Below are 273,481 nucleotides of genomic sequence, written 5' to 3'. Positions count from 1 at the left end.
CATAAATACACACACATATACCTGCCAGCTGTGGATAATTCTTTATGCATCTCATCAAGTAGACTTGTTCAGGGACGCTTATGCTCTAATACAGCCTTCCCCACCTTACAGCCCTTCAGATGTTTTGGACAACAATTCCCCAAAGCCCCAGCTAATGGTCAAGGATTATTTGGGGAGTACGTTTCAGCACCTTGGATAGCTCCTGTAGAGGTCTGGCTGGTTCTGACTGAAACTGGAGCCACCAGCCTCCACTGATAATCAGAGTTGTAGTCCAAACCATCTGGAGGATAGCAAGTTGGGGATGGCTGCTCTAATAGCAACAACTCTTGGTTGTTTTTAAGTTACACCAACATTTAATTACAGAAGCAGGCTTTGTGTTGAAGATACTGTGTAAGGGTTGCTTGCTTTGAACTACCAAAGTGTCTCTACCCCTTGAGGGTGGCCTTTGGGATGGCAAAAAATTAGGGGTCCTTCTTTGGGGTAGTAGAATAACATGGACAGAGGCTGGCTAGAGGACAATGAATAGGTCTTTGGGAACTGAAAACATATGGGAAATAATGGCTAAGGGACAAGAAAGGGTTTGTGTTGAACACATACACATGTGATGATAGAAAAAACCAAACATTATCTGTGCTGGGAGAGATAAGAAAGGGGCCATTTAAAGCTTCCAGCCCACAAGGGGAAGATTTAGAAAAATCCCTTGAATGCCAGCAAAGTTCTCCCAGAAGCCTCTCTGCTTCTTTATTTTTCTTTACTGCCCAGTGGTACTGACCTCTGATGCCAGACCTGGCTACCAGTGATGGTGCCTGCAGGTTGCAATAATATTATGATGGAATGCAGGCAGTGTTTTGCAGACTTACATCCCAATTCTATGCATGTTTATTTAGAAATAACCCACTGAGTTAAACGGGACTGTCTCCCAAGCAAGTTCACATAGGATTGTAGTAGTACACACACACATACCAGTTGCTGACAAGAAGACCAGTACAGAGAAGAAGGGCTTCATAACCCTTTCTTCTCACATTGTTTTCCTTCTGAAAGTCACCCTCCCTCAAGGTTTTATCTCCACTGGGGGAGAGGATGCAGATATTCAATATATATGCCCTAATGCCCATACAAGTTCAACCAAGTCCTCTTCAGTCTCTGAACCAATACGTTCAAATCAGAGTTTAATTTGAGCCAAAGCTCACCAGCCATTTGCACTTGAACTTGCTTTGAATGTTAATGCTCAGACTTGGAACTTGAAAAGGCAGTGCTTTTGAACATGTGCAGAGTGCATTTCCCTCATCACTGAGTAAATACAAACAGCCAGCACACAACTGGGATTAGGAGAAACAGCTTCCAGGTCAACAGTTGTGCCTCCAGGCAAATATGCTCTAGTGCCTCTTTCATTCAAAAATTATACACCAGTACAGACTTAGAATGGATTTCTATATATAGATTTGGGAAGATATTTTCCCTTATGCCACTTTAGTAGTGATCATGATGTGTGTGTGTGTGTGTGTGTTACTTGGTTGGTTTTGCCTCCTCCTAGCTAGCTAATTGAATCCAATTTGCCCTGGCAGGTGTCAGCATGTATCTAAGATGCACCCGTTCTCTTGTGGCACTATTTGGTACTATCTTAATCCTGTAGGTTGAACTGTAGAGATATTGATGAATGCAAAACTGGCATCAAGGGCCAGCGTGATTAGGTCCCTTTAGGGAGCCCGCTGCCAATTGGTTATCCTGCTCCTTCTTTGGTGTTGCTGCTTGGGAACTGATGAAATGCTGAATGGTAGTTGATTAAAACAAAATTGTCCAAAAGGCATGATAAAGGTGGTTGGCAGTACAGATTCGACTGCCAGTGGAATCTGTCAAAATCCCAACTGGGCATCTAGTTTGGAGCCTGGGCATGTACTTTGGATGGTGCACACATATTGCAGGCTGCAAACCTGACCTGTACCCAGAAATGGAACACTTCTGCAGTGGGACTCACTTCTCAGTAAATGGACATAGAATTGTATGGTAAAGCATTGGTTTAGCCTCTGGCCTGAAGCCTCTAGATCCCTGTCCTTCATTATACATCTATAAAAAAGATTAATTTAAGTCAAGTCAATTCTTAAAAGCAAAAATAAAAATGACCACATGATGGTGCCATTCCCTTGAAGTATATGTTGACAGCAGCTGCAAGGAGAAGTCTGAACATGTAAGCTAACCCTGTTTTAATGTCATTGAGCCTAAAAGTCCAGTCATTATTGAATTCACTATGCTTTTTGGAAGTTTGTGTTAATTACACTGTGTGTGTGTGTGTGTGTGTGTGTGTTGTTTGAAAGGTCTGTGACAAGAAGGGTTTGGGAAAGGTATGAAAGAAAGAAATGGGGCAGGGGGTCAAGGCAAAAATGTCATCAGGATAAAAAGCAGTGGACAAAATTCATCTGTGAAAACTTAAGTCCCACAAGGAAATGAGAGGGGCTTAAGACAGGAAATGCCACTGAAGTTTTTTTGAGCCAGGCAATACCAGTGAACGTCAAACAAGAAGCAAGCTTTTAAAAACCCCAAAGTCTTCCCTACTTTGTGTTAAAATCTGAGCTGGAGAAGAATCTTTAGCTTTCTCACCCCCTCCATTACCCCAAAGTATGCCCCCCAGCCCCCCACCTTCCAATTTACCTACTTGTTGACAGGAGCAATGTGCAGAGACAGGAATGGAGGAAGGATTTGGCCACTCTTGGCATCCTTGAGCTGTTATACTGTCTTGCTGTTACACAATCCATCCAGCCAGTGACCTATGGGAAATTGAGCTCTCCTAAGGACTACTGGAACTGCAGCAGTCCCCCTTAAATCTGATGCCAGCCCTGTGCACAGCAGCACTTCTCAAAAACATGCAGGTACAGCTCACACAAGTGCTGTCAGAAATAGACAAACACACACACATAGCAGCAGTTCTCACCAACACAGGAACAAACGCACATGGAGGCAGCAGTTTGAGATGGAGACACTGCTCCTGCCTGATGAGTGGGGGACAGCTGTTACAGTAGTGCTCAGTTTCCCCATTTTCATGGGGAGACACTGTGTGGCCATTGGTATTTAAGTGCACTGTACAACCTGGGGTGCTTGGGGACAGAGATGGAGGGCGTTCAGGAATTGTGCTGTGATGCATGGTCTCCCTCTGGTGCACACCCTTGCTTACTTATATGGGGTGCTTTGTCCTTGTATCCTCAGTTGCAGGGGTGAAATGGAGGCTCCTGTGTGTGCCTGTGTTTGGAATCCAGCAGGATAACTTCAGGAATACAACTGTTAATAATCCGTCTTCTTGCTCCATTGTTCTCTCTGGTGGCTTGGGTTAGTAGAGTCCCTTTATGGCAGGGGTGGGGAACCTCTTTCAGCCTGAGGGCTGAATTCAATTTCAGAGGCGCTCTTGGGGCCCACATTCCAGAGGTGGGTGGGGCCAAAGGCAAAGGGGGTTGGGCAAACGGGGTGGGGCAAAAATACCAACACACTGTAGATTAAAGCTCTTAATACCAGTAACGAAGTCTTAGGAGATGCATTTCTATGCTTTAGAATAGGTTAAAAAAACACACAAAAGCCAGGGAAGCTGGGATCAAGAAGGTGGGGCCAGGGGAAAAGGCGGGACCATCTGGGGAACCCTGGAAGGCTCATTGGGACCCTTGAAGGGCTGGATTTGACCCCCAGGCCTGAGGTTTCCCAGGCATGCCAAAGCTCTTTATCACCAAGTTCCCATGGGTTGTGTGACTCTGCATCCTGATGTATGTACATCCTGATATATGTGAACTGTGTTCCCTTAGTAGGGTTATGTTACATGTTAGGTGCTGTGCTATGAGATTCCCCCTCCCAGTAGATACCAGCTTCAGGGGAGGGATTTTTCTCAGGACTGCAGCAGAGGAGGAAAGGACCAAATTCCCCCTCGACACCTGCTGAGATCCTGATAATTATCCTTCTGGCGCCTCCCAGCAGATGCTATTTGTATTTTTTAAAACCTACACATTAAATGCAAAATGCACTTAATGTCATGTCTACTTCTTCTTTGTGGTTTCTGTGCATCACACATATGGGCTCTGTGCCTGCACTGAGTCTCATTCGGAAAACTTCCATAGCTGAGGAACGTTTTGATGGGAACCCTTCCCCCATCATCCACAAGCAGCTGCATGGCCAGGTGTGGCCTGTTTCCTGGGTACCCTATGACCAGTCAAGCAGATAAAAGGCCTGGAGGTGGTTCTGAGCGTTACATTTGCATTTGGCAGCTGTTCACTGGAACTCCCAACATGATGTCCAAAGAGGTGTCCAGGCAAGTGAAGGAGGCCATCATTAAGCTGAGGAAACAAAATAAACCCATCAGAGAGATAGCAGAAACAGTGGGAGTGGCCAACACAACAGTTTGGAACATCCTGTAAAAGAAGGAATTAACTGGCAAGCTCAGCAACAGCAAAAGGCCTGGAAGACCACGGAAGACAACTAAAGTGGATGACCGCAGAATTCTGCTCATGGTGAAGAGGAACCCTTTCACAACATCTTGCCAGGTCAAGAACACTCTTGCAGAGGTAGGCATGTCATTGTCAACATCTACAGTCAAGAGACGGCTTTATGAAGGTAAATACAGAGGTTTCACAACAAGGTGCAAACCACTGGTAACTCTCAAGAACAGACAGGCCAGATTAGCCTTGGCCAACAAACACCTTAAAAAGCCTGCCCAGTTCTGGTATAAGATTCTTTGGACTGATGAAGCCAAGATTAACTTGTACCAGAATGATGGGAAGAGAAAAGTATGGAGAAGGAAAGGAACAGCTCATGATCCAAAGCATACCACATCATCTGTCAAACATAGTGGAGGCAGTGTTATGGCACGGGCATGTATGGCTCCCAATGGAACCGGGTCACTGGTGTTTATTGATGACCTGACTGCTGATAAAAGCAGCAGGATGAATTCTGAAGTGTATAGGGCTATACTTTCTGCTCAGATTCAGCCAAATGCTGTCAAACTGACAGGACGCTGCTTCATATTGCAGATGGATAATGACCCAAAACATACAGCAAAAGCTACCCAAGAGTTTCTGAAGGCAAAGAAGTGGGATGTTCTTCAATGGCCAAGTCAGTCACCTGATCTCCACCCAATAGAGCATGCTTTTCACTTACTGAAGACAAGACTGAAGGCAGAAAGACCCACAAACAAGCAGCAGCTGAAGCAGCTGCAGTACAAACCGGGCAAAGATTATCGAGGGAGGAAACTCAGCATTTGGTCATGTCCATGGGTTCCAGACTTCAGGCAGTCATTGACTGCATAGGATTCATCCAGGTATTAAAGGCAATCCTTAAGTTTGAAAAGATGTTGGTTTGTTCTATTACTTATGAGCCACCAATGATGGAGGTGTGTGCATGCCACTGGCTGTACATCCTGAATGGTTAGTAGGGATGGCGGAGAATTTCTCCCCGAAACTTCGGGGGGCCGAGCGCCAACGTGTTCGGCCCCCCGAACAAGTTTCGGGGAGAAATCCTCCGCACCCCCCCCCCGGGACGGGACTTACCTTCCCTGAATGTCCCTCCCGGTGGCGGGTCCGGCTGGCGGTTCGTCTGGTGTTCGAGCGGGGCGGGAGCGGCAGCCAGTCTTTCGACCGGCTGCCGCCCCCGCCATTGCAATCAAAGAAAAAAAAACAACCGTCCCCTGATAGGCTACGTGACGATTCACGTAGCCTATCATGGCTAGATTTGCAAAGTCAGCCGTGATAGGCTACGTGAATCGTCACGTAGCCTATCACGGGTGACTTAAAAAAAAAAAAGCGCATACGCGAATGGCGGCCCCCATAGGGAGCCGCCATTCCCATTCCTTATTTGGTCGCTGTAGTCTATGTCAATCTTTACGTAGACTACGGCGAAAATAAGGGCAACGCTATTTGCGTTGCCCTTATTTTTGCCGTAGTCTACGTAAAGATTGACGTAGACTACAGCAACTAAATAAGGAACGTGAATGGCGGCTCCCTATGGGGGCCGCCATTCGCGTACGCGCTTTTTTTTTTTTTTTTAAAGTCACCCGTGATAGGCTACGTGACGATTCATGTAGCCTATCACGGCTGACTTTCCAGATCTAGCCATGATAGGCTACGTGAATCGTCACGTAGCCTATCGGACTTTTTTTTTTTTTTTTTTTACTTTCGTGTTCGCGGCCGGGCGAGGCGGGAAGCCTCCTCCCCGGCCTGAATTTCGGCCGGGCGAGGCGGGAAGCCTCCCCCCCCGGCCTGAATTTCGGCCGGGCGAGGCGGGAAGCCTCCCCCCCCGGCCTGAACTTCGCGGGGGGAGCAGCGAAGCGCTCCCCCCCACCGCGAAAAAGCTGCGAGAAAAGGTAAGTGACTTTCGTTCACCCCTAATGGTTAGTGCCCCACTTTTGTCAAACCCCTTGAATTACAGCTGAAAGTCTTGACTTTGCTCCCATCTGGGTGTGTTTCCTTTCAACTTCAATGTGGTGATGTACAGAGGCCAACTGCCAAAACAGTTATCCTTGTTCCAATATTTCTGGCCCTGACTGTTTTTGTTGTTGTTCATCTTCCTGGTCTTCCTTGTTGTCTCCCTCATCGTCGTCGTCCACCCCCCGCATTCCTTCATCATCTTTGTTGTTCATCCGTCTCTCAACCACAGCTGCGGTGCCGTCTTATGGCTGTAAAGGCACCTTTTTGGAAGTGTGTCAAGTGTGGGAGTAAGTTGCCCCCCACCGACCCTCACTCCCTCTGCCTTTTTTGCCTGGGTGAAGGACACCTCCCTGATTTCTGCTCCCTGTGCCAATCATTTACTAAACAGACACAGAAGAACAGAGCAGACAGACGTAAGGCAGAGCTATGGAGGAGGACATTGTTGGCTACAGATCCCAAAAATACTGCAGGGTCCTTTACAAGTGACAAACCTGAGGAGACTATGTCTTCTTCCAAGCTGAAGTCTCCTCGTCTGACTACCTCAGTCAAACAGACTGATCCTCCGACCCCAGGGCACTCCTTAGCACTCTCGGTCACGAGGAAAATCACGATAAAGGCAAAATTCCAAAGTCAGGCTCGAACGGCCTGAAAAAGCATAAGAAAAAGAAGGTTGCAGAAAACTCTTCAAAACCAATGATCCCAGCACCTCCTCCATTGCTGGACTCACCAATTCGTGTACTATCACTGGCACTTGCTGCTCCAGTCACTGAACCGATGTCAACTGTGTCTGAGGGTGAAATCCTGGAATTTTCCCCTCCACTACTAGTCCCTCAGGATCGAGAGATTTCTCCATCAGGAGACCATCACTCGCCAATGAGGCATGAAGCCCCATACCACCATCTCCCGTCCCCTCCTTGGGATCAAGAGCATCAGTTCCATTCGGAGTTGGATCGTTCTCCTTATCAGGATTGCTATTTCAACCTTCACTACAGGGACAGATCAAGATATCCACAAGGCGATTGGGACAGATGCTTGGAATGGTCTTGCCCTCCATAAGGGTCTTACCATTTTGACTAACGGCGTGCTTCTTGGGGTTGAGAGTATTTTTCAGAGTGCTCCAGGTATGCTGCCCTGCACTCCCCTCAGTATCAGCCTCTTCCACTGAGGACTGTGTCCCATCCTCCTGAGAAGGATGAGTTTCTGGTGCCTCCACCCATTTCATCTCGTTCCTCTTCACTGCTGAGGAACCAAGTAGAGCCATCTAAATCAGTGCACTCGATCCTGGCTTTGGTTCCACAACCATTCTGTCAGCAGACCATGCATCACGAACAACTTTGCACTGATGACTACCAGTCAGATTCCTCTTCTTACTTGTCTGTCCCACCATCTATTCCATCTCCAGATGATGTAGTGGGCTCCCATGATGGGGTGTCCCCCTCTGAGGATATGTTTAACTTCGCTGAGCAGGTCAACAGAATGGTGCATTCCTTGGGCATCGAAGTACAACAACCGGAGGAGCATATACAGGACCCCGTTTTTGATGCAGTACACACTGAGTCGTCAAAACCGATAGCAGTGCCTTTCCTCCTGAACCTTCTATAGACTGTCCAACGGTCTTGGAAGGCCCCCTCATTCATGGCTCCAATGTCTACGCACCTTGAATCGCTTTATAGGGAGCAGGAGAAGGATGTGGTGTTCCTGTATTTACATCCGCGCCCCAATTCCATCATCGTGGAATCAGCATAAGGTCAATTGCAGAAATCTCATGCATCACCTGTTGATAAGGAAGGGAGAAGCTTAGACCTCTTGTGTAGGAGAATGTACTCCATGACTGCTTTAGGGCTCCAAGTAGCCAATTATCAAGTCGTGATGGCCAGGTATCAGTTATTCTTGTGGGAGAAGATGGACTCCCTTTGTGCCTACCTCCAGAAGATCAAAAGGAACTTGCCACGTTCTTCCATGCCGAAGCTGTCAAACTATCCAGGCAGCAGATGAATACCTCTAGGCATGGTGCAGATTGCAGTGCCAAATTGATGGTTGGTTCCATTGCCTTCAGGAGGCATGCCTGGCTGAGGTTTGCAGGATTGACTCCTGAAGCTAGGTCCCAAAAAGAAGACCTGCCTTTTGATGGAGAGGGGCTCTTCAGTTCAAAGACGGATGAGCAGATGGACTCTGTTCAGAACACCAAGACAACCTCCTGTAAGATGGTCTTGTGTCCTCAACCCATACAGAAGAAGTACAAGAGTCGCAGCTGGTTTCGGTCCCAGCCTTACATGACCAAACAACAGTTCGACTTGTACCAACTAGGGATGTCAGAGAATTCCGCAACGGATCTCGGTGAGGCCGAATGCCAGTGCATTCAGCCCCGCGAAAACCATCGCGGAACGAAGCCCCCGCCCCCCCACCCCACGAAAGGCGCACAAAACGGAGCACTTACCTGCTCCCATCTGCGCTGCTTTGCGAATGGCGGCCATCCTGCGGCCGCCATTCACTTCCTCCTCTTCATAGCCATGATAGGCTATGTAAATACTTATGTAGCCTATCACGGCTAACGCAGGGATGCCATTTGCATCCCTGTGGAAGCCGTGATAGGCTACATAAGTATTTACGTAGCCTATCACGGCAGGGAGGGGGGAAAACCCAGCATACGCAAATGGCGGTGGCTACCGCCATTTGCGTATGCTGGGTTTTTTCCCCCTGCCATGATAGGCTATGTAAATATTTATGTAGCCTATCACGGCTCAATACAGGGACGCAAATGGCGGCGGCTACGACAGCCGCCATTTGCGTCCCTGCAGGGCTGCCCAGCGGCCGGATGTCCGGCTGCGGGAGGCTGGAGCCAGCCGTGCAGGATTCCGGGGGGAGGGACGGAGCGCCTCCCCCCCCATCAAGGATTCCGGGGGGAGGGACGGAGCGCCTCCCCCCCACCGCGGATGCCCCTGTGCGGAGCCAGGTAAGGGATTCGTACATCCCTAGTACCAACATTACCAACCTACTCAACACCAGAAGAAACAGCCTACTTCAACTGCAAAGTTTTGTCAGGACTGCAGCAGGATTGACTTATCCTCAAAGCGTCGACTTTGACTCTCCGACGTTCATTACTCCCATTCTCCCCCCCCCCTTTTTTGGATCCTGACTGACACACTTCCTACCGACCTGGAAGATAATAACATCAGACACCTGGGTGTTGGACATAATTGCTCGGGGTTATATGATAGAGTTTCACACTCTCCCCCCCCCCAGGGACTGTTTGCATCACATCCCTGTGCCAGCCCTCCTTCTGGAGATGTCCACCCAGCTCCAAAAGGGAGCTATTCAGAGAGTCCTTCCATTCCAGCTGGACAACGGTTTCTTCTCCTGGTACTTCACCGTACCAAAACAGGATGGAGGCCATCGCCCTATCATGGATTTAAGGAAGTTGAACAAGTTCATAAATCCCAGAAGGTTCAGAATGATCACTTTGGCCACAATCCTCCCTCTCCTTCAAAAGAATGTCTGGCTGCCATGGACCTGAAGGATGCGTATTTCCACATAGCGATTGCGAGCGACCACCATTGGTATCTGCACTTCATCATTGGTACTGACATGTTCCAGTTTTGGGTCCTGCCATTCAGCCGGGTGACCGCCTGAGAGTTTTTATCAAGTTTATGGCAGTCGTGCACCCATACCTGAGGCTGCAAGACATTGAGGTTTATCCTTATCTCGATGATTGCCTCTTGGTCTCAGATTCGAAGAGGGATCTTTGTCGTGCTATTGGGATTGTTCTGCACCTTCTGGGTACATTGGCCTTTATGTCAACAGAGAGAAGTCAGCTCTGGAACCGACTCAACATCTCCAGTTTATAGGAGCACTACTGGATTCGACAGTTGCACATGCATTCATCTCTCAAAATCAACAAAAGCAATTAATTGCCCTGCAGAGGCTGTCTTCGCCCACTGTTCGGTCACTGCCCGCACCATCCAAGTTCTATTGGGCCACATGGCTGCTACAGTCTCGGTTGTCAGGTGAGCAAGACTTCGGATGCGACCACTACAAAATTGGCTGCTCCGAAACTTCTACTCCAACTTGGATGCTCAGCACTGTAGCGTGTCGATCCCGAATGGGGTGCTAACATCCCTCCTTTGGTGGATGCAGCCATACAACTTGGATCAGAGCATACCTTTTGTCCACCCACCTCCTACACGAATCCTGACAATGGATGCCTCACTTTCCAGATGGGGAGCCCACTGTGGTCTGTTGCAAACTCAGGGCTTACGGTCTGCAAAAGAAACAAAATACCACATAAATCTTTTAGAGTTTCTTGCGACTTGGGAAGCAATGCATGCTTTCGAGCCTTACCTTCAAGGCAGACAGGTGCAAAACCTGACAGATAATATGTCGGTCTTCTGGCACATCCGGAAGCAGAGTGGGACGCACTCTTCATGACTTGTCAACCTCACGTTGGACATCTTTCAATGGGCAATTCAGCGAGGCATTCTCTTGAGTGCTCCTTATATTGCTGGAAAGGACAATGTCTTAGCAGACACTTTAAGCTGAATGTAGTAGTCTCCTCACGAGTGGCAGATGTCAGCTTGTATTCTAGATTTCCTCTTCCAGGATTGGGGCAATCCAACAACAGACTTGTTCGCCACTCCAGCGAAAGCCATATGCATCCACCTCTGTACAAGAGTGGGGGTCGGTCAATCATCTCTGGGCAATGCGTTCCAAATTCAGTGGCAGGGAGAACTTTTCTATCAGTTTCCACCATTTCCCTTCCTCTCCAAGGTGCTGCAGAAGATAGTGCATGATGGGATGGACTGCATTCTCATTGCTCCTTGGTGGCCAAGACAGCCATCGTTCCCAAGTTTACTTCATCTATTGGGGAGACGATTCCTCCAATTTCCACAGGATCCGGACCTGATATCTCAGGACTGAGGCAGAATTTGTTACCCAGATCTCGAAACATTGAAGCTCACAGCTTGGAGGATCCAATATTACTCCTCCTCAGGTTCAACCCAGAGTTCAGGCAATTCTGGATGTGGCCAGGAAGCCAGCTACCTGTCGTTCCTATGCTGCGAAGTGATCGTCCTTTCAGTCCTTTGCCAATCTTCATGCTTTTGATCCTCTTCAGGCTTCTTTGGTGAATGTTCTCTTTTTTCTACATAGTTTGTTTCAAAAAGGTTTAAAACTTCCATCTTTAAGAGTTTATCTAGCAGCTCTTTCTTGTTACAGAGGGCCAGTTCAAGGTTTCTCCCTCTTTACTCACCCTACAACTTGCCAGTTCCTGTGGGGTCTAAAGAACTTGACCCCTCCAGTTTGAACTTTGGTTCTTCAACTGAGTCTTTTGGTGGTCTTACATGCTCCCCTCTCAAAGCCCTTTGAAACTTTGGCCATGACAGACTTTCGCCTACTCTCATGGAAAGTTGTCTTTTTGGTTGCCATCACATCCTCTAGACATGTCAGTGAACTCTGTGCCTTGAAGGTGGACCACCCCTACATGATCTTTAAAAAGGTTGACCTCAGGCCAGATATTGATTTTCTACCAAAAGTGGTCTCTGACTTTCACATCAACCAGACCATATTGCTACTGACCTTTTTTCCAGACCCTTCTGGCCTGGAAAAGAAATTGCATGCTCTCGATGTCAGGAGGGCCTTGGCTTTCTACAAATCCAGGACAGCATGTACCATGCAACGCTTTTTTGTTTGCTGCGGCGGTCCCAAGAGGGGCTCTCCTGTCTCCTTCCAAAGACCGCCTTCCTGGATTGTGCAAACCATTGGCTTGGCCTATGATTTGCTGGGATTGGAACACCCTCATCACCTCGGAGCGCATCCCACTCGAGCAGTAGCCACATCTACAGCTTTCACCAGAGGCTTACCATTGTCAGACTTGTGCAGAGCAGCGACATGGTCAAAACCATCGATGTTTGTGAAGCACTACAAACTCAACATTCAAGCACGTTCGGACTGTGCTTTTGGGTGAGCCGTGCTATCATCAGTCTTGGTTTAAAACACCTGCCCGCCTCCAGTAAGTGAGCTTGTTAATCGCCCATATGTGTGATGCACAGAGACCATGAAGAAGAAATGCAGGTTGCTTACCTGCAACTGTAGTTCTTCAAGTGGTCATCTGTGCATTCACACAACCCTCCCACCATCCCTGATTTGGTGTCAATGTCGCATCCGATGTTGGTACCGAGGTGTGATTGTTTCCCTTGGGTCCAAGGACACATTAGGCAGTCTCAAGGAACTGAGGGAACGGGTGGGAACCCACTGGGACATGCACAGTAGACTGTGGGGGAAAGGTTCCTGCCAAAAATTTTCCTCAGCTATGGAAGTTTCCCAAATGAGACTCAGCGCAGGCGCAGAGCCCATATGTGTGAATGCACAGATGACCACTCGAAGCACTACAGTTAGAGGTAAGCAACCTGCATTTTGGCCCTCTATCATTGACTAGGGTCTGGATTAGAAGAACTTCATTTTCACTTCATGTGTATATGTGCATGCACACATTAAACCAGCAAAACATACTTTTTGCTTGTCTCTTGTAGAAAGAACATTTAAAAAATGTGACATGGGAGTGGGGGTTAGGTAGGTAGATATGTTCAAATATATTTGTGAAGCTGATTGAACAGGCAACCCTTAATTTTTCAGATCAGGTTTTCAAATATCCATATAAACAATCAGAGGTTTTGCAATGTATGATTGGCAATGCAGTGGCCACAGACATAGGGCCATAGTTGAAACAAAGGATGGAGTTAATTGACACATGCAATGAACACATGCAAATTAGGGACTTGTTCTTACTTTTGTTTAGAAGGGAAGGGTTATATGGGGTTAATAACTACTATGAGCAGAAAACAATAAAAAAGGAGCTTTCTCTTTCTCCCATAGGAGATTCGGAGTAATTAAACCTTGGTATTGACAGGTCCTCCAGCAAAGGAGATCATTACCTTGTCGTGGTGCTGGAGCTTGAGCACCTCAGTGACATCATGAGCTAAACTGTGAAGGGACACCCAAGACGGGAAGGTCATGGCAGAGAGGTCAGACTAAATATGATACCTGGGGAAGGAAATGGCAACCCACCCCAGTATTCTTGCCATGAAAACTAAATGGATCAGTACAACCAGAGATATGTCGGTATACCATTGGAAGATGGGACTCCCAGGTCAGAAGATGGTCAAAATGCTACTGGGGAGGAACAGAGGATAAGTTCAACTAGCCCCAGATGTGATGACGCAGCTAGCTCAAAGCCGAAAGGACAGCTAGCAGCCAATGATGCTGGTGGTGAACGACGAATCCTATGTTCTAAAGATCAACACACCATAGGAACCTGGAATGTAAGATCTATGAGCCAGGGCAAATTGGATGTGGTTATTGGGGAGATGTCAAGTTTAAATATAGACATTTTGGGTGTCAGTGAACTGAAATGACTGGAATGGGCCACTTCACATCAAATGACCACCAGATCGACTACTGTGGACAAGAGGACCACAGAAGAAATGGAGTAGCCTTCATAATTAATAATAAAGTGGCTAAAGCAATGCTTGGATACAATCCAAAAAAATGACAGAATGATCTCAATTCGAATTCAGGGTAAGCCATTTAACATCACAGTGATCCAAATATACGCCCCAACCACAAATGCTGAAGAAGCAGAAGTAGATCAGTTCTATGAGGATCTGCAGCACCTACTGGATAGTATGCCAGAAAAAGATGTTATTTTCATTACAGGAGACTGGAATGCTAAGGTGGGTAGTCAAACGACACCTGGAATTACAGCAAGCATGGTCTGGGAGAACAAAATGAAGCAGGACATAGGCTGATAGAATTTTGCCAAGACAACTCACTGTGCATAACAAACACTCTCTTCCAACAACCTAAGAGATGACTTTATACATGGACTTCACCAGACAGTCGACACCAAAATCAGATTGACTACATCCTTTGTAGCCAAAGGTGGCGGACATCTATGCAGTTGGTAAAAACAAGACCTGGAGCTGATTGTAGTTCAGATCATGAACTTCTTATTGCACAATTTAGAATCAGACTAAAGAGAATAGGGAAGACCCACAGATCAGTTAGATATGAGCTCACTAATATTCCTCATGAATATGCAGTGGAGGTGAAGAATAGATTTAAGGGACTAGATTTAGTAGATAGGGTCCTGGAAGAACTATGGACAGAAGTACGCAACATTGTTCAGGAGGCGGCAACAAAAAACGTCCCAAAGAAAAAGAAAACCAAGAAGGCAAGATGGCTGTCTGCTGAGGCACTGGAAGCAGCCCAAGAAAGAAGGAAAGCAAAAGGCAACAGTGATAGGGGGAGATATGCCCAATTAAATGCAAAATTCCAGAGGTTAGCCAGAAGAGATAAGGAATTATTTTTAAACAAGCAATGCGCGGAAGCAGAAGAAGATAATACAATAGGAAGGACAAGAGACCTCTTCCAGAAAATTAGAAACATCGGAGGTAAATTCCAGGCAAAAATGGGTATGATCAAAAACAAAAATGGCAAGGACCTAACAGAAGCAGAAGAGATCAAGAAAAGGTGGCAAGAATATACGGAAGATCTGTATAGGAAGGATAATAATATCGAGGATAGATTTGATGGTGTGGTCAGTGAGCTAGAGCCAGGCATCCTGAAGAGTGAGGTCGAATGGGCATTAAGAAGCATTGCTAATAACAAGGCAGCAGGAGACAATGGTATCCCAGCTGAACTGTTTAAAATCTTGCAAGATGATGCTGTCAAGGTGATGCATGCCATATGCCAGCAAATTTGGAAAACACAAGAATGGCCAACTAATTGGAAAAAATCAACTTATATCCCCATACCAAAAAAGGGAAGCACCAAAGTATGTTCAAACTATCGAACAGTGGCACTTATTTCACATGCCAGTCAGGTAATGCTCAAGATCTTGCAAGGTAGACTCCAGCAATTCATGGAACGAGAATTGCCAGATGTACAAGCTGAGTTTAGAAAAGGCAGAGGAACTAGAGGCCAAATTGCCAATATCCGCTGGATAATGGAGAAAGCCAGGGAGTTTCAGAAAAACATCTATTTCTGTTTTATTGACTATTCTAAAGCCTTTGACTGTGTGGATCATAACAAATTTTGGCAAGTTCTTGGTGGTATGGAGATACCAAGTCATCTTGTCTGCCTCCTGAGGAATCTGTATAACGACCAAGTAGCAACGGTAAGAACAGACCATGGAACAACGGACTGGTTTAAGATTGGGAAAGGAGTACAGCAGGGTTGTATACTCTCACCCTACCTATTCAACCTGTACACAGAACACATCATGCGACGTGCTGGGCTTGATGAAGCCAAGGCTGGAGTTAAAATCGCTGGAAGAAACATTAACAATCTCAGATATGCAGATGATACCACTTTGATGGCTGAAAGTGAGGAGGAGCTGAGGAACCTTCTGACGAAGGTGAAAGACGAAAGTGCAAAAGCTGGGTTGCAGTTAAACCTAAAAAAACCCAAGATTATGGCAACCAGCTTGATTGATAACTGGCAAATAGAGGGAGAAAACGTGGAGGCACTGACAGACTTTGTCTTTCTAGGTGCAAAGATTACTGCAGACGCTGACTGCAGCCAGGAAATCAGAAGACGTTTACTTCTTGGGAGGACAGCAATGACAAATCTTGATAAAATAGTTAAGAGCAGAGACATCACACTGACAACAAAGGTCCGCATAGTTCAAGCAATGGTATTCCCCGTAGTAACCTATGGCTGCGAAAGCTGGACCATAAGGAAGGCTGAGCGAAGGAAGATAGATGCTTTTGAACTGTGGTGCTGGAGGAAAATTCTGAGAGTGCCTTGGACTGCAAGAAGATCAAACCAGTCCATACTCCAGGAAATAAAGCCAGACTGCTCACTTGAGGGAAGGATATGAAAGGCAAAACTGAAGTACTTTGGCCAAATAATGAGAAGACAGGATACCCTGGAGTAGGGATGGCGGAGAATTTCTCCTCGAATCTTCGGGGGGGCGAGTGCCAACGCATTCGGCCCCCCGAAATCGGCGGTGAAATTCTCTGCCCCCCCCCGCTCTCCCCGGGATGGGACTTACCTTTGGTGAACGTCCCTCCCAGCGGCGGGTCCCAGCGGCGGTTCGTCGGCCTTTCGTCAGGGGCGGGGGCGGCAGCCGGTCTTCCGACCGGTTGCCGCTGCCGCCATTGTTGTTGTTCAGTCGTTCAGTCGTGTCCGACTCTTCGTGACCCCATGGACCATAGCACGCCAGGCCTTCCTGTCCTGCGCTCTCTCCCGGAGCGTGCTCAAGTTCATATTCATTGCATCCGTGATGCTATCTAGCCATCTCATCCTCTGCCGTCCCCTTCTCCTTTTGCCTTCAGTCTTTCCCAGCATCAGGGTCTTTTCCAGGGAGTTTTCTCTTCGCATTAGGTGGCCAAAATATTGGAGCTTCAGCTTCATTATCCGTCCTTCCAATGAGCACTCAGGGTTGATTTCCTTTAGGATGGACTGATTTGACCTCCTTGCAGTCCAGGGGACTTGTAAGAGTCTTCTCCAGCACCACAGTTCGAAAGCATCAATTCTTCGGCGCTCAGCCTTCCTTATAGTCCAGCTCTCACAGCCATACATTACTACTGGGAAAACCATAGCTTTGATTAGACGGACCTTTGTCGGCAAGGTGGTGTCTCTGCTTCTTACTATGCTGTCTAGGTTGGCCATAGCTTTCCTCCCAAGGAGCAAGCGTCTTTTAATTTCATGGCTACAGTCACCGTCTGCAGTGATCTTGGAGCCCAAGAAAGTAAAATGTGTCACTGCTTCCATTTCTTCCCCTTCTATATGCCAGGAAGTGATGGGGCCAGATGCCATGATCTTCGTTTTTTTAATGTTGAGTTTCAAACCAGCTTTTGCACTCTCCTCTTTCACCCTCAACAAGAGGCTCTTTAGATCCTCTTCGCTTTCTGCCATTAGGGTGGTATCGTCTGCATATCGGAGGTTGTTGATAATTCTCCCAGCAATCTTAATTCCGACCTCTGATTCATCCAACCCGGCATTTCTCATGATGTACTCTGCATATAAGTTAAATAAGCAGGGTGACAATATGCAGCCTTGTCGTACGCCTTTCCCAATTTTGAACCAATCGGTTGTTCCATGTCTGGTTCTTACTGTTGCTTCTTGACCCTCGTACAGGTTTCTCAGGAGACAGGTAAGGTGGTCTGGTACTCCCATCACTTTAAGAATTTGCCACAGTTTGTTGTGATCCACACAATCAAAGGCTTTAGCGTAGTCAATGAAGCAGAAATAGACGTTTTTCTGGAATCCTCTTGCTTTCTCCATGATGCAGCGAATGTTGGCGATTTGATCTCTAGTTCCTCTGCCTCTTCTAAACCCAGCTTGCACTTCCGGTAGTTCTCGGTTCGCATACTGCTGAAGCCTAGCTTGTAGGATTTTGAGCATCACCTTGCTGGCATGTGAAATGAGCGCAATTGTGCGGTAGTTTGAACACTCTTTGGCGTTGCCCTTCTTTGGAATTGGAATGTAAACTGACCTTTTCCAGTCTTGTGGCCACTGTTGAGTGATCCAGATTTGTTGGCATATTGAATGCAGCACTTTAACAGCATCATCTTTTAGGATTTTAAATAACTCGGCTGGAATACTGTCATCTCCGCTAGCTTTGTTGTTACTAATGCTTCCTAAGGCCCACTTGACTTCACTCTCTAGGATGTCCGGCTCAAGTTCAGTGACCGCACTATCATGGCTATCAGGGACATTCAGATCTTTCCTGTATAGTTCTTCTGTGTATTCTTGCCACCTCTTCTTAATCTCATCTGCTTCTGTTAGGTCCCTGCCTTCTTTGTCCTTTATCATGCCCGTCTTTGCACAAAACGTTCCCTTGAGATCTCCAATTTTCTTGAAGAGATCTCTCGTCTTTCCCATTCTGTTGTTTTCCTCGATTTCTTTGCATTGTTCATTTAAGAAGGCCTTCTTGTCTCTCCTTGCTATTCTCTGGAATTCTGCATTCAGTTGGGTATATCTTCCCCTTTCTCCCTTGCTTTTCGCTTGCCTTCTTTCTTCAGCTACTTGTAAAGCCTCATCAGACAGCCACTTGGCTTTCTTGCATTTCTTTTTCTTTGGGATGGATTTCGTTGCTGCCTCCTGAACAATGTTACGGACCTCCATCCATAGTTCCTCAGGCACTCTGTCTATCAGGTCTAATCCCCGAAATCTATTCCTCACCTCCACTGTATATTCATCAGGGATATGATTTAGGTCATACCTGAACGGTTTAGTGGTTTTCCCGACGTTCTTCAATTTCAGCTGAAATTTTGCAAGAAGCAGCTCATGATCTGAGCCACAGTCAGCTCCAGGTCTTGTTTTGACTGACTGTATGGAGCTTCTCCATCTTTGGCTGCAAAGGACATAATCAATCTGATTTCAATATTGACCATCTGGTGATGTCCATGTGTAGAGTCGCCTCTTGTGCTGTTGGAAAAGAGTGTTTGCTATGATCAGCATGTTCTCTTGGCAAAACTCTATTAGCTTTTGTCCTGCTTCATTTTGTACACCAAGGCCATGCTTGCCTGTTATCCCGGTGATTTCTTGACTTCCTACTTTAGCATTCCAATCCCCTATGATGAAGAGGACATCTTTTTTTGGTGTTAGTTCTAGGTGTTGTAGGTCTTCATAGAACCGATCAACCTCAGCTTCTTCGGCCTCAGTGGTTGGGGCATAGACTTGAATTACTGTGATGTTGAATGGTTTGCCTTGGATTCGTACTGAGATCATTCTATCATTTTTAAGATTGTACCCCAGTACTGCTTTTCCCACCCTTTTGTTGACTATGAGTGCTACTCCATTTCTTCTAAGGGATTCTTGCCCACAATAGTAGATATGATGGTCACCTGAATTAAATTCGCCCATGCCTGTCCATTTGAGTTCGCTGATTCCCAAGATGTCGATGTTCAATCTTGCCATCTCATGTTTGACCACCTCCAGCTTACCTTGATTCATTGATCTGACATTCCAGGTTCCTAAACAATATTGTTCTTTACAGCATCGGATTTTCTTTTCACCACCAGACACATCCACAGCTGAGTGTCCTTTCGGGTTTGGCCCAGCCGCTTCACTCTTTCTGGCGCTACTTGGAAATACCCTCTGCTCTTCCCCAGTAGCATATTGGACACCTTCCGACCTGAGGGGCTCATCTTCCGGCGTCATCTCTTTTAGCCTTGTGATACGTTCCATGGGGTTTTCTTGGCAAGAATACTGGAGTGGGTTGCCATTTCCTTCTCCAGTGGACCACATTTTGTCAGAACTCTCTGCCATGACCTGTCCGTCTTGGGTGGCCCTGCACGGCATAGCTTATGGCTTCACTGAGTTACGCAAGCCCCTTCGCCACAACAAGGCAGTGATCCATGAAGGGGCGCCGCCATGACAAAGTGTAAAAAAAACAAAACAAACCCGTGATAGGCTACATAACGTAGCCTATCACGGCTAGATTTCCAAAATCAGCCGTAATAGGCTACGTAAATCATTACGTAGCCTATCAAGGGTGAATTTGAAAAGAAAAAAAAAATGCGTACGCAAATGGCGGCGCCCTATGGGTGCCGCCATTTGCGTTCCTTATTTGGTAAATCTTTACGTAGACTACTGGGACCAAATAAGGAATGCAAATGGCGGTGCCCATAGGGCGCCGCCATTTGCATACGCGCTTTTTTTTTTTTTCCAAAGTCACCCGTGATAGGCTACGTAACGATTTAAGTAGCCTATCACGGCTGACTTTGGAAATCTAGCCGTGATAGGCTACGTTAATCATTACGTAGCCTATCACGGGGTTTTGTGGGGTTTTTTTTACACTTTGTTTCGTGGCCGGGGAGACGGGGCACTTCTCCCCAGCCTGAATTTCGGCCGGGCGAGGTGGGAAGCCTCCCCCCTGGCCTGAATTTCGGCTGGGCAAGGCGGGATGCCTCCCCCCCCTTGCCTGAACTTTGGGAGGAGAAGCGAAGCGCCTCCCCCCCACCGCGAAGCACCCCTGCGAAAAGGTAAGTGACTTTCGTACATCCCTACCCTGGAGAAGATGCTGATGCTAGGGAAAGTGGAAGGCAAAAGGAAGAGGGGCCGACCAAGGGCAAGATGGATGGATGATATTCCGAAGGTGACGGACTCAACCTTGGGGGAGCTGGGGGTGGCGATGGCCGACAGGAAGCTTTGGCGTGGGGCCGTGGGCTGGTCCATGAAGTCACAAAGAATCAGAAGCGACTGACTGAATAAACAACAACAATTGACAGGTCAGGTTCCAATTTTTTTTAATCAGAGCTCTGTGGCTATAGGGAATGGCTCAGGTGGAAGACAAAGGGAATGAATGCTGGGGGAAGGTGCTGGGGAGAAAAGACACAGCAAAAGCAATAGCCATTATCTATTTCCAGTATCTAAACTGCCCAGTGCTGTAAACTGGATTCACTACTGGTAAATGCTTTCATTGAGTCAAATGCACTTGTCTAGAAACTATTCATCATGGGTTTTGCCACTTGTGAGCCATAAGATTCTATCAGCCTTTTTATGGACTGGTATCATGGAGCACTCACAAATGGTCAGTAATTGAATGATTAAAAGTTGTGCAGTTACTGTAAGAGAAGTTGTAGGTTAGTTTGGCTAAGGAATAACTTCAGACAGAGTTTAGAATCAGAAGAAATAATATATTCAAGGTATGATGAACCCCTATATTCTGATGCAGCTTAACAGTGCCACCTAGACAGTCTCAGACTTGGAACCCCTGCAGTCAGTCTTGAAAAGCATATATCCTGACTTTTATTTCTGGATATACATCCAGAAGCTAACCTCTTTTTGACAATACTACAGCTATCTGGAACAGTTAAGTCTTTTGATATGTCATTTCAAAGTCGTTAGGAAGGTAGCCAGACTACTGACATCAGAAATAGAGCTTATATCACGCTGGCTGTTACTGGTTTCAGATTCCCATAGATATGTGAGACATTGCCCTCAGTCTTGTCTTCCTGGTAACACCAGCTCAGGCTTCCAAAGATGCTCTGTCTCACTCTTCTCTTCAAGGAATTCTGCACATGCACAAAACCCTAGATTCTACTCAACTAGATAAAATGTACTAGTTAAATTGGATTTAATTTATTGATTTTTATTTGGAATTCTGTGTATGTGATTGTTGCTTTCCCTTGTTCTTCTGTTTCACACACACACACACACACACACACACAACTTTTTATATCTGGTCATCTGGCAGCATTGCTTTAAAAGGGAATTTCTCATGAAAAACTTCCCCATGTGCAAGACATCATGGTTGTTAAGCTACCCCTTGTGTTCTTAGCTTCTGTGTTTTCTGGGCTTTGGGGAAGTAAATCCAAAGTGCCTTCCTTTTTATTTTTTCCTAGAGCTTGGTTGAAGGGAGGGCCCTTGGCAGAAGGGTTTAGAAACTGCAAGCAGCTGGACAAACTAGGGTGTGACACTGACAGGAGGATAATCTGACTGGTGGCAGCCTATTGTAATTTTTTAAAAAGAGAACCTTTCTAAAGAAGAGGATCTGCCAGTAGGGAAAGTAAAGGAGCTGGAAAGAGAAAGGCATGGAAGGCAGTGTGGCCAAGGTCCAGGGAGTCTAGAAAGCAGAGGGCCTAAAGAGCCAAGAGGGATATGGGAAGGGAAGCAGGGGGGAATCTCATATGATATAATCCAAGGACAGGAGTGGCTCTATATGATGGAAAGGGGTGCAAATCATATTTTGGTTCAAAATTACAAGCTAAAACTTGCTTGCTGCCCTCGAGTGGAAAATAGTGGATTATTACAGTAGAAGTACGCTATCTTGTTTGCTCCAGCAATCAGCAGTGAAATTGTTCATAATAACTGCATCAATCCATCAAGTTAAACAAGGTAGTGTCTTCCTTCTGTGTTTTCAGCTATTCATGCAAGATGCTATCCACTTGCTTTGTGGTTTGCACTTTGTTTTTACACTTGTTGCGAGCTCCCCAGCTTCACTGGCATCTGTCCTTGTCATATCTTCAGTGGGGAGCTACTGACCTCTGGTCTCTTTTCTCCAGCAAGATCATCTCCCAAGGAATTTTCATTCAGAAACATTTCTAGTACCTTCCTTCCTTGGATATAGAAGGGACTGGCACAGCACCATGACAGGCAGGCACCCCAGATTGATAAATTCTCCCAACCAGGAACCAATTCTAACCACAATCATCATAAGAACATAAGGAGAGAGCTGCTGGATCAGACCAAAGTCCCATCTAATTCAGCATCCTCTTTCCCACAATGGCCAACTTGATGCCTACAGGAAGCCCCAAAGCAAAGCATGAAGGCAATAGCCCTCTGAGATTCCATGTAATCATTCTCTCTATTTCCAATGTTCAGGATGTGAGCATTGTTGCTTATGCAGACAAACAGCACAAGAGGAACTATCACCAGACTTGGAGGAACCCCCAAGGTTTGCAGCAGTACAAAAAATCTTCAGGAAAAAACTGTAAGGGGAGGGGGTGGGGTGGGGTGGGGTGGGGTGGAGACCCCACTCAGCCCAAATCAGACCAATGAGGACTGAGCATACTCAGTGACCACAGAATGTTGACTGATTCTTGCATGTGGGGGAGAAAAGAAAACCCGGTGGGAGAGGGAATGAAATATAGTACTGTGGAAGAGGGCATGGCTGACTGGAATGATGAACAGGAGCACTCCACACTGCAACACTTCTTTGCTTGTCTAATTTTGCCGAACTAATTTTCACAGCTACTAACTATCATGATTTGTCTAATCTGCTCCTAAAGCCATCTAAACTAATTGCCATAAATACAATTGTGACAGTGAATCCCATAAATGATGCATTGTGCAAAGAGGGGTTTTCTTTAGTCTGTTCTGAATCTACTGTCAATCAGTTTCACTGGATGACCTTGAGTTTTAGGACAGGGAGTGAGTTCTAGTAGGGGGGAACTTCTTTCCACTTTCCCCACGCTATGCATCATTTGATATACCTCTGTTATGTCCCCCTTTTTTTCTAATCTAAAGAGCTCTAAACATCGTAACCTTTCCTCATCCTGATCGCTTTGGTTCCCCTTTTCTGTACTGTACACAGTGTTCAGAATGTGGCTCTACTATGGATTTATAGAAAGCCATCATGATATTGGCAAGTTTTATTTTCAGTCCCTTTCCTAATCATCACTAGCATGGAGTTTGCCTTTTTCACAGCTGCTGTACATTGATGTTTTCACTGAGCTATTCATCACTAGCCATCACTCTGCTGACTCACTGAACGTTAGGGAGGCACAGTGGCAGACTGGCTGGGCATCCTCACATAGCATAGGCAGCTGTTTCCTTGACTTTCTAAAGCAGAAAGAAAGAAAAAAGTATAACAAATGACTGGGTCAGCTGCCACTCTTTTTGAGTCAGGACTTATTTCTAGATCTGCTTTTGTTGCCTGTGTGCTGAGATGGATGGTAAACATGGCAATTTCATCCAGCTGTATGTTGGCTTGCTTTGAACTAGTCTCCAAGCAACCACTTCCTAACTCCTTATATAACCTCAGACCAGGTTACCTGAAAAACTGCCTTCTCCCATAGGTACCCAGCTGAATATTAAGTTCTTCTTCAGGTGGGCCTACTCCATGCCCCTACTGAATGGTGACCACCAAGTAACCACCAAGCAGTAACCACCAAGGAGAGGGCATTTTCTGTAGTGGCATCCCAGTTATGGAATAGCCTTTCTGGAGAAGTTCTCCTGGTGCCATCCCTCTGCTCGCTTTGGTGCTAGGTAAAGACATTTCTGTTCACCCCGACTATTTAAATAATGCATGTTGTCTGAGCCTCTTAGTTTTAAAATCTTAGTTTTTAATTTTGGGGTTGCTATGAGTTTTGTATCTTGTGTTTTATGTTGCTTTAAATTTTATGGTTTTATTTTCTCCCTTTATTCTATACTGTTTTTATGTTCGTGTATTGTTTCTGTTACAGGGCAGCATACACATTTCCAAAAATGAAACAAACTAGGATGCTGAGAAGCTGATCAGTAGTGGTTTCCTTTCCCACTGTGCTTACCTTGGCCTGCTTTACCTAGATTTTTAGTACATGTTTGGTCATGGTTTTAGAGTATTGAATACTTTTTTTCTTTTTCCAGACCACCAGCCTCTTCTGCTGAACTTGATTTATGTTCTAAGAGAGGGATGGGGAATGTGTGACCCCCTAGATGTCATTGGACTACAGTTCCCATCATCCCTCACCATTGACTGTGTTGGGCAGGGTTGATGGAAGTTGCAGCCCAGCAGCATCTGGACAGCAACCTCTTCCCTTCACATTGTCTAAGACCTGTGTAGCTGGATTCAGTCCTCTGGCTGATCTTTGCTCAGTAGGGGCTCTTAGTTTCTGCTTAATGGGAATAACAATTGTATCTCAGAGGGTTCTGGTGGGCATGAACGAGCAAAAACAAAGCCCTTTCCATACTTAACAGAGCTATGTAAGTCATTATTAATATAATTGTAAAGAAAACACTGTTCATTCCCACAGATTGTCTGGCACTTCGGACAGGAAAAAGTTTTCCCTGTCTGTCTCTGTTTATAAATATGATGTGTTTGTTTTTCATTTCCTTTTCATTCATGAATGGCCAAATTTACTGTCCAATTTCCCACGGTGGGGGAAAGGAGAGAGACATATTAGGGGACAAGCATCCTGGACAAGTTACGGAGCTGAGGAAGGATGGAGGTTGGGATGGAGAAACTGCCCTAAAGCTGAATAGCATCATTGGGAAGGGCACCCAAGTATATTGGACCACACGATAATAAACCCAACACATCCTGGCCCCATAAAATCATGACCTCAGGCTGCCCCATATTCTTGTGGATTCTTAGGATTTTTACACGGATTCTCCACAAACCCATCTTATAAGCAAAGCTCCCGCTCACTCACTGTCTATATTTAAAACAAAGAACAAACAGAAAGCCAACACATCTGGGTATGACAAGGGCACAAAGCAAAGTTTTCCCAGATTCTCATGATCTTTAAATGCAGATCACCAAACTCCACTTCTGGAACATACACCATACTCTCTCCTGCTGATACCATTCAACACACACACACAAATACACAAGTCCAGTGCTTCATTTCAGTAGTACAAAACCCCATGTCAGGGACCTGGACATTCACGGATGGCCCTAATAATTCTTACATGCAGACCATCTCATCTACCCTTTAAGCACATGGTGTATCAATCTCTATTAACAGTGGTGTCTTGGAGCCAGGTCTCACCGGGACACAGTGCCGGCACTTTTTGATTAGCAGGGATGCTGACATCATTGCTACCCCACTCAGAATTCCCTGTTCCCTCTGAACTAAGCTGCAATTCTCACAGTAAACTGGAGGGAAATGAACTTTCCCAGCAACAATACTTTGTTCCTTGTTGCAATGTAGAGTATTGTGGGGTGGCTTGGTCTTGAATCAGGAATTTAGACCCATTAGCTTTACAAAAGACCTGCTTCTGGTGGAGGAAATCTCCTGGTACTGGTTTGTTTATAGGGAACAACATAGCTGTCTGCAGTTTTGGACTCTCCGTGGGTGGGTGGGGGCATGGCTATGGACGCTGTCATGATGAGCACCTGCACTTCAAAATGTAGCACATCATTACATTCAGAGGTACCTAGTATTGCAGTACTAGTCCTTCATGGCACGCATGCTGGGGTGCGAACAAACAAACGAACAAACCCATGGATTCTGCAGCACAGGTGATCAGCCTTCCCCACCCTGGTGCCCTCCAGATGTGTTGGACTACAATTCCCACTTGGTTGTGCTGGCTGGGGATTATGGTACTGTAGTCAATATTTCTGGAGGTCACAAATTGGGGAAGGCTGGTAATGGCTGTTTCTGTGTACATCAGAAGGATTTATCAGGTGGTGTGCGTGTGTGTGTGGATCAGACTTTGACCCAAATCCAGAGATGGGGCAAGCGAGAGTAAGAACAGGACATTTTGCTCGGGGAGAATTAAAATGAGGGCAGGCGGATTGCAGCCGCTCTTGACAGTGAACGGGGGCGTGGGTGGGAAGTGGAAAGATGTCCTTGAACTGCTCTTCCGCAGGCACCGACTTCTTGCATTTAAGCTGATCGGCCTTACCAGAGCACACAGCGAGAAAAGGAGACGGGGTGGGGAATGGCTAGCATCCCTTTCAAAGGCAAGCGCTCCCCCTGCCCGCCCCCGCGGAAGCCTTGCAGAGACAGCGTGCTTCCTAAAAGCAAGTAAGGGTACAATCCGATGCATGTTTAGACATAAAAAGTCCTACAACTCCCCGGCCAGCATTTTTTCTTTAGGCATTTTTCTGTCTGAATATGCGCAGGATTCCACCCTTACTTGGAAACAAGTCCCAACGAATGCAGTGGCGCTTACTTTTGAGTAGACACGTATAGGATTGCACTTATAAGGCTGCAATCCTCTACACACTTTCCTTGCATCTGATGAAAGTGGGCCCTAGTCCAGCAAAGCTTATGTCAGAATCAATGTGTTCGTCTTGCAGGTGCCACAAGACCCTTCGTTGTTTCTGCTGCCACGCCAGACTAACATGGCGGCCCCCTCTGGACATCGAACCGTTTTTCCTGAGGTGTCCTGAACTCAGTGGGGACGATTTCCGAGTGAGACCTGCCAGACGATTTGCACCATACGCCGGGCTGGCTGGATTCCAGCCGAGCGGGTCTCATTCAGTTCTCCTCAAGGCTGGAGTACAACTTGGGAATGGGAAGGTGAAACCCAACCACGGATCGCCGTTCAATGAGCCGCTGAAGCGGGCCAGGCCCATAGCCAGCCGAAAGGTTCGGGGGGGGGAGGAGCTGCCAGAAAGGTAAGGGGGCGCACTTCACCTCGTTTGCAGGCTTTATAAAGACAAAATTCTAAACTGTTTTTTAATAATTTGTTTCTAAAAGGGGGGGGGTCAGAGAAAATTTAGGGAGGGCCACCCCCCCCCCCCGGCCACAGGCCCGTTCCTAGCCCAGGGGAAACCAGACAGGGGTCGAGATCTCCCCGCGATCGCTCCGAGTCCGCTCCGGGGGGAAGCCCGTCGACTGAGAGGCGCCACCACTAGGGGGAGATCAGGATGGGGCGGGCTGAGGGAGGAGCGGGGCGAGCCTGTCTCCCTTCCCCGCCTCCTCTCGCCCGGCTGGCGGCTGCCGCCGCCGCGCTCGCCTTATTTGTCTAGGAAGGGCCTTCTCATCTCGTCCAAGATGGCCTCAGAGTGGTTGTCAAGGCAACAGTGTGAAAGTCATCAGTGCCATGGAAACCCTCTCGGTGGCATCATAATATAAATATTTTCCTTGAAGAAGGAGACTGGGGATGAGTGGGCGACGTGCTATTTTCTAACGCTGCTGCTGCCGCTTGGCTGCGGCGGACGGGGGGGGGGGAAGGGGGCTGGTAAAATTAGCTCGGCGTGTCTGCGCTAGAGGGGAGGGAGGCCCCGGGAGGAGCGGCGGGCCTTGGGACGGCAGACGGGCCGCGGGGGCTGCTGGGCGTCTCTGGGCCCCACAGTCCCGTAGCGAGGGGCCCCAGAGGCGGGGAGGAGGCGACGGCGCCCAGGTAAGAGGAATTCGGCCGCTTCCCTTCCCCGCCAGGGCAAACGCCTCCGGCCCAGAGAGTGGCGGGCACGTGCGCCCGGGAAGTGCTGCGACTCCGCACCACACGCCAGCTTGGCGAGGGAAACGGGCCGGGGGAAAGTTGCCGCCATCCCCGCTGAGTTCCTCGAGAGTCATCCTGTGGCAGTGGCAAGAGCCCCGGAGGGTCACGATGTCCTGACGGGGCGGGCACAGGCGCTCGCCGGATGTATTGGACTGCCACTCCCATCACCTCCAGCCTAGGAAAGATGGGACGTGTAGTCCAACGCTTCGGGAGGATGCCAGTTTGGGGAAGGCAGCACTGATGCATAGGCACAGGGGTGGGCAACTTCTTGTGGCCCTCCAGATGCTGTTGGACTGCAACTCCCATCAGCCATAGCCAGCATAGCCAATGGTGAAGGATGATGGGAGTTCAGTCCAACTAAATCTGGAGGGCCAGAACAAGTTGCCCACCCCCAGCATAGTAGGAAGTAACGTGCCAGCCACAGGTAGATTATCATTCATTCATTCAACGCCATGTAGGTTACTCAGCACTCTATAAGGAACAGGTTAATGACAGGACCCTACTCCAAGGGGCTTACAGTCTAAAACAGACATGGGGAAATGGCAGAGGAAGGGGGAAATGGGAGCACCGGGAAGCAGGGGAACAATATGTGATCGTTTCAAAGTCGAGTAGTATAGTTGGCTGAGTTACAATAAGGTGTAGGAACAGAAGAGGGGAGGGAGGATCCAAAGGCTTCTCTGAAAAGGTGAATTTTGGGGAGGGACTTAAAGGAAGAACGGGAGGTGGTCATGCAGAGGTGTTTTGGGAGGATGTTCCAGGCATAAGGGGCAGCAAGGAAAAATTGCCTTGTATGAAGATCATCACTTGTAAAAAAAAAACCCGGCCGCATGGCTGTTTGTGTGTTTGCTTGTTTTTGGCAGTAAAAACAAGTCTATGTATAAGTGCTGGGAAGCCACAGCCCAGTCACTGTTGCTTGGAGTGTGTGCATGCAGCAATAATGCGCACAAGTAACATATGCAGTGATGTGTGTGATTGTGCACACATAAAGTGATGTATTCCCATGCCAAAGTGCCATCTGTTTTAAGAATTTTTAAACGTGTGAACGGTTCTACAGTTTAGATGCAGAATATCTGGGTAAGAATTACATGGACTCTGAGCATTTTTGCCATATGAATGTCAGAATGCATTTTTCATTCAGCTAGCAAAAAAAAACTGGCCCTAATTTGTCACTTGTGGAAATGGCATGGCAGATTGCTCATGGGCAAATAATTGTCTCTGCGCCTCAGTTCCCATCTGCAAAATGGGTATAATAACAACACCTTGTGTAGGCAGTTGCAAGGAGGAAGGAGATAAGGTTTGGAAATGTATTTAAGATTTTTCACCCAAGTAGTTCTTGAGGCAGCTCACAACATAAAAGACAACTTTTGCATGCTGGGTGCTATATATTTCTTGAACATTTCAGGTGGTAACATGTAATTTAAATAAATAAGAATACATTGAAATAATTAAATGTAAATGATTAAATATAAATTATTGAATAAATATGTAAATGTGTAGCCATGAATAACAACGTGTAGGAGTGCAGTGGCATTTTTTTCCTGTGAGAGAAGTTGCATGGCTATGGAGTCAGCAATAGTGACATTCACAGTGCAATCATATGCATTTCTATTCAGAAGTAAGTACCACTGAGTTCAATAAGACATACTTACAGCTAAGTGTCCATAGGATCATAGAATCAGAACAGTACGGTTGGAAGGGGCCTACAAGACCATCAAGTCCAACCCCCTGCATGAATCCAAGTCAGAGCATCCCTGATAGATGGCTGTCCAGCCTCATCTTAAATGCCTCCAGTGTGGGAGAGCCCACTACCTCCCTAGGTCATTGGTTCCATTGTCATATTGCTCTAACAGTCAGGAAATTTCTCCTGATGTTCAGCCGGAATCTGGCTTCCTGTAATTTGAGGCCATTATTCCGTGTCCTGCACTCTGGGATGATCAAGAAGAGATCCTGGCCTTCCTCTCTGTGACAACCTTTCAAGTACTTGAAGAACGCTATCATATCTCCCCCCAGTCTTCTCAAAGCTAAACATGCCCAGTCTCTCTTCACAGGGCTTTGTTTCCAGTCCCCTGATCATCTTTGTTGCCCTCCTCTGAACCCTCTTCAGTTTGTCTGTGTCCTTCTTACAGTGCGGTGCCCAGAACTGGACACAGTACTCCAGATTAGGCCTAACCAGTGCCGACTAGAGGGGAACTAGTACTTCCCAGGATTTGGAAGCTATGCTTCTATTAATGCCGCCCCAAAGAGCATTTGCCTTTTTTGCAGCCACATCACATTGTTGGCTCATATTCAGCTTGTGATCGACAACAATTCCAAGATCCTTCTCGCTTGTCGTGTTGTTGAGCCACATATCCCCCCATCTTGTAACTGTGCATTTGATTTCTTTTTCCTAGATGCAGAACTTGGCATTTATCCCTGTTAAATGTCATTCTGTTGTTTTCTGCCCAGCGCTCCGGTCTATCCAGATCACTTTGAATTTTGTTTCTGTCTTCCAGGGTATTAGCTGTCCCACCCAAATTTGTGTCATCTGCAGATTTCATCAGCATTCCCTGCACTTCCTCCTCCAAGTCATTAATAAAATGTTGAAGAGCACTGGGCCCAGGACTGAACCCTGCGGTACCCCGCTCGTTACCTCTCCCCAGTTTGAGAAGATCCCATTGATAAGCACTCTTTGAGTCTGATTCTGTAGCCAACTGTGGATCCACCGGAGCGTTGTTTCATCTAGACCACTTTGAGCTAGTTTGCTCATCAGGATATCATGGGGCACCTTGTCGAAAGCTTTGCTGAAGTCGAGGTATATGATGTCTACAGCATTCCCACAGTCCACAAGGGAGGTTACTTGATCAAAAAATGAGATCAGATTAGTCTGGCAGGATTTGTTCTTGACAAATCTATGTTGGCTTCAAGTTATCATTGCATTGTTTTCAAGGTGCTTACATTGATAAAATGTTATCATTTTGCCATCCTTATTTAATAGCTGAACCACCATTTCTTTCCTCTGTCTTTTACTATGCACGTAGCTGAAGAAAGCTTTTTTGTTGCTTTTATCATCCCTTGCAAACCTCAGCTCGTTCTCAGCTTTCACCTTCCTGACACCATCCCTGCAATTCTCTGCTACCTGTCTGTACTCTTCCTTTGTTGCTTGACCTTCTCTCCACTTCCTATATGTGTGCTTTTTTGTTTTCAGGTCATCTCTAAGCTTTTTGTGAAGACACACTGGCTTCTTCTGTCGTCTTCCACTGTTTTTTCTATTTGGAATTGTTTGTAATTGTGCCTTGAGAATTTCCTTTTTTAAAAACTCCCACCCACCTTGGACTCCTTTTCTCGTTAGAGTCGCTTGCCATGGGACCTTACTTATCATTGTTCTGAGTTTATTAAAATCAGCTTTCCTAAAATCCAGGGTACACGTTTGGCTACACTCGGCTTTTGCTTCCTTTAGAACCAAGAACTCAAGTATAACATGGTCGCTTTCCCCCAGAGTTCCTGTAACTGCTACTTTATCCACTAAGTCATCTCTGTTGGTTAGGATCAAGTCAAGGATAGCCAATCCTCTAGTTCCTTCCTCTACTTTCTGTAGGAGGAAGTTATCCACCACACAAGTCAGGAATTTCCTGGAGGGGCCATGTTTTGCAGAATTTGTCTCCCAACAAATATCGTTGAAATTGAAGTCCCCCATTACTATTACATCATGCTTCCTTGAAACATTGGCTATTTGCTTTTCAAAAGTTTCATCCTCGTCTTTTCCTAGATTGGGTAGCCAGTAGTAGACTCTGACCACCAGGTTCCTTTTATTCTTTGCTCTATTTATTTTAACCCAGATTCTTTCAATGGGGCTACCAAGCTCATCCTCCTGTATTTCTGTGCAGAGATATGTGTTTTTCACATATAGTGCAACCCCACCTCCCTTTCTGTTCCTCCTGTTCTTTTTGAACAAGTTATATCCTTCTAAGGATTGCAGCCTTAGAATGCAATCCTATACATGTTTGCTCAAAAGTAAGTGTCATTGAGTTCAATGGTGCTTACTCTCAGGTAAGTGGGTACAGGATTGCAGCCTTAGTGTGCCATTGCTAAGCAGCGGGGGCGGGGGGATGTTTTAAGTGACTTCATAATCACAACATTTTTGGAGGGACCACCTGTTTTTACTGTCAGCTGAATTTTCCCAGCAGGTATATATTGTTGTGAGCTAGCCCTGTTGTAATGCAAAATATTTGGGGCAATTAAGAATGATTAGTTTTACAAAAGATTTTCTTGGTGGAGATAAAAACCTGCCAGAACTGGTTTGTTAACTTTGAGATAAAATGTTTCTCCCAAGAGATAGTAAAAGAAACTCCTGAAAAATCTTGAGCTGGTGGTCTTATGCTGCTTGGGGATATGTTGTGTCCCTCTCTCATGCAATATCTGGTCTCTCCAGCCAGTACAACATGCTAACCAATATGGTGCCCTTTGCCAGCTCACTATTCTATGACTCAACTGATCGTAATAAACTGGGTATTAAGCTATGTACTGCTGCTCTTTAGTGGGGCATACACACACACAATACATGCATGCACAGATACATATATAAATATGGATAAACACAGGTGCCTGTGTTTTTTGGACTCTTGTTGGGAGCATGGCTATGGAGACTGTCATGATGAGCACCTGCACTTAAAATTTACCACTGCACCACTGGCCTTCAGCCTAATTTCATGTAGAACTTGGCCTAATTTCAAAAGCCCTCTGCAAACAATCAGTTCAGACCTCTGGCAAGAGCAATCTTTTCCTCTCCTGGTAGCCTGTTGGTCATGGAGAGAGAAGGAAGGAGGGAGAGAGAGAGAGAGAAGGGGGGCATTTTTTTTTACTTACTGCCCCCCAATGTGTGGCATTCTAATGGTAAAATTGGGCAGTATGGACTGACCCTTAGAAGTCTACATGTCCACAGTTGGTAGGATAATCTTTTCCCCTCAACTAAAATCTAAATAGAAAGCCATAAAAAGGGGAGATGTGAAGAGCTGCACAATTTCTGTTTTAAAGGGCTTCTCAGTTCAGTACTACATGGTTTGTTTGTTTTTTGCAACTCTTACTGCAGTTCCCAGTATTCTATAGTTGGTAAGCAGATAATTTATTAAAAGTATTGATCATGTTCAACACAGCTGGTATGATGTAATGGGGGGATTTTGTTGCTGCTGTTACAGAAAGTGTAGGTATAAAGATGATTCCTTGTTAAATCTTAAGTATTTGGGGGGAGGAGTTATCTGTAAATACTGCTGTACAATTAAAAACACAGCACCTTGTATTAATGGCTCTTGAACAGCAAAGGTTGACATATTTGTATTACACAGGAATCCTAAGTATATTCAATTTAAAAGTAAATGCCATCAAAATCTGTGGGACAGTCTTGAGTAAACGTGGTTCAGCTTGGGCTACATTACATTATTCCATGTCCTTTAGAACATATTTTGCTAGTACTTAAACTGTATAAGTGTCCCTTCCACAATGTCAAAAGCTTTTTCTGAAACCATTTCAGCTTCCCATGGATTTGCATGATGAATATCAAGTGATATCTTAGACTATTTGATGTTCTAGTATAAGAAATACATTATACCTGTTCTCAATTTGTCAGAGACTCAGGACAGAACCACATGTTATCTTGACAAACATATATTCACAATCCTATGTTTCCTGTCACAAATGGGGCAGAGAGCTTTTGTAGAGGAGAATCAGTGGATGTGAGAGGTGTTCTTAATTTTTCCACACCCCCAAAAATATTCCCTGCAAATGCCTCTCCATCATCTCCCCCCTCAGTTTAGGCTTATTTTTTTATCTGGAGAAAAATGGGTTAAAACAGCCTGGATAGGTGACTTGCAGGGGAGAATCAATGGGAAGAGGAATGTTTACACATCCTTTGCCACCCATTTCTCCCCTGCAGTACACAAACACTCCTTATCTCTACAATTAACCCAATTTGCACATGACATGTGAGCTATTTCCGATTTCACTTAACAACCCAAGAATGCCCCATTCCTGGGTTGCTTCATGACATCTCAGCCTGGAAACTCTGGGTTGTTTAAGGGTAAACAACCCAGAGTTAACCCAACACTTGCTCATCAGATGTTAATTGAACTTGGAAATGGCTCACACGATCTGCTTGTTCCTGGCAATTCCTGGGTTAAACAACCCAGGAATTGATGCCTTGACATGTGAACTGAGCCACTGGTGTTACAAGGGATAACACACAGTTCCACCTTTATATTTGTTTTAAATGAGTTGTCCTTATCACACCACTTTTTCTAGTCACTTTGAGCTTGAAATAAATGTGTTTCCTTATCTTGCAAATGCTGCAACTTGTATTCAGATTGTGAACTATCATATGTGTACCATGTTTGCTTGAAAGAGCTTTGGAAAATGTACTAGAGTTTCTTCCTCTAAACTTTGTGTCTGAGGTGCTGTATCATTTTGCAATACATCTAATACAAGAATAAATTAGATTTTTAATGACATTTGCTGTTGTTTCAGATGAAACAAAAAATATTATCTTTTGCCATAAATGTCATGTTAGCAGCAAATTCGTTTAGCATTTCAATTTCTCTAAAGAGCTAGAAAAACATCGTTTAGCATTTCAATTTCTCTAAAGAGCTAGAAAAACAAAGTGTCTTTTCTTTAACAATATGTTGTGACTTTGTTCAGAGTTTTCAATCATGGAATGACATAGGATGAATTGCTAAAGCGAAAGTGGGTGCTAATTTTTCTGTTATTAGGCAATAAACAGTTATTATCTTCCTATTATGCAGTACACAAAACAAATTTGCTTCAACCTGTTAATCTGAATGGACTCCAGCATGCTCAGCTTTTTCTGGCTAGTGCACACACAGCAGGGATCAGTGATAGAATAGGGTGGGTGCTGCAGTGGTTGCTTACTCTCCTACTACCTGGGAACATTTATAGGTATAAGCAGGACTTCCAGGTGGAGATCTTAGCCAGAGCAACAGTGACTATTGCTGCAGCTTTCATGCAGAGGATAGTATCAGCTTCCAGTAATAGGAAGGGAACATGGGCTGCTTGTGCTAATGCCAGGACTGTAGCATCAAACTGTATGCTCTGCAGCCTGTACTCTTGACTCATGGTGTCCTAGCACCATAATTTGGTCAGCTTTAGTATTGGTATTGTATATGTTTTATTTAAACAACAACAGTGTTCATCTGAAGAGCTTCTAGAATCGTTTTCATTAATTTAATGGGGCACTTCTATTTTCTTTCTTCTTTTAAACCCGTAATCTCCACAATCTGCCTGTCTCTATTCTCAATGCCCTCTGTTTTCTCTATTAAAGCCATGGCCTGTGTCAATAGCTTCAGTTCCAAATCAAATGCGTGTGTTTTGAGTAATCTTCCAGATCAGATTTTTCCAGCTTCCCAAATCGGATTTCAGAAAACAGTCATTTTTTCTTCTTCTTGTGCTCTTTGGTGTCTATGCAGTTGTTTCAAACACCACAGTAAGCCCAGCTGCTCTCTAGGGTTTATTTTGCCTTTGTTGATCTCTTTCTCCCCTGTAGTTTTAACACTGGTAATATATGTCACAAATCTGTAACAGACAGTTCTCACAACCAGCATCCTGGGGACATACGAAGATGCAATGGGTTGCAGAGATTATATTATTTGCTGCAAATTACCTTTTGAAAAGTACTTCTGGAGCATTTCCATTACCCCCATTTTCCTTCTGACAGTTTCTGTTTCATGGCTTTTAATGTAGCTTCATTGTTATTTTTGATAGTGTAATTCTGGCAACAGAGATATTTTGCTAGTAAGATCTGTATAAATAAGTGAACAGACAGAAAAATGAATGTGGCTAAAAGTATTACACGATACACCTTTGCAAAGTTGAATTCATCTTAGGTAGAACAGGCAGTAAGGCAGGGGTGAGGAACCTGTGGCCCTCCAGGTATGGTTGGACTACAACTCCCATCACCACAGACCTGTTCATTGGGGCTGATGGGACTTGGAGTCCAACAACACTGAAGCATCGAAGTTCCCCACCACTGCAGTAAGGGGTCAGTAATACCTAAACTGTCTTCACTAGGTAGGATGGTCACACAGAGATAAGTTGAGAATTGACGAGGAAGGCAGACCATGGAGATACGGAGAGGACAGCTCCAGGTAGGCAGCCTGAATGCACAAGCTGAGGATAAATACAGGAAAAAGGAAGAGCTGAAGTGGGACAAACTAAAGAGGAGCCAAGCAAGGTCTGGGAGAAACGCTCAGAGGTTTGTATGCCATCCTGAGCTCCTTGGAGGAAGAATGGAATTGAATGTCATAAATAAACAACTGTACAGACAGGAAGGGAGACATGGGAACTGCAATAAATCAAGTAGAGGCAGTGGACGAAGGCAAGAATGTAGAGAAGCTACTGGAGCCCAGTTATGAGGATGGGTGAAGTTGGGCACTAAGAGACTAAGGGTGCAAACCTATTCATGTTTAGACAGAAAAAGTCCTACAACTCCCAGAATGCCCCATGCTGGCTGGGGCATGCTGGGAGGTGTAGGACTTTTGTCTGCCTTAATATGCATAGGATTGCACTGTAAGGGTGCTTCCAGACGGAGAGCTCCTCATACTAGTAGTCGGAAAGCATTGTGCAGCTCTTTGGTCTTCCTTTCCTGAATAGATTTTTTAAAGAAAAAAACATGGGAGAAGCAGTGATAAAAAAAAATAAATGGGAGGGTTACAGATGGGAAATGATGTTGTCTGGACGCCTTGTAAAATTCTGTGTTTGAGCCAAAGCAATTGCACAATAAAAGCCTCATCTGGAAGCACCCTAAGACATCACAAGGATGCAAGTTCAAGACTCCTGGAAGCCAGGTAGCCTCACACCATCCACCCATATATTTCCCCACCACCACCACCACCACCACCTATCCTGAGCTATAGCTTCCTCCTTGGAGTGAGTTCCTTGGGAAATTTCTCATCAACTTTGAAAACAAACTTTCCAACTTGTGGACTACGACAGCAGCTGGACCAACATGGTAGCTTCTAACTTGGTTTATTGTAGTCAAGACCTTTCCGCTGTGACACTTGAGAAAGGGCTTCTCTGTTGTCTTATAGCAACGCAGCACCCATGGGTGCCCATGGGTGCATGACCCCCAAGTGCAACTGCTAGACCCCACTGGACCCCCATGTCCTTCACCCTTCACCGCTGGCATGCGCATGCTGCCTTTCCTCTTGGTGCCACTGTGTGCTCCACTGCAGCCTTACTTTCCTTCCTCCTCCCTGCCATGGTGGCCATTCCTTCCCTCCCACTGCGCTACCCTAGCTCAGGAGATAAGGTGAGCACAGCAGGAGTTGTGGGGGAGTAGAAGGGGGTCATGAGTGGGAGGGGGAAGAGAGGAAGAAAATAGGGAAGAGGAGAAGGAAACAGTGACAGGATGAAATAGCAAGTGGGGGAGGGGAGAAGAAGCAGAAGCCACCAGCCCTGACAGCAATTTTTGGTGGTAGCCATATTTCACAATGTGAAATGTGCCCATGGACCCAAAAAGGTTGCCTCCCCCTGTTTTATAGGGTGTGTGCACAGACAATAGCTTGCAGTTGGTATTGTAGAGCTGCCACAGCACATCAAACACATTTTTGTCATTGTTCCACCATCATTTCTACATGCATTCATAGTGTTTCAAGATGAACCATGGGAAGAGTCAAATCTCACTCCCCCAAAGGAGATGCAACACTGCTGCAGTAGATACGGGCACCCATAATTTTAGAAATGTATGAAAATGTTTTTGTTTTTTAAATTAACATGATTAGATATATAAAGGGATGTGCTCATATCCACTGGTGTGCATATGTAGGCCTTTAAAAGGAAAAGGAAAGGGAAAGTGCAAGGCATACTTTTGCTCTCAACAACTGCCCTGCCATTCATATCATTTGTTTCAGTTTCCCTTCCTAATGAAAGCTATCCACACCACAGGGAGCTTGGGATCTGATCTCATCAATTTCAAGACGCCATTGATTTGTATGGGACTTAGAAAAGCTGCAACAATTCGGAATTAGGAAAATGGAACAAACAGGCTACCCCTCCCCTGCCCCCAGTGAGGCTCTACCTGCACTCTAATATTTGTGCACTTAAGTTACCAATGGTGGATCAGGTCCAATGGTACTAGTGCCAGGGAAGTCACTTCAGTTGCTCCTCGAAACAGCATCAGAAACTCCAGGCTTTTCTCAATATGGTGGCACACTGAGATTATGTAGTACACTGCAAAATTAATAGGGGTTCCTGGGAAGTGTCAGGGAGAAGTGCCATTCCTTGCCCTAGATTGATTGCAGTTCCTAGAGAGGGAGTTCTGGGAACAGAAGGAGAATGTGTTCTTTGTTTTAGACTTTAAATAGAATCAGTCCCTGAAGCAATGCAGTGTCAGTCAGCTATATGTCCCATGCCATCTCTGTTCTATATCTGTTTAACCATGCAAATAAGACCAGTCTGGCAAGAGGCCACTGTAGGAAGACTAAACAAGATTTTCTCTAAAGTGCCCAGAGTAAAGAAAACTCACCCAAGTACTGGAAACAGTGAAGGCCATTTTTGTTCTTCAGTACTGTCTCATGCTAATTCTGTGTACTGAATTTTGCTATCATTTAGTGAATGACCCCTCTTTAGCTCAGGAAAGTTTCATTCTCAGGGGAAGTACACATAGATTATGGAATCGGGTTAGCTTTAACTTCAGGGACCCTGGACTTCACACTACAGACATGATTGAACTCAAACAAAAGCAGAGACATTATCATTGTCCTGTTTTTATTGTTATTTCTTACATAAAGACACAGCTCAGATTCTTGCTGCTTTCACCATGTGTAAATGCATAAGCCACTGGCACCCTCCATTTATTTGGTAACAAGTCCCAAGGATTTCAATATCTGCAATAGCAATGACATGCCTCCAAACATGTGTGCTTAGGATCACAACCTGGTAGCTGCTCAATCCTGTCTAAACTTTAGCTGCCAGGGTGCAGTTCTTAAAGTGAGACCCTGTACTTGCCCTTCATGGCCACTTACCATAAAGGAACAATAGTGCAAGTTTAGGCTTTTGTTCTGGGATGATAAGTAGCTGAGAAGATAAGGGGACCATCACTGATCCATCTCCTGGCAGAATTCTGTCTCGGTGTGGTGGATCAGAAGATCAAGCTGTTACTCTGATCTCCCATGCCTGGGCAATATGTACTTCTGGGATCCAGCCCCTACGGCTCTTCCCACCAGCCTTTATTTCTAGTCTTTCTCCCTCAATTGTTCCCACTCATCCACCAAAAAAATCCTCCTGGCAAAGCTTCTGTTTACCACCAGACAGGTAGCCCAGATAGGCATCTCTTGCCATCACTAGCATTCTGCTGTTTATTGGCAGCCTCAGAGAAATAGCGCATCACTCACTGCTGAAGTTGGGCTATGAGCAGCACAATTGCCATGGTAGGGAAGGTCACAAAAAAAAATCTGGTGGGGCTGTGTATAGCCTACTACAGAAGGGGTGGACAACATGAGGCCCTCCAGATGTTTTGGCCCACAACTCCCAGAAACCCTACCCAGCATAGCCAATGGTGAGGGATTATGGGAGTTGTAGGCCAGAACATCTGGAGGGCCACAAGCTGCCCACCCCTGTACTACAGTAAATAAACAATTAGAAGCAGATCAAGAAATTGTCAGGAGGAAAAATGAGCACTCTTCAAGATGGACAGAACTACTGGCTAGTTCTGGACCTGGACCTGGATTTCAACTAAGCTCCCAGACAGAGTCCAGAAGGGTGTATTCCTCACTGCACATGAACAAATGCCTTCTGCAGGTGGATGAATTCATGGGGTTTCAGTGGCTACAGCCCAAAACAAGACCTATCTGATCATGGTGTGGAGATTCAGAGCCCTAAAATTGTGATCCTGGTCCTCTGTTTTCTGGAGGCTCTGTACACTGAAAAGACAAGGTATTATACAATATACACCTTCTGTCCACAAAGTATACAGAAGATCTCTGAACAATTTGCCATTATGAAGTATGGCACTTCCTACACCAGAGGTGTTTCCATAGTACCTCTGTCCATTCCAGTTGCCCAAGGATTTTGGGACCCCAGGTTTGCTGAATGAGACATGTCACTGATCTGCTCTAGGAGCTGTGCTGCTGCTAGAATTGAAGGGGCCCTGGGCAAGGTGCCTCTGGGGACCCCACACAGACCTCTGGGCACTTGAACTCCCAACAATGTTAACCCCCCCTCCCGGGTATTTGTTCTCCCTCACTCCTTCACACAAACCCTGATGCTTGCTCTCCTCATGTTCTTCCACACCCACCCACTGGTGCTCACTCCTACCTGCTCTCCTCCCACACCTATTGCCAGGCAGTGGCAGAGCTGGCAGCATCTTCTCCTCTGCCACCTCCTGCTCCTCCTCCTCCGTTACAGAAAAGTTTAGGCACTCTGAGGAGAGAAGCTGCAGTTGCACCTCTGGGCAAATCAAGATGCCAGGTATGACTGCAGTTTCACTCTGCAGCATGGACAACCTCTTCTCTAAGTCAAAAAAAGAGAAGACTTGGAGACTGCAGTCAGGAGTTTGTTCCTAGTGGTGATACTGTCTAGGAGATACACAGGGTCCCTTCTCTTCTATGTTCCCCTTGCACATCAGGACAGGAATGAAGTGGTATCTTTGCACCACACACAGTATAGAACTGGGCTCCTCTTCCTTTCTAGGATGAACACCCCAGGAATCTCCATGCTCTCTTTAGGATAGAGATCTATGTTTATGCAGAATTGCAGATTAATCAGCTAGATAGCAGTTGCACCAGTCTGAATTGTCTCAGCCAAGCTATTGTATAACTATGCCAGAGTGTTTACATGACCAATGAGTGGTATTCAGTTTGATGGCACCAAGAGAAATTGGGCATGTATAAGGGGCCTGGGATGAGTCTCTAGGCAACAGTAAAGAAATGGTATCTGCTCAGCATCCAATTACAAATGACACTTCAGCTGACACTACAAAAGCACCAAGTGGTAGGGAAGAAAAGGCCAGCCCTCTGCTGTGATCTCCCACTGAGTAAATCTCCACAATGTATTAATTATTAGAGATGTTGTCCTTCTGGCCTGCAGCATGCTGCTGCCGCTCTCTGATGGAGGTGTATTATCACCTTTAGTTGTCATGGCCTTCTGGCAGCTCAAGTCCCAGTGGGGCATCTGCAGACACATAGCAACAACCACAGTGGGTACTCTGACTCAACCTCCCATTTTGAGTCCCCAATTTCTTTTTTTACTCACAGAATATAAAAGCAATATTTCCGATTTCCTCTAAGCTTGTGATCACAAGAACACCAGTTCCAGAGAACTGGCCACTTTACAAGAAAAAGAGATTTCTACATTCTGATGGTTATTCTTAATTAATGAAAGCCTCATTTGCCCATCCAGTGTCTTCCCCAAACCATTCTAATAATCTCCTCCTGCCCCTGTTTTCCCCACAAGGAAGGCCAGATAATGTTATCTCAAGATGGTTATGCCAAGATCAGTTCTATGGTTCAGAAAAATAAGGAATTCTATGATGTTCTTCTGCTAAGCAGCCAAGTCATCAAGAGCCAAACTACATCTTACACTGATCATGTAGCATGTAGCTGAGCTGTGTCTTACTTTTTATTCTAATGTAAGCATGCATGGCCCCAGTTCTGATTGGGACCACCACACCATTTCCCCCTGAAATTCAGGGTTAAACCACCACCACACCATTTCTCCCTGAAATCCCCCCCCCCCAGTCAGGTGGTGGTGGTTAAAAAAAAGGGAGAGACTCCATTGACCTAATGGTTGAACCCTCCTGTCCTGGAGTGCAGTGGTCCCAACCTGAATTGGGCTGTGCGTGCTTATATGAGAGTAAAAAATAAGACAAGGTTCAGCCACATGCTGTGCAGTTAGTGTAATGTGCAGTTTGGCCCTCAGAGATCACTATGGTTTTCATCCAACTAAGCTTTTGCAAACAGAAGGGCTCTTCCCATTCACAGATGGGACTGAGACCTAGTGGAGGATCCCACCAGTGGAGAGGGGAATAGGCATTTTTTCCTGATTCCCTCCCTCCCCTGAAGCCTCTACACTCTTCCAGAGGGACCCTCAAATGTCAAGAGCAGATTTGGGGGGGGGGGCACAAGGGGCTGCAGGGGGAAGGGGGATCAGAGAAAGTCATCTCCCACCTTCCACTGGGTGGTGGGAGTGTCCCATGAGTGGAACTCTGACCAAGGAATGGAACAAACTCAGAATCCTAGCCATTGTTTCTCTGTGCAACATTGAACTTGCCATTAATAAAAAGCCTTATTTATCTGATGCATTTCCTTTTCCATTGCTTACATGACTATTTCCAGATGAAATAAATACTTCAAGAACCTTTGATCTTGCTAGAAGTTATTTACTTGCATCTTCGGTTGCTTCTATGCTGCTGAGGTATCATCCTTGCATGATCTGCTAGAAGTGAAATTGTAGTTGCAGTTCTGCATGGTACTTAATATAGTGCTATATTCCTCATTCCCCTTCATGGATCACTGCCTTGTTGTGACGAAGGGGCTTGCGTAACTCAGTGAAGCCATAAGCTATGCCGTGCAGGGCCACCCAAGACGGACAGGTCATGGCAGAGAGTTCTGACAAAATGTGGTCCACTGGAGAAGGAAATGGCAACCCACTCCAGTATTCTTGCCAAGAAAACCCCATGGAACGTATCACAAGGCTAAAAGAGATGACGCCGGAAGATGAGCCCCTCAGTTCGGAAGGTGTCCAATATGCTACTGGGGAAGAGCAGAGGGTATTTCCAAGTAGCGCCAGAAAGAGTGAAGCGGCTGGGCCAAACCCGAAAGGACACTCAGCTGTGGATGTGTCTGGCGGTGAAAAGAAAATCCGATGCTGTAAAGAACAATATTGTTTAGGAACCTGGAATGTCAGATCAATGAATCAAGGTAAGCTGGAGGTGGTCAAACATGAGATGGCAAGATTGAACATCGACATCTTGGGAATCAGCGAACTAAAATGGACAGGCATGGGCGAATTTAATTCAGGTGACCATCATATCTACTATTGTGGGCAAGAATCCCTTAGAAGAAATGGAGTAGCACTCATAGTCAACAAAAGGGTGGGAAAAGCAGTATTGGGGTACAATCTTAAAAATGATAGAATGATCTCAGTACGAATCCAAGGCAAACCATTCAACATCACAGTAATTCAAGTCTATGCCCCAACCACTGAGGCCGAAGAAGCTGAGGTTGATCGGTTCTATGAAGACCTACAACACCTTCTAGAACTAACACCAAAAAAAGATGTCCTCTTCATCATAGGGGATTGGAATGCTAAAGTAGGAAGTCAAGAAATCACCGGGATAACAGGCAGGCATGGCCTTGGTGTACAAAATGAAGCAGGACAAAAGCTAATAGAGTTTTGCCAAGAGAACATGCTGATCATAGCAAACACTCTTTTCCAACAGCACAAGAGGCGACTCTACACATGGACATCACCAGATGGTCAATATCAAAATCAGATTGATTATGTCCTTTGCAGCCAAAGATGGAGAAGCTCCATACAGTCAGTCAAAACAAGACCTGGAGCTGACTGTGGCTCAGATCATGAGCTGCTTCTTGCAAAATTTCGGCTGAAATTGAAGAACGTCGGGAAAACCACTAAACCGTTCAGGTATGACCGAAATCATATCCCTGATGAATATACAGTGGAGGTGAGGAATAGATTTCGGGGATTAGACCTGATAGACAGAGTGCCTGAGGAACTATGGACGGAGGTCCGTAACATTGTTCAGGAGGCAGCAACGAAATCCATCCCAAAGAAAAAGAAATGCAAGAAAGCCAAGTGGCTGTCTGATGAGGCTTTACAAGTAGCTGAGGAAAGAAGGGAAGTGAAAAGCAAGGGAGAAAGGGGAAGATATACCCAACTGAATGCAGAGTTCCAGAGAATAGCAAGGAGAGACAAGAAGGCCTTCTTAAATGAACAATGCAAAGAAATCGAGGAAAACAACAGAATGGGAAAGACTAGAGATCTCTTCAAGAAAATTGGAGATCTCAAGGGAACGTTTTGTGCAAAGACGGGCATGATAAAGGACAAAGAAGGCAGGGACCTAACAGAAGCAGATGAGATTAAGAAGAGGTGGCAAGAATACACAGAAGAACTATACAGGAAAGATCTGAATGCCCCTGATAGCCATGATAGTGCGGTCACTGAACTTGAGCCGGACATCCTAGAGAGTGAAGTCAAGTGGGCCTTAGGAAGCATTAGTAACAACAAAGCTAGCGGAGATGACAGTATTCCAGCCGAGCTATTTAAAATCCTAAAAGATGATGCTGTTAAAGTGCTGCATTCAATATGCCAACAAATCTGGAACACTCAACAGTGGCCACAAGACTGGAAAAGGTCAGTTTACATTCCAATTCCAAAGAAGGGCAACGCCAAAGAGTGTTCAAACTACCGCACAATTGCGCTCATTTCACATGCCAGCAAGGTGATGCTCAAAATCCTACAAGCTAGGCTTCAGCAGTATGCGAACCGAGAACTACCGGAAGTACAAGCTGGGTTTCGAAGAGGCAGAGGAACTAGAGATCAAATCGCCAACATTCGCTGCATCATGGAGAAAGCAAGAGAATTCCAGAAAAACGTCTATTTCTGCTTCATTGACTACGCTAAAGCCTTTGATTGTGTGGATCACAACAAACTGTGGCAAATTCTTAAAGAGATGGGAGTACCAGACCACCTTACCTGTCTCCTGAGAAACCTGTACGAGGGTCAAGAAGCAACAGTAAGAACCAGACATGGAACAACCGATTGGTTCAAAATTGGGAAAGGAGTACGACAAGGCTGCATATTGTCACCCTGCTTATTTAACTTATATGCAGAGTACATCATGAGAAATGCCGGGTTGGATGAATCAGAGGTCGGAATTAAGATTGCTGGGAGAATTATCAACAACCTCCGATATGCAGACGATACCACCCTAATGGCAGAAAGCGAAGAGGATCTAAAGAGCCTCTTGTTGAGGGTGAAAGAGGAGAGTGCAAAAGCTGGTTTGAAACTCAACATTAAAAAAACTAAGATCATGGCATCTGGCCCCATCACTTCCTGGCATATAGAAGGGGAAGAAATGGCAGCAGTGACAGATTTTACTTTCTTGGGCTCCAAGATCACCGCAGACGGTGACTGTAGCCATGAAATTAAAAGACGCTTGCTCCTTGGGAGGAAAGCTATGGCCAACCTAGACAGCATAGTAAGAAGCAGAGACATCACCTTGCCAACAAAGGTCCGTCTAATCAAAGCTATGGTTTTCCCAGTAGTAATGTATGGCTGTGAGAGCTGGACTATAAGGAAGGCTGAGCGCCGAAGAATTGATGCTTTCGAACTGTGGTGCTGGAGAAGACTCTTACGAGTGCCCTGGACTGCAAGGAGGTCAAATCAGTCCATCCTAAAGGAAATCAACCCTGAGTGCTCATTGGAAGGACAGATAATGAAGCTGAAGCTCCAATATTTTGGCCACCTAATGCGAAGAGAAAACTCCCTGGAAAAGACCCTGATGCTGGGAAAGACTGAAGGCAAAAGGAGAAGGGGACGGCAGAGGATGAGATGGCTAGATAGCATCACGGATGCAATGAATATGAACTTGAGCACGCTCCGGGAGAGAGCGCAGGACAGGAAGGCCTGGCGTGTTATGGTCCATGGGGTCACGAAGAGTCGGACACGACTGAACGACTGAACAACAACAATATTCCTCATTGAGATCCTGCAACTTGTCCTTATGGCAAAGGCCGAAGTGGGTGGGCATTACTGACCTGGGATTGCAGCTTTAAAGTGAGATCCTAAGTATGTTTACTCAGTAGTAAGTGCCATTTGGTGCACTGAGACTTACTCCCATGGAAAGCATGCTTAGGCCTACTCTCAGCCACTAGCACTACTGAAAACCAAGTCCAGCTGAATTTCAAAGTGCTATTTTGGCTGGATTGTGTCCTTAATGTTTTGAAACATTGTAAGCTAGCTGAGCCTAATAGGAGGAGAGGGCCAGGGGCAGGAGGAGCAAGAAATTAAAATAAAAACAAATTCAATGAAAACATTGAGGCTTACTTCCAAGTAAACATACATAAGATCAAGCAGCAAAGACAGCAAAGCCCCCTTCTTTATTATTTATATAATTTATATACAACCCCTTAATAAGAGGTTCTCTGGGCAGCTTACAACATATAAAAGTGAACATATTTACATATTACAACCATCACTACACACACACACACACACACACACACAGTGGGTGCTGGGGGCTCTGATTTTGGTGGGGCTCTAAATCCATTCTGGATTTCAGTCAGAACCAGCCAGATCTCTAAAGGAGCTATCCAAGGTGCTGAACCCTATCCCCAAACTACTCTCAGCACCACAGATAGCTCCCTTAGGGTTCTGGCTGGTTCTGACTGAAACCCAAAATGTATTTACAACCCTACCAAAATCGGGGCCACCAGCCTCCACTGCACAAGTGACTTGCAACTGAATCCTATGCCTGTACGCTCAGACATAAGACCCACAGGATTCAGTGGTGCTTACTCCCAAATAAGGGTGCAAAGGCTGAAAATATACATTTTCATATGCTGAGGACTTCATCACAAAATACTGAGAAGTGCAAAATCCAACATGATTAAGTTCCAATCTGTGCAAATCAGGTCAGTTCACTTTGAAATGCAGATTGAACAAAATCCTCAATCTCCCTGACCATATCAAATAATCACTTTTCCAAGTCGTGCTGCAACCATTTTCTTTGATCAAAATGATTAATGAATTGCAGAGAGAGCTTCTGAAAAATAGTTGCTCAAAAAAAAAATACCCGCCTTTCTAGGCTGGGAGCTTCCACATCAGATTAGAGCCTCCCATTCCACTGTAAATGCCAAACCAGGGGTGGATCAAGGCTTAGACAATATTGTGATAGCAGCCTAGTCAAGGGGTAGAATTTGATAAGTCAGAGGGAACAGCCCACAGTAAACAGTTTATTCATTGTAAGGAGTAAACCAACCATCTCCATCCTGGTGACCTCCAGATATTTTGGACTACAACTCCCATAATCACTGATAATTGTCCATGTTGGTAGAGGCTGATGGGAGATGTAGTCCAAAACAGCTAGAGAGCACCAGGCTGGGGAAAGCTGGAGTAAACTAAAGCCATTGCATGTGCATGGAATCCCTGCCCACCAAACAATACCATCCACATGTGATATCAGATCAACCTAAAACAATCTAGACTACAGCTGTGGTACAAGCACAAAGCCATATGGACAAATGCATGAAGAGCAGATAACTCGGGCAACTGAGCCCAGCCGCAGGCAACACATCAAGTCATACATATATACAACATTTTAGGGCTCAATCCTATGCATGTTTAGACAGAAAAAAGTCCTACAGCTCCCAGCATTCCTCAGCCAGCCATGGCTGGGGAATGCTGAGAATTGTAGGACTTTTTTCTGTCTAAACATGCATAGGATTGCACCCTTAAGAAATTAGGCATTTAGATGATGTTGTAGAAAACATTTACCAGTTGTACTTATGGGCAACACTGATTTTAATCCCAGGGACAATCAGTAAATTCATGGCAGGGAACTCAAAACACATGCAAAGCAGATAAGAGAGTGAGGCAAACCATAGACTACAGAGCACATCACACAGATGAAGTATATGGTCAAGGGACAAAGCATATAGAAGACATTCTAGAAAACATTTATTAGTCCCAATGACAAATAAGTGAATCCATGTCAGAGAACTCAAATACAAACACAAGCGTTTCTACTTTATCACTATTAAGTCCCTCGGGACACAGAGGCTCATAAATATGCACTCACATGCACATACATCACAAACCCCAGGAAGTTCCTCCCATATCCTGTATACTTCACATGAAAGTCCACACGATACACGTAAACACATTTGCACACTCCACATTACTAACAAACCAGAAAGCCTGCATCACACTTACATATATTATAAGCAAGCATTAACCATGAATACACAAGTTTAAATTGCAATGTAATAGAAGTACACTTCTAAAGCATACTGTATATTGTGGTTACTTTTCTCCATAATAACCAGAATATAGGTGCTGCTGAGGAATATTGTGGTCCAAAATAAAATAGAACCCCTAATGGTGGCCTTGATTATTACTATAATGGCACTAATATGGCATTTCAGTTTGGACATAGATGTGTAATTTTTGTACATAAATAAAGATGCTTTAGGTGAAATAATTAGATGTTCTTCCCCTCCCTCCCTCCCTCTCTTTGACCATTTTAATAAGTCAGTGCATGGACCACCCAATTTGCTTTAGAAGCTGATTTGGATCTTCTGAATCTGCTCCAATTTGCTTCGGACCAATTCGGACCCAATCTAATTCACTTCAGATTCAGATCCGAATCAAGATTCAGGTATCTGAATTATTCAGATTTTATATTTTCCCACTGACTTGCTTTGGAAAACAGAAATGACCATAACTTTTTCCGTTTCTGTGATAAATACATGACATTTGTTTTGTTACAACTGGTGCCCTTTGCATTAGTCACCTGCCAAACATCAGACATTTTGGCCAGGTAGTTTCTGTGCTAGGTGCAAGTAAAATTTGTTTTTTTCAAGGAAATCTCTCAAAACAAAGAGCAGAAATGTATGAAATTTGGGCACCCGGCAGCCCCTATGGAGGTGACTGAACTTGATAAATTTCAGACAGCTTGGTCCAGTGGTTTTTGTGCTAGCCATGCATAACATTTCCTTTTCTCCAAAACTAAAACAAAAGATTAAAAAAAACCTGTTAGCCACACAGGGGATTAGAGATCCTAATCAGAAGGTGTTAAAGGTGAAATTAGAAGGTCACTATCCCTAATCTCTGGTGTAGGTTTTTTTTTTTTAAGTGCAAAAGTACTTTCCTTTTGTCTGACCTGAATCTGCCACTACCTGAATAAGCTACCTACAAGCTAAGTGGTGAGGGGAAGTGAAATAACACTAAAGCCTAAAAGAAGAGAAAAGGGGTTTCTTTCTTTCTTTGTATTTTTTTAAATAAGAATATAGAGAGTTGAAAAATGGGAAGGGAAGGAATAGTAATTGAGAAGGGGGAGGGGGAGACAAAGAACAAGCAGTACAAAGCAAGAAAACAGCTGCTGGGTTAAAAATTCAGCCCTATTAGCACCTAGACTTGCCCCTTTCCAAAACTCAGTTCCCCCCTACCAACTCCTCCTCTCCCCCTCCCTTCTCTAGCAAGTTGTTATATTTGCTCAGACAGGCTGTCTGGGCTTCAGAATTGTCCAAAGTGATCCGAAGCACTTCAGACCACTAGAGGCTGCTCCAGAACTGCTTTGGATTTGGACCAAAGCAGTCCGAATCACCCTGATCCACTTCAGAATTTGGGATTCGGACCAAAGCAGTGCAAAGCCCTACATTTTAACTCTATATTTACTTACAAGTAAGTACCATTTTCTTTAATGGTACTCATAATAAATGCAATATTTTGCACACACAAGAGTGTCCTCTTGAAACTTCTGAGTCAACATACCTAAGACTGGGCTTTAAGACTGCAAGTGCTCCTAGTTAATAGCATTTACAGCAGCACACCTGGATTTAAGGGTTCATCAATGGTTTGGCTGCTGGATATATATAACAATATGTAGAGCTCTTCAAACCATGTCAAGTGACAATAGCAGCATTAAAAATACTGTTGCAGCTCTGCATTCCCCCAAAACATTTACTAGGGAGTATATGGGACTTCCTTCTAAGGAAATAGATGGTTAGGATTGCCACACACAAAAATCTCCACCCATGTGCTGTCATGGCCCCGGCCTCAAGCTCAGAGTTGGAGGAGGAGAAGGAGCTGGCCAAGACTAAGGCTACTTTGCTGCTGGCTGAAGTGCTGGACTGGGCCAGGATACTGAACCAGAGCCCACCAAAATGGAGTCAAGTCCCGCAGAAGCCCCCTGAGACCAAGGAACCAAGTGCCTCCCATGCTACATTACCAGTGTAACAGTGCAGGAAGCACACCAGGAAGGAGGCCACAAACTGGAGGAGTGCCCATCTGCAGGCCAGAGAATTGGCCCTCAGAAAGTCTGCAGTTTTCCACAAAGGGGGTGGAGTCTAGGAAAGGTGGACTGGAGGCAGATGTTCAAATGGCCTCAGATCACCTCTACCTCCCATAGTAGCACATTGCTAACTTGGAGCTATCCATGGTGCTGCAACCACTGGTCTGCCCAGCTCTGTTGCGGCCTTGCTGCTTTGCTGCCTTGTTCCATCGTGCCTTGCAGGCGCCTTGTCAGGACCAGGACTGGACATCTTGCTGCAACCCCCTGACACAGGTTGGAGACCCTCCAGGAACAGCTAGCCCACTTGATGGCTGAGAATGCCAAACAGCGAGGACGTTTGGATGGAGCCATGCCTTCGCCCCCATGAGGAAGGTGTTCAGTAGGTCTGCCAGATCAATTTGATGAAGATCCAGAACTACATCCTAACTTTTATGTCCCAGCATCAAAGCTACATGGAGCTTTGGTCTGAGGACTTCTCTTATGAATGCATGAAAGTATGTTTTGGGCTCAGCCTGTTGAAGGGAAGGGCTGCACGATGGGCAACTCCATATTTCACACAGCCCAGCCTCCCTTGGGAGAATGACTCACACTGCATGAGTGATCTCATGAGGGCCTTGGATAATCCTCCAAGAATGAGGCTGACAACCAACACATCCACCACTGCTGTAGGTCTCAGAGTCACTTCTGGACTATGCCAGCACCTTCTGCATGCTTGTACTGGAATGAGCCTGCTCTCATAGACCCATTCTTAGAGGGCTTACTGGATGATATTCTGGGTGAACTGGCCTGGAACACGAAGCCCTGTACCTTTGCTAAACTGATCCATTTGTGCCTCCAAATTGCAGGGCATCTGGAATCACGTCCATTCCCTGTTCCCCCACAATCCCAACAATACCAGTTGCAACCCTTCCAGTGATGTCTGAGACAGAACCCATGCAACTGGGAGGGGCTCTGCCTCATTTGAACAATAAGGATACCAGTTGCTGGGGAACATGAGCAAGAGGGTGCTCTTTTGCTCATGTCCTGCTTGTTGGCTTCCCGTGGGTATCTCGTTGGCTACTGTGGGGACAGAATGTGGACTAGATAGATCTTTGGTCTGATTCAGCACAGCTCTTCTTATGTTCTTATGTGGGGCTTCGGGACACTTTGCCAGCACTTGCCCCCAGGAAAAAGCTGCCTTGGTAGCATTGGGGAAACTCCCTGCCCTCACTGTCATGGGACCTGCAGTTGAGGAACCAGGTGAAGCAGAACTCTGAGAGCCCACACTGGGCAATACCCACACTGGACTCGGGGACCTCTGGTAACTTCATGAAAAAGAAGTCCTTACCCAAAGAGCCCTGAGTGCATCCAATTACTGCAGAGGTCATGGATGATCAGCCCCCTTGTTTCAGGACCACCCACTCACATGACTAGTCTGCTGGAAACAGGGATCAACAAATACTGAGAACAGCTGAAATCTGATGTGGTAAAATCTCCCAATTTTCCCTTGTTTGGGGGGGTCCTCAAGCTGATGACCTATATGAGCCCACAATCTCCTGAGACAGCTGCACTCTCGACTGAACATTGCCACTAGCTTTATCTATGAAAGACCCTTGCCATGCATGTGACACCCCATGAGCCCCTGGGTGATGCCCTCCCTGAAAAATAATGGGATTTCCAGGATGTTTATAGTCCTGTGGAAGCTGATACCTTGCCCCTGCACTGGCCATACCAATCAACCAAAAGTGTTTATTTACTCCATTGACCTTTCCACATATTGGTACATAAGACAGTTGTTAAAAGAAAGAGTACAATGGGGATACATTAAGACATCTAAAATAAACAGAACAGAGTATATTTATACACAACTAACAAAAGGATTAATTAAAAGCTAAACATACATACTCACAACATAAAATCAGCAACCAGTGTTACTTTATAAACAGTACCCATACCATTTACCTCTCAATAACAATGGGCAGAGGAATCCAATGCTGCCCATCCACTTGCAGAGCTGGCCACTGATCAGGGATGTCGCAGGAGTCCAAGAAGGGGGTGGAGCCCAACAGACTTCTCACCGCCATTTGGCCTCCAGGACCCCATTCGCTGAGCCACTGCCACGTACCGCACCTTCTTGCCAAGCACCTGGTGGCTGCCCATCCCCTTAGTAAGCTGCCATTTTGCATAAAAATGGTGGCTCAGGGTTTTTCAGATATGTAATGTTACATAAATGGCAGCCATAAAGGGGCCATTTACACAACATCACAGGCATGAACGGTCCATTTATACCTGTAATGTTGAGCAAATAACCCCTTTATGGCCACCGTTTACATAACATTACATTTTTATTCAAAATGGTAGCTCACTAAGAGGATGGGCAACCCTTCAGCACTCACTGGGTGTTCCAGCAGCTCACACAGTGCACCCAGTGGGGGATACGTGGCTCAACCACACTACAAGCGAGAAGGATCTTGGAATTGTTGTCAATCACAAGCTGAATATGAGCCAACAATGTGATGTGGCTGCAAAAAAGGCAAATGCTCTTTGGGGCTGCATTAATAGAAGCATAGCTTCCACATCCCGGGAAGTACTAGTTCCCCTCTACTCAGCACTGGCAAGGCCTCATCTGGAGTACTGTGTCCAGTTCTGGGCACCACACTTTAAGAAGGATGCAGACAAACTGGAGAGGGTTCAGAGGAGGGCAACAAAGATGATCAGGCGACTGGAAACAAAGCCCTATGAAGAGAGACTGAAAGAACTGGGCATGTTTAGCCTTGAGAAGAGAAGACTGAGGGGAGAGATGATAGCACTCTTCAAGTACTTGAAAGGTTGTCACAGAGAAGAAGGCCAAGATCTCTTCTTGATCATCCCAGAGTGCAGGACACGGAATAATGGGCTCACGTTACAGGAAGCCAGATTCCGGCTGAACATCAGGAAAAACTTCCTGACTGTAAGAGCAATACGACAATGGAACCAATTACCTGGGGAGGTGGTGGGCTCTCCCACACTGGAGGCCTTCAAGACGAGGCTGGACATCCACTTGTCAGGGATGCTCTGACTTGGATTCCTGCATTGAACAGGGGGTTGGACTCGATGGCCTTGTAGGCCCCTTCCAACCCTACTATTCTATGATTCTATGATTCTATAAGCAGGGGCTGGCAGTGGCAGTGGCTTGGCAAGTGCCTCGTGAAACCAGACAGAGGTGAGTCCGTCCATCCCTACAGCTGATTCTGGTCCGCACATGGCCAGCTCTGCCAATTCTGGTTCGCAAGCAGCCCCCACCACTTGCAGAATGACAGTTTAGCGCTTCCGGAGGCAAGCCCTGAAACAAGCAGAAATGTTTATTTCTGGAAGGGGGCAGGTCAGCAGAGCACCCTTATGCAAGCTCCATTGACCTGCCCCTTTCCAGAAACGAGCATTTCCACTCATTTCAGCTTGCCTCTGGAAGCACTAAATTGCCATTCTGCAAGTGGCAGGGGCTGCTTGCAGACCAGAATTGATGGGGCTGGCCACACACGCAAGGCGACCATTGGATTCTGCCCAATGAATGTCAGCCATTAATTAATTGTGATCTCATCTTAATAGCCACAGCAAAATATTTAGCTGAATGAAATTTAATAGGGATAAATGCCAAGTTCTGCACCTAGGAAAAAGAAACCAGATGCACAGTTACAAGCTGGGGGATACTTGGCTCAACAATACTACAAACGAGAAGGATCTTGGAATTGTTGTAGATCACAAGCTGAATATGAGACAACAATGTAATGTGGCTGCAAAAAAGGCAAATGCTATTTTGGGCTGCATTAATAGAAGCATAACTTCCAAATCATGTGAAGTACTAGTTCCCCTCTACTCAGCACTGGTTAGGCCTCAGCTTGAGTACTGTGTTCAGTTCTGGGCACCACATTTTAAGAAGGATGTGGACAAACTGGAGAGGGGTCAGAGGAGGGCAATGAAGATGATCAGGGGGCTGGAAACAAAGCCCTGTGAGGAGAGACTGAAGGAACTGGGCAAGTTTAGCCTTGAGAAGAGATGACTGAGGGGAGAGATGATAGCACTCTTCAAGTAACTTGCAAGGTTGTCACAGGAAGGAAGGCCATGATCTCTTCTCGATCATCCTGGAGTGCAGGACATGGAATAGTGGGCTCAAGTTACAGGAAGCCAGATTCTGGCTGAACATCAGGAGAAACTTCCTGACTGTTAGAGCAATATGACAATGGAACCAATGAACTAGGGAGGTGGTGGGCTCTCCTACACTGCAGGCATTCAAGATGAAGCTGGACAGCCACCTGTCAGGGATGCTTTGACTTGGATTCTTGCATTGGGCAGGGGGTTGGACTCGATAGTCTTATAGGCCCCTTCCAACCCTACTATTCTATGATTCAGTCAAACATGTTCTGCTGTTTCAACATATCCTGACTGACAAGAACACAGTCTCAATGCAAGTGGAATTTTTAAAAAATGTCCATCCATGGCTGCTGATGGAAGACAATTGACTTGCTGGGTAAGCTTTCCTATATTTAACTATAGGTAGAACCTCGAAGTAGTTACCCGGTAGATAGCCTGACCTTAGCTCTGTGCCCCACTTCAGTGGTGAATAAACATGATTTGCCTTTGTCTGTGTCTCCTGAAAATTGATATCCAATTACGTGTTTTTAATTTGCCACCTAGCCTCTATTAAATTATATTGTTTTAACTGAATTAATGACAATTCAATCTGATTGGCTTTACCATTTAACAACTCAGGATACTCCTCAAGAATTTAGATAGCCGTCATCTCCTGGTTCACACTGTAAGCCACCGCTGGATACCGCATGATAGTTTTTGTTATTATCTTGGCTTTATACACTCGCAACACTGAGGGTACATGACTTCCCCATTTTGTAAAGAAAAATTGAACCACAGCAGCGGATTGCTGCACTTTGTACTGAGAGATCTCTTCGTCTTGCCCAGTTAAGAGATGCTTGAAAAGTGATGCCTAGATAACTGTTATGACCCACTTACACACTACACTGACTATCCATATACCAATTATACTTTATCCCTCAGAGAGCACCAAGGCCTTTGTCTAATGATAATTTATCATCAGACTCTCACCCAAACAATATTTGGAAAACTGCATTATCAGTATACACAACCCAATCTTTGTCTGGGATAACAATACTGCATCATCTGCCTATAAAGATATCAGAATTACTTTTCCAGCCAATTTGGGAGATGATGATCAAGGGAATATAATCTGGGAGCCAGATCATTTATATATAGATATGTTGAGTATAACACTTTTTTAATGCCTTCTTTTTAAGGGCACATTCCTCTTCATACCAATAATTCTGTATAACACCAGTATTCTTTCTTCACTGCGCTGCTTCCATTGATACAAGAACCTGCAATATCAGAACTTATTCATCATATGAAACAAGTGAGTCATTGAATGGACTAGTTTCTATGCTAGCTTTTAATTCACTAAACTCGGAGGCATTCAACATCTCACGTATGTTTTTATTCTGCTCCATGGTCCATTTTAGGTGTTTCCTATTTAAGCATTCAACTTGCCTCAGTGGAAGTGCCTGCAGTGATGTTTGGGCTGGACAAAAAAAAGGAGTCCAACTCAATAGTCAAGGGCTGATGATCACAAAGGAAATTTGACCCAACTGCAAAGATCTTGACATTACACTTCATAGCACCTGAGATAATTACATAATCTATCACATTGCTTTCCATACGTGCATTATGGGTGTATTCTCTAGATTTATCCCCCTCAATAGAACCGTTTAAGATCACGAAACCTGCCTTTTGCTTAAAGTCGATTAACTTAATTCCTGCAGCATTAAAATTTGTTATCCTTTGAGTTCTTATCTGTAATGCCATACTCATCCATCCCTTTCCCCAGACACCAATGTTTGGAGGTGCAGACTGAATAATCATTTTTACCTACCTGAGTGTTAAGATCTCCTGCTATTAAAACATAAGCAGAGGAATATAGATTTTCCAGTTCCAAAACATACTCTTCCACCCCATATTTCTCTCTTGATTTTCTGCAGTTTATTATCAGCAATGTTAAGTAACCTATTTCAAGCAGCATCACTATTACTATTGGCTCCTTGGGTGGAAGAAATAAAATTTTGGCAGAGTGAATGCTATAATGCTTATTAAACCAGCCTTTGGTCTACATTTCTTATTGCCTAATATGGCCTCAGAGTGGCTCTGAAACCCATTGAGTTCTACTTTCTCCTTATGCCATGTTTCTTGAAAAGTCAAAACATCAAACTGCTTAATATAACCCCTAAATTCTCCAATAGAGCCTTCATTCTCTCAACCCATACTATTCCAGGTCAATAATTTTAGGGATTGCTTTTTCTGGGTTATGGTATGTCAATCTGTTTCTTCAGTCTTATTCATTTCCCCTTCCTCATCCGCATAAATTACTCCATTTCTCCTTGAAGATACCCATACCCAGTGGAGGCTGGTGGCTCTGATTTTGGTGGGGCTCTGATTCCATTCTGGAATCACATTTCAGTCAGAACCAGCCAGAACTCTAAAGGATCTATCCAAAGTACTTGAACCCATTTTGTGGATGGGATCCAGAACCTTGGACAGCTCCTTTAGAGTTCTGGTTGGTTCCTACTAAAACCCAGAATGGAATCACAGTTCCACCAAAATCGAAGATACCAGCCTCCACTGTTCATACCCTAACTTTTCACTTCTCCTGGTGACCTTTGGCATTGGACACAGATTCATCCAATTCTGCTGATTCTAAAATAGTCTTTGCTTCCACTCCTTGCTCAGCACTGGATTTATAGTAGAGAAAGTAAAATTATACTCTGTCATTGAGGGGTATTCACTTTCCAAATGATTACATACTCTCACCTGATTCCAGGGGCCTGGTTGCAAGTATGATGCCTATATTCATTGTTGGAACCTGAACTGGCTGCCCTTCAGGGGTTTATTGATAATAATCTATGTCAGAGTTTTGTCCACCCTTCCACCTCACCCGTGTCTGATCCTGTGCTCTTTGTGAAGAAGTCTGGAGAACCCAGACTCTGCAATGACTACTGTGCCTTGAAAGCCATCACCCATAAGAATGTCTGTCCACTGCCCCTGATCCCAGAACTCCTTGAATGCCTGAGAACTCCGACCATCTACACTAAACTGGACATGTATGCAGCTTATTATCTTGTATGCATTAGAGACAGGAATGAATGGGAAACCACCTTTGGGACACGATATGGCCCTTCTGAGTATATGATCATGCCCTTCAGTCTATGCAATTGCTGTATTTTAACATCTGTGCAACTGCTGTATTTCAACATGTGGTGAATGATATGTTCTAGGACATGCTGGATGTGTTTATGGTGGTTTATAGTGGCCCTATGTAGTCCTCGTACACCGGTGGCATAAACACATCAAATGTGATGGGGAGAGACTTGCATCTCCAAACTTGCAGTGATCACGCACCAGATAGCTACAGCCAACTGCTCATACATCCCAAAATCGGGCATACAGAATATTATTGGCACTGGTCCATAGAAAATGCTAGTGATAAAGAACTTCTTTAACCAAAGGCATATTTACACTATAAACATTTATCAGTTTAACTGTCATGGCCCCATTCCCAATAACCTAGATACTACAGTTTGGTGACGGTGTTAAGAATTCTCTGTTAGAAATCTCTAGCCTTCCTCAATGAACTCTAGATCCCAGGTTTCTCTGGGGAAAGGAAGGGGCTATTAAGAGTGCAGTTCTATGAATGTTTAGACAGGAAAAAGTTCTACAGCTCCCAGCATTCTAATCCATGCTGGCTGGGGAATTATAGGGAATTATTTATTTATTTATTTATTCATTCATTTCATTTCTATACCGCCCAATAGCCGAAGCTCTCTGGGACTATATTATAGGACTATATAATTATAGGACTATAGGTCTAAACATGCATAGGATTGAGCCCTAAACCAGTTTAAAGTATGCCTCAAGAATCACTACATGGAGCACCTTTTCCCCAAATGGAGCCATGAGGTTCATAACCTGTGCACCAACTGAAGATGTAGGTATGCCATTTTGGAGCTCAGAGGTTGGACCACCCTCTGCAGTAAACAACTGCCCCTGCCATTTGCTATTATTGCAGTTCTAAGGAGCTGTCTGGCAAATTTGTATCCCAACAATGTGCCTTTTTTCAAGTGATCTTGCTAGGCAGGGCTGCTGAGTTCTTCTTGCAAAGATGAAAGGGTCACAGATGTAGCTGAATCTAAATTTATTTTCAACTACAAATGTTTGCAGGAAACATTGCCCATTATTCTCTCAGCTGTGCTAATTAGGGAACTGTTCTGACTATGAGCTGATGGCAAGTGTTAATTAGAGCCTCACCGTTATAGTCTGTTGTAAATACATTCTAGGGAACAAAGGATATTAGTGAGAAAACCATGTAAGGGTGCAATCCTATGCATGTTTAGACAGAACCAAGTCCTACAACTCCCAGCATTTTTCTGTCTAAACATACATAGGATTGCCAGAATTAGACACAACTGCTTCCCTACCCTCACTCTCAGATCAGTGCTTTTATAGAGCATATTATTTCAACCAGACATGAGAAAGGCAGATAAGGCAGATTAATTTTATCTAAGCAGTATCTATTGGCAGAATAGAAAGTCAACATTTGAGCTTCTTAGGGCTGTCTTCCAGGCAGAAATGAATAGCAAGTATGCAGTGTATTGTTGAGATACGTTCACATCACCATTTCCCCCACTGCATAAGAACATAAGAAGAGCCATGCTGGATCAGACCAAGGGTCCATCTAGTCCAGCATTCTGTTCACACAGTGGCCATGCAGCTGCCTATGGGAAACCTACAAGCAGGACATGAGTGCAACAGCACCCTCCCACCCATGTTCCCCAACAACTGGTGAATAGAAGCATCCTGCTTCTGATACTGGTGGTGGCATATAGCCATCAGGACTAGTAGCCATTGATAGCCTTATCCTCCATGAATTTGTCTAACCCCCTTTTACAGCCACCCAAACTGGTGGCCATCACTACGTCTTGTGGTAACAAATTTCATAGTTCAACCATGCGCAGTGTGAAGTACTTCCTTTAATCTGTCCTGAATCTCCCACCAATCAGCTTCATGGGATGACCCCAGGTTCTAGTATTATGAAAGAGAGAGAAAAATAACTCCCTATCCTCTTTATCCACACCATGCATAATTTTGTACACCTCTATCATGTCTCCCCTCACTCGCCTATTTTCCAAGCTAGTTGGTATAGAAATTCTAACCTGCCATTGTTGGCACCATCAACCCAGAACCCAGATGTTCCACCTGATGGCTCTAAAAGTATAAGTTTGTGTGTAGGTGTGTGTGTGTGTGCGCGTGTGTGTGTGAATGATTATGTGAGGACACGAGGGTAACCAGAATGAGGACATTTTATTATGGCTGTGCATCGCTTTGGTGCTGAATCTGAATACAGAAGCTAATTGGGCTGCTTTAGGGGTGGCTCAGTGAGATCTGAAGTGGATCAGACCAGCACTGAGGTGGTCCAAAGCAAAGTGGGTCACTGCCAAAGCGCCTCGGTCTGCCCTGGCGATTCGGAGCTATTCTGATGCCTTCTGAAGCCCAGACAGTCTGTCTCTAAAAGTATCAGCTTGTGAAAGATCAGGGAGGGGACGAGGAGGAGGACAGAGGGGTGAAGGGGAGAGGAGGAGGAAGGAGTGAGCTTTGGTGAATGGCAACTCTAGTTGCCATATTAGGGCTGAACTTAACCCAGCAGTCTTCAATCAGTGACAGTGGTGAGGGGGGCAGGGTAGATACTGCATATGCTGGAGATCAGTCTGCATTTGTTTCATTGTGTGTGAGACAGCTGGTTAGAGTCAGTTAGAGAGAGCTGGTTAGAGTTGGTTAGTTGGCTAGATCTGTGTGGTGTGTGTGTTGTACTGCAGCTTTGTCATTCTTCTTTCCCACAAAGCCCTTCTCAATTCAGGTATTCCCTTCCTTTCTTTTTTAGATTCTTTATTTAGGGCACCATCCTATGGGGATAGGCGGCCGTCTCTGAACTCGGAGGCAACTGCCTATACAATTCAGGGCAGGAGAAGCATGCAGGGGGTCGTTCCCTCTGCACTTCTCCTGCCCTGCATTTGCAGCCAGACAGCCGATTTTGGCTGCCTATCCACAGGAAGGCAGAGCGGGGAGGAGGCTGCCGGACAATACATTTGTTGTTGTTGTTGTTCAGTCGTTAAGTCGTGTCTGACTCTTCATGACCCCATGGACCATAGCACGTCAGGCCTTCCTGTCCTCCGCTCTCTCCCGGAGTGTGCTCAAATTCATATTCATTGCATCGGTGATGCTATCTAACCATCTCATTCTCTGCCGTCCCCTTCTCCTTTTGCCTTCAATCTTTCCCAGCATCAGGGTCTTTTCCAGGGAGTTTTCTCTTCGCATTAGGTGGCCAAAATATTTGAGCTTCAGCTTCAGTATCTGTCCTTCCAATGAGCAGTCAGGGTTGAGTTCCTTCAGGATTGACTGATTTGACCTCCTTGCAGTCCAGGGGACTCGTAAGAGTCTTCTCCAGCACCACAGTTCGAAAGCATCAAATCTTTGGCGCTCAGCCTTCCTTATAGCCCAGCGCTCGCAGCCATATGTTGCTACTGGGAAAACCATAGCTCTGATTATACGAATCTTTGTCAGCAAGGTGATGTCTCTGCTTCTCACTATGCTGTCTAGGTTTGCCTTAGCTTTCCTCCCAAGGAACAAGCGTCTTTTAATTTCATGGCTACAGTCACCGTCTGTGGTGATCTTGGAGCCCAAGAAAATAAAATCTGCCACTGCTTCCATTTCTTCCCCTTCTATATGCCAGGAAGTGATGGGGCCAGATGCCATGATCTTAGTTTTTTTAATGTTGAGTTTCAAACCAGCTTTTGCACTCTCCACTTTCACCCTCAACAAGAGGCTCTTTAGATCCTCTTTGCTTTCTGCCATTAGGGTGGTATCGTCTGCGTATCTAAGGTTGTTGATAATTCTCCCGGCAATCTTAATTCTGACCTGTGATTCATCCAACACAGCATTTCCCATGATGTACTCTGCATATAAATTAAATAAGCAGGGCGACAATATGTAGCCTTGTCATACTCCTTTCCCAATTTTGAACCACTCGGTTGTTCCATGTCCGGTTCTTACTGTTGCTTCTTGTCCCTCGTACAAGTTTCTCAGGAGACAGGTAAGGTGGTCTGGTACTCCCATCTCTTTAAGAATTTGCCACAGTTTGTTGTGATCGACACAATCAAAGGCTTTAGCATAGTCAATGAAGCAGAAATAGACATTTTTCTGGAATTCTCTTGCTTTCTCCATGATCCAGCGAATGTTGGCAATTTGATCTCTAGTTCCTCTGCCTCTTCAAAACCCAGCTTGTACTTCCGGTAGTTCTCAGTTCACATGCTGCTGAAGCCTAGCTTGTAGGATTTTGAGCATCACCTTGCTGGCATGTGAAATAAGCGCAATTGTACAGTAGTTTGAACACTCTTTGGCATTGCCCTTCTCTGGAATTGGAATATAAACTGACCTTTTCCAGTCTTGTGGCCACTGTTGAGTGTTCCAAATTTGTTGGCATATTGAGTGCAGCACTTTAACAGCATTGTCTTTTAGGATTTTAAATAGCTCAGCTGGAATACTGTCATCTCCGCTAGCTTTGTTGTTAGTAATGCTTCCTAAGGCCCACTTGACTTCACTCTCGAGGATGTCCGGCTCAAGTTCAGTGACCGCACTATCATGGCTATCAGGGACATTCAGATCTTTCCTGTATAGTTCATCTGTGTATTCTTTCCACCTCTTCTTAATCTCATCTGCTTCTGTTAGGTCCCTGCCTTCTTTGTCCTTTAGCATGCTCGTCTTTGCACAAAACGTTCCCTTGATATCTCCGATTTTCTTTAAAAGATCTCTAGTCTTTCCCATTCTATTATTTTCCTTGATTTCTTTGCATTGTTCATTTAAGAAGGCCTTCTTGTCTCTCCTTGCTATTCTCTGGAACTCAGCATTTAGTTGGATATATCTTCCCCTTTCTCCCTTGCTTTTCACTTCCCTTCTTTCCTCAACTACGTGTAAAGCCTCATCAGACAGGCTCTTTGCTTTCTTGCATTTCTTTTTCTTTGGGATGGATTGAGTTGCTGCCTCCTGAACTATGTTACGGACCTCCGTCCATAGTTCCTCAGGCACTCTGTCTATCAGGTCTAATCCCTTAAATCTATTAGTCACCTCCACTGTATATTCATAAGGGATATGATTTAGGTCTTACCTGAATGGTTTAGTGGTTTTCCCTATGTTCTTCAATTTAAGCCAAAATTTTGCAAGAAGCAGCTCATGATCTGAGCCACAGTCAGCTCCAGGTCTTGTTTTTACTGACTGTATGGAACTTCTCCATCTTTGGCTGCAAAGTACATAATCAATCTGATTTCGATATTGACCATCTGGTGATGTCATATGTAGAGTCGCCTCTTGTGCTGTTGGATGTGTCACATCGGCATTTTGCCTTCCCCACCCTGGAACGCCTTGTTTTGGCCACTCCGCACTCCTCTTCCGAGCGCGGAGCGGACGGCTGTTCCATGCTGCCTGTGAGGCAGCGTGGTCAGTTCTCCGGGAACCAACCTCAGAGTGTGGGCTCCGAGGTTGGTTCCCAGAAAACCACATATCCTATGGCCGCCTAGCCACAGACTAGTGGCCATAGGATTGCTCCCTTACAAAACCAAAAGCATTTTTAAGTATTTTAGTTTCTTCCTTCCCTTGCCTTGTTCTTTGGCTCCCCCCTTTCAATTCAACCATTCTTATTAGTTTTACTTTTCTTTCTCTAGATTTGTCATAAAAACAAAACAAAACAAATTAGAAAGTACTTTAGTTTCCTGCCTGGCCTTGTTCTTTGCCCCCTTCTCAATTCAACTATTTCTTAGCAGATTTCCCTCCCTCCTTTCTTTCTTTCTTTCTTTCTTTATCATATATATATATATTTATATATATATATATTTACACCCCCCCAATATATATAAATATATTTAAAAAGTACTTTCCACATTCTTGGCTCCCCCCGCCCCACTCTTCTCAGTTCCTCTATTCCTTCCCTTCCCATTTTTGAACTCTATATCTTTTCCCTAAAAAAAGTTTTTTTAAAAAAATTAAAAACCCTTTTCGTTGCTTGTAGGTAGTTCTGTATTTGCTTTTCTTTTATTCATGTGTGTTCGTGTGTGTGTGTGTGTGTGTGCGCGTGTGATTGTATTGTGGTCAAGCAAACTGTGTGGCAAACCACTACACACATTACCATATATTATTTAAATTTAATACTACACTTGGCAAAGTAAGCCCAGTATGAGGCATCTTCAGGGTCTTGGCATGGGGGCTGCCCACTGCCCAGATTTCATGCACTTCTATGCAACCAGTGAAAAGTTACAGCTTTTGCTTTGGGCGTTTGTGTTGAAAAAAGCACATAGCACAAAACTCTTCTGCCAGCCTGGCAGCCAGCCTGCCCATGTAATGTGTATTGTTGTTGTTCAGTTGTTAAGTCGTGTCCAACTCTTCGTGACCCCATGGACCATAGCACGCCAGGCCTTCCTGTCCTCCGCTCTTTCCCGGAGTGTGCTCAAATTCATATTCATTGCATCAGTGATGCTACCTAGCCATCTCATCCTCTGCCGTCCCCTTCTCCTTTTGCCTTCAATCTTTCCCAGCATCAGGGTCTTTTCCAGGGAGTTTTCTCTTCGCATTCGGTGGCCAAAATATTTCAGCTTCAGCTTCAGTATCTGTCCTTCCAATGAGCAGTCAGGGTTGATTTCCTTTAGGATGGACTGATTTGACCTCCTTGCAGTCCAGGGGACTCGTAAGAGTCTTCTCCAGCACCAAGGTTCGAAGGCATCGATTCTTCGGCACTCAGCCTTCCATATAGTCCAGCTCTCACAGCCATACGTTACTACTGGGAAAACCATAGCTTTGATTATACGAATCTTTGCCGGCAAGGTGTTGTCTCTGCTTCTTTCTATGCTGTCTAGGTTTGCCATAGCTTTCCTCCCAAGGAGCAAGCGTCTTTTAATTTCATGGCTACAATCACCGTCTGCGGTGATCTTGGAGCCCAAGAAAATAAAATCTTCCACTGCTTCCATTTCTTCCCTTTCTATATGCCAGGAAGTGATGGGGCCAGATGCCATGATCTTAGTTTTTTTAATGCTGAGTTTCAAACCAGCTTTTGCACTCTCCACTTTCACCCTCAACAAGAGGCTCTTTAGATCCTCTTCGCTTTCTGCCATTAGGGTGGTATCGTCTGCGTATCTGAGGTTGTTGATAATTCTCCCAGCAATCTTAATTCCGACCTGTGATTCATCCAACCCGGCGTTTCTCATGATGTACTCTGAATATAAGTTAAATAAGCAGGGCGACAATATGCAGCCTTGTCATACTCCTTTCCCAATTTTGAACCAATCGGTTGTTCCATGTCCGGTTCTTACTGTTGCTTCTTGTCCCTCATACAGGTTTCTCAGGAGACAGGTAAGGTGGTCTGGTACTCCCATCTCTTTCAGAATTTGCCACAGTTTGTTGTGATCCACACAATGCGTATTCCATTCAGCCAAAGAAAGCCTGAGGTCATCCACTCTGAAGCTGAATAGGAAAGTAGTACTAGGGGAAAGGGGTTATTTTGCATTTCAAAGAAACCTACACCAGAGATTAGGGATAGTGCCCTCCTCCTCATCACTGCTCAAACCCCTAACTTTTCTGATTGTCCTTTATGACCTTTGGTTTGAGTTTCTGAGAACAGCATATTTTATCTGTGCCTAGCATGAAACCTCTTGGGACAAACTGTCTGAAACTTGGCAGGTGGAATCACCTCCATGGAGGCTGACAGATCCCCAAATTTCATGCACTTCTGTGGAAACAGTGAAAATTTATAGCTCTTTGCTTTGAGAGTTTATGTTGAAAAAATCATATTTTACCTGCACCCAGCACAAAAACTACTGTGACAAACTGTTTGTAATTTGGCAGATGGAATCACCTCCATAGGGGCTGCCAGATTGCCAACTGTCATGTATTTGTCATAAAAATTGAAAAAGTTATGGCCATTTCTGTTTTCCAATGCAAGTCAATGGGAAAACATGAAATCCAAATAATTCGGATATTTGAATCTTGCTTCAGATCTGAATCCAAAGCAAAGCAAATTGGGTCTGAATCAGTCCAAAGCAAAGCGGGGCTGCTTCAGAAGGTCTGAAACAACATGCAAAGCGAAGTGGGATCTGCGGACAGCCCTATATTTTATTATTGATAAAAACAGTGGTTGATTCCACAAAGTGGAACAATTTACAGAAAGGCAAGAGAAATAGGGGACAGTGAAAGAAGTGAGGAAGAGTGGGACAGGGAACTCCTCAGCAGAACATCAGAAGAAGCAGGAATGTGCTGCATGATGAGCACAGCTGAGAGCAGGCCAAAGGTTTCGGAGATGGCACATCCTCAGTTGTACTGCCCCACTGGGGTTCACGTCCAGCTGTAGCACACAACATAGCACACATAACAAGGCAGTGAGTTCGCATGATGAGGGAGGGGAAATAAGCCGGGGGGGGGGGTTCCCACCCATGCATGCTGGTCATAAGCTGCCTAATTGCCATAATTACACTGCCAGGCATTGGTTGTTGTGATGTCTGAACCCAGTGAGGGTGCGCGGTGGGGTGGTTTACACATCACCCTGTAACCCTAGAACAAGCCGTGGGTTCCAGGGTGGCTTGTAAATCCACCCTTGCCGGGTTCAGACATCATGACAAGCTGCACCTAGTGAGGGTTATTATGGAAATTATGCGGCTCGGAACCAGCATGCGTGGGGTGGAGAAATAAACCATGGTGGCTTATTTTCCCTCTCTGACTGTCCAAACCCAGTCATACTGTCACTTTCCCAGCAACAGAGCAAAGCTGCATAGTTTAGGGACCCTTGGAGTTGCTGATCAAGAAAAAACACGGCATAAACCTAGGTGTACATGCAGATCTGCAACACAAATCATGGCTTGGCTTCTAAACAATGGTTCGTGCAAACCATGGTTTGGTACGATGTCTGAACTGAGACTGTTGACGTCAGTTCAGCACTGCCCTGCAATAAACAGCCGAGTTTGGTCTGATCTCTCTTTAGCTATATTGTTTCTTCCAGGGAGGGGGATACAAAAGCAAGAAAAACAAACAGGCACTTGCTTTAGCCAAAACGGTTTTAACTGTCTGCTGGAAGAGGCAGCAGCCCCGCCTAAAATCCACTGGCTAAATATGACCTGCCCCCAATAAATTAAACAAAAGTGTTCCCTGTGTTTATACAGGGTTTGTCCAGCAGTATTTTTATCCACGATAGATAGAAGTCCCAAGTGAGGTTTATTTATTACTGGATGTACTTATATCACTCTATTGCCATTGGTTGGGAACATTCACTTATAATAGCTTATGCTTCATCTTCCTGCAAGCGAGCCTCAAGTCCTAGTAAAGACTTTAGTTTGGAAACTCTTCCTTCTCCCGTCTGTCTTTCTTTCTTCTCCTTCAAAGGAATATCCCCTCCCCTCCTGCATGTTGGCTGCTGTTGGAAACTCCATGTACAGTCAGGGCGAGAAATATTGGAGCAAGGATAACTGTTTTGGCAGTTGGCCTCTGTACACCACCACATTGAAGTTGAAAGGAAACACACCCAGATGGGAGCGAAGTCAGGACTTTCAGCTGTAATTCAAGGGGTTTGACAAAAGTGGGGCACTAACCATTCAGGAAGGACAGCCAGTGGCATGCACACACCCCCATCGTTGGTGGCTCATAAGTAATGGAACAAACCAACATCATTTCAAACTTAAGGATCGCCTTTAATACCTGGATGAAAATCTTTTGCAGTCAATGGCTGCCTGAAGTCTGGAACCCATGGACATGACCCAATGCTGAGTTTCCTCCCTCGAGAATCTTTGCCCGGTTTGTACTGCAGCTGCTTCAGCTGCTGCTTGTTTGTGGGTCTTTCTGCCTTCAGTCTTGTCTTCAGTAAGTGAAAAACATGCTCTATTGGGTTGAGATCAGGTGGCTGACTTGGCCATTGAAGAACATCCCACTTCTTTGCCTTGAGGAACTCTTGGGTAGCTTTTGCTGTATGTTTTGGGTCATTATCCACCTGCAATATGAAGCAGCGTCCTATCAGTTTGGCAGCATTTGGCTGAATCTGAGCAGAAAGTATAGCCCTATACACTTCAGAATTCATCCTGCTGCTTTTATCAGCAATCAGGGCATCAATAAACACCAGTGACCCAGCTCCATTGGCAGCCATACATGCCCATGCCATAACACTGCCTCCCCCATGTTTGACAGTGGAGACACCACAGAACCTCATTATTCCTCCTGAGTCACATTTGAAGAACATTTTTAGCTTAACAGAGAGTACAGCCTAGTGATCAGAGAAAGAAAGAGCATCTGATTTACATAATCACTTATCCCAAGGTAGCAGCCACTTATCTTGTTTCTGCCTTCAGTTGGTTTGCACAATCAAGGGGTTATGCAGAGACTGAAGAGAGCTGAAAGTGAGGATAGAGCCTTTGAATGATCAGGGGCTCTTTCTTTGCTTCGGTCTTATCTCTGGATAATTGACCATGAAAGGAATACCATGGCCAGTACCTGAGGTAGAGAGTGACCTGGTTTGCACGTAACAACAACCCATAGTTTAAACAACCCATGGGTTGTTGTGCATGAGTGGGAGAGAGTGAGTGCGCTGCCTCCCCCATGCCCATCACTTCCTGCATCTGCAGGAACACAAATGGCAGCTGCCATAGCCACCGCCATTTGTGTCCGCAGGCTCCACACGCCTGCGAATGCACCCGGCCAGCGGCTCCACGGAGTTGCCACGGAGCGGAGCCTGCCGGGTTAGGATTTCGGGGGGAGGTGCAGAGCACCTTCCCCCACTGCAAATCACCCCTTCAAAAAGGGAAGTGACTTTCACACATCCCTATCAGCAACACATTGCCCAGGCTGAGGGAGAACAACAGGCCTACAAATACAATGTATTTATTTGTTCCAAGATTACACAGATATTCATTCATTCCAAGTTATTTATTATTTACTTACTTGCTAACTTACTAAACTTACTAAACTTGCTTACATACTTATCATACACACACACACACTCTCTCTCTTCAAACTTGGGGGCTAGTTGGTCATCCCTTTTTTATTGCCTTCCCGTTGACCAATTCTCATTAAACATACTTCATTGGAAAGCTCTTGCCATACAGATTCCATGAATAACAACAGCTTTCACTTTAATTCAAAGTCAGGAATTTATTTATGTCCATAAAGCTTTTTTTTTTTTTTTAAGAATTAGGCTATCTTCTATAACCATGTACTATAAAGTTTTTATTTTTAATATCAAAAAATGACAAGTATAATTAAACAAACATAATTACTTGCACATTGGAGCAAAATGAAATATGAACACACAAAAAGTTTCTGTACACCTTTATAAACACAGGTGCAGGCCAAAGTACAGTGATATGCCAGTAACATTCAGCCTTTAAATAAATCATGAAGGGATTGAAAGACACCTACAGTTAAAAGTAACCCAGTCAAAGTTTAGTTATTGCTCAGAAAGGAAGTCTCCAGCTGTTAAATTTAACAAAATAACATTTAAAAGTCTCTGTACACTTTTGTTAGATTTGACTTTTCCCCACAAACTGTGTTCACGGGGAACCAAATTGTTTTTAAAAATTACATTCTGCCTTTCTGCCTCAATATGAAACACTCAAAGTGGTTCACAAATACCATCAAGACGCATTTCAATAAAATATATAAACCAATGACCTAAAAAACTCAGAAAGAGCAGAAGGTGGCAGATAATATAAGCAAAATAATAGTGAGGCGCAAGCAGCAAGTCAAAAAACAAAACAAAACTCTAACATCTGATAAGCCAAACATGTTCTTTCTATGCCCCGTGATATGCTAGCCACACGCCAGTTTGGCTACTGGGTCCAGTTCTAGGGACCACATTTTAAGAAGGACAGTGAGAAATTGGAGCATGTCCAGAGAAAGGCAACCAGGATGGTGAGGATGCTGGAAACTGAAATCCTATGAGGAATGGTTGAAAGAGCTAAGTATGTTTAGCCTGGAGAAGAGAAGATTAAGGGGAGACATGATAGTGGTCTTCAAGTATCTGAAGGTCTGTTACACAGTAGATGGTTCTGACTGGTTCTTTGGTGCTCCAAAGAGCAGGACTAGAACCAGTGGGTGGAAAATGTAGGGAAGCAGAGTGTGGCTAAACGAGGAGAAACATCCTATTGGTGCGAGTTGGAAAAGACCGTTTCTGGAGGTGGTGGGCTCTTCTCTAAAGGAGATATTTAAGCAGTGGCTGGATGGCCATCTGGCAGGGATACTGTTGCTGCATCATGGATTGCAGATCCTACATTAAGCAGGGCATTGAACTAGATCACCTCTAAGATCCCTGTCAACTCTGTGATTCCATGGATGATGCACTCAGATCAGTTCAGTGTGCAATGAGATGGACTGAAAAGTCTTGTCTTTCATACCAAACTTCTTCAGGATTCAATAAATAAACAGGGAGTGAAGCTGCATCTCCAAACACAGGGGCAAGCAACCTCTGTGGGCCTGTGGGCACATGTAACTTTTTCCCCCCAGGGCCATGGGCAAATTTTACAACTTTTTCAGGCCCGTGAGCACATTTTCTTGCCCCGTTCTTGGATTCTCACCTTTCTTGCCCCAGCCTTCTGGGATTCCCACTTTTCTGGACACCCCCCTTCCAATATTCCCACTTTTCCTGCCCCCTCCTTCCTTCTCCTCCCACCCCCAACTGCTTCTGCCATCAACCAGCTACTGCTTCGCCTGTTGCCTGCTTGCCAACACTTTGCCTTCCACTGCTTCTCCTCCCCACCTGCAGCCAACCACTTAGCCTGCTGTCCCTGCTGAGTCACCTCAGCAGTGAGGAAGAAGAAAGTTGGGAGACTTCCTGCTTCCTGGCTGCAGAGGTGAGGAGAAATGGCAGTGACTGTATGAGCAGGTGGATGAAGCGGCAGCAGGTGGGTCTGAAGGAGGAAGGGGCCTGGTGGTGGGATGCAGCAGGCACACTCAGGTGTCCTGGCAGGCACCAGTGCATCTGCGGGCGCCCCGTTGCTGACACTGTCCTAATGATATGGCCTAAAAGTCCTTAATGAGTGACATATCTTCCCTGTGTTTGCCTAATCTTTTCTTTTCTAAGCCACTTATAGGAATGACCTTCACAACATCCCCAGGGTAATGTGGTTTGTGAGTAAATCATCTGTGGCACGATGTTGCTTATTTTAAACTTGTAACCTTTGAATTCCAGTGGAGGCACATTTGTTTATGATCTCCATCCCTCATGAGACAATTCTTATATGCTATATAGTCTAACAGTCTCCTATGCCAGTGATTGCTAGAAGACATCCACTCCCCTCCATTGCATCTCAATTGACCTGAAGTCCTGTAACAAAAGGAATTCCCTCCCTCCATTCTGCTAATCTCCAGTTCTTTGATTTGAGTTTATGGAAATGCCCCTTAAGTCTCCCTGCTCCCCCAGCATACACACTTTTGTTTGTAACGGAGGAATCCACTTCTGCCAGGCTATTTTAAGTATACTTGATGAAAAAAGTCAACTCTGAACTCTGTCATGGCTATATTTAGCTGGAACCTCTCTCTCTGGGATTCAGACTCTATTTGGAAACCTTGTAGCTTGGTGTACAGCCAAACCATTTCTTTTTACACAGACAGCATATGGCAAAGGGTTTTATCCCTCTCTGTGTTTTATGAGTAACTGCATTAACCTGGCCAGCTGAACAACAATGCCTTTTAGGATTCATCTGAAAGGGTGGGCAAATCTGGGCAAGCAGCATGTGGCTATGGAGTCACTCTTGTTAGAAGCCCAGCCTTAATTTTTTAAGCCTATCTAGTTGCAAGGATAATGGCAGAAAGCGAAGAGGATCTAAAGAGCCTCTTGTTGAGGGTGAAAGTGGAGAGTGCAAAAGCTGGTTTGAAACTCAACATTAAAAAAACGAAGATCATGGCATCTGGCCCCATCACTTCCTGGCATATGGAAGGGGAAGAAATGGAAGCAGTGACAGATTTTTTTTCTTGGGCTCCAAGATCACCGCAGACGGTGACTGTAGCCATGATATTAAAAGACACTTGCTCCTTGGGAGGAAAGCTATGGCAAACCTAGACAGCATAGTAAGAAGCAGAGACATCACCTTGCTGACAAAGGTCTGTCTAATCAAAGCTATGGTTTTCCCAGTAGCAACGTATGGCTGTGAGAGCTGGACTATAAGGAAGGCTGAGCGCCGAAGAATTGATGCCTTTGAACTATGGTGCTGGAGAAGACTCTTACGAGTCCCCTGGACTGCAAGGAGGTCAAATCAGTCAGTCCTAAAGGAACTCAACCCTGAGTGTTCATTGGAAGGACAGATACTGAAGCTGAAGCTCAAATATTTTGGCCACCTAATGCGAAGAGAAAACTCCCCGGAAAAGACCCTGGTGCTGGGAAAGACTGAAGGCAAAAGGAGAAGGGGACGGCAGAGGATGAGATGGCTAGATAGCATCACCGATGCAATGAATATGGACTTGAGCACACTCCGGGAAAGAGCGGAGGACAGGAAGGCCTGGCGTGCTATGGTCCATGGGGTCACGAAGAGTCGGACACGACTGAACGACTGAACAACAAAAGTTGCAAGGATAAGTGCAGCCCTCCTACACTTGGAAGAAAACACCATGCTAATTTGGTACTAGGATTCCTGAGACCAAATTCAAGGAGAAGATGTATAAATCAGTAACTCTAATTCCGTGTTTTAAAATGTCGACATTTTATGAAGGACTACCATTCAGTACAGCTACACAGAGGCGATGGCCCTCATCCATCTGTGCTTGCAAGCAGCTAATTGCACACAAGCAGCAAGTCGCTCTGGATGGGGACATACACGCTCATCTGCATCAAAAGTTCAAACGGCACAGATTATAATCACAGTGCAAATGAAGATGTGCATGTAAATGAATAGGTGCATTTGAAGCATATATGGAAGGCTACTTCCACATATGGACAGGGGAAGATGTTATATTAATTTCTTTGTGGGGACATAAAAAATATTCATGCATTTTCCCCAACTCAAACTCTTGAAGGTTGTGAACACAGAGACCTGGTTTGCACATAACACTAACCCATGGTTTATTTAAATGATGGTTTGTTGTCCTATCCAGACTTTGTTGTCCTACCCAGGGTTTGTTTTCTCAATCAGGTTGTTTGCCTGATTTCCCTCCTCCTTCACCCTCTCCCTTCACTGGGGAGGGGTATGTGTGTTAAATATATCCTTCACATATAAGTGTGTAGGATCTGAGCTGGTAGTGACTTACCAGGAAAGGGATTGGGACAATGGCACAGGGGTGAGAAGGAATTTAACCCTTTGCTCCACCATGCTCCTAATCCAGAATGAGTGAATAGGTAACAACATGGCAAATGAGGTTTAATGTGAGTAAGTGTAAAGTGATGCACATTGGGGAGGGAAACAAACACCCTCTGAACCCAGTCCTCCCCTCCCACTCAAATCAGTGCGTTTGCTAGAGTACTGCACGGGTGGGCAGGCTTCAGGTTTGTATGATCTTTTTGTTTTTTACTTGAACCATGAGATACAGCAACTGAAGACAAAAGACATGCACTTAGAATTAAAGGACTCATAGGGACTTAAGAAGCTGCCTTATACCAAGTCAGACCATTGGTCCATCTAGTCCAGTATTGTTGCCACTGACCCAGTTCACATGTAATGAGAAACTGCCATGGGTAAATTTCTCCATGGGGCTTTTCATTGTGGTAGTGGCCACCATTTTGAATATGTAGGGTGCAGTAGCTTCTCATTATATGCACATCCAGTGAGGGGGGTTGTTGGGGTGGGTTCTGGGTGGCTTGTCAACTACCCAAACAACCCACCCTCACCGGGTTCAGTGCCCTCACTTCAGCAAACCAACCTTCCTATATGCCTTTGAAGGATCAGGCATTACACTAGCCAACCTGACTGTGGATGTGCATGCACAATGTGGCTGTTTAAGCCAGGATGGGATGATTCATCTAGTTCTGGATCCTGCAAGCAGTGGCAAAGATAAACAGAACTACTCAAGTCTCTTTGGAATCTAGATACACACAGAAAGGGGCTGTTCACACAACACGCGAACCCACACGCAGTGGTTGAGTGTGGGTTGTTGTTGAACTGTGGACTGTTTGTCTGAACCCAGGACATTTTCTGCAGGGTGGCTAGTTAACCACCCTGAACAACCCAACAACAAACCATGGGTTCTCAAGGGGGCTTGTTCGAGAAAAATGAGCCACACCGCATGGATAACAAACCACCCTGAGGAAAACGTCCTGGGTTTAGACGACATGCTAAACTACAGTTCAACAAACTCACAGTTCAACAACAACCCACACTCAGTCACTGAGCATGGGTTAGCGTGTTGTGCAAACCCAATCGATGTGTTCGCTGATTGAGCCCATCATTAAAAGTGAATAAAAGTGGGCAGGTGGGGAGAGGGGATGCAGTTTCCTTTCATGTGATCTTTGCGGAAATCCTGAAGTGAGACAGAGCAGCTATTTAGACATCTCCCAAATATTTTTTTAAAGTCACTATGCTAATGATATATAACAAATATATACTCCATACCTTCAAGCGTAAGTCCTGTTTAGACCATATTGCATTCACTAGTTTCAAACGTTTAATAAATATTTTGAACTGTTCGTAATATTCATGCTTAGTAGAAAAATCTAATTCTAGTTCTGAATATAAAAGGCAAGGCCTGATCCAAGGATGCTCTTAAAACATCCACTACCAAGACCAGTTAAAGGGTGTGTTAATAAAATAAAATGAATATGTGCACACGGGAGATTTGAGGAGATGCATAGTTGTGTTTATTCAGCACATCCAAGGCACTCAGTTCACACATTGCCTATCCACAGCCTCCACAGGAGAGACCTCTGAAATCACAGGCTGTGGCACCTAAGGTGTAGGATAGGACACCGATCAGTTGTAGGAATTTTGTGTATAATATGTATTTGTTTGTTTTATTTATTACATTTCTATACTGCCCAATTGCTGAAGCTCTCTGGGTGGTTCACAAAAAGTAAAACCACAAGTACCACATAAAAACAACAGAAAATAGAAAGGCATTAAAAGTACAGTATAAAAGTATAATCAGCATAAAACCTAGCAGCAATGCAAAGATTTAAAACACAGTAACAAATATAAAACAGCAGAGCTAAAAGACTAGAATGCTAAAATGCTAAAATTCCTGGGAAAATAAAAAGGTCTTCACCTGGCGCCGGAAAGAGTACAACATAGGTGCCTGGCAAACCTCTCAAGGGAACTCATTCCACAATCAGGGTGCCACAGTATAAGGACCGTATATCATATGGAGCGGCCTTTAAATTCTATAGGTGATTTAAGGTGGCCACCTACACATCTCCAGAAAAGAAGATATGCATCACCAAAAAGAGAGGACAAAAGAGGACATCAATCTGCATAACATTTGCATATGCTAATTGATGTGTACAGATGCACATTTAAAAAAAATATTGTAACTTAAATAGAAATACAATATAGCTCACCAAAATGGGAAAGACCTGTGTGCCTGCCTGCTCAGTCTCCTGTTCAGATGCTAACTGTGGATAGCCAACTTCAAGGTCCTCTCCTGGCTTCTTCTGGTTTTTTATCTTTAAACCAGACTTGGACCAGAGAGCCCTTTAAATACAAGATGTCTTGAAATAGAGCACTATCCTCTGATAGCTCTTGAAATAGAGGACTATCCTCTGTAAAGTAGGACACCTGGGCACCCTGTAAAACATTATTCTGCTGTATAGAAGACACTGCTCATGTAACAGGCAATCTGGAACTTCATAGCATTTCAATAAGCAAAATCTCCAGCTTACTTCCACTCAGAGAGACCAGGCAAACTCGTGTTACCGAAGTCATAATAAGCAGAAACAGCAAGCCCAGAAAAAAAAAATGATTACAGGGATGAGCACATTGATGCATGAGGGTGTTTTGCACCTGTGACTCAGCCATGGGGTTGTACCTTTCACTTGAGCCAAGGAAGTCTCCGGTGCCTTGTGCCAATTACAGCCCAATTATGATGATACATTTTAAAAGCCTGGCAAAGGAGTTGGCCATCAGGCCTGGAAGAATCCTGCCAAATCCTGTTCATCCCAAGCAGATGGATCTTATTAAAAGACGTTGAACTGCTAAACCCGCCTGACACCTCCTTGCCTGCATTTCTTTCTCCCATCAGTGCAATATGGCCTCAGCAACCAGAAGATGTAAAGGCGGCTTTGGGAGAAAGTGAATCAAACACCTTATTCTTTTCAATCCTTATAAACCCAGAGCAGGATGAGCAAGGCCCTGTTTCCTTGCTCAGACTGAATTCTCATCTAGTGAGTCAGGCAAATTAAAGAACAATCAGATGGACATGACCTGCTACATACCTCAGGACTGTTCGGTCTGCACTATCAATGGTTCACTTAGCTTAACAAATCATCTAGCTTTGTGCAGGCAATTTGGCTGCATTAAAAGCAGACCGGCTTTCTGCCGGAATGAGATGGCTTTTATGAACTACGATCCAGGCCTGTCTCTGAATCACAGTTGGTTGCCTTTTCCGTCTCACCAAATCTGAAAAGATTCCAAGTAGGGTGACTTGGAGCAAGAACAACCTTCATAAGAGTATCTTTCCTTTCATTCTGTGCTTTTGCTACACTTAAATGATCAGAAGCTTTCAGATGACCTGACTGGGAAAGCAACAAACAAGTTTTCCACTTTGAAAATACATGATTAACTGCTTCCCAAGTTCCTCTGGTTATTTAAGTATAAATCTTAAAACATCTAGACCACCAAAGCACAAGAAAAACAGACCTATACGTCTCCTTTTTGAAAGAGAACCCTGGGGGTAGGTGAGAAATAAGACAACAACAAAACTAGCACACTTACTGCCACTGCCAGCTCCAGGTTTTTTAGGCCCCTTGGGCAAGACACCCTCAGTAGGCCCCCTCCTTCCATGAGTCTGCCTTCTCACTGCCATTGTCATAGCTGCTATTGCTCCTCATCCTCTTTCTCATCCTTGCGACTGCTTCCTTGCTTGACAGGTAGTGGCATGGCATCTACTACTCTTCCTTCTCACCACCACCATTGTCTGGGCCAGTGCAAGAGGCCCCATGAATAAGCAGGTTACAATGGTGAAGAGGAGGAGCAAGTCCAGGGGGCTCTTTTCAGTGGGCCTCCACTGAAAAGAGGGGTGCCTGAGCATGTCTACCTCTGATGCCGGCCCTGCTTACTGCATTTCAGTTCAGTATTCATTCATCACTGACCCAGTACTAATCTTTGTGTCCTGAATAAGTGAATCCTTTTCCCAGAATTGTGGGCTTGAGTTTTTATTTTTATTTTTTCCCTCCTAAATAATGCTGTATATGTGCAATTGCATCTGTGAAGTGGCACCTGTACACATTCCAGTCAAGTTGATTCATAAAACCTCGGCACAGGATGATGAAGTAGCCTGATATAGCTTCTGCTAAAATGAATTAGCAAGATGTAAAAAAGGAGAAAGAACATGACAATGGCCAGGAAGTGGAGAATTGTGGGAAAGAGTGCAGCTTTTTAATAAAAACAATCAGGAGAAAAACCAGTTTACAGGATGAAGTGTGGACTGTACCACCTCCTCATGCACAAATAGTTATCAGTAGCAGATCATGCAAAAAATGCTCATCTGGATTCATCCTAAAAGATACAAGATATCTAGATCATTTGGAAGGTCTAAATCCTATATCCAACACCCCTCTCAGTTTAGTTGTATCATCCAAATAAAAAGAAAAAAGAAAAAAACCTAGAGTTAAAAGATGGCTGAAAGGTCTGGGTGCAGTTCATTTGACCTAGTTCGCTCATTGTCTAATTGTTAATATGCCTGAAAAAGTGCATTATAAAGAACAAATAAGAATCAAATCTGGTTATCTTTGCTAAGGATTCCATTTTGCTCTATCCCACAGGAAGCAGACCTTGAAAATCCCTAATATAACCAAATTAGCAATTTTATGAGCCAACCAGCTGTTCAGCAGGGACTTTTTGTAAGGCATCACAGCCGGGAAAGAAATGTGTGGCCTCATTAATCCCTATTTTTCTTAGAACCTAATTCATGTGCTAGATGGAGTATAACACATCTACTCTGCAGTTTGCCCATTTTTCAAAACTTGATTTAAGAATATAATTAGATTGGGAATTCTAGCGGAAAGAGTTAACCAGAAAGGCAGGACCTTTCTCACCTCAGTTAATAATTACAGGACAAAGGAATTTCCAGAGAGTTAGTCATGTTAGTTTGTCACGGCAAAAAGAATCAGCAGTCTTGTGGCACCCGAAAAACTAATACATGTTATTATGGCATACATTTTCATGGACTACATGAAGTGCTATCCTGAAGTTACAAGTGTATACATACATACATACATACGGTGGTAGGGCATTGTAAACCGTGAGATCAGAGGGAAATTAAATGCAGAAAGTACAGACAGTGACAATCACATTATTAACAGTGACCATCCGCAAAGTCATTGGCATTGGGTAAGCAAATTAACACATATATTGTGCTTAAAAAACTTTTTATCCTGATTCAAGCCACAGGAGATAGAATTTAACCCCTTGGTAGCTCTGCAGTCTCTCATTCTAATTTCCCTTTGACATTTCTTGGCTTAAGAATGACCAAGTTAAAAGTGTCCTGAGAAGTGGAAATGTTCCCCACCAGTTTTTGAACATTGCTATTTTTGATGTCAGATTTGTGTCCATTTAATCTTTTGCAAAGAAATTGGCCTCTTTGTCCTATGTAGAATGCAGAAGGTCATTGATGGCAAATGATGGCGAGCTGCGGATGACATTATTAGGTCCTGTAATAGCATTGCCAGTGTAGATATGGAGATAGTGTTGACATCTGGGTTTGTTACTGCATGTTGGGAGCCCTGGGTTTGCATCCTTGTTATGTGGTCTCTTGCTGCTAGTATCTTTCAGGGGTGCAGAGGGGGACTTCTCCTCCCCCCTCATATTTTACATTGCATATGATTATTCCTCAGGAACACCCATATCTCTGGTTTTGATCTATACAAATGTAACCACAACAAATGCTCTTAAAATACACTGCTTTTTGGCAATTTCATCTCAAATATTTATAGAAGCAGGCCTTTGAATCTTACTATGAATCTTGCCACTTTCACTGAAATTTTAACTTCAAAAGGAACCTGAAATATCTATCTGCAATGGGCACTCGCACAAAAATAAAAAATTGCCTTGTGGAAGGCTCCTGTTCAGGATACTCTATTCTGTTCCTCCACCCAGTTTTCTGTTCCTTCCCCTTCCCCAACAACAGTCAGCATTCTGTGGGCACTGAGCATGCTCCGTCCCCATTGTACTGCTTTGGGGGACAGGGTTCTCATTCTGGGAGGGAGGAGGGTATTTCTAGAAAAAAAAAATCTGCAAACCTTGGGTTTTCCTGAGCCTGTTGATAACTGCCTCTTGCACATGAGTGATGCCATTTTGGCTACATAAGCAATCGCACTCACTTCCTGGACACTGGAAATAGAGAGAATTATCCATCACATTTATATCCTGCCTTTCTTCTATACTGTTATCTAATGTGATAGGATAATCTAAAAAAAAGTGATCTGGATCTAGTCCATGAAACAATGTAGACAATTAATAAAAATATTAAGCTGCATGGAAAAGAATGAGTTATTTGAAAACAGCTTAGTTTGCAGATTTCCTTTTTCTATCATTTTGTCTCTCTTAAAAATTGACCTAAGGTTCGTCTACCAAAAAACAACAACCATGCTGCACTCAGATATATTTCATCTCTGCTATCCTGGACTGACCCCTTCATGGATCACTGCCTTGTTGTGGTAATTCAGTGAAGCCATAAGCTATGCCGTGCAGGGCCACCCAAGACGGACAGGTCATGGCAGAGAGTTCTGACAAAATGTGGTCCACTGGAGAAGGAAATGGCAACCCACTCAGTATTCTTGCCAAGAAAACCCCATTGAACGTATCACAAGGCTAAAAGATATGACGCCGGAAGATGAGCCCCTCAGGTCAGAAGGTGTCCAATATACTACTGGGGAAGAGCAGAGGGAATTTCCAAGTAGCGCCAGAAAGAGTGAAGCAGCTGGGCCAAAGCCGAAAGGACACTCAGCTGTGGATGTGTCTGGTGGTGAAAAGAAAATCCGATGCTGTAAAGAACAATATTGTTTAGGAACCTGGAATGTCAGATCAATGAATCAAGGTAAGCTGGAGGTGGTCAAACATGAGATGGCAAGATTGAACATCGACATCTTGGGAATCAGTGAACTAAAATGGACAAGCACGGGAGAATTTAATTCAGGCGACCATTATATCTACTACTGTGGGCAAGAATTCCTTAAAAGAAATGGAGTAGCACTCATAGTCAATAAAAGGGTGGGAAAAGCAGTACTGGGGTACAACCTCAAAAACGATAGAATGATCTCAGTACGAAACCAAGGCAAACCATTCAACATTACAGTAATTCAAGTCTATGCCCCAACCAATGAGGCTGAAGAAGCTGAGGTTGATTGGTTCTATGAAGACCTAGCACCTTCTAGAACTAACACCAAAAAAAGATGTCCTTTTCATCATAGGGGATTGGAATGCTAAAGTAGGAAGTCACGAAATCACCGGGATAACAGGCAAGCATGGCCTTGGTGTACAAAATGAAGCAGGACAAAGGCTAATAGAGTTTTGCCAAGAGAACACGCTGATCATAGCAAACACTCTTTTCCAACAGCACAAGAGGCGACTCTACACATGGACATCACCAGATGGTCAATATCGAAATAAGATTGATTATGTACTTTGCAGCCAAACTTTTCAAACTACCATACAATTGAGCTCATTTCACATGCCAGCAAGGTGATGCTCAAAATCCTACAAGCTAGGCTTCAGCAGTATGTGAACCGAGAACTACCAGAAGTACAAGCTGGGTTTCGAAGATGCAGGGGAGCTAGAGATCAAATCGCCAACATTTGCTGGATCATGGAGAAAGCAAGAGAATTCCAGAAAAACATCTATTTCTGCTTCATTGACTATGCTAAAGCCTTTGATTGTGTGGATCACAACAAACTGTCACAAATTCTTAAAGAGATAGGAGTACCAGACCACCTTACCTGTCTCCTGAGAAACCTGTACGGGGGACAAGAAGCAACAGTAAGAACCAGACATGGAACAACCGATTGGTTCAAAATTGGGAAAGGAGTACGACAAGGCTGCATATTATCGCCCTGTTTATTTAACTTATATGCAGAGTACATTATGAGAACTCAATAAAAATGAGTTCTGCCTAACACACTGGTTCTACATTCTGACACCTGGACATGATGATTGGGGCAGCCAGGTGTATTTCTACCCAGTTCACATATAAAACAAAGATGGAGTGGGTCTACTTTTTACATGAAAAGGAGCATGTGGATCAAAACCAACCCCACTCCTTTGTCTTGTCTCGCTGCATTCTTATCGCTTAAAGCCATCTTTTTCCAGCTTGCCTTAAAGCAGTACCATGCAGTGAGTGAGGTAAGGTGCTGAGGGCGTGTGACTTTTGCTCTGTTCATACACTCCTTTTCATGCAGATCAGCCATCCCCAATCTGGTGCCCTGCAGATGTTTTGGACCAATGCCCATCAGCCCCAGCCAGCATGGCAAAGGGTCAGGGATTATGGGAGTTTTTGTCCAAAACATCTGGAGGGCACCAGGTTGGGGAAGGCTGATGTAAAGTGTAGACCAGCAGGTGGAGGCTGATGGTTCCGATGTCAGTGAGGTGGTGAATCCGCTCCGGATTTCAGTCAGAACTCTAAAGGAGCTATGCTTCACACCTTGGATAGCTCTTTTAGGGTTCTGACTGGTTCTGACTAAAACTCGGGGTGGATTCACTACCCCACTGACATTGGAGCCACCAGCCTCAGCTGGGGTAGATACACACTCACCTCAATCCCATTTTCTATGTAAATGGGAGAGGCATATGGACAACTGCCCCATCATGTCTAGCTTGGCCCTGATTGACTATTGGTCATAAGCAAGTGGGACCTGCAACAAAATCTTCCAGTATATCTCAACACACTAGGAGAGCTCTTGTTCAGGGCTCTAGCCAGCCTGACACAGAAGCCTTGTAGTGTCTGTTCAGGAGGCTGGACAAGGGGGAGTTTGAGGGGGGCAGGCGAAGGGAAAAATAACCCTTTTTTTTCTTTCAGTCTTCCCCAGCCTGGTGCCCTCCAGATGTTTTGGACTATAACTCCCATCATCCCTGACCACTGGTCATGCTGACTGGGGTGAATGGGAGTTGTTGGGAAAAGCTAGACCACACAGTGAACTTTGTGGCTAAGCAGAGACTTGAAGCTGGGCCACTCTGGTTGTAGTCCAGCACTCTGTAACCACTGGGCTACTCCAGATCTTACCCTACAGCAAAGCCTGAATTAGATTTAGCAACATCAGCTGTGATTTTTGCTGCAGATACTGTGAGCTGGCAACTTTAAAGCCCAGCTTGCATTTATCATTTTAAAGAAATGCAGTGTTTTGGTTTACAGAAACATTAATAAATCTTGTTCAACCAAATAACAAGTAGACATTCCCTAGGACTTACATGAAGAAAAGAGGACAGAAAAAGAAATAAAGTGGAAGATTCTCCACAACAGATATATCACAAATGCAAAAACCATTTTCATATTCAGCAATTCATGCAATACAACCCTATGCATGCTTATTTGAAAGTAAGTCTCATTGTGTTCATTCTGATGGAAGTGTGTCTAAACACACTGTGGCAGCCTAAGCACTTACTAGGGCAAGGTTGGCACCCTGGCACCCTCCAGATGTGTTGGACTGCAACTCCCATCAGCCCCAGCTAGCATCACCAACGATCGGGGATTATGGGAGCTGTAGTCCAAAATATCTGGAGGGCATTGTGTTGCCTACCCCCGTACTGGGGAGTAAGCCCCTTTCAACACAGGGGGCTTACTACTAAATAAATATGTATAGAATTGTGCTACTAGTTGTGACTAACTTTAGGTGGATTGTAGCATACTTCTTTTGTTTCTTCAGTAATATATTTTAACTATCTCTGTTGTGTAGACCCACCAGAACTCCTCCTTTGCATGATCAGTTAGGTGGTGAGCATGATCTTATTGAATAAGAGAACTTTCCAGACAACAGAATTTTGGTATTGTCAATACAGCGGTTTATGAATTTCAGCAAATTCAAACTTCCACACTAAGCCAACTTTTCCTTTGATTTGCACAAATCTTTCATGATAGAAGGACATTTTGAGATGGGATTTAAAAAGTCAACGGATACTCCACACAAATCAAGACTAACTTTCCCCTACCATGTTTACTATGGGTAGTATCCAATGTTAGTCCTATGTAGAGTATAGCCATTGAAATGAATTGGACTTATTAGTCACAACTAACTGAAGTCCCATTCCTTTCAATGTGTCTACTCTACAGAGGACTAACATTGGATACTACTTTATGTGTGCATGTTTTTAAAATGTCAATGATAGAGACTCTACAGCAGGGGTGGGCAATGTGTGGCCCTCCAAATGTTGTTGGACTGCAACTCCCATCATCCCTCCCTATTGGCTATGCTGGCTTTTGTTGATGGGAGTTGCAGTCCAGAACATCTGGAGGGTCATAAGATGCCCTCCCTATTCTACAAGCTCTCTTGTTACCTTGTCTTATTGCACACATTCATAATGTTTAGAAAGTTCTACTGTGTTGAACTACACCTTTCTACAAATTACTACTTCTCCTGTTATCTCTGCCTGCTCAGAGGAATTGTCACTCATAACAGCACTGAAATACTTGAAGATGGTTGTGTCCTTTCTTCTCAAGATTGAACATGGCCAGTTCTTTAACCTCTCCTTGTAGATCTTATTTTATGAATCCATCATCTTTATTGTTCTCTTTGAGCCTTCTCCAGTTTTGAATGTGTTCCAGACTGAATATAACACTGAGATGTGAACCCATCGTGAAGTCAGCACAGCTGTTAAATTCCTCGTATGCTTTAGTCAATAGCTTCTAGAACAGCATTTATTCCTTTTCTCTCTCTCTCTCTTTTTGCTGAAAGAATCACATTGATTGTGATTCGTTTGGAATCTAGGATCATACTCTGATCTTCTTCTCCAATACTGATTTATATGATCCAACTGATTATCTTTAGCTTTCCTTTGTTTAGTTGCCATTTCTTGTCTGAAATGTTGTTGTTGTTCAGTCATTCAGTCATGTCTGACTCTTCGTGACCCCATGGACCATTGCACTCCAGGCCTTCCTGTCCTGTGCTCTCTCCCGGAGTGTGCTCAAGTCCATATGCATTGCATCGGTGATGCTATCTAGCCATCTCATCCTCTGCTGTCCCCTTCCCCTTTTGCCTTCAATCTTTCCCAGTATCAGGGTCTTTTCCAGTGACTTTTCTCTTCACATTTTGTTGTTGTTCAGTCATTCAGTTGTGTCTGACTCTTCGTGACCCCATGGACCATAGCACGCCAGGCCTTCCTGTCCTGCTCTCTCTCCCGGAGCGTGCTCAAGTCCCTACTCATTTCATCAGTGATGCTATCTAGCCATCTCATCCTCTGCCGCCCCCTTCTCCTTTTGCCTTCAGTCTTTCCCAGCATCAGGGTCTTTTCCAGAGAGTTTTCTCTTCGCATTAGGTGGCCAAAATATTTCAGCTTCAGCTTCAGTATCTGTCCTTCCAATGAGCAGTCAGGGTTGATTTCCTTTAGGATTGACTGATTTGACCTCCTTGCAGTCCAGGGGACATGTAAGAGTCTTCTCCAGCACCACAGTTCGAAAGCATCAATTCTTCGGCGCTCAGCCTTCCTTATAGTCCAGCTCTCACAGCCATACGTTACTACTGGGAAAACCATAGCTTTGATTATACGAATCTTTGTCGGCAAGGTGATGTCTCTGCTTCTTACTATGCTGTCTAGGTGTGCCATAGCTTTCCTCCCAAGGAGCAAGCGTCTTTTAATTTCATGGCTACAGTCATCGTCTGCGGTGATCTTGGAGCCCAAGAAAATAAAATCTGTCACTGCTTCCATTTCTTCCCCTTCCATCTGCCAGGAAGTGATTGGGCCAGATGCCATGATCTTCGTTTTGTTAATGTTGAGTTTCAAACCAGCGTTTGCACTCTCCTCTTTCACCCTCAACAAGAGGCTCTTTAGATCCTCTTCTCTTTCTGCCATTAGGGTGGTATCATCTGCATATCTGAGGTTGTTGATAATTCTCCCGGCAATCTTAATTCCGACCTCTGATTCATCCAACCTGGCGTTTCTCATGATGTACTCTGCATATAAGTTAAATAAGCAGGGCGACAATATGCAACCTAGGGATGTACGAAATTGCCCTTACCTGTCTCTGCCGGGTTCTGCTGGGGGGGGGGGAGGCGCTCCATCCCTCCCCCCAGAATCCTGGCTGGCTGGCTCCACTCCGTGGGGATTCCATAGAGCCTCCGGCTGGCTCCGCCAGCAGCCAGACATCCGGCTGCTGGCTAGCAGGGACGCAAATGGCGGCGGCCATAGCCGCCGCCGTTTGCGTCCCTGTAGTCAGCCGTGATAGGCTACGTAAATCTTTACGTAGCCTATCACGTCTGACTTAAAAAAAAAAAAAGAAACGTGCATACGCAAATGGCGGCAGCTAAGGCCGCTGCCATTTGTGTTCCTTATTTTGGCCCGTCTTAGTCTACATAAATGTTTACGTAGACTAAGACGGCGAAAATAAGGGGAACGCAAATAGCGTAGCGGATGCTATTTGCGTTTCCCCTTATTTTCACCATCTTAGTCTACGTAAATATTTATGTAGACTAAGACGGGGTAAAATAAGGAATGGAAATGGCGGCGGCCTTAGCTGCCGCCATTTGTGTACGCGCGTTTTTTTGTGTTTTTTTAAGTCAGACGTGATAGGCTACATAAAGATTTACGTAGCCTATCACGTTGTTGTTGTTGTTGTTGTTTTACAATCTTTTGTTTATAAATCGTTGTTTATAAATCTTTACGTAGTCTATCATGTCTTTTTTTTTTTTAACACTGGAAATGGCGGTGGTGGCAACCGGTCGGAAGGCCGGCTGCCACCGCCGCCGAAGCCGCCACTGGAGCCGGAGCCGCCGCCCCCCGGAAGATCCACCCCAGGTAAGTCTCGTCCCGGGGGGGATCCGCGGGGGGGAGCAGGCCATTCCGACACGGAGTTCGGGGGGCCAAATGCACTGGCATTCGGCCTCACCAAGATCCGTGGCAGAATTCTCTGCCATCCCTAATGCAGCCTTGTCGTACTCCTTTCCCAGTTTTGAACCAATTGGATGTTCCATGTCTGGTTCTTACTGCTGCTTCTTGACCCTCGTACAGGTTTCTCAGGAGACAGGTAAGGTGGTCTGGTACTCCCATCTCTTTCAGAATTTGCCAGTTTGTTGTGATCCACACAATCAAAGGCTTTAGCATAGTCAATGAAACAGAAATAGATGTTTTTCTGGAATTCTCTTGCTTTCTCCATGATCCAGTGAAATTTGGCGATTTGATCTCTAATTCCTCTGCCTCTTCGAAACCCAGCTTGTACTTCTGGTAGTTCTCGGTTCACATACTGCTGAAGCCTAGCTTGTAGGATTTTGAGGATCACCTTGCTGGCATGTGAAATGAGCACAATTGTACAGTAGTTTGAACACTCTTTGGCGTTGGCCTTCTTTGGAATTGGAATGTAAACTGACCTTGTCCAGTCTTGTGGCCACTGCTGAGTGTTCCAAATTTGTTGGCATATTGAGTGCAGCACTTTAACAGCATCATCTTTGAGGATTTTAAATAGCTCAGCTGGAATACTGTCATCTCCACTAGCTTTGTTGTTAGTAATGCTTCCTAAGGCCCACTTGACTTCACTCTCAAGGATGTCCGGCTCAAGTTCAGTGACCGCACTGTCATGGCTATCAGGGACATTCAGATCTTTCCTGTATAGTTCATCTGTGTATTCTTTCCACCTCTTCTTAATCTCATCTGCTTCTGTTGGGTTCCTGCCTTCTTTGTCCTTTATCATGCTCGTCTTTGCACAAAACGTTCACTTGATATCTCTGATTTTCTTGAAGAGATCTCTAGTCTTTCCCATTCTATTGTTTTCCTTGATTTCTTTGCATTGTTCATTTAAGAAGGCCTTCTTGTCTCTCCTTGCTATTCTCTGGAACTCAGCATTCAGTTGGATATATCTTCCCCTTTCTCCCTTGCTTTTCACTTCCCTTCTTTCTTCAGCGACTTGTAAAGCCTCATCAGACAGCCACTTTGCTTTCTTGCATTTCTTTTTCTTTGGGATGGATTGAGTTGCTGCCTCCTGAACTGTGTTACGGATCTCTGTCCATAGTTCCTCAGGCACTCTGTCTATCAGGTCTAATCCCTTAAATCTATTCCTCACCTCCACTGTATATTCATAAGGGATATGATTTAGGTCATACCTGAATGGTTTTGTGGTTTTCCCGACGTTCTTCAATTTAAGCCAAAATTTTGCAAGAAGCAGCTCATGATCTGAGCCACAGTCAGCTCCAGGTCTTGTTTTTACTGACTGTATAGAGCTTCTCCATCTTTGGCTGCAAAGTACATAATCAATCTGTTTTCGATATTGACCATCTGGTGATGTCCATTTGTAGAGTCGCCTCTTGTGCTGTTGGATGTGTGACATCGGCATTTTGCCTTCCCCGCCCTGGAACGCCCCATGGAACGCCTTGTTTTGGCCACTCCGCACTCCTCTTCCGAGCGCGGAGCGGACGGCTGTTCCGTGCTGCCTGTGAGGCAGCGCGGTCGGTTCTCCGGGAACCAACCTCAGAGTGTGGGCTCCGAGGTTGGTTCCCAGAAAACCACATATCCTATGGCTGCCTAGCTGCAGACTAGTGGCCATAGGATTGCTCCCTTAAAAAACCAAAAGCATTTTTAAAGTACTTTAGTTTCCTCCTTCCCTTGCCTTGTTCTTTGGCTCCCCCCTTTCAATTCAACCATTCTTATTAGTTTTACTTTTCTTTCTCTAGATTTGTCATAAAAACAAAACAAATTAGAAAGTACTTTAGTTTCCTGCCTGGCCTTGTTCTTTGCCCCCTTCTCAATTCAACTATTTCTTAGCAGATTTCCCTCCCTCCCTCCCTCCCTCCCTCCCTCCTTCCTTTCTTTCTTTCTTTCTTTCTTTCTTTCTTTCTTTCTTTCTTCCTTTCTTTCTAGATCATATATACACACACACACACACACACACACATATATATATATATACACACACACGCACACACACACATACATACACACACCAATATATATAAATATATTTAAAAAGTACTTTCCACATTCTTGGCTCCCCCCGCCCCACTCTTCTCAGTTCCTCTATTCCTTCCCTTCCCATTTTTGAACTCTATATCTTTTCCCTAAAAAAAAGTTTTTTTAAAAAAATTAAAAACCCTTTTCGTTGCTTGTAGGTAGTTCTGTATTTGCTTTTCTTTTACTCATGTGTGTTCGTGTGTGTGCGTGTGTGATTGTATTGTGGTCAAGCAAACTGTGTGGCAAACCACTACACACATTACCATATATTATTTAAATTTAATACTACACTGTGTGGCAAAGTAAGCCCAGTATGAGGCATCTTCAGGGTCTTGGCATGGGGGCTGCCCATTGCCCAGATTTCATGCACTTCTATGCAACCAGAGAAAAGTTACAGCTCTTTGCTTTGGGCATTTGTGTTGAAAAAAGCACATAGCACAAAACTCTTCTGCCAGCCTGCCCATGTAATGTGTATTGTTGTTGTTCTGTTGTTAAGTCATGTCCGACTCTTCGTGACCCCATGGACCATAGCACGCCAGGCCTTCCTGTCCTCCGCTCTCTCCCGGAGTGTGCTCAAATTCATATTCATTGCATCGGTGATGCTATCTAGCCATCTCATCCTCTGCCGTCCCCTTCTCCTTTTGCCTTCAATCTTTCCTAGCCTCAGGGTCTTTTCCAGGGAGTTTTCTCTTCGCATTAGGTGGCCAAAATATTTGAGCTTCAGCTTCAGTATCTGTCCTTCCAATGAGCAGTCAGGGTTGATTTCCTTTAGGACTGACTGGTTTGACCTCCTTGCAGTCCAGGGGACTCGTAAGAGTCTTCTCCAGCACCAAGGTTCGAAGGCATCAATTCTTCGGCGCTCAGCCTTCCATATAGTCCAGCTCTCACAGCCATATGTTGCTACTGGGAAAAGCATAGCTTTGATTATACAAATCTTTGCCGGCAAGGTGTTGTCTCTGCTTCTTACTATGCTGTCTAGGTTTGCCATAGCTTTCCTCCCAAGGAGCAAGCGTCTTTTAATTTCATGGCTACAATCACCGTCTGCGGTGATCTTGGAGCCCAAGAAAGTAAAATCTGTTACTGCTTCCATTTCTTCCCTTTCTATATGCCAGGAAGTGATGGGGCCAGATGCCATGATCTTCGTTTTGTTAATGTTGAGTTTCAAACCAGCTTTTGCACTCTCCACTTTCACCCTCAACAAGAGGCTCTTTAGATCCTCTTCACTTTCTGCCATTAGGGTGGTATTGTCTGCGTATCTGAGGTTGTTGATAATTCTCCTGGCAATCTTAATTCTGACCTGTGATTCAGCTGGCGTTTCTCATGATGTACTCTGCATATAAGTTAAATAAGCAGGGTGACAATATGCAGCCTTGTCGTACTCCTTTCCCAATTTTGAACCAATTGGTTGTTCCATGTCCGGTTCTTACTGTTGCTTCTTGTCCCTCGTACAGGTTTCTCAGGAGACAGGTAAGGTGGTCTGGTACTCCCATCTCTTTCAGAATTTGCCACAGTTTGTTGTGATCCACACAATGCGTATTCCATTCAGCCAAAGAAAGCCTGAGGTCATCCACTCTGAAGCTGAATAGGAAAGTAGTACTAGGGGAAAGGGGTTATTTTGCATTTCAAAGAAACCTACACCAGAGATTAGGGATAGTGCCCTCCTCCTCATCAGTGCTCAAACCCCTAACTTTTCTGATTGTCCTTTATGACCTTTGGTTTGAGTTTCTGAGAACAGCATATTTTATCTGTGCCTAGCATGAAACCTCTTGGGACAAACTGTCTGAAATTTGGCAGGTGGAATCACCTCCATGGAGGCTGACAGATCCCCAAATTTCATGCACTTCTGTGGAAACAGTGAAAATTTATAGCTCTTTGCTTTGAGAGTTTATGTTGAAAAAATCATATTTTACATACCAGGTTCCTAAACAATTTTGTTCTTTACAGCATCGGATTTTCTTTTCACCACCAGACACATCCACAGCTGAGTGTCCTTTTGGCTTTGGCCCAGCTGCTTCACTCTTTCTGGTGCTACTTGGAAATCCCCTCTGCCCTTCCCCAGTAATATATTGGACACCTTCCGACCTGAGGGGCTCATCTTCTGGCGTCATCTCTTTTCACCTTGTGATATGTTCCATGGGGTTTTCTTGGCAAGAATACTGAGTGGGTTGCCATTTCCTTCTCCAGTGGACCACATTTTGTCAGAACTCTCTGCCATGACCTATCCGTCTTGGGTGGCCCTACATGGCATAGCTTATGGCTTCACTGAGTTATGCAAGCCCCTTCGCCACAACAAGGCAGTGATCCATGAAGGGGTCTCTTCACATTAGGTGGCCAAAATATTTGAGCTTCAGCTTCAGTATCTGTCCTTCCAATGAGCAGTCAGGGTTGATTTCCTTTCTGAAATGTAGTAACACTTTATTTACACTTTTCCTTCCATACTGCATTTCACTTCATTGCTTTTAGATCAGTTCTTCATTTTACCAAGATCACTTGGAATAGTATCTCATATTCCAGCCTGCCCATCTGTCAACTATTTTGCCTCCTCCAACCAACTGGTAAAGGAATAATAAACAGCACTTAGTCAGAACCGATATCTCCTGGCATCTGATCTCTGGATGGCTCTCATCTTCAGCTCATGCACTGCTTGTGAGCTTCCAGAGGCATCTTGTTGTTCACCACTGAAAGCAGAATGCCAGGTGAGAGGGAGGAGTTCTTTGGTTCTCGTCTTTGAGTCACTCAGCACAAATCATTGTTCTATCCAGCTCTCTTTTATCACATTTCTTTGTTAAGATGTTATTTATTTCCATTTCTGTGCCATCCTGAATACTCGGGGAGGGATTTTAAAAACTAATACAAAAGCACATATAAAATACTTATTAAAATAAAACAAAAGAAAAACAAAAGAAAACATGACAAGCATAAAATCTCCACTTCTGCTCCCACGCTGCCCCAGGGCCAAACTACACATTACATTAAATGTAAATAAGTTGCATTTCACAGCTGTGGGAGCTGTGATCAGAATCAGGGCCATGGTGTATGCGGGAGGGAGATAACCCTTCCCCCTGTGCACTGAACCCAATGAAAATCTGCCCCTACACATGCTATTTGCCATAGAAGGAAAGCTGCCATTGTTGCCACATTAAACAGACACATTAGTCCTTGTCACACATTACTCACATGAAGGGATCTCCATATGATCAAGGGGCAGCAGAACCATGCTTAGGAACATAAGAAGACTTAGAAGAGCCATGCTGGATCAGACCAAGGGTCCATCAAGTCCAGCATTCTGTTCACACAGTGGCCAAACAGCTGTTGACCAGAAAACCATAATCAGGACACAAGTGCAACAGCACCCTCCCACCCTTGTTCCCCAGTAACTGGTGTATATAGTCCTACTGCCTCCAATACTGGAGGTAGCATATAGCCATAGCCTTATCCTACATGAATTTGTCCAACCCCCTTTTAATACCATCCAAATGGGTGGCCATACCTATATCTTGTGGAAGTGAATTCCATGGATTAACTATGTGCTGTGTGTTCTTCCATTTATCTGTCCTGAATCTCCCACCAATCAGCTTCATGGGATGACCCCAGGTTTCAGTATTATGAGAAATGGAGAAAAATGTATCCCTATCCACTTTCTCCACACCATGCATAATTCTGTAAACTTCTATCATGTCTCCCCTTACCTGCCTGTTATCTAAGCTAAACAATCCCAGATGTGGTAACCTTTCCTCATAGGGGAGTTGCTCCAGCCCCTTGATCAGTTTAGGAAGCAATCCTATGGCCACTAGTCAGTGGCTAGACGGCAATAGGATATCTGGTTTTCTGGGAACCAACCTCAGAGAACTGGCCTTCCCCCGCTTCTGCACTGCCTCGCAGGCAGCACAGAACAGCACCATGCTCCACACTCCGAAGAGGAGTGCAGAGTGGCCAAAACGGGGAGTTCCAGGGGGGCATTCTGGGGTGGGGAAGGCGGAAATGCTGGTATGACGCAGCCTCCTCCCCCGCTCCGCCTTCCCACAGCTAGACAGCCAAAATCAGCTGTCAAGCCACAAATGCAGGGCAGGAGAAGCGCGGACAGAATGATCCCCTCCATGCTTCTCCTGCTCTGCATTGGATAGGCAGTCGCCTCTGAGTTCAGAAGCAGCTGCCTATCCTCATAGGATTGCACCCTTAGTTGCCCTTTTCTGCACTTTTTCCAACATTGCTTCTGACCCTGTTCCAACATCCACACATTAGACATGGACATCTGCATTCACACAGACCTCTCTAAACCTCCATAAACAAGTTAGATGTTGTAGAGAATAGATGCCTAAGGGACATGACACTGAAGCAGAATCGAACAGCTGATTCACACGATCATTCATGTGTGGCTGCATTTTCGTTCTTCAGATGAGACTTCATTCATGATTTGTTTGTGAAACAAGATTTTGCAAAATTCCAAAATTTTCCAGGATCCTGAATTTTGACATTTTTATTTTGATGTTGAAATCTGACTTTAAATTTGAAGTTCAAAATCTATACAAATTTGAAATTTTCCTCTTTTGACTAAATGAAGAAATAAAATTAGTAGAAAATCTACTAAATTCTGTCAAATGCTGATTGCTACTGCATGGAAACTGTTGGGAGTAAAACGTAAATTGCTGCATGCCAGATGTCCACATCTACTGGATGATAACTTCCATATGTGAACACTCATGCATCTTAGCTATTAGGTATTGTCATATGTTGGACTGCTATTGCCTATCAGCTGCCAAATCTTGTCACATATTCACTGCTACATGTCAGATACTGCCATATATTGACTGTCAAGCCTTCCTTCATCTCCATATCACTCCACAAAGCCCTTGGCTCTTTGTGAGGACAGGTAAGCTATAAATCAAATAAATAAATAAATAAATAAATAAATTCTTGCTGCACCTCTTTTCCTACACAAACACCACTTAATTAAATACTGTTTTCCCTCAGATCCTACAAACCTGCTAGTCTGTCCCCTCTCCCCAATCTGTCCAAACACCAATTTCTAGCCCTCATCTTCTCCTGTTCTGTTCCCTCTTTCTCAAAATCCATTTATCTGTTGCTCTATCTATCTATCTATCTATCTATCTATCTATCTAATACATTTATGTTCTGCCTTTCTTCCATCATGGAACTCAGGGCTCCTTCACACTGAGCTTTTATCCTGCAATTGAGATTGCTCCTTCACAGAAATTTGTAGGCTCTTTACATGATGCCATGATCATTCAAGGTGTCTCCTGCACTAAATGCCCTTTGTTCTGTTTTTAAATAGATCGCAGGTAATGAGCTATCAAATTACCCTGTTGTGTTCCACTTGAGTTCCCTCCGTGAAAAGAGGAAAAGCAGCAAGAAGAGGAGCGAGATCAATGAAAGATAATGGAAGACTCAGATATGGGGAGAAGGAGGGGGAAGGGGGTGGGGGGAAAGGAAGCACATGAAAAGGGAGTCATGATCCTGCATTTAAAACGGAAGCAGAAAGCCTTTATTTAAATGCAGGATTTTAGGTTGGTGTAGAGATGCCCTCAGTGTGCATGGGGTTCCCAGAGTGGTCGCTCCTCCAGGCACTGGTCAGACAGGGACCTGCTTAGCTTCAGCAATGTGGCAGCATCATGGGCCCTCAGCCCAGGCCCTTGATCTGTCCCTATTGCTATCCTCCTCTCCACCTCCCTATTGAGCCCTCAGCACTCAGTCTCTAAAACAAGAGGTTGGAAACTGGATGTCCAAATCTCAGAAAAACAGATGCTGATGGTGATTTCTTTTGGATGACAGAAGTACATTCAGCACACCCAAAGATATTCACCTTTCCAGGTGAATACACCTTTGTTGCATCACCTTTCAGCAATATGATGAATAAATATGCTCCCACCAAAATGTTCCTCAAGCACAACTATTTGTGCTGTAAGAGTCCCTTTGGACTTTGTAGGGATAGCCACAGGCTGGCCTTCATCATATCCTTTTCTCTCAGCTTTAGTTCCTAATCTGTATAAGGGAATCAGCAGCAAGTAATGAGCTGACAAGTCCTCAGACAAGTCACTTTCCTACAAGGGAGGAGGTGGTTGTGGGACAGGTGTGAAAACAAGTTCCATATGTGAGGGACCATTAGGAAAGGGATTGAAATCAATATCATAATGCCTTTACAATGTGTGGTGCAGCCATACTTGGAGTACTGTGTATAGTTCTGGTTGTCGCACCTCAAAATGGATACTGGAGAGCTGGAAAAGTTGCAGGAAAGGGCAACTCAAATGATCAATGGGCTGGACCAACTCGTCTATGAGGGAAGGTTACAACAGCTGGGATTGTTTAACTTGGAAAAAAGGCAAGTAAGGGGAGACATGATAGAGGTGTACAAAATTATGCTTGGCGTGGAGAAAGCGGATAGGGAGACATTTTTACTAGACATAATACTAGAATCTGGGGTCATCTCATAAAGCTGATTGGTGGAAGATTCAGGTCAGATAAAGGGAAGTACTTCTTCACACAGCATATAGTTAAACGACAGAATTTGCTGCCCCAAGATTGGTGGCTACCAACTTTGTTGGCTTTAAAAAGGGGTTAGACAAATTCATGGAGAAGACTATCAATGACTACTACCTACATGATTAGAGGCAACAGGCCTTTGAATATCAGTTGCTGGGAATAAAAAAATAAGCTTGTGGGCATCCCATGGGCATCTGATAGCAGTAACAGCCCCATGTTTTGGAGGGCCCCTGGGCAAGACACCCTCAATGATCCCCTTCCCTCAATAAGTCTATCTTCTCACTGCTATTTCTCCTCATCCTCTTTCTCATCATTGGTGCCACTTGCTTGCTTGTCAGGCAGGTAGCCAGGGAGCAAGCAGGCAGTGGCATCTACTGCCCCTCCTTGTCATCCCCACCGTTCTCCAGGGCAGAGCGAGAGGCAGGTGAACAAGCAGGTTGCAATGGTGAAGAGGAGGAGGACCTCTAGGGATTTGTTGTCAGTGGGCCCCTGCTGGGGTGTGGGTCCTCAGCACTTGCCCAACCATGCCTTCGCTTGACACCAGCCCTGTCTGATAGGCCAATGTGGGAAACCAGATGCTGGACTAGGTAGGCCTTTAGTCTGATTCAGCCCAGCTGTTATGTTCAGGTGGGATTGAAAAGGGTTGGGTTTAGGACATTGCTGAGGTGGAGCTCTGAACACTGCCGTATTTGGGGGTTTGGCAGCCACCACTGTGGTGCCCCTAAAGTTGCCTGTCCAGTTGCTCATTGCTTGTCTAGTTGTAGTGGCCTACTAAGAAAGGACCCAGAACTAATGCATTCTTTTGCTACTAGTTAATTGTCTTCATATGTGTGTTATATTTCTCACGAATATGCCAGATGTGGATAACCAAAACCTTAGAACTACAAATGCTGTATTCACAAGTCCAGCAAAGGTGACAAGCTTTCCCAAGTTTTTCTGCAATGTGCCATTGGTATGCAAAATTCTTCATCACAGCTTTTGGTAGGACCTCACATGTCTGCCTTTCAGCTTGAAAGGACCCATTTGATTTTCCTTGGCTTGGTGGTTAGCAGCAACTTTTTAAAAATGCACTTTATTTAATTCATATTAAATATTAAATTCATATTAAATTTAATTCATATTAAACGGAGCACTTTTTATCAGCTTAGGCTGGTATACCAACTACGCCCTTATCTGGACAGAGATAGCCTAGCTACAGTTATCCATGTTCTGATAACTTCTCCTCTGGATTACTGCAATGCGTTATACGTGGGGCTGCCTTTGGAAACGGTCCGGAAACTTCAGCTGGTCCAAAATAGGGCAGCAAGATTGTTAACAGGGACTGGCCTGTGAGCTCATATTACGCCAGTACTTTTCCAGCTGCACTGGCTGCCAGTCCATTTCCGGGCCCGATTCAAAGTGCTGGTGTTAACATTCAAAGCCCTTAACGGCTTGGGGCCAGGTTACCTGAAGGATCGCCTCCTCCCATATGTGCCTGCCCGGACCTTTAGATCATCATCAGCGGCCCTTCTCCGTGAGCCCCTGCCAAAGGAAGTGAGGCGGGTGGCTACTAGGAGGAGGGCTTTTTCTGTTGTGGCACCCCGGCTCTGGAATGAGCTCCCTAGTGAGGTTCGCCTGGCGCCTACATTGTACTCCTTTCGGCGCCAGGTGAAGACCTTTTTATTTTCCCAGGCATTTTAGCTTTCTAAATTTTTATCTTTGCTGTTTTAAATCTGTATTTTAAACTTCTGTACTGCTGCTAGGTTTTATTGTGGTTGTATTGTTATATTGTGGTTTTAATGTTCTATATATTTTAAATTGTTTTATTGTGTGTTGTTTGGTTTTAATTTTTGTGAACTGCCCAGAGAGCTTCGGCTATTGGGCGGTAGAGAAATGAAATAAAATAAATAAATAAATAAATAAATTCATATATCCCATTCTGGAAACTCAAGGTGGTATGCACATAGCTCAGGCAGTCTCCTATCTAAACACTAACCAGCCCCAAACATGCTTAGCTTTAGCAAGGATATTATTTCATGGCTATTTGGACCATATTCAAGAACTGTAGAGGAGTCACAGTTGAGTCTCTTTGGAAGCCATATTTTCTGACCTAGAAGTCTTGTTCTAATTTCAGATGTTTATAGGTTGCTTATGGTGGGAAAGCAATCTTCACTTGCTCAGAAGCACCCTCTTTACGATTATCTGTTCAAATGTAATGTTTGAAAGCTAAATCTTGACCCCTGAATACAGGTTCTAGAGCTAAACCATGCCCTGGCTCAAATGTAGCCAGGTTTCAGGATGACTTTCCTGAGCGAGGAGCTGCGTCTGTCCACATTTGCCCAGCAGCTGCACTGTAGGAGTCCAATTTCACACCTTTCCTCCTTACACCTAATGGCCCAGTTCCTATCTCAGTTTCATTACTGAGCATCTGACAATAATAGCATCCTCAGGTATGCAATGGCTGGAGAGAGCACAGGCAAACCCAACAGATCAAACTCCACTCTGACATTCAAAGGAGTTGCAGCAGGGAGGAAATGAGGAGAAAGGGTTGTGTGCCAGTTGCTACCTGCCAATCAGAGCTGTTAGTTATTTTTTGCACATACGTAAGTAGCTTTTAGGCACTGAGCTCTAAGCCCAGCTGTACAGTAGGTGTAGCTGAAGTGGCCATTAAATCCACAGCAGGTGTCCTACTAGGCAATTATTTCAAGAACATTAGTGCTTTCAGATCCTTGCCACCCTGCCTAAAAATCGTGACCAAAAAAGTCACTGAGTACCTAGTGGGCACCAGAAACCATGAATAATAAGTAGCCTGGGTTTATGAAGAATAATACATTTCTTCAGATAAACATGCTTTTCTTTTCTCTTTCTTTTCTTTTTGACAGGACTACAAAATGAATTGCTTGAGGGGATGCAATCGTGCTGTAAATGTGTGCCTTCACAAGCACTCTCTCTTCCAGATTCCTGCCTCTCACCCCTGACATCACATGCACAAAATCAATTTTGTGTGCTAGGATGGGAGCTTTTGAAAGGCCTATCAGCTGAATGCAGATGGAGTGGGGGAGTCCCCAGTCCCCCCCAAAGGGGGATTAGTGCATATAGACATTTATTTATTGTATAGGCTATTATTATTATTATTATTATTATTATTATTATTATTATTATTATTATTATTGTTTCTGTACTGCCCCATATCCGAAACTCACTGGGCGATTTGCAGAAGTTAAAACATTAAAATACAATATACAAAGTTGAAAAGCACAGACAATATGCACAAACAACATATAACTAAAAACTACTTTGAACAGTCAGTCATAACTGAAGACACATCCAGGACCGATTAAAACTCATCATGTGCTGCCAGATGCCTGGGAAAAGAGATAGGTCTTAACCTCACACCAAAAAGATAACAATGTTGGCACTAGGTGGACCTCATCGGGGAGCTCATTCCAGAGATGGGGAGCCACCACTGAGAAGGCCCCGTCTTTTGTTGCCACCTTCTGAACTTGTTTTACGTGTGCATTCCATAATTTTCTAAGCATACAAATTCCTAAACCTGTTGATTTGTCAACATATATTGTGCCATATACATTGAACACCTGTATTACATACTTAAAACCATTTTTGAAAGTGAAGGAATGTCCACAAAAGTTCCAAATTTTATTATGCCTTTTTATATGCAGTTTGATGAGTTATTTATATCAGATATGGGCAATACATGGTTCACAGATGGCATGCACCCCCACTGCTCCCGAAAATTGTAAAAATAATTTTTAAAAAATGGCAGCCAGAGCAGCCATTTTGATCCTTTAAAAAAAAAACCCTTTTAGCACTCTGTACCTACTACAGAGCACCAATGTGGTACTCCATAGCTGCTCCAGATGCCACTGTTTTCTGGTACCACGGGAGGGAAGTGTGGCCCAGATGGAACGACATCTGTGGGAGGGGGGCAAAAATGGCTCCTGAACCTCCCAAAGTTGCCCACCCCTGATTTAAATGATAAGATGTTGTACAGGTAGAATAGAAAACTCTTGTTAAGTATCTATGCAGCAGCGTGATAATAGGCTACATCAAGGGTGCAGAAACTCTTTCGGCCCAAGGGCCAAACTCCATTTCAGAGAAGTGCTTGGGGGCTGCATTCCAGGGGTGGGCGGAGCCAAAGGCAAAAGGGGCAGGGCCAAAAAACCAAAAATATACCCACATATTTTAGCTTCAAGCTCTTACTGCCAGCAATTAAGCTGTTTTTGAACCTTTTTAATGAGAAAAAAACTGCACAAAAGCCAGGAAACAACCAAATGATTGGTGGTTGTGGGAAAGGGGGTTGGGCCAAGGGAAGGGGTGTGGCCTTCTGGGAAACCCCAGAGAGCCATTTTGGGACTCCCTGAGGGTTGGATTTGACCCCAGGCCTGAGGTCCTGCTCCCTTGGGCTGCATAATGGTGTTGAATAATTAGGAACCTAACTTGAGCTTCAAACAGTGGAAGCTGGTGGCTCCAATTTCGGTGGGGCTGTGTATCCAATCTGGATTTTAGTCAGAACCAGCCAGAACTTTAAAGGAGCTATCCAAGGTGCTGAACCTATTTTGTACATAGGGTCCAGCACCTTGGATAGCTTCTTTAGAGTTCTGGCTGGTTCTGACTAAAACCCAGAATAGATTTACAGCCCCACCGAAATCGGAGTCACCAGCCTCCACTGGCTTCAAATTAGCTTCAGGATTTTTCTGTAACTGTTCCTTTGTGTGATTTTCCAACCACAAATCAAAGCATTCATAATTCACTTTCCAAGCAAGGTCAACCATTCAGCTGAATGCAGTAACAACATAGGTTGCTTGTGCAGTGGTGTGAACAGAGTCTAAGTATTAAAGCCCATTCCACTTGGCTGAGGAATTTATTAACTTCATAGATGTCTGGGGGAATCTCATCCAGCGCACCAGTGATATTCTCAAAGACATCTTACAAAATCTCTCAGTAGCTGCTGGCAGCGTTGTCAACCTGTCTGCATTCTGGTAGGCTCTGGTCATAGCGGTACTTCATAGTGAACTGCCGGCCCTCAGTCTTTGAGTTCAGCCTTCCTGATGTAGTGTTCCTTCAGACCACAGAGCACGCTGAAGAGTAATGCAGTAAAGTAAAATGATCACGTATCATAGATGTAGGAGGACAAACGGCTTTGGTGCAACAGCTCACCACAAAGGAATGTCTTGGTGTAGCAAAGCTCCTTATCAGTTTATAGGTGCCACTGGGGCTTATGCCACTGGCCATGGTGGCAAGGCTGTGCCACCACTGCAAAACATCCTGCTGTGAAACCAGGGCTAGATCTACACTAGTGCTTTTTATCGGTATTGAAGTGCGCTGATAACTGTTGGGGTGCATGACGTATTCCACGTGCCGCTTTTCCAGCGTTATTCCCCGCTTTTTATTCTTCATTATTCGAAATACTGCAACAGATGTCACTGTGTGCACTACGAGATATAAATGCGCAAAAGGGATATAGCATTGCCCATGATGGGATCGCATCGAAATGACCCAAGGTGTAGATCTGGCCCATGTTTTGAGCACATATTATCCTGGTAAAATATGGTCAGAACTGTCATAGGCAGTGGCATTGATTGCATTCCATTTGGGTGGCCATCCAAAACTGGTGTGTTTTTGAGACAATGCATTGTGGGATACCCCAGCATCAAAATTGTTTCAATGCATGGAAAAAATTTCCTGAGGCCAGATACAACTGTCAAATGACTGATAGATATTTCTGGGGGTGTATTCAGTGTAGCATGAACTGAAGACCAAATGAAAAATGCTGTTGTCATGGAACCAGAGTTCTGTCTCCCATTAGATTCAGATCATGAGGTGATTGGTTACCATATACAATACTGAGAGGTCATACAGAGGACAATTTCACCCCATATTCAACCATGCATTTTAGTACTTGGCAGATCTGCTCACATATGCAACAGAAAGAAGTATAGAATACTAAGGTAGCAGAACGGATTATGCCACATAAGGTTACAGGTTGAGGCATACCAATTTTGACTGCTCCTCTGAATTAAAACAACATCAACCACACCCTGCAAAAAGAAAATTAGCACATCGAGGAGAAAGGCTTTAGCACAGACATTTCCCTGTGGTGCTGGTTTTTGGTTTGCACAGGGAGTTACTAACAACGGTAGAATTCCAATATGTTATCATATACTTCCAACATGAAATGGTTCAGTCTATTTGACCACCTCATTCTGCTCCATGTGTAGACTGAGCCCATCATGCTGGTAGTTGAAGTGTGGTAGAATTCACTTGCCAAGCTGATAAAGAGAAAGCTGACCCCGAGTATAGTCTGGTCATCTGTATGGGTTCTGAGCCTCAATCAGCCTCCTGAGGTCTAACTATTACTACTTAGCACTTCTTTATTACTCATCTGGGAGCTTGACTCCTGAGATACAAAGGAATAATTACTCTATAGATATCTATGTTGAACTGCTCCTTGAGCTTTGAGGAGGCCATCAATGCCTCTCATGCCATCTTGCCAATTACTACATTTTACTTCATAGCATATGACTAGGCATTAAGACAATCTGGGTTGCCCCAGTATAGTAAGTCTTCTTGCTGCAGCTGTAAATTTCAGCAAAGACAGGACTACATTTTCTCTTTTGGCCAGCAAAAGAATGGGAACCATTATTCCTTAATAGTATGTAAAATTAAATGGGAACTATTAATTAAACCCAGGAAGGAACTTAACCACCTAATAGTCTCCATAGCTCTTGCTACATGGCTTTTAGGAAGCTAAGTAAAAAGCACACAGGAAGGGTGATTTCTGAATCCAGCCAAGATGGCTTTTTTGTAGCTAACAAAAACAAATTAATAACATCAGCAACAAATTAATAACATCATCCCTGTGATTTTACTGGCATACACAGAATGTTCAACAAGCAGCAAATCCACAATGTGGTCCAGTAGGGCTGGCCCTACCATTAGGCAGAGTGCTGGGGTGGGGGACAGTAGCCCTCCAGTCATTCCCCATGAGTCCCCTGGCCTTTGCCATCCTCTTGATGGTGTCCTGGCAGTGGCAATACTTGCTTGTTGCTGGCCTGGGCTGGCTGGTGTTCTTGCATGGCTACCTTCTCCCAGACAGTGCCATGGGGCCTGTCCAAGAGGGTGGCCAGAGAGACAGCCACCCTTGGCCAGGCACTCCAGCAGGCATTATGCATGCACAGGCTCATGTGACACATGCTGGAATTGTCGGAAGCTGTGTTGCATTTGTCTGAGCAGGCAGCGAGCAGAAACCAAGTGGAGGGGTGAGCTGACATGGCAGCAAGGTGTTGGGGGACAGAACTGTGCATGCCACACCTGCCCTATTCCCCTTCAGCTAGCCTCCTTCCCTCAGATGCACTGGAGGAAGCTGTCCTGTCACCAGTGTTGAAGTAAGATTCAACTGCCAGTCCAATTGGCTGCTGTATGTGGAATGGGTGGGGGTGAGGGAGAGTGCCATCTTGTCCTTCACCTCAGGAAGCAAAATGTTTCAGGCCAGCTCTATCGCTTGGAACTGAGAGTGATGAGACAGGTGGGGAGACAGCTTGAGCATAGATGGAGGAGAATGCCTCATGGATGCGATACCATGTTTGAGTTGATTGGGGGGCAGAAAGTAGAGAAGAAACGTTACCTCTCTGCCTCTATTACACCTCTGTATGTCACCCAGCAGAGCTTTTTAGGGTTGTTCAGGGCTTATGTAAGCTGGCCTTAAGGAAGTTATGGAACCATCAGATGACCACTGTGACAGGTTTGTGAGGCAGTTCCAGGATAAAATTGTTTGCATCTTCTGGGACCTAGACTCCACTCTTATAGAAGGTGAATTAGGTGAGGTATCTAGAGTGCAGTCTTGTCCAGTTTTATTGGATGAATTTGAGTTGGTATAGCTCAAGGACATTGACATGAATTGGTCATACGAACCTTCCAGGTGCTTGGACAGGTTTGTGTGACCCCTTCCATGTTGGATCCTTGCCTCTTATGGCTTATTAAATCTGACAGGGTGGAAACAGCTGTCTGCTTCTTTGTGAGAGGGAGTGGTCCCAAGCCATCTGAAAGAGGCAGCAGGTAGACCACTCTTGAGGAAATCCTCCCTGGACCCAGAAGATCTCAGCAACTTTAGGCCAGTGGCTGTCAGGTTCCCAGTTGTCATGCCTGAACCATGCCAGGATGACTCATTGGATGAAGATTCAGAGACTGTGGAGTCCAACAATGCTGTGCAACATCCGTACACTGACACTCCTAGCACCTCCAGGGAAGCTACACCAGGTCCTTCAGCACTAGAGGACACTGAGGAACTCCAGGGCAGGTCCCCGGAGGACCATACATCCCCCATAGGATCTGAGGAGGCAGCCAAACATTCACCCAGCCCTAGAGCATGGAGGCACGGACTGCCACCTGGACGCAAAGCATGTGCCTCAAGAACAGCAGCCAGGCTCCTCATGAGTAAAGGACTCCTCATGAGTAGGGTCCTCCACATGAGGAGGGCTTTTTTTTACATAAACTTGTGATGATTTTCAGCTGAGCCCTGGGTGGGCTCTAGAAGGTCTAACTAAATCAACTCTCAGCTGAGAGCTGCTGGAAAAAAACAACATTTTGTTTCAGTTTCTAGTGCCTTGAACCTTTGTTTCTCTTACCTTGCTCCATGATCGAACCTTTGTGCTCCTGACCTTTAAGATCCTGCTTGACTCTGCTTCTTGAACCATGGTTGTATTTGACTGCTTACTTGTGTTTGGACCTTGGCTGCTCCTTGGACCTCTGTTTTGGAACTCTCCCTTGTGCCTGGTAACCCTGTGCTTTTGAGCATTGTCTGTTTATTGATTTGTCCTTGAATTAGTCCCTCAATTGCCCTCATGCTGCGAGTGACCCAGCCAAAGCAAGACAGTGGCCAATGTTCCTTTCATGGGCAAGATTTTTGAGTGGGTTGGCAAAATTGCCAACCAGCTCCCAATGCTCTTGGATGAGACTGATTATCTGGATCCATTTCAGCTGTACATATACATACGCCTACACACACACACACACACACCTAAATCCTCCAACTTGTATAATTTGTTCCCAAATGTAAAACACCTAGAGACATTCTGACGATACAAGTCCATGCCATGATCATCTTTCCCCAGGTATATTTACACTACCATTGTGGTACATGTTCATTTCATTCTTCATTTTGCAGAAGCTGGCGCTTCTGAACTGTTTTCAAAGACAGCCCCATGCAGAGCGCATTGCAGCAATCTAACTTGGAGGTTACCAGAGTGTAGACAACCGAAGCTAGGTTATCCCTGTCCAGATAGCAGCATAGCTGGGTCACTAACTGAAGTTGGTAGAAGGCACTCCTTGCCACTAAGGCTCAGAAATAATACATTAATAGCACAATCCTATACATGTCTATTCAGAAGTAAATCCCACTGATTTCAATTAGGCTTACTCCCAAGTACATGGGTATATGATGGTACCTTTGAAGACCCGTATTTCATTGTTGTGCAAATGAAGAAAACGAATGCACATGGGAAAACAACCAGGAAATTAAAATATTCATGTATATTTATGGAAATGTTTTCCTGTTTCAGATTTTCCCCAAACTTGCAATTTTACTCTTACAAGAGCAGAGAAAAGTTGATTTTTCTTCCCAGTCTTCTGGGGATTTTTCTGTGTCTTTACATCAGAAATGGTTCATCTCCTCACAGTGAAGAGGGAATCAAGAGCAAGGTGATGGGGGGGGGGGAGCGAGCTGAAAAACACTTGAAATATAAATGTATAGATATGTACAGATGGTAAGCAGTGAGTAAACATGCATGTTTTTGTGTTACACAGTGGAGATTCTTACCCATAAACTTTTCATCACCATAAGCTGTATTTGCTCTTTGCCAACTTTTTGAAGTCAGCAAACTCTGTCTCTCTCTCTCTCTACACACATGCGTGCGCACACACATACACATATAGTCCTAAAATGAATACAGTGCAATATGATTAGATATATAAATAATGCAACATGCCTGAAATACTGTCGCCTCTCGGCATTAAAGCATGCACGTCATGGAAAGATGGGGGGGGGATTGTAACGTTTCATCTATTTTAGCATATTTTGTTTGCTGTGGTTTGTTTTGTTCCTTTGGAAAATTCAACCTTTGCCATGGAGGAAAATGGTCAGAGCCCTCCTTTGTTTTTGTTTTTAAGGAACTTGACAGAGATGAGAGCAAAGGAAGAAGGCTTTGACTGAAGGGCTGTCATCACACGCTTGTGGGCTGTCCCAGTACTTCAGATCCTCCTGACTCTGGATCAGGATACAGTCCCAGTTGTGGTGCCAGGAGTGATGTGCACACCAGGAACCTGCCCTGGATTAGGAAAGGGGGAAACATTGCACCAGCCCATCCATTTCCCCATGTTCTCTATATTATTGGGGCTTATACAAATAATGTGTTTCCAAAGACAGAGAAGTGCTCTTGTTTTTGCATGAAATATGTGTTGACTAGGCCTGAACCACCCAGCCTTACCACCCTATTCATAGGCTGTGAAGAGGCTGGGCCTCGCTCTCAGGGGGGGGGGGGGGGCTCATTCAAATTATGTCTTGTAACAACTGCATTCCACACTGCTGCTCAGCACCATGTTTTCCTCCCCCACCCCCACACCATGTGTTACCAATCCGATTTAACTCCATGATGATCTCTGAAGCCAAATCGAAGTGAGAGCAATGTTTACGTCATGTCAGGCCAACAGTGGTGGTGGGCAGCACTGGGCAGCACAGTTTCCACCACTGCCAGTACCACAAATAAGTGTCAAAAAGGTAGGTGGGAGGCTTTTTAAAGAAAGCCTTTATCCCCCATCAAAAGCCAAAAAGGTTTTCCTTAGAAGATTTAATTCAGCCCTAATGTTTGCTTTCTCTGTTGCTGTGGCAAACCAATGTTTCTGGGTTTTTATAGTAGACCAGGAGGTAGCTTCTAAAATCAGAAACTTGGTTTAGCTAGTGCTAGAGATGTCAGAGCAACCTGCAATGGATTCAAATGAGTTCAGATTTCTATGAATCCAACCAACAGATTCCACAGCAGACCAGCTTGTTCTGAGTCTTGCAGACCAGTTTTTCATGGGGGGGGGGGATTTGCACTAATTTGCATTAGCACAACTGCACATTGGCACTAATGCACACTTGCACAAATGTACTAATGCACATTAGTTAACCAATGCACATTTGGGTAAGTGTGCATTAGCACAAGTAGAACAAAATTCTGGTAATAAATAAATAAATAAATAAATCCTGATACCGTCAACGAGTGGATGACAGAACAAGAGATGCCTGACAATCCATGAAACACAGACAGAACGGATGAAACAAAATCTGCACATCCCTAACCAGAGCTCCTGTGGCAGAGATACGTACATTTTTGTGTAGTGGTAGGGTGGCCAGGTCTCCATCTCTGCAGAGGACAGTCCTGTGTGATGGGCTGTAAGAGGATAGTCTCCCACTTGAAGGACTGTCTATCGAAGACCAATTTAAAGTCAAAAACCCACAGGAGGGGAGAGCAGGGGCCTTGAGGTTGCCTGTCAACTGTTAGTACCTGGACAGCAGACGGAGCAGGTACCTGGGTCACCAGGTCACAGTCTTTCCCACTGTGGTGAGATGTATTGTATTTCTATTCAAGTTAGTTTTCTAGTGCTTTTCAAATTATAGTAACTGTTTATAAATTGGCATCCATACGTATGTTAGCAATGAAAATTTTATGCAAATCTGTATTGGGGGGTTTGATGCATTTCCTCCTTTTTGGCACTGTGTAAGTGGCTGTTCTATAAGGAGGAACATCTCCCTCCTCTTGGATGCACACACATCTTCTTAAAGAGAAAAACAATGATGAAAGTATCTACTACCACTGTACATCTAGCATAGCCTACTGTAATCCAAGATGAGAACCTTCAAGAATTTTTAGCTCGTGGTGCAATTCTCTGCTCATTTCAGGTAGCATCTGCATTGTAAGTATGTATCTGTTATATTGTGTGCAGTACTAATCATCTGCATTGCTTCTAGGCATTTGCTTTCGGTCATCTAATGCACTTCCCCCACCCCACCTCCTTTGTCCTCCCCTGCTGCAGTCCTGAGGAAAATTCTTCCTCCAAAGTTGGTATTTGCTTAGAGGAAATCCCCTATTGGCACCAATGCCTATAGCATGCTTACCCATAAACTGTGGGGTGAGGTCTAGCTCTTATATAAAAATGAGCATGCAGGGGAGAGGTGAAACCCACCCCTGTCCCTGCCTTATCTCATCATACTCAATGGCTTTACACCATCCCCCCCACCCCCGTCCCAGCTCCAATACCAGAAGTGGGATCTACATCCCACTCTGGGTCTAAACATGCAATATTTCATGTGTTTTTGAGGAAGGATCTACCAATTCTTCACACCAGTACAATTCGCAGCACCATAAAGCAAAATACAGATTGCCAGATTTTATCAGTGGATAATCATTTGGGCTGCAACATTCATCAAATAAGTGGTGGAATTAATTGATTGATTAAAGCATGTGATCATCTAAAAATTGTACCTCTGATTAATAGGTTGGCAGATTTGAAATAAAACAAAAATTCAAACACTCATAAAAACTGTATGTGTCAAGTTTCTCTCTCTGATATGACAGAGGGGTATGGCCTGCCTGCTATGATACATGTGCATATCATCTACAAACAGCAAAAGCATGCTTCCCCCCTTCAAACTATTCCTTCTTATATGCAAATGCATGCAGATTTGATCAACTAAGATTTCTTTACTTGGGTGACCCAAAAGAGTGTAGGTCTTATGTGTTTCAAATGCCATAAGTAGGCAGGGATGTGCAGTAGACCATTTATGCAGACAAGGCATTACTGTTCCTTTGCTGGTATCTGTATGAATCTCATTAGAGCAGGAAAATAGGACTCTTGTACTGCTCTTTGTGTGACTCTTGTACTACTTGTCAGTGGCCTATTCCCCCTAAAAAGTGCCCATCAGCCAACTATCACTGCTTCCTTGTAATGTGAATGTCTGTAACCAGCTTGGCTCTATCCCCTAGCCAATGGTGTAGTGGTAAATTTTGAGGTGCGGGCACTCATCATGACAGTCTCCATAGCCACACCCCCAAGGAGAGTCCAAAAATGCAGGCAGCTGTGTCGATCCATATCAACAGACCAGTTCTTGGAGTTTTCATCTCCACCAGGAACAGGTCTTTTGTAAGCTAACAGGTCTTCATTGGCCATCAAGACTGAGCCACTTCAAAATACTTCACATTACAATAGGGAGCAATATATTCTTGGTGGGATCTCCCCAACACCATCCTCAGTTACTGCGAGAATTGCAGCTAAGGCTGGACGGAACAGGGACATCTGAGCGGGGTGGCAGATGATGTTGGCATCCCTCCTAACCAAAAAGTGCTGCTGTGTCCCTGCCAGCCCTGGCTCCACTACACCATTGGTCGTAGTACCAGTGAGGCATTACATCTTCTTGGCAACCAAAGTAGGTAAAGCCTCTGACCAGGTGAATCAGACAGCCATGTGACGTAGTTAATAATGTGTGGATACACACAACACAAATATGCACCAAAAACCAAGTCATACTTGTGGATCTTCAAAGGTGACCACCAATTTGGATGGCTTTAAAAGGAGATTAGACAGAGTCATGGAGGAGGTTATCAATGGCTTCTAGTCCTGATGGCTGTAGGCTACCTCTAGTATCAGAGGCAGTATGCCTATGAGCACCAGTTGTTGGGGAACATGGGCAGGAGGCTGCCATTGCAGTCATGTCCAGCTTATGGGTTTCCCGTGGGCGGCTGGTCGGCCACTGTGTGAACAGGATGCTGGACTAGATGGACCTTTGGCCTGATCCAGCATGGCTCTTCTTATGCTCTTAAATATTTTGTACAAAAACTAGGGATGGACGAAAGTCCCTTACCTGATCCCGCAGCTTGCTTCGCGGTGGGGGGGAGGCGCTCCGTCCCTCCCCTCGAAATTCTGGGCAGGGGGGAGGCGCCCCATCCCTCCCTGCCGAAATTCTGGCCGGGGGGGAGGCGCCCCGTCCCTCCAGCCGCGAAACCTCTTCTCCTGCCGGGACGCAAATGGGGGCAGCTGTAGCTGCCGCCGTTTGTGTCCCTGCAGTCAGCCATGATAGGCTACGTAAATCTTTACGTAGCCTATCACGGCTGACTTTGGAAAAAAAAAAAGTGTGTACGCAAATGGCGGTGCCCATGGGCGCCGCCATTTGCATTCCTTATTTGGGCACGTATAGTCTACGTAAACATTTACGTAGACTACAGCGAAAATAAGGGCAACGCAAATAGCGTTATTTTCCCCAAGTCAGCCATATAAAAAAATAAAACCTTATTTTTCCAAAGTCAGCCGTGATAGGCTACGTAAAGATTTACATAGCCTATCATGGTGTTTTTCAAAAATCTAGCCGTGATAGGCTACGTAAATTTTTACATAGCCTATCACGTTTGTTGTTGTTGTTGTTTTACTTGGAAATGGTGGCGGCGGCAGCCAGTTGGAAGACCGGCCACCGCTGCCGAACCGCCACCAGGAGCCGCTGCTGCGAGGGACATTCTCTCAAGGTAAGTCCCATCCCGGGGGGATGGCGGGGTGGCGGGGGGGGGTGGACCGTTTCTCCACCAATTTCGGGGGGCCGAATGTGTTGGCATTCGGCCTCCCAGAGATTCGTGGAGAAATTCTCCGACATCCCTAAGAAACACAAGAATTTCACAAGGGAATGGATATCTCAGTCATGGGCAGCATCTCTGTGTCTCAAGGTTCATCTATGAGTTCTTCATCAAGGATCATCCACAAGGAGGCTCTTCCTGGTCCAGCACTATAGCACACAATTGGCAGTGTTCTGGGGAGAGGGGGAGGCCTGTGTCACCCCCTGCCCCACCACACCTCAACTCAGGCTGCAGAAAGCCAGACATGGCAATACCATAATCCACACTGTTCCTGTGCAATTCCTTGTCAGTCATGGAGACCAGCTTAGGCTAATAAACCCCTCACATCTAGCCTAGGTCTACTTTACACATTACAAGGAAACAGTGACAGAGGATATACAAATCCCTCACTCTTTCCAAGCCGCCAAACATTAAAGAGGACTTGCACATTTGTTCAGGGAAGAGAAACCAGGATGGTGAGGCACCTGGATACCAAGTCCTACAAGGAATGGTTGGAAGAGCTGGGTACGTTTAGCCTGGAAAAGAGAAGATTAAGGGGAGACACAATAGCAACCTTCAAATATCAGAAAGGCTGCCATGCAGAAGATGGAGCAGGGCCGTTCTCTGTTGCTCAAGGGCTAGAATCAGTGGGTGGAAATTGCAGGGAAGCAGATTTTGGCTAAACATTAGAAGAAACTTCCTAATGAGGACACATATTAAATAGTAGAACAGACAGCTCTGAGAGGTGATGGGCTCTCCTTAATTGTAGATATTTAAGCAGAGGCTGGACAGCCATCTGTTGGATGCTGTAGCTGCACCCTGCATTGTAAAGCCTGCATTGAGTAGGGGGTTGGACTAGATCAGGAGTGAGCAACATGTGCCCCCCCATGTGGCCTTTGCTACCCCTGAAATTTGCAGGGACCAAAAAAAGTTTTAAAGAAAATCCAAACAAAATGGCATCTGGAGCTGCTACCAGGCCCTTTGCCAAATGGGTCAAAATTAGGTGGTTTGCAAGCTAATTTTGACCTGTTTGGGATTCTATGGCAGCTACAGAGCCCCCAAAGGTCAAAATTAGCTTGCAAACAAACTAATGTTGACCCTTTTGGTACTCTGTGCCATTTTTAAATAATTTTATCTCCTCAGCACCACCACCATTTTGGCACTCACAGGTGGGAGTGGCCTTCTGGACCTCCCAAAGTTGCCTACCCTGTGGCTAAATGATCTTCAAAGTCTCTCCCAAGTCTATTTCTTGGAGGGACATGTGCAAATTTTACTGGCATGGGAAGACTAGTGAAGGGTGGTGGCTCTGATGTCAATGGGGCGGTGAATCCACTCTAGGTTTCAGTCAGAATTCTAAAGGACATTCTAAAGAACTTCTTTAGAGTTCAGACTGAAACATGGAGCTGGTTCACCACACCACTGACAACTGCCTCCACTTGTGAAGAGGAGAAGTGCTGAAATAGAGCAAAGGCATCTAAACAAATACACCTGCACAGTACCAACATAAGCTTGTTTTGGAACCAGTTTCGACCCAGTCTAATAGGCATAGCTTCCCCCCAAAAAGTCTTGGAAATTGTAGTTTTGTAAGTGTATGGGAATTATTTGACCAGGGATCCCTTTCATAGAAATAGTTCCCAGAGTTCCTTGAAAGAAAATCAGGACAGTTAACTGGGTTTGAAACTGGTTTACATTTTCTCAAAGCGTTTTTTCAATGTGTGGATGCTACAGGAAGCCAGATTTCAGGATTATATCTTTTAAACAGCTGAGGGTTGCTGTCCAACCCAACCTGAATGAGTTTAGCTTGAGGCTTCAGCTGCTTAGGGTTTGTAGGTCCAGATTGGAATCTAATACAAAATGGGAGCGAATCAATCAGCTGGAAGTGGGGAGGCAATGCCATTTGTGTCATGAATTTAAGGGAGTGCTAGGAGGTGGGGACAATACTACACTAAGACGATTCGAGGGCGCCTTCCAGAGCTCGTGTCCAACGTGAACTAGAGTCGCTCCTGCTCAGCCTCCACAAGCAAAACACTTCCGCGCACAATGAAGTCACGAAGATACGACGAGAGGGAACAACCAAAGGCTTGGTGGTGGTTTCCTCAGTTCATCCTCTGCAGCCGGGTGGCTCTTTCTCGTTTACGCTGAGAAGGCAGAGCCGGTGTGTGTTGCCCTGAGGTGTCTCCAGGCACAACGGGTTGTGAACCTATTTGGGGGCAGGAAGACAATCCTGCAGCTCGGATTTGAGAGCCACCTTAAAAGTGGTAACTGGAGCTGTCAGGCTGAGCGGGGAAGCGCTCAGACCCACGGGAGACAGCAGCTGCCAGCCAAGACGAGCTCTGTCCACAACAGCAGAGCAAAACAGCCTCGAGAGGGAGAAAGGAAGGAGACTCCCCCGAAGCGCTCCTTGCCCCCTTCCCTGCCTGCGTCTCCTGACACCCAGCGAGCCAGCCAGCTACGCCTCGTGGATTATACGGGCCAAGGCTGCAGATGGCAGGCTTGGGTACTCAAAGCCATCGGCTTTGTTTATTCGGTTGCCCTTCCAAGTAAAAGGGAAGACAAGGGAAGGGGGGGAAAGCGAGCCTCTGGCAACTTGAACGGTAAGGCTGAAAGAAAGAAAACCCCCAGCTCCCCCCAAGGCGGAGAACTGCACTCAGTGCAGCTGCTGCACGTGTGTTTGTGTGTCTGTGCATGTTGAGCTGGAAGCTGCTGCATGTTTTTTTTCCAGTGGAGCTCGTGTTGCAGACAAACAGGGAAGCTCTGGCTGGTGGCTTAACGCGGGGAGTTGGTCTGCAGTAGAACCGAAAGGAGGATGTACAGCTCGAAGACTGCAGCAGGATGGCTGGGAGACTCTTCTTTCATTCAACTGCAGTTTAATAGTCTGTTAGGGTCTAGCAACGTTAAAAAGACACCGGGCACCTGATGCTATTAAGATAAATACATGCTGCCTGAGCTCGGAATCTTGCTAGGAAGGAAACAGAAGTGCCGTTGAACTGGGTTGGAAAGATGTTGTGAGAGAAAGTGTGGGGGTGGGGGGGTCAGAATAAACAAGGAGAGCGACCCCAAGGAGCCTCGCTTTCCAGAGACTGTATGCATCCTCTGGTTTAGAGAGAGAGTAGCTGAGGGCTTCCTTCCATGCAGTTTTTCTCACTGGTTTGCGAAGACGTGTTTAAAAACCAGGTCCTTCTTCTTTAACCTGCTAAGTCCCAGAGCTTCACCTGCTCACTTCAGAGACTAAAGTTTTTCCACCGCTCGTTTGCAAAGTAGAACTGACATAGTTTCATGCTGGTGAAAATTCCTATCCTGCCCTATTTTGTTTACTAAAGTAATGTCTGCAATGGTAGGCTTTTGCAAGTCATATTCTGGGGAATCAGTTATGGGATAGAAGGAATCTGTTTAACCAGGAACAAGGTGACATTTCCTACCAACCAACATCCCTCCAAGCTGCTCTGATAGTGCTAACAGATGTCTGCAGCAGACAGATGTAGGGCAGGTGAAGAGGGTCGGATGGATCACACAGATTTGATATTCATCAAAATGTTTCAGGTGCATATTTTGTGAACCACCCAGAGAGCTTTGACTATTGGGCAATATAGAATTGTAATAAATAAATGTAACCCGTGCAGATTTGCTGCTGAAATTTCATCGAAGGGGCAATTTACATGATGCATTGGTGAGACATCAGGTTGAATAGAACCAAGCTAAATTCAGTATGTGGTTATGTTGCTTCAACTTGCACCCAGTTCATGACTCTCATCTCAGTGTCAGCTGCTTTGTGGTAAATGTGTGTTGAATTGCAAGTTGAGCACATAACTTAGGCAATCACCACCATTGCTGGACTCCACTGGATCCACTCAAAACCTATACACTGTGATCAGTTTTTCTGAATCAGTCCTAAACCTCAAGTTAGCATGGCTAGGAATCTATACTTCGACATGGAGCTTGAACCAGGGATTTCATGGCAAGTATCTGCAGATACTTAGATTTCACTGAAGGCCTAACACAGATAGAGAGAGCCTGGCTGATATGACCCCATACCAGGGGTCTCCATCATTTTTGGAGCCATGGGCAAATTTGGGAATTTGAGAAACTGCTGTGGGCACCATCACAAAATGGCTCCCATGGAGGATGTGGGATACATAATTCCCATGAAGGATAATTGCTGACATGGGGACCTGGCTAGTCAAGGGCGGGGGGAGACAGAGAGAGAGAGAGAGAGCGCGCACAAGGCTAGGGTCTGGGAGGGAGGGAGGGAGAAATGGATAGAGTTCCTTCCTGGCCCCACCCAAACTTCTGTCCACACAGACCTTTCCCCTTTGCTCTCTCTCCCCACTCCCAGCCTCTAGCCTCCCTATTTCTCTCCCCCAAGCCTTTTCCTCATTATTTCTCCCCTTTCCCCTTCCTCATCCCTCACCTTCTCCTTTCTTTCCCTTCCTAGCCCCTAGCCTTGCTCTTTCTCTCCCACTCACCCCCTTTCTTGCTGTTTCTCTTCACTCCCAGCCTCTAGCTTTGCTCTTTCTCCCCCCATCTCTTTCCCTCGCTATTTCTCCCCCTTCTACCTCTTTGCCTTTCTCTCTCTTCCTGCCTGCTGAACAGCTGATTAGCAGCAGGTTCAGAAACAGGAAGGAGAGTCTGGTGACATAATGTTTTTCAATTTTTTATTTTAATTTTTTTGTGAAGGGGGCAGGGAGTGAAGAGTCATGCAGGCACCATTGGAGGTGCCCGCAGGTGCCATGTTGGGGGGCCCTGACCTATGCTAGTCAGCCAGTTAGCCCACCTAGCCAAGAGTTGTCTGCTCTGACCAGCAATAGTTCTTCCAAGCCCTGCTAATGTGCTACCTGAAAACCTCAATATGTGGAGATTCTAGAGCCTGAATAGGCGAACCTTCTGTATCCAAAGCATGTGTGGTATGACTGAGCTGTGGCCACTCAGGCTAACCGAGAAGCAAACACATGTCTATGTTTTAAACTAAGTCAGGAATTTGCAGCGCAATGCCACATGATGAGTTTTCAGGGATTGTCTTTCCACACCATGTTGTACTGATGCATTTCTACCAGGCTCAATCCAGCCTGGGTTTGGAGGTGACATGTTTCCATCTAGTTAGGAAACCCACAAACTGCACCTTCAGAAAGCAAAATGAATGGTGGTCTAACTTGACACTCCCATCTCCAAGCTGGCTGATATATTTGCTGACTATTTTTAGGCATGCATTGAGGTAAGGCAATATACACTTTAAAATTTACGTATCTAACAGCATTAACAAGCACCCTTTTCTGTCAGAAGGAGATGGCAGTTTATGCTTTTCTTCCAGGAACTGTGATATGTGATCCACCCCAGTACGATCCTCACCCCAAGTGCAGGGAACTCAGCATTTAGCACAACTAAGCAAAATGGCACTCATGGATTTCAGTGGAAAATATTGAAGCACATGCTTGACTCTCTCATGGGAACCAACAGGATTTTAAAGTGCTTAAATTTGACTGGATTATGTCTCTCATTTATAAAATGCTGATTTTTGAGCCCATGGCCTGAATAGGACCTACCTATTCTCCACTGTGGAGGAATGCATCACCTCAGATACTTAAAGTCCAATCCTCTACATACCTACTCAAATATAAGTCCTATTGAGTTCATGTAAGTGGATAGGATTGCAGCCTTAAAATGTGTTGCTTCCTTTCCATTAGTATTTCATGAGAAACTAATAGGGCAGCATTATTCTCACAAGGGCAGCACATGACCTAAGCATTCACTATTATTATAATTTACATTTCATTTTAAATTGTACAAAAGTGCTTTAAAGTCATTATCACATTCACCCCCATAACAACCTTGCAGTGTGTGAGTCATTCCAGCTTTACAGATGGGGAAGTGAGGCTCTCTCAATGACTTATCGAGACACTCAGCATTCATGGCTAAGTGACTCTTTGAACCTGCTTTCCTCTGGCTTTTCAATCACTGAGGGCCAAAACAGACATTACCTTAAATGCGTGTCTAGTAGTTATGTCTTTTCCCCCTGTAGTTTTTATACTAGAGTAGGCACCGAGGTCCCAATCCAGAGTGGTTCCATAGTGGCAGGGGGAAGGGGGCTTTTAATATCTGGATCAGAGACCCTGTGCCTACTCTAGAGTAAGTGTATATACATGGCTCCCCAATTTCAGGCAAAACCTTTGGATTCTCTCCTGTTGAAAGAATGATGAAATTACACTTCTAAGTGCAATCCTAAGAATATAGGGCAGCATCCAATGGGGCCATTGTGTGAGCAGCCCCTCCTGCCGATTGCATTGTGCAAGTGAGACCCACTGCTTGTGTACGGGAGATTTAATGCTTCCTATAGGAAGCCCTGAAATGAGCAGAAATGCTCGTTTCTGTATCGGGACAGGTTGGCAGTGCTCCCTTATATGAGCTCTGCTGATCTGCCCCATTCCAGAAATAAATGTTTCTGCTCATTGCTGGTTGCTAAATCCCTAGAAGCGCTAAATCGCCATTGTGCAAGCGGTGGGCCTCACTTGCAGAACAACATTGTCAGGGGAGCAATGCCCCATAGGATACTGCCCATAAGAAAATAAGAAGAGCCCTGTTGGATGAGACTGGAGGGCCATCTACTTCAACATCCTCTTTCCTACAGCGGTGCGGCAGTTCTAGATGGCCATGAGTATGACTTCAGTTGTGAAGTATCACACAAGTAACATTACTCTTCTCCCTCCTGCCCTGCTTTACAACTGCTTCTACGTTCCTGATAAATTAGATCAATAATATAAAGTTTGCCAGCCCTGATATATGAAATACTCTGAGCACATGCAATTTGCATTTTAAACTCTCTTAAATCCTGTGCCTAAGATTGCAGCATTAGAGAAAAGGCAAACAAGAAGAGACATCTATAACATGATTTTTAAACTTAAATAATAACTACTGGGATGCTCAATGAGGATCAGGACTGTGTCACACAGGGAAGTGTGTTTAACCATTCCCCCTGTGCCATGCTCCTTCCAAAAATCACCCTACCCCCCAGCCCCACCAGAAGCTACTGTTTACCTAGGAAGGAAGCTGCAGTTTGTGCCAATGGCTTCTCTCTTGCAGCTAATTGCTTCATTGGAACAGTTTTCAGTAGGGAGAAAGGGTTAAACCCCTACCTACATGGCACAGTCCTGATTGAGTCCTCCGACCCCCATTGTTGCTGCTTACTTAAAAAAAATACATTAAATGCATTCATGTATTTTATGTATTATCTTGTTTGATCCAAAGATACCAAAATGAATGACTAGATTAATCTGACCTCGACTCCTCGTCCTTTTTTCATAAAGGGCAGGGTAACAGTCAACCAAACTAATCAGGTAGTTAAAGGAACCTTTCTGGACTATAGCAGCCTCTGAATCTCTTTCCCACAAGGTATCACAGAGGCTTCCCATAATTACAAAAACACCCACCAACACTTGGAACTTCTCAGATTAGAGATACAACTTGTAGGTGTCATTGAGCTTTTTCTGCACAAGGCATTTATTGTGTACTTGTCTTTCTTTATTCATGGTCATTTAAGGGTTCTTTAGACAATGTCCTTATCCTCCAGTTTTGCTTCTGTGTCTAACTAGCACTTTCAGTGGGTTTTATTAGAGAATGGGAAATGCAGCATTTAAATGTGAAAGCAAAAGAAAGTGCAATTCCTTCTTGTGTGTTTGTGCTATTCCTCTATACCACAGTGCCACCTAGAGGTTATGTTCTGGAAAAGCAGGGAAGGAAATGCTCTTCATGTAGAGCTCGGATCTCAATTCTGTGATGAAACCAAAAGTAGATTCAGCGGATTAACTGCTTCATGTAGAAAAGCTCTGTAAGACACAGGTAGGGATTTTAAACAAGGGCTTCCAGAAACTGGATTCTAATCGAGAGTCTAGTGCAGCCTTCCCCAACCTGGTGCCCTCCAAATGTTTTTGACTGCAACTCCCAGCATTCCTGATCACTGGCCATGCTGACTGAGGCTGCTGGGAGTTGGGAGTCTAGAACATCTGGAGGGAGGCTGGTCAAGTACCTCTCTGCACCACCAGCACTGTGGTCTCACTTCAGGTCTGACAGACTGAACTCTGTGGTTCAGAGCCACCGTCTAGGCTGCAGGCCCAGGCTGCTTGAACATTGTTAGCTGACCTCAAGGGCTAGTCTTAGGCTGCTGCACCCTAAAAGCTCTGGCCTCAGAGCTAGCTCCTTTGTCTGGGCAACTGGCTGCTTTGGGCCTTGCTTTCGTCATGACCTTAACTAGGCCTCTGCCGGCCATTCTGATCCTTGTTTGCCTGCTCTGGAGCCTGCCTGTAGTCTGATTGGGACCACATCCATGCCTCTGGCCTGCTTAGATCAGTCTTCCCCAACACAGCGCCCTCCAGAGGGGCTGGACTACAAATCCCATCACTTCCCCCAGACAGTGGGGCCCTGCTGGCTGTGGATGGTGGGAGTTGTAGTCCAGCCCCTCTGGAGGGTGCTGTGTTAGGGAAGGCTGCTTAGACTGAATGTCTGCCAGCCAGCCAGCCAGCCCCCTCCCATAGTCCTAGAACCTGATGGCCAACAGCTTGACCCCTGCTGTGGTCTGGCTATATTTATTTTAAAATATTTCTTGGCCACCTTTCAGGGCAGAAGCCCTCCCAAGGCAGCGTACAATGTTAAAATTCATATAATAAAAGACTGATTCAATAAAAAGGCAGTGAACATTCATAAAACAACAAACACCAGTATAAAATGTTACTAAAAACCTACAGCATAGTTGCACTTACAGAGCAGAACAGTCCAATAAAATATAATCAGGGGAAGGCCAGAGTAAACAAGCAGGTTTTCAGGGCCTTCCTGAAAGCCTGCACTGATGGGGCCTAATGGACCCCTGATGGCAACCCATTCCAGAGGTGTGGGGCCACCCCAGAAAAGGCCCTCTGTCATGTATTTTCCCACCTAACTGTCCTCAGAGGTGACAAGTAAGAAGGGCCTCTGTTGCTGATCTTAAAGTGTGAGCAGACTGATATGGGTGAAGGCAGTCTGTTAAGTAATTTGGCCCCAAACCATTTAAGGCTTTAAAAGTCAAAAACAGCACTTTAAACTGGGCTCAGTAATGTACTGATAACAATGACTTAAGTCTAGTAATATACTGTATTAATTACTAGGAGTTAGGGTTGCTATGCTGTTAAGTTTGTGCTTTGATGAATCTAGTTGAGCATTGCTCTCTCCAGCTCCTGATATAATTGGAATGTCAGAGTAAGCCAATTAATTTCCCTTTCTGTTAATCATGAGACAACCACAAATTGATTCCTTTTTTTGATACAAATCGTGATATACCTCTGAAGTACTAAATGACTTTGTTGGAGTGGGTTGACATTTCCTTCTCCCGTGGACCACATTTTGTCAGAACTCTCTGCCATGACCTGTCCATCTTGGGTGGCCCTGCACAGCATAGCTTATGGCTTCACTGAGTTACACAAGCCCCTTCGCCACAACAAGGCAATGATCCATGAAAGGGACTAAATGAGTTTAGCAATATACATATCGGGATCACTCACAAGTAGTGTACTCTAAGCCTTGTGAAGATGTGCAGTTCCTTCCTGTATTTTAAACTATAGAGGCAACTCCTAGCAAAGAAATGTTTGGTACCTGAGCGCACCTTGCAAGTTTAAGTGTTTGGACTAAACTTTCACCAGTTTTGTGTAATTGGGGGTCATGAACCATGGGGGTCAGGTTGACTGGAAGGGATCTATGATGTATTGAAATAATTAATAGAAGCATTATACAAAACTGGAGATAATATGCATTTTAAAAATCTTTGTTTTTCAGATTTTACATATGGATAAAATGTTTATGGAGTCAAGAGTTTTGGCCCCTCTACCATGTATTATACATCAAACTTTTTCCTAATTTACAGTCAGTCCTATATGTGTTTACTCAGAAGTATGCCTCACTGAGATCAGTTGGACTTACTCCCAGTTAAGCGTGCACGGAACTGCAGCTAGCAGATTCTATGCATTAATCAGTTCTTTGGCCATGTGTGTATGAGTGTGTGTGTGTGTGTGTGCATGCCATTTTAATTCCAATGTAAAGCAGATGGGGAGCAAATTCATATGAATTTACATAATGTATTTTAAAATAATGATGACTACGTATTCATGGGGAAAAGCCCATTTTTAATTAGTGGCATTATTGAAAAGAGGTACAGAAAGGTAGCACAACCAAATCACTATAGGCTTGAAGGTTACTCTCCATAAAGCATGTTTTACAGTGCAATCCTTTGCGTGTCTACTGAGAAGTAAATCCCGCTGGATGTTGACTCAGACGCAAGCCCAATTTTCATATAGTGTCTGGACTTGGTAGCTCCTATTTCAGTGGGGCAATGAATCTGCCCTATCCCCAGAATGGGTTCAGCACTTTGGGTAGCTCCTTTAGAGTTCTTACTGATTCTGACTGAAACACAGAGAGAATTTACTGCCCCACTGAAATAGGAGCCACCAGCTTCCACTGCCTCTTCTGGCTCACTTCTTGTAGTTCACACATTAGCAAGGGTAGGCAGCCTGCTGCCCTCCAATGTGTTGGACTGCAAATCCCATCATTCCCAGCCCGTGGGGATGGCTGGCATAGTGCCGCATCAGTTGCCTGAGAAGGGCATGTCACTAATCGAGACGATGCTTGGCAGAACAGCCTGCATCAGGTACTCTCTACATCAGCCTTCCCCAACCTGGTGCCCTGCAGATGTTTTGGACTACAGCTCCTAGCATTCCTTATCATTGGGCATGCTGGCTGGGACTGATGGGAACTGTAGTCCAAAATATCTAGAGGGCACCAAGTTACCTACCCCAGATTGGGGAAGGCTGCATTATGCCAACACCACAAAGGACAAATTAGTACCAGGCTGTTGTAATGAAGCTGTGACTGGGTTCGCACAACACACTAACCCAAACGCAGTGGTTGAGTGCGGGTTGTTGTTGAACTATGGGTTGTGAGCCACCTAGGGTTGCTGGGTGGTTTGTAAACCACCCCAGCCACCCACTCTCACAGGGTTTGGATGTCATGACAACCCATGCCTGGAGGGGGTTATTATGCCAACCAGCATCTGGAGGGGAGGGGCAGAATAAGCTTATTTTCCCTCTGTCATCCTGACAGAGGGGATCCCAGTGACAGAAGAGCCTCTCCTGCTGATCTTAGGCAGCGGGCAGGATGATATGGAAGGAGGTGAGATATAAGACAAGGGAAGATGAGAGAGAAAGTTGCAGTAGTCAAGGCAAGAGATGAGCAGGGTACGATCCAAAGTTTTTCTTGATGGGGTGGAGTGACAGAGAATCTTATCTTTGCAATGTTATAAAGAGAGAAGCTGTCTGACTGTAATTTTCCCTGTTTGCTATCAAAACACATTCAGTTTGACTTTTTAGGCAGTGGCTGGGGGCGGGGCATGTTGGAGGTTTTGCAGTCCCACACCGTGGGATCTGACCACCAAGCTCACCCTTTCTGATTCTGCCATTGGCAAAAAGATTTTGCACCTGGGTGTGTAGATTTTTGTTTGGCTTTTACTGACTGTTACTGTGAGAGTTCCCCCTTTCTAAGTTAGGTATCTCTAAGGTCAACATGTACACCCAAGCACCTTCTGTTTACATTGAGAAAAGCAAGACAGGGCTCTGAGAAATTTTATTTATTTATTACATTTATATCCTGCTTTTCTTCAGTGAGCTCAAGGCAGCATGCATTGCCCTCCCCACTTTTATCTTCACAACAAGCCTGTGAGGTAGGTTAGGCTGAGAGATACTGATTGGCCTAAAGTCACCTAGGGAACTTCATGGTGGTTTGAACCTGGCTCGCCACAGTTCTAGTCCAGCACTCTAACCGTTACGCTACACTGGTTTTCATTCATGCAAAGGTACTGTTTTTAAATAGGATCACCGGTTCTGGCTGCACCATAGCATTGGCTGATACAAATCCCAGTCAAGGGCAGCATGGGATATGTAATATGGAGGGGAAAACTGAAAAAAAAATCTTACCATGCCAGCCTATGGAGTCCCTTTCTAGCGTGTCCATACTAGTTTTCAATTTCATTGCATGTTATGAATCTCAGTGCTAAGCTAAATATTGTTGTGCTAGGAGCATGTTAGGATAAGTGAAGTTGCTGTTACAGCATTTATTGCCAGCAGCAAACTACGATGGAAAATCAAGGGAAATGCTCACTCATTGCATTACTAATTAGAAATTATAATGTCTCAGTGCCTCGTTGTAGAGATAAAGCTCCAAGAAAACGGAGCTACCTTGCTACCATCCTCCTTTATTGGTAAAAAAAGAAGAAGAAAAGCTTCTTTCAGGAGTAGCTAGTGATCTCACAAGTCTGGTTGGTTTTATTTATTTGTTCCTTTTATTTGTACCCAAAAAAGGCAAACAAAAGGATTTTTTTTTACATTTCACATTCAAAAGAAAGTCTTAACAAATGTCATAGAGGAAAGATAAGAAAACCTGAATCACGAACACACATAATGGAAGGAAAGATTTATGCCAACCTTCCCCAACAGGGCACCCTCCAATGGCCATGCTGGCCAAGGGTGATGGGAGTTGTAGTCCAACACATCTGGAGATCATCTGATTGGAGAAAACCGGCTTAAGCAGTCCCTCCCAACATTCCAGAGAGGCTGCTTTTGGTTTATTCTTATTCTTAATAATAATAATAATAATAATAGATAAAAGTTACCCACAGCTGGGTCTAATACGTAGTTTGGCACCTAGAAGTAGTTGCGTGAGCACTTAAGCAAGTGCAGGGTGCTTGTAGCTCAGCATGTGTCAGTCAGTGCAGTCACATGGAACTGGGCAGATAACTAAATCAGCTATTTAATCCATTTACATTAATCTGGAGCAGTCTCTGTGCAGATGGCCCTGGAGCAGGTGTGCTGAGTGAAAAGAACCAAGGACTAATATTCTTGTGGAAAAAGAAATCTACAAGCAAAACAGGAATCTCCATGACAGGAGACTGAAGTGAGTTTATTTATTCTGGAATTTGTATCCTTCTTGATTTGTCCAGCCACAGGCTCTCAAAGTAGGTTGAACGGCTATTGCACATAATGGTGAGATTGCTGCTGGGAAAGCAGGACTCTTACCGTGCTGGTGACCCATATGTGAAAAGTACACAGTAGGATAATTTACTGTCGAACAGGTATTGTAGTGGTATGTTTTCCCACATGAGCAGGATTCTATTGCCAGCTGTCTGTTGCAACCTAGGCAGAGCTAGGAAGAACAGCATCTGTTGCCAAATATGGATCATGCCTTCACTCAGAAATGCAGAGCCTGTTCCAGTATCAAACTCCTTGCATTTACCTCTCTGGAATACATAGTGTATGCTGGTATTTGATTCTCATCAGGGTGGATGGTTCCAAAAGGGTACATCTGTGTTAAATAGTCCTCCCTTTGATCTAATGATAGACTAACAGTTCTGTAGGAGGGGGTTGTGGGGGGGGGGAGTTGTGTCATACCATGTGGTAAAAAGCTATATGAATGAATCGCAGAAATGAGGAGGAGAAGCTGCCGGTAAAATGTGGGTTTCCCTCCAAGCACTGATATTATTAACATCAGTATTCATTACATGCTTTAAAATAAAAATTACCTTGTAATTGCCTGGGATATTTTAAGCAGCAATTGATTGGGCTCTCCTTCACTTAGTAAGAGGGAAAAGCCCAGACTCAATCTTAATACCTTCTTTTTTTCCCTCAGAAGCTTATCTGAGGGACGATGTGAACACAGGCTGTTGTCTTGGGTAGGGTGGCCACCTACACAGCTCCAAAAACAAAGATCATAGAATCATAGAATAGTAGGGTTGGAAGGGGCCTACAAGGCCATCAAGTCCAATCCCCTGCTCAATGCAGGAATCCAAGTCAGAGCATCCCTGACAAATGGCTGTCCAGCCTCGTCTTGAAGGCCTCCAGTATGGGAGAGCTCACCACCTCCCCAGGTAATTGGTTCCATTGTCGTATTGCTCTTACAGTCAGGACGTTTTTCCTGATGTTCAGCCAGAATCTGGCTTCCTGTAACTTGAGCCCATTATTCCGTGTCCTGCACTCTGGGATGATCAAGAAGAGATCCTGGCCTTCTTCTCTGTGACAACCTTTCAAGTACTTGAAGAGTGCTATCATCTCTCCCCTCAGTCTTCTCTTCTCAAGGCTAAACATGCCCAGTTCTTTCAGTCTCTCCTCATAGCACTTTGTTTCCAGTCCCCTGATCATCTTTGTTGCCCTCCTCTGAAACCTCTCCAGCTTGTCTGCATCCTTCTTAAAGTGTGGTGCTCAGAACTGGACACAGTACTCCAGATGAGGCCTTACCAGTGCTGAGTAGAGGGGAACTAGTACTTCCCGGGATTTGGAAGCTATGCTTCTATTAATGCAGCCCCAAATAGCATTTGCCTTTTTTGCAGCCTCATCACATTGTTGGCTCATATTCAGCTTGTGATTGACAACAATTCCAAGATCCTTCTCGCTTGTAGTGTGGTTGAGCCACGTATCCCCCATCTTATAACTGTGCATTTGGTTTCTTTTTCCTAGGTGCAGAACTTGGCATTTGTCCCTATTAAATGTCATTCTGTTGTTTTCTGCCCAGCGCTCCAGTCTATCCAGATCACTTTGAATTTTGTTTCTGTCTTCCAAAGTATTAGCTATCCCGCCCAATTTTGTGTCATCTGCAAATTTGATCAGCATTCCCTGCACCTCCTCCTCCAAGTCATTAATAGAAATGTTGAAGAGCACTGGGCCCAGGACTGAGCCCTGCGGTACCCCACTCGTTACCTCTCCCCAGTTTGAGAAGGTCCCATTGATGAGCACTCTTTTGAGTCCGATTCTGTAGCCAACTGTGGATCCACCAGATCATTGTTGCATCTAGCCCACTTTGAGCTAGTTTGCTCATCAGGATATCATGGGGCACTTAATATGAATCAACCCCTGCAAAAAGACACAATCTGCATAAAATTTGCCTATGCTAATTCATATCTATAGATGCACATGTTAAAAGAATCCTATAACTTTAATAGAAATACAATATACAGAAGCTCGCCATAATGCGAAAGAGTGTGACCAGGCAACCTGTGTGCCTGCCTGCTTGGTTTGCTGTGTGGGTGCTAACTGTGGATGGCCAACTTCAAGGCCCCTTCCTGTTCTTCTGGCTTCTTCTGGTTCTTTATCTTTAAACCAGACATGGACCATAGAGCCCTTGAAATAGAGGATGTCTTGAAACAGAGGACTGTCCTCTGATAGCCCTTGAGATAGAGAACTATGCTCTGTAAAGTAGGACACCTGGCCACCCTACCTTGGCACAAGTTTCTGAGCTGCAGTTTCAAAGGGCCATTTTGTTGCTGCTGGAGTGCTGCTGTGACTTTGGGGCCTGAAGAAAAGAACAGCAGATGGAAGTTGGGTCAGGAAGACCAGCATCTCCATCTTTGACTCTTTCGAACTTATATATTACGAGATGGCAAAGTTTTGCCATCTTTTGTCATTGTTGCACCAAGTTCATGGAAGCTTTGGGAATGCAGAGGATTTCTTAGGGAGCTACTCATCAGCCTCACTTTCCTGGCTCTGAAAAGATACAAGAACCTCAAGCAGTCTTCTCCAACCTGGCGCCCTTCAAATGTTTTGGACTACAGCTCCCATAATCACTGACCATTGGCCATGTTGGCTGGGGCTGATGAGAATTTTAGTCCAAAACACCTGAAGGGCACCAGATCGGGGAAATCTTGCCAAAAGCAAAAGGAGAAAGGGACTTTCTGCATGCTTTTGTTGCTGTTTTGGAGAAGGTGTGCGCCTTTGTTTCTCATTTAGTGTGCACTGTCCATGCAAGTCATTTGTCAAGGTTGCACTTCTGCTATGTGACACATGACAAAGGTAGAAGAAAGATGCCATACTAGGCTAGTCCCCCAAAGTGCCACCATTTTGTAATTAAAAATAGGCTTAGTATGTCAGTGGCTTTATCTGGAACAATGTCTGTGAGAGAGGAGAAACACTCCCAGTGGAGGGCCATTGGCAGCTCTAGAGCAATGTTGGTCAAGCAAAGTGTGAAGGAATGAAACAAAGGTCCTATTCAGGCATTCATCACCTGAACAGGTGACAGTACAGAGGGGCTGTGAGGCAGGGTCAACATTAAGGGTAGGCATGCTTGGGCACCTGCAGTGTTCCCCAGCAGGGGCCCATGGAAAAAAGCCCCCTGGACTGGCTCCTCCTCTTCCCCATTGCAACCTGCTTGTTCACCTGCCTCTCTTTTTGGCCCAGACAACAGAGGTGGTGAGAAGGAGTAGCAGTAGATGCTGCTCCCTACTTGCTCAATGGCTCTCTGCCTGTGAAGTAAGGAAGCGGCAGCAATGATGAGAAAAAGGATGAGGAATATTAGCATCTGGAGACAATGGCAGTGAGAAGGCAGACTCACTGAGGAAGGGGGCCCATTGAGGGTGTCTTGCTCAAGGGCCCTCAAAAACCTGGAGCCAGCTCTGCTGTGGGCCATGCATTTAGGCCTGACTCTGAGGTCACACAGTTCTTCCCAGCCCCTCATCTGTTTAGGGTTCACTTCTGCAAGAGGGAGCCTTTTGTGGAGGGCTGGAAAGTCCAGGGTTTGGTATTGCATGGGGAGCCTCCAGAGATACAAAAGGCTTCCTACTGCAGAAGTCCATCCTGAACATGTGAGGGGCCTGGAGCAGCTGTGTGACCTCCGGGGCTGGGCTAAACGTGTGGCTTCTCTGTGTCCGTGTTGCCTGTTCAGGTGAATAACACCTAAGCAGGGCTGAACTGTTTAGCCATTTTGTGTGTGTGTGTGTGTTTTCCTTAGTTATAAAATGGTTGCTCTCCATTTAGCGACTGAGTTATTTGGAGTTTAGAGGCTGTTCTTGTGAGGGATTCAAAAGGTCACTGAAGGTTTAACAAGTCAGCCCAGGAAACTGCAACCTAAAGGGGTAGGTGGGTACGACGGGAACTAGAAATTTAGCAAAACTCTTCTGCTCTTCTTGTTGGCTAAGAGGTTGGGAGAGGGAGTTCACGAGCTAGAAATCACAAGAAAGAAATCAGGACAGACATTGTTTCAGAGGGACAAGACTTCAGAGACAAAAGCTGAGGAGAAAGCTGTACTACCAAAGCACTTGAATGAGCTGAAAGATGTTTCTTTATTATTTGGAATTGGCTTAAGTAGAGAAACAGTCCAGACAAGATTTATATGGATGTTTTTTCATGTTATTTTTGTAGCCTAATTGCTAAAACTGATTTTAAAAATGTTTTTCACAGAAATGTCATTACAGTAGCTGCTACTTTTCAAAATGTTTAATGCAAACTAAATGTTTTCTTTAATGGGTGTTTAAACCTTCATCTGCTGCCTTGATTTTCAACCCATGGCTAATTGCCTTCCTACTCTACTCTGAGTTCAGCCAACTCAGTACAGTGAGTTGGCTGAACCAGTAAGGACATCCCTAAGAGACACCATTGTTACAAAGGATAAAAGGTTGTGTTAGGAGAAGCAGCCAGGAAAAATAAAGGATATTCATGAGGTGGGAGCTGTAACGATCCACAGGAGTGGAAGGGCAAACAGGAGGCTGTAAGTTGGTTTAGTTCCCATCCCTCTCACAGTGCAGGTGACAGCCTGTGCTGTGTGACACTGAATAAAACTGTTCAAAGGATGGTGGAGGGCTGCATGGGCTACCCATATAGAGCTGTAGTGAGCAAGGTCCTATAAGGCAAATTGTAGTATCAGGACCTCAGCTAATACTGTCACAGCAGGCAAAGTTATGCCTGGTAAGTTCTTCTTCACACAGCGCATACTTAAAACTCTGGAGTTCGCTACCACAGGATGTAATGATGGCCACCAATTTGGATGGCTTTAAAAGGGGGTTGAACAAATTCCTGAAGGAGAAGGCTATCAATGGCTCCTAATCCTGATGGCTAGGTGCTACCTCCAGTACCAGAGGAAGTGGCCTATGTACATCAGTTGCTGGGGAACATGGGTGGGAGGGTGCAGTTGCGCTCAAGTCCTGCTTGTGGGTTCCTGGTCGACAGCTGTTTGGCCACTGAGTGAACAGAATGCTGGACTAGATGGTCTGATCCAGCAGGGCTCTTCTTATGGACTCTTGGTCCGATCCAGCATGGCTCTTCTTATGTTCTTAGGTTCTAAGGTCACTGTAAGTAGACTAGGGATGCAGAACCTCAGGCCCAAGGGCTAAATCCAGCCCACTTGGTGTCCCAATCCAGCCCTCCGGGGTTCCCCAAAAGGCCACTCCCCCTTCTCCTGGCCCCACCCCTTCCCCCCAACTACCGAACATTTTGTGGTTTCATGGCTTTTGTGCAGGTTTTCCCCCATTCTAAAAGGCTGAAACGTATCTCCCAAGGCTTAGTTCCTGGCAGTCAGAGCTTTAGGCTACAATATGCTTGCATTTTGGTATTTTGGCCCTGCCTCTTCTGCCTTCAACCCCACCTACCACTGGAATGTGGCCCCCAAGAGCATCTCTGGAACTGAATCCGGCCCTCAGGCTGAAAGAGATTCAGCACCCCTGAAGTGAAATCACTTTGTCAGGTTTGGCAAACTATAATACGAAGCATTCAGGTTCAGGCAGGCTAGATCAGAACCCCAGACAGCTCCTAGGAAGCTGAAGCTTTCCTCCCACCATTGAAAGTGATAAGGAGATGTTGCCCCAGTGAAGAGTTTCTTTCATTTCATGTATTACATTTCTATACCACCCAATATCTGAAGCTTTCTGGGTGGTTTACAAAGATTAAAAACCATTAAAATACGTTAGACATGGTATAAAACCCATTTACATACAGACATATAAACAGACAACACACAGAGAGATGCGCATATATTTAAACCATCAATAAGAAAAATCCAGGACTGGATTAAAATATCATATGCTGCCAAATGCCTGAGAGAAGAGGAAGGTCTTAATCTGGCACCAAAAAGATAACAATGTTGGTGCCAGGCAGGCTTCATTGAGGAGTTTGTTCCATAATTGGGGGGCCTCCACTGCGAAGGCCCTCTCTTTTGTTGCCACCTTCCAAGCCTCAAAAAGCCTTAAGTTGAAGACTTAAAAAGCAGTCAAAGCCTATTCTGCATTAGGACCCACCTTCTGGAAGTTGTGTCCTTTAAAGGACTCTGGCCTGGTTTTGTATCCTTTAGCTTCTGAGAGGTTAAGGAGATGGAGATGCTGCTGAGGACCAGGGCCGGCCCCACCATTACGCAGCATCACGCACCTGCATCAGGCAGCGGAGTAGGAAAGAGCAGGGAATTGTGCTGCTGTCCCCACCCCACCCCTGCTAGGAGGGCCCGCTGCTTCTTTCTGTCACGGGCAGCCACAGGCAGCCATGGCTGAAGCCGCCACCGTCGCTGCCCACCCACCCGCTTGCTTGGCCAGCCGCTCCATCACTTACTTGGGCAGCCAGCTGGCTGCTTGCTCCTGCCTGCCCAGTCACTCCTGCCTTGTGCCCCAGCCACCCGTGGGGCTCCTACAAGCTATCCTGGGAGGCTGGCCATGGCTGACTTCTCCCCAGAGTTCGCTGGACATCTCGCGATAGTTGGTGCACAAGGCGGGAGAAGCAGCCACGCTGGCAGGAAGAAGCAACCAACTGAGCTGGCTGACCAAGCAAGCAAGGAAGAGGCCAGGCAGCAGAGAGGAAGGAACACATGCAGGAGCATGGGCTGCAGCAGTGCTGTTGCTGCTGCCAGGAACAGCACTAGGCTGGCTGGCTGGCTGAGGGGTGGGTAGCACTGCTACCTCACTTGAGGTGGCAAGATAACTTGGGCTTGGCCTGCTGGGGACTCGTCCTCTAGGTCTGAGGATGGTCTGGTTGGTGGGGCACAGCTGGAATTTCTTCCTCATCTGAGAGCACCATGGGACCCTGATTCAGGGGCCATGACAACTAGACAGGCTGGCACTGGAACTGCATTTTATTGCAAGAACAACAATAAAATCACCACAATTCAGGTCTGAAAGAACACAGGAGGACAACACCAAAAAAATACTTGTATGCAGTAATTTTGCAACTACAAATGGAATCTCTGTAAAAAGTGAGTGAAAAAAGGCCAGGAATTTCAGACTAGTGTGGAAGCACCCTAGGAAGAAGGGCAAGATGAAAGTTAAATACACATCATCAGTAAGAAGAGAACCTCAAGTCTAGAGGAATAAGAATGAGGCAGGTAAGCGAAAGCAAATTGGACTCTGGTGAGGGCCCAGGAGAGAGAAAGGCAAGAATCCAGACCTGGAAGTCCTACACAGGGTAGCTGGGACCCGACCTGGCAACCTAAAGCATTGCACCAGTAAGTATTGCTATGTTGACTGGGCAAAGACAAAAATGACAGTCCCACAGTATTTATACTTGGTTTTGGCAAACTCTGACTTGCTTCTTTATCAAAAGGGGATGATGTAAGAATCTGTCAGGGGTGTTTCTGAGTGCAGGGAGTGGGATAGCAGTTCAGATTCTGAAGGAGAACCATCAGACATGGGGGAGGTGTTTTCCCAGGCTAGTCCAGATATAAGTAGGCCTGCTTCTCAGGTTACAAATGTACAGATGGCTGAGCTTGAGGGTCCCTCCTCACCCCACCCACCCGTGAGAGGCAGCGAACAGGAGGTTGACCTAATAGATGCCAGGCGCAGACACAGAGCAAAGAGAGAGAAGGCAGGGACAGTACTTAGATGGTCTACCCGATCGCTGATTGGCCTTGTGTGAGAAGCTGCACTTAGAGGCCTCATGAGAAGAGAGAGACCTTCCCTCCTTAAGTTAGGCTAGGGAGACCGTCTCCCTTTTCAAATGGCGGGCAACTCTCATAAATTCCATTTGGATCCCCTGAAGGCATTCCTTGTAGATGGAGAGTTTTTCTGAGAATTTGCATCTGTATGACCCTGTGAAGTAAAGGATTAAAAGCTGTAGACTGAAGCCTCTTGTCTGTGTATGTTTGGGCATTAAAGTGAAGTGGGGGCTAAGGGAATCATGACAGCATCTATGTTCCCTCTTGGGGTCTGAAATCTGATTTCATATAATCCTGTATTGTTCACCAAACTGGTTTCTAGTTTCAGACCTTCAAATCCCTCATTCTATTCCTGTACCCCTTGAGTGTACCCTACTCCTCAATAAGAGGTGATCAGTATAGGCTTCATGGTAGACCTGAACAAGGCCAGAGTCATGTACAGAGTCATGTACAGAGACAGCCTTCCCCAACTTGATGCCCACCAGATGTTTTGGACTACAACTCCCATCATCTCCAGCCAGCATGCCCAGTGTTTGGAGATTATGGGAGTTGTGTTCCAAAATATCTGGAGGGCACTAAGTATCAGGGAGGCTGCTCTATGGTAGTAGTTCCCAACCTTGAGTCCCTAGATGGTGTTGGACTACTACTCACATCATCCTCAGCCACTATGGCCAAATGTCAGGAATGATAGGAGTTGTGGTCCAAGAGCACCTGGGGACCCAAGGTTCTGTGCATCACAGCTGAGCTAATCAGGGCCATGTCCTTTTGACATTTCTCTGTATGGTCTGATGGAGAGATAGGAAACCATGATGGAAGAATATTCCATTTATGTAGTGAGTCATGAAACACAGGATGGACTCTGAAGGACTTGGAGAGCTTGTATGGGGAGTAGCAGGGCTGTCCATTCTATTCAGTGACAGGGAATGGGGCAAGATAATGACTGTCTAAGCTGGTGGAAGGGCATTGGGTGGAGCCTGCGGAGCCAACCCTTTCTTCCCATGATATGGACTTATCTGGTGTTATGGCTGGCATGTTCCTTGTCATTGCCTTTAGGTGTCTGTAGTTAATAGTGGAGGTCCTGCCAGATCCATTTAGCGAAGCAAGGTGATTTGAGGCTGCAGGCATATAGTGTAGTTGATGCAAGGCAAAATGGGAAAGAACAGGGAAAGAAGCCATAGTTAGTGTAGAAAGGATTGTGTTTGATGTAAGCATGGCAAGTGCTGCTGTACATGAGCTCTGCTGAGGGTAGCAGAGCCACCCAGTTATTGTATGGCAATGCAAAAGTATTGTACCAGTAGTTGGGCCACCTGTTCTGTCTGTTCATTTATCCAGAGATGTAGATGGAAGACAGTCAACCTTTTGACTTATAGTAGCTTCAAAGGGGTGTGCCAGAACCATAATAGGAACCATGTGCCCATCTGTGATAACATGATTGGGTATCCTATGAAGCCAAAAAAGGAGGCAAGCCATCTTGCTAGCCAAAGGCACTGGATTAATAGGGACACAATGGATTGTAATCATAACCAGTTGTGGGAGGGGGTTCACAGTGAAGTCTGTTGTGATGGTGGCTCAGGGACAGGTTGGCAGAGTAGGCAATAGTGACAAAGCAAGATGGATAAGCTGTTGCAACAGACTAACATGGCTACCCTCTGAAAGGCCTCGAGGACAAGGATTGCTCCATGAGACTTTGATGTATGTGCAGGTATCACATGGGATGCATGGTGAAGAGTTAGTGGGAGTACCAGAAAATCTGGCTTACCAATTTAGTAGTTTTTAAATTCTGAGATGGTCTGTAGCACACTTTTAAGTGTGTCATCTTACTGCTGATTAGCATTTATTAATGTGCAATTTTATTGTTATGTTTTATTCTTCTTTTTGATGATGACATTAAATGTTCACTGTTTTAGTGGAAAGCTGTAAATAAATCTGAGATGACGATATAATAAATAAGATGTCCTGCAAAGGACGTCTTCTGGCACAGGTTGGAATAGGCTTTTGTAGATGTAGAACTGATGGTTATGGAAAAAGCTGGGCTGTGTTATTAAAAGTAGTGAGGTTTGCAGTATGTGATGTTAACAGGGTAGACAGAAGGTGCAAGAGATGCTAGAATGCATCTACATCCCTTTGGTTTTTGCTTAGCTGCATTTGGTTTTATTTTTTAAATCTTTGGAGGCTGGATACTCCTGTTTTCCTGTGCTGGAGCGTACATCACGCTTGCTTTTAATTTAAATCAGGGGTGCACAACCCTCAGCCTGGGGCCCACATGCAGCCACCAGTGGCCTGAATTACAGTTCCCCCATGGGTGCCCTGATCCCTTGCCACCAAATGCCCTCCTCCAATTATGCTGATTCAAATCACTCTTTCCTTGCTTGTAGCCGCAGCAAGGAAAGAGCAATCTGTACCAGGATCATGGGGATAGGGTGCGTGTGTGTGTGTGTGTGAACACATATGTGTATGTGTGTGGGTGTGCATGGGTGTGCATGTATATGTGTGCACGTGCATATATGTGTGAGCATGCATCCATATGCATGCTTGCAGATGCATATGGATGGATGAATGTGCAGTTCATCCATATGGATGTATGCATGTATGCATGCACATAATGCCCCCGAACCCTGAGCCAGCAAGGTGAACTGCAACCCGGCTCTTTCACAGCAAGACTGTCCTCTGGCTGCATCTTGTGTGTGGTAGTGGACAGGAGATCCGATTACTGGCAATGGGAAAGGGTATGCAAAGGCTACATTCAGCTGACATGCATTTTGGCTGATTGGGCAGAAAGGCCTAAGCAAAGTTTTATTTATTTATTTAATTTAAAATATTTAAATTCTACCCATCATTATCAAATCACAGTGTACACTGTGATTAAAACACCAATTCAAATAAAATACAAAGATAAAAACAAATCTATTAGGCTGGTTATGAAAATCAGCAAACATCTGGGTAAGCAGATGCATTTTCAACAGGTGCCAAAACACATCAAAGATTGCACTTGCCACACAGCAGCGGGGAGAGAATTCCAAAGGCAGGGTGCCACAACAGAAAAGGCCCTCCCCCATTCGCCATCAGGTATACCTGAGCGGGTGACAGAACAATCAGGAGGAGGCCCTGATCTGAAGACCTCAGTGAGAATGGCTGATAAGTGAGAAGGGCTCCCTCATATAGCCTGATCCCAAGTTACGTAGGGCCTTTTGTGTCAATAACAAATCAATAAGCTGCATTAATTCCCATTGATCATATATTCTGCAGCCAGTATCATTGTAAACTCTTGTTATTTGGAAGGAACTGGAGCAGCCAGGGAGCTATTTGTTTCCTACTGGGATCCCACAGCCCTTTTCTCTCGGTGAGGAAAATCCCTGCTATGTACGTGCTGTCATCCTGCATAATCATGACCAGTTTGAGAAACTGAATCCAGAACAAACACATTTCCAAAATAGCCTAGCCTCGGGGGATTTCCCACTGGTTGCTTGCTCATCTTCTGTAGCCAGGACGAGTGCCTTCTGTGTTACATCAGAGGTGCCCTAGAAGAATTTTGGCAGCAAAAGGAGGGCTTATCAAGAGGAAATGCTTTCTAGTAGTCCATGGTCTCGAGCACCAGTGCTTCTGTTTCTGGTCTCTGTCAAAAATGTTGTGCTTCATGGCTCAGCCAGCCATCAACACAAGCACTGAAAGGGAAGGGCCTGTGATCTAATGGCTCTTGGCTGGAGGCATAAAATCAATGAGAGGCTAGCTGAAACACCAGGAACAGCACAAGGGAGTGATAGGCTGCATTTGGATGTAATGCTGAGCTGTAGTTTGTTTTAACCATGGTTTGCTCAACAAACTAGGATCCCGCTCACAGGTATCCAAACAAACTGTGGCTTGTTTTGCATAATGTTGGTTTGCTGCACACCCACACTCGCACCCATAAATACCTGGATGCATGCCAAAGCCCTTTGTGGTACTCACAGTGATGGTGGACTCTAGTCCATGAAAGCTTATGTCACAATACATTTGTTCATCTTTAAGGTGCCACAAGACTTTTTGTTGTTTTTGTTGTGTCATCACTTCAGTTACCACTGGCCAGCTGCAGAAACAGGGTGGGGACCACAAACACGCCTCCTCGAACTATGACGTCTGACGCAAGCAAAAAAAAAACCCTCAACCCAATCCTAAATCCCCCCTTCCTTTCCCTGTTTCTTGACACTCCCCACAAGCATTAGCCCTCTTTGTTAATTCTTTCCTCCCAACTCACCTGAACAAAAACCACAAGCTAACATCAAACTGCAGTTTACAATAATAGTTTGTTTCCCCTAAACAAACCATAGTTAGTGAGCCTGGTTGGGTTTGAATGTACGAATAAGATAAACAAACCATGGTTCAGCATTATGTTTGAACCAGGCCACAGAGTAGGAAAAATGAAGGAAGAAGTTGAAGCCACCTGCCCTAGGCTGGACATAAATTTATTAATTAAATGAAAGAAAAATTAAACTAAATTAAGCATTTTAAATTGTCATTGATTTCAATGGCTGAGTTAAGCACATGCTTAAGTTCCCTCCCACTAAAACACTGGTGCTTAATGTTGACTGGATTTTCTCCTAATTGCTTAAACACACATACACGCACACCATGGGATTTCTCAGCCAAGTATTCATTTCACCTGAACTTCACAATTGGAGATTTTTAAATAGTGTGCAAGTTTTGTACAGTCCATGATGTTGTTTGGATTGAGGTGGAATGGTATTTGATTGCATGGCATTGGGAGAAGATACAGATTGGAAACCAGAAATTTTGAAAGAAAAAGATGGGAGGGAAAAATAACTCACTTTGGAGAAGTTATGTGAAATATTTCATGGGGCTCATGCCAGGGGACCAACTCCATCAGCATCCTTGAGAAGCCTGAGAATTTCCCTAATAGTAGGGGGTGGGGGGACAGTAAAAACTCAGTGAGCTGGAGCATCATATTGAGAGTCAGTCCTCAAAACACCTGGGTACTGAAGAGTTAGGGGTGCGCACACAAAACATTAATATACCTGCTGGGGGCTCCCAGAGTTTGGCATGGATTTTGTTTTCTTCCTGCTTCTTTCACTGTGCATTCCAATCCTGCCACCAGGACTATTGACCATCCATATGTGAGTGTACTGTTTAGAGTGTACATGTGTACAATACAGAGATAGAAAAAACATCCACAAGGGTCTCACACAGCAATCAAAAACACAAACTGAAGACCCAATTGCTATACCAACGGTACTCATATTGCAGTCACAAAACCAAAATTATAAGCATATACAAGCATATACTAAGCTCTGTATATGGCATGCTTGTTAAGTGCTTCGATATTAAGTAGCAAAATGTGAGTATTTAGTAGAAAAAGATTTTTCGCAGGCTGAGCCTTCAAGAATCACACTTATCACAAAATGAGTGGGAGGACTTTGCAGCTAGCAATAATGCAAGCTGGAATCTGACAACAACAAAACCCAACAAGAACAGATGTTTCTCCCAAGAAAGTAGAAACTATTTTCAGATGAACTTGAAAACAACCTAGCATTGAAATGGACTTTTACTGATGTGCTGTTGTATGTGTTTGTACATATTTAATATTCATGTGTGTATGTGTGTGTATGTGTATGTGTGTTTTACAATTTTGGTGTTATGAGTGCAATATAAGTACCATTTGTATATCGGTTGAGTGGGCTTTGTGTTTGTGACTCATGTGTAAAAAAAACACACAGTGCACATAGGCCTGAACGGCATGCGACAGCAGGGCTGGGCTTACCCTTAGGCCAAGGATGTGGCCACCTCAGGCAGCTGGTTTGGGGTGTCATGAAAAGGCAGAAAATTGTTAGTGATTTAACTTGTTGTATTTTACTGCCAGGGAGGGGGAGAGGGAGATGTGGGATTTTCTGCCAAAATAACTTGGCTGGCCTTGGGTGCTATGCATGTTGGCCTGTGGCTGGAGGGGGCATTTGCTGCTCTACCTCATGCAGCAAAATGTCCTGGGCTAGCCCTGGCATGAGTGATATTCCACTTACAGCCTGGAAACTGACCACAGCCTGATTTGAATACTCCCTATTCACCCATTATGCTCACTCATCTTGCAGTGTTGGAGGTACGATGGGTACAGCATTAGGTAGGGGCAGAAAGATGCCGTATCACTACACATACAGAAAAAATTGAGGAGAGCATTACCTGATCCAAGCCATTACACGTTGTGAGAGGGTAAATTTAAAGTACATCTTAAACCAATTTAGGCTGCAGTTCTAAGCACACATCCTGGACCCTAATAGCAAATCATTCTCTGAGTGCCAATCCTTAGGAAGCCAAAACAGCACCATTTACGCAGAAGAGAGTGGTATCGGCACCCTTGGGGCAGTCCAAAAGTTTACAGAAAAAAAGACGGAGGGGGGGCGGAAACCCAAAGAGCCTAATGAGTACCGAGCATGTCTGTTGAGAAGCAAAAACAAAGCTGGAGGGAAGGGGGGAGGGAGGAATACAGTGGAGTATTCTGGAAGAGGCTGGCTGGCTGGCTGGAACCTTGACAGGAGCACTCCGCACTGCAACTTTCTGTTGCATGCCGCATTTGTTGGAAGTACATCCAATTGAACTCGGTGGGATTGACCTCTGAGGAAGCATTACAGGATTGGGCTGTCAGACCATTTAACCATGCAATCCTGTGCAATGGAGGCTGGTGGCTCCACAGCTTGGATTGCTTCTTTAGGGTTCTGACTGAAACCAGAGTGAATTCACTGCCCCACCGACATCAAAGCCACCGGCCTCCACTGATGCTGTGCATGTCTACTCAGAATTAAATTCCATTGAGACTCTGATGAGACTTACTTCCAGGTAAAGGGTGTTCACTGGGAGTCAGCCCCATTTAACTCAATGGGATTTACTTCTGAATAGACATGTATAGGATCGCATGGCTAATATTTTCTAATATTGACAGCATAGTTCAACAGATAAGATTATTCCTCAGCTGCTGTGAAATGCTCAGGTGCTGTCTGTTTTACACCCTATTTAGAATCTGGGAGAAATTTTCCTCCATCATATTAGCAGTCACTCTGAGAATGGATTGGTTTTTATTTGGCTCACTTGCATGAATCATCTCAAGCTATTTGCCATGTAAGCACAATTTCTGTAGAACATGCACTTGCTTTCTGCTTGTTGTGGCACATGGTCATCTCATGTGTACATTTTGGCCTGTGGGGAGTCTGTGTATGGATGGCCCTGCTTTGTAGCAGGGAATTAAGACCCTATAGTCTTTGGGACTCAAATTCTAGGTTTCCAACTTCATCTGTTGCTGTAGTTCAGTCATCTAAAGTGTCAAACAGGAAAATGATCAATAAATAGAATTTGCATTTCCTCTTTGAAAAATACTAAACCTTGCTTCAAATTACACTGTGATAATTACTCTACACTGACAACATTTCACTTTGCTGTAAAATGTAAAGACCTGTTTCACCTTCCTGCCATCTTGTGAAATAGGACTGTGCCACTAGGTGAGCCTTCCAAGTAGCTGGAGCTGATGAGTCCCCATAAAAATAAGTTAGAGGTAGGAATATATGAATTTGTTAAATCCATCCTATCTGTGTTTCACAGATTATCAGATGTGTTTCATTCCATTCTCCACTTATTGATGGAATTAGATTTTTTGAACCAAAGTTTCATTCTGCTTGCGCTAATTCACATTGGTCCTAATTCGCATTAGTGCTAATCCACATTTGTGCAAATGTCAATTACTGCAAATCCCACCCAAAGTGAAAATCCAGTCTGCAAATCCTCAGAATCCATGTGACTTGGAAAACGCTGGTCTGCTGCAGAGTCCACAGGTTGGATTCATAGAAATCCAAATGTATTTGAATCTGTTGCGGGTTTCCCTAACATCCTTTATCAGGATATATTGCTGCCGTTTAGTCAAGCTCATGTTGTTACCACAAGGTTTACAATTTGTCTGGAAAGCCACTGTTTAAAATTTCCTGCAGTTCCCTAGAGTGACCCTCTGTCAGGTACTCTGGGACACTGTGGAAGGTTTTAAATGGCAGCTTCCAGATCTCCCCCCATGGCTGCCACAAAGGCCACTGGAGGGTATACCAACAGAGGGGCAAGCCTACCAGATGGCACTTTGCCATGGGCCCCCTCAAACCCAAAGCAAGCCCTGCTTAAAAGTTACACATGACTGGTGGGCCCTGTATCCTGCACCATAAGAGTATCTTGCCATCCCTGTGTGGTGAGGAACCAAATTATTAGCCCGGATGTCAAGTTGTGAAGGATTGCCAGAGGGATTAAAATGACTGAATCAGAATTAGGGTGACAACATAAACAGAGTTCAGCAAAGGCCATTCTGTTTCTGGCAGGGGTGTATTGGGATGAGACCATGTGGGAAAACAATGGCAGTTCCCATTTATTTATTGTTTACATACATATATTAATCACCTATCAGTCTAGTCCTCTCAGAGCTGTAGAAAAAATTAGATCAAACCAAATTTAAAACACAATACATGCAGTCCAATAAAATACCATTAATAAAATACAGCACCAGTACAGAGGATAAACACATGTAGAGAGCTACAACAATCCACTCAGGCAGGGGTACACAACACACAGCCAGGAGGGCTCATGCAGCCTCCCAGGCTGCCCTGCCCCACCCCTGCCAAATCTCTCCCCACCACCACCAGTTTCCTGCTGGCTGTACTATTGTACTTGAGGATGCTGCGTCTGCTGCTGCCAATTGCTAGCCTTCTCTCCCCACTGACTTCCCCTCTCCCCCAACTCCTTTTCCCCAACCACCTGTCATTCAATGGTTTCTTGCCTTTTGTGCAGTTTTTTCCCCATTCTCAAAGGTGAAAAGGCCTGGGTACTGGCAGTAAGAGCTTTACATTAAAATATGTTAGTATTTGTGGTCTTTTTTGTGGTGGGTACCCCTTTTGCCTTCATAAGAACATAAGAAGAGCTGTGCTGGATCAGACCAAGGGTCCATCTGGCTCAGCATTCTGTTCACACAGTGGCCAACCAGCTGCCCATGGGAAATCCACAAGCAGGACATGAGTACACCAGCACCCTCCTGCCCATGTTCCCCAGCAACTGGTGTATATAGGCATACTGCGTCTGATACTGGAGGTAGCATAGAGCCATCAGGACTAGTAGCCATCAATGGGCTTCTTCTGCATGAATTTATCTAACCCCCTTTTAAAGCCATCCAAATGGGTGGCTATCACTATGTCTTGTGGTAGCAAATGCCATAGTTTAACTGTGTGCTGTGCCCCCTCCCCCGGAATGTAGCCCCCAAGAGCTTTGCCAAAATGGAATATATCCCCTGGGATAAAAGAGGTTCTGCACCCCTGTTCTAAGAATATGTCTGACTCCACATGTTTGGAAAGAGTCTCCAAACTGATTTTTCCCCTCAGTTGGATTCAGCTGTGCTGATGGGGTGCACTGTCCAGAAATGCTTAACATCAAACCACTTATTTCATTGACCTGCCCTTTGGATGTAGAAAATAAACAAACATGGCTTGTCTCTTTTCATATGGGCCATGTTTGGCAGCCTGTCTTCCACCCTGCTGTTTGTACTTAGCGGAGTTCAGTTGCTCACGGCTTCTAGCCTTCCCGTTATCTTTTATGGTCCTGTCCAGCAAAGCTTTTGTTTGTTTCTTTATTATCAGAGGATATGCAAATGTGTGCAAAACTCCCCATTTCATGCACATCTGCTAGGCACACACACCAGTCCATGGCATCTCTTGTGGTTATGTGTATGATAACCAGCAAAACGTCAAAGAAAACAAAAGATAGCTTCAAATATCAGCACAGGCAAGACTGTGTGAGAGGAGGAGTTTCAGGAAAGCTCTGGGACTGTTGACTAGACTCACACAATGCAGAACACTATGTGCATATGAGAAAACCACTGCACCGTTTTTTAAAGGCATGAAAATACTTCCAGCACTAGCTTGTTTGTCTTTTGAAGTATGCTCAGAATAGATAGCACTGTGCATTATGAGCATGATAACTTGTTAAAAACAGTCATGAGACAGTGAGAAAGTACATGTGGCCTATGCATGATATACTCAGAGCACCACTCTGTTTCTGACTCTGAACCCCACCCCACACTAATGTCCAACTGTGTCGCAATAGCAGAAGCGTGTGGCTTTCTTTTATTGCAAAAGCTGAACATGGCAGATGGTAGCTTGCTCAGGTTATTAACAAAACTCTTAGCTTAGAAACCAAGAGGATTATGCAACAGGTGAAGTTTTTCTAAAAAAAACAACCAACCAAACACATCAGACATATACAGGCACAACAAATGACTTCAGTTGTGACCACAGACGTAGGAAGTGTGTGGCATTTTTCCTTGATCTCTTATTAAAATTTCTCACAACAATATGATGTCTTGCAGCAAAGGGATCAACAGTCTGCTATATGGTTTTATCATGGTGTGATTGTTTGATGTCCACAGCATGTACACATGAGATGGCAAGACTCTTAAACCTTCACCAAACTAGAGAGGGAAGTTTAACCGCTGCCCCCCACAAACTGTGATCACTTTTTTTGGTCAAAACAATATAACTGCTTCTAGATTTCTCTTGCTAATCTGCTTCGAGAGGGGAGAAGCATTTTTAATATTTTAGCACTCTGGAGAACAAAACTGCCCACTCTCCCACAGAACCCAAAGCCGCAATCCATTTTCTGCTAGAGCAATGCCTCTGGATCTTGGGCTTCTGGGTGGGGTTCCCATCTCAGCCACTTTAAGTGCTGAGTTACTCCTGGCAAATGTTCTTTCAGTGACAGCCTCCTCTTGTCCTCTTCCCACTCTGGCACTAGGAGATTTGCAGCTGGGGGGAAAGAGTGGGTGTGAAGAACCAGAGGAGGCAGCAGTTGAAAGTCTGGAAGGTGCAGTGAAAGTTGTAAAATTGCTAAGAGCAAACAGTTGTACCATCAGGGCAAGACTTTGGGGCAAAGGTCAAGGGCCCCATTCAGTAGAATGAGGAGGAGGGTCCCAAATGCAGCTGGACTGCCTTGCCACATTTTGAAATAAGTGTTACATGTTACCACCTAAAGAGCCCTCCCTGTCTAAGACAAGTAAGTCCGGAGTGTAAAATCACCCAACTGCATCTCTTGGGAACACACAGCTTTGAATGTGGAAGGGATCCCATCAGGGGTTGAAATGGGAGCTCTGCAACCAAGAGGAAAAGAAGAAGAAACCACCACAAGCCCTATCCGAGCCCTGTTGGATAGGGCTTGTGGTGGGGAGGGAGATTAGGGGAGCACTACAGCAGACTAAGTAGGAGGATTGATTTCTCTCTTCCTGGATGTGTGTTGCCAGTGGAGAGTATGAAAGTGGAGAAGCCTCATGTTCTGGAAACCACAGTGCTTTCAGGACAGACAGATAACTACACACACACACACACACACACACACACACATATGGACACAAACAGAGAGAAAGAGAGGTATCTGGATTAGACCTTAGCATAGCTGGCTGGGGAATGCTGGGAGTTGTAGGACTTTTTCTGTCTAAACATACCTAGGATTGTGCCCTTAGTCACTCTAGGCTTGATATATAAAGCAGCCTGAGTTCAGGACACTGAACTACTTACAAAACTTGTTCCATCTCCCTGTTCGCACGAGGAAGCTGCACTATGCAAGTTTTGATATTAGAAACGGCTCAAGTTTCCTGAGCCCTGTCCACTGTTGTCTTCAACAGGGCCCTTCAGGTTTCATTTACACTTTTTTTTTCAAAACATTTCTATCCTGCCTTTCCCACCAGTGTAGGGGTGCTTCCAGATGAGGGTTTTATCTTGCCATTGCCCTGCCTTATTCATGAAATGTTAGGGGAGGGGATTTCCAGACAGCTCTGTCTTCCACTTGTAACCCTCCTATGTTTTCCCACTGCTTCCCCCCCTTTTTTTTTCTTTCCACACAAAATCCATTAGAAGAGACTGACAAAATAGCTGTGCAATGCCTTTTGAGGGTTAGCACTAGGAGTTCTTCATCTGGGAGCAGCCTAGGTCTCCAGGATGGGGAACATCCAGAGCAGTATGAGAGGCATCATTGGGGACTGCAGAGGGAAGGAGGAATCAGCAAAAATGGTCTCTTCCCCAGCCTTCCTCCAATGGGGGGCTCTGCTGGATCTCAGTCTGTTATGTGAATGGAAGAAGCCCTTCCATTCACAGAATGAGCAGCTTGGATCTAGCCCACAGTCAGTCTCTCCTTCTCTTGTCTCTCTCACCTTCTGTATCTCATCCATTTAATATTTACTCATTAAGCCCTTCGGACAGGGACCTCATTACTTCTGCAATTGGGTTGGCACCCTGAACACAGTTGGTGCTTAATTATATGTTAAACAGGAGTAGCAGTGACACAGGTGCCCTTTGGGAGCTGCAGCTATCAGGAAACTCCAACGTGGGCAGCAAGATGGCATGTTAATAATAGTTCGCATTTTATATAGCACTTTAGTGTTCAAAGCTCTTCCCATTCATTATCTCTCAAAATCCCTTTCAACACTCCTGTAAGGTGGGTCATTTTTATGTGGATCCAGTTGATGGCATTTCTTTTATTAACTGACAGCCAGTCTTTAAGGGGAAGATGAAGCTCAAATAACTGCTCTCGCACGGCAACTGCTTTATATGGTTATGTTCATCCTGAAGACATAACGTCCTGTTCTGAGGTTGCAGAGCCCACCAATGGACCAGGAGGCAGGGGATCATGCCAGCAGTCCGGGGTGATAGTGAGAAACCAGATTAACAAGGGGAACAGTACATTGTGATATCCTCAAGCAGAGCCAGGCAGCCAATACAGGTCCAGAGTTCAGGAGAAGCAAAAGTGTCATTTACAAGGCTTGCAGGACCATGGACAGATCATTGGGCACAAGGAACTTGCTCCAACAGCGTCCTAGTTCCAAATCATGCTTTATCATCCTCCCAGGCCCCAGTGGCTACCCTTCCCAATGCTCCACCCCCATAGCTGAGGAAATGGAGGACCTTAAAGGGACAGCAACCCTCAGGCCTGAAACCTTATATACTGACACCATTTCTTTACTTCCCACCTGGTGCTTTCTTTGCACCAGCGATCAGGCATTGGGGAGCAGGACGTGTCTGGCAAGATGGACCAGGGGGTGAGGCCAGGCTCAAGAGGAGCTATCTCAGGGGGCTTTGGTTTGGGGGTCTCAAACCAAATTAGGGTAGCCACTTATGCTTCACCAAAAAAGGATTCATTAAAAAAAGAGGACACAGATATGCATAGAATTTGCATGTGCTTATATGTATAGACCAACATTTAGAAAGAATTAATTAGTGGGGAAGACTGTGACCAGGTGCCCTGAGTGCCTGCTCAATGTGCTGTCTGGGTGCTAACAGTTATTGGGCAACCTCAAGGCTCCTGCTGTTCTCCCTTCTTATCGCTCTTTAAACCAGGCTTGGACAGGACATCCTTTCAAATAGAGGGCACCTTTGAAGGGAGGACTGTCCTCTGATGCCCCTTCAAATAGGGGACTGTCCTCTCTAAAATAGGACACGTGGCCACCCTGCAAGTCAAGATGAAAGACTAGTTTTGCTTCTGTTCTGGGGATGTGGGCAAGATGGGCTTGAGCAGCTACTCCCTGTTCTCTATCTGAGTCCTAGCTCCTGCTCAGAACTGGGGCAATGAAACAGGGGTGGTGCCCGTGTTTGCCTCCACATGTATACTAAACATGTAGAGAGGGGAGCAGGACCATGCCTACTGATCCTGCCCCAACATTGTGCACCTCATTGCCCCTGCCAACATCCATGCAATATCTGAAAAGGGGAGCCCATGCGTATGCAATACATTTGTCGTTGTTCAGTCATTAAGTCGTGTCCAACTCTTTGTGACCCCATGGACCATAGCACACCAGGCCTTCCTGTCCTGCACTCTCTCCCATCCCAATCACTGAGGGCTCCCAATGATGTGGAGAGCCTATGCGCATGCAGCTTAGTACATTTAGTATACTTCTAGAGGCAAACGTTTGTATAGAGCCCTATAGATCTTTTCCCAAAAACCTCCTACTCATTCCATCAATAAAGAAACAAGCACAATGTGAATCTTGTACTTTGGTTCAGTCTGGAATCTACAAGACTGAATAACATTTGCTGAAGACTCTAACATTATAGGTGTAGGTGCCAGGAGATGCTCTTAAAAGGTACTGGAGAAAATGTGCAATGATAAGCTAATTTAGAATTTCATAAGTGGTTAGCCTCAGCCCGAGGATTTCACAGGGTCAAAATCAATTTTATTAGCACAATATCTCTTGGGGCATTTTCACTAGTTTAAATCTGCTTGTTTTAAGGCTCCCTGTCCTCTCCCTTTATTGTTAATTAATAGTGTAGTTCTTTTTCTGTCTTGCAAATGGGGTGTTCCATGTACACATTAAAAAGTACATACTGAAAACAGTCATACTGAGCTTTTTCCAAATAGTATAATTACATCCAAACAAATGTATATATGATGTACCGATGTAAGTGCTGTTGATTTGGAAATTTATTTTGTATTGATAGTTTAGTATAGTTCTTTTGGCTTACGGCCAAAGACATTTATTTACTCTGTACTTTAAAATCTCCTTAAATCAATTTCAGAACAAGAGATATTTTTCTACTGCCATGGCTGGCCCTACCATTGGGCAGAGTGAGGCAACTGCCTCAGGTGGCAGATGCTGCGGGGCAACAGTGGCAGTCTCCTGGCTTTTCCTCATGAATTCTTTGGCTGTTCCCCCCTGTTAGAGGACAGGGCTGTATATGCTACACGATCTGTCCTGAGGCCCCTAAACTAGCCTGCTGTCTCAGGTGGTGGAGAATGCTATCCCATTGCCAGTGTTGAGGTAAGATTCAACAGCCAGTCCAGTCACCTTCTGTATGTAGACTGGAGAGGGGTGCTATTTTCTCCTTTGCCTCAGGCAGCAAAATGTTCTGAGCCAGCCCAGCCTACTGCTCAAGGACTAAAGTTTTGAGGCATTCTATATGCAATCCAGTTTCAGAGCTTGTCATCTCAGGGCTGAATTTCAGGGAGGATGGGAAGGATCTGGATCAGTGCTGGGGGAGGGTAGTTTACCTTTTCCTTACCTGCTGTTTCCCTGACTTAAATGTCCTTCTTGATGCTGCTGTTAGCCATGGAGGGGAAAAGACAGGTACAATTTGGGTTTTCCCCACCTGCATTGTGGCTAATAGCAGCTTGAGAGCTCGGGGGGGGGGGAGGTTTGGACCAGGGCTGTGGCACTGTCAGAGGAGTTTGACCTTTTCTCCACATGCTGTTACCCCAACTTAAGTCCATCCCCATTCCCCACTAAATCACTGCCTGCATTTTTGTACCTATATATTATTATTATTATTATTATTATTATTATTAATATCCTGCCTTTTCCCCAATACTGGGACTCAAGGCAGCTTTACAACATTAAAACTTGTACAATTAAAACCTATAAATAGAAGTATACAAAAGTTAAAAATATAATTAAATCATCAATAGTATTAAAATTGTATAAAATATCAAAATATTAAAATATTAAAAGACAACAACAAATATAGTATCCATCCATCATATTCTCACAGGTCCAGACTAGCTATCCCCAAAGGCCTGCTGGAACAAAAACATTTTTACATGCCTGTGAAAGCCTATCAAGGAGGGTGCACTCTCCCCTCCCTGGGAAGAGAGTTCCAGAGCCTTGGGGCAGCTACCGAGAAGGCCCTCTCCCGCGTTCCCACCAGACGTGCCTGTGATGGTGGTGGGATGGCGAGAAGGGCCTCCTGTGAAGATCTCAGGCCACGAGGAGGCTCATAGGGGAGAATATGGTCTTTCAAATAACCTGGACCCGAGCCATATAGGGCTTTATAGGACATGACCAGCACTTTGAATTGTGCCCAGAAACAGACTGGGAGCCGGTGGAGCTGTTTTAGCAGGGGAGTTGTATGCTTCCTGTAGCCAGCCCCAGTCAGCAGTCTGGCAGCAGCTCTTTGAACCAGCTGAAGTTTCCAAACACTCTTCAGAGGCAGCCCCATGTAGAAAGCATTACAGTAATCCAAACGGGATGTAACTAAGGCATGTGTCACTGTGGCCAACTCAGACATCTCAAGGAACAGGTGCAGCTGACACACTAGCTTTAACTGTGCAAATGCACTCCTAGCCACCACTGAAACCCAGGCATCCAGGCTCAGGGCTGAATCCAGAAGTATACCCAAGCTGCGAACCTGTGTCTTCAGGGGGAGTGTAACCCCATCCAGCACAAGCTGAATCCCTATTCCCTGATCTACCTTTCAACTGACCAGGAGCACCTCTGTCTTGTCTGGATTAAGCTTCAATTTGTTTGCCCCCATCCAGTCCATTACTGCTGACAGACACTGGTTCAGCAACCCAACAGCTTCCTTGGAATTAGATGGAAAGGAAAAGTAGAGTTGGGTGTCATCAGCGTACTGGTGACACCGAACCCCAAAACTCTGGACAACCTCTCCCGGTGGTTTCATATATATGTTAAATAGCATGGGGGAAAAAACAGAACCCTGAGGAACTCCACAAGCCAATGGCCAGGAAGTCAAACAGATGTCCCCCAGCATCACCTTCTGGGTCTGCCCCTCCAAGAAGGAATGGAGCCACTGTAAAACAGTGCCTCCAAGTCCCATCCTAGCAAGGCAGCCCAGAAGGATACCATGGTCGACGGTATCGAAAGCCACTGAGGGGTCCTGTCTAGTTCTCGGCACAGGTCATCCACCAAGGCGACCAAAGCTGTTTCTGTCCCATAACCAGGTCTGAAGCCAGATTGAAATGGATCTAGATAATCTGTCTCATCCAGGAATCCCTGGAGTTGGGAGGCCACCACACGCCCCAATATCTTGCCCAGAAATGGAATATTGGAGACTGGCCAATAATTATCCAATATGCTGGGGTTCAGGGAGCGCTTTTTAAACAAAGGTCTCACCACTGCCTTCTTTAGGCAGGCTGGAACTCTGCCTTGCATAAGAGAGGCATTAAACACTCCCCTTACCCACTCAGCTAGTCCACCTCTGGCTGCTTTTATGAGCCAGGAAGGGCAAGGATCATGTGGTGGCTCTCACCTCTCCCAGGATCCTGTCCACATCCTCAGGCTGTACAAATTGAAAAGTATCCAGCAACACTGGACAAGCAGGGGCCACAGTTACATCCACTGAGTCTGAATCAACTGTAGCATCCAAGTCAGAGCAGATCCAAGTGGTTTTGTCTGCAAAGTGCTGAGCAAATTGTTCACAGAGGGCTGTCGAGAGGTTTAAATTATCCTCTTGCAGGCTAGTTTATAAAAGACCCCTGACCACTCGAAAAAGCTCCACTGGATGGCTCTTTGCAGACGCAATAGTGGCAGAAAAAAAATTTCTTTGCTGCCCGTATTGCCACAGAGTAGGCCTTCAAATAGGCTCTAGCCCGTGTTCGATTGGATTCACTCCGAGTTTTCTACCAATGTTGCTCTAGTCGTCTTCTCACTCGTTTCATCACTGCCAGCTCTGGTGCAGCTCCACCTCATGAGAGAGGACGCTCAGGAGTGATTGTGTCCACAGCCCTGGTCATTTCTCCATGCCAGAGATCGGCCAGGGCTTCGACAGGATCGCCTGCCAACCGAGGCAACAGGAAAATCCCCAAGAGCCGTCAGGAAACTGTTTGGATCCATCAGCCTCCTGGGTTGGGCCATCTTAATTGGCCCTCCACCCCTGCAGAGGTTCTGAGTGCCAGGAAGTCTATTTAGCTTTTAGGGATGCCTTTTCAATATGCTGTTCACATGCACTGATGTGCACTATAGTTGTTCAGTCTTCTGACCTCTACTCTGTGTCTCTAGATCAAGGGGGTTGAACTTTTTTTAGCTTGGGGGCTGAATTCCATTCCAGATAAGCTCTTGGGGGTTGCATTCCAGTGGTGGGTGGAGCTGAAGGCAAAAGAGGTAGGGCCAAAGGCAAAAGGGGTGGGGCCAACATGCCAGCATACTTTAGCTTAAGGAGAGGCACTTCAGCCTTTTAGAATGGGGAAAAAACTGCACAAAACCGAGGAAACCCATGCTGGCTGGGGAATGCTGGGAGCTGTAGTTTTTCCATCTAAACATGCATAGGATTGCACCCTAAATCTCTGAGTAGGGGACGGAAGCATCCCAGTTCTAGTGCATATGCCTGTAAATGTACATGTATGATCACAAAATGCCAGTGGATTGCTTCCCTGACTTTCCAAGGTACACACATCCCTGACAGCCTACTTCCATGCAGGCTTAGACCCAAAGCACATGTTACTTTAAAATAGTGATCCATTTCCATTAACGGGTCACTATTTTGCAATATAAATGGCAGGCACTGGGCCTCCCCAATCCAGATTGGACTGCAGCAGGTGGGGAAAGGTTAAACGCCCCCTTACACACACCTCAGCTAGGGTCTTGGTCCAGATCAGGGGCCTTGTGCTTACTCAAGAGTTTAAAAAAAGGGGGTGGGGAGACATTGCTGCTAGCTACATCTTTGAAGTAATCCAGCCTTCCCCAACCTGGAGCCCTCCATATATTTTGCAGTGCAGTCCTCAGCATTCCTGGCCATTGGCCATGCTGGCTGGGGCTGGGAGTTGTAGCCCAACACTTCTGCAGGATACCACATTGTGGGAGGCTGATGTAGTGTGTACTTTGGTTCTTAGACAGCTCTAAAGGGGGATGAGACAAATCCATGGAGGAGGATGCTATCAATGGCTACTAGTCATGATGATGATATGGTATCCCCAGGATCAGAGGCCAGTTGCTGGGAAGCATGAAGGGGAGGGTGCTGTTTCCCTCATGTCTCCTTGCAGGCTTCCCATAGGCACCTGGATGGCCACTTAGAGGGAACAGGATGCTGGACTAGGCAGACCAGTAGAGGCTGGTGGCTCCGATATCAGTGGGGCAGTGAATCCGCTCCGGGTTTCAGTCAGAATCAGTCAGAACTCTTAAAGGAGTTATCCAAGGTGCTGGATAACTCCTTTGGGGTTCTGACTGAAACCTGGAGTAGATTCACCGCCCCACTGACATCAGAGCCACCAGCCTCCCCTGAGATAGACCTTTGGTCTGATACAGCAGGGCTCTTAATCTGTCCGTTTTGTTCACAGTTAACAAATGTTTGGGAGATATATATATAGATATATATATATATATATCACATTTCTCATATATATATATATATATATATATATATATATATATATATATATATCACATTTCTGCCAAGACAATCAAGGTGTCTTACAGCTTAAAATAATGTCTCATAATCTGAGATGTGATACAAGAAGTAAAAGGATAGGGGAAGGAAGAAGAAGAGAAACTTCTACAGGGACTAACTCTAATGAAGTCACATAATACATCATGACCAGCTGGAATGGTCACTGCACGGCAGAGGCACTGCACAGCAGAGGTTGCCGAGGGGATCAGCCAAATGAAGCTGATCTTAGCCAAGCTATTGGGGTGTGTCTTGCTGACCAGGTGGAACGGCTGCTGCTGACATTTCTGGGAGAGATGGTTGAGAGAGACCCCAACCAGGCGGATGTCTCACCTCTCCCTAAGATGCAGCCAGGTGGAATTGCTCAATTTTGCTGAATGTGTTTTGTGTTGGGCCCATTCTATATTAAGTACAATCACATCCATTTTAAAGGGAAATTGTTATGGTCAGTTTGTTAACACATAGGCCCCTTCGGAAGTCAGGGCAGGATAGGCTACTACGGACTAAATGAATACAGGAGATGGAGAAAAGCCTTCAGCAACTGTAAGAGTGGGATTGGAGGGTTGGGGTCTCAGGCAGTAACCCTTCCTCATTTGAGAACAGGGGTGTTACAAGCAATGCTGGCATCAAGGGTAGGCATGGTTGGGCACCTGCCAAGGGCCCACTCCCCCCAGCAGGGGCCCACTGACAAAAGCCCCCTGGAGTTGCTGCTGCTCTTTACCATTGCAACCTGCTTGTTCACCTGCCTATTGCTCTGGCCACAACAACAGTGGTGGTGAGAAAGAGCAGCTGTGGATACCACTCCCTGTTTGTTCACTGGCTCTCTGCCTGCCAAGCAAGCAAGTAGCAGCAATGATGAGAAAGAGAATGAGGAGCAATAGCAGCTATTGAAAATGGCAGACTCACTGAGGGAGGGGTGGCTCACTGAGGGTGTCTTGCCCAAGGGCCCTCCAAAACCTGAAGCAAGCACTGGTTACAAGTGCAAATTTAGAAGAGAAATCTGGTTTGAATCATGGTCATTGGTTTTTGATACAACTCTGCTAATCCTTCCTCCTCCCAACCTCCAGCTCACATCCCATCCGTGATAAGATGGTACTGCCCAAGTTTCTAAAATTAACTTACCTCATTCTCTTTCTCTCAGAACAGTGGTTCACCCAGGCCTTCTAAATGTCAGAGAGGGGATTTGACTTTGAACAGAGACTAGGATATGGATGGCTTAACCAGAGATTTTAAAGGATCTTGATTTATCTTTAGAAAACAGTGTACACTTTCTGTCCCCCATCTCTGTAACATTTAGGCCTATGATCCAGATTAGGGCGGGCCCTTATTTTTGTGCTGGAGAGGCCTGTTTTTGCAGGAACCTAGTGGAGGCTGATGGCTCCAATGTCAGTGGGGCGGGATAGCTCCTTTAGAGTTCTGACTGGTTCTGACTGAAACCCAGAGTGGATTCATTACCCCACTGACATCAGAGCCACCAGCCTCCACTGTATGAACCTTTCTTCCTCCCTCCCTCTCACACTTGCTGCAACTCCTATGGTCAGTGGTGTAGTGGAAGCAGGGTATTTAGGAGAAGGGGGAGGAATACAGGAAAAATCATTTCTGAAATGGCTAGATATTAACAATGGCTTTGTGTGCAAATGGAGGGACTTTTCAGTGCCAAGAGCATCAGGCTGTGGCACTAGCTGCATAGTGCCAGTGACACAAAGCTGCTGTCCACACAGCATTAACACACATTGACTGGGTTCACACAACATGCTAACCGACACTCAGGGGTTGAGTGTGGGTTGTTGTTGAACCATACGTTAGTGTGTTGTCTGAATCCAGGACATTTTCCACAGGGTGGCTTGTTAACCATGCAGGGTGGCTTATTTTTCCTCAAACAAGCCACCTTGAGAACCCATGGTTTGTTTGGGGTTGTTCAGGGTGGTTAACAAGGCACAATACATGGTTAAGAAGCCACCCTGTGGAAAACATCCTGGGTTCAGACAACATGCTAACCCACAGTTCAATAAACAACCCACAGTTCGACAACAACCCAAATTATGTGTGGTGGCTATGTGATCCCTGCACAAGCATAGCATCTAGAAAGACAATCACTTATCACACCCCAACCCCCTTTGTTTTGTGTCCTTTAGACAGAAAATTAGAAGAGAACAAGGCATCTTAGGAACATAGGAAGCTGCACTGCAAGTTCCAGAATACTATGAAAAGGTTTAGGAGATGTTTGCTTGATTTGATTATTACACAGGGCTTAATAGTAGGATGGTGGGATTCTCTTCCATGAACACAGCTGCTCCTTTTTCTACCAGGTGTGACATGAATTGTGAGGCATAATACCAAATTCCATTGCTAGAGCCATCAGGCATGAATGTTTTAAGAAAGTGGTCTCAATTTTAGCACAACTCCCATTAGCAAACCATTAGGGACATCCCGTATTTCAGAGCTGTTGCGCATTTTTGAAATGATAATCTGCTGCATTCAAATAGAACTGAGGTAGGTTGTTCCTGCTTTGAAGTCCCTTGCATAGTTCAGCTGAGCTCACAGCTGAGAAATTCTCTCTTGTTTCTTTGGGATGCAGCAATGCTTTCATATCAGCACACTTCCGTATCAGCAACACTGTCCATCCTGTGTCCATTCAGTCCATCTGGCTGAAATGTAATTTACTTATTACATTTTTTATGCTGCCCTTTCTCCAAGGAGCTCAGGGCACTGTACATGGTTCTTTCCCCTCCTTTATCCTCACAACAACCTTGTGAGGTAAGTTAGGCTAAAAGATAATGACTTAACCAAGGCCATCCAAAGAGCTTCTTGGCTAAATGGGGATATGAACTTCAATCTCCGTGGTTCTGTTCTAACACTCCAACCTAGTCTTCCCCAATCTGGTGCCCTCCAGATGTATGGACTACAACTTCCACCATTCCCAGCCAGCATGGCAGGCACTAGGTTAGGGAAGGTTGTTCCAACCACTACACAACCCTGGAAATATCTTACTTCATTGTAGGAGTTCTGGTATGTTCAGTGGAGTCTGGTGGCTCCAATGTCAGTGGGACAGTAAACCCGCTCCTGGTTTCAGTCAGAACTCTAAAGGAGCTATCCAAGGTGAAACACCTTGGATAGCTCCTTTAGAGTTCTGACTGGTTCAGACTGAAACAGAGCAGATTCACTACCCCACTGACATCAGAGCCACCAACATCCTCTGGGTATGTTTATCGCTTCTAAATTTGTTTCCATATTATTAACAAAGCTTCAAGTAAACTCATTTCTACCTTACTTTCCCTGAAAGACAGACAGAAAGAAACATCCTGGATAAGATGCATGTGATTCTATAACTTGCTCATCTTATTTCTAGGCTTGGAAACATTAGCATTCCCCATGAAGTATTTTCTGATGGCATTCCTCTGTACGGTGCTTATAAGGATGGCTGTGAAGGAGCCAGGGACATCTTCATTCATGTGGATCAGGATCTGAGTTCTTCTGTGCACATCTAATAATAACAACAGTGACACCCACACAGTAGGCATCTGCAGATCTAATCTGGAGTAATGACCCAGAAGAATCCCTAGTTCTAGAGGTACAGCTCATCCAAGGACCTTTACGAGAGGTGGGCACGGCCTCCTCAGACTTCACCTCAAAGATGAGTGATGGCACATGGATCACGCTTAGTCCAGCAGAGTTTGCTCAGCTCCAGCAGTATTCTGACTGTAAGTACTATACCTGTCTCACTCCCGCAGATGGATGTCATGTTGTTGTGGATTATTTATGTTGGCAACATCATGCAGTCTGTTGGCCTCTAGCACATAGTGGATAAGGTGCATGACATTCTTGTCCTGCTTTTCATAGGGCTGGTAGAGTTACCAGCCAACAACAACTAAAGTGTAGAATATTGCAGTTATGTACAATAAGTCTTCTGTTTAAACCTGGGAATGTAAACTCTATTGTTGGCTGCCGAGATTTCATAAAAGGATTTTGGCCCTTCCAGCCAAGTAGCTAGTAAGAGTGGCATCCACCAGTGTACAGCCAAAGGAAATGCAACTGCAGTTGGTTAACTCCCTGAAAGCTCTTTGTAATTGGGGGTGGGGGTTAAGTAATATGGATCAGGTAAGTAAGAGAAATAGCAGCCAAAGGATATTTGCTTGGGATGCTCTTGATGATGTTAGGACAATTAAGACTTTCAATATCGTAAAATGGCTCCCTCAGCTTAGAAGGGTCCATGATAAAGCTACATATTTGGATAATCAGATTCTCCTGGTATAAAGGCACACATTTCCTGAGTTGTGTTTCTATGTGATGCCCTCAGCTGCAGTGGAGGGATGCTATAGCAAGGTGCCCTGAGAGTGGTGGATGTGTCTGAAATGCCTGCATCAGCTGGCAAATTTGGTTCTTTACCTTCTGAAATGTCCCCTATTTAGTGACATTAGAGTTAAATTTATTGTTAGTATCCTAGGATCTCATAAATTTGCTTCAGAGTAGAAACAGTCCATTATTTGCTGTCAGACCTGGATGGAGCAACTACCTATGGAGTATCAATGTTTGCACTAACAGCAAAGAAAATCAGAGCACATTTTGTTGGTATGTTGGAGGAACCTGGGACCTAGGGTCTGTACTGTATTGTAAACATATTTCTCTTTTTAATTTCTCAGTTCTTTGTACATTTTAATGCGATATTCCTTTAGTCATGGCCTTTGGCTTGTACAATAAATATAGATAAGTCCTGATCGCCTGGAGGAAGGGAAGTTCGGATGGGGTCATCAAACACAATGCATTGGAGCCATTCTTCCACTGCAAACCACACTGTACTTGATTGGCCACTTATGCATTGTCAAGGAAGAGGAAATGCATCACTAAAAAGGCAGACAAAAGAGGACACAGATTTGCATACAATTTCCATGTTATTCCCCACCACTTCTTCCATCTTTTTTTCTTCCACAAATAAATAAATAAGGGAGCAATCCTATGGGGTTAGGCGGCTGCCTTCAAACTCTGAGGCAACCGCCTATCCAATGCAGGGCAGGAGAAGTGCAGAGGGGATCATTCCCTCCGTGCTTCTCCTGCCCTGCATTTGCAGCTAGACAGCCAATTTCAGCTGTCTAGTCATGGGAAGGCAGAGTGGGGGAGGAGGCTGCCAGATGACACATGGAATGCGTTGTACCGGCATTTCTGCCTTCCTCACCCCAGAACGCCCCCTGGAATGCCCTGTTTTGGCCACTCCGTGCTCCTCTTCTGAGGGAGCATGGAAGGGGGGGAAGATCGGTTCTCTGGGAACTGACCTCAGAGCACGGGTTCCGAGGTCGATTCCCAGAAAACCACATATCCTATGGCCATCTAGCTGCTGACTAATGGCCATAGGATTGCTCCCCAAGTCTGTTAAGGAGGAAAAGATGGAATAGTAGCACAATGTCTTTTGATGGTTAGTGCTAGGAGCCCTTGATCTGGAAACTCCCTAAGAAGCAACTCCACAGCCAAGAGAGTTGGCAGTGTGATTTGTGAGGGAAGGAGGCAGTGCTAGCCTCATCAAGTCCTACAGTGTTCAAATTTTAACTCTGATGGAGCCAAATGCAAAAGAGTCTGTCCTCCAGTCTGTCCTGTCTACACAGGCAGCTTCCTTCTCTGCTTGTGGTTAGTAGACAAATTTTGTATGGGATTGTATAAAGCCTGTGGGGTGAGGATGTCCAGAACAATTGCTTCCCACTGACCTTATTGCCATGAATGTAAACTTTCAGAGGCTTTAGTCCAAACATTGCAACATTCATTACCAGTTAGAGACAGGATCTTGAGCATTTGAGCAGTCCCCTTATTTTATTTTTAGGAGTGTCTTCAGACATCTGAAAGCAGAATCCTACTTTTCAGCATTTTCCTGTGGCGTTTCAGTCTGTTTTGATCCTTTGGGACTGACTTCCTAATCCAGGGCAAGCTGAGTTGTGAGCCTGCATGGACATTTCACCTCCTGGTGTTCTGAGATCCTAGCAGGGAGGATTAAAAAAGGACTGGCTTCCATCAAGGCATCTTACAAAAGAACCCTTCTCAAATAGTTTTGGTGGTAGAAATAATGGAGGAAATCATTGAATCATGTTAAATTAACCCTGTTCTTTGTGTACGGACAATCGGGAGTCAAGTTGCTTCCAAGTCCTCCTCGCTCATCAGTTCAGGAGAGGAGTAGCTGCAGTGAAGCTGCAATCCCATGACAGAACCAAGTTGTACCAAGTGGAGGCTGGTGGCTCTGATGTCAGTGGGGCAGTGAATCTGCTCCAGGTTTCAGTCAGAACACCCTGGATAGCTCCTTCAGGGTTCTGACTGGTTCTGCCTGAAATCCAGAGATTCATTGCCCCACTGACATTGGAGCCACCAGCCTCCACAGGCTGTATTCATTGCTGGCAAGACAGAGGGCATGATAATGAGCATATAAGTCGGGGGCATGGGCTTTGAAAGAGGCAGAAATCATGCATTTCTGAGCCCAACATTACTCATACATGTAAGCACTGCCACCCTAACCTCGCTCTTTTGCCACCAAGAGAGAAAAGCTAAGGTGCCTGAGTTCTGCGTGTGCCGTGTTGTCCCCACCACCGCCACCGCCATCAGCTCCTCCTGCTGCCTAATCTTCCTCACAGCAGCAATACGGTGGGGATTGCTGGTGGTGAGGAAACGGCTTCCAAAAAGTTGCCATTTATGTGCATCATCATGTGCAAGCTGCCAAGATCAGCTGCTCCAGGGATTATGCTGCCTTGGAAAAGTTGGATCCATCCTAAAACAGCTGCACAAGGACTCTTGATCTCAGTGTTCAGTTGCCTCATGCGTCTATTGCCCTCAGACACATTATGTTTAAATGTCTGCTGGGAACAGGGCACAGAAGCCATAGGGGCGAGCTCTAAGGCCGCGTTGGCTTCAGTGTATTGGTAGATGAGGCCAGAAGCCATTAGTCTCTCCCCACCCCCACCCCCGCGTGCCTTAAGTGAGGGGATGGGAAGAGATGGGGAGCATGGTTTGAGAGAATGCCTTGTCGGGGTCACTCTAATTTGACAGGCTCCAGCCCACCCACATTGTGTATTTTATCCTCTGCTTGTCTCTCTCACAGTGCTTCTTAGGTACCACACACAGAGATTGTTCTCCCCAAAATTTCTGTATGTAGGTTGCCTGGGAAGTTTAGAGAGAGGGGCTTTTCTACACAAGGCTGTTAACTCACTGCATCTATCTTTGGTTTTGTTGCAGAACTGAGCTCCTAGCACTACATGTGGGGCCTTTCCTTTCCTGCTTTTCTACCACATAACATCTAGGTGGCACTGTGATATAGCAGAATAGAGCAAATACACAAGTAGAAACTGTGTTTTCTTTCTGCCATCAGAAATAATACCTCATTGTCCCTGCTCTAAAAAAAAACTCGCAGAAAGTGCTGTTTATAAACAGAATTGAAACTGGAGGGTCACATCGTCAACTAAAGAACCCATAAACAACCATGAGTAGGGAATGATGAGTGCCCAATAACGGCCTTGTGTAGAAAAGCTGAGAGCAAGAGAGAGACCCACCTTGCTGCCAACATTCCCAGACATACACATGAAGGAGGATTTGGGCAATTCTTAGTCTCTCTCTCATCCTCAACATGTTCCCACCTTGGCAACAACTAGCACCTGCCATGATCAGAGTAGGGCTGAACACGCAAACATTTTCAACACAAAAAAGGGACTGGGGTAGGGGGAATTTCCCAAAAGACAAACATTTGTGCCTGTTTGCCCTGATCAGCTGTTGCTTTGGAGCCATTTTTTCTCAAATTGTCCTTCCTAGTAATTATGAAGTTGTATAGCCAGCCAAATCAGGCAATGTAACAACATCACTGAGAGTAAATTAAGCTAATTCAGAGTGATGGCAGTGTCTACTGAGGCAACCCATAACCCCTCTCTCCCTAGTTAGCTTTGCCCTCAGTGGTTATGTCAGTTAAATCTGATTGGCTATGTGCAATCTATGTTATGTCAAATCTGATTGGCTATGTGAAGACTTCACTGTTTCTCAGAAGAAGGATAACTTGGGGGTGGGGGTGGGGATGGTGCCAAAGCTGAGCTAACAGAACCATAAAGAGGCTGACAACAGAGCTGCCACCTGGATGCTGGGTAAAGGCGGGCACGGGCAGGCTGAGTGCTTGCAGTGGGATGCCTTTTCTCTGCATTCTTCCTCCCTTCACTGCATATGGAGAGGGGTGGGGGGAATAAGTGAAAAAGTTTGCCACCCAAAAAATATTTTAAAAGGGGGGTGTTTTTTCACTGAGGAAGGCATTTTTATGGCAAGTGCCCTGTTGCTTCAGTGCTGTCCTAATTCTGAGGGGCATTTCAACCATAACAGATTTTCAACACAGAAGCACTTCCACATAGGAAAAATCTGGCCATCTGCATGTAGCTCATCACACATGACAATCGCATATGTCTGTTTTATTGTCTGTACATGGGGAAAGCATTTCTTGGCCTTAGCTTTCAAGTGCATATGAAACAGACATGTGTGATTACTTATTTATTGCATTTATATCCCACTTTTTCTCCAGAGAGTTCAAGGAAGTGTAAATAAGTCTGTCCGTCCTCCATTTTATATTCACAGCAACCCTGAGAGGTAAGCTAGGCTGAGAGAGGTATGATTGGCCTAAGGTCACCCATAAAGAGTTTCTTTGAAGATTTGAACCCATGTCTCCCTAGCCTTAATCCAATACTCTAACCACAACATCATACTGACCCTCCACATGGAGATCATTATGGTTTGCATGGGGTTGGCCTTTTTTCCTGTTTGGAAGTCCTCTCTGTGGAGGAACTTTTGGTCCTAAGTCTAGCAGATCTTCTCATCAAGAAGACAGCTGCTCTCTGTTCCCTGAACAATACTAGGGTCAAATACTTCTCATTGCAAGTTTGATGCTGCTGCTGCCACCTCGTCATCATCATCGTCGTCGTTGTTGTTGTTGTTGTTGTCGTCGTCCTCTTCTTCTTCTTTGATAGCATCTGGGATATTGTAAATATAGGGATTAAGTAGCTCACGCATTTACAAGTTCATTAAAAACCTTTTAAAAGAGAAGAGCAGACTGGATTCCCTTGAAATTACAGCACCTGCCATGAATTTTACAACTTTATTTTAATCAAGGCTTTTCCATGGCTGTATATAATCATTCCTAAGCTTGACAAACTGCAAGGAACCTCTGAGGAAATAGATGGCACTTTACTAATTTTATTGCCATGCATGTTCTCCTTCTAGATTCCTCAAAGAAACTGAAAGATGTTTTAGAAGAGTTCCACGGGGATGGTGTTCTATCAAAATATAATCCAGAACAGGTAAGGAAATGTGTGGTGAATATATTTCTAAATCCATTATGTGCAAACCAGGCCTATATCTTGCAGTAACAAATTCCATAGTTTGACTATGCACTGTTTAAAGAAGTACTGCCTTTACTGTCCTTGTGATTTTATTTATCATGTCACACATTAGAGGTCTCTGAGAGCCAGACTAGATGCAATGCTAAACATGACTTTACCAACCACATCAGGAATAATAATAATAATAATCATGAGGGTGGGGAATTGGTTTTTATTTGGACTGTGGCAGGGGAGGAAAGGGTAAATCCTCTTCTCCCTGCACACTACCATCCCAATGAAAATCTCCCACCACACCTGCCACTATATGTTGAAAAATACGATAGAAGACTCTGTCCTTTACGAGAGAGAGAGAGAGAGAGAAATAACTTTTCTGAAAGGCAACAGACATGAGGAATGGGGCCTACCTTTATAGGAAAAGCAGATTAGTATGAACAATAATAATGGGTTGTTCCCAGGTAAGAAAAGGAAATAGCTACAGAGTTATTCAAGAACACAAAAGGCTCCAGAAGTGTAGAATATCAGATGAAATTAAATGAGAAATGGGCACAAAGAATTTTTGGGAAATTCTTGACACATGCAGTAAGTAATTACTAGGACAAGCCAACAAAAGAAGCAGCAGAAATTGCAACTGCGCTCTCTGTTAAGAAGTGTGCTTGTTAGGCACTTAGGAGAGAGCAGGACTAATGCTGTGTTGTGGTGGGTGGCTGTAAGTGGGCTGCATTGCTTTCCACCAAGAGCACATGCTGCGGCTTGTATCCCACGGCAGGAGATATTACTGTGATTATTTCTATTGCACAAAGCAACTGATGTAGGTATAATTCATTACTACCCGCTCGGAGAAATTACTGCGTTTGCCATGGGGATTAATGACTAATTGCCTTTGAAGTCTCTTTGAAGAATAGATTAGCTTTCCAGCAGAGGATGTGTAGGAAGCTGACCATAACGGAGTGTATGGGTGGGGGAGGTATTTTCCTTCACTCCCTTTGTGGCATTTAGTTTTCATTTGTTTCATGGCCCTCCCCCTACTTTATACCTGCAGCAATAATTTACTGGGTGAGGGGGCGATAACCCACTGCTCAGAATTGTACCACTCCAGGCCCCTTCCCAGCTCACTTAGGAAAAGCCAAAGTGGGGGTGTTATTTCCCACTCTTTGAGGGAATATCCCATGATTGTTGACAGCTGGGTCAAGAATATGCCACGAACAGCAGTTTTCTTGTAGCAATTGCCACACTGCGATCGCTATGACCAAAAGGCAACTTTCAGTTAAGGTGGTTGTGTGACCTACTTTACAGAGGATAGTTCTCTGTTCGATGGACTGTTGGAGGAAAGTCCTGAATTCTATTTAAAGGGATGTCCAAGTCTGTTTTAAAGATAAAGAACCATGAAAAGGGAGGGCTGGAGGGAACTTGAGGCTGCTCATCTACAGTTAGCACCCAGATGGGAGACGGAGCAGGCACACAGGACACCTGGTCACAGCTGTCCCCACTATGGTGAGATGTATTTTTATTTCAACTATAGTAATGACTTCAACATTTGCATCTATACATATAATTAGCATGTGCAATTGTATGCAAATATGTGTCCCCTTTTGTCTTCTCTTTTGATGATGTGTAAGTGGCCACGCTAAGGGTACATCCAGATGGAGGCTTTTAAGGCACAGTCCTATGCATGTTTAGACAAGGAAAAGACATACAATTTCCAGCATTCCCCATCCAGCATGACATGCTGGGGTATGCTGGAAATTGTAGGACCTTTTCCTGTCTAAACATGCATAGGATTGCACCCTTCATGCGAAATTGTCCTGGCTCATTCACAGAATTTTATGAGTGGGTCTAGACATTGTCGTCATCTTCCACTCCTAACTCTCCTGTGTTTTCCCACTGCTTCTTCATCTTTTTTTTTTTCTTTCCATGGAAAATCTTTAAGAAAGATTTAAGGAAGAAAAGACAGAACAGCTGCACAGTGCCTTCTGTAAGTCAGCACCCAGACCCCTCCGTCTACAAGCTCTCTATGTTCAATGAATCTGGAAACAGGAGTGCTTGCAGGCTTTTCTGCTGCAGAGTGGCACTACTGCTGCCCAATCCACCTTCTTTTCTCTAGGGGCACGTGTACAGCATGTAGATCCATTTCTTAGTACAGTTTCTTGTTTGCTTCTTCCCCACCCAGCGTATTTCAAATGGGCTGTCCTCTTTTCTTTTCTTTTCTTTTGTGTGTGTCTTCAACTGCCTTGCATATGTATCTGCACCACAGCTTGGTGCTAAAAAATGTCACTTCTACACTGTTGTTTATTTGCTTGTATATCTACTTATAGGTTATTTTTCCACCTGAATGCCTTCAAAATGACTTCGGGAATAAAAAGATAAAAATAAAATTTGAAAAAACCCGACAAAATTAAAATGCTAACTAAAACCTTAAAACACACAGAGCAGCCAGATAATAAAACAATGAATATTGAAGAGCCAGAACAGTAACAGACAACTGCTTGGGTCAAAGGCCAGGCAAAATAAAATAGTCCTAACCACGTGATGAAATGCCTATAACCTAGACTTCTTTCAAATCAGATCTGGAGATGAGGAGGAGAAGGAGCATGAACAATTGTCATTCCCTTTTTCTCCATCTTAGGCTTTGGGCAACCAATTGGGGGGGGGTCAGGAAGTAGCATCTAAGGGTCCAACATGGAGGGCCCACACAATAGCTGCAAACCCATAGCAAGCACTGATACAAAGGACCCATACATAGTTCCCTTTGGTTTGTTTTCGTGTCATTTCTTTCTCTCCTTATCAATATCATTGGACACATGTACATTATAATTATCCCACTACAACAGAAACTAACTGTAGTCCTTTCAAAACCCTCTCAAATTCATATCCAGGGTGTACAGGTGCCCTACTTTGCAGAGAACAGACCTCTATTTGAAGGTCTGCCAGAGGACAGCCCGCTATTTGAAGGCTATTTGACAGTCTGTCCAGTCCAAATCCTGTTTATTTGATTGTTTGCTTGCTTATTATTACACATATAGCCTGCCTTTTTTCTGGCAAGGAACCCAAGGCAGCTTACCTGGTCCTCTTCCTCCCCATTTTATCCTCACAACAATCCTGTGACGTCGGTTTAAAGGCTTTTATGCAATCCTAAACACACTTACCTGGGAATGAGCCCCACTGAAAAACAATGAGAATTCCTTCAGAGTAAGCACACATTGGATTGTGCTGGCTACATGTGGCCTTGAGCATCACAGTCACTTAGCCTAACCTACCTCACAGGGTTGTTGTGTAACTAAACCAAAGTAACCCTTTGTGTGCTGTCCTGAGCACCTTGGAAGAAGTCCCAAATACAAATACAAAAAAGAAAATGAATAAATACATGAACTAGTATTTCATTTAGTCCTTTGAATAGTTACTGTAGTTTTTCCATGCAGAACTTCTGCCTGCTATCTGTCAACTAAGTAGAAAGTTTACAAGTCAGGGAGAAGGCTCATCCAGAAGTCTTCGCCCTAATGCATTCTGAGGTGGTACAATCATGGGAAGGACTTTACCACATGGCATCCTGGATATTTGAATTGCCTCTGTCTAGCAGAGTAGCTACTTCTGTTCCTTCTGCTGCTCAGCACTTCTTCACTTAACTGTCCTTTGTCTTTTTTTGCTCTTCCTTCCCTCCTTTAGAAACAAGACACTCTGAACCAAGTAAGACTCATTTTCCATACTCTAGTTACTACATGTGGTGTTTACATGTTGCTTTGCATGTTCGCTTTGGTAAAACTGAGTACCCTAAAAAAACAAGTAGGCTCGGGCTAATGGCACGCAGTTGCAGTCTGCACTCCATAAAAAAGGGACAAAACCTCAAGGCTACAACAGTCTTTTTGGGGAATCCATGTATGGAGGGATAAATCCTCAAAGACATTTTGTCACTGTAATCCATTGAGTCATGAATTGATGCCATTATTCTTGCACCATGCAGAGAATTGCTTCCTGCAGATGGGGAGCATTTTGTAGAAATCATATGATTATGACTGTAAGGGCATTTATACACAAGATTTAAAACGGCTTTTCCTTAAATTGGTCTGTGATGTAAATATAAAGTCTACTTCACCTGCACCATACATTCAGTTTTTCTTCCATAGTATATATACCAACAGCAAACTCAGTTCTCTGGGTGGCTATCCACATGTAGCTAAAACTGCACCGCCCATGAACTTGGGAACCCCAAGATTTGCAGAAGTAAAACAAATCTAATGGGCAAAAGAAACCTCCAAATAGCCTATTGAGGACTGAGCATGAACAGTGGCCACAGAATGCTGAGAGACTGGGGCGGGGGGGGGGGGCATGGGGACAGACAACTGGGGAGAGAGAATAGAATGGAGTATCCTGGGAAAAGGACTGCCTGGCTGGAACACTAAACAGAAACTGCACTCACACTCCAATATTGTGTGGCAGGTCCAACTTCTTCTTTTCTATCCCTCCTTAACAACATTTACACATGGTACATGTAGCAGGCCCAGAAGTAATCTTTTGTGTCTACTTTCAAACCCTTTGAACAGAAAATGAATTCATTACCAGGATGAAGAGTCAGTGGGAGTTTTTGAAGTGAGATATGATCCAAAAATGTATGCCTATTTACTTGGGAGTTTGTGTAGTTCACTAGCAACAGTGCAAGTTAAGTGGAATGCTGATTACAAGAGTGAAATTTTGCAGAGAGTATAATAGTTCTGCTACAGGATTTTGTTGCCTTTGATCCTACCCACCTCTCCACATTTGGTTCCTCAACTTGGCCCTCAAAATAGCACTACTAAGAAAGTTGTGAACCACCTGCTACCTATTATATGCCTGCTGCCCATCTCAGGGCCCAGAGTAGTGGAAAGCTGTCTGAATGTCACAGACCTGAGCCTGGAGACTCAGTTTCACTCCAAAGAGGACTCTGAGCCCAATGAGGTACTGGTCACCCCACTCTTTAGCAACCACTGATGCATCCCCACCCCCAGTCCCAAAGACTCAGCCTTCCCATCAGCCTCATCCTCCAAGAATGGCTCTCCCAAAGCCTCTCAGGTCCCTCAGCTACATAGGAGTTTAAGGCTATGGAAATAAGCACAGGCCCTTTAAGGCTGTAGTCAGTACCCTGTGGATGGTGGTGCTTCTGAGGGAACTGAGCTGACTGGAACAATGGCTTCTTCCTTGAAGAAGTACCCCATCCTAGCAGTTCCTGCAGAGCACCGTGAGAGGTGCTATTAGTCTCTGCCATGTTGTGCTCTTGTTTACCCAGCATAACTGCCGATGGAACATGCCTTGCCCATCATGCCTTCGTTCTACCAGAGTCTATATGAGGGCCTGATGGATGGGCTTCCCACAGGGCTCAACCCTAGCCTGGACACTGAGAGTAGTCTGGTCTAGATCTGGACCAGGAGTCCATGTTTTCTGGATTGCAAGCTGAGCAGAGCCCCAAACAGACCAGATGTGAGAGGTGTGTCATGTGTGAAGAATCTTGCTGTTCCTCAGCTTGGCAACCTAACACTGCCAGGTCTGTGCCACCAGTGCCTCCAAAGACACCCCAGCACCCCACTTGCCAGAATTTCTTTCCACAGCCTGGGCCGAGTGTTTCACCTTTTGTTATTATGTGCCCTCTTGAAGAGTTTTAGCTGCCTCTCCTATGTGCTGCCGCCATATAGGAATGCAGTCCAGCATGCACCAGCGCTAGCAATGTGTGTGTAAGAAATGTATCACTGCATTTGTGTGTGGCGTACTTACATGTAATGTGTACTTCTGCAATGTAACCTTTCTTCAGTGCAAGCAGAAGAGATATCTAGTTGCGTATAGTGCTGTATGTATGCTGCCAAGCGTTTCTACTGTGTACCTATAGCTATATGTGTTCCACTGCATATACCTGCTTTGGGAGAAGCATCAGGCAGAGCTCAATGCATTCCTGCTATATATAATGCTTTTTCTCTGAGTGTGTTTACATTCTGATATTTTTTTTGTCTCTTTTATATTGGGATAGGTAGGTAGATGTCAATGAATTCCTCCTGTGCAGTCTGTGGCCATTTCTTGTATTGGTTCTTGGGATATACATGTGTTTTCTCTCAGTCTAATGACATTTTCCCCAGAGTCTTGAAACCTGGACTCCTGCAACTGTAGACTGCACACTGCCAGCTGGTCCCCCGGGTGTATTTTTTGCAACAAATGTGCTTTATTTCCTTTACTGGATCCCAGCATCACTGCTGACACTCACATGCATAACTGAACCTTCATGGGTTGTGTCCAGCAGTGTCCTTCTGCCAGCGCATTGAATTTTCCCTCCAGACTGTAACCCTTTGCACTCCCAAATCTATTCTACAGTAGTTAGGGAAATCTCTGGAGAAGATTGGGGTGTATGCAAGGTGGGAGCTGCAGGGGGGGGAGGGAAAGGGAAAAGCCCATTGCATGAGCAGATGTCTGCCTCTATAACATCGGATTTAGCACCATTGCCCTGAAAGTCACCCTTTGCCATCCCCCAAGAGATGATGGAGTACTCACTGTGTGTCAGGGAGTGGGCTGGGGGGCTGCTATTTGTTCTTTCTTTCTTTGTTTTTGTTTTTGTGAGTGGGGCAATGTAAGCACAATGCCATTCAAACCATGCTCTTTAATCCAAAGTTGTCATCTTTCCTACTACCACGGCTCATATGCATATGTTGTCAGTTCCATATTTTAAATTGCCAATTAATTAACAGTGAGGATGAGCTTAAAAACAGCAACCCAGAGATAAATATAATCACTGTCTGATTTTAAAAGTAGTCAGGGGACAGCTCCTCTCTCCATTCTAAGGTAAGTAACCCACGAACCATAGGACAGCGAAGTCTTTCTTGACCTAAAAATAATGTAGCCTTTTATCCCCAGCTTCTTCCTGTGACATCCTCCTATTGGACCATCCACATGGTTCCTGTGACACATTGATTGGTCCATGTTCATAACTGGGCAATTGCTACCTTGAGGGCATATATATATATATATATATATATATATATATAATGCATTAGTGTTAGCCTGAAAGCTCAGTTGTTGATACCAATCATTGCCTTGTGTGGGTGTATTTCTGCACAACTAACTAGATATGTGGTTGACCTTTTTTTTAAAAATCAGAAGGCAAAATCTAAGTGGCAGAATTTCTAATGGGATTTTTTGCTCTCTTTTTTTGCTTCACTGCCTTCCTCCGCTATAGCCTATTGACTATGAAGGGTTCCAGCTCTTCATGAGAACATATCTGGAGGTGGATATTCCTGAAGAGCTCTGCCAACACCTCTTCATGTCCTTCAAACGAAAAGTCTGCCAGTATTCCCCAGAGAGCCAGCGGCAAAGTTCCAGTGTTCCACAGTTCAGCAATCTTGGTGAGCAGCATGGGTTCTCCTCTTCAAACCTCACTAGCTACCAACTAGTGCAGCCTTCCCCCACCTGGTGTCTGCCAGATGTGCTGGACTTGCAGCTGGAATGCAGTGCTGGGGTTTGCAGTCAAACACATCTGAAGGGCACCAGGATGGGGAAGGCTGATATGGTGAATCAACTGTTTGTTTGTAAGGTTTAAATTCGATGTTGCATGTTCAGTGAAATTAAAAACAGAAATAAAGCTGGAATGTCTTTAGAGGTGGTCTTTGTTAGAATTATTTTTAGAGAGGAACAAGTGGGACCTGCAAGCAACTGTTGTAGTATGTATTTTATTTTTTATTATTACATTTATATCCTGCCTTTTTTCTTCTTGCAAGGAACCCAAGGCAGCTTACATGGTGGTCCTCCTCTCCATTTTATCCTCACAAAAACCCTGTGAGGTAGGTTAGGCTGAGAGTCAATGACTGGCCCAAAGTCACCCAATGAGCTTCATGGCCGAATGGGGACTAGAACCCAGATTTCCCAAGTCCTAGGCCAACACTCTAACCACTACACCACACTGGCTTCTGGAGTGCTCCTTGTTCAAGCTTCCAGACAGCTGTTTCCACTCTATTCCCCCCCATGCTAGTTTTCCAGGTTTCGCCCCCAGTAGTAAGTCAGCATTCTGTGCCCACTGATTGTGCTGTTTGGGGTTCTTTCCCCATTAGTTTGTTTGCTTGCTTGTTTGTTTTTTGAAGATTTTTCTGCTTCTGCAAACCCTGGGGTTCCCCCAAGCCTGCTGATAGGTCCCTCTTGTGTATGAATGGTGCTCTTTTGGGCACTCAGAATGGGTTTGCTGTACGTATAAGTTGGCAGAGAGAGAGTTGTTTATAATAGTTACATGACAGAAAATTCTGAAATGTACATTCCTGACAATTGCCAGATTCTGGACTTGCATATCCTTTTGTGCATGCCTGACCCAGCTCCGGAAGTTCCCATTCACATACTTTCTATTAGGGATGTATGGATTTTATTAAATCCATTCCATCTGTGTTTTGCAAGCTGTCAGGCGTCTTTCACTCCATCATCCACTCATTGATAGAAGTGGGGGAGGGGGGTTAGTTTAGAATTGGGATATCTGAGAATTTTGCTTACATATGTATGTATGTATGTATGAATTCTATTTCTATACTGTCCAATATTCGAAGTTCTCTGGGTGGTTCACAAAAACCACTTGCTCCAAGTGCACATTAGTGCTAGTGCACATTAGCACAAATCCCTCCCCGCCTAGTTAAAACCGGTCTGCAAGTCCATGGAGTCCATGCGACTCAGAAAAGGCTGGGGCATTGAAGAATGCGCAGGTCAGATTCATGGAAATCTGAACTCATTAGAATCCATTGCAGATTTCTCTGACATCCCTACTTTCTACAGGATGTCCTACAGGAGCACCATTATGGCACATCTTGGAATGAAATATGCTGATTCCTAGACTCAATGAATTAGAAGGTTAGGGGAAATGTTGCACATCAGCTGTGGAAACAGAGTAAAAGAGTGGCTAGACTGGGGGTAGGCAATGCGGTGCCCGCGGGCATCAATGCACCTGTGGACTCCTCCCCCATGCCCATGAAGTGCCCTGCAGTTACCTGTGATGATATTGTTGTTGTTGTTGTTGTTGTTGTTAGGGTGGCCAAGTGCACTACAGAGTGAAGTGCTAGTGTTCGGTGCTGCTTTCTTTGTTCGTCTGAATGCCTCTGCATCCCATATGGACCCAGAGCCATTTTTAGGAAGTAAAGATGGCAGGTGACTGGAAGGAAGGGAGGGAGGGAGGGACAGACCTCACTACCACTGCCTGGTAAGGGAGGAGACTTGGGGATGGCAGCGGGGACACTGGGGGAGAAAGCTGGAGGTGACCTAACGAAGTGGAGAGGAGGAAATGGGCAGTCCAGGGCTGGGGGGAAACCAACAGGGTGGGAGGAGACCAGGGCTAGGGTGAGGAGAGCTACAGAGAGCAATGGTAGGAGTGACCCAAGTGGGGGTGAGGAGAAGAAAGTGGTGAGGGTGTGTGTGTGTGTGTGTGTGTGTGTCGGGAGGTGATCCTGAAAAAGAGAGGGAAATGAGTGACTGATCTTTTGTGCTATGGCTGTGGAGAATGAGAGAGAGAGAGAGAGAGAGAGAGAGATAACATGTGTGTGTTTCGGGGTATGTGATCATAAATGAGAGAACTGTGGGCTCAAAGGAGCAGGCTTGTGTTTTGGGGCTCAGACCCTATCTCTGCCTTGTATTCAGGTTCTGGGGCAGTTTATTTGTCTGTTAAACTCGCCTGTTTGCCTTTCTGTGAAATACGTGTTTTGTGACTGGCCATGCTCACCATGGCAGCCATTTTGTGAATGGGCAATCCCCCATGGCAGCCATTTTGTGACAGTGCCTATGACATTTTCCCTGGCTCAGTGGTAGAGCGTCTGCTTTGCATGCAGAAGGTTCCAAGTTCAATACCCAGCATCTCCAAGTAGGGCTGGAAAAAAGCCTGTCCGAAACCCTAGAGAGCCGCCGCTGCCACTCAGTATCGGCAATACTAGGCTAGATGGACCAAAGGTCTGACTCTGTATGAGGCAGCTTCCTATGTTCCTGAAATTCCACATGCACTCACTGGCTCAAAAAGGTTGGAGACTGCTGGGCTAGACCATAAGAACTTGTGAGCTGGACAAATGGTGAAGCTATCACATGCTAGACTCAGCCTGGTTCCACTGTGCCAGTTATTAGATTCAGGAACTTGATCCAGGATCATCATGATCGGGGATCTCATTTGGTAAGTCAACTGGGACTATAGATTCTGAAGCTTCAGACCTCTCAAGATGCTGAAGGGAGCAGAAGTATGCAACATCATCCCCTATATTTGGCAGGTAGTAGGAAGGGTCTGGATGGGTCAGACCTGGTATACACGCTAGGAGCCAGGCCTCCAGCTACTGCTTGGCTCAACAGAGCAATGCCTGCTATACTTCTGGCAGCAGCTCCCAGCTCCTTCCACTCTGCACTGCTTCTACTTTCTCCACAGACCCTCCAGACCTAGACTTAGGTAGGGCCATCCACAGCTCAGGCCAGGTCCTGATAGCGCCTACTTGTAGTTTGCACTGAAGAGGAGGCAGAATAAAATGAGCGTGCAACCCAGTGTATTTCTAACCCAGTATGTGATGCGCTTTTCCAGGAAAGGAGTGAAAGAATGTGACAGCTGTTTACTGGAACCCTTTGCAAGAAAGTTTGCAAATAAACATTTGTTTGATGCATGGATGGATGGATTGCACTAAACATTTAGCAGGTGGCCATTGATCAAGTCTGTCTTTATTCTTCTCCTTCTTGCATTCAGAGTCCAAGACTATTGACACAGGTATCTCCATCCAGACTGAAGTTGCTTGTGCTCCCGTTACAGGTAACCATTACAAGTACTTTCACAGTGTAAGAAATCCCTGTTCTGCATTTAACAGGGAGCTCCACAGACATAGACGTAAACAGGCAGAACTCTGTTCAGCTTCAGTTCCGGCACTCTCTTGCTTCCCCCTGCCCCCTTATTTGTTTGTTTGTTTGTTAAATTTCTTAATCGCCAGTCTGGCCAGTCACCCAGCCAGTCTGGGCAATGTACATCAATACAAACAGCTTTAAAACAATAAAAATTTACATTAAAACATCATATTTCTAAAAATAGCCTAACCCACCCCAAATGCCTGCCTGAACAACCACGTTTTTAATGCATAGCGGAAGCTCATTAAAGAGGGGGCATGGTGGAGTTCCCTAGGGAGGGAGTTCCACAGAGTGGGGGCCACCACAGAGAAGGCCCTCTCCCTCGTCCTCACCAGTCTAGCTGTCCTGGCTGATGGAACAGAGAGAAGGCCATCTGAGGCTGATCTTGTTAAGTGGCCTGTCTGGTGCTGCTGGAGGCACTCCTTGAGATAGGCTGGGCCCGAACCATATAGGGTTTTAAAGGTCAAAACCAACACCTTGAATTTGGCCCAGAAAACAGCTGGTAACCAGTGCAACTCCTTCATCACTGGAGTGATGTGATCACACCGGCAGCTGCCTTTAATCAGGTGAGCCGCTGTGTTCTGTACCAGCTGCAGCTTCTGAACCATCTTCAAGGGTAACCCCATGTAGAGTGCATTGCATTAGTCTAGACGAGAGGAGACCAGGCCATGTACTACTGATGGGAGCACATGGTTGGGAAGGTAGGGGCGCAGCCACCGTATCAGATGGAGTTGGTACAGTGCTGTCCGGCTCACAGCTGACACCTGAGCCTCCATGGATAGCTGGGAGTCTAAAATGGGTCCCCCAGGCTGCGGACCTGGTCTTTCAAGGCTAGCCATACCCCATTCAACACAGGTCAACATCCCCCAACCTCCTCTTGTCTCCCACCAAAAGTACCTCAGTCTTGTCAGGGTTCAGCTTATTCCTCCCCATCCAGCCACTCACCGTCTCCAGACATTTGGACAGGGATTCTACGGCCAACCTTGGTGAAGATTTAAATGAGAGGTAGAGCTGTGTGTCATCCGCATGTTGATGACACCGCACCCCAAACCTCCTGATGATAGCCCCCAGCGGCTTCACATAGATGTTAAATCGCATCGGGGAGAGGATGGAACCCTGTGGCACCCCATAAGTTAGTGGCCATGGGTCCGAAACCTCCTCTCCCAGTGCTAAACTCTGGTACCTGCTGGAGAGGAAGGACCAGAACCACCATAATATGGTGTCTCCAATGCCCAGCCCCTCCAGGCGGTCCAGGAGGATACCATGGTCAATGTTATCAAAAGCTGCTGAGGGGTCAAGGAAAACAAGGAAGGAACATTTACCCCTATCCAAAGCCCTCCTCATATCACCCACCAAGGCGACCAAGGCCATTTCTGTCCCACGCCCAAGCCTGAAGCCTGATTGAAATGGATCTAGATAATCTGCTTCTTCAAAGTGTGCCTTCAACTGCATCTCCACCACCCGCTCAATCACCTTGCCCAAAAATGGCAGATTTGAAACTGGGCAAAAGTTGTTCAAAACTTGGGGATCCAAGGAGGGCTTTTTTTTTAAAGTGGTTTTATCACTGCCTCCTTGACAGCTGATGGCATCACTCCCTCCTCAATGGAGGTGTTCACCACCACCCTGATCCCCTCACCCAGCCTCTCTCTGCAGCTCAAAATGAGCCAAGATGGGCAAGGATCAAATAAGCAGGTGGTTGGCCTTACAGATGAAAGCACCTTGTCCACTTCATCAGAAGGAAGAAGCTGGAACTGATCCCACAAAACCGGTTTGCCACAGACCACCTCTTGCTCGCTAACTGTATCCACAGTGCACAGAATAACACTCCTAATGTTTTTTTTTTTTTTTATGAGGGACTTCCCTCTCTCTGGAATCCTGCACAGAGAGAGACATGCTCAGTAAACATTTCGAATAAACAGGGCTTGGGTGCCAAAGCTTTTTACAAAATTCCCTCCCCTTATTTCAAGGTGGCCTGGCATTTGTAACCATTATGTCTTGCCAGGAAACAGTTGCTATGCAAGGATGTCTTTCTTTCAGCTCTGCATTTCTGGTATTGCAGTGCAGTGGCATCTCTACCATCCCAGCTGGATACAGAAGATGATGAAAGGGAATACGTCCTTTCTCCTGACTGCATAATAATTGCAAAGGAGACAAGTGGAGCTTGTTCAAACACATTTTAGGAAATGGCAGGCTGTGATGTAATTATGGGTAAGGCGTTCTGTGGAAAAAGGAGCTCACAAGCTCCCTGAGAGAGACCATCATTTGGTGTTTTGTTCTCCAGTTCCTCTGATGAAATGACTATTGATAGCTTGCTAGATTTCATATCCAGCAATAGCCTCTTAAAAGGAGTAACCATGAAATGGCTAAAATCTGATTCTCAGTTAAGAGCAGCTGAGCGTCCCTTAACACGGAGTCCTGGTTTGTACAATCACAGTGTGGTTAACAAGCCACAGTGGCTTGTTCACCACCCTGCACATGCCAGTCGCATGTTGGCTGATTTGCATAATTACCTTCACCGGGTACGGCTTCTCGTGTTGTCCAAACCCAGTGAGGGTAACTTGTTGGGGTGGTTAACAAACCACCCAGAACCTATGGCCTGTTGTACAGCTGTGGAGTGGTTTCAAAGCCACCCTCACTGGGTTCAGAGAAGCTGTGGTGGGGGCTTACATCTCACATTAGGCAGCCGCAGCAGAGAGCCTGCGGTGGCGGACTGGGACATGGGGGAGAAGGTGTTCCCTAAGGTGCCTTGGACCTAGACCATGTAAAGCTTTAAAGGTAAGAACCAGCACTTTATATTTTGCTTGGAAACAAATTGGCAGCCAGTGTAAAGATTTTAAAACTGGTGTAATATGGTCTCCACGGGATGTCTCAGAGACCAACCTGGCTGCCATATTTTGTACCAGGTGATGTTTCCCAACGAAATATAAAGGCAGCCCCAAGTACAGCGCATTGCAGAAATCTAGCCTAGAGGTTACCAGTGCGTGCACCGCTGCTACCAGCTCCACATCTTCCAGGAATGGGCATAGCTGGTGTATTAGCCGAAGCTGATAACAGGCACTTCTCACCGTTGCCTCTACCTGGGGTGCCAGGAGCAGGGTTGGGTTAAGAAGCACCCCTAAGCTATGAACTTGCTCCTTCAGGGGGACTGCAACCCCATCCAGAACTGGTTGACATACATACCTCAATACCTGAATTAGGATAGGGTGGTCATGTGTCCCACTTTACAAAGGACTGTCCTCTATTGAAGGTATCCTCTACTTCAAGGGTGGGAAACAATTGGCTCACAGGTTGTATGTGACTTGCCAATGCCATTTGTGCCCCCTCTCCTGTTGCTGCCACTGCAGTGCCACTGAAAATCACCCTGCTCTCCTCCACAGCCCACCAAACAGCAGTCTGCGGGCTGTTGAGGACATGATTCTGCCTGGAAACAAGGCAGTGCTTCCCCTATGCCTTGTTTCCCGGCAGAATTGCTGTTTCTGCAGACAAACAGCATGTGGTGATCATGTGCCCGGTTTCTCTGCAGAATGGGGCCCCTCTCAGCCCACCAAACATCTGTGGGTCTCTCCACAGCCCACCAAACAGATCCCTGTGCAACTTGTTTCCCAGCAGAATCACTGGGATTCTTGCATTTCAGCCACTTCAAGCAGTGTTGCAGCTACTTTGGGGGGGGGGGAGGATGTGGCCCTCCAACCCTCCAAAGTTGTCCAGCCCCGCTCTTTTTGAAGGGCTCTCTAGTTTAAAGATAAAGGCCCATACGAAGGTACAGCAGGGGCCTTGAAATTGCTCATCTGCAGGTAGCACCTGGACAGCAGACTGAGCAAGGTACATAGGTCATAGCCTTCCCCACTATGATGAGATGTTATTGACAGGGTTCGCACAACACACTGACCCATGCTCAGTCATTGAGTGTGGGTTGTTCTTGAACTATGAGTTATTTGTTGAATCGTGTGTTAGTGTGTTCACATGAAGTCTGAACCCAGGACATTTTCCACAGGGTGGCTTGTTAACCATGCAGTGTGCCTTGTTAACCACCCTAACAACCCAACAACAAACCATGGTTTCCCAAGGTGGCTTGTTCAAGAAAAATAACCATGCAAACCACCCCACAGAAAATGTCCTGGATTCAGACAGCACACTAACCCACATCTCAACTACAACCCACACTGAGTGTGGCTTAGAATGTTGTATGAACAGCCCATTTGTATTTCTATTATATGATAATAATTCTTTCTAAATTTTGTACATATAAATAAGATTATACATATTTTATCCAAATCCCTCTTCTGTTTTGTCCTCTTTTGAGGTGTGTGTGTGATGCATTTCTTCTTTTGGGGCAATGTGTAAGTGACCACCCTAGGACAGAACCAATGGCACAGTTTTCCATTTCACATCTTCCCTTTACTATGCTTAATGGCAGTTTTTAAATGCTGTGTGTTTCCACTCTGTGTTGCATCTCCTCTAGCTCTGTTCATTACAAAGTGAATTCTCTTTTGGGGACAAGTTCAAGGCTGAAATAGTCCCACACTCTTGCCCCCATCCATGCCAACTGATTTCAGCAAGGTTAGGCTAGCAGGGAATAGTAAATTCAACTGAGGACAGAAGATCTTGTCCAGTTTGTTTGAGCCGTGCCACATTATTTGTTTTAGTAGCTTTATACACCACCTTTCCATTCAGGGAAGCCCAAGTCAGCTAACAACATAAAAGATAAAATATGACAATAGAAACCAGCTAAATTTAAAATAATTACAAGTCTAAAAGAGTAAGCAGAGTGGCAGATGAAACAGCCAAACAAATTAATCAGATTTTAAAATGCCTACTGAAGCAAGCCAGCTTTTAAGAGGCGGTGAAAAGTCATTAAAGATGGTGCCAGGGAGACCTCCCAAGTCCAGAGATTACCATAACCAGGGAGGGGGGTGTCACAGAAAAGGCACTCTCCTTTGTTCCATGCACTCATCATAGACCACCAGTCATAGAATCATAGGGTCAGAATGGACCTACAAGACCACCGAGTCCAACCCCCTGCTCAGTGCAGGAAGCCTGATTCCCAGGCGGTCTCCCATCCAAGTACTAACCAGGGTGACCCTGCTTAGCTTCTGAGATCGGGTGCATCCAGCCCTTTGCTCCTCGTGGTTGTTTATGGGTTCTTTTGATGACACTGTGACCCTCCAATTTCATTTCTGTGTCTAACCAGCACTTTTGGCAAGTTTTTTTAAAGCAAGAAAAATGAATGCAATTGTGAAAGCAAAAAAAGCACCATTTCATCTTGTATATTTGCACTATTCTTCTTTACCACAGTGCCACCTAGAGGTTATGTAATGGAAAAGCAGGAAAGGAAACGCTCCTCGTGTAGTGCTTGGACCTCAATTCTGTGATGAAACCTAAAGTAAATACAGTGGATTAACAGCCTCATGTAGAAAAACTCTTTGTCTGGAAATGAACTAGTAGCAAGTGTAGCTAGAAAGAAAAGGGGTCATGTTTAGGGTGGCCATATGTCCTGTTACAGAGGACAGTTCTCTATTTGAAGGGGTCCTCTGCTAGGGGCTGTACAGTCCAGATACAGAGTGATAAGGAGGGAGAACAGCAGTGGCCTTGAAAGTGCCCATCAACAGTTAGCACCTAGATGGCAGACTGAGAGGCTTATTTGTCAGCTGGCTACAGTCTTCTCCACTAGGGTGAGATGTATTATATTTCTATATAATTTATAATAATTGTATCTAAATTTGCATCTATACATATACAGTAGCATATGCAAATACAAATTGGTGCCCTCTTGCCCTCATTTTTGGTGATAATGCATAAGTGGCCATCCTACACGTGCCCCAGCAAACTGGCTCTAGTCAGAAAATCACACTCTGGATCTGCTCTCTCTGGTATTCAGCATGGACCTCCTGAGTAACCTGCTGCACAGCTGCTTCTCTAGCTATGCTTCACTCTCGGGCAGGCGGACGGGCAGTACAGGTACAGCAGAGCAGGCTACTGGTAGCATCTGAGGAGGGCCAGGAAAAAAAATCAGCTGTCCAAGGGGTGAGATAAGGTAACAGGACACATAAGGGAAAGAACGAGACGGAAATGTGATTTTCTGAAAGAAGTCACGTGAGCTCTCCCCCTCTGCTGTCCCTTGAGATTACGGCTACCGAGCTGTTTCTGTTTCTGGTTGAAGATTCTGTGAGATGCCATGCCCATGACATCACCAGTCCAGTGGCAATAGAGATGAAACTGGGGTGGGGCAGTGAGCTTTATAAGTGGAGAGGAGTGCAAGACAAAGAGTACATCTGAGGATAAACAGGGCTGACTTGTCTGAGGTCTGAGCATATAACACTGATTCCAGCTCACTTGCACTGGCTGCCTGTATGTTTCCAAGCCCAATTCAAGGTGCTGGTTTTAACGTACAAAACCTTACATGGCTTGGGACTACCACATCCTGATGGAGCACCTCACATGTTGATACGCTATGATCAACATGCGAGGCCCTCATCTGTGTGTCTCCTCCAAGGAAGTTTTGGAGGATGGCAACAAGGGAGAAGGCCCTTTCAGCGCCCTCCCAATTGTGGGATGCTCTCTGCAGTGAGGTCTGCCTGGCGCTAACATTGTCATCTTTTTGGTGCCAGACGAAGGCTTTCCTCTACTGCGGCCTATGATGAACTTCTCAACCCAATTGTTTTATCAGGGCTTGTTATTTTATCGTTAATTGTTTTTAGCTGTTTTAAATGTTTGTGTTTTAATCCCTGTTATAAGGTGCCTTGAGTCTTTTTCTGAGAAAGGCATCTAAGACATTTAGGGTGCAATCTTATTGAGATGGATGGTCGCTTCTGACTTCCTCTGAAGTCAGAGCAACTGCCTATCCAATGCAGGGCAGCTGAAGCATGGAGGAGAGGATTCCTTCTGTGCTCTGGCTGCCCTGCAGTTTTCCTTAGATGCCTGATTTCGGGTGTCTAAGCACAGCTTCAGGGAGGGAGCGGGAACAGGGCTGGAGACCGCATAGGAAGCTGCCTTAAACAGCTTCCGCAGTCTCCTCCCCGCCCCGCCCCCAGGAACGCCCCCTTTTCGCCCTGTTCGTGCTCCGTGTTACGAGCATGGACAGGCATGGAGGGCAGCCGCTGTGGTTCTCTCCGCCCTGGCTGGGAGGGGGAGGGGGTGTGGAGCGCTGTCTACGAGCTTGGAGCTGGGAAACCGAAAAATCCTATTTCCCCCAGATGCTGTCTAGGGGACATAGGATTGCTCTCTTAATGAATTATAATAATAGAACAATATAATAATATTGTATAGTATAATCATAATTAATATAATGTCAAAAACTAGTAAAGAATTGGCCTAATTTCCTGGGGAGTCAGTTGGCACAGGAAGTGCACGAGATCACTGTCCAATTGTCCAGGACAATGAACGGCAGTTCTTGTCCAGGATGGGCTCTTGAAATGCTGAGCAGGCCCAGGCTCCTAGCTGGCGAGCACAAAAGAGCATGTTTCATTCAGGAGTACTGACATCGTGCTGTGTTTGAATTCTAGGGATCAATGGGAAAACTCTCCTAAGTGCCATGGGAAGGCACACGCCTGAATCCAAAAGCTCCCAGGCCAACCCGGTAGAACAGCAGTCAGCATCTCTAAGTCCCGCTCCGACTGCCAACGCCAAAGCTCTTGGGAATGCCTCACCGAGCTGGTCCAGGTCATCCTCACAGAAATCCGCTGCTGGTACCCCCTCTGCTCACAACTCCTCAGGGTCCTCCAAGATTTCCTCAGGTTCTCTGCTTAGCCCACAGTCCCCAGGTGAGTCTTGCCTTTGCTTTGCTCTTCCTGAGACCTCGTGTGAACACCGCCATTGTCCGGCCTCACCCACACGCAGCTGTATGGACCCAGTTTCACAGGCCAAAGCCACCACTTGGAATTCTCTTCCTGATCTGCCCAAAGTGACGAACATCTGCTAAGGAAACCTGAGATGGAAGGGGCAGCTGAGCAGATGCCTTTTGGATCCCTGTGAGAATTTGGGAAGTGAAAACCTCTCCATCAGGCCAAGCGAGCGATTTCAAAAAAGCAATTCGCTCATAGGGTCGGCTGATGGCTTTGGTCCTTCCAGCATCCTCCCTTCACGGGCTCAGCCACATCCGTCTGCTGCACAGTGGTAGTCAGGGGCTCCTGGGAGTTTCCTCTGAGACACTCGGGGAAACATGTTGCTGTTGTCTTTGCAAACATCAGCTTGTATTTGCAGCAAGCTAATTTATCTGTGGCAGTGTCACCGACTGTCTGGGCTCAGCTATGAAGTCACATTGCTATTTCAAGCACAGTGGATTCTGGAGCATCTTGGCACCTTTAGATGTTTGCCTTTTGTCGGGGGTGGCAATGGGGAGACCCGTTTTCCTGCTGAGATTTGTCAGCCAGTATCTTTGTCATCCATGGCAACAGGAGCCAGACTGGGGGCGAGGGGTGGCACCGGGTGACTCATTGCCTCCAGAGCACTCCTTTTTGCCAGGAGAAGTTGAGTAGAAGAGCATGCAAATATCAGCGTGGTGTAGTGATCAGAGTGTGGGACAGGGATGTGAGAGATCTGGGTTCTAGTCCCCACTTGGCCATGAACCTCACTGGGTGACTTTGGGTCAGTCCCTGGCTCTCAAACTAACTTACCTCACAGGATTGTTGTGAAGATAAAATGGAGAGGACTGCCATGTGAGCCACTTTTGGTTCCTTGCAAGAGGAAAAAAGGCAGGAAATAAATGTAATAATAATAATAATCCTAAAGGACGGACCGTACCTGAAATGTGCCTATCTAGAATCATAGAATAGTAGGGTTGGAAGGGGCCTATAAGATCATCGAGTCCATCTACAGTGGGTCAGGATTTTTCTGTACATCGATTTCCTCACTGCCACACTCCGGCCTGTTTCATTTCGGTTGTTTTTTCCCAGGTCACATATTCCTTCTCACATACTATATACATGGGCATATATTCTCATACAAATATCCATTATCATACATTGCATACTGATTTAGGATTTATGGTGAGTGGTCTACTGACACGTGCAGTGTCATATCATTAAAGCAGCCTTCCCCAACCTGGTGCCCTCCAGATGTTTTGGAGTTCAACTCCCATCAGCCCCAGCCAATACTCAGGAATCCTGGGAGTTGTAATCCAAAACATCTGGAGGGCAGCAGGTTGGGGAAGGCTAGATTAAGGTGACTGAAGTTGGCAGAGATATTTCAGGAGATCATTACAAAGTGGCAAGGCAAAGTAGAGCTTTAAAAGTAAGGACAGGAACTATGTGGTGGTTGTGGAAAAAGGTGGGAAGGCAACATAGCAGAGGTGGGCAGCCTGCAGCGCTAGGGCCAAATGCAGCCCTTGGCCTAATTTCAAATTTTGTTTGTTTGTTTGTTTATTTCTTTACCATCCAATAGCCAAGGCTTTCTGGGCGGTTCACAAAAATTAAAACCACAAAGCACAGCATAAAACATTATAAGGTATGAAAGCTTAAAACCACAATATAACAGTACAACCAGAATAAAACCTAGCAGCAATGCAGTGATTTAAAATACAGATTTAAAACACCAAAGCTAAAAGACTAGGAAGCTAAAATTCTAGAATACTGGGAGAATAAAAATGTGTACAACATAGGTGCCAGGCGAACCTCTCTAGGGAGTTTATTACACAACTGAGGTGCCACAGCAGAAAAGGCCCTCTTCCTGGTAGCCACCCTCCTCACTTCCTTCAGCAGGGGCACACAGAGAAGGACCGCTGAGGATGATCTTAGGGCCTCGGCAGGCACATATGGGAGGAGGTGATCCTTCAGATAACAACCTGGCCCCAAGCCGTTAAGGGCTTTGAATGTTAATACCAGCACTTTGAATCGGGCCAGGAAATGGAGTGGCAGCCAGTGCAGCTTGAAAAGTACTGGCATAATGTGATCTTGTTGGCCAGTCCTTATGCAAAAGCTCTGTGCAAGCGATCAGTTCAGACCTCTGGCAAGAGTGATTGGGCGGTGATGTTTGGCTGTGCCCCCACCTGCCACTAGCTTTGACTCTGCCCTCTGCCAGCACGCAGCTCCCAACACACTACCCCCAAGGAACTGCAACCTTTGACAGAAAAATAAAGTTTCCCTCACACCTGCGGTGGTGCAGCTGGGCCTGGACCTTGCAGCCAAAGTTCAGGCCCCCCAGCCCAGCCCAGCCCCTGCCCCCACCAAAGATCAGCCAGGGAGGGGCAGGGGATGAGGGCAGCTGGGCAGCAGAAGCAAACTCCATTTCATTCCTGTAGTCATGATGGTGCTCTGATTTAAGTGAGTTTAAAATGCAAAACTGCATGTGCTCAGAGTTTTTTTGTTTTGTTTTAAATCAGCGTTGGTGAACACTTTCGTCATAGTTGTTCCAACATATCCAGTGTGGTATAGAGAGCCAGCGTGGTGCAGTGGTGAGAGTGCTGGACTGGGAGCCGGGAGATCCAGGTTCTAGTCCCCACTCAGCCATGGAAGCTCACTGGGTGACTTTGGGCCAGTCACAGACTCTCAGCCCAGCCTACCTCGCAGGGTTGCTGTTGTGAGGATAAAATGGAGAGGAGGGGAATTATGTACTCTACCTTGGGTTCCTAAGGAGGAAAAAAGGCAGGATATAAATGTATTAATAAATAATAAATACCAGGAACATAGAAGCAGTTAAAAAGCATGGAAGAACAGTGTGGAGGGTGGGGAGAAGAGAAATGTGAGTTGTGCTTCACAACTGAAGTATTACACGTGACATGGCCGTCTAAAGGGGGCCCCCATGAGACGACTGAGTCCAAGGTCTAAAATGACCTACGTGCACCTCTGCACACATGCAAATATGGGGGACTGAGAAGAGGCACCATGTGGTGCATTGCAGTAACAATTGTGAACAACTGTTGGAATTGCATAACATAATAATAATCTGAAATATCTTCTAACCCTTTGGGGCTGCACTGATAACATTGGATAAGAAAGCAAAAAGTTGTGGGTTTGGTGCTTAGCTGCCAGGGACTCTTAGTGAAGGGATTCTTAATGGCTGAGACATCATAAGGAGGTGTGGTTGGTAATGCACAGCCAAAGCACACTATGCTCCCATCCCTAGCCCAGTTGCTGTGCAATGGTGCACGTGCATGCGCACACAATTGTATTTTATTCTTTTAACTTAATGTAATCCACCCAGAGAACAGCCTTTATTGGGCAGATAAATATAATGTGTGTGTGTGTGTGTGTGTGTGTGTGTATGTATATATATATATACATACACACACACACACACACACACACACACACACATATAATCCTCTAATGCATAAAATTAAATAGGACATAAAACACCATAAAACCATGACCCAGTGGTAAACCGCCCCACAAACTGAGTAAAAGAGTAAAAGAATAATTAATAATTAATAATAATAAAAGCAATTGTGAAATGGTATGCTTGGCATTTCTGCCCAAAAAAGATTAATAGAGAGGTACACTGGTGCAGCTCCTTGGAGTTCATTCTGAAGTCTGTGCATACGTAATCCAGGCCAGAGCAGGAAGATGGATGGTCTCATCACATTCAGCCACTAGAGAGTGATCATGGAAGTCAGTACAGTTCTGTGCACAGCTTCCCTGGAAGCAAGGAGCCAGATGGAGGGGGGTGGGTTTCCCCCCAGTGTGAGGATTGCTCTGCTGCAGCCCACATCAGTTTGTATGGCTAGAGATAAAACAGACACATCAGACTGGGCTGCTGGTGAACGTCTGTGACCCCTTCCTGAGCTCTTTGTGCCACTGGCAGGATCAAGCCAAGCCAAATAAGGCCTGGGGGGATTAAAATTATCTCTACCTGACTGCATGGCGCAGCGCCGGTCTTGTAGCTCTAAACCTCATGTGAGCGTTTCTGCCTTCTTTTCTAGGCTCCAGAAGCTTGGAGAAGAAATTACCGTTTAACCTCCGAAAGAGCCACATCTCCCTGAAAACAGCCAGTCCACACCCGCCAGCCCCACTGGCTCAGGTAGTCTACCTGAAGGACATTGTCTGCTACCTGTCACTGCTGGAAAGGGGACGGGCTGAGGATAAGCTGGAGTGTAAGTGCTTGGGTGACAGGACGAACGTGCGTGACTAGCGCATCAGATACTAGGCTGTCGATGCCACAGTCACAGGTGGCAGTGGTGGTGGGTGGGAGAAATGGGAGGGTTCGTGGTTGCAGGGAAAGCAGTAGAGGCCATAAGTTGCAAGTGAGGGCAAGAGCCCAGTTTTGTGTGTATACTGTGAATGAACCAGATGACAGTGGACTCATCCATCCCTTTCAAATAGAGCAGGGCTGGGATGTTGTCGGACTCCAGCTTCCATCAGCCCTAGTCTGCATGGCCAGTGGTGAGGGACGATGAGAGTTATAGTCCAACAAAATCCGGAGAGTCTCAGGTTCCCCACCTCTTAATAGTAAGTGATGTCACATAACCAGTGTATCTGCCCATAATCTGCATTATGGGCAGATAAACTGGTTATGTGACATCATTGGTATTAGTTGCCCCATTGGCCCATAACTCCTATTGTTATGGACCTTTTGATTCTCTTGGGTCCATCCCTCAGAGACCTAAAAACAGACCTGATGCTGTGGATTCTTTTCCAGTGCTCAGGTTATGAAAGCCACAAGCCCCCACTCCCTGTCTCTCTTGTACATTTAACTGAATCATGCTGCTTTATCGCCTTTGAAAAACAATAGCTAACAAAGCCATCACAAAAGGTTAGGGGACAGGCCACCTCTGGCCTCCCTCCCCCACCCCTGTAATTTGAGCACTGAGGGCTCCTTCACATGGAGCTTTTATCCTGCTATTGCGATTGCTCTGTCACAGAAGTTTGTGGATCCTTTTCATGACATCATTAACCTCCAGGGCACACCCAGAGGTATTTCCTGCTTATTTCGCCTCAAAAAGACCCAGAACTAATGAACCATCTTTTTAACTAGGAATGTTACATAATTAAAACAACCACTAGATGGCGCTGTTTCATTGAGTTCTATGGAATCTTGAAAATTAAAAGCTTCCCCTCTCAGCAATCACGTGGTCACTGTCTAGGAGCCCGCAGTAAACGCGGAAAGTCTCCAAAACGGGAGGACTGCAGGGTTTTTCTTTAGTGTAAAGGCAGCCTGAATCTGCTAGTCTCTGCAAGGGACACCAACCTTGTCTTTGTTACGCCAGCAACACTTGGAGGGGTTCCAACAGATTTTTTTTTCTTCTAGAGCAACAAATTTTGAAAATCCCTGGATTATTGCGTCCCATTCCCATCTGTCCTAGACAGGAAAAGTAGACAGAATGTTAGCAGTGGAAAGGACAATTAAAATTCTTCGCTTCTGCTTTTAGCACCTCAAAAATATGGAGAAAACAGACACAGAGAGAGACACACATGCATGCATACTTTGTTATTGGCTAAATTATTTTGGTGTAGCATTACTGCTCTTAAATTCTCCCTTAGGGTGCTTCCAGACAGAGGGCTCCTAGCACTACCAATCAAAAAGTATTTTGCAGTTCTTCTGTATTTCCCTCCGTAACCAAATTGTTGTGGGGGGGGGAAAAACCAGAAGAAGTGGTGGGAAAACATGGGAAGGTGACGATGCCTGGACCCTCAGTAAAATTCTGTGAATGAGAGAGGGCAAATGCACAATTAAAACCTCATCTGAAAACACCTCCTGGGTTAATCACTAGCTGCCACCCACTGGACTCCTGCAGAACCATAACTGAAGTGAACTGGTTAGGTAAAATCAGAGTTCGACGATCAGTTTTTAGACCCCTCAGTTGGCAGATATGTTTATGAAATGGCCTTTCTTCCTACAGTGCCAGTGTAGAACAGCAGTGTAGAACCTCAGGTCTGGGGCCCCAATCTGACCCTCCTGGGGTTCCCAGAGGGTCACGCCCCCTTCCACTGGCCCCACTCCCTTTCCCCCAACCACCCATCATTTGGTGGTTTCCCAGCTTTTGTGCAGTTTTTCCCCCCATTCTAAAAGTTTGAAATGCCTCTCCTACGGCTTAGTTACTGGCAGTAAAAGTTTTAAGCTAAAATATGCCGGCCTCTTTGTTATTGTTGGCCTCTCCCCTTTTGCATTTCACCCCACCCATCACTGGAATGTGGCCCTGAAGAGCTTCTCTGAAATGGAATTCAGCCCTCAGGCGGAAAGAGGTTCAATACCTTTGACATAGGGGCAGTCCACATATAACTATGGCAAACCTTGGGTTAATTGAGCCGCAATTTGCCAGGATGTACTCCCTGTACAAGCCACTTTCATTTACTGTAAACAACCTCTGATCAGCATGATTGGAAGTTGCCAGGGTAATGTGTGAACCCAGACCGCTGGGTTGTTTAGCCCTAAACAACTGAATGGTCCAAGTGTGCACGTCATGCTGACAACCTCCGATTGCATCGATCAGAGGTTGTTTACAGTAAGTGGAAGTGCCATGCATGTTGTGCACATCCCTGCAAATTGTGGGCTAAATAACCCACGATTTGCTGCCATGACATGTGAACTAGATCATAGAATCATCTGTCTTGTATTACTTAACTTCTGCACTTAGCAGTCCTCTAGAACTATCCATTTCAGTGAGGCATGTAGATTTTGTTAAGCTGAAACTTCACACAAATAGAAACAAATTTGATTTTGTAATTAAACTTGGAGGAATACTTAAAAAAAAATCTTAGGGGAAAATCCAGCCTTACGCATGCATCTCTGATTGTTTCATTTTAAAGATGTCAGTTCTAGGAAAGACAGGGGAGAGACAGAGGTGAGTCCTTTGGAGCATTATTGATCAGTTTCAACACAAACTCTTAGCAGAAATGATTCACAAAAGCACAAGGCTTGCGGTGACGGTTTTTCTTCTTCTGGCACCTTGTGCCAAGCTGTTTGTCTGACTCATTTGCCATTAGAAACTGCTAGTTTTACACCCCAGTCTCTGTTAATGAACAGAATACCGCGAAGGGCAGGTTAATTATGAGACATCACTAAGAAGAGCACTTTAGGGGCCTCCTCGCAGGATCAGCCTGGGAATCATAAAGTGAATCACCTGTTCTGGCATAACATTTCAAGCCAAATGTGCTCACCAGATCTCTGCAGAATGTCATAGCAGGAGCGGAAATGTGATGTGAGAATTGGCCTCTAGAGAAAACACCTCCGGCGTATAGACAGATCCCTGAGTGAATGTGTGTGGTGATAAGGATAGCCAGAGCCTGCCTGTTTGAAAGGATGCTTAGCAAAAGTATAATGCAGCCTTCCCCAGCCTGGTGTCCTCCAGATGTTTTAGACTACAACTCCCAGGCTTCTTCACCGTTGGCCATGCTGGGTGGGGCTGATGGGAGTTGAAGTCCAAAATGTCTAGAGGGCACCAGGTTGGAGAAGGCTGGTGTAATAGGATTATTATTATTGGGAGGGGAGAGTAAATGGGTTATTTTCTGAGACAAAGTTGCTCATCTCTCCCTTTATTGCCTGCACAGTCCCAGAGTTGCACATAAAATATGGGCTGCTTTATGGGTTGAGCTGATTGTCATGATCTAAAACAGAGACAGGAGAATGAATGAACATGGCTAGAAATTGTGCTATAATGATGAGGGATGTAAACTTCTACCTATTTGTTTCCCTCTACAACCCACAGAGCCAAAGCCCTGGGAAATAATTTATAGCTCTGTTACATTAACATTGCTGAAAACTGTACAAGGGTGCCCTCTGGTGCCCTTGGCTTGTATGAAATCCCAGATATTTAAGAATTTTGGATGCAGCCTATGTAAAGTGTTTCTACTGATAGTTCCTTCTAAGTGGCCACCTAAATATTTTCTTTGAGAATGAACTGACATTATATGGAGCAGTGATGCAATTAAAGACTCATAGTATATGGAGAATGTTGTCAAAAGATGAATTTGGAACACAATTGCAGCATCAGGAACACAAGCAAGGGGGATAGTACTTGAAGCACTAAGAGCAGCAGGAAATCTATCTCAGCTGAGATTACACCATCATTAAAACAGGATCAGAGTGATGTTGCCAATACTGACCATGGTAATTTTGCCAGTACATTCGTTGATTTTGGCATGCCTTGTTTTTATGTATTTATTTTTGCACATTATCAGCTGTTAACCATGCTCAGGACTGGTCCCAAGTTGAGAGGGCCCTGGGCAAAGTGCCCTCTGGGTGGGTGGGTGGCCTGTGACATCAGTGGGCCCTTGTGGGTTTACCTAGCAGTACAGGCAGTGGCAGCAGCTCTGGGCAGCTGGGTCAAGCTGCCATTTTAATTTCCCACAATGCCTTGGAGCAACAATACATCCGGGGTATTGTGGGAAATTAAAATGGTGTCTAGGCCCAGCCACTCAGTACACCTTGTAGCACTGGACCAGGGGGAAAACATGAAAGTGGGTCTCAGGTCAGACAACAGCAGTGGACCCTGCTGGGATGTTGGGGCCCTAGTAGATGCCCAAGGATGCCACCCAGGTTAATACCAGTCCTGACCATGCTGACAATTCTGTTAGATCCACTGATGACCATGTTCAGAAAGCATAGGATATATAAAATAGGCAGAATGCTGGTTTAAGAGGCGGTTTAAGTGCATGCAAGCTTTAGAGTTCCATATAACTCTTCAGTGGGGCTTCTCTTTTTCATGTCAGAAACAAAACATGACTTCACTTAGTCCTAGTGCATTGTTTATATTTGCTCATAACTTCTCAGGGCAAATGTTTCTACCTAGATACTAGGAGAAACACTGAAGGACTCTTGTTATCATTTAATGTGCTTCTTCAATTGGAGGAGCCTAGTCAAGACAGAGGTACCCAGACGCAGCTTTTCCCTTGGATGAGAGGGTCCTGGAGAACAAAGGTGTGTTCATAATACTTGTTTTTGTTACAAATATACAAGCAATAGCATTATACAAATGGGCACTCCTCCAAGGCAGAAGATCCGCCAAGAAAGCGACTATGATGACAACTCTTAAGGCTGCAGCCCCAATTTCAGCCAACTCCAATTAGAAACTCTCTCCATCCAATTCTTCCTCTCCCTCCCTGATCCTTCAGTCAAGACCAAACGAGATGTGATGCTAAAAGTGTCATTAGCCATCACATTGGTGTGTTTTTCAACCCACCCCCACCCACCCATACCTGCTATTATTAAAAAACAAAAAAACAAAAATGTGGTTACTAGTACCACATTTAGCAGCGCATATAGTTTGGTCCTCAGTTCTAAAGTGAAAACTGCTGTCTGTCTGTCTGTCTGTCTGTCTCTCTCTCTCTCTGTCTCTCTCTCTCTCTCACACACACACACACACACACACCCCTCTACACCTACTTGCTCCCTCCCAGCTGGCTGGGGGAGTGTCACCATCTGGAAGCTCTGATAGGCATATCATTCAAAGCCTCAGAACCTCCCACCTCTCAGGAAACGATCTTCTAACAAAAGGCTCCTACCAGATGGCCATTCTGGTCTATTAGTCTAACAGGGGAATAGCTATCCAGCAGCCACAAAAATTTTATTACGAACCTGAGGGGAGCAGAACATTTGCCAATGTCTGTGTTGTTAGACATGGGTGGCTTTTGGGATGTATGGACCATGCACAAGTACATGCGGTGATCCCTCAACATCGCTAGCTCTTTTTGGAGCCGGTCGGCTTTAAGAACGTAAGAAGAGCCCTGCTGGATCAGACCAGAGGCCTATCTATCCCAGCATCCTATTTCCCACAATGAGTGACCAAATAGGTGCCTGTCTGTCTAGATTTTTATTATTGTGTTTCTTGTTTTTTAAGCGGTGTTATTATGTGAGCCACCCTGAGAACCCTTTGTTATGGGGCGGCATATAAATATCACAAATGAATAAAATATCTACCTTATTTGAAAGTTTCTACCTGGCCTTTCTAGCATCTAGTCACTACTCAGGGCAGCTAGGGGAAGTCCACAAGCAGCACATGAGGGAACTCACACTCTCCTGCTGCCGTTTCCTAACAATGGGGATTGAGAAGCATTCTGCCTCTAATCCTGAAGGAGCCTTATCATCATTATGACTATCAGCTATCGAATTGGTCTAATCTTCATTTAAAGCTTTATTAACTGATGGTAACACTCTTCTGGAATGGCTTGGTTTTTCAATCCAGTTACTGCTATCTAGAGCAGGACTTGTTCCCTATTTTTATGGTTAGATGTTTTAACCTTTATGTCAGTGTGAATCAAAGCTTGTTGCATTTCCCCTCTCCTCAGTCAAATAAGAATCTCCTCCACCTCTTTGAGGCTTCTCCTTAAAGAGGGTTCTGCCACACCCACTTTGGCATCCTGCTTTGCCTCCTTTTCACAGATGATGATTGGAAAGCAGCCACAAGTAGGGTGGCCAGAGGAAAGTACTCTCCTTGGAGAGCTGTGAGAGGACGGTCCTGTATGCAAAGGTGTTCTCTATTTCAAGGGCCATCCAGTCCAAATCTGGTTTAAAAATAAAGAGCCGTAAGAAGGGAGAGCAACAGGGGCCTTGAAGTTGCCCATCAACCAGGGCTGGCCCTACCATAAGGCAGAGTGAGGCAGTCGCTTCAAGAAGCAGATGCTCGGTGGTGTGGAGAGGGCAGTGGTGGCAGCCCCCTGGCCATTCCCCTCCATTGGAGGACCGAGCTGTGTATTCAAGGCAGCCTGCCCTACACCCCTATGCTAACCTGCTGGCCTCCAATGATGTCCCATCACTAGTGTTCATGTAAGAATCCTGTCAGCTTCCATAGGTGAAATGGAGGGGGTGCCATCTTGTCCTTCACCTCAGGCAGCAAAATGTCTTGAGCCAGCCCTGCCATCAACTGTTACCCCCACCTGGATGACAGATTGAGCAATGGACACTGATCACCTGCTCCTAGACTTCCTCACAATGCTGAGATGTATTTCTATTTAAACCATAGTAATTATTTCTAAATTTGCATCTATACTTATTGGCATATGTATATTGCATGCAGATCTGTGTTCTCTTTTATCCTCTTCTTTGGTGATGTGTAAGTGGTCAGTCTACCCAGAGGATTCTTCCTCTTGCTGAGGACCCTATAATTCCATGTAGGTGAAATTACAGCTGTAAGAAGAAGCAAATCCCACCCGCCTACCCACTCCACCACACACACACCTCCCTCTCTGCTTAGTGGATACAAATCTTCCTGGTTCTTAGGAACCATAAGACAGATTCTAGCACAGAAATAAATCTCTGATCTCTGGTAGATCACAAGACCAAAATACAGCCATACTTCTTGCCATTTTATTTCTGTTGCCTATGTTCTTGAAGGTGGGTTGCCACATGGAGAGCACATTATTCCACTGCCATTGGTGAGCCAAGAACCCAACTTTGAAGGTAGACTCCCCAGACTGAAAGTAACAAAGGTCCCCCACTCCTGGTCAAGTTTACAGGACTTTTGGGCAACTGTTAGGAATTTTGTTTTTAATGGTCATATATGGGTTTAAATGTGGATGATCTAAGATGCTGTGTTAACGGGAGGCTACTGGTTCACCACAGTAGGTGTTGAAGTCAGTGCAGCTGTAGAGCAGAGCGGCTGATCAACAAACTCATTTTGCCTGTGGGTGTCTGCATTTATTACAGACCTTTGCTGCATTTATTACAGACCTTTGCTGCATTTGTGTTCTCTTGCAGTTATGTTCCGCCTCTATGATACAGATGGCAATGGTCTCCTGGACAGCTCGGTAAGCTATTGTCAGGATTTCTTTTGCCCCCACTGAACTTCAAACGCTGAATCAAACACAGACAAGAAGCTTCAGTCTGCAGCTTTTAATCCATACTTCAAGGTGTCATACAGATGCAAAGTCTCAGTGACTCTCAGCCTACAAGGAAATGCCTTCAGGGGGTTCAAAAGGTAGCTAAGAAAGTTGCCCGCCATTTGAAAGGAAGGCGGTCTCACTAGACTAAATTAAGGGGTGGGGGGAGGTCTCCATCTCTCTTGTAAGGTTTCTAGGCACAGCTGTTCATGCAAGGCCAATCGGGTAGACCGTCCAAGTTCCGCCCCAGCCTTCTCCCTCTTTGCTCTGCGTCTGTGCCCAGCATCTATTAATTCAGACTCCCCAAACCCTGCCTCTCCCTGTTCGCTATCTCTCGGGTAGGGGGTGAAGAGGGACCTCCTCCTCCAGCTGGACCTTTGAAACCTGAGGAGCCTGCCTAGCCATGTCTGGACTAGCCTGGGAAAATATTTCCCCCATGTCTGGCGGTTCTTCTTCAGAATCTGAACTACTATCCCACTCCCTGCGCTCAGAAACACTCCTGACAGCTATCCCTCAGAGCAATGCTCTTCTCAAGAAAGGGAGGACACAACTCTTTCTAAATGCCTGTCATGTTCCTTCCTCCTCCCCCCTCACAATCAACACACTCCAGGATACCAGGCTTCAGGCTCACTACTTTATTAGTTAAGGACTTGCTTCCTTGCAAATGCAAATTTGAGGAAACTCTGAGATTGCAGTGAAAACGGCTAATCCACACATATACAAATATCAATAAAGGAGCCAAAGTGGAAGTAGGGATGTACGAATCCCTTACCTGGTTCCGGTCAGGGCATCCGCTGGGGGGGGGGAGGCGATCCATTCCTCCCCCCGGAATCCTCAACGGGGGGGGAGGCGATCCGGTCCTCCCCCCCAGAATCCTGCCTGGCCAGCTCCACTCCGCAGCCATACCGCGGAGCTGCCAGCCAGGCCAATCCGCAGCGGGGCCTCCAGCCGCTGCCAGGCTGGTGCGGACGCAAATGGCATCCTGCATAGGTGACGCCATTTGCGTCCCTACAGTAGCCCGTGATAGGCTACATAAATATTTATGTAGCCTATCACGGCAAAAGCAGGGATGCAAATGGCAGCCGCTACGCCATTTGTGCCCCTGCTCTTTGCCGTCATAGGCTACATAGGTATTTACGTAGCCTATCACGGTAAAGGCAGCCATGCAAATGCAGCCGCAGCAGCCTGGCAGCAGCCGGCCGGGAGACCAGCTGGAGCCGCCGCCGCCAGAGCCGCTGCCGCCGCATCCACCACCGCATCCACCCCAGGTAAGCTCCGTCCCAGGGGGATTCCATGGGGGGTGGCGGGAGGCCGTTTCTTTAGATTCTTTAGAATCCGGCCTCACTGGAGTCCGTGGCGGAATTCTCTGACATCCCTAAGTGGAAGTTACAGAAGTTGCCAGCAGTCTCAGCAAGAACTTCTCAGCCACAGTCACTACACAGAGATGCCCCTCTTATGTAGCCTTTCACACATTGCCAACTTGATGGTGCATCTGAGCTCCGCCTCTAACTTTTCCTGCTTTGCTCTGCAACGGACCCTAGCATCCCGCAAGTCACGCCCCTCACTCTCCTCCTCCCCCAGAACATGGGTTCTCATGGAGGAGGGTTGGGGGGCCGTTCAAGCTGAGCCATCTGTGTGTCCAGGTCTTGGGAAGAAGGCCTTACCATATCTGAGCTCACTAGGGAGGGAGCCTCCCCCAGTTCTGGCTGTTCCCATTCTGAGTCTGAGCTGCTAGACATCTCCACATGCTCAGGTTCCTTCCTGACAATGCCTGGTTGTGATCACTCTGGTGTGATGCTGCTCCAGTGTTGGCTCCAGGTTTCTGAGGGCCCTTGGGCAAGACACCCTCAATAGGGCCACTCTCTCAGTGACCTTCTCACCACCATTGTGTCCAGCTGCTGTTGCTCCTCATCCTCTTTCTCATCATTGTCACCACTTGCTTGCTTGACAGGCAGAGAACCAGTGAGCAAGCAGGTGGTGGCATCTACTGCTCCTCTTTCTCACCACCATTGTTTTGGCCGAGCAAGAGGCAGGTGAACAAGCGAGTTGCAGCGGTAAAGAGGAGGAGCAACTCTCAGGGGCTCGTGTCTGTGGACCCCTGCTGGGCTGTGGGCTCTCGACCGGTGCCCAGCCATGCCTACCCTCGATGCTGGCCCTAACAGCCTCCAAGAACAAGGAACTGAACCCAAATGTTTGCATCATAGAGGCAGCGAACAAGGAAAGGCATTCATCAGCCTTCATTTTTAAAAATCAGATCATTTCTCCTCGTGTGCCGATATATGTGTGCAATGTCCACATACTTATATTATCATTTACATTACTGGAAACGTACACACAGCAACATTTTTCTTTCTTCTTTCCTACTTTGGTCTTACTTCTGATCCCAGGAGCTGGATCGCATAATCAATCAGATGGTTCATGTAGCAGAATACCTGGAGTGGGACTCCACAGAGCTAAGGCCGGTGAGTTCCACTTGCATGCTGGTCTCTGCTGAGTGCTGTCAGAATTAATTCATAAAGACTGGCTTTCCTATCCCCTCGAGGATCTGTTGTGTTCCCTTGAGAGAGAAGGATGATTGAGGTTGCACCGCAGATATCCCTGATGATTGTTGTTCACTTGAATTACGCATCATCATATGGAGCAATCTTAACTACCTAACAGGAGCTTCTCAGCTCTGAGGACCGTGTCACAAAAGGGATGGATTCCTGAGATGGGAAGCAAAGAAGACTAAGAGCAAGGAGATGAATATTCATCTTTTCACTGGTGTATTCTTGAGGAGATTATCATGATTTTGCAGGAAGTGAGTGTGCAGGCTTAACAGTCTGTTTTGGAGAGCATATGCAGAGAGTATGTGCTAGAACAGTTTGGGGGCTTACAGAGTTCTGTATTAGTCCAGGTATTGACTGTCTGTCAGGTCGTGAATTGCTCAATCCCTTGCTACAGCAAGGGATCGGTTTCTGGCACAAACAGATGAGGTTCAAAAGGGCCAGAGGCAGAAGACATGATCAAGGACAAACTGATGGTCAGGTCCTATCTGAAAGGCAAGGCTGTGTGGTGACTTGGTGAAACCAATTGCTCAGGCTGAGGAGCTAACTTGGATGCAAGGGCTTTATAAGGTTCAGTATGTCCCAGTGGGCTTCTGGGATCAACAGACAGTTTTCAAGCTAGGCGGTCAGCACACTGCATTCATGCTGGAACTGTATTCAAAATGCCTAGAAGTCATCCTTGACCCACGGAGCACAATTGGCCTGGTTTGCTGAGCATTGGTGACACACGAGGTAAGGCACTAGAGACTGGCTGCTAGTTCAAAACACACACACACTGGTGGCTTACACACTCTTTATGTCAATGCTACACTCTGTTTTATTCTCTATGCCATAATACAAGGCCTCCTGCATAGTACACCCTATCAATAGAATTTGGTGCAATTGGTGGCTTGAGAGAAGATATGAAGATTTTAATTGGATTTTGCCTTCTACAGATCTTGAAAGAGATGATGGAAGAGATAGACTATGATCACGATGGAACTGTGACACTGGAAGAATGGATTCGGGGTGGCATGACCACCATACCCCTGCTGGTTCTGCTGGGCATGGAAACAGTGAGTAGCAGGCCTGACTTCAGAGAAGATAAGCCAATGTAGGTGCAACCTTCAAAGGATGTCCAGCCACGTAGTTGTAGTGAGTTTGTAAACATGCTCCTCCTTTTTCCAGGTGGATTTAAAATGCAGTAATCCAGTCTCATGCTACTTGTATTTTTGGCCCAATATTTAATAACGCTATGGCCTTTCAAAATGGGAGTAATAGTTCCAATAATTGCTTGTATTTAAAATACTCATGCATATAGAGAGGAGGAGCCACATCACTGGTAGAGCACATGCTTTGCATGCAGAAGGTCCCAGGTTTGATTCCTGGCATCTCCAGGCAGGGCTGGGAAAATTCCTGCCTGAAACCCTGGAGAGTTGCTGCCAGTCAGTGTCAACAATACTGGGCTAGATGGACTCATCACAAGGCAGCGTCCTATGTTCCTATGTTTATAGGTGCAATTCTTGAGGAGCATCTCCTGCTCAAGCCTCATTGAGGTGAATAGGACTTGCACAAGAGTATAAATTAAGGTCAAGGATAGTCAAGGTAAAGAAGAAAAAAGAGCATTTTATGCAGCTTCTTGCAGAGATAACACCATGTGAGGGCGCCAGAACCCCAAAAGCCAGATTCCAAATCACTGTCTTTTTAACAGGTTTCTTCAAAGAAAATTAATAAGCTCTCCTATCTGCACAGCATTCAAGAAGCTCATTAACAGAGTTGGGCAAAATTATAAAAGAAAACAGGAAGGATGTAAATGTAGCTAACTTTATAATTTAAGTTAAAACTAATGAAATGTTCCTGACTGTGCACCATTATTCATTTATTTATTATGGTGTGATTCAGCCTGAGTCCACCTTCAAGGCTCAACTCTTCAGACTGCCCCCACACTGGCCGCCTGATAATTCAGTCTCTCTCTCTCTCTCTCTCTCTCTCTCTCTCTCTCTCTCTCTCTCTCACACACACACACACACACCCACACACACACACCAATTTACTTCCCTCTGGCTCTATAAGTCCCAGCTTTAGCAGCCTGAAGGTAATTTGATTGTCTGGAGGCAATTGGGATTTGAAAGATTACCTGATGCTCTTGTCTCTTATTACCAAAATAGTTCAAGACAGGTCAGTGGGAAACATAGGCCCTATTCTTCCGCACCAAGCTTGACAAAATATTTCTGCTTTGTGTTCAGCTCATGTCAGAAAATGCAGGTTCTGTGTTTTTTATAATATTGATGCCCAGATAGGAATGTCAGAGAAATCTGCAACATATTCAAATGAGTTCAGATTTCTTTGAATCTGACCTGCAGATTCTGCAGTGGACTGGCTTTTCCCAAGTCATGCAGATTCCATGGACTTGCAAACCGTTTTTTTTACTGGAGGGTGGGGGGTGTTGTGCAAATGTGTAAATACACAAGTGCATGTTAGTAGAAATGTGCATTAACACAAATGCACATGTTTGCAAGTGAGCATTTGTGCTAATGCACACTAGTGCAAGTGCACATTAGTGCAAACCCACATTTGAAAATGAACAAAATTCTCATTTAAATTCTCAATTACTTCAATGTGCAGACAGTATAACAAAAGATGCCTGGCAATTTGCAGCACACAGATGGAGTGGATTTAACTGAGCCCCAAATTCAATTTCAGAGAAGCTTTCGGGGCCGCATTCCAGTGGTGGGCAGGGCTGAAAGCAAGAGGGGTGGGACCAAAAATACAAAAATCCCAGCAAATTAAAGCCCTTACTGCCTGTAACAAGGCCTTGGGAGAAGCATTTCAATATTTTGGAATGGGGAACAAACTGCACAAAAGCCAGGAAACCATCAAATGATTGATGGTTGGGGGAAAGGGGGTGGGGCCAGGGGAAGGGGATGGGGGTGTGACCATCTGGGAAACCACAGAGGGCCAGATTGGGACCCTGGGCCTGAGATTGCCCACCCCTGCTTTAGGAATGCCTGGAACTGTCTCCTGGTCCATGAAGTCAGTGGATTCCCTCTACTTCCAAAACTTCCTGGAGTGTCCCCATCTGTCCCAGTTAGAAGGCATTGCATTAGTCCTTATGGAGTATTGCCTGGGCCATATGCTGTGATCTTGCTGTAAGGAACGGTTCAGTTAAAGCACAAAACAAAAGAAGGAATGATCTGCAGATTGGGCAATGGACCCCTGATGAGCACCCCCATAAAGCCATATGTATGTATGTATGTATGTATATGTATACACACACACACACACACAGATACACACACACACACAGAGTACTGTGCAAAAGTCTTAGGCCACCATTAGATTTGTTGTTTTAGCAATGGTATAATGAACATATATAATTATTTCTCAGTCTCTTCATTAGAATACAACCAGAAAATACAGGAAATTTGTATGCAGTATTCAACAATAGAAAAAAAAAATCAGAAAAAACTGCTTCCATAGGCTAAAGTGGCAAGTATTTAGTGTGACCTCCCCTTACACTAGAGTAACAGCAGGCGCCTGGCCAGGAATGGTCTTCGTGGAAGGGTAACAGCCAAGAAACCACTTTTGCAGAAGGGGAACAGGGTGAAAAGGCTAAGATACGCTAAAGCTCACAAAGATTGGAATGAAGATCAGTGGAAAAGAGTATTATGGAGTGATGAATCCAAGTTTGAAATTTTGGGGTCCAATTGTTGACAATATGTGAGAAGAAGAGTTGGAGAGAGATGGACGAATGAGTGCTTGCGGCCTTCAGTGAAACATGGTGGAAGGTCTGTCCTGGTTTGGGGCTGCATTTCTGCCAGTGGTGTTGACAATCTTGTCCATATTGTTGGGATCATGAATGCTGAAAAGTACAGACAGGTTTTAATTCATCATGCCATTCCTTCTGGAAAGTGCCTGATTGGGAATGGTTTCATTTTTCAGCATGATAACGATCCCAAACACCCTGCTAATGCAGCGAAATCATATTTAGCGAGGAAAACAGCAGATAAAACACTGACAGTCATGGACTGGCCTCCACAGAGTCCAGACCTGAATATTACAGAGGCAGTATGGGATCACCTGGACAGAGAAAGAAATAAAAGACAACCTACATCTAAAGAAGAACTCTGGGAAGTGCTGAAAGATGCCTGGTATAATATACCAGAAGATTACTTCAGAAAATTTCAGGATAGTCTCCCCGAAAAAGTTCAAGATGTGCTTAGAGCCAAGGGAGGTCACACTAAATACTGGCTTTTGCCTGTACATATTTCCTGTATTTTCTGTTTGTATCTTAATACAGAGACCAAAAAATAATTATGGATGGTCATTAAAACTTTGCTAAAACAACAACGCTGGTGGTGGCCTAAGACTTTTGCACAGTACTGTATATATATGAATGATATTTTATTATTTATTAACTTATTGCATTTATATCCTGCCTTTTTTCCTCTTGCAAGGAACCCAAGGCGGCTTACATTATCATCCTCCTCTCCATTTTATCCTCACAAGAACAACCCTGTGAGGTAGGCTGGGCTGAGAGTCTGTGACTGGCCCAAAGTCACCCAGTGAGCCTCCATGGCCCAGTGGGGACTAGAACCTGGATCTCCTGGCTCCCAGTCCAACACTCAAACCACTACACCACACCGGCTCCCATTGGTATATATCATTACCAATGATATATATTTGGTATTGGTCTGACAAGGGTTTATCTGCCTGGGGGTAGAGATCCCTGTATCATGACAAGAGCTTAAATGTTTAGAAAGACTGGGCTCCATTCCACAACAAAGAAATGTTTATATGTCGTTCACTCTGTAAGGGGGTGTACGAAGTCAGCTATTTGGTAAAAAAAATATGTTAGTTGCTAAGCAGAGTGGTACTTTGCAAGTGTAGATGTGACATGTGTGGGAGTGCGTGACATTAGAAAAAGCACTTGGAGGGATCCATTTTCACACATATCTTGTTATGTGCACAAAGCTTTTATGAGTTGGAGGTGAGAGATTTGATTTGCTACTGAGAAGCATCCACGCACTCCCTGACGTCCCAAATGGAGATACCAACCACCACCATTGTTCAGAAAATAATATCTGAGATCATATAACACACAGCCCTATACTAAAGGACTCCTGGGTGTCCTTGTTCTAGTTGCATTCATGGAGTCGTATTTACTTGCTCTGCTCTCATTCGGACCCTTCTCCTGCAGACAATAGCTTTTTCAATAATTATGATACAGCTCTTACTACCCATAGTACACACAATCATTTTTGCTATCCCATTATGGTCTCTGCTCAAACAGGAGAGCAGAAAAAACTAATGTATGTGCCACAGACAATGACAGCTCTATCATACTACCCACAAGTTGCTGAAAAACTGAAATATTCACTGTTTTAAAAACCCAAGATATAAATCCATTAGGACACTCAAGAAGGGGAAAGCTTTCTGTTTACCTTTTTTATGGCTGCACCACATTAAGTGGTTTAGATAATTATTCACCATGACCCCAAGATTTTTCCCTTGCTCGTTAATATAACTTGAATATATTCGGGGGCGGGTTGATTTTCATAGTTTATTCCTTCATTCATTACATTTCTATACCACCCAACACCCAAAGCTCTCTTAGGGCACAATCCTACACATGTTTAGACAGGAAAAAAAGTCATGTAACTCACAGCATTCCCCAGCTAGCCATGCTGGCTAGGGAATGCCGGAAGTTGTAGGACTTTTTTCTGTCTAAACATGCATAGGATTCCGCCTTCAGATGCTTATATATAGTAGTAACAAGGTGACCTACAATGGGGTGTGTGGGTGTGGGTGTCTGTGTGTGGGTGTAATCCTCTACCTTGGCTTGGTATTACTCATTCATTGACACTGCAATCCTATGCATGCCTACTCAGACATAAGTCCCTTTGGGCTTCTCTATACCAGTCTAAAATCCTGCATTTAAAACGGGGCTTTCTGCTTCCGTTTTAAATGCAGGATCACGACAACTCCCCTTTTCACCCCCTTCCCCCTCCTTCCCCCTGTGTCTGAGTCTTCCATTATCTTTCATCGATCTCGCTCCTCTTCTTGACGCTTTTAGTCTTTTCACGGAGGAAACTGAAGCAGAACACAACCGGGGTAATTTGATAGCTCATTATCTACGATCAATTTAAAAATGGAACAAAGGGCATTTAGTGCAGGAGGCGCCTTGAATGATCGTGGCGTCATGTAAAGAACCCACAAAGTTCCATGAAGGAGCAATCTCAATCGCAGGATAAAAGCTCCGTGTGAAGGAGCCCTTTGAGTTCAAGGGACTCACTCCCAGATAACTGTGTACAGGTTTGCAGCCTAAAGAACATTCTCTTCTATGCCACAGCAGGTATTCTTTCTTTTCCTTCTTTCTTTTTTTTGTTAAAGGCTTTGTGAAGACCCAACTTTATCCTTATCAAGGGGATCATTCTTATACATTTTCTAATTGGCAACCTCAAAAATGTCAGTAGGCTACTGAGGCTATAAATGGGTGAACTCGGACAACCGGTTTACAGATAGTTTACAGGGCAATTAAGTTTGTCATGAGTTTAAAAGGCTATCTGGGGAAAGGTGTTGAAAGCTTCAGAATGACCATGACAGGGGCTTGACCAAGATGACCAACTGATAACATCAGTTACCATGTTCTAAATGTTTCTGGGTCCAAAAACAGGCTGGGTCCAAAAACATGAGGAATAACTTAAAATATATCTTTATTTGAAGCAACTAAGAATCTCTTTTGCAACAACCTACAGGCCTTTGGAATTGCTCGGGTCATGTGACTTTAGGGCAAGTCCTCAAATTACCAACTTTGTAATACTAAGGGAGTGTCACTAAAGTATACACTCCATCATTACACATGTGAAAGACACGTTTGTGTGAATCCATTCCAGGAGACTGAGCTGGACACCCTATATGCTGGCTTTAGTCTGTGCTTTGACTGAGTCTCAATGGGCTTTTTTCTCCATACAGAATGTAAAGGATGATGGGCAGCATGCCTGGAGGCTGAAGCACTTCAAGAAGCCCGCCTACTGCAACTTTTGCCGCACCATGCTGCTGGGAGTCAGGAAGCAAGGCTTGTGCTGCTCCTGTAAGTGCCTGCCCTGGATGTGCCATGTACAAAAGGCTAGTGAGCTTTGACCCTGACTTATAGCCCTAAGGGTGCCCTGGCTGTTACCTGCATGAGAGTGAGCTGGAGCCAATCATGTCAGACTCTCCAAGGCAGGTGGGGAAGAGGATTTCCTGGGGGTTTGGTTTTGTTCCATTTTAATCATAAAACTGAGCAAGCAAGGCTTTCATAAAGGGATGGGGAACATGTGGCCTTCCAGATGTTGTTGGACTGCAACTCGCATCATCCTTAGCCAGCACAGCCAATGGTGAGGGATGGTGGGAGTTGCAGTCCAATAACAACTGGAGGATCACACGCTCCCCATCTCTGCTTTAATATTTACTTTTTGTGCGTTCCTCATTCTGGGAAAGTTTGGGCCCTTTTTAAATGTTTCATGGAGTATAAGGCTATCAAGAGCTCCTAGTCATGATGGCTATATATTGCCTCCAGGATCAGAGTCAGTATGCATCTCAGTACCAGTTGCTGGGGAACACAGGAGGGTGCTGTTGCACTCATGTCCTTCTGTGGGCTTCCTACTGATGTCAGGTTTCTATCTGTGGGAACAGAATGCTGGCCTAGATGGGACCACTTTCCCCAACCTGGTGCCTTCCAGATGGCCATGCTGATGGGGACTGATGGGATATGTAGTCCAACACATCTGGAGGGCACTGGATTGGGAAAGACTGAGATAGGCCATTGGTCTGATAGAGCACAGCTTGTCTTATTTTCTTAGTTTTCAAAAGTGATGGTCCAAATGAACCACAACCCTTTAACACTTTTTTTAAAGCAAGCTATATCCTTTCCTAGGATCCAAATGAACCTAACAACGGCAATAAAGTCAATCATCTTGTGCTCCAAAAGCCTCCCATCCTCATGGCTGCTACTATGCACTGCAGGCATTCTCAATGTTCTGTTGATGACAGGAGCCTGTTCCTCTACAGCCAATGTTCATATTTGAAGAACTCTTACTCAACAGCTCAATTTACTACACCATTGCTCAATTATCAACCAACAGAAGTCTTCTGGAGTCTCAAAATGTGACACTGGCTGCAGTCTTAAGTAGCCCCACTTGGGCACAACTTCCAGTGAAATCCATGTGACTGATTCCTAAGTGAGTTTGTCTAGGATTGGGGCATTAGAATAATTCTTCATAATAAAACCAGAGTTGTGTTTTAAAGTCCAAACTCTGTGTCCACCTTATTATTGACAGAGTTTCTATACCGCTTTTCAGTAGCTGCTTCAAAAGTGATATACAAAACAATGACATGAATGAAACATTTTAAAATCATAGGCTAACAATTAATAGAAAATGCAAATCATGAAAGCACATAGTAGGGCTAATTTCCCAAAAGCAAAATGGAATAGAATTAGCCTTACCTGCTTCCAGAATGCCATGAGAGAGGGAGTTAAATGAACCAGCACATAACAGGGAGAGTTTCAAAGCTCCAGGGCAACAACCAAGGAAGTCCAGCTGCCATTCAGATGGAATGAAGCAAGGCTTCGTTGGTAGTAGGGATGGGGGTAACATTTGTTTCATTCACATTTAATACAAACTGACCTAATTTGCACTTCCCAAACTAGTTCGTGAACCAGAACACAATTACCCTTTGGTTTTTGCTCTGCTCCAAATTATGTGACACGGTTCTCCAACAAAAGATTAGGGGAATTGCATACAAACATGTATACATTAGGGGAAATTGTGTACAAAGGCATGTATGAGGGGAACGTGCTTGCAAAAAAATGTACATGAGGGGAAACGGCATACAAAAATGCACACTAAATTGAATATATGAAAATGTACACAAAAATGTACACACATTTTCATGCAGATTAAAAAAAAAACACTAGTTGGAATGTGGAAATGAGAGAGAATGAAGTTGTGCTTGAAAAAATAGAAAATGAACAGATTTGTCCATCCCTAATTGGTAGACCTTAAATTTTAGGGAGGACCATCGAGGAGGCGGTGTTCCCTTAGATATTGTGGCCCCAGACTGTAGCGGATAGCAATTGTGGATTGTGATCATGGACTGTGATTCAGTGTAAAGTGCAATACCATCTCTTCCAGGATCTAGAACCATTTCTCGTTGCTGCTTTTATTTGAAATGCAAACATTGTCCCTGTATTTCCTGACAAGCATGGCTTTTATTTTCAAATAGCATCTGAGCCTCAGCCCTTCCAGTTCACTCCTTGTATTGCCACATTATGGCCCTGGTAGGCAACCTGGTGCCCTCCAGATGTTTTGGACTACAATTCCAATAAGCCCCAGACAGCATAGTCAATAACCAGGGATTGTGGGAGCTGTAGTCCATGGGGGGCACTAGGTTGTCTGCACCTGTATTGAGGGGTTGAGCACCTTGCAGACATTTCAGACTTTTAAACGAGGTTTACTGGGTTCAGTGGGACAGACTCCCTGTTATGTGTGTATAAGATTGCAACTGTAGGCACCCAACCTTCAATACAACTTTTACAGATGGGAAACTGAGAATGGAAGATGACATAGGCAAGGCTACCCAGTGAATCTGTATAGCTCAGCTGAGTTTTGAACCCGTTGGCTGAACGCCCCAATTTATTTATTTTTATTTATTAAAAATATTTCTAGACCCAAGCTGAATCCTGTACCATGGATTACAATGCACCTATCTGGGAAATATATTTTTAGTTTATATACCATTTCTAACTGATACATGAAATCTAGGTTTAACCAGTCAGTCTTGCCAAAGAACTAGAAGCTGCTTACCTTGAATATAGGGGGGACTCAGAGCCGCTGCTTCTCTCTCTTTTCTTTACAGTTTGTAAATACACAGTCCATGAAAGATGCGTATCCAAAGAGATTGTCCCCTGCATCAGCACTTATGTGAAATCCAAGAGAAATACAAATGTGAGTGAGGCATTTATGAACGACTAGTGCATGTGTTCACTCATGGATAATCTTCCATCTGCCCCAGGCCATCTGAAATTCAGAGCATGCTATCCACACAGTCATAGTAGCACTACTAATAGCACCAAAAAGGTACCTTTATTTTGTAGGCAACCACTCCACTGGATTGCTATGCTTCTGGTATAGTGCATAAATGCCAGACTGTAAAGGGAGGGATCCACCTTCTGGACACAAGTTGCAGAGAAGTGTGATCACATCTACAGAGGAGGTTATGCAAGCAGATGCCCAACAGCAAAGCACCCTGGGGCCAATATCAGGCACAAGGCACCCGCATTCTGGGGACTCCTCTGTTCCAGGATCTCTGAATTGTGAATAAAAGCATCTATTTGCAGGCTGGGTATCAGCAGTGTTATTCAGTATCCTAGATAAATTGAAGCCTGTATTGGAACTCTAGCTGGGTTGGTATCCAGATGGTAAGTGAAGGATCAAAAAGCATTGGCTAAAGGTGCAGCTGGAATCAAGACCTGCACTAAATCACAGATGACAGGTCAAGACGAAGCAGAAACAGAGGTGATAGACAGGAACAGGCTACAGAAACACACAGTGGAGAGAGGCAATGCAGCAGTAAGGAAAGAGTCACTTGTATCAAGATCATGGAGGGGGGGATTAGGCAGAGGGGGCCAGGGCACACCCATGGGTAGCTGCAATTAACACAGGTTGTGCACTCCTGTGCTAAAGAGCTACTTTCAAGGGTATGTGAATTGTGAACAGATCATTGTGGTATTATGCTCAAGTGTTGTCTAGAAGCCTGCACCAGTGGCCTTTTTGGTCAGCTGTAACTCACCTCATAGGTGAAAGGTCAAAAAACAAACACACACAGCAGAGTAAAGATCTGTGTGTTCATGTCCAACAAACTATACTAGTCCCTAAAATCAAGAGAGCTGTATCACAGACACTTCCCCACATCTGCCCAGTCTTTCATTTATCCCAAACATCCAAGAATATATGGAAATATTTGAATGAATTTGGTTCTGATGCACATTCAGGACTGTTTCTTCTCCTTTTTGCCTGGCAGTACCATTTAGCACATGAATTCCTTTTCCAGTATGGATCACCTTGTCGCATGCATTTCTAGGTTATGCAGCACACGTGGATTGAGGGGAACTCCCCGGCCAAGTGTGATCGATGTCATAAAAGCATCAAATGCTACCAGGGCATTACCGGACTACATTGTGCATGGTGCCAAATCACAGTGAGTACATGAAGAGAGTACAGTGTTATTTTTACCAAAGATACTGGGAGGCCAAACTGTTCAGGGCAAGGCACCTCATATGTCAGCAGGCCAAGTCTGTTCTGTGTTGTTACTTATCATAAGCCTGTTAATAAATAAGAAATAAGGGATGTTGTTGCATTACTTGTTTCATCTCCTGATCATGAAGATGGCCATAACACAGAAAGCTAGTGAGAAGCCGTGGAACATGACTGGACTTTGTTAATTGCTTATTTAAGGATTATAAGCCACAGGCTCAAATACAGAGGGCATTTATGGAATTCATATCTTTATCCATCAACTGTTTTATGACATTCACTCTGACATATATAGGGGAAATCTCTATGATAGAAAATATACATGATATGGTCTCCAGGAGATCTCAAGGACAAGCGTGGTTTCCTCAAGAAGCTCATCCAGGATCTGATGATGTGACACATCACCACCACTGCAATTGCAGCGATTGATCTCCTATAAGCCCCATTATGGTATGAAGATGAGGCATGTGGGATGTCTTGTTCCATGCTTCCTGGAGACATTTCATCCTGGCTATGTGTGGGTAGATGTATCAGCTGGTACTGCATGCTCCTAGAGTAAAATGCCAAGCATAGGAAGAGAGGGTTTGTTAAGCCTGCAGATATTAGTAGCAGGCAGGATAGAGGTTTGTGAGAACAGGGTTATTTTGATTTTATTGATTTTAGTTCTGTTCTCACATTCTTCTGTTCTTCTTCCTAAGAACTCGGAGTGGCTTAGATACAGTCCCAAAACAGCAGACTCCAATCCAGGCAATTTATAGGGCCCAGGCTGCCTGACTGCAGCAACAGAACTGTGCCGTGTGCCCTTCGACCACTCTCTGGGCCATGTGATGTTTGCATGGGTATGCTGGAACACACAGAAGTAGCATGCTGTGTGAGCAAAGCCTTCTGGAGCTCCTGCACTTTGGAACCTAGTCCTTGTGTGCTTCTACAAGTACAAAGCTGAAGACCTGCCTTCGTATCCTCAGCACTTTACTTTGATGCCGAGGGAGTACATTTTTCTACTGAAGAACCTTTAGCCCAGCCTTCCGCAACCTGCTGCTCCCCCCATGTGTTGGAATATAAGGGGTTATGGGAGTTGTAGTCCAGGACATCTGGAGAGCACCAGGTTGGGGAAGGCTGCTTTAGCCTCACATTAACAACGATGGGGACTAGCATGACAAGAAATTAACTCCCCACCCCACAAAACACACACACACACACAGTGGGAAGCAATTGCTTTTCTGGGACAGGAACAAAAGCCAAAGGAGGAGGACGTTCTCTGCTACGTCCAACATGCCTAACAGGATGCTGTTGATGTTCCCTGCCTATGTCAGAGGAGAGTATGTAAATTGTTAACTAGAGTTAGAAGGTAGTAGATATTGGGGGGAGGGGGTGGTACATACTCACACTCTTCTTTCTCTCCTCTTGCAGCTTCACAACAAATGTGCCTCTCATGTGAAACCTGAGTGTGATGGTGGGCAGCTCAAGGACCACATCTTACTGCCTTCTCACATCTGCCCAGTGGTTCTGGTAAATGGCTCCTATAAAATGGGCTTAGTAACTGGTATTTTCTGTCTCACTACTCAATACAACTAGATGATGCTTTCTCAAAAACATGTGTTCTTATTTCAAACCTATCCAAACTGATGTTGTTAACTTAAAACCAAGGCTGTTTCCTGCAGTACCTCTAGAAAATGCCTTGTCTGCCTGTTATTAGAGGGCTGGTGTTTCCCAAAGGAGTGAAATTGATTGGATGAGAAACTGTTTGCAATTGGTTCTAGTTAATTTCACATCCCTCCACTCCTTCTTTACATGTATAAAGCTATCAAATGACCAGTACTAGACTGAGGTTTGCTGTAAGGGGAAATCACTCTGGTTGTTCCAGATAAATAATCATTTGTACACCACCTTAGGCCTTACTATAGAAAAGAGAGATGCTAAAAATAAAAAGGCTCAAAAGAGGAGTGTTGTGCAATGTGTGTGCGATGTGTTCTAGGCACACGCACTTCCTCCACTTTAAGAGCCACATCTCAGGTTGCTTTGAGAAGGCACTGGTACATACACTTGTGACTCAAGGTGTGCAAGAAGGAGGTAAGACAGACAGGATAGCACATCTCAATTTCTGAGAGAAGACTTTCTCACTTCCCACAACTTCCTTTTCAGGTTTTATATTATATACCTCTTATGTTAGGGTTTGTTTGTTGCTTGTTCTACATACACATTTTAAAGATCCATCAATCTGCTTTTTGTGCATGTGCAAGTGCATTTTTGTGCATTTGAAGAAAAGCAGACTAAAGGTTCTTTAGAATGATGAAGTTTGCTGTTTACTGAGAAAACTGGGGGCACAAGCTGGACATCTGCTTTCAACTGTAGTATCTACTTTTTCTGTGATCAGTATATTAGAACTAAGAGAAATGGGAAAATATTGGAAGTTGGTAATGGAATTGCTATGAAGAAATGTGTGCATGAGCACAACAGTCATGCAAGCACCGATTACCTGTATCGCTTATTAAATATGGAGAATGGTGGTGCTTTCTGAATAAACAAAACCCATTGTGTGGGCAAAGCTTCAGAAACAGTCAAATTACCAGTCTATAGTATATTATCTATCTTCATATTTGTATCCCTCCTTTTTACCAGAGTTGTCCTGAAGCTAAACAAAACTTGTGACATCATGTGGGAAGAAATCCTTACTGATGGGGGAGAAATGACAATGTACCTTGTTAGTTGCTGATGAACTCAACAAAGGTCATGAAACACCAAAAGTTAATACAGAGCATTTCCATTAAATGCTGTGTATCAAGCAGTGCACAATATTAACGCCTTGATAAACCATCAATAATACTTTGCATAAAGTGAAAGCAATAGGATGGTTTGCACAATACCCCTGTGTGTTGAAAGAATGCATAGGGTGTGTGGGGCTGTGTGGACTTCCTCAACCCCTGCTGCCATTGTGCTACAGCTCTGTGCCTCATCAGTGGAAATGCTTCCTCACCATCTGTACATTTGGAAAGCACAAGAAAGGACTCTCCATGAGTGCTGATGTGTATGCATAGAGCTCTTCCCTCTGAGGTTAGATTCCCTCCTCAAGTGAAGGACTCTACACATGTACATCAGTCCACATGAAGAGCCTTTTTCCACATGATCCAAACATGTGGACAGCAAAGTGTTTCAGCAGCAACAGATGGAGATAGGCCACATGGCCCCACAACCCCTCCTTTATGTGTTCTTTCAACATGTGGGTGGGGAGTGAACCACCTTAATCTCCATTAATGAAAAATGCCAGCAGTGAATGGTTCTGAAGTTCTGAATCTATGGGTTTTTCTAAATGAAGCATTTATCATATGGTTGTCATTCCCTGCTCATGGTTGTTTACGGGTTTTTTAGATGACATTGTGACCCTCCAGTTTCTCTTCTGTGTCTAACCAGCACCTTCCGTGAGTTTTTTTTTAGAGCAGGGAAAATCATAGAATCATCGTAGAATAGTAGGGTTGGAAGGGGCCTATAAGACCATCAAGTCCAATGTAGCATTTAATTGTGAAAGCAAAAGAAAGCAGTTTCCTCTCGTGTATTTGTGCTATACCACTATTCTACAGTGCCACCTAGAGGTTATGCAGCGGCAAAGCAGGAAAGGAAACACTCTTCATGTAATAGTTGGATCTCAATTATGTGACGAAGCCAAAAGTAGATTCAGTGGATTAACAGCCTCATGCAGAAAAGTTCTATCACTCCAAAAGTGGCTTGAAGTTGTGTACACAGTGATGGCTCTGAAGTTCAGTATTTGACTTGCTATCTGAATGGATGCTGCTAAGGACTTTACATTTATTTTTTTTATTTATTTAAAGCATTTTTACCCCACTTCTTAGCCGAAAGGCCTCCCAGAGCAGCATACAAATGTCAGTGGTAAAACAGTCCCTGCCGTCAGACTTAACAGTCTAAAGGACCTTCCTTCCTACACACAAGGAAACGCAGGGATGGGGAGGAAGAAGAGAAAAAAGCAATCTCAAGCACTGTTCTTAAAGTCATAGTTCTCATGACCAGCTGGAATGGAAACAGTTCAGGTAGCCTGATGGAATGGCTGTCAGCTAGGTGACAGTTGGGGGGAGCCAAAGGCACCTGGTCTCTCAGCAGAAGTGGTAGAATACCCTGGTTCTCTTCTCTCCAGAAATCCCCAGTGCAGTTCCACAACCCCCATAGCTTAAAAACTCTATGGGAGCAACCCCCCCACCACCACCTTGGTCTTATTTCAAAAAGGGATTCTTAGTCACGTTTTAAACACCACAACCGCTGCATTAAGACACCTTAAAACAGTGAATGAATTCAAAAGATTTATAACAGCCATCTCAGGAAATTCACTGTGCTGGCTGAGATGGCTATTATAATTTGAAACATCATCTTCCCTCAATATTTCTTTTTTGCCATTGCTGAGAAGAACAGAGCTGGGAGCTAATTCCAACTAGGTTCAGGTAAGGAAAGACCTTGGAGATACTTCACAAAAAAAGAAGGCTTTGGATATTTTACTATTTGCTGATCTCTTAAGTCTTTTTAAAATACATTTTAGTGCTATTCAATAATATTTATTGGGTTTTGTGATGAGTTTTAATTTTTGTAAGTAGTTCTGAGAGCTTGCCTTGGCCGAAAACTGAGGTACACAATTAAACAATAGTTAATCATATGTACTAATAGTAATTCAAGTCTTCTCATGCTCATGTAGCCAAAACTGGATCACCCACACACAGGAGAGCGGTATTGGTAGACTCTGGGTAGCCCCGAGGTTCACATAATACCAAAAATTCAATGACATGGAATGTTGAGTGAGTGAGAGGGGGGTGGAGGAACTGGCAACTGGGTGGGATGAGGGAATAGAATGGAATACCTGGAACAGGAGGATAGATAGATAGATAGACAGACAGACAGACAGACAGACATAGAAAGAACCATTGTCTGGATAGGTCACTTCCTGATTCACACCAAGAAGCTATTTTTAAATGTCCTTAAGGAAACTGCCCATAGAAATCAATGGAGAAATCCAAGATTTTAATGTAGCTGGATTGGGCACCAATGTGTCCATCCCACTGCCCCCACCACTGCAAACCTCTCCCAAAGGTAGAAGCAAAGAGAAAAGTTCCTTCTCTTTCAAACCTCTCCCAAAGGTAGAAGCAAAAATCCTTCTCTTTCAAACTCAATTCTCATTCAGTGTGAAATGATTTTTTTAAAAATAACCCCTAATGCAAATTCCAAAGCAATGCAGTTCACTGTCCTCAAACTGCAGGTTGAAAGGGGCTGCGACTGAGAGAGAGTAACTCATGACAGCCCTGCAGTGTAGTGCACGTGAATAATGCAGGTGATTTAGAGCAACCATGTGTTATTATCCCGAGCTATTAGATCCCTACAGCAGATTGGAGGTATGGTTGAAGTGAAGAGAGTAGCTTATAACAGTGTTATCTATTGCTTTAATCCCCAAATTGCAGGTTGGGCTGAGGGAGTAGTATACAACAACCCTGCAGTATAGTTCACTGTTATACCCCTGTTATATGCTGGAGGGCTGTACTGAGAGCAAGTAGGTTACAGCAGCCTGGCAATGTCATCCACTGTAATATTTCAGGCCACAAAAGGACTTAAATTGCCCTCAGGCCTCCTTCCAGGCCAAACCAAACATTTAATTCATGCTCCATTGACTTGCATGGTGGCTGGATGCACTTTTAAATGCTGGGGGGGGGGGTTAAATTTAAATTAAAATTGCATATGAGAAAAGAGCCAAGTTAGAGCAGAGGCTCCTGTCTTTGATGCTAACTTTTATTTTTCAACTGCCTCAGCACAGACCCAGATGGCACATGCACACCAGGGATACACTACCACAGTTTGTAATCTTGGATTTGTCAATTTTTCAGGTGTCTTGAAACACCACAGATGCTGCGTTGGTGTGTTACACTCAAGATTAAGAAGTTCCGTTTTCGAAATTAGAGTATGGGCCCCTGGGAGAATTTTTTCAGTTTTGAAGATGGTGGAACTTTGGAGTTAATGTAAATCTTGGAAGAGCATCAACTCGGAAGCAAGTCAAGTATTGAACTATGGAGCCATCATAGTGTACACAACTTCAAGCCACTTTTGGAGTGATTGATCCAGGACTTCAGTACCATTCAGTGCAGTTCATGAAATATATTACTGATGGTTCTGTGTTGGTTCATACATAGCATTTTAGTACAAATGTTTTATGTTATTAACTCTCGGGGTGCTTCCAAACAAGGCTTTTACATTGCAGTCACCCTGCATCATTAATGGAATCTTATGGGGATCCAGACTGTTATATCTTCCATTTATAACTCTCCCACGTTTTCCCATCAGTTCTTCTAGCATTTTTCTTACCAGGGGAAAAAAAACATTAAGGAGAAAGTCGGAATAGCCGCTCATTGCCTTTTGACTGATGGCTCTAGAAGCCCTCCATCTGGAAGTACCCCTGGTGTTTCATGGTCTTTTAGGACGCAATCCTATGCATGTTTTGACAGAAAAAGTCCTACAATTCCCAGCATTCTCCAGCCACCTGGCTGGAGAATGCTGGGAATTATAGGACTTTTTTCTGTCTAAACATTTATAGGATTGTGCCCTTAATTGTTACAAAATACAGCCACTTGTCTTGCCTTTCAGCTTTCCTGTACCTTCTGTATTTATCCGAGGTCATTCAGAGTCCAGTATACATGATCAACACAGATGTAGCAATAGTAGCAAGGACAGTGTGGAAGACGGAGAGCACCTTCAAAAATGTTCAGCCCTAGCTAGAAAACAGCAGGGTCAGCACAAAGATTTTTTTCTGTCCAAACATGCGTAGGATTGCGCCATTAGTTGTTTATCAGTAGGGTTAAGAATCCATCCTTTTCTTTTTGTTTATATTGTCAGCATTTCCTTTTTATTTGCTGGCCTTCATCCATACTTCTAAATCTTGATGCATTTTTCCCTGTTCCAAAGGATAGGCAATCCCACCCAAGAAGATCAGACAGTGAATCACCATCCAGCACCACCCCAGATGACACAAACCTGACCTTCAGGTTCAACACCACCACTGTAGATGGGCATGGGCTGCAGGTGGGCGGCCCACAGCTGCTTTTCTCACACATGTGCATGATTGTGTGTACACACTGGGAATACATTTTGTTCATCTGTGAAGGTTTGAGGCCTACAGAGGCAAAGAGGGGAAAATGGTCAGGCTTAAAGGCCTGGACTTTTCTGTTGTGATGGGGTAACCCCTGAGAGGAGTAGTTTCATTCCCCTGGTTAAGTTTCAATTTCATTTCCCCAGTTAAGTTTCATTTCTTCAGGGTTGAAACAGTACTTTCGGTTTTGAGAGAGAAGGGTATATAAAGAGAGCGAGACAGACAGTGAGAGCAGAGTCAGAAGACCAGAGCAGGAAGGAGCAGCCTAGAGGAGTCTAAGGACAGCTAGGGTAAAAGAACTTGTGTTTTGCAATGTTTCTTTTAATGCCTTTTGTATCATTCAGCTCTATTGTGTAAATACCTTTAGTTGTGATTTGCTTCCTTTAATTTACCAGTAAACTCTTGTGGTTAAACTCTGTCTAGAGTGTCAGTCACCCCACATCTACAGTTTAAACCCCACGTTACTGGAAAGGGGAAGGAAAAGGAAGGAAGGTGGGACTTTTAAGGAGGCAAGAGATCCTTAAGGAGTTGCTCGGGGGACCAGGTCATAAGGGGAACCCTGACATCTTCATACCTGAATTGCAGGCCAGTTCTGGAGAAAGACATACAGAGAAGATGGCAATTGTTACTAGTCTCTCCAGGAAGCCAGTCCTGGGATATGCTTCAGGTGATTAAATTGGGCATCCTGGTAAACAGGTTAACACTAGAATTAATTCTCCTACAGCAGTGGTGGGGAATGTGTGGCCCTCCAGATGTTGCTGGACTGCAACTCCCATCAGCCCTAGCCAGCACTGCCAATAATGAGGGATGATGGGAGTTGTAGGTCAACAACATCTGGAGGGCTGTGTCCCTGTCCAACCATTTCCCCTGCCTTACTCCTCTCCCCTTTCCTTTTTAAAAAGATGGTTATGCCACATAACCAATGCTTGCAGATGTTTTGCTGTGTTGATACTGTCTCAGTAATGTCTGCCATGTCATTTAAAGTGTTTGTTCTCTAGGCATATATTAGGAAGGGTACAAGAGGACATGCGCAGGCATTACTGAGTCAAAGGATATAGCTAATATACAGTGTCCAGCACGCAGTCTCTAGCCAATATGCTGCAAGACAATAGGCAGGATAGGTGTGGACAAGAATAGGTGCACAGATTGCAGTTCCCAGCCTTCCTCCATGGCGCTGGAGTCTACTGACCCAATACTTTGCCAGTTGCTTGCCTTACTTCCTCTGTCGCGTTGCCGCATGACTCATTCTCCCCCCTTCTGCATGAATGACGTTTTGTATTCTGTACAAGGAGGTTCCTTGTTTGATTTGCAATTTGCTTTGCAGATTACCCCTAAGCCTGGAACACATCCACTGCTAGTGTTTGTGAACCCCAAGAGTGGAGGGAGGCAAGGAGAAAGGTAAGTTTTCCCCCATTCCTATAGAATAATCGCACCTTCCCAAGATACAGGTTTTGGTGCCGTAAATGCACCTTTGCTGATCATTGTAAGTAACCCAAGCATCTTCCCTCAAGGAAGTGCTCTTGTAGCAGAGATACCATATTTTCCCTGGACTCAAAAGTGCAATACTGTGTTGCTTGGAAGATGCAGTTCTTGCCCCAGCTTGCATGTTGATTACTGCCCATGCAAGTGTAGCATGTGGTTGTGAGAGTGTCACCAATGCCTGTTAGCTAGTGCCTGTGTCAGTGCCATTCCTTTGCTTGGTAAGAATGGCTGTAACTCAAAGTACTTATGAAGCATACATTGTAGGAGGGGGCTTAGGACACGGAGGAAGGCATAGGTGCTATAATGTAGTAACATTTATCCCAAAGCATCCTGGGGGCCAAAATATTTGAGATGTTTGCCATGTCATTTGGTCCTGCATTTTCTTTCCCAGACCGCTGGCACAGAAGAGCCTGAGCTGGATCGGGACTGTGGTGCAGGCAGAGGTCTTTAACCTTTTGTCCCTGGTGTAGTCCTGATTAGAATGGGAAGTGGTGTTGGTGCCTGCAATCCGCAATAGGAGGAAAACTGCCTTTGGTGCCTATGGGAGCTTTCCTCCCATTGTGAATGGCAGAAGTAAGGGGTGAGGGGGTTTCTGATCAAGACTGCTCCGGGGACAAGGGGTTAAAACCCTCCTCTTCCCATGCCATGTCCCCAATCTGGCTCAAGTACCACCCCCCCAAGCCAGCTATTGGGGGTGGGGGGAATCAAACAGCATTGGCCCTCCATTTTCTGAGTAACCCAAATAGGTTCCTGGGAACTTCCATAGAGTAAATCACCATGGCTCTGCACTAAATGCACTTGGGGAGGTCAGAAAAATTCCTTCACATCTGGAAGATTGGTGGTGGCCATCAAATACATGGTTCCTGTTCCTGGCAAACAATGTTTGCTCTGCTCATGGAGCTGCCATGTGCAAAGTAGAGGGAGGGCGAGCCGCTCACCCTGAGAACGAGTAATCATCTGCCTTGGCTCTCATTTTTAGGGGCCATCACTTCTTGTTTTTCTTACTCGCTTTAGGGTTCATCGGAAATTCCATTATCTACTCAACCCCAGACAAGTTTACAACCTGGACCGAGGGGGACCCACTCCTGGGTATTGAAATTCATTGCTTGACTCACAGACCATGCCCATCCTGCATCCATTTTGTCCTCCTCCTTGCTATTCCCTTTCTGCTGCCTTTGGTCCATTCTCCTCCTTGTTTCCTCTTTGCTATCCTCCTTTCCTCCTCCTGCTTTCTCTTTCCAGTTCCCTTTTCCACCTCCCTCTCTACAGAGGCTTATTAACATGCCTTTTAGACGGAGAAACTCCGCCTGCTGCCAGTTCTTAAAAGTATGTATGTAGCCAGTGCTGGAATTTATGATCTTTGCCATGTCTGTATTACTGCAATCAACCTTTGGGCTCTGGGGTCTCTATAGACACATGGAGGAAGACATGTGGGTGTTACACCAGAATACAAACGATAAAACCCAGCAAAATTGATCTGCAGCTAATTGCCTTCAATGAGATGTATGCGCAACTAACTTTGGCTGGACTGTACCCAAAGTTTTACAGGAAAGTTCCATGAGCAGAAGCAGGCAGAAATCTGTTCTCCTCCATGCCGATTTTTTTCAGCAAACTGGATTTTGCATTCCCAGTAAATATTTGACATGTATTCCTTTATGGGCATTCCTCTGGAATGGGCCCTGCATACTATTCCTTGTTCACTAGATTTCATTCTATCCTTAATCATTCTGTTGCCAACATGAGAATTAGCAGGAGTTGCATTACTGAGGACTCCCAAGAACTGTGGGGCTAATGGGCCTTTCTTCACTTTTGCATTTGTGTGCTATCCTAGAATTCAAAAAGTAGCAATCTAGATGTGGGGTTCTTTCTTATTTATGATAAGCAACCCATTCTAACCTGCTTTCCTTTCTTTGCCTTCCACTTTTTCTTAGATTAAATTTTTTCCATGATGCCCCAGACTTTCGAATTCTGGCTTGTGGAGGGGATGGGACTGTTGGATGGATCCTGGACTGCATAGGTAAATTAGGATCAAGAGGCGCTGCATAAATTAAATTACATTAGATGTGTGGGGCAGCTGACATGCTTGGGGTCACTGCTGCCTAAGGGAAAGGAAAGGAGAAAGGGGCTAAGGCTGGATTTCTCCTCCCTTCCCCCCACCCCACACACAGCTCTATCCTGTATGAAAATTATGAACAAAAATGTGTGAATTTTGAAGCTCTGACAAGGATTCCAAATTGATGGCCAGGTGCTCTGCCACACACACAATTTGCAACCCTAATATTATATTTTCCATCATAATAATATTATGATTATTATTCCTTAGTGTCTAATACTCAGCTAAGCGTTAAGCAAATTGAAACCAAAAAACAAGCCCTGACCAATGGCTTACATTCTACCGAAACAAGACACAAACAGAATAAGAACTCAGAAGACCAAGCCTATGCAATGGTACTCACTGATTTCAGTGGTGCGTACTCCCAAGTTGGTACGCACAGGATTGCAGACTGACAATTTCTGACCTCCCCACTCCACGCAATCTCTCTCACCCCTCCCTCAACAATAAGGAGTTCCTTTATTTTGGCAGCAGGATGCCAAGGATGTCCCCCACAATGACAAAAGAAAATGGGGACAGCTGAAAGAATATCAGTGAAGAGAATATCAGCATAGAAATAGGACAGGCACCGGGCTTTTGAAGTGCACAAAGTGGAAGTGTGTAGCCTGGTACTCTGAGGCAGGGAGCTCGAAGAGGAGGACGGCAGCACAATGGGCCGAGTTTCACATATTGATTGGCATCAACCAGCCAAACCTTTGGCAGCAGGCCTATAGTGCAGCTTCCTTCCTCTTCTGAATGTTATTTCATAGATTGCATTGCAAGCAATGTCTTCTGACATTCCGGGGTTGAGCCTGGGAACTCAAGACTGGTGTTTGTTGGAAAAGCAGGAAGAGGGACAGGATGATTTTTTAAAGAGATCTCCAGCATCTCCTTCTGACACAAGGGTGAAGACATCTGGCCTTCTAAATGTTATTGGACTTCCAGTCCCATTATCCCTCACCATTGGCTGTGCTGGCTAGGGCTGATGAGCACTGCAGTCCAGCGACATCTGGAGGTCCAGCCATTCCCCAACAGTGCTCTTTGATGTATTCTTTCTCAAGGACGTTCGTAATATATCTGTTATGGCCTGTCTTGGCATAAGTTTCTCATTCACTCTCTTTCACACAGAAAGAAAGAGAAAAATATTGAGACTGGGGAGAGAACCATGTTCTTACATTTGAGAACAGCAGAGAAGGATTGGGACAGACCCCATGGAAAATAGCTTGGCTACCCCCTCCTTGCTTCTGGCTACTCACCATAAGATCTATCTCCTTCTCCCAGAGACCCTGAGAAAGAAGTCTAAAACTCTGTAATGTCATGTATACACACAATCGGACAACCTTTTAGGCTGCTTTCTGGTATTTAGAAATGGCATCTTCTCCCGACTCCCAACCAGAGAATGGGAGAACTCAAGTCACTCTTCCAAGTACATAAACTTAATGGATGGTGGAATCCACTGAAGCTTTTTCATGCAAACATGTCTAAGGGCCAAACTAGCCCTGACCTTAGTTGTGTCTTTGCATTTAACATGCAGATTTTTTTTTAATGCTATAATAACATCAGCTGGGGGGCAAGGATCACAGCAAGAGTGGATGGAGAATGTAACCCTTTCTTCCCCTGCTGTGGTTCTGAAGAAAATCTCTCCTCCGATGCTGCTGTTTGCACTGGAAGTAAATTCCCCTTTGACGTCATTGGCAGACTTCCTCCCAATGCAGATATCACTGTCAGAAGAGGGATTTTATTAAAGAATGCAGCAGGGGATTAATGCAACAGTTTGCTTTGTGTGCAGAATACACTCTCCCTAGTTGCTGCACTCTGTCTTGGTTGGTTGGTTGGTTGGTTGGTTGGTCTGTCTAACCATATTACCCAGTAAATACAATTGAAGTGAATTCTGCCTCAAACCTTGGGGAAATTGTTATGCTTTTACAAACTCAGCAATCCCATGGCAAATGACGTCAAAGAAGGGTTAACGTTAAGACCATCTGCAAAACTGGAGCTACTGTCTCTTTATATGGACTCTAGTACACAAATAAAACATGAAGAACTCCTGACTTTTTCCTGGACAGCAGCCAGGTTGATCATAGCTGCTAACTAGAAACCCACAAATGAACTTTCTCTTACCATATGGAAAGAGAAAAATTGGGACCTTGCACTAACAGAGAAACTCATGAAACATCTTCATCTACAAAGAGACCCAGTCCAAACTGACACTTTTTATGGAATATAGTATCCATTTATCGAAGTGGCTAATACGGAGAAGAATACATGGCAACTTCCTAAGTTACACAGAACTCTATGGCATGGTCTATTAGGATGATGAGTGATAACCTTATCAGATAATCTTGCTTGTACCAAATAGAGATCCTGGGTGATCAGAAAGACTGTAAAGAAATGGACTCACATGTGGTGTACTTAAATTTGTTACTGCTGTTACTTTGAAAATTAAATTTTTAAAAAAGAAAGAAATCACATCCAGCAGTCCCTTTGTGGGTCTTTAATGGCTGCTTCTTTTTTGCAGATAAGATCAACTTAGCAAAGCACCCTCCTGTGGCCATCCTGCCCCTGGGGACAGGCAACGACCTTGCTCGCTGTCTCCGATGGGGAGGAGGTAGGTCTCTCAAATCAGCCCAACACTGTAAGGTCATTCAGCACGACCTCACACCATGACTTGCCAGTGATCGCTCCTGCCAGCTGCCCCACATGCTACTGAAACCTGTCAGCTGCCTCTAATGCTGCGTGCCATTGTCCATGCTCTGCACCACTGGAGACTCTCCATCACTGACAGCTCTTGATCTGCCAGTACTGTGAAGCATGCCTTTTCAAAGCATATATTTGTCAAAATCTCATATCATCCACCATGCAACCAGCAGTCCCAGACAACTAACAAGCTCAACTATCCTTCAAAACACCATGTCCCATTCACTGTCAATGTTATTAGGCCCAAATCTTTATCAGGTTTATTTCCACCACATGCCCTCCTTTTCTGGCTGTGCATTCTGCTGAGAAACTTATTACCAGATCCACTGTAATGCTACCATTTCCCCATTAAAACTGCCTTTTCTCTCAGGCATTTGGCAGCATAGAAGGAGTCTCTTTGATTGTCTCTGGCTGATTGTTTTAAATTGTTTTAGATATATGTTGTCGTTGTGGTTTTATACTTTATATAATGTATTTAATTTTAAAAAAAAAACTGTGAACCCCCCAGAGAGCTTCAGCTATGGGGCGTTATAGAAAAATAATAAATGAAATGTAATGAATGCTTGGAAAATTTCACCGCTGACATTCTGTTCCTCATCATATGTCATCCCTTTTCCCACTCCCAAGGTTATGAAGGAGGCAACTTAATAAAAGTTCTGAAGGACATTGAACACAGTACCGAGGTAATGCTGGACCGATGGCAAATTGAGGTAATCCCCAATGACAAAGAGGAAAACGGGGATCCTGTTCCATACAGCATCATCAACAACTATTTCTCCATAGGAGTGGTAAGCAATCTGCACAGTTCTTATTCCTGTGGTCTCCCTCCTTATTTCCTCCAATGCACTGTAGTATCAGAACACCTAGCAATAGCATTGTTAAGCAAAATTAGACTGGAGACAGACAGTGGTTTTTAGAGAGCAGTAGGAGGGACCGTGGTGGCTTAGTGGTTAAGACGCTGAACTGCAGACTGGAAGGTCGGCAGGTCAGCAGTTCGAGACCCGAGTGCCGCGTGACGGAGTGAGCTCCCGTCTTCAGTCCCAGCTCCTGCCAACCTAGCAGTTCGAAAGCAAGAAATTGCAAGTAGATAAATAGGCACCGCCTCGGCGGGAAAGGTAACAGCGTTCCGTGCACCTCGGTGTTCAGTCATGCCGGCCACATGACCACGGAAGTGTCTTCGGACAGCGCTGGCTCTTCGGCTTAGAAACGGGGATGAGCACCGCACCCTAGAGTCGGACACGACTGGTTGGGGACACCTTTACCTTTTTAGGTGGTACAACAGAAGCGTTCTTGCCCATAGTGTGCATCAGGGGTAGGCAGCGTGGTGCCTGCAGGCACCAATACATGCCCAGGCACCTTTCTTTGTGCCTCCCATGGTGCCCTACCCCTCCCACTTTAAAAAAAATTAACACATTTTCTCACCAGCAGCTGAGATTGCTGTGAAATAGGTTTCTGTTGGGGCTGAAAACTATGGGTTCAAAGGAGTTGTTTAGTGTGCTGGGGTTCAAACCCCACCCTGCCTTGTACTCAGTCTTTTGGAATGGTTACTTGTCCTTTCCCACACCTCCCATGGCAGCCATTTTGTGGTGGTACACAGGATATTTTCTCAAATTGCCACATGTGCCCACAGCCCAAAATGGTAGCCTATCCTTGGTATACATGCTCATTTCAGTCAAATTGGTTTTGCAGGGGGGTTTTAAGCATCACAGATACTTGCAAAATATATTTACCAGGTGCTTCCAGATGGAGGGCTCCTAGCTCTAACAGTCAGAAGGCATTGGGCAGGTGTTCTATCTTTTCTTCCTTAACAGATTTTTCACAGTAAGAAAAAAGATGGAAGAAACGGTAGGAAAATATGGGAGGGTTACAAGTGGCAGACATTGTTGTCTGCTCATAAAATTCCATGAGTGAGACAAACAATGGTGAGATAAAAGCCTCATCTGGAAGTACCCCAGAGGCATGACAATGGGATGTATACACACCATAAGCAACACCTTCATCCAACTCACAGTGGGAAGGCAAAGAGCAGTTTTCTTTTTATGGGGGTTCTCATATTTGCAAATATAAGGCTGAAATGTCTGCTTTGCTTTTGGGATGAAGATTCCGATACTTGTGATGGCTTCCCATGGAAATTCATTACAGACTTGTGATATAAGGAGGCTCTCTTCTCCATCAATAAGTATTATTATTTTTTTATTTTAGACAGTTCTCTTTGTGAGAAGAGAAAAAAGCAATTATAGACATTACTTATTCTGAAGTCTGAGGTTATCTCTTAGAACAATTTGTGCTTTCTGCCATCGTTCAGTGCATAAAAGTCAGGATTTTGAGTTCACATCTCATTATGGAGAACTCAACTAAGTGTGATGCAAGAATGTGGGGAGCAGCTAACCTACAAGAGCATCATGGGGCTTAGCCAGTTGGTCAGCTGAGCTCCAGAAGAATCTTGTGGATAGGGGGCATCTCTACACCAGCCTAAAATCCTGCATTTAAAACAGGGCTTTCTGCTTCCGTTTTAAATGCAGGATCACAAATGACGACTCCCTTCACATGCGATTCCTTTCCCCCTTCCCCTTCCCCCCTCCTTCTCCCTGTATCTGAGTCTTCCATTATCTTTCATTGATCTCGCTCCTCTTCTTGCCACTTTTACTCTTTTCACGGAGGAAACTGAAGCGGAACACAACGGGGTAATTTGATAGCTCATTATCTGCGATCGATTTAAAAACGGAACAAAGGGCATTTAGTGCAGGAGGTGCCCTGGAGGGTCAAGGCAGGGTCACGGCATCATGTCAAGAGCCTACAATCTTCCGTGAAGGAGCAAACTCGGTCGCAGGATAAAAGCTCAGTGTGGAGGAGCCCTAGGAAGGAGGTGAGGTTTGCAAATAAGATTTCCGGGGCAGACATCACATTAAGATCTGGCTTCCTCAGACTACATCTGAGGAGGTAAGCCTGGGTCTGGACTGTTCCACTTCAGACATCATTCAGAAAGGCAAAATCACTGCATATAAAAGCTGTGTATATGCGGGGAAAGGATTCTAGTTAGTCGTCTTGCTTTTACATACTGTGTATGTGTGTGTGGAGGGTCATTCCATTGTGAATTTCTCAACTGCGTTATAAAGTGCTACAGCCCAAAACACAGGCTGACTACCCTCAGCTGCACTTTGCAAGAACCAGATCTATGTTTTTATGTACAGGGTAAGTATGCTTACAGTCATTGTGGGGATCGTGGCATTGCAAGGAAGTGATGGCATTTTTCCCCCTCGATAAAGTAGGCATTCTGCTTTAAGGGAAAGGGGGCTTCCAGACAGAAGGCATTGTGCAGCCATCCCATCTTTTTTCCTCCCTTAATGGATTTTCTGTGGTAAAGAATATGACAGAAGTGGTGGGAAAACACAGAAGGGTTAAGAGAGGGAAACAAAGATATCTAGATCCCCCTGGTAAAAGTCTGTGGATGAGGCACGATAAAAGCTTCATCTGGAAGCACTCTTAGGAGAACCTGCAATAGTCCTATTGCCAAATGCTAGTGAGTATTAAATAAACAAATATTAGAATCAGTAATGCTGGACTTGTTTCCAATGTACTGAGCTCGCACCCGGGTGGAAAGGAAGTGCAACAGGAAGTTCCTCATCAGAGAAAGACTTTGGGGCTCTTTGCACTACACAGCAGCCCTCTGTGGGTTATTTAACCCATGGTGAGGCTATGGGGCATGTGTGGCCGCCATTTTGAATATGCAACTCCCACTCAGGGGTTGTTGTGTTGTGTCATGTGAACCTAGCGTATGTGGGTTATGCGAAGGTTAAACAACCCTCACATCATCCATTATCTCTTTTAGGTCTTGTTTAACCCTCACATAACCCATGCTTGCCGGCTTCGCACAATGCAACAACCCCAGAGTGGGAGTTGCATATGCAATCTGGCGCTGCAGGCACCATGTCTCATCATAGGTTAAATAACCCATGACAAGTTGCAGTGTTTCATCTGAATTTGGCCTTTATGTTGCAGGGATTGAAAGATACCATTCCTGCTTTAGCCTTAGCAGTAGCTCTTTGTCCCATGCTGATCTTTCTAGTCCATGGGCTCTTTCACATGGAGCTTTTATCCTGTGATTGAGATTGCTCCTTCACGGAAGTTTGTGGGCTCTTTACATGATGCCGTGACCCTGCCATGACCCTCCAGGGCATCTCCTACACTAAATGCCCTTTGTTCCATTTTTAAATTGATCGCAGATAGTGAGCTATCAAATTACCCCGTTGTGTTCCGCTTCAGTTTCCTCCGTGAAAAGAGTAAAAGCGTCAAGAAGAGGAGCGAGATCGATGAAAGATAATGGAAGACTCAGATACAGGGGGAAGGAGGGCAAAGGGGGTGGGGGAAAAGAAAGTGGGGGGAAAGGGGAGTCGTTGTGATCCTGCATTTAAAACGGAAGCAGAAAGCCCCATTTTAAATGCAGGATTTTAGGCTGGTGTAGAGATGCCCCATATCGACTAGCAACAATTGGAAATGGAATTACCCTCTGAACATGTGATTTGTCAGCAACTGGCATTGACCAGGTTCGGACAGCACACCATGGGTCGTTGTGGGTTATTTAACTCACAACAAGTTGTAGCACCCACGGGCACCACTCGGGGGTTGTCATGTCAAGTGAACCTGGTAAGCATGGATTATGCGAGGGTTAAACAACTTAAAACAGACCACTGAGTAACCCACGGTGGGCTGTCAAGTTCTGCGAACAGCCACATTGTGATTTAGGTTGAACCCATTTCTTGTCTTATTGCCCCATGCATGTGAAGCACAGGCAGACCATGGTGGTCCAATGCCTGCAGTTATGGGCGGATGCAAGTTACTTGCTAACTGTATTTGCAAAAATGAGTCTGGACTAATGAATATGCTTCATTGCTGTAGTATCAGCAACATTACCCTTTCTATAACAGACATTTAACTACCTTTCCATTCTGCCCAATTAAGAATTCTGTGTAACTTCATGGCTTCACTGATAGAAGTGGGTCCAATAAAAGATATCACTTAACCTGTGTTGTAGGGTTGCTAAGAAGCCCCTCACAACAGCTGAGTAGTTTAATGTTCTGACATGGTGGGAGAAACAGCTGATTAAAAAACCCACTGAAACATTTGTTAAAAATGCTCTCATGTTATATTAAGGTTCCATTTATAAGTGATTGATGACTGCCATAAATGTGTTACAGACATGAGCCGTGTGCCTTATAAATGGCTGTAATTGATGTGCTGACCTTTAAATTCTGTAACCCATGATTAATATTGCATTAAATAACTTGAAATCTTTTTAATGCTTTGCAGATCTTTTCAGGAAAATGACTGTAGTGTAATTTGTGGCGCTCCATCCATAGATCCATTGTGCATAATCAGTTGCTGGGTGCTACTAGCAGGGCAAGAGATGTGAATAAGCAGGCTGTGGTGCTATTGGAATCTCAGTGCTGACAAGGTGCCTTTAAATACTACCATTGAGGATGATGACAAGCCGTTTCACCTCTGTGAAACTAGGCTGCCACATGCTGCTTCCCATCTTCTCCTCCTTTATTTTTGGACTGTGAGAAATGTGGGCCAGCAGCTATATCACTGACAGGAAGTTTTGGATTACAAATAGATCAGGCCATGGGCTCACAAAGTCCCAGCCTAATGACACCTCTGCACCCCATCACTGAGATGTGGGTGATGAACAGCCTGCTAATCCCTGGATGGAGTAAAGCACATTCCTAAGGCTATCTGGACCCAGACACAGCAAGACAAGTCTTTGTGTTACTATTTGTGACTACACAGTCTGTGTTATGTGGCTTTTCAAAAATTACTTGAGCTTTATGTTTGTTCAGACACAGCATTCCTGTATTTAAGCACATGGCAGTTGTGGTGGATAACATGTTTATCAACATGCCAAAGAACCATCCCATACAGGACTGTTTTGATACATTTTTCAATGACTTCTAAGCTGTTTTTTTTAATCCTGTTTTCATTTATTGCCTCCCATATTCTAAGGAATACAAGGTGGATTTTAGTGAATAACATACATAGACAAGATGGATTCTTGTCCTCTGAAAGACAATGTCCGTCTAAGGGCCAGCCACTTTCTTGACCTGCATCTTAAGACACAAAACTGCGAAGCATGTAAGAAATGGTGGAATGCAATGTTAAGGACTCATAATGTTGAATTAATCAGATGTGACTGACTCTGGCATGGGTAACTTTAGGATGCACGTACAGAAAGTAACTTCAAAATGAGCTATAAAATCAGTTAGAAAAGATGGGGTACAATTTTAGGGTTAAGGCAGAGCAAGAAATGCAGCTTTTAACATTTGTTAGTGGCATCTGTCTGAGTTGGAACTCTGGCAAAGCTGTCCTCCCTCTTGGGGAGACTTCATCTGTTATCTGATTCTCTCTCCCCACCCCCTGCCCAATTTCTCTCTCTCTCCCCCTCTCTCTCTGTAGGATGCATCCATTGCACACAGATTCCACATGATGAGGGAAAAACATCCTGAAAAATTCAATAGCAGGTAAATATCGTTCTTCTGCTCCAGTGTCATTGTAGTACTAAGGAGAAGGTGTTCAGTGAATTTATGGCAGGATAAATCCATTTGTTTAGCTCACGGGAAGGCAGTGTGCTGTCCACAGGCACCAATGCACCCTAGACACCTTTCCTGGCACCTGCCAACCCTCTCACTTTTTTTTTTAATTAACACATTTTCTTACCAGCAGCTGGGATTGCTGCGAAGTAGGTTTCTGTTGGGGCTGAACACTGTGGGTTTAAAGGAGTTGTTTAGTATGTTGGGATTCAGACTCCACTCCTGCCTTGCACTACAGTTTGGGCCGGTTACTTGTCCTTTGCTATGCCTCTAATGGCTGCCATTTTGTAGTGGTGCCCAGGACAGTTGCTCAAATTGCCAAATGTGCCCACAGCCCAGAAAGGTTGCCTACCCCTGGTTTATGTTGTGTGTTGCAGGAGTAGGCAGATTTCAGGCTTCTAGGATCTACTTTGGGGGGTTTTCTAGACTGCCGAGATCCATCAACTGGAGCCAGCCTGGTGCAAAAGACACACACTTAGAGTTCAAGAATTCTGAGCGTAGGAATTTGTTTTGAATACTAGAAGTGAACAGGGTGCATAGCCCTTCCACACTCCAGGCTGGCTGCACCCCCAGGCTTTCTCCATTTCAGCAGTATAATTTAAGGCAGGCAGAGGAGTCACTGTTGCTGCTATTGTTAAGCCATTGGGAATTGGGCATCCCTGCCAATCTACTGCAAATCACCCAGAGATCTATCAGTAGGGCCAGATACATCTTCTTTTCATCCCTGATGTATTTCTTAGCTTTTCCTAAGTTGGGGAAGAGATGGATGGTATTGAGAGACATATACCTTTGATACTTTCTTCTGTATTGCTGCGTTTGTCTAGGATGGAGTCATGTTAAGGGGGTAGAATGCTGTTTGGTAAAAATTGCCATCTGGTTCTGGGGTTCTATTGTCCTGCTGAAAAAAAAAAGGTGGCTGGACATATTTATCTTTCCCAGAACGTGGGGCACTGGCCACAGATTTCCCTTGGCCTGGCATGTCTGCACAGGGGCCCTGTATTTGATCCCTGCAAGCATAAGGTAGGCTCCCTACCTATGGACAGCCCTGTGCTTTTAACAGTTGCTTGGCAGGAAGAAATCAACAGGCAAAGGTTTACCCATCATGGAAATAGCCATTTCTGTTATGCTCTGTAGCTGCTAAAGATGACCCACATGTTGGTTGAGTTTTGCTCACATTGGTGCCTCACTCTGTCAGGGTTCCCCTTATGACCTGGACCCCTGAGCAATTCCTTAAGGATCTCTTGCCTCCTTAAGAGTCCCACCTTCCTTCCTTTTCCTTCCCCTTTCCAGTAACGTGGGGTTTAGACTGTAGATGTGGGGTGACTGACACTCTAGACACAGGGTTTAACCACAACAGTTTACTAGTAAATTAAAGCAAGCAAATCACAACTAAAGGTATTTACACAATAGAGCTGAATGATATAAAAGGCATTAAGAGAAAATAAAAGTTGCAAAATGCAAGTTCCTTTACCCTAGCTGTACTAAGACTTCTCCAGGCTGCTTCTTCCAGCTCCCTCTTCAGGCTCTGGTCTCCTTGACTCTGCTCTTACTGGCTGTCTCACTCTCCTTATATATTCTCCTCCCGCAAAACCAAAAGTACCATTTCAAACCTGAAGAAATTAAACTCAACTGGGGAAATGAAACTGAAATTTAACTGAGGAAATGAAACTACTCCTCTCAAAGATACCCCCTCCCAACAAAAAAAAACCCTAGACCTGATCTTTTTATTTTCCTTTGTAGGCCTCAGATTTTCACACACTCCCTTCCACAATAAGCAGGGATGGAAATGTAGCCAGCACATGCTTCCTTGTTTGCATAAAGCAAGGGATGGTTTTGGTTCTCCTCTGTCACTTTACAACTTATAGGGCAGGGGTGGGCAGAAGGTAGATTGGGATCAACTGGTAGATCTCTGGGTGATTTGCAGTAGATCAGCAGGGGTTTCTGACTCCCAATAGTCTAACCATTACAACAACTTAAAAGGTTTCTCCTTTGTCTAAATTAGATGGCTGAAAAATAATGCTTTGGGGGAAAGCAGGAGTGGATGTTTGTGTGAAAGGACATACGAGCTTCGGTCTGGTAATGAACACACATCCCTGGACTAAGCCTGTGCTCAAAGGCACCCTGTTCCTTAATTCTTAGCCATGCCTGAGCCACTATTTTGCACCTGGCTCCTGTTGGTGGCCCTCAGGGGTCTAGTCAAAAGCAAAGTAAATCTTGTAGACATGAAGTCTGTCCACCTCTGTTATAGGAAAAGGCTTTTCCTGTACTTCTGGCTTGGTGTTTAAATGCTGGAGAGAAATGTGCACGCTTGGCCAACTAATTGATCATAGCTGCAGGGCAGGATGGGGAATGTGTGGCACTCCAGATGATGCTGGACTGCAACTCCAGTAATCCCTCACCATTGGCTATGCTGGGTAGGCCTGGTGGGAGTTGCAGTCCAACAACATCTGGAGGGCCACAGGTTCCCTACCCCCTCTGTAGGGCCTAGCACTAGTGCTCCTGTTTCTACTCAGAGAAATTCTTAATTCAAGGCCATCCTGGTCATCTTGCCCCATTTTGGACATTTGCCCCTTCTAGAATGATTCTCTTCCTAACTGATGCCACATCTTATATAATTCACTATTTATGTGGCACGTGGGGGGGGGGTGTCTGTGCACACGCATGCACTGATTGCAATAAGCTGCAGCTTTGCTAAGCAGAGAGATACTCTTAAGTATACAGAAGAAATCCTGAAGTGGCTACACAACTGATGAGAAGCTGCATCCCAAGAATGATCTTTAAGGAATCGGTGTCAGGCTGGAAGAATATGGTAAGTGGTAGTTTACAGATGTCTGTCCTGTTGCAAAATATTGAGAAATGGAATAAACTTTCCAAGGACGATGTGTTATCTCCTTGTCATGCAGTAGCCTTCTCCAACTTGATACCTTCCAAATGTTTGAACTACAAGTCCCAGCATTCCCAATGAGGAGCCATGCTGGCTGCAAATTATGGGAGTTGTAGTCCAATACATCTGGAGGGCACCAGGCTGAGGAAGGCTCTCACACAGTTTTCAAGAGGAGGCTGAGTGAGCATTTATCAAGAATGGTCCCTGTCTAGGGCAGGGATGAGTAGAATACAGTCTGGATCTGGACCTCCAGATCACCAATCCAACCAACATATCAAGGAAAGTGTCCAAAAGACTGTATAGGTCCTTGACCTACCAACCACCTGGCCATCTCTGCTTGGACCCTTCTTTATGTCTTTACTCTAACCCAGCTGTAACTTGGTGGCATTTTAAGACCAGAAATGGTAACTGAAAGAAACTCACTTCCCCTGTATAGCAGTTCATTACATCAGGCCCATGGCATGCAATCCTGGAGCAATGTAGCTGATACCATGGTAAGATTTGTAACTAGTGCATTTTTCAGGTTTTGATGTTTTAGTTTTTGCATAGAAAGTTGCTAGAATTTGGCTGTAAACTCAGTTCCATTTATTCACACTTCATAATTACACAGAAATTCCAGGGCCAGCAGGAACAGGCTATCAAGGCAAGGCACAACATCAGGTTAGAACTAGGTGTCACATTTCATTTGCAGTTCAGATGAAACAGTCCTGGCTTACAGTTCATAGAAAAAAATGGGAGACTGTCCCTAATGACCTGTGTAAGAGACATTCAGGGAAATTCTCCAAGGATTCTTGTAGTTCAACAATTTCTTAGAAATTTAGCAGACATCCAACACTCTCCAGGTTTCCTTTTAAAGTGAAATCTTTCTTATCCTCTCTAAAACATACCTTGGAGATAAGATTGCTAATGAGAAACTCAAGGGTTAATGTCATGATTTAATGTTGGGGTGGTGAACCTGTGGCCCTCCAGATGTGGGATCTTGAGTCATTCGGTTACATCCACAAACATCAGTTTGGTGCATGCATCCACAAACCGACCCAATATGGGTTGAGCAATGCTATATATTCTGATACTTTCCAGTATTTGTCTGTTAATTATGGTTTTTTGAGTATTTGGTTTTAAAGTTTTTATAAATGTTTTATATTAATGTTTTTTTATTTATTATGATGCATTTAAATCTATTTTAACCTTTCTTTGTAAACTGCTTAGAGATATTTTTTAGATATGGTAAGCGGTGTATAAATCTATTAAATTATAATAATATCAAAGGCAGTATGCCTCTGAATACTAGTTGCTGGGGAACATGACCAGCAGGGAGCTATTGTGCTCTTGTACTCCTTGTTGGCTTTCCAGGGGCATCTCGTTGGCCGCTGTAGGAACAGAATGCTGGACTAGATGGGCCTTTAGTCTGATCCAGCACGGCTTTTCTTATGTTGTTATGATCTGTTTGCCACAGCTATACAGTGCAGTCCAAACTGAAGAAATAGGTAACAGAGCAATTGTATGAATGGGCACTTTGATGAAAAATAGACAGGAGGAATATGAAGCTGTCTCAGAAATTTAAAAGTAAAGAATTATTGTCTGTGATACTTCTAGTCTGTATACATTTCTAGCAGTTTTCTATGGATTAAGGTTGAAACCCTTAGTGTGCCTTGATTCAGTCACACACTGTTCCAAGTGAAAAGAGAACACAGTAGTATAGAGGGTTGGAAGATATAAGGAAAAGTTGAAGGAACTGGGTAAGTTTAGCCTGGAGAAGAGAAGGCTAAGGAGGGGCATGAGAGAACTCTTCAAAGACCCAAAGGGCTGTCACATAGAAGAAGGCAGTGCCTTGGTCTCTGCTGTCCCTGAGGGCAGAACTAGTTCTAATGGGCTTAAATAACATGAGGGTAAATTTCAGCTGAACATGAGGAGAAATGTCTTGATGGTAAAAGCAGTTTGACAATGGAAGCAGTTACCTACGGGGGTGGGGGGTGAACTCCCCTTTGCAGGATGTCTTCAAGCAGAGGCTAGACAGCCATCTGTTGGAGATGCTCTAGAACTGGATGTCCTGCATTGGGCAGGGGGGTGGACTAGATGGCCTACAAGCCCCTTCCAACTCTATAATATTTGTGGCACACTGGTTTCCTAGTGCACTGTAGCATGAAATTTTGAATGTGGAGCAATCATATGCTTTCAAATAATGAGGATCTGAACATTTTTTTTAAAAACCCACATTGTATTATCTTTGTAACTTTGTAAAGTTTGCAAACAAGACCTGGCTCGCACAATCATCTCAGCCCACCATAGGTTGTGGCACCCACAGGCACTAAATTGCCAATTGACACCCCATCGCAGCTTCTCATGTCATCAGAATCCAGCAAGGATGGCTTGTTGGAGTGGTTAACACCCCACAACTGTACAACAGGCTTTGGGTTCTGAGTGGTTTGTTAACCACTCCAACAAGCCACCCTTGCAGGTTCAGCTGTCAGGACAACCTGTGCCCAGAAAGGATAATTAGGGAAAGTAGTTAATTAGGAAAATGAGCTGGCATGCATGGGGGTGGTTAACCACCCTTGCATCATGTGCGCCAGGCCAAAAATTTGAAAAAATTACCATTTATCACTGGCCTCCATATCACCCCATGCCATTCCCTGCCCTCTACCCTATTTCTTACTCTTCAGCAATCCTCCCTTTCCCCACTGCAGCCCTTAACTGGAAATTCCAATTTTTGCAGAAATCCATATTGTGGAATCTTAAAAAAAAAAAAAAAAAAGTATTAAAGTGTAAGCGTACATAACGTCAGATAATTTCTTCTGAATTTAGTTTGGTTAGCACACACAGCCCTGCCAATAGCAGGGTTGAGCAGACAGAAAATCCTCATACGTGGATTAATTTCCCATTAATATTAATGGGAAAATGTTATATTTGGGTTTGGCATATATGCACACTGCTTCCAGGAAATGTAAGAACAGGTACCAGGCTCATGGAAACACTGTGGACTGAAATGGCAACTAAGAGCCCATGCACCAGAGTGCTTTTTGGCCCATGCTGTTCTCCCCCCCCTCCCCCCTCCCCCCTCCCCTCTCCCCCCTCCCTTGCAAAAATACCTGTCCTTCAGCCAGTTTCCTGGCCCTCTTATAAAGCCATCCTCCAAGGAGAGCCACCCAGTCTACACTTCCACTCACTGTTTACCTTGACATGCCTTCCCACTTCTTATTTATGGTCTATTCTGGTTAACCATGGATTTCCTCTCCAGCATCCATGGACATGCATGCCTGACAAATGGTCTACACAGTTTTGGTCCAATGGCAACCTTGGGAACTTACATACCAGCTCTGAGGAAGGATGGGACATGAGGGATAAGCATAGACAGAGAGGGTTTGAATCGTTCTTTTCAAAACGTCGTTTCTGGGAACCCTGGGGCTCCTTGCAAGTTTTTCAAGAGTTCCTCAGGAAAGGAGTATAGCTCAATAGTTGAACTTCTGCTTTGCATGTAGAGGGTCCCAGGTAGCAGTGCTAAGAAAGAGGGCCCTGCCCAATTTGAGTAAGCAAAGCTGTATTCAATGGGCCATCAGGCAGAGGGTCTGACGCAATAGTAGGCAGCTTCATATGCCCTCCATGAGAAGTTCAGTAATGATGGACAGCCTTCTTGAATAGATAGCTTGCCTGCTGTGACCGATCTCTCCCTGCAGTCTTCAGCTTCGTGTTTTAGAATGTGTTCTCAGTCCATGCAAGGCAACGTGAGGTCCAAGAGGCCTGTCAGGTACTCTGCCCTACTAGACCATGCCCCAGAACCTTCTGCAATGGAACAGGCGTCTGTTGCAGATGCTCACGGGTTCCTTGGCAGACAAGTCAATGTGAGAAACATTCCCTGAATGTAGAAAGTTTCAAAGTCCCTGGCTCCCTCTTGCCCAGTACCCTATATCGGACAGGGGCAACTTCTGGATGTTTCACAGAAAGTGCATAAAAAGCTAGTGCTAACATCAGTTTGCCTGACTTTCAAGGTCTTGTGGCTAGCTTTCTAGAGATTAAAGTTAAGACCCAAACTCTAATGGAAAGAAACCCATATTGTACATTACTTCAGATGCAGGCTGCTCCAAGTGAATTTATGAGCAGAGTTATAGGGAGAGTTGGTAGATATACCTGATGTCGTCAGCTCAGCATGCTGGCAGGTTGGGCTTGATCTATGACTTTTGGACTGTCCTCTGCCTGGATGCATGCAGTGTGGAGTTATCAATGCGAAAGCAGTGGCATGGAACTCCCTGCGTGTGTGGGTTTACCCTTCCCTCGATGTTGATTGGCCTTGACCATGTAGCCTGGAGTTATCAACAGAAGATTCAAAGTTGGACTGACTCTGTATGGGTGTGGTTTTGTTTAGACCTTTCAAGAATTTACCCCTTGATTGCCTGAGGGATCATTCGAAGAATCATTCCCATTCCTTGTCCAGGGTTTGGAACCCCATGTATGGTTGCCAGGGTTAGATATGCCAGGAATCCCAAGTCCCTTCCCTTGTGTTCAGAGCCATGGAGTTGGCAACAGGGAAACAACATTGATGAGGATCTCAGTTGTGGTGGTAGTGTTTAGCTTTGGACTGTTCTGGAAGTACATAGAGGCTATAGCCACTGACTATCATCTATATGATTTCTGAAGAGTGTAACCATTAAGCTTCTGCTGTGGGATTCCCTGCAATAAAGAAATCTCACTGATTTGGGTATCCAGTGTCACATTGCTTGAGCGTGTGTGCTGGGAGGATCAGGAAACCTGACAGCTGACACAAATATTTGGGCTAAAGTCTTTAATGCAGGGGTGTGGAACCTCTTTCAGCCCAAGGGCCAAATTTAGTGTTGGAGAAGCTCTTGGGAACAGCGTTCCAGTGGTGGGCAGTGTCACAAGCAAAAACAAAGGGTTGGGGCCAAAATACCAAAAATACCAGCACACCTTAGCGTAAAGCTCTAGCTGCCAGTAACTCAGCTTTAGGAGAGGTGTTTCGACCTTTTCGAATGGGGAAAAAACTGTGCAAAAGCCAGGAAGCCCCCAAACAATCAACAGTTGGAAGAAAGGGGTGGAGCAAGGAGAAGGGGTGTGGCCCCAGGTGGAACCCCAGGTGGGTCAGATTTGACCCCCAGGTGGGCCAGGCTTAACCAGCGGGCCTGAGGTTCGGCACCTCTCCTATAATGTGTCTTGTAAGGCTGAAAACAGAGGACAGCTTTTGGGGGGACTGAAGGCAGTCTGAAAGAGGAATCGCTGCTCATGGTGTGTCCTCTCGCCCCAGTCAAGCAGATTCTGCCTTTTTTGTTATTAGCCATGTTTGGATGATCCTATCTTGGTTTAATGAATGAGCCTCATGGGCCCGCACGCAGCTGCTTTGCTCCTCCTTTCATACGAGCCAGGAAGTCTTCCGTTAACTATAGTTTCCCATTATGTCCAACCTGGGAAACTGTGGTTAACAGCTTCTGAACAAGCCAGGATATTAAGCCAATTTTAAAACATGGCTTCATATCCTGGCTTGTTGCAGAGTTTGGATGTAATGGAAAACAATTTGTTAAGTGATGACGGAGGGCAGAGTAAGGCAGCAACATGCAAGGCTCGTTCACATCTCTGCTTATTAAGCCAAGGTACAAATTGTCCAAACACAGCCATTGTTTCAAAAACCTGCAACTCCTAGTTGTCCTAGGGTGGCCAAGTGCCCTACTTTACAGAGGACAGTCCTCTACTTGAAGGGCTGTCAGAGGGCAGTCCTCTATTGGAAGGTGTCCTCTATTTGAAGTGCTGTCTGGTCCAAGACTCATTTAAAGATAAAGCACCATAAGGAGGGAGAGCAGCAGAGGCCTTGAAGTTGCCCACCAACAGCACCTGAGCAGCAGACTGAGCAGGCACACAGGTCACCTGGTCAGTCCTCTCCACTGTGGTGAGATGTATTGTACTTCTATTTAAATTATAGTAATTATGTCTACATTTGCACCTATACATACACATTTGCATATGCAAATGTTTTGCAAATTGGTAACCTTTGTCCTCTTTTCTGGCAATGTGTCAGTGGCCACCTTCATTTGGCCAGACACTACAGTGGGAGAAAAGAAATAATCATATAGTACACTCATTTGTGAAGAAGCCTTTTATGAACCCCTTTCAAGTATCTTGAGAACGGTTGCCTGTCTCCAGCCTAAGAAATCACACCAGCTGCCTGCTTGTTATGAGATGTTTCTGTATGGACACATTCTAGCAACTGCCCCATTAGGGGAGGGTACAGGCTGTGACTTTATTTTCTCACATGAATATTGCTGCTGTGAGGTTTTCCTTTTCAAGAGTGCTCCAAGCAGACACCTCTTCTCAAAGGCAAGCTTGTGTTTAAGATGGAATAGAACACCTCACAATTCAAGGAAGGCATATTCAGTGGGGAACTCTGGGCACTGCCCAGTGAGATGCACAATACCTCAAGGCTGCCTTATTTAGTTCTGGAGATGTCTGGGGGGGGGGGGTGTTCCACCTACAGGTGGCTGGGAGCAGAACAGCTGCTGTTACTGTCTTTATAGCATGACACCAGTCTTTAAACCTTTGAAAGGTTTCTTCTGGGGGTCTGAGTGAGAATTTTGGTACAAGGAATGAAGCACAGAAGTGAAGACACTTCCTGTAAACAAACTCTTATTAGGTTACCATGGTCCTTCAGACGGCACTGAAGTCATCTTAGGCCAAAGAGGTGCCATCAGATGTGCAATATATACAAAAGAGAGAAAGTGCAGTTATATCAGCCTCCTACACCGAGGTGAGAGAAGCAGGGCAAGCACACTGCCCTCCTAAATTGGGGTGAAGGGGACTCTCCTTTTCCAAATTGTCTGTCACTCACCCCTTACTCCTGATTATATGTATAGATTCAAATTTAGAAATAATTACTATGATTTGAATAGAAATACAACATGTCACAATATAGCAGGGAAGACTGTATGACTGCTCAGTCTGCTGTCCAGATACTAACTACTGATGGGCAGCTTCAAGGCCCCTGTTCTCCCTTCCTGTGGTTCTTTATCGCTAAGCTGGGCTTTGACTGGGCAGCCCGTCGGACAGTGGAGTGCCTTCTGAGAACCCTTCAAATAGAGCAGAGTCTCCTGTAAAGCAGGACACGTGGCCATCCCATTTGATAGGGAGAGCCATCTCTCTCCCATTACAGTGCTGAAGAACAGGCAGATGCAACTATGATCTTAAGCAGGAACTACTGTGTGTCCCCCCCACACCTCCAATCTGAAACCCCTCTTTTTATTAGGTTCTCCCTGCAACAGACTAGGAACAGGGAAGGACAAATACTCTATGGTCACTCCTCACCCACCTTAGCTTTAACAGCTGCTAAGCTCTTGGATGCCCAAGCAGGCCTTCTACAGCCAAGGTCTGTTGAGTTGGGGATGCAAACAGCAAGTGACAGAGGTTATCAGCAAAGTAAGCAGGAAGAAACTATCATTGTCCTGTTCCACATCACACCGATAAGCTGCGGAGCACTGGTCAAGGGGTCAGAAACAGCTTGGACCAAGCTGATCAAAAGCTCTTGTACTCACACACTTTGTTTTTCTACTAGCCCTCACCAGAAATGTGTGTGCGTCCGAATATATGTAACTGTTGAAATGTCACACATTTCTGAACTAAAGCCTCCCATTCTAAGAATCTGCAAGAATGCAGTACAAGACGCAGAAGAACATGGCCCCTCATGCTGAATGTCTGAATAGCACATTTCTGGAACATGTTGCATGATTGTGACATGTTCCAGAAATGTACCTGAAAACATGTGCCTGAAAACATTTCAGTCAGTTCTTCTGAAGACTGGGCAGAGCTCCCAGAGATCAGGGACTGGGAAGCCATCACTCAGCATAACTCCCAGTACTTCATCAGGCCACCTCCGCGCTTCTACACATTGCTCTTAGGCTTATTTCCCTAGTCCATCTCAGTAAATTATTACTATTATTATAAGTATAAAAATAATTAATAATTTATAGGAATAAAACATTACAAAATCTGCAAAGTTGTTTTTAACAAGCGACAGACCACAATTAAGCAAATATTATGCAGACATGCCTAATTCCCTTTTCAAAATTTTAACTGTGCAATTTTTGAACCTCTGACGACAACTCTAGCAATGTCAGGATGAGGCACATAGCAAGGCGAAAATAAATACTGCCTGACGTGTGTGTTTGCATTTAGTAAATCAACCTGTCTTCTCTGCCTTTTCTTTCTCAGCTGAACGTAGGCGGGTTTCTCATCCATCCCAACCTTTTTTACATTTTGCTATTAATTTGCCTTTGGAACTAGAGCCAAAGTCCTCATTGGGGATCCAAAATGAAGGAACTAGGTTGGTTACACAAACTTGGGGCACTTATATCTGCTAATGTGGAAATTGACACCGTCTCTCAGGAATTCCTCCTGAGCAAATCCCTCTGAAAACAATGAAAATTGTGTAAGATCCCAATGTCTGTATATATTTCTTTCCAGAAGCCAGGGAGGTGGAACGCACCACCACTGCAATTGCTGCCAAATTTGCAACAGCAAATTCTGCTTGAAAACAAGGCATGTGCAACCCACGTGCTTTATTTACAAGGAAAAACACTGTTTTTTCTGCCACCGTAACAGCAGCGAATTCAGCAGCAGCAGGTGCAGAGAGGCCCACAAAAATGGCTTGGGAGCCTGCATGCAGCCGGGGGCCAGCTGTTGCTCACCCCTGGATAAAAGCTGCCATCTCCACCAAGCCCTTCCAGATCATTAATGTTTAGCATGATAAGCATGCCGTTATTACCAGTATTGTATGCAATCTGGCTGGTCATCCCCAGCGGTTCTACTTCTGTCTGAGAGATAATGCATTTTCCCAACACTGGTGGTGCCATATTTTGTATCTAGGAAAATGTGACTCTCCATCCTGGTAACATATCTGTTGCAACTACCCCAGAGAACATGACTGGATAGTTTATTTATTCTATTAATTTAAAACCTTTTAGTACCACCCTACCCTTCATTCTATTGAGAATTTCAGAGAAGGGTACACTCAATTATATCACAACATAAATACAATAATACAACAACAGATAAACCCCTTAAAAATTAAAACATAGACAAGTTAAAATGCCTGAGTGGAGAAAAAATGTTTTAGCCGGTGGAAATAATATTGCAATGTGGGTTCCAGGTGAGCTTCTTTCTTTCTTTCTTTCTCTCTCTCTCATTCATTCATTCATTCATTCAGCGTAACAGTGGACAGTAACAAATTTAAGTATACCGCGTGTGAGTCAATTTCTCTACAGTATTTCTGATCACTCAGGATCTCTATTCGGTACAAGCAAGATTATCTGATAAAGTTATCACTCATCATCCCATAGAGTTCCGTGTGTCTTAGGAGGTTGTTGTGTATTCTCACTATTTGGACACTATTCCACAAAAAGTGTCAATTTGTACTTGGCCTCTTTGTACCTGAAGATGTTTCATGAGTTTCTCAGTGCAAGGTCCCAAATTTTCTGTTTCTATATGCTATGAGAAAGTTCATTTGCTGGTTGCCAGTTAGCAGCTATGACCAACCTGGCTGCTGTCCAGGAAAAAGTTAGGAGCTCTTTATGTCTTGTTTGTGTATTAGAGTCCATATAAAGAGATAGTAGCCCCAGTTTTTCAGACAGTGCTATATCTTGTTGTGTGACCTCACTGGCAAAGGCAAAGACCTGGACTCAAAACTTTTGCACCAGTGGGCAATCCTACCACATATGCAGGTAGGAGCCTGTGGTAGTACCCTGCTTCTAACAACTAAGGTTCACATTACAGAGGGTGAGCCTCTGTAGCAGCCTTGCCCAACTTGGCAGCCTCCAGATGTGTTGGATTACAACTCTCAACATCTCCAGCCTGCATGGGTGATGGGAGTTGTAGTCTATACATCTGGAAGCCGCTAGATTGGGGGAGGCTGTTCTATAGGGAGGGCCTTTCATACTTTCTATAGGAATAATTCCTGTGAAAGGTGATGAGCAATGACCTTCCCTTTCACGGAGATCATTTTGTAACTTTAATTTCTCTTTTAATTCTTACGGGGCTGAGACATGCTTCCTCACCCTACTACTTTAGTGTGAGACTGTTTATCTACACTCCCTCCTTTTTTAAATGGCAAGTTTATCCTCTTGCAACAAGCCTTCCACCTCCTCCATTCATGAAAAAGTTTTTCATGAATTTTTGCATTTATTGTATTGTGTGTGTTTTTTAAAGTTATGAATGCCCCATCACCAGGGCTAGAGTGCACATCTATACTTCTTTTTTTTAAGAAAGCCAGTTGCCTTATGGCTGTCCCTTCCCAGCAAGGCAACTCCCCTGCCATCTTTTATTTATGGATTGGAGACCAATTGACTTTTATTTTGCATTGGTGGGCCTACTGTGCAAATGCTGATATTTGGGGGCATGTATCCAGTGGATAAGCCCGCTAAGTTCCCATTTGTATGGGTACACTTTGCATGCTTCAAAGATGCCTCAGGGCGCAATCCTATGGCCACTAGTCAGTGGCTGGATGGCCATAGGATAGGTCGGTTCCCAGAGAACTGACCCCCCCACCCACCCCGTGCCACCTCACAGACAGCATGGATCAGCCCCATGCTCTGTACTCGTAAGAGCAGCTCAGAGTGGCAAAAACGGGGCATTCCCAGGGGTGGCCTGGGGCGGGGAAGTCAGAAATCTGGTACAACGCATACTATGTGTCATCCAGCCGCCGCTTCCCACGCTCCAAGGCCCGGCAGCTAGACAGTCGAAATCGGCTGTCTAGCCATGAAAGCAGGCCTGCATTCACCAGGCCGTCTTGCACACAAAAGATATAGTACCACCAGCAGATAATTCAATCATACAAGGGTCCTAGTTTTCCAGGAGATGCTCTTTTCTATCTCTTTCCAGTGGCAGTGTTGTGCTTCTCTACATGTCAGTGCTGCAAACTTTTGCAGTGGACACAAAGCTCAGTGACGGGTAGGCAGGGACAGTATGTGCAGAAAAAGATTCTCGTGAATATCCCCCTCTATAATCCCTCCTCTCTGTCTTTGTTCTCTATGTCAGAATGAAGAATAAACTGTGGTACTTTGAATTTGGCACAACAGAAACCTTTGCAGCCACCTGCAAGAAGCTCCACGACTATGTCGAGATTGAGGTGAGTTTCCCGGAATCCTTAAGCTGTTGCTCCTACTGGGTGCTGTGGTTCATCATTGTCCGGGTTACAGCAGTGTTTTCATAGAATCATAGAGTTGGATCATCTAGTCCAACCCCTGCTCAGTGCAGGATCTGCAATTCAGGATGTAACTACAGCATCCCTGACAGAAGGCTGTCCAACCTCTGCTTAAATTAGGGTGCCCACTTAGGCATTGCTAAAAGGGATGTCAAAAGAGAACACCAATTTGCATAACATTTGCATGTACAAATGTATAGATGCAAATTTAGAAATCATGACTATAATTTAAATAGAAATACAATACCTCTCACCATAGTGGAGGACTGACCAGGTGACCTGTGTGCCTGTTCATTCTGCTGTCCAGGTGCTGTTCATGGGCAACTTCAAAAATGCCTCCGTTGACTGCTCTCCCACCTTATGGTTCCTTCACTTTAATCCAGACTAGACAGTCTTTCAGATAGAGGATTCCTTCAAATACTGTCCTCCGCCAGCTGGCCAAAACTGAGGACAGTCCTCTGTAAAGTAGGACACCTGGCCACCCCAGCTTAAATATCTCCAGGGAAGGTGAGGTCACCACTTCCTGAGGCACTGTTCCACTGTTGAAGAGCTCTTACTGTCAGGAAGTTTCTCCTAATGCTTTGTCGAAATTTGCTTCCCTCCAATTTCCACCCACTAATTTGTCCCTGCCCGATGAAGCAACAGAGAACAAGTCTGCTCCACCTTCTGCATGGCAGCCTTTCAGATATGTGAAGACCACTACCATGTCTCCCCTTAGGACATGGTTTCTAGACCCCTTCCCATCCTGGCCATCGTTCTGTGAACATGCTCTAGTTTGTCAATGTCCTTCCTGGCCATCCTTCTGTGAACATGCTCTAGTTTGTCAATGTCCTTCCTGGCCATCCTTCTGTGAACATGCTCTAGTTTGTCAATGTCCTTCCTGGCCATCCTTCTGTGAACATGCTCTAGTTTGTCAATGTCCTTCCTGGCCATCCTTCTGTGAACATGTTCTAGTTTGTCAATGTCCTTCCTGGCCATCCTTCTGTGAACATGCTCTAGTTTGTCAATGTCCTTCCTGGCCATCCTTCTGTGAACATGCTCTAGTTTGTCAGTGTCCTTCCTGGCCATCCTTCTGTGAACATGCTCTAGTTTGTCAATGTCCTTCCTGGCCGTCCTTCTGTGAACATGCTCTAGTTTGTCAATGTCCTTCCTGGCCGTCCTTCTGTGAACATGCTCTAGTTTGTCAATGTCCTTCCTGGCCGTCCTTCTGTGAACATGCTCTAGTTTGTCAATGTCCTTCCTGGCCGTCCTTCTGTGAACATGCTCTAGTTTGTCAATGTCCTTCCTGGCCGTCCTTCTGTGAACATGCTCTAGTTTGTCAATGTCCTTCCTGGCCGTCCTTCTGTGAACATGCTCTAGTTTGTCAATGTCCTTCCTGGCCGTCCTTCTGTGAACATGCTCTAGTTTGTCAATGTCCTTCCTGGCCGTCCTTCTGTGAACATGCTCTAGTTTGTCAATGTCCTTCCTGGCCGTCCTTCTGTGAACATGCTCTAGTTTGTCAATGTCCTTCCTGGCCGTCCTTCTGTGAACATGCTCTAGTTTGTCAATGTCCTTCCTGGCCGTCCTTCTGTGAACATGCTCTAGTTTGTCAATGTCCTTCCTGGCCGTCCTTCTGTGAACATGCTCTAGTTTGTCAATGTCCTTCCTGGCCGTCCTTCTGTGAACATGCTCTAGTTTGTCAATGTCCTTCCTGGCCGTCCTTCTGTGAACATGCTCTAGTTTGTCAATGTCCTTCCTGGCCGTCCTTCTGTGAACATGCTCTAGTTTGTCAATGTCCTTCCTGGCCGTCCTTCTGTGAACATGCTCTAGTTTGTCAATGTCCTTCCTGGCCGTCCTTCTGTGAACATGCTCTAGTTTGTCAATGTCCTTCCTGGCCGTCCTTCTGTGAACATGCTCTAGTTTGTCAATGTCCTTCCTGGCCGTCCTTCTGTGAACATGCTCTAGTTTGTCAATGTCCTTCCTGGCCGTCCTTCTGTGAACATGCTCTAGTTTGTCAATGTCCTTCCTGGCCATCCTTCTGTGAACATGCTCTAGTTTGTCAATGTCCTTCTTAAAATGTGGTGCCCAGAACTGGCACAGTGCTTCAGATGCAGCCTTATGATTGTCCAAGTCATATACAGTTAACTCTTAGTGCTGATTCAAGCACTATTCCAATTTAAGCTGCCCCTATTTCAATTTAAGCTGATGGCACATGAAACCTGCCGGAAATGCTTCCTAATAGTGTTGACGCCATGAAGCAGTCATAACATTTGAGAATAGCATGAAGCTCCTCCTGTCATCACCACCACTCTGAACCATTTCCAGGAGCTTTGACATGGCAGCTTGTAAGGATCAGGTTTTGGAGTCACCATTACATCCAGAGGGGTGGCCATGTTAGTTGGTTGCAGCAAAAACAACAAAGGGTCTTGTAGCTCCTGAAAGACTAATACATTTATTATGGCAGAAGCTTTTATGAAATGCACATCATCAGGTGCAAGAAGTGTTATTTTCCTCCATTGGTAGGGATATAAACATATGGGTGTAGTAAAGTCAAGAAAAAGAAAAGTCAGATGGCAATGAAATGCAAAAAGCACAGTTTGTAACAATCCAGTTAACTGACCATTCACAGTCGCAGTAATTGGAGATAACACTATCATCCTAGCATTGCTAAGCCCATTAACACCTGTAGCGGATCAGAAAACCATTGTCATATCATGACCAAGCAGACAGAGTCAAATGCTTTAGGCAACTGTTAGCTTTGGGGACAATTACTTCCAATAGTGATCTTCTGGGTCTTGGGATGCCTTGCTCCCTCAACTGCTTATTGTTTATTTATTGAATTTCTATACTGCCCAGTAGCCGAAGCTCTCTGGGCAATTCACAACAAAGCTCTCTAGGCAGTTAACCTGTTCTGCTTCCATACTGATTTCCTGATAATCCTTTCCATGACATCGTCATCCTTCGGGGCCTGTTCCGTTCTTTGCAACCTTTATCACAGGTTTTTCCTAATGAGGAAAGAGTGGTATTTTTTCCTCTATAACACCATAGATATCTTGTGTAATTGCGCAATTCTACTATACCACAGTGCCACCTAGTGGTTGTATAATGGAACATATAGAAAGGCAGAGAGAGAAAACCCTGAGGGGGGGGATCACCTGTAAAGGAGCCGCTCTTAATCCCGCAAAAAATCCAGAAACAGAAGCTTCAGTAAAGGTGCAGGTTAAAAGCTTCATGTAGAAAAGGCTTTACTGCCAGTAACTCAGCCTTTGGAGAGGCATTTCAAGCTTTTAGAATGGAGAAAAAACTACACAAAAGCTGGGAAACCACCAAATGATTGGTGGTCAGGGGGAAGGGGGCGTGGCCTTCTAGGGATCCCTGGGGGGTGGGATTTGGCCCCCTGGAGGGCCAGATTTGGCTTCTGGGCCTGAAGTTCTGCATCCCTATGATAGACCAAGGGAATCAAAGGATCTGCACCTGTGACTGACTGCACTTGCCAGAAGGATCTGGCTTCCCGCAGTTCCAGTTGCGTGCTATGGCATCAAAGGAGGAGGAGGAGGAGTCCCAACCTGGAAAAGCTCTTGGACTGTTAGTATTTTGGCAGAGAAATGGATAATATTTCTGTATGTTATAGTATATTTCGCAACAACGCCCCCCCAAAAAAAGTATGTTAATAATAACAAAACGAAACAAAATAGTCATTCAGCAACTAGCAACGGAGCTCCAATACTACTTGAGCTGATTCGATGTTCTCTTTGTTGAGATTATGACTAATAATTTAGGGCTGCAATACTGAATCAGTTAACTGATTCAGCTAATAGATTTTCAAAAAATTCCTATCGATTGTGTATTACTCAGTACATCCCCCTACTCGGAGGCTTGTGATCATCCAGGAGGAGCAGTGGAGGCAATCTTCACCTCCCCGTCCTCCAGCTCTGCATTTTTCCCTAGATGGACTTTTTGCCTATATAGCAACTGCACTTCGGAGGGGAAGGGAAGGAGGCTGGAGAGGCTATAAGACAGAAAACTGGGTGGAGAAGGACTGGATGAAGTAACCTGAACAGGAGCAGTCCAGGTTGCAATATTTTGTTGCAGGTGTCATATCTGTGTGTGTACACATATAGATACATTACTTTTGATACTTGTTTATAAAAACTGCAGGTGCAAGCACCATCATAAAAGAGCCATTCTTCCTTGTCTCACACAGAAGTGAATGCCCCTCTGCTATGGGTATGCAGCAAAATCTAAAATCTTAGGATCCAATCCAATGTCTCTATTCAAGCCCAAACAAATAGAATCAACTTTATTATTAGTTCCAATCCAGCTGCTTCATGCTGGGGTTTCCTTTTGAAATTCTGCTGGTGGAGAACGGCAGCTTTCAAGTGAGTAATAGTGTCCAGGGAGAAGGACATGTTCACCCCACAATTTCTGAATGTTGCCATTTCTGATGTCAGAATGGTGCCCATTTATTCTTTTATGCAGAGACTGACCCATTTTTCCTAAGTAGGACATGGAGGGGCAGAAATGGCACAAAAGGCCATCAACACTAGGGATGTGTAGGGAAAGTGTATGCCGTGTTTAACATTTTTTTAAAAAAAATGTAAAACATAAAATAAAACTAGAAAAGGGTGTTCCTAACATGGAACAAGCATCATGGTGCAGTTCAGTAATTTTGGGCTCTGGTACTGATTGATTGATTGATTGATTGATTTTATTATATTTGTATGCCACCTTTCCCCCAAGGTGCTCAAGGTGACATACATAGTCTGCCCTCCCCATTTATCCTCTCAACAACCCTGTGAGGTAGGTTAGGTTGAGAGAGAGTGACAGGCCCATGATCTTCCAGTAGCTATGTGGGGATATGAACCCAGATCTCCATGGTCCTAGCCCAATACTCTAACTACTATGTCACTCCGGAGCCTCCCTCTTTAGATGGTAATGTGCATTACTTCAAAAACAGTACGCCAGCCCTGCTGCATTTGGGAGCCCTCCTTATTGTGCTCAGTGGGGCCCTGGGCATCTGCCCCGAAGTCCAGGCCTGGCAGCACCATAGGACACCAGGAGCCACATCCTTTATGGCAAGTACAATATCAGTGGCTGTATTCCACCCTTGCAGGATGTATTGCATTTTCCCAAGTACAGAATATAATGTTCTGAGTTCTCCAGAACTGCAGGTCCCTTGCAATAGAAGCACGATATTTTGAAAGATAAATGGACCACACACAACAGGTAAATAACACATGTGCACACACACACAGCTATGTGAAGGCCTTTAGAACAGCACAGTCTTTGCCCATCTTCTCCTGAATGGGTCTGTCCAGAAGCAGGAGTAGGTGGGGAAGGACAGGGCAAAGGAAGCGCCATTTTCCTCACTTCTCCAGGCCATATGCCAGTGGAAGCTGGTGGCTCCAGGCCAGTGGGGCAGTGAATCTGCTCCAGGTTTCAGTCAGAACCCTAAAGGAGCTATCCAAGGCACCGCAGCAGGTTCACCACCCCACTGACATCGGAGCCACCAGCCTACACTGCCATATGCAAGACTACCCACTGGAGATAAATAAAGAAAAGGTCCACTGGGTTCTCCTAGCTGCCACCACACTACTGACTGGGAGGAGTAGGAAGAAACGGGCACATTTTGCCACATTTCTTCCAAACATGTCCTTAGCAGAAGCCACAGCTCAGGAGGGAGTCAGGAGAAAGCTTCCCAGCAAAAGGTTGCCTAATGGGACACTGCCAGAGGGGCACTTCCTTTTCTTCTTGGGGTTTATGACTTCCACAGCCTCCATGAAAACAATCGTCAGCTCGTCGCTAATTAGAGCTGGCACACAATCCTGCCTCTGGCCTGCAATTATAGATCCGAGCAAGTCTTCAGATTAAAATGCATTCAACCATATTCCAGCTAACAAGCCATCTCCTGTTGCTTCTCATTGTTAGCGTGTAAACAGAAGCTTTCTTTCCCACAAACAGCTGGAAGCTCCAGCAGCCGGTCCTTTAGCAACATAGCAGGGCCCCTGTGACATCATGAGATACTCTGGGTACAAGGGGCTGGAGGGAGGTTGGTTTACAGTGGAGGAAGCTCTTGTTTGCATACAGATGCCAAAGGCCACTGTTCTGTGAAAGGAGAAACAACCACAGACCCCGAGCAGCATTTTAAAAGTTTGCACACATCTTTGATGGGTCCCCTTTAAGTGTACTTCTTGGCACTGACTGGCATCTGGGTATTTGTCATCTCTGAGGCTGTTTTTGGGGGAGAATGGAATTATGCCTCTTCCCCTCCCCCTTGCAGCTGTATTTCAGAGCTTGACTGAAATTAAGCGTGTGTGTGTGTGTGTGTGCGCGCGCGCGTAAACTTTGTGCCTGCATATATCCAAGTTTGGGCTACATGAAAACAGCCTTTAATTAGAGAGGGGAGTGTGAGCGGCTTGCCAGCGGTTGCTAAGAGCTCTGTCATTTTACAGTTTGTGTTGGGGCTTTCATAAGGTGTGTGTTTTCTGTAAACTTCCTTCATTCCCCATCAGTAGATAAATTAATCTTTCGTGAGTTATTAACTAAAACTCGAATGCAGAAATTGTCCATTGGCACAAAGTCCTTGTTCTGGCATTTGGAGTGTTTTGCAAATTAATCCCCCTTTCAAGTACAATAGAGGATGCCCTTCCCCATCAAGCACAAACCATTGCAAAAAGCACGGGGGGGGGGACTTAGAGTAGGCTCAACCCAGTGGCAGAAGCCACACTAGTGGCAATGTTTTTAGGGACAATACTGAAGCAGCATCTGGTTTGGGAGTTTGCTCCGAGGATCCCTTGAAATGTCACAGAATGTTGGAGCCCAACTCTCAGGCTGAATGCAAACGATGCACACTGTAAGACAGCCCTTCAGGTGTTGGACTACAACTCCTACTATCCCCAGCCCATTTTTCCCCAGGACACTTCCCAGCTCCCCAGCAGTTGCTGCCATGGTAAATCAGATCACAGCGAGCCACCATGTGAAGAAGCCTTGAGGTTCCGGGTACACCTTAAGGACAGTGCACAAAGAGATGGCCCATGGCTTACTGCACATTCACCTCTCAATCAGAAGCACAGTTCACTAGTCGTAGAGCTTTTCTACACGAGGCATTTTTCATGCACTCATGATTCCATACTCACAGCTGTTTACAGGTTCTTTAGATGATGTGATCGTCCAGTTTCACTTCTGTTTTTTCAGAGCACTTTCCTGGGGGCAGGGGTAGAAAGGGGAAAATGGGGTATTATTTCTGAAAGTGCTGTTTCTACTTGTGCATTTGCACTATTCCACTACAACATAGCTCCACCTAGAGGTTATGTAGCAGAAAAGCAGGAAAGGAAAAGCTGTTTGTGTAGCACTCGGAGCTCAATTCTGTGATGAACCGCCCAGAGAGCTTCGGCTATTGGGCGGTATAGAAATGAAATAAATAAATGAAATGAAATGAAATGAAATGAAACCAAAAGCAGATACAGCGATTAACAGCCTTATGTAGAAAAGCTCTTAGTGTGCTTGGGAACATATCCTGGCTTGGCACTTTTGTGTCAAAATCGAAGTATGGGAGGAGGAAGTGCCCTGTAGATGTAGTTATTGTGTGATGCAGGCAGCCTTATTGTGACATCACTTCCTGGGTTGGCCCTGTCTGTGCTGGCCCTGCTATGGTTCTAATCTTGTATGCAAGATTAGGTGGTGTACAGTCTGGACTCAACTCTATGTAGGGATGGCTTTGGGGAGTGCAATGTGCTAGCTGAACACATCCAGTCCACTCACCCCACACAAAAAGAGGCCCCTTGTGAACATGGCCTAAGGCTCATTACTAATTTTGCCCTTTCCCGTCTCCATCCATTCTTCAGCTCCTTCTTTGCTTTTGCAGCCTTGGAAGGGGAAGGAGATAGGTGTCCCTTTCTTTCCTTCCATACCTCTCCACTTTTATACTCTAAAAGACGCCAGTGAAAGAGATATCAACCCACCCACCTCTACCCGCTCTTGCTCTCTCTTTCATTCATAGCTAAAAATCTAACACAGATTCTTGGCAGATTGAGATTATGCTGTCAAATATTCTTTCTTTATGCAGATGGCCTAGAAATGGCCTCTTTTCAGAAGCCAAAGCTCTAATTGCCTCAAGACCAACCTACACATTATGTTAGCCACCCTTTTAAAAAAAGAGTGCTTAAACTTTTATTTCAAAGAAAACAGCCATAGGGCTCCTGATCCTACTACAAACAGCCCCTTCAGGGGCAAAAACCAGCAAGGGAGAGGGTGTTTTTCAGGAGGATCAGGAGCATGTTCCACATCAAGCCCAGTGGCTGCTTTCCCCCCCCCCTTTGTTTTCCAAAATAAAAGTGACCAGTTTAAACATGCTTTTTAAAAATGTGTAAATATTGTAATGTGTAGCCAGTTCTAAACCATCTCAAATGCATCAGCTGGCTGGATCTCGTCCATGTTGACACTCCTGACCTTCCCTTCTCGTAAATATCTTTCCTGTCCCTTTAGTTACAGGGTGTTTTTTTTAAAAAAAAACTTCAGGAGATTTCACAGCTCCCCTAGGGAACTTTTTTCCATTGTCGAACTGTTCTTAAAACTTAGGGAGGGGTGCATTTGGTTTGGTTTGGTTTGGTATTTAAGTGAACACTGCTATTACCTCCCACGTCCTGCACATCCAGTGCATCTATAAAATACATGCAGCCTAGAATGGCCTTTGCCTTTTTTTCAGGCATCAACTGCTGAGATTGTATTCAATTTGTGAATCACAACAAGTCCTAAGTTAGGAGTGCAGAAACTCCAGCATCTCCAATCTGGTCTGTGCAGCCTCTTGGGCTTCCTCTAGGGGGCGGGGATTAGGCTCCAAGCCCCGCCCCTGGAGGAATCCCACCAGAGGGCCTCCCTGCTGCTATCTCTCATCTCAGTTCATAGATAGCAGCAGGAATGTGGGGCAGCCTGGGTGTTGGGACTTCGCTCCTGGGCATTAGGTCCTTCTCATCTGTGCTGGAGCCTAGTGACAGTGGAGGCTGGTGACTCCGCTGTCAGTGGGGAAATGAATCTGCTTCAGGTTTCAGTCAGAATTCTAAAGGAGCTATCCAAGATGTGAAGCATAGCTTCTTTAGCGTTCTGACTGAAACCTGGAGCAGATTCACTGCCCCACTGACAGCAGAGCCACCAGCCTCCACTGCCTAGTGAGTTTACCCTTGTTTTTTTTAATGCCTACATGTCTTTCTTTCCAATTTGGGATATACTGTATATACATTGTGACTGAGTTTCATCTCACTTTGCAGCTCAACATTCATTTTGAATTGAGATAAGGAAAGCATGCATGTCTCATGATTTGAGCTGAGCCAATGAGACAGCATCACTTCAGGGCCAAAGCACAGGTCACTTTAAAGACACAGGGCAGTATCCAACGGTGTCATTCCGCAAATTCAAATAGAGCTGGCGGAGCTCTGCTGAATCTTTCCATTGCGCAAGCGGTTGCACAAGAAGTATATGCAACATGTTGCACAAGAGTTATGCGCAGCGGGTTTGCACAAGCATAATGCACAACTGCTTGCACAACCATGCTTGCGCAAACATAACTTTAGTTGGATTCTTCTCTTGTGCATAGTTCAGAACCTAGTTTTGGCTAGCACAATGTCATTTACACCACTGGAATGACATGGTGGATACTGCCCACAGTTTCCAGCTACGTCTTTTTTTCCCTATTTTTTTTACTCTAGAGTAATCTCAGGGGTCTTGATCTGGATTGGGACCTAGTGAGGGGTGTAGGGGGCTTTAGCCCTTTCCCCCTGAGGGCATCCCAGTCTGTATCGGGGATCCTACACCTGCAATATATATGGTGAAATACTGATCCATTTGCTTTAATCGATCACTATTTGGCAAAATAAATTGCAGGTGCAGACAGCCTGATCCGGATTGGGACCACAGCAAGGTCCCCTACCCACAAGCTAGGGGTCCTGCACTTACTTTAGAGTGAAAAGAAAGAAAGAAAGAAAGAAAGAAAATACATTGCTACGTCTTTAACACGTGGCTTGGGACTGAAGTTGCAACTAGGGAACAACATGATTTATTGCCCCTCCAAATCAAAAGCACCTGCCTATAAAAACCAGATGTTAGGGTTCTAGACTAGCTCCTCCCTGATATGCTGGTTTTGTATGTGTAAGGATTTATTTAATGAAGCATTTAATCATGTGGTACCCTGCCTACAATCTGAAGTGGTTCAGTCCAGGAACCATTTTACCACCTTGCCTGCTGTTTGTGTAAACTAGGCCTCAAGAATGGGCAAAGAAGATGCACATGAAAAAGAGAAGGCATTGCAGGTTCTTCAGTATCTAAGGGCCTGATTTGGATATCCTGCCCAGAGGATAGTGTGACTAGACATTACAGCTGGGCATGTGGTGATTAGTGTTTTCTATTAAATATGATAGCTTGCTCTGTATTTATATATTCATTGGATTTCAGACCTGCCTTTTGATCAAGAGAAATAAGGATGAAATTTGATCACTTACCAAAGATACTGAGTTGACTCCAAGATTTATCAGTAGAAATCTGAATTTTCTGACATTCCCAGTGGCCTCCTAATAATCTTAACAGTAAATATCACCAGATTTCTGATATTTTCTCTAAAATACATAATTTACTGCTTGAAACAGAATTTATTCATGGATAGATGTGGCTGCCTTTTGATTGAAAGCATACTTCTAAAATCTTTTAAGAATTGCTGGTCAGTTTCAACATTCCCTGAATTCAGTTCCTGACACTTACTGAAGCACACAGAATTACACCTAAGGAAAGCATGAGCATCAATTCTTTAGAAACTATGTTGGGCCAATGCACTGGCATTGCCAGTAAGCAGTTAAAGAGAATTTAAGGTAGGCATTTAGAGAAAAAATACTTTTAGAGTAAGGAGGCAATAAAATAGTTCCTAAAGAGGTATTCCAAACACTATAAAGGTAGATATTCAGGAATAGCTTAGATGTAAGGAAACCATAGAAATTGCCAGTTCCAGATGGGATGAGGTATGTAGGATTTTTTTTTTCTAGTCCTTAGAATTGGTACCTTTGATTCTACTTTTGGATTGCTTCTCTGACCTGCTCTGTGAGCCAGCCAGCCTAGCAAAAATACAAAGCTGTCTTTCAATAGAGTGGTTGCCTTTGAAGATTCTGTTTTCTACAATGCAATAAGGATTCATGCCTAAGACGGTGAAGTCAGATGTGGAATTTACAAACAGCACATCTTGCCAGAAATATCTGGGGCAATTTGCAGTGGTCAATGTTTGACTGGTGCTTGAGTTCAGAAGGGTTTAGTCTCAGAACTTGTTTTCAGTTCCAGGGCTCAGTCTTAGAACATATGAAGTAATAAAGAAGGGAATGTCTTTGAGCATGTGCAAAGTGACTTTCTCCACACAGTCACAATCAGTCTCTATACCTCTAGGATTAGCAAGAAGGGTTTCAGGTTAATTGATATGACTTTATCGCAGGCTTGAGTGAGTCCTAATACTACTTGCTTTTGGAACTCAACACCAGCAGTGAGACTTTGCAATATATACAAGAATCCCATTTACCTAGCTGTAGTCTCCGAACCATTTGGCATATTCTACACTGTACAGCACTGCATCTAAGAGAAGTAAATACAGGACACCTCCCCCACCCCCACCCCCCAGATGGAATGCTTGTTGTAATAGATGGCCCTAATTTTCCAGTCCTGCATCTTTTTGCAAGTATATGTTCAGGAAATGGCATTCTCAGGGCTGCAAAGTGTTAATCTGGCAGCATTTCAAGCTGAAAGTAACAGTTTGCCTTCCCTCTGGCTCCAGGCATCTGTCATGAGCACAGAGAAATGGCAGTTTTGTTTTGGAAATTGGCATCAGTTACGGTATAGACTCCTGGAAATAAAGTTGTTTTTTTCCCCAGCTGCAAATGTCTACTTCCAGTCTCCCTGCCAACAGCCCGTCAGCTGCCCCTTCTCAAAGAGGCCATTGTACCACACTGGCACAGAGACAAAAGCAGGTTTAAAGAGGGAAACACACACGCTGCCCATTGGATGTTCATCCCTGTGCTGCGCAAATATATATGGCATCTATATCACATTCTGCGGCCTGCCAGACCTTTACTTCCTCAGCCAGCCCAGTGGAGGCTCAACTGTAATGCACTCATGAAGAACAACAAAAGTGATAAGCTTGTTGGCAGCCATTGCTCCTTCTGGACTGAAGCAGCACCCGTGTCCCTTTTGCTATTCATCTGCCTGGTATTCAAGCCAAAATATATATTTTTTCAAATGTAGCTTTCTGCTGATGTGTTGCTATGCTACTTTAAGAACATAAAAACAGCCATACCAGATCAGACCAAAGGCCTGTCGAGTGCAGCATTCTGTTCCCCAGGGCCAGCCAGATGCCTCTTGGGAAGGCCACGAGCAGGACATGAGTGCAAAAGCATCCTCCTGCGCAAGTTCCCCAGCAACTGGTATCGAGAGGCCTACGTCCTCTGATACTGGAGATAACATATAGCCATCATGATTACTAGCTATTGAAAGACTTATCTTCCATGAATTTGTCCAATCACCTTTTAAAACTGTCCAATTTGGCAGCAATCACTGCATCTTGTAGTGAATTCCAGAGTTTAACGTTGTGTTGTGTGCAGCAGGACTTCCTTTTATCTGAATCTACCACCATTTAGCTTCATTGGATGGCCCCAGATTCTAGTACTATGAGAGAGGGAGAAAGTCTTTTTGTATACCTCTGGCATGCCTCCCCTTACTTGCCCTTTTTCTAAGCTGAAGAGCCCTAAATGTTGTAATATTTCCTCATAGGGGACTTGCTCCAGCCCCTTGATCATTTTGCTTCCCGTTTTCTCCTCCTTTTCCAACTCTGTAATATCCTTTTTGAAGTGTGGTGACCAGAACTGTTCATAGTATTCCAAGTGTGATCATGCCATGGATTTGTATAAAAGAAGTATGATATTGGCAATTTAGAATGACCAGAATTTCTCAAATATAATTGCAGCAAATGTCTTATGTCAATTGTAAAAAAAAAAAATCCCCGTGTCTAAAGATGAAGCAAAGACAAATTGCTCAGCTGAGATGGCAGAGCACTCTATCCCAGAAGCATCCTTTAAGGACCCAGGAGTGGGCACCTGGAGAAAGTATAAGGCCACATTAATGAAATAAATATGTTGGCTGTGTGCCACTTTAACTGCCATGACTTCTCGCAAAGAATCCTGGGAACTGTAGTCCAATAGGTCTGGAGGGCATCAGGTTGGGGATGGTTGCTTAAGGGCACGATCCTATCGAATGCACCCTTGCCACTTGGAAGCCCCTGAATTCGGAGGCTTCCAAGTTTCCTATGCTCTGCCAGGCTGAACCCGGAGGGGCGGGAGGAACAGCAGAGGCAGTCTTCACATCCCCATCCTCTGAACTCCTGTATTTTCGCTAGATGGACTTTTCAGCCCATCTAGCAAGGGTGCTTTGGAGGCAGAGGGAAGGAGCCTGAAGGAGGCTCAGGATAACTGGTATCCTGGCTTCCCAAGTCTCCTCCTCTCCCTCCCCACTGGAATGCCCCCTTTCTTCTCTGAGATTGCTTTTCTGACCCCAGAGAGGCAGCCACCATGGTTCTTTCCACACTAGCTGTGAATGGAAGGGGTCTGGGGCTGGTTCTCCAACTCCCCCTTCTGAGGTCAGAACACTGTCTCCAACCTCAGAGGGGTTTTATGAGCCATCCTAAGGTTCTTGGGACACTCTCCCAGGGACCATAGGATTACAGTCTTAGACTCTCAACTTAATGATCTTAAGTGGGGGTTGGGAGGCTCTTTAGATGGTAATGTGTATCAATCCACTTACTTCGAAGTGTGGTAAGCCAGCACTGCTGCATTTGGGGACCCTTCTGCTCATTCTGCTCAGCAGGGCCCTGGACATCTACCCCAAAGTCTCACCCTGATGGCCAGGGGAAGCTTGTGGCTCTGATGTCAGTGGGACAAAGCACCTTGGATAGCTCCTTTAGAGTTCTGACTGGTTCTGACCGAAACCCAGGGCGGATTCACTGCCCCACTGACAACGGAGCCACCAGCCTCCACTGCTGATGGCACATGGTACATTGTTGCTGTGATGTATTATGTATTTTGATTACGGTGGTGTTTTATTGCTTCTATGGCAGTATGAAGCCACCGTGGATTTTTAGGAAGGTGGGATAAAAAAGTTTTTAAAAATAAAGATGCTGTGAAAGGTAGATAACTTCAGATGTTTAATGCCCCATTGTCTCTTTCTTTATCTCCATCTCTCTCCATACCTGCCAGTGTGATGGAACCATTCTGGATCTAAGTAGCACTTCACTGGAGGGTATTGCAGTCCTCAACATTCCCAGCATGTATGGAGGCTCCAATCTCTGGGGGGAGACCAAGAAACAACGCAGCTATAACCGGATGAGCAAGAAAGTACCTGAAAAGTTACAATCCTCTGTTGTTACTGATGCCAAAGAGCTCAAGTTCTGTGTCCAAGGTGAGGGAGCTTTCCGTTGGGATTGCAGTAGAAGTAGCAGATGGGAAGTTCCAGGCAGTTTAGAAGCTGGCCTTGTGCAGCTGCTGTTGGCAGAAATTGGTTGGGTTCACACAACATGCTAACCCACACTCGGTGGTTGAGTGTGGGTTGTTGTTGAACTGTGGGTTAGCGTGTTGTCCAAACCCTGGACATTTTCCATAGGGTAGCTTTTTAACCATGCAGTATGATTTTTTTTTTCTCAAACAAACCACCTTAAGAACCCATGGTTTATTGTTGGGTTGTTCAGGGTAATTAACAAGCCACCCTGTGGAAAATGTCCTGGGTTCAGACAACATGCTAACCCACAGTTCAACAACAACCCACGCTCAACCACTGAATGCAGGTTAGCGTGTTGTGTGAACCCAGCCAATGAGTGGCCCCACAAGTAATCCATACCTGCCAATTCTGAAAAGCCCCAAAGCTAGATTTATTGTGGCATGCAGTTCAGTGTACATAACAGCGTACTTCATCTGTGAAAGTGATGGGCATAGATGTGCATGGGTTGAGGCACGTTGCGAACTAACGTCATCCACTGAGAACTAACAAGTCACAGGAATTTTAAGTCAGTTTGATTACCAGACTACCATGAGTATAGTAAACATAAAAATGGGAGACAATTTCACTATTGTAATGCAAAACCTACACAAGGGGCACCATCTCTCCTCACCCTACCCCAATTCTCCCCAGTTAAAAAGAATGGAAGCTGTGCGAAGAACTCTACCGAGTGTGCACAGGAGAATTTCATGGGGGATTGCAGTTGTGACACTTATCCAGGCCTCCCAAAACAATATCTATAAACTCCAGTCCTGCTGCCTCACCCTGTCCTTTTCCCTTGAAATTGCTCTGCTGGAATAATGTGACCCACTGACCAAAGATGAGGATTTCAAGTTCTCTCTCACTGAATGTACCCATTTTAATCTCTAATCTCTGTTGCTTGCTTATTTCTATACCACTATCCACGTACATGACACTTTACAAATTATGAAAGGTCAGGTCCCTGCCTTGAGGGGCTTACAATCTAGAAATGATCACAAGGGAGGCAAAAGGGAAAGGGGAGGGAAATAGAGACAGGCCTAAAATTCATTTGTGTCATTCACTTATGTCAAAATGTCCCCATTTAACCAGTCATTCTAAAATGCCAAAGGGCATTTCTGGAAGATTGTGGCATCTATAACATTAGTGTACATCAGATAATGAGCCCTTGATGCTATGGCAGATGTTGCTAAAGCCAGTAGTGGTATTGCTGGAGTAGATGAAGAAAACAAACAGGCATCAAAGTTAGTTGCAGGACTGGGTCCCTATGTTAGGTGGGCAGCAGCGACGGCAACTTGGAGTTGGCAACTTTTCTACTAGTGCTAGAGATGGACAAATCAGTCGGTATGCCATTTGTATCAGTTTTGCATGTGTTCAAGCCATAAATCCATTCCATCTAATTTCTTCATCCATCTGTGAATTTTTTAAACAAAATCTGTAAGAAAATCTGCATTTATTTTTGTATGCAACATTCCCCTAATATACACATTTTTGTATACAATCTTTGAGCTGAGAACTGTATTACAAAATCTGGAGAAGTGTGAAGTCCAAAGGATAACTGTGTTCCAATCCGCATATCAGTCTAGGAAGTGCAAATTAGGTCGTTTCACTTAAAAATTGGTTCCAAACGACATTTTCCCTTATCCTTATTGACAGCTGAGTGACATCCATTATCTAAATTATGGTGTGGATAAGCAGCAATGGGGAAATTTTTTACCTGCTGCCCAAGAGACTTGGCATGAAAAAGGTTGGCAACTCCAGTGCTACAGAGAAGTAGTCTGTCTGTCTGTCTGTCTGTCTTCCTTCCTTCCTTCCTTCCTTCCTTCTTTCCATTCTTTTTCCCCTTCCTTCCTTCCTTCCTTCCTTCCTTCCTTCCTTCTTTCCTTCTTCCTTCCTGCCTTTAAATATTTACTAGTGTACGAACCCAGCTTCGCATGGGTTGGAACAGCCCTTAGTTTGATCCAGTGACACCTTCAAGCAAACTTACCAGCTCTCAGACTTGGACACATTGTGCCCACCCTGTCTGAGTGAAGCCTTGCCTACTAGCACCCCTAGGCATGCCCCTTGCCATGATATACCCCTATAGCCCCTTAACGGAGGGGTCTCTCCACTCCATTCCCCTGAGGGGGATGGCTGCCCCACAGCAGGGGGAAGCAGGCAGATATATAACTCTGTCCCTCAGCCTACTAATCTCCCCTGGGTTCAAACTGCTAAACTATGCACTGGTTAGAAAAGCCTCCCCATAGTGACTGAAAATGTTATTGCAGGCTTCAATCTCATGGGGACATTAAAATGAATTAAAATGAATTAATGCATTTTAAAAACAAAATAACCCTGAGGTGCACAGCACTAGGGTCCTTTTAGTATGTATGCCACGTTTCAGGTGTCTAGGCTTTACAGTCTTGGAGCTATGGTACAGTCACACACACACACCCTCTTTGATTATTGTAATCTTAGGGCTCAATGGATGTTGTTGTGGAAGGATAGCCACAGCCATTCCCAAAGACTCAGGAGCAGGCTTCTCATAGCTCACCATGACACGTGTATTGTGTCACTGTTCACTAGGGCCCAAACAGCACACGACACAGCAGCAGACCGAATGCAAGTCTTCCCCAATCATGCCTAAAGTGAGAAGTGTGATTTTAAAACAGCCAAAGAGGTGCACAGGTGGGAGTGCTGAGCTCTCCACTCACCACCATTCTAACCTTCACCACCTGAAGTCCTTTTTCACTCAGTCAGGATTTGATTATAAAGTTAGCCTGACTTGTGGGTGGGGGGAACACCTGGGAGAGGAGCTGTGGTAGTACAAACTGGGAGAGGGGTTCAGTCTCTGCCCTGTTAGTGCTTTAAACTGTACCCCATTCTCCACTTCAGGCATGATTTTTGGAGCAGACTGTTATTATATGACACAGAACTATTACTATTACATGTAGTTTGGGCCTAGGTTTTCAGTCAGAGGTGATGCCTATCCCTCTAATGCTTCATAGAATTGTGGTGGGGTGGGGCAAGTTATTTCACCTCTTGCCCTGAGCCTCCACTGGTTCTTTTGACTGGCAGCCTTTCCCCCACATGCAGTGGGACAAAATAAGTCTTGAATGCTGGAATTGTTGTCCCAGGAGAGGGAAATTATAATTTCAGAATCTTGCTAGCATAAATTGATTGAGTCATCAGCCCAAACGGATTTTGACGGTTTATACTCTGATGGAGTTCGAATGTAAGGGAGTGAATCCATGTGACTCTTTTCAATAACCATTCAAAAATGAAGAACGGCATTGTTCAGAAGGCACAGTCTTTAACCCCAGTGCAGGTTTTAGGGTCAGTGTGGTTACAAAAACAATACCCAGTGCAAAGATGTGAATATGGTTATGATATGGTAGTCATGAACACAGGGAGACAAGAGCAGAGATTCAAGCTGGGGTTTCTCAGAATCCAGGAAGTGAAGATCAAGTATTCCGGATAGGTTTCAAAGCTGATTTGCAAGTGGAGCATAGAGCTGGTGCCGGCTCCAGGTTTCTGAGGGCCCTTGGGCAAAACACCCTCAATGGGCCCCTTCCCTCAGTGAGTCTGCCTTCTCACTGCCATTGTCACTACTGCTTCTCCTCTTTGTCATTATTGGCATCGCTTGCTTGACGGCACAAAGACAGTGAACAAGAAGGTAGTGGCTTGTCCATCACACTGCTTGTCCATCACACCACCACCATTGTCCAGATCAGAGTGAGAGGCAGGTGAACAAGCAGGTTACAGTGGTGAAGAGCAGGAGCGACTCCAAGAGGCTGTTGTCAGTGGGCCCTTGCTGGGGTGCGGGCCCTCGACAGGTGACCAAGCATGCCTACCCTTGACCCCAACCCTGCATAGAGCCATAACCACAGCAGGAACTATAGCTACATACATAGAAGCAGAGAGGAGCAGTTACATATATTTTGCTCTTGTGGTGAGCCATCCTGACACCCTTCCTCAGGTCCTGATTGCATTCCCAACTTGGTCAGCAAGGCAGAAGCTGAAAGTGCTGGCATGAGGCCAGGCAAATTATTTGGATGTGGCAGGGCACACCCTGACAATTAGCCAACCCTAGTGACAGCCTGCCACGCAACACTGAAAGAGCCATAATGAACAGATCTAAATAATCTTTGAAAGCAGCCCACACTGCTGGTTTCCAGTCATGATCATAAAGATGACCCAGGAGAAAGGGCACCTGCCTTTCCCTTGAACAACAAACCCAGAGAAATGCAAGAAGAACACAGAGTTTGTGACCATCGGCCATGAGCTGCTGCTGCTGCTGCTTCGCATCCTGTTCCCAAAATATGGGCACAGTAGTATGTCTACATTGCTGCTGAAGGAACAGCCACGTGTGGCTTGGCTTGTTTCAATGCATCACTTCAGTGTACTTGTCATGCATGCAGCTTTTCTACAGTGTGCTTGTTCTCTGTGGCACATAGTGCTCTGGATTGTCCAGGTGGATAGATGGGTGGATGGGTTCTGCCTTTGAGATAAGTTTGGACGAGGTCCCTTCCACCTCTTATCATTCCATATTGTTCTTAGTAATCTCTCCATATCCTGAGTGTGAACACATTGATTTCAGGTTAAGGGGGTTGGTTATACATGCCACCTTCAAGACGAGGCTGGACAGCCATCTGTCAGGGATGCTCTGACTTGGATTCCTGCATTGAGAAGGGGGTTGGACTCGATGGCCTTGTAGGCCCCTTCCAACCCTACTATTCTATGATTCTATGATTCTATAAATCAGTATTTTGCAGGGCAGGGGTGGGGGTGGGGGAGGTGGTTATTTCCAAATTTGTCTTTAACCTGAGTTTCATTAGAGGTTGCGTATATAATCCCCCTCTATCCATGTCGGTCCCCTATGAGTCTGAGGTTTTACAGAAAATGGATCTTGTTGTAAGTTAATTAAATATTAAAGGACTTAGGCTAATAATGAGGCTGACATGGCAGGGCAGGGGAGAGCATCTCAGAGCTGCTGGAAATGAATGGTAGGCTCTGTTATGAAGAAGACACTGATTCACAGATCACAGTGCTGGTTTCTCTGAAATGCTCTTTTGGTGAGAGTGGTTGGCTGAAAATAAGAGAGAGACCTATCAATATCCATGTGGGAGAAAGCAGAAAGCATCGGAAAGGAGCGTGGCATAGCAAGCATTACTTAGCCATGGCAGAATGACTAATGAAGAGGATGCTTTAATACAGCTACAGGCTACAACACAAGCTGGAGAGAAGAAGTTGCAGAGGTGGTGAAGCAGCACTCTCTCCAGAATCTTCCATTGTGACTAATGCAGGAGCATTTCTGAGTGGAGAAGACTGAAGCAGAATCTGAGGCAGCAAGTTCAGCCAGCATTTACAGCATGATCCTCAAAGTGAGCCTTTGGGCATAATTTTCATTTGGAACAGTGGATGGCACATGTTCAAATCACGCTTTTCCAAATGCTTCCCAGAGTTACAGAGGGAGCTTTTTGAGGACTGTAACTTTAAAGCCATAGAGCAGAGGTTGGCAATGACAGGCCTAAAGGCCATATCCAGCTGACCTAGGCTTCTCTCCTACAAAAGGTGTCTCCCAACTCCCACCCTGCTTTCTGTGGGAATGACAGGCTTACAGGTGGGTTGCCCCCCAGCAGCAATGTGAGTTTCCGTGCTGCCTTTATATTGCCTGCACAGGTAATAAATACTGGATAACTAGCCTGAAAACAAGCCATCAGGCGCACTGGGTCAAGGTTTGCAAGGGATATTTCTCAGTACTGTCAATGATTGCTTCTTGAAGCAGCTACTTCTGCAGGACACACAAGCGGGTTATTTATAAACTAGTCTTGAGTCCCACACAGGAGTTAGCTTAACAGTGCAACTTTACACGATCCATTATTGGCCTAATCTTCAGAGCCCTTCGCCAACACACACCTTGTTGATACCCAAATAAGCATGTTCCAGCAGAGCATTTAGAGGTCTGAGCTGCTAGTAGCTCTGATCCACAGCTTAACTATGTTCCTTGTCTCCTGGAAAAAGAAAAAAATGTTCTGCACCAGAGAAAAACACTCTGACACCAATATGTAGAGACTCTGCCATGTTTTAGAGATGGAACATATTAGTCCAACGGACTCCCCAGAGCAAGGAAGGAAATTAAGGCTATGGGAGAGTTTGAGGCCACCAACACTGATTTCTCGGGGCTTTTCAGGCCAGGCTTAGCTTTGGGGAATCAAAAGTGCTGTTTCAGGGCAATGAAGAAAGGAAATGACTGCATGGAACTGACTCCAATTTTAGGCCTGCAGGTGCGCCCTTGGCATGGACAAATGGCTGGGTGTGAAATAGGCAAATGCCTCCAGTTTGCTCAGCTTTCACATTTATTTCTCCTTGCCTGCTATTCATTGTTAATCTGGGACACGCTTTTCTCCCCATACAACAGGCAACAAAAAAAGGGACCTCACAAGCACACAGCTGAGTTCAAGGCAATGGGGTTTGCCAAGCAAACAGCCCAAAGGGGCAAGGCAAGGCTCCGCGAATGATCATTAGCTGCCTCATCAGTCTTGAGATCTGGAAAAGATGTTATATCCTTGAATCAAAAGGCACTTCCTTAAGTGAAGGTGATTGTGTCCAATGCAACAAATGAGCGACCACTGTGCATTTGGTATTGGTAGTACTCTTGAGCAGCACAGTGTACCAAGGTTTGATCCTCCACAAGACCCTCTGAAAATGAATGGGAGCTGCACCTCAGAGTGCTACCCAATGCACAGTGGTTGCTCCCATTGGTTTGTAGATGGGGTCTGGATATTCCCCCACCCCAAGGAAACACTTCCATTTCAGGGGTATCACGTTGTTCAAGTCCTCAACTCATTTCCCCAGAGAATGTGATTCTTTTCCCGGCTAGCCAGGTCATGGTGATTTGGAGTGGTATTTGGAATGTCGTTGTGCAAGTGTCACAGGCACCTATGGACAATGCCTGTGACGTCCTGGATGACAAGTAGCACAGCTTCCCCCACAATGCCTGTTCCATGTTGTGTCCTTAATATTGGTGCACAGCCTTCTATGAGAGGAACCACATGGGAGCTGAAACCAACTAATTCCAAGACAAAATGTGGAGAATCCCCTTTTCAGTTTAGCACCCTCCCCTGGCTCTGAATTAATATTCCTTCCTTAAATTAAGAATTCAGCTGTAAGGTAAGCCTATGAAGTTGCCTTCTACTGATTCAGATTATTGTATAATATTTCGTATATCCGTATCCCACCTTTCCCCTATGGAATTCAAGGTAGTGTATGCGCAGTTGCAAGGCAGTCTCCCATTCAGGCATTGACCAGACTCAGACCTGCTTAGCTTCAGCACAGTTACTGTATCATGTGCCTTCAGTCCATGCCTTGGGAATGGTACTTCCTATTCTGATTGGCAACACCTCTCCAAAAGGCAGAGGTCTTTGCAGTCTGGCCACTTGAGATTCTGTTTAAATTAGGCTTACCATATTTCCTTGAGACAAAAATGGGATATTGGGATGACAAAAACGGGACGGGGTTATGTAATATTCTGTATTCATGAAAAAGTAAGACGATAACAAAAGTTTTATTACATGAACATATTGAGCTAACAATTATTCTTCAGTGACAGAACTCATACAAAATTTTAGGTAGATGTAGAGGGGACTGTATTTCACTGCTACTGTACCATGAATATTTATCCAATGAAGTAATCTTATGCAGCAAATTTTGGTCTTTCAACACCTTATCAACAGCCTGTCAAACCAAAATATGAATCTGAAAAGTCCGAATCGAACTGAATGTAGGGCAGAAAGAATCTCTATGGGCGGAATGATGGTAAAAATAACAGTAAGACTCACCCTCCTGGCTCCCACATGCTGAATGGGGCTTAGCGACCACCTCTTGAATTCCCCACCACTGCAGACAAGCAAGGGGGCGGCGTCTGATCATCACTAGCTCAAGAAGCCTGGCCCTGACTGGATGAAGTACATGGAACTTCCTCTTTCGTCACACTAGTAGTTTTACTTCACACATTGATTAGCATAGAGCATATGTATTTATGAACACATAAACGTGTTCAGGGTTTTTTTTACAAAAAATTAAAAGCGGGACAAAATTGACATTTATATTAAAACGACGGGACGGTTGGGAAATATGAAAAAAACGGTACTGTCCCGTTTAAAATGGTACGTATGGTCAGCCTAGTTTAAATGGACATGTGAAGAATTGAACCTGGGACCTTTTGCATGCAAAAGGTGAAACAGATAACATTTTCAACTCCCATGTACATCCTCTCACTCAGTCCTCCCACTGTGTATTATGGATACAAGGCAGAACCTCCCTTTCTTTGATGATTTTATTACATTAAGATTATTCTGCTTAATGTAATAAAATATCTAAGCAGTTTACATACAAAAATACTAAAAAAAAACACGATATTCATAATACAATATAACAAACAGTTGCAACTTATAAAATAAACATGTTCTATTAATGTGTTCACCTTTCTCTCATTAGACCTCAGTGATCAACTCCTGGAAGTTGTGGGCCTTGAAGGGGCAATGGAGATGGGGCAGATCTATACTGGACTGAAAAGTGCTGGCAAGAGGCTGGCCCAGTGTTCCTCCGTCACCATCAGGTACCCACCCTGGGCCTTTGGTCCCACCCACCATGTTTTTGCCTGAGCCTGCTGAGAATTCTGGATACTAGTGTTCAAAGAATGAGATCACAGCAGAGGCAGGAAAGCATCCTGGGCATCTTTGACATCTCTTTATGGTTGTGAACACTAGTATTCTTCTCAAGCACAAATCTATTTATATTCTGCATAACATCATAGAGCTGAGGAAGCTACAGGGCCCATAATTCTGCTGGCAGAAGGATGTGCTAGGTTTCTGTGGAAGGAGGTCCAGGAGGTGCCCTCTACTTCACTGAGTGCTGGGGAAAGAGTGAATGAGATGGGTGATGAGCTGAGGGGCAAATCTTTGGGGAAGAGCAACCTGGCTTTGGAGGTGAAGGGCAGCTGTGTCTCCTGGGCAGACAACCTGGGGAAAGGAGAGCAAGATGCCAACTGCCGCTGCAGCTCCAGATGCTTCTTCTGATAGGAAGTGGGGCTATGTTCTGCTTATAAGTAAGGTCCTACTCATGTGAGTGCCTGTTCTTATGTATACAGGGAGCACAAAAAGGGTATGGATTGGACTGCCATGTCTAAGAGGCAGAAAAGCAGTGAGGGTGGGGTGGAAGGATAGAGCCAGCTCCAGGTTTTTACAGCCACTTGGGCAAGAGAGCCTCAACTGCCGTCCCCCCACCCCCCGTTCCTCAGTGGGTCTGCCTTCTCCCTGCCATTATCACCAACAGCCATTGCTCTGCCTCCTCTTCCTCATCATTGCTACCACTTGCTTGCTTGACAGGCAAAAAGCCAGTGAGCAAGTAAACAGGGGCATCCACTGCTCCCCCTTCTCCCCACTTATTGGATGCCTACAGCCAGATGCTAACTGTGTTTACTCAGCAATAAGTGCATTTATTTCAGTGACATTTACTGCCAAGTAACTATGTTTACAATTGCAGCCCAGCAGCCCAATCCTGTGCATGTTCAGTCAAAATCCAGTGAGTTCATCCTTTGCACATGTAGGTTGCATTTTCCCCCTCCCTACATTTGTGTATCCCCTGAGCCTCAGCAGATGGGACAGCAGCACCTTTGCTACCTGACAAGCTGGGCCATATGGGACCCACTAGGCCAATCAGGTGAGGAATGGGGACCTTAAAAGGCCTGGACCCACTCTCTCTCCTCTTTTTCAGGCAAGTTATTTGTTACAATCCTAGAAATCTCTGTTACCATTAAAATTAAGCTTCTAGCGCTCATTGTTGCAGCCATGAAAATGGGGTGGGGAAAAAGTCCTAAGGGGTCAAACACAGAGGTATGTTTTTAATTAAAACAACAAAAGCCCAGACTCATTGCATATTAAGAGTATCCTAGAAAAAAGTATAGTAGCCACTAATTGCAGCTTGCAGGTTCATATGTATGTTAAACAAATTACGTATGTCAAAGAGATGGGACTGATACATGAAAATTGCCTTTGACCCTTGCACCCCGCAACAGGTTGCTCAGCCATTGCATCTCCATTGTGAGAAAGTTACCTAGAGGTCCTACCCACCCATCACAAACGGTGTCAGGTCATCCTTTGCCTCAAATTCTGTTATTGGCAGCTTGCAGCAAGACATAATCCTGCCCTGACTTGCCCAGTTCACTCTCATAATGTTTACACTGTGTATTGTTTGTGGGTTCCAGGACAACCAAGCTGTTGCCCATGCAGGTGGATGGAGAGCCCTGGATGCAACCACCTTGCACGGTGAGTAGTTGAACTTCATGAAAACCATCTGGGATATAGGAATGGAGCTCACATATGAAATGTATCCCTCTAGGGCCTGAGCTACAAGTGGGACCCAAACCTCAGTTGCTGAGCCTGAGAAAGGGCTAAAAAAAATGTTTAAGCTTCTATTCCAAATAAAAGCAAAGAAGCAAAACAGCTACAGTACCCTAGCAAAGATCCTGCTCACGATTTTAGAAGAGGGAGGTATGCTGCTTCTGTTTCCTTTGATGTCAGATCCATTCAGAATATATTTGTATCCCTAATGGAAAATGAAAGAAAAATTAAAGGGAGAGAGATCTATGGCTGCTGTACGCCATTATGGAGATTATTGGAGACAGTCAGTCAGTGTACCTTCAGTGTATCCATGCCAGTGTCCACCATCTGAAGATCAAAGGAGGATGTGTTAGACATGTTAGAAGAACAGTATGGGACCCAAATTGTCCTCTGTTATCTGAGAATGGGTAGAACAGATTGTTGCAAAGAAGCATTTCAGCTGAAAATAAAAGATCTTCGGATTCTTGTGTACGTACAAATGTCACCAGTGGTCAGGAAATAGCAGCACTAGGAATATTTTTCTCATTGGTCATTTAATGCTGGCATAGTATTTATTCGGTTTCCACAAGGGGTATTAAGTACTGTCTGTACAGCTATATGAGCCGATACCCCTGACAGAATAGCAGTGGTTTCAACTGAACCTTGGTGATTGGATAAAAACCTTGCCCAAAGGAATTATGGTGAGAACCTGGGGGTATCAAGGCATTTGGTTTCTTTTTCTGCGTGATGTTGGATACCAGTCCCTCCCATCCTTCACATTGCTTTGAGGCCTTAACCTTGTGACAGAGGACTGGTCAGACAAGAAATGCTTGATGTGCCTTCCTGGGGAGCCTGCTACTCTTTTGCTGCCTCCACAGCTACCCATAGGGCTTGACGGCTGGACTATCTCAGTGCCATCTCCAATTCAGCAGGTATTCTAATAAGCAGCCTTGCTCATCTTACACAGAGAACTGGACAGACTTGTCCTTTCTTTCCCTGAAGCAACAGGTGTAGCAGGTGGAACTGTGAGCAGAGCCTTTCTTGACAGTGGTTCAATCTGGTCACAGGAGGACATTTCGAATCAGGCAGAGCAGGGTGAAGAAATGCCGGTTTATATACCCCCTTTCAGCAGAGTTTGTTTGTTTGTTTATTATATTTGTATAATGCCCAAAAAAAAAATTAAAGGCCTCAGAACGTGTCATCACGATAATAAAAACCTAGAATGTCTGGGAGAAGAGAAATAGCTTCACCCAGGGCTGAAAAGATAACAGTGTGGGCACCAGGTGAGCCTCCTTGGGAAGGGCATTGCATAAATGGGGTCCCACAACTGAGGAGTGGGCAGAAAGTAAGTCTCCAGATGTTTTGGACTTCAACTCCCAGTATTTTAGAGTTGACATCCAAAAAATTTAGAGATTTCCCTTTTCCCCTCTCCTGACCTAAAGGACTAGCAGGTACATATGGGAGGAGACGCTCCAGGTTTAGATACTTTGTCTCCAAGCAGTTTAGGATACCAGTCTCTGATGGTCTAGTCATTAGGAAGGAGTTCACCACCACAGCTGTGCAACACAACTATTCCAACACTCCAGGAACACTTTGTCTTGCTACCTGATATGGAGGACCCTTTTCCACACATTTGGGTGTTGCAAACAGTTTTAAATTGGGAACACTCATAAGCATTGGCTGCATCTGAGTACTGGAAAGGAAATCCCCTTTCTCTCATTTAGTGGGAAAGAGAGCCCTCTGGCCTAAATGCACCATTGAAGGACACCAGCAAGCAAACAGAAAGCCTCTGTATGCCTGGCTTCTGTGTGCTGTAGAAATGCAGCATATTCTGAGTACCTGGTAGAAAAATTACCAAGTTGGGAATCTGTTCCAAATGAAATAGTAAGTGGTGTAGGCTTGTATGAATAATACATTGTCAACCAATCAGTGTTAGATAATGCTTGGAAAATGTTCTTTTCAGTTAAGCTGGGCGGCTAGGGCAGTATCCAGCTGTGTCACTCCACTAGCACAAGTCACATTGCACCAGGGCAGACGAGATTCCAAACTATGCACAAGAGGACAATCCAACTAAAGTTGCATTTGCACGTGCACATTTCACTTGCGCAACCCATTGCACAACAGATTGTGCATTACCACTTACATACAGAAAAATTTTGCAGAGCTCCGCTAGCACTATTTGAGTCTGTGGAATGACACTGTTGGATACTGCCCATGACCTCCAGTCAGTCATTAGGGAAATACTGTAACTGTAGAGTACTTACGGGGATCACCATCTCCATTCAGTCTACCAGGAGCGTACCTTCAAAAGCAAGGATGGGAACGTATGGCCCTCTAGGTGTTGGTGGGCTGCAACTCCCATCAGCCCCAGCCTATGTAGCTAATGGTGAAAGATGATGGGAACTGCAGTCCAATAACATCTGGTGGACCACACATTCCCCATCCCTATTCGATAGGAATCCTACTCCATCCAGATCTTTGCCCCTATTTCTGATAACTGGACATATGATTACCAGAAGCCTCGCAAAATCAAATCATCACCCCACCACACACCCAGACACCCACCCCACTGCCCTATTTATTCTGGAGAAACTTCAGCTGATTTGAAAGATTCCACAACTGTGAAAGAGGCTGAGGTGCCTTGATGTAAATGTAAGGTCCTAGAAAGACAGTGCAACCACCCCGTCCAGCATCACCATACCTTCATGAAACAACTTTGAAAAGTGGGGAGAAGGTCCCATCTTTTACCCCTGTTTTGCTTATCCTTCTTGGTACTGCCCAGTCCTGTTTTTCCCATTGCTGATCTCTTAGCACTGGTAGAAAGGAAAAGGGAGCCCCAAACAACCCAGCTCCTGCAAAGGTGACTGGATCATGCTAGGGACTCCTAGAGAGATGGTTTCTCAGAGTGGAGCAGGGGGAGATCCTCTCCTTCCCTACCTCTCCTATGTACTGAGAAAATTTCCTTCGTTACAGGATCCACAAAGTTAAAAAAGAAAAGAAAAGCAAGCTGATAACTGTACAGTATCAGAACTCTGTCTTCTGTCTGCAATGGAGAAGGACCAGAATTCCTTTCAAGTGTCACATTTATGTACCTCAGCCAGGGATTCAGGGAGAGTCACACTGGGTTAACTCTAGCACTCCAGAGCAGGAGTTCCCAAACTTTTTGGGTCCCATGGGCACATTTGGGAATTTGAGAAACTGCTGTGGGCACCACTACAAAATAGCCATGGAGGATGTGGCTAGTCACATAATGGCTGCCGTGGAGGCCGGGCTAGTCCAGAGAGGTTGGGGGGAGAGAAATAACAAGGCTAGAGGCTGGGAGGGAGGGGGAAATAACACGGCAAAAGGGTAGAGGGATGAGAAAGTGTGAGGCTAGAAGACAGGAGGAAGATAAACAGTGAGGTCAAGAGGTGGGAGAGAGAAATAGCAAGGCTAGAGGCTGGGAGTCAAGAGAAACAGCGCAATAAAGGGGTGAGTGGGAAAGAAAGAGCAAGGCTAGGGTCTAGGAAGGGAGAGAAAGAAGAAGGCGAGAGAGGGGGAAGGGAGAGAAATGGCAAGGAAAGGGATAGGCTATGTGTAGCCTAAATAGCAAGGCTGTGTATAATTGCTAGAAAGTTGCATTTTCATATATAGGCATTTCATATGTATTCATTGCTGTGGATATATACAAACACATGTACACATATTAAAAAAACGGGGCGAATTTTAAAAAGAAGCTTCGTGGTTGCCTTCAGCCACCATGTTGTAAACCCCTTTGTGAGTACATTGGAGGGCCCCATGGGCACCATGCTGGGGAGCCCTACTCCAGAGCATTGCCTCTTTTAAGTCCAGGCCCATGTGGGTCAGGGGCTTGACTTTGGACACCGCAGAGTCCTGATCCTCCCTTTTATTTTGTCAGACTCAGTCTAATGCAGCTGACCGGGTTTGTGGCTCCTACTTTAATTCCACAAAAGCCCAGCACACAATAGGGCAGCCTTCCCCAACCTAGTTCCCTCCAGGGATGTTTGACTACAGCTTCCATCATCCACACCCACCATTGCCCATCTTGGCTGTGGATGCTGGGAGTTGCAATCCAACAATCCAGGTTGGGGAAGGCTACAATAGGGTGATCAAATCCAGTGAAAGGGAAAGATCCCATCCACTGAATAGCTGTGTAGGAGGGAATTTCCACCGATGCCACTTTTTTCCCTCTGCAAACAACTGGCAAGTGTGAAATCATCTCTTCTGTACAGCTATACAAGGTACAGGAACCTTGTCCACTATTATATCTGGGGGCGGGGGGATCTCCACGGCAACTGGTTTAGTTTGCTCTCCGCTTTGCTGCAGTTTTTACTGGAGTCAAATCTGCTCCATCTGGGGACACACAGGGCTTGAAAGCCTGGATTACCCCAAAGCTAGCCTGAGGCTCTCAGCAGGTCACACAGCAGTTTACCGCAAATTGTTTGGGTGGCTACTGGGTGGAGTCTCATCCACGTCATCACCTAGAGAGCCCGTTCCCTCCCCCACACTCCCTCCCACTCTTGCCTTGTTCTACCCTTTCTGCTTTCTCTGGCTAGTGTGTGTTAATGCCTGTCTCCGCATCCTATTCTCACTTCCTCCCTTTTTGATTACTGTCCCTCCAAAACTGCATTAGCACAATAGCAGGTATAGCTGCTCCCATTCAAATGCACTATTTCACAATAGTGCTATAGTGCTATAGGGGGTATAGCTACTCCTACTCAAATGCGCTATTCACGACAGTGCTGTAGTACTATAGTGCTATAGGATTATAGCTACTCCCATTCAAATGCACTATTTCACAATAGTGTTATAGTGCTATTGGGGGTATAGCTACTCCCATTGAAATGTGCTATTTCGCAATAGTGCTGTAGCACTATAGTGGGTATAACTACCCCCGTTCAAATGTGCTCTTTCGTGACAGTGCTATAGGGGTATAGCTACTCCCGTTCAATGCGTGAAATGACAGAAACATCGGGGAAACACCCCTTGACCAGGGTGAGTGAGGTCACGGCTCGGTGAAAGACACACCCTTGGGCAAGGCAATCATGCTGGAGTAAATTTAGAAGGCTGGTGCACACCTCAACAGAAACGCAGACAAGCCAAATTAAGGAAAACAATCAGACTAACAGTAGTCTCAGAAAACCAACTTTCGGCGCAAAATTCTGGGGTAGCTGTGGGATGGCCATGATGTCACGTGCCCTGAACAACCTCCAAATGCAGCAAACTTGCAGTCAATCACTCATGGAGACACCTCTCTGATCTTACTTGCATGCAGTAATCTGGCATAAATGGAGGTTGGAGATGGAACATGATGTAGACTGATGTTCCCCTAACAGCATGATTATCTCAGGTAGCAGAAAATGCCTGTCCTTGGCCTCTTGGCATAGTGGCTGTGTGGAAACAGCCTTTCTGTCATCCTGATACAATGAGGAACTGTTGAAATAGCTGGGTATGTGTAGCCTACAGAACAGAAGATTAAGGGCAGACATGATAGCGATCTTCAAATATCTCAAAGGTTGCCATGCAGAAGATGGAGCAGACTTGTTCTCTGTTGCTTCCAAGGGCAGGACTAGAACCAATGGGTGGAAGTTGCAGCCAAGCAAATTTCAGCTAAACATGAAGAGAGACTTCCTAATAGTAAGACTTACTTGACAGAAGAACAGACACCCTCAAGAGATGGTGGACTCTCCTTCACTCTTTAAGCAAAGGCCGGACAGCCATTTGTCAGCAATGCTGTAGCTTCATCCTACACTATAGATCCTGCATTGAGCAGGGGGTGGGGGGGTGGACTAAATGACCTGTAAGTTCCCCTTCCAACTCTAAAATTCAGTGACTGAAAAAGAAGTTTCCATTCTTCTGCTTTCAGATTAAAATTACCCACAAAAGCCAAGTGCCAATGTTGCTAGGACCTCCCCAAAAGAGCAGCTTCTTCTTCCTGAGGAGGAGGAACCGAACTCGAGACTAATCTGTAACCCAGCAAAGAACAATCTTCAGAAGCAGCAGTCCTCCTTTCCAGTGGCAACCACACTGAGGAAAAGTCTATGGAAAAGAAACCTTCATCCTTTCAGATTTCCTGGCTTCTGAATCTGCTTCGGAAACACCAGTCTGGAGGCAGCATTATGAACTCTTAGCGGAAAATAACAGGGTTGGCATTCGGCAGTCGAACTGAAATAGCGGTGTGGGTTTGTATATACATGCACACATAGCCACATTCTCTAAATATCGCTGGCAGGGATAACACTAACGTTGATGGTTCAGGAGGATTTTTTCTCCCCTACAATGCCACAGTCCAAGGAGGGGAAACTCTCAACTGCTTTGGTTGGCCTGTGGTGAAAGCTGGGACTCTTCTGAAGAGAGCTGTTCTGGGCAACCATGAATTACACAGCCCTGTCAGAAAGCAAACAGACAAGACATGGAAACAGCATGTCTGACGTAGCTCCTGCAGATGCAATGTAGGAGCGTTTCCATTTCATTCGGACTCTCTAGAACCCCGAAGTTGCTGTCGAAGCATCAAACTTGGCGAGAAATCAAGATTTGCTTATTTATTTATTTTGAAAAAGTGTGTCGGAAGACATTTGGCATCTTGCTGTACTGCCCTCATGTTCACCAAATCCTACACTTTATTAGAAATGTTATTTATTTATTTTTCTTAGTTTAGAAAACATGGGGGAGATGAGAAGGGAAAGGAGAGGGCACATTATTTTTCCAGCTCTTACAGTAACAATGTCCTTTGCTAGCTGTGTGTGTGTGTGTGTGTGTGTGTGTGAGAGAGAGAGAGAGAGAGAGAGAGAGAGAGAGAGAGAGAAGCAGAAGAATCTGGGCAGGCATTCCATTTCAGAAGCATATGAATGCAGAAACCAATTTTTGCCAAGAGGAAGCCAGAAAGAGTGAGGCTGACAGTAAAAGACAAGAGTCTTTTGGGGAAGTATTGGGCAAACTCAGGGTATTTTAAATCTAAGAATAACCAGTCACAGTTTGATATGATGACAACCTCAGCAAATTTGGGAATACTTACAGCTTCAACATAAACCTCACCTCTCTATATTCATATTTTTGTATTCTCATTTCACTTTTGGAGGGTTTTTCTTTCCTTCAGTCTGAACACATTTAACACATAAGAAATTTAAAAAGTTTTCCCCAGCAGCTTCAGTTAAGAGATAGCTCTTTTGACCTTTCTCTCATCATGGGACTGGTTTAGTCCAGTGGCAAATAATGTGAACTGAAGGTTGGATGTGTTACTAAAACTGAAAATATGGCAAGGATTTAATGCAGAACCAAATGGAAATTCTATGGTAGGCATTTGAATGCCATTAGAGGTCAACTTGGTCTCATGATGAAACTTAAACTCAGAGGTCAAACTAAAGAGCTATTTTTTCATGCATTTGTTTCTGTAAGAGCAGGACAGAGAAGAACTCTAAGACTGCGATCCTGTACACACTTACCTGGGAGTAAGTCCCATTGAACTCAACAGACTTACTTCTGAGTAGACATATGGGATTGCACTGCACAGAACTCAGACACAAGAGATTAAAATGGCCATTCTTTAGATAGGAAATGGATAGCTAAGTTACCTCCCATGCTTCCATTCTCTAGCTCTTTCTTAACTGCATGGATTGTTAGTCAGATTTTGAATTGGCCAAAAGTAGAATGTGCAGGCAATGTCATCCCAAGCCACGTTGGGTTTAGCTCAGCAGTATCCCACATGCCATCTTGGTATGATCACTGTTTTTTATTCAAGAGAGGCTGGGAGGTGGAATTAATGAACAGCTTGAATAGCCTGTAGCAGGACTATTCTTCAAAACAGATTAATCATTGGTAAATGAGCCTATGAAAGAGGATGTTTATTACATCATCAAAGGAAAAGAGTCTGAGCCAAGAAGAAGTTCTTAATGTAAGCTTCTTCTGTGTTAGATAGTAACTTTGCCAGATTTTGTTTTGGGGCTCCTCGGCTTAATGCTGCTCAGAGTCGATAAGTGTGCCTCATTCACCTTTAACCACAGAAGAATAAGGAAGTCTTCACTGACTTTCCTTGTTGGGTGACTAGACCATCTGCAAGGCTCTTTTCTGCATATCCAGGACAAAAGAATGCGATCTCTGGTCTATTCTTTAAAGGTCTGTAAAAAGCTAGTGGCACAAATCCATCTACTACGCCTATTTATTTAACTGTTCAAATAAGGAGGAAGGATGTGCTCAGTTAATGTAGTTCTTTCTAGATGCAGTCATCTGACTTCACCTAGCAGAGCCTTCCCCAAGCTAGTGCCCTCCAGATGTGTTAGACTGCAACCCCAATCATTCTGGGAATGATGGGAATTGCAGTCCAACACATCTGGAGGGTGCCAGTTTGGAGAAGGCTTCACCTAGAAAGAAATGCATCTAACATTCTGAATAAGCTAGAAAATCTGGTGGAGACCTTGGCATCCATGACAACATTACAGTATTTTTCATAGGTACCATATATTGCAGACATGAACTCCACAGTGCTGAAGTGTTTTTTATCTGACAGTACCCTGGTGGTTATGCAAGAGGTACAATGTAGAACAAACTGTAATAATGATTGTGCAGGTAAGTTCTTAGATTTGGAAATGCATGGGATTTTCCCCAAATACGGAAATGTTGGTCTTGTGGTCTCAGGGATGTTTGGGCCCCACTTTCTGTGTTGCCTCTGGAGCCCTGTGGCAGCAGCTCTCACAGAGGGACTGTTTATACCCAAAGACCATGTGTCCATGTGCTACTTGTGGAGCAGAAGATCCCCTATTGGGCTATCAGCTTCATTATCCTGCCTATTTCCTCTCCTTTCCCTGCCTCTGTTTCCTCCCTGCTCTCTTCATCTGTCTCTGAACATCTTTGTTCCCCAAAGATCTTTGCCTCTCATCTTTTCTTTGTTTTGCTTCTTTTCAATTTTGGTTCTTAACCAAAATGACCAAAATATCCATGATGCAAAGACAGCATGTATTCCTTTCTTAAATATAATTTTCTTCTGCCATTGGTTTGCTCTTTGGTTTGGTTTAATGGTTTTGGTTTAATGGGCTACAGTAAAGAACAAATAAGAAGAATTTATCCAGAAGCCCCTGCCTATGGGTTGCCCAAGCAGAAAAACACCACAGGAGGAATTAGTGCCCTTGAAGGTTTTAACTCAGTTGCAGCCACATCTTAGCACAGCTTCTCAATTTGCTGAGAAAGCAAAGAAGAGGCGACATTAAGATACTAGACATTTCAAAATTGTAGAGTAGATCCTTATGGGGGGGTTGGGGGGTTACAGATGGGAACATAGTAATGGAGAAAAATTGAGCCAATGGCTAGGATTCTTGCTCTCTGCAGTCTGAGGTAGGGCAGCCGGATACAAAAGAGGACAGGGCTCATGCACCTTTAATAATCACATAACAGAGGGTATTTCTGCAGATGTAGAACCATTAAAGGTGGAGGAGGCCAGACCATTTTTGCATCTGGCCATCCTAACTAAATAGTAGCATTTTAGTGCTAGCTCAGTAACATTCAGGAACAAGAGTTATTAGTAGAATCCAAATAGTAGCCGCCACCATCATGAACAATATGCTACCCAGGCTAGACATTCTCTCTCCTTTGATAGAATCATAACATGAGTGAATTAAAAGACTATCCTAGATGTTACAGATACGGCTGGAAACGTCCTAGGAAGCAGCACACAAGAGGTATCTAGTGACACTATTTGTTGTTCAGTCGTTCAGTCGTGATTGACTCTTCGTGACCCCATGGACCATAGCACTCCAGGCCTTCCTGTCCTGCGCTCTCTCCTGGAGCGTGCTCAAGTCCATATTCATTGCATCAGTGATGCTATCTAGCCATCTCATCCTCTGCCGTCCCCTTCTCCTTTTGCCTTCAGTCTTTCCCAGCATCAGGGTCTTTTCCAGAGAGTTTTCTCTTCACATTAGGTAGCCAAAATATTTCAGCTTCAGCTTCAGTATCTGTCCTTCCAATGAGCACTCAGGGTTGATTTCCTTTAGTATGGACTGGTTTGACCTTCTTGCAGTCCAGGGGACTCGTAAGAGTCTTCTCCAGCACCACAGTTCGAAAGCATCAATTCTTCGGCGCTCAGCCTTCCTTATAGTCCAGCTCTCACAGCCATACGTTACTACTGGGAAAACCATAGCTTTGATTAGACGGACCTTTGTTGGCAAGGTGATGTCTCTGCTTCTTACTATGCTGTCTAGGTTTGCCATAGCTTTCCTCCCAAGGAGCAAGCATCTTTTAATTTCATGGCTACAGTCACCGTCTGCGGTGATCTTGGAGCCCAAGAAAATAAAATCTGTCACTGCTTCCATTTCTTCCCCTTCCATATGCCAGGAAGTGATGGGGCCAGATGCCATGATCTTCGTTTTTTTAATGTTGAGTTTCAAACCAGCTTTTGCACTCTCCTCTTTCACCCTCAACAAGAGGCTCTTTAGATCCTCTTCGCTTTCTGCCATTAGGGTGGTATCATCTGCATATCTGAGGTTGTTGATGATTCTCCCGGCAATCTTAATTCCGACCTGTGATTCATCCAACCCGGCATTTCTCATGATGTACTCTGCATATAAGTTAAATAAGCAGGGCGACAATATGCAGCCTTGTCGTACTCCTTTCCCAATTTTGAACCAATCGGTTGTTCCATGTCTGGTTCTTACTGTTGCTTCTTGACCCTCGTACAGGTTTCTCTGGAGACAGGTAAGGTGGTCTGGTACTCCCATCTCTTTCAGAATTTGCCAGAGTTTGCTGTGATCCACACCATCAAAGGCTTTAGCGTAGTCAATGAAGCAGAAATAGACATTTTTCTGGAATTCTATTGCTTTCTCCATGATCCAGCGAAAGTTGGCGATTTGATCTCTAGTTCCTCTGCCTCTTCGAAACCCAGCTTGTACTTCCGGTAGTTCTCGGTTCGCATACTGCTGAAGCCTAGCTTGTAGGATTTTGAACATCACCTTGCTGGCATGTGAAATGAGCGCAATTGTACGGTAGTTTGAACACTCTTTGGCATTGCCCTTCTTTGAAATTGGAATGTAAACTGACTTTTTCCAGTCTTGTGGCCACTGCTGAGTGTTCCAAATTTGTTGGCATATTGAGTGCAGCACTTTAACAGCATCATCTTTTAGGATTTTAAATAGCTCAGCTGGAAGACTGTCATCTCCGCTAGCTTTGTTGTTAGTAATGCTTCCTAAGGCCCACTTGACTTCACAATCGAGGATGTCCGGCTCAAGTTCAGTGACCGCACTCTCCTGGCTATCAGGGACATTCAGATCTTTCCTGTATAGTTCTTCTGTGTATTCTTGCCACCTCTTCTTAATCTCATCTGCTTCTGTTAGGTCCCTGCCTTCTTTGTCCTTTATCATGCCCATCTTTGCACAAAACGTTCCCTTGAGATCTCCGATTTTCTTGAAGAGATCTCTAGTCTTTCCCATTCTGTTGTTTTCCTCGATTTCTTTGCATTGTTTATTTAAGAAGGCCTTCTTGTCTCTCCTTGCTATTCTCTGGAACTCTGCATTCAGTTGGATATATCTTCCCCTTTCTCCCTTGCTTTTCGCTTCCCTTCTTTCCTCAGCTACTTGTAAAGCCTCATCAGACAGCCACGTGGTGTTCTCGCATTTCTCTTTCTTTGGGATGAATTTAGTTGCTGCCTCTTGAACAATGTTACGGACCTCCATCCATAGTTCCTCAGGTACTCTGTCTATCAGGTCTAATCCCTTAAATCTATTCCTCACCTCCACTGTATATTCATAACGGATATGATTTAGGTCATACCTGAATGGTTTAATGGTTTTCCCTACGTTCTTCAATTTCAGCTGAAATTTTGCAAGAAGCAGCTCATGATCTAAGCCACAGTCAGCTCCAGGTCTTGTTTTTACTGACTGTATGGAGCTTCTCCATCTTTGGCTGCAAAGGACATAATCAATCTGATTTCGATATTGACCATCTAGTAATGTCCATGTGTAGAGTCGCCTCTTGTGCTGTTGGAAAAGAGTGTTTGCTATGATCAGCATGTTCTCTTGGCAAAACTCTATTAACCTTTGTCCTGCTTCATTTTGTACACCAAGGCCATGCTTGCCTGTTACCCCGGTGATTTCTTGACTTCCTACTTTAGCATTCCAATCCCCTATGATGAAGAGGACATCTTTTTTTGGTGTTAGTTCTAGAAGGTGTTGTAGGTCTTCATAGAACCGATCAACCTCAGCTTCTTCGGCATCAGTGGTTGGGGCATAGACTTGAATTACTGTGATGTTGAATGGTTTGCCTTGGATTCATACTGAGATCATTCTATCGTTTTTAAGATTGTACCCCAGTACTGCTTTTCCCACCCTTTTGTTGACTATGAGTGCTACTCCATTTCTTCTAAGGGATTCTTGCCCACAGTAGTAGATATAATCGTCACCTGAATTAAATTCGCCCATGCTTGTCCATTTGAGTTCGCTGATTCCTAAGATGTCAATGTTCAATCTTGCCATCTCATGTTTGACCACCTCCAGCTTCCCTCGATTCATTGATCTTACATTCCAGGTTCCTAAATAATATTGTTCTTTACAGCATCGGATTTTCTTTTCACCACCAGACACATCCACAGCTGAGTGTCCTTTCGGCTTT

At 45.0% G+C, this 273,481-nt stretch overlaps 1 protein-coding gene across 1 annotated transcript; it reads left to right on the top strand.

Annotated features, from left to right (window-relative positions):
- Positions 1-151,915: 151,915 nt before the first annotated feature.
- DGKG (diacylglycerol kinase gamma) lies at positions 151,916-269,873 on the top strand. The gene is made up of 26 exons (XM_084842004.1): positions 151,916-151,982; positions 157,498-157,574; positions 161,277-161,297; positions 164,800-164,965; positions 168,301-168,363; positions 175,955-176,212; positions 180,307-180,477; positions 188,016-188,065; positions 190,525-190,599; positions 191,619-191,738; positions 197,638-197,755; positions 200,563-200,651; positions 201,787-201,903; positions 203,370-203,468; positions 208,902-209,018; positions 210,410-210,483; positions 211,582-211,656; positions 212,499-212,584; positions 215,178-215,267; positions 215,984-216,144; positions 221,807-221,871; positions 235,847-235,937; positions 250,259-250,460; positions 259,011-259,131; positions 260,779-260,839; positions 266,760-269,873. Exons 1-26 carry the CDS (start codon positions 151,916-151,918, stop codon positions 266,856-266,858), a joined length of 2,733 nt encoding a protein of 910 aa, XP_084698130.1. The 3' UTR covers positions 266,859-269,873.
- Positions 269,874-273,481: the final 3,608 nt, after the last annotated feature.

This window comes from Heloderma suspectum, chromosome 3, assembly GCF_057233095.1.
Source record: "Heloderma suspectum isolate Gila_16-S chromosome 3, 16-S_ref, whole genome shotgun sequence".
Taxonomy (NCBI): Eukaryota; Metazoa; Chordata; class Lepidosauria; order Squamata; family Helodermatidae; genus Heloderma; species Heloderma suspectum.
Note: the sequence above shows the minus strand (reverse complement) of the source record. Positions and strands in the feature narration are given on the sequence as shown.

Bases quoted from the DNA above. Each gene is read 5' to 3' on its own strand.
- DGKG (XM_084842004.1), top strand. From the start codon at position 151,916: ATGAGTGATGGCACATGGATCACGCTTAGTCCAGCAGAGTTTGCTCAG. The intron at 168,364-175,954 runs GTAACCATTACA...TTTGAATTCTAG, and splicing joins TGCTTGTGCTCCCGTTACAG to GGATCAATGGGAAAACTCTC. The intron at 216,145-221,806 runs GTAAGCAATCTG...CTCTCTCTGTAG, and splicing joins ACTATTTCTCCATAGGAGTG to GATGCATCCATTGCACACAG.